We start from the raw sequence: 288,358 nt of genomic DNA, 5'->3' as shown, positions 1-288,358 counted from the left end.
ATATGGAATCACAGACCTTCTTAAAAAATCAGGTGTGTGTTTGGATCTGTAATTCTTTTCTTGAATAAACAGGCTTCCACCCTGCTTCTGTCCCAGCTTTGTCCCACTTGTTTACCAGGAATGACCACCTCCTGCCTGGAACTGCATCCAGCACGCAGAGATGTCTAGTGACAGTTACTGTGCAGCAGCCTGTACGCTGCGCTGTGCAAAGTAACGAGAGTCCAGCTCTGTCTGTCACATCAAGCTGTTTATAAGAGTCAGCAAAAGTTGGAGACAAATCAACAATCCAGTTTGCACCAGTCTAAGTTAAAAGAACTGGGTGAAGGGGTCTGAAAAGCCTGCAACAAGCACGGATTGGCATGACAATGAGCGGAAAGAGTCTAGCAACAGGAGGAAATTTTTATAGCTGAAATCACCTAAATGTGATTCGATTGATTAATGGTACCGGGATGAGGTTGCCGTCCCTTCCTGGCCGTTGCTTACCAGGAGTCAATAAGGGGACTGCTGTCACCCCTCACCATCTCCTGGGATGCTGGGACCCATCATGACACCACTGGGTCTTCATCATCCTGATCCCAACCAGACAGGGCCAGAGATGGTGACCCAGGAGCCATCACCACCTCCACTGGCTTTGGCTAAACCCTGAACTCCACCCGGGATGTGAGCTTGGGGCTCTGCTGTCACCCCCTCCCTGGCACGGCATTTTCCTTCCCCAGCTCATTCCTCCTCTTTCCTCTCTCTCCCCTTTTGCCTCCTGCCAGTTGAGAGTCTGGTTGAGCCAGCCAAGCCTGCTCCATCTTTTGCAACACTGTCGTGAGCCCGGGACCAGAGAGGCAGCCAAAAGCTAAGCCCTAAACAGCCCCAGGAGGCCACACATTTGCCAGGGGATCAGACAAGGTGCTAGGCCTGCGTTGCTCCAGCACTGAGGCTCCGGGTGAGAGTCAGCACGAGAGCCGGAAGCGGTGTTTTCTCCCTGTGCTGTTCGTTTCGCTCCCCCTGTGTCTTGGTTTTGTTTGAAAGAAACCAGGATCCAGCAGCAGCTCCGGTCTAGCACAACTCATTTCTCTTCTTCCACTCCACGAAGGACAGCTAATGCTAGCTTTCGTGTTGCCTGACGGACCGAGGAGAGGTGGGTGAGCTGATATCTTTGATTGGACCGACATCTGTTGGGGAAAGAGACAAGGGTTTCGAAGGAGAGCTTTCGGCGGTCCCTTTTGCCAGCAACAGCTGGCCCAGTAAACAATGTTACCTCACCCACCCTGTCTCATAACCTGGGACCAACATGGCTACAACACCACATATAAAAGACTGTCAAACCAGCTCTCTCCAGCAACAGGGAAAGGTTGTATATTACCACCCATGCCACGTAAATCTCCAGTGTAGACACACACTTGCTGGCATCTCCTGGTTTAGCTGGCCAAGCCCTTCACTCCATGGTGTAAATCCAGCATCCCACAAGAGAAGTGGTTCATGGCAAGTAGGCATGTGCTTACATAGTGGTTTGTTCGCCATCTTGTGGTGTGTCTAATTACAGTACTACTTAGCTCAGGGACTCACCTGTTTAATAAGACCCTGCAGAAACCCTAAGCGGAAATATTGTCAGAGAGCGAAAAATAAAACCGGGGGAGTGTGAGCAGTTTACCAGGTTTCTCTCTGTCCTTGCAAAAAACAATTCTCACGTGTAAAATATATCAGAGAATCCTAGAATCTCACGGTTGGAAGGGAACTCAGGAGGTGTCTAGTCCCACCCCTTGCTCAAAGCAGGACCAATCCCCAACTAAATCATCCCCCCCAGGGCTTTGGCAAGCCGGGCCTTAAAACCCTCTAGTGGAAACCTCAGGAAATGGGAATTTTAAAGCAAGACAGGCAGCGGGGAACAATCTTGCACTGGCTACCAAGGTGGGCGGCATAAATTTTTCCCAGTGCCTGTTTCTATGCACTCTCCTGATTTTCAAGGGTGCTCCGCACCCCCCCGCTCCTCTTGAATTCAACGCGTACAGCAGACAGTCACCCCCCAATTTCTCGACTGCTCTGGCATATTATGTAGTATCCTGGCCTGCTAGACACACACAGCAGAGACTGTGCTCCTTAGTATTGCATACGGAATTGACCCCAAAGCTGGTGTCATAGTTCTAGGACAGATAATAGGGTAGATGGAAAAATGTATAAAGAAGAGGAATTTACACACTGGTCAGTCTGGGCCATTCTCACACAGGACCGGATAACTCAGCGGGCGTCAATGGGCTTAATTCCATTGAAGTCAATGAGCAGAGGGTCTAACCTAGACAACTTAGCCACTCTGCATTAAATAACTGAGCCCCCTTGGAGCACTTGGCTTGAGATGCCCACTTAGAACAGAGATGTTCCCGTAATAAGAAGACATACGTACATTAACTGTCGCGCCTGCCATGCACTGAGTAACAGAAGTCGTTTCCATAGCCTGCATGCAGATACCGAGTTGCGTATCTCATCTCTGGATTGGCGACACGTCGCACTGAATGCTGCAGAACTTGAATGGGGCTAATAGTTCACAATAAGTTATCTGATGTATGATTAATTGATGTAAAGGCCAGAAGGGGCCACAAGATGACCTCGCCTGACTGCCTGAGTAGCACTAGCCGGAGAATTTCATTATGACCAAAGCAAACCTTCCAGAGAGGCATCCAAGCCACCCCTTCCCTTGGGAATTACCCTCACCATTCAACATTTCTGCCTTATTTCTAAATTGAATTAATTTTGCTTTAACTTCTGGCTGTTGGTTCATATTCTATCTTTCACCACTAAGTTAAAGAATCCTTTAGTACCTGGTATTTTCACCTCATCAAGATACTTATACACTGTAACCAAGTCACCTCTTGATCTTCTTTTTGATAAAAAGATTGAACTCTTTAAGTCTCTCCCTGTAAGGAATTCTTCTAGCCTTCGAATAATTTTTGTGGCTCTTCCCTGCACTGTCTCCAATTTTTCCACATCCTTCTAATGTTGTGGACACCAGAACTGGACACAGGAGTCCAGTTTCTGGCTCTAAAGAAAATGTGGCCTTTCCTTCCAATTGTCGACATGCTTCTCAGATATATTCCCCGTCAAAATGATCCAGCTGATTGTGCAATGGGAAATTAGAACCTGACGAATACTTGATCATTGGAGCTTGAAATCGGCAGTTTGTTTGTGATACCCCAGAGGCTGAATGCTCATGAGAAGCAAAGGGCAACTGAATCTGATCCACTTTTCAATCCAGTGACTAGTTGGAAATAATTTGTCTGCCATTTGCTCACTTCTCAGAGCACTCCAGTTCCTCCTCCTCAGCCAGAAAGCAGACTCAACGTGATGCGTTTCATTGCCCCTGAACGCTGGAGAAGTGGCTCACACCGTCTGTGTAAACAGCATGCCCGGTGGATTCCCAGGCCTTTACAGGTGAGAGCAGGTCCCAGATGCCATTCCTAGGGCCCTTTACCGTGGTCTTCTGCTCTAGCATGGCAGCTAAATGAGTCGCCCCTTAATGCCATTTTAACGGAGTGTAGTACCCTGCTCGTGTGTGAACAAGTCAAGGTTTTCCAACATGATTAGTGATTTGGTGGGGGGCTCAACTTAAGACCCCTCAAGGGGCCTGATTTTCACAGGGCGAAGGCTCAGCACCTTCTGGGAATCAGGGCCCAGCATCAGGAGTCACTTGACGATCTTGGCTGCAAGGCGGCCGAAGCCCTGCCCGCGTTCTGCACGACTCCAAGCCGCATCATCAGGCCCATCCCTGCCAGGCCTGCTTCTGAGCTTGCTAGGGGCTCTCCTGGCAAAGAGGGACCAATTGTGTCTGTCCAGCTCAATCCCCCATTGCCCCCAAGGGAGAGGGAAACCAGGAAACCCTGTGGGTCGCCCCTCTAACCAGTTTTCCTCTCAAGGGGCAGGGTTTGGAGTGGACGCAGATCCTGAGCACCACTGGGGAAAGAAGTCCCCAGAAGAACAGGTCCTAACCCCTGGCAGGGCAGGGACAGCTCAAGGCTTGGTAAGGGGAGGAGAGAGAGACAGATTGTAGATCCATTGCTCATCGCCCTGGCATCACCAACCCCCAAAGCTCAAAAATTCTGAGCCAAACCCCTCAAAATCACAAGCTTGGCCCCCAAAATCATGAGCCTTTTTTGCAGCTATTTTGTGTTGGGTCATACAAGAAGCGCCCTGGGATTTTTCATGACCCGAAGTGACTTTCAATCTCATCCGAGAGCCAACACTCCAGTAGCTCCCCAGGGCACGGTCTCCACTGCGTCTCCACCCCAAGGATCTCCCATCCACAGCAGGAGCTGGTCTTATGCTACTTCGCTTGGAAAACGTAGATCAGGCCCACGAACGGCAGCTAGCTTGCATCTGCCACCCATTGCCCGGGACCTTGTGACGCAGGCCTTCCCAGGGGGCTAATTCCAGCCTGCAGAGGCCCTGCCGTTGCCCTAAACTGCAGTGCACCGAGTCAGACACGCGCCGGCAAAAATAAATAAAAGAATAAATAAATACAAGCGGCAAAGAGGCCTGAAATGATACTGTCGTTTGCCGGGAATGAGAGACACAAGTGTAATTTAGGTTTTGATATTATGAAAGTCTCGCTGCTCTAAAACAGCAGGGCACTCGGTGGCTCATTAATAAAGGATAAACTTGGAGTCTATTTACAATGCACTTTTTTGGGTTATTTACACTCCATTATACATATGTAATGTTGCACATATTTACCGCTCTGATCTGCGGTGAAGCAGAGCTGAGTCGGAGGGAGATGCGGCTGGGACGGCTCTGGTTTGCCCCCCGTCCCCCTGCACGCCCCCTCTTTGACTGGGGGCGTTTACAGATGGAAGCTGGCATGCTTTGAGCTGCAGGGAAATCAGGGGCAAGGGCTCCTGACCTGACGTCTGACCTGGGACGCGATGGGAGAGTCGCCACATGGGATGCGGGAGCAGGATGCAACCGTCAGCATGGACCAAGAGATCCCAGCACACCTCTTCTGCTGCCCATCAGCCTGATCCCGATCCCCATGACACCAGCATCAATCCCAAGTCATCACTGACGTTAATGGAGTTATTCTAGATTCACACCAGTGTGAAAGAGGGCTGATGCCGGGCCCTTGGGACCCCAGCATTCACATCCAGCGCAATAAGAACAGCGTGATAAAGCAACGGCCAGTAGGTGTCGCTATGCCACACATTCTGATGCTGGGCAGACGCGGATCCCAGCTGCTCCGATGGTCTGGCGCTCCTGCCAGCTGGCGCGCACGAGGATTCACTCCTAGGGCTGAGCGGACGCAGGGCAAAGGACGTGCAAATATTCTAGCTCATCAAACCCACCGGTGCACTTCTCAGTGCGCTCTGTGGCCTACTCTCGCGCAGTGGGTGATTGTGTTTTAACGCACATGGACATTCCTAGAGAGTGAGCACTTGTGCAAAGAAACATGCACAAGGGTATTTGCATGGGAAGAGCTGTCCCGGCCCTTTGGAAAAGATTTGCAATTGTTTGCACCACAGATTCACTGGACAATTACAAAGCTCCCAGCTCGTGAGCAACGTCCTGTTTCTAAAACTTTAGGCTATGTCTATACTACAGAGCCTCTGACGGCGTGAGTCCTTGTGTGACGCAGTGAATGCTAGAAGAAGGGGGTTTTCTCGTGGTGTAGGAACATCACCTCCCCGAACGAGATCAGCTCGGCTGATGGAAGGGCTCTTCTGTTGGCATAGCTGCTTCTACACTGGTGTCGATGTCACAAGCGGTCCCTGCGTTTTTCATACCTCTGACCCACATAGCTATCCCAGTATATGCTTTAAGCCAGCGGTCCCCAAACTTTTTCACTTGTGCCCCCTGCTTACCTGGTCCGCGCCCCCCAGGGAGCTGCAGTCGGAAGCGGGAGCTGGGTATGGGGCCAGAGCCATGGTCAGGAGCCGGAGCTGGGAACTGTGGCAGGGGCCGGGGCAGAACAGGGTGGGGTAGGGCTCCCTCCCTGCCCCCCGTGAGGGCTGGCCCAGGCCACACTGCACCCCACGAACGTTCCTCCGCACCCCTCTAGGGGGACACACCCCACAGTTTGGGGACCACTGTTTTAAGCATAGAGAAGAGTTAGGCAGCCAATCACATAGTGAGAGCAGTGAATAATTCCTAGTGACTAATGAATGAATAATCTAGAGGCTAAATTGTGAATACCCAACTGATGCCTGAAAATTACAACCCATTCTCAGATCATTAAACAAACACGCTCTAAAAATAGGGCTACATTAGTTGCAAAAAACAATTCAGCTGGTTTCTCTCTCACCAGTACAGGGCCTATGACACACAGGAGAGCAGTGAACCATTTGCTGTGCTGCCCTTCACACTTTTCACAATCAGGGAAAAAAACCCCACCCAACGATCACAGGCAAAACGCTGCAATTTCACTACAAACGTCGTAACCCTCCCTGTTTTGTTAGCACAGAGCGGCTCTGGCTGCGGGTTAAATTGAACAAGCGGAACTTTATTCCACCCTGTGTACCGCTCTGCCCCTGTGTTTGAGTTGCTTCCAGCCCAAGTCCCCACGTTCCCAGATTTCCTGGTGTCCCGTCAACACCAGCCCCTCCAGGGACCATGGGCCCTCTGGCCGCCTCGCAGGATGCTGCACCCTGCTCGACCTTTTTAGTCCACTCCTTCTGGGGACTCTCTAATAGCTGGAGTCTCACAGCGGGGCCTGTCTCCAGAGCCGGGGCATCCTGGGCTGCCCGGTTGTCTCCAGGGCCTGCTTTCTCTGTCTCTCAGCAGGATCTCCATCCTTCTGGCAGCAACAGGTCTCCCCTCACATGTAGCAGGCTTTTGGTCCTTCGTCCCCTCAGGGCCTGTCCTGCATCATTTGGCAGACCTGCCATGGAGGAACCCTGTGTGCCAGGAATGAGCCACAAGGCACAGCCTCGCGTCCCAGTCTCTTAGCCGTTGTCACAGCTGGTTCCGCCTTCCCATTGCTCTGGGGGTTTGCTGGGTGGAGGTGTGGTGGTCAACCCCCTGTTTGCGGATGTAAGCAGTGTCAGGATGAGCTCCACCCTGACATCTGGTGGTGAGGTGTGGCAAGTTGTGGAAAAGAACTTCAGGGGCCGATCTCATTTGCATAGGCACACCCACCACGCCTAGAATGAGACCATAGCTGCCCAAATGGTCACTTTGGCTGCTGTGGGATCCCCAGTGTCTCTGTTATTGGGGCAGGAAGAATAAATTGTTATTACCCTGATTATGGGAACTGTGCTTGGAACTGTACGTGGCCTTTTGTTATGATGGAGGGATTCACCATCAACTAAGTAGCACTCGCTAGGCAAGGGTCATGGGTTCCAAAACTGTGTGAATGGAGAGAGGCTGGGGACAAGTAGTAGTACTTGGTGGCATGGGCCCCTTGGTGAGGGCCTTACATGCTGATTGCACTTCCTCCTCTCTCCACTGTGGAATATCAGAGCTAATTTTGATTTCATTAGAAGTCTAGTTATAGGCTGCTGAGCTGACTTTGGGCTGACAGTGCACCAGCACTGGGGCTCCCCTACTACAAGCTGAATTCACCTAAGAGCTGAAATCACTGAGTGTTGTGTTAAGTAGTGGGGGAGCCTGAAGATATATTGTGGAGCAGTTTGCGGGACGGCTGGTGAAGCAGTTCGACGCGGAGCAGTGTGTGGATGGCAGGAGCTGCTTGTGGGCCGTGGAGCTGAGTTCGTGGGGCGGCTGACGGAGCGGAGCACAGCTGAGCGAAGGAGTTCGTGGGGCGGCTGGCGGAGCGGAGCGCAGCTGAGCGAAGGAGTTTGTGGGGCGGCTGGCGGAGTGGAGCGCCGCTATGGAGCTATGGGGCGGTCAGCTTCAGATCACGTAAGGTGCCTCTTACCCCCGTCCCATTTCCACCCAGGTTGGGAGGTAAAGCTCCGCCGATAAACTTTCGAACTCTGGGGCTGCCCTGACCAGGGACAGAGACTTTTGGGGCATTGGACTTTTGGGACTTTGGGTGATTTGGGGTTGCTGGACTCAAGAACCAAAGGGAAAAGGGCGTGCCCCAATTTGCCTGGGGTGGGGTTGTTTTTGCTCATGGGTTGTGTTATGAATCCTGTTGGTGGTGTTTCCCCAACATAATGCCACATTGTTTCTCTCTGTTATTAAAAGACTTTTGCTACACTCAGACTATGTGCTTGCGAGAGGGGAAGTATTGCCTCTTGGAGGCGCCCAGCGGGGGTGGTATATATTTTTCCCAGGTCACTGGGTGGGGGCTCGAGCCGGTTTGCATTGTGTTATTGGAATGGAACCCCTAGATATTGAACCCGGCCCTTGTTGCTGCCAACTCTGACGGGCAGAAGGGTTACATTTTTGGGGGCTCGTCCGGGATCGCCTGGGTCAGTACCCCTCGCAAGCACCTGTTGAGTGATCCACTACATTGGGAAACAATTTATATTTTTTTTGTTTGTGCTTATATTTTGAGGAAATTACTGTTTGTATAATGGCTAATATGTCAGGTTTGTTGGGCCCTGGCTCAGCAGCTTCTAGCTCGGAGGCTGCAGCCTCGGCTGATGATTGGACAAAAGCTCTGGGGCAAATATTGGAAAAGGTTGTGCTGCCCCATGCTGAGTCAGACTCTTGTCGTAAGTTAAGATTATTTGCTGGGGAGGAGAAGTTTGAACCCTGGTTAGAGCATACCACTGAAATGCTGCAAGAGTGGGCCGTACCAGATGCAGAAAAGCGAAGATGCCTTATAGAGAGCCTTGGCGGCCCAGCATTAGATGTGATTCGCACCCTGAAGCTCATTGACCCTGGGGTCAGTGTGAAGGACTGCCTAGAGGCCCTTGAACACAACTTTGGGAGCGTAGAGGGCCCTGAAGACAGCTACTGTAAGTTCCTTAATTCCCGACAACAAAAGGGCGAGAAGGCTTCAGCCTACATACAGAGACTGGAGAGACTGCTTCAGAGAGCTGTCATGAGGGGAGCAGTGACTGCTGAGCAGATGGATCAGACCAGACTGGCTCAAATTGTAAGAGGAACTCAGTATCAGAACCCGATTCTACTTCATCTCCAGCTAAGAGAACGACGGGAACATCCCCCAAGTTACTCCCAGCTGATAAAAGAGGTCAGAGAGGAGGAAGAAAGGCAGGCTGCCAGTGAGTTTTGGGAAGCCCAAACATCGGAGCCAGCCAGCACAACACCACTGCAAATGGCCAGTGTACTGATGGTGAGCACCAGAGAGGAACTTGCCCAACAAATGCAGGTCCTGACGGAACGGATAGCTGAGCTGCAAAGTACCGTTGACCGAGTTAAGACTTCTAGGAATAAGAAGCCTCAAACTGTGGCGATTGAGAAGCCCGCACTTAGAGCCACCATCCCCCCCAGGCGAAGGGGGAAAGGTCAATTCTTCTGCTACCGATGTGGTCAGGATGGACACAGTGCTGCCAAGTGCCGTAATGAAGAAAACCCCTCCTTAGTGTATGGAAAGCTGAGGATCAGTTGGGAGAGATCCGGTAGCTGCCAGAGGGTCTGGGGACGGGGACCCCCCAGGTCTGCAGGATTTGAAGATTCCCCCAGAAAAGACTGTCCAGCTGGGATCCCTGCAGGACTGATAGGGCCTCGAGCAGAGGTCATGGTGAGGATTGAAGGGGTGGAGTGTAAAGCAGTGCTTGACACTGGATCTCAAGTGACTATTATATTTCAGTCATTCTACCAACAGATGCTTAGGCACCTGCCTATACAGCCACTGACTGGCCTTGGCCTATGTGGCCTCAGCATGGATGAATACCCCTATCAAGGGTATGTCATAGTGCACCTGGAATTCCCAGAGGAGGTTGCTGGGGTAAGAGAAGAGGTAGACACAGCTGCCTTAATATGCCCTGACCCTAAAGGGACTTCTGATGTGTCTGTGCTGATAGGGACCAACTCCAGTCTCTTCAAGGTACTCGCGGATTACTGCAGAAGGCGGGCTGGGGACCAGTACCTGAATACCCTGATGATCCATACGCTTTGTGCTGAAGCCTATAGGAAAATTGAGAGCGCTAAAAGGGACACATCTGAGCTACCGCTTGGGGCACTGAAGTACGCGGGCACAACCCCCTTAGTAGTGCCTGCAAGGATGGAGCAAGAAGTGCTTGTCATGAGTACCTGTCTGAAAGGCAGTAAAGGGACGTTAGCAATGATAGAGCAGCCGATGGGAGGAGAGCTCCCTGAAGGAGTGCTGGTCCCCAGTGGAGTCATAACCCTACCTGCTGAAGCCCAGGAAAGGGTGACTATACTGATTGCTAATGAAACGAGTCGTGATATTTTTGTGAAGCAAGGACAAAAGATAGCAGACCTCTTTGAGCCTGAGTCGATTGTAAAACCCCAGTATGAAACTCCAGTTTCGGCAATAGACCCAGCAAAGTTTGACTTTGGAGATTCACCAGTGTCCGAGGACTGGAAAGATCGCCTGAGGAAGAAACTTTGTGAAAGATCCAAGGTGTTCTCACTGCATGAGTGGGATGTGGGATGTGCAAAAGGAGTAGAGCACAATATCAGACTACATGACTCTCGACCTTTCAGGGAGAGATCTAGGAAGATTGCTCTCTCTGAGATGGAAGATGTGCGACATCATCTTCAGGAGCTGGCTGCGAATGGCATCATTACAGAGTCCCGCAGCCCATACGCCTCACCCATTGTGGTAGTCCGCAAAAAGAATGGGAAAATCCGGATGTGTATTGACTACCGCACCCTAAACAGCCGTACTGTGGTCGACCAGTACACTATGCCTCGAGTGCAAGACGCCTTAGACTGTTTGCTGGGAAGCCAGTGGTTCTCTGTGTTGGATCTTCGAAGTGGATACTACCAGATCCCTCTGGGAGAAGAAGATAAGGAGAAGACAGCCTTCATCTGCCCATTAGGGTTTTATCAGTTCGAACGCATGCCCCAAGGGATTTCTGGAGCACCTGCCACCTTTCAACGTCTCATGGAGAAAGTTGTGGGAGACATGAATTTACTGCAAGTGTTAGTTTATTTGGATGACCTGATTGTGTTTGGAAGAACCTTAGAGGAGCATGAAGAAAGACTTCTTAAAGTGCTTGATAGGTTGGAGGATTATGGTCTGAAGCTTTCAATTGACAAATGCCAGTTCTGCAGAACCTCAGTGAAGTATGTGGGTCACATTGTGTCCCAAGAAGGTGTGAGTACCGATCCTGATAAAATAGAAGCACTCACTACATGGCCACGTCCAAGTAACTACAGAGAACTCAAGACCTTCCTTGGATTTAGTGGCTACTACCGCAGATTTGTGAAAAACTATGCTACGATTGTAAAGCCTCTGAATGATCTTACCAGGGGACATCAGTCCAGCAAGAACAAATCTAAGTCCAAGAATAAGGGGAGGTCCCCAAAGCCTCCTGTGCAGAGACACAATGGCCCCTTTGCACCATTTGGGCCACGGTGGGATGAGAGATGTGAAAGGGCTTTTCGAGAAATCATTACTTGCCTAACTCATGCTCCAGTCCTAGTTTTTGCTGACCCAAGCAAACCATTTATCCTGCATACTGATGCCAGTTTGGAGGGTCTGGGAGCAGTCCTGTACCAGGAAGTGGAAGGCAAATGTAAACCGGTAGCCTTTGCCAGCCGAGGATTGTCTGATAGTGAAACTCGCTATCCCACCCACAAGCTGGAGTTTTTGGCCTTGAAATGGGCCATCACTGAGAAATTTCGAGACTACTTGTATGGTGCTCAGTTCCAGGTGTGGACAGACAACAATCCACTGACTTATGTGTTAACAAGTGCTAAGCTGGATGCTACAGGGCAGAGATGGGTGGCCGCCTTGGCTAGCTATGAGTTCAGCATTCAGTACCGATCAGGGAGAAGCAATGTAGATGCAGATGCATTGTCCAGGCGTCCGCAGGCTCCAGAAGTTGCTGTGATACCCACAGATGGAGTGAGAGCTATTTGCAGTGTGAGTCGCCGAGAGCCAGAGGCCCGTGAAGGCTTTCAGGGATGTGTTGCAGAAGCTTTGGGCCTGCCCCCTGAATGCATGCCTTCTGCTTCGGTGAACTATATTGCATTAGACCAATCTCCTTTGCCCATGCTCAATGCGGCTGACTGGCAAGAAGCCCAGCGGCAAGATATTGACATTCGTGATACACTACTTGCCAAAAGGGAGGGGCGAAGCCCAGCTGCGGTTGTCCCACCTAACCCGGAGGGTAAACTACTATTGAGAGAATGGACCAAACTAAAACTGATTCAGGGAGTGCTACACCGAATGACCACTGACCCTTTACAAAAACAACGAGCACAACTAGTACTGCCAAAAAAGTACAGAGCCCTGGCCATGAGGGCCCTGCATGATGACTTTGGGCATTTAGGGATGGAGAGGACCCTGGAACTTATTCGTAGTAGGTTCTATTGGCCCCGAATGGCTGAAGATGTTCGCAGGAAATGTGAGACTTGCGCTCGATGTGTTCAAAGGAAAACTCTGCCCACGAGGGCTGCATATCTCAAGAACATCACCAGCAACAAACCTTTGGAGTTGGTATGCATTGATTTCTTGTCTGTGGAGGTAGACAAGAGGAATGTTGGAAACATTCTAGTAGTGACTGACCATTTTACACGGTATGCACAAGCATATCCCACACGTGATCAGAGGGCCACCACCGTTGCTCGAGTATTGTGGGACAAATATTTCTCAGTCTATGGATTCCCGGCTCGGATACACTCTGATCAGGGGCGGGATTTTGAGAGTCACCTTTTGAAGGAGGTGCTGAAGATAGCAGGAATTAAAAAGTCTAGGACAACGCCTTATCACCCCCAAGGTGATCCTCAGCCCGAGAGGTTCAATCGAACCCTATTAGATATGTTGGGAACTTTGCGACCAGAGCAGAAGGCAACCTGGAGCCAGCATGTCGCATTTCTGGTGCATGCCTACAATGCCACAAAGAACGATGCTACGGGAGTCACCCCATATCTCTTGATGTTTGGGCGAGAACCAAGATTACCCATAGACTTGTGCTTTGGTGTATCAGAGGATGGAGATAGCTATGAAACTCATCAGCAGTATGTATCCCGACTAAGAGAAAAGCTGCGGGATGCTTATCGCTTAGCTACCGCTGCGGCTCGGAAGAACGCAGACCGCAACAAACATCGATATGATGCTAGAGTGCGTTCGCAGGAGCTCCAGCCGGGGGACAGAGTCCTGCTGCGAAATTTGGGTATTGCTGGCAAACACAAGATAGCTGACAGATGGAAGGCAATACCTTACCTGGTGATGGAAAAGCTGGGAGATCTGCCGGTCTACAAGATCAAACCTGAAGACGGTCCAGGGCAAATAAAGACGGTGCATAGAAACCTTTTGCTCCCTGTGGGGGAATTGGTAAGCACCCCTTGTGAGATGGGCCACGGCAGGGCCGCCGGGCAGAACAGAGGTGCTAGACCAAAGCCGCCATCCAACACAGACAGTGGGCCCCCTGCAGCTAACTTACCCCTATTCTGCACATCTGAGAGTGAGTCTGAGGAGGAAGACACAACCCTGGTGTATCCTGGGATGGAGACAAGATTTCAGCCTCGATCAGCTAAACCAAACGAGAGTTTTCCCTCTTCCGCCCTAAACCCAATGGCGGAACTATTTAGGCCCCTTTCTGATACCCCGGTGCTGCTGATGAGACCCCCCTGTGATGACAAACACAGGTTATTGGACAATGGGGACAGACAGGTAGAGGATGTCCTGGGCACCTTGGACCCTCCAGCGTTAGAACTAGGAGTGCAGGGGCCTACGCCAGTAGCCGAGGGACCCTCCAGGGAAGCCTCTCCATCCGTCACTCAAGAGGATGTTCCCCCTACCTCGGCAACAGAGATTCTCAATAGACGAGACAGGGTGATAAGACCAGTGAAACGGTTAACTTATGATGCACCTGGGGTGACTAGTGAGGAGCCAATACATTTAGCACACAGGCTTGTGGAAGCTAAAGTGGGCTTCCTGAGGCCCTTTGGAGGAAACCAATGAGTTGGTATAAAGGGAGTGTGATTTGTCGGGACGACAAAGTCTCGGCTGGGGGGAGGATGTAAGCAGTGTCAGGATGAGCTCCACCCTGACATCTGGTGGTGAGGTGTGGCAAGTTGTGGAAAAGAACTTCAGGGGCCGATCTCATTTGCATAGGCACACCCACCACGCCTAGAATGAGACCATAGCTGCCCAAATGGTCACTTTGGCTGCTGTGGGATCCCCAGTGTCTCTGTTATTGGGGCAGGAAGAATAAATTGTTATTACCCTGATTATGGGAACTGTGCTTGGAACTGTACGTGGCCTTTTGTTATGATGGAGGGATTCACCATCAACTAAGTAGCACTCGCTAGGCAAGGGTCATGGGTTCCAAAACTGTGTGAATGGAGAGAGGCTGGGGACAAGTAGTAGTACTTGGTGGCATGGGCCCCTTGGTGAGGGCCTTACATGCTGATTGCACTTCCTCCTCTCTCCACTGTGGAATATCAGAGCTAATTTTGATTTCATTAGAAGTCTAGTTATAGGCTGCTGAGCTGACTTTGGGCTGACAGTGCACCAGCACTGGGGCTCCCCTACTACAAGCTGAATTCACCTAAGAGCTGAAATCACTGAGTGTTGTGTTAAGTAGTGGGGGAGCCTGAAGATATATTGTGGAGCAGTTTGCGGGACGGCTGGTGAAGCAGTTCGACGCGGAGCAGTGTGTGGATGGCAGGAGCTGCTTGTGGGCCGTGGAGCTGAGTTCGTGGGGCGGCTGACGGAGCGGAGCACAGCTGAGCGAAGGAGTTCGTGGGGCGGCTGGCGGAGCGGAGCGCAGCTGAGCGAAGGATTTTGTGGGGCGGCTGGCGGAGTGGAGCGCCGCTATGGAGCTATGGGGCGGTCAGCTTCAGATCACGTAAGGTGCCTCTTACCCCCGTCCCATTTCCACCCAGGTTGGGAGGTAAAGCTCCGCCGATAAACTTTCGAACTCTGGGGCTGCCCTGACCAGGGACAGAGACTTTTGGGGCATTGGACTTTTGGGACTTTGGGTGATTTGGGGTTGCTGGACTCAAGAACCAAAGGGAAAAGGGCATGCCCCAATTTGCCTGGGGTGGGGTTGTTTTTGCTCATGGGTTGTGTTATGAATCCTGTTGGTGGTGTTTCCCCAACATAATGCCACATTGTTTCTCTCTGTTATTAAAAGACTTTTGCTACACTCAGACTATGTGCTTGCGAGAGGGGAAGTATTGCCTCTTGGAGGCGCCCAGCGGGGGTGGTATATATTTTTCCCAGGTCACTGGGTGGGGGCTCGAGCCGGTTTGCATTGTGTTATTGGAATGGAACCCCTAGATATTGAACCCGGCCCTTGTTGCTGCCAACTCTGACGGGCAGAAGGGTTACACGCACAAATTCCTTGAAATCTTCCAAGGCAAACTGGGATCCGTCGGGGGCAAATCCACCGTCTGTAATGCTGTATCTCGCAGCGTGGGCCTTGGGTCTGCCAGCCATCGGCCTGCTTGTCTCAGGCAGCACAGCGACCTCCTCAGAGTTTGAGGCATGGTCCGGAGCAATCAAGTCCTGTTTTCCTTGAAGGCTCTCAGGGAGTCCACTCCCACCTTTTCCCACGATCAGGTGGGCAGCTTATGTGGTACCAGAGTCTCCTTCTTCTGGCGGTAATCACATGGCAGGCGGGTATCAAACCAGGGGCACCAGAATAGGGGGAACCAGGGGGCCATGGCGCCATCACTTTTAAAAGTGGGAGGGCTATGTCCCTTTTAGGAGCTGTAAGGGCCAGCAATGGGGGTGGGGGCAGAGAGAAGCGAGCAGGGGATGGGGTTTCGGAAGGAAGAGGCGGGGCGGGGGGCGGGGCCTCAGGGCAAGAGGCCGTGCAAGGGCAGGGCCTTCGGGGAAGGGGTGGGGCCACGGTTCAGATGCCGGTGGCCCCTCCATTTTTCGGGAGCTTTTGCCGCTCCTGTGTCAAGCCTGTCTATCAAGGAGCAGAGCTGCGCATTGGTTCCTGGCCAGGAAACGCTCTTGCACCCGTCTGAGATAGCTGTCAATACCCAGGAGTGAGGCAGGTATTTTGTGCACTTCCATCGCTCTGGAACGCCGTGCGGCTGTCTGGCCTCGAAGCGTCATTCCCTCCTGCACGCGCAGCTCCTCCGTCCTTGGAAAATCCGGTTCTGCTCCCACCGGTGCCAGGCTGTTGTCTTCTGCCCTCCCTGCTACTACCGCTCACAGGGCAGCCTGACACTGCATGGTCTTTTCCGTAGCCACTTTGATTGCCAGCAGCCTCGCTGTTGAAACAGGGGGATTGAATCCATGTCCTGGTCCCCTGCCCGCAGCTCGCCAGGGCTGGGTGTATGTGCCCTGCTCTGGGCGTCACCCAGCACCAGTAATCAGCTTCGCCAGCATCTGCTCTCGAGTGCCGGAGTCACATTGCTGTGCACTGCAATGCCTTTGGAGCACCCAGGAGGGGTTTTGCCGTGACGCTCTCTAGGGCAGCAGAAGGCACGACAGGGGCAAGGCAGGTGCTGGGGTGACCTCTAGCCACTGAGTGCCAGCCTCACTCCCCGTGTCCCCCCGTGACTCAGCCAGCCAGGGCATCGGTGCCTGAGGTTGCCAGAAATACCTTTTGAAAGGAAAAAAGCAGCAGCCCTAAATACAAGTGATCTCGGTGCTAGTAGACAAGGCCCCAGGGGCCGCTCCGTGCCCCAAAACAAGGGCAGCATCAGCGCTAGCCCTATCCTGCCACGGCTTGTCCAAGACCCCACTGGGAGCAGAGAGCAGACTCGACAGCCCATTCGGTCCTTGGCCTCTCTGCTGAGGCCAAGCTAATTCATCCAGCTGGGGCCACAACCTGTGCTGCTGCTGGTGAACCTAACGGGTGTCCCGGCTGCTGTGGGCTGTGGCTGGGCCGGGAGGCCGAGCATGGAGGTGTGGGGGCCGGAAGAGAGGCTGCAGCACCCTGACCCCGCCTCCTCCCTGCCCCAGGGAGACGGGAGATGGCTGAAAGATCCGGAACCACTCACTCATCTGACTCTCCAGTTAGTGCCGGAGGGGTTTCATAGAACCATAGAATATCAGGGTTGGAAGAGATCTCAGGAAGTCACCTAGTCCAATCACCTGCTCAAAGCAGGACCAACCCCAACGAAATCATCCCAGCCAGGGCTTTGTCAAGCTGGGCCTTAAAAACCTCTAAGGAAGGAGATTCCACCACCTCCCTAGGTAACCCATTCCAGTGCTTCACCACCCTCCTTGTGAAAAAGTTTTTCCTAATATCCAACCTAGACCTCCCCCACTGCAACTTGAGACCATTACTCCTCGTTCTGTCATCTGCTACCACTGAGAACAGCCAAGCTCCATCCTCTTTGGAACCCCCTTTCAGGTTTTGTGGCATAGACCCCGGGCTGTTCTGGACAACCAACCCATCTGTGGCCCAATGCAGCCAGGCCCTCCCTGTTCAGGATTTGCACCGATGTCCTCAGTGCAAAAGGCTCTATATGGTGCTGTGATGTTACACTCCATATTCTTTATGGAAATATGCTTATGAGATGAATATGACATAACTGAGATATACTTTATGCAAGATGGCTCATGTGAGATATAATTGGAACAGTTATGATTTACTGAACATGATTATCCCATTTTTATGCATGGGTCATTTCTGTATCTGAAGTTAGGAATATTGACCATGTATCTGTATTTTAAATGTGCTACTTAGGGTGACACCCACAACTAGCCCTTCAGGTATAACAATGAAAAGCCAGAGGGGGCTGATAGCCCATTACAAAGACAGTGGACTGTGAAAGAGCTTAGTCTGCCTGTGGATGCTCCAGACAGCCTGCAAGTAATGGCTGCTACAACCCTGCAGAGACACGGGTCTGAGTCACCTGGTACTGGACCCACCTTGGAATGCCAGTGTTTTTCCCCTGGAAGACAAAGAGTTCCCGCCATACACAAAAGCTATAGGCAGGGGAGTGACATCATCGCGGTTCTCCTCTGCCTCCCCGCCCAAAAAGACACTGGGACACACCTGGAAACAAGAACTGAACTGGGGGAAGAAGAGCTGAGCCCAGGCTAGAAGGGTGTCTAGTCTGTGAATAACAATACCTGAAGTTTCAAGATGAAGGCCAGTGCAGCTGGCTTTCAAGAATCTCTGTAATCTGCATGAAACAACTTTTACAGTGAGAAATTACTATTTGTAGCCAATTTCTTTAGTGAATCAAGCTTAGTTTGTGTGTTTTGTTTTGTTTGCTTAGTAATCTGCTTTGTTCTGTTTGCTATCCCTTATAATCACTTAAAATCTGCCTTTTATAACTAACATTTGTTTTGTTTATTATTAAACCCAGTTTGTGCAATTTCTAATGCGGTGGGAGGAGGGGGGCAAGAAGCTGTGCACATTTCTCTTCACATTGAGGGAGAGGGCGAATTTTTATGAGCTTGCGCTGTGCAGATTTTTCTATACAGTGCAAGACACTATACCTTTGGGTCTGTACTCCAAGGGAGGTAGGCACCTGAGTGCTGGGGCAAGTCCCTTAAGCTGAGTCTTACCAGAGCTGATCTGAGTGTCTGTGTCTTTCTGCAGCTGTGTGTAGCCCTGCCTGTGTGTGTGCTAGAGAAAGCTTAAGAGCCTGGTTCAGCAAGACAGGTTAAAGGGGGTCCAGGCTGCCAGAACAGGCGAGGTCAGTGGTATCTCAGCACATCAGGTAGCACCTTGAAGGGGGGCAACCCATCACAGGTGCCCAGCAGCAAACCCCCTACCTTAGCAAAGATCCCATGCTTCTGATGCAAAGACAGTCTAATGGCGCTAGAGGGCATGGGCCAAGGGCAGGCCGCTGTGTCTGGCTGGGCTGCCCCGAGCCAGGAAGAGAGGGACCAGGTGGTGACTCACGCGAATTACACTCACCGGCTCCAGACTTTGATCGAGGCCGTATCGTGGGAGAAAAGACTCGCCGTTGAATCTCATTTTCCTAGCACCAGCGTAACAGCGCTAGACGCAGCGGGGCGAGGGCGACGCGGAGCCAGGATAGGAGCGGTGAGTCTGTGCGTCAATAAGGACAGCCGCCTGCTGCAGCCTGCAGGGTCTTGGCGCCTTAGCTGACGCGTCACCGTATTAGCTGGGTCACGCCAGCCAGCCAGCTGCACGCTTCCACCTCAGGCTGGCCAGGATATTGCAAGCCAACTCAAGCGCCCGCCAGCTGCGGATCTCCAAGTGCCTTGCGGGCACTAACAAAGCCCCGGGGAGGTGGGTCACTCACCATCCCCATTTCCTAGGCAGGGAATAGCAGCACTCACTGGGGATGCACCACCTCTCCCTTCTCCCAGGAAAGTGAGGGATGGGCCTGGAAATAGAACCCAGGAGTCCTGATGCACTGTCCCCTGATGAACGCTTGTACCAGTGAACATAGGACAGGCAGAGGGGCTGTTTGCAAATCCCTGGCACTGACAAGACCGTGCACCAGGGTTGCCAGGGCGCCCAGCTTCTCTCCGGGCTCCCCACAGCGCCTCCAAGGGGCAGGATGTGGGGGAGAAACAGCAGGAGATCTGGTGCCCTCGGCTCTGTCTGCTGCCATGCACCAACCCTGACCCTGAGCAAGCAGGCTGGGGCCCCCTCCCCCTTATGCTCTGCCCCTCGGGTACCACGTGCCCTGAGCCCCTACCCTCCTGCGGTCCACTTACCCCTAGCGCTGATGGATGGGGACACCTAGTGGTCATCGCCGGTATCTGTGGCCTGCAAAACCAATGACTACAAGGCAGCCGAGGTTGTAAACTCCAGGGCCCAGCTCAAGCTGAGGGTGTAACTAGGTGGGAGAACAGGGCTGGCAGGGTAAGAACGGGCCTGACCCAGCCCCAGAACGCCAATCAGAATTTGGTGTGTGGTTTGAAAAAAACCTTTGACCTTTTGGTTTCTAGGGGGTTGTGACATTATTGACATAAGCTGGGACCGTATAGATCATCGTTGCAACCAAGGTCCTGTAGTGGCACCAGATCTTCTATAAAGGGGGTCAAATGAGGTGTCTAAGACAAGGTTAAGGTTTCCTGGTTATAATTATGCTGCCTATATGTGGGTATCATTTTTGTAGTTGAAGTTATGAATATTGGCTCTGTACTGTCCGTAGTTCAAACCTGTGCTCTGCTTCTGGGGAACACTCCAGACAGGTTGGTGTCAGCTCTGCCTCGCCTGCTGGATGGCCCATTAAGGACCATCAGCTACACAACTGACCCCCTGAGAGAAGGCAGACACGCCTTGGGACTCAGCAAGGTGGGGACCTGCCTATGGACAGAACTCTGAGGTGTTTCCAGGCCGTGTGAGGGACAGCTTGTCCTTGGGACAAAGAAAGCAGAGACCACATGGCAAGAGACTATAAAAACCTGCTGCAGCTCCTCCATCTTGTCTTCAGTCCTGCTTCTGACCTCTGGAGGGACTTTGCTGCACTGAAGCTTTGAACCAAGGACTGAATGACCCACCCCAGCTGGGGATGTTCTCCAGAGACTTGATTTGAACCTGCAGTTTATTCCATCACTGCTGCAAGCCTGAACCAAGAACTTTGCCGTCACTGTGTGTCATTGATTCCATTTAACCAATCCTAGCTCTCATCTATAGCTTTTCCTTTTATGAATAAACCTTTAGATTTTAGATTCTAAAGGATTGGTAACAGCGTGATTTGTGGGTAAGATCTGATTTGTATATTGACCTGGGTCTGGGGCTTGGTCCTTTGGGATGGAGAGAACCTATTTTCTTTTACAGGGGTATTGGTTTTCATAACCATTCATCTCCATAACGAGTGGCACTGGTGGGGATACTGGGAAACTGGGGTGTCTAAGGGAATTGCTTGTGTGACCGGTGGTTAGCCAGTGGGGTAAAACCAAAGTCTTCTCTGCTTGGCTGGTTTGGTTTGCCTCGGTGTGCACAGAAACCCCAGCCTTGGGCTGTAACTGCCATACTTGAAACAATTTGTCCTGAATTGGCACTCTCAGTAGGGTCCCGCCAGAACCAGCCTCGTTACAGGGGGCCAGGCTCAAATCAGCACGCCGGAGTGGGGAGAGAGTTGGGAGTCTCTCCCTTTGCCCCGCCCCAGCCTGCGCGGGACCTGGCTGCAGATCTGGCTTTGGGTTGGGAGTGGAGCCCGGAGAGATGGGGACTGGGAATCCCGCTCCGTCCGCTGAGATCCCCAGCGAGGCCGGGACCTGGAGCTAAATCTGTGGCTGCTTCTCTGCAGTGACGGCCTGGGGCTCTTGGAGATTCCTCCTGCGCTAGATGGAGCTGCTATTCTCCTCCCTCCTCCCAGGCAGGTAAGAGGCGCCGGGACACAGAGCTTGTGCCATCCCAGCAACCAGACAAAGTGCCACATGGCACATCCCCTCTGGGAGAGTGTCTAGCCTGGAGCACAGGGACCCCCGACCGAGGGCCCGGCCAATGCAACATGCGGCCCCCCACTGCCCGGGCAGGCTGTCCCCAGAGAGCGGCCAGGAGGCTGAGCCGGGCTCCTCTCCCATCCCCATCCAACCCCTGCAGGAGTCGGCTCAGCGAGTGGGGATCTGTCATTCGCCCGGGTGGCACCGCCAGGCGGCTCCCGCTGACCAAGCCTCGGCCTCCCCTTGCCCAGGACAGAGGCCGCCACATCAGGTCTGAGCAAGGGGCGAATCCACAAAACTGATTTGCAGCCTCACAACCCCCCTCCCCCACCCCGATTCCTTAGTCCTGCCAAACTCCCCCTGATATCGCAGCCCTGACTTCCTTCCCCGCCCGCCCAGCACTGCTGGTTCCCCTCAATCCCGACCCGCAGCCCATCTCCTGTCGCAGCCCTGGCCTCCTTCTCCGCCCGCCCAGCACTGCCGGTTCCCCTCACTCCCGACCCGCAGCCCATCTGCTGTCGCAGCCCTGGCCTCCTTCCTCGCCCCCCCCGCACTGCCGGTGCCCCTCACTCCTGACCCGCAGCCCATCTCCTGTCGCAGCCCTGGCCTCCTTCCCCGCCCCCCAGCACTGCCGGTGCCCCTCACTCCCGACCCGCAGCCCATCTGCTGTCGCAGCCCTGGCCTCCTTCCCCGCCCCCCCCGCACTGCCGGTGCCCCTCACTCCCGACCCGCAGCCCATCTCCTGTCGCAGCCCTGGCCTCCTTCTCCGCCCCCCCCAGCACTGCCGGTGCCCCTCACTCCCGACCCGCAGCCCATCTCCTGTCGCAGCCCTGGCCTCCTTCCCCGCCCCCCAGCACTGCCGGTGCCCCTCACTCCCGACCCGCAGCCCATCTCCTGTCGCAGCCCTGGCCTCCTTCTCCGCCCCCCCCAGCACTGCCGGTGCCCCTCACTCCCGACCCGCAGCCCATCTCCTGTCGCAGCCCTGGCCTCCTTCCCCGCCCCCCAGCACTGCCGGTGCCCCTCACTCCCGACCCGCAGCCCATCTGCTATCACAGCCCTGGCCTCCTCCCCGCCCCCCCAGCACTGCCGGTGCCCCTCACTCCCGACCCGCAGCCCCGTTCCATAGGTCTGCTGACGTATCTCCGTGTTTAATGAGACAACCGCTCTGGGGACTGTGGAGCCCAAATCAGGTCCAGGGAATGACCCGCCCCCAGCACCGCACACGACTGCAGCCTGAGAACAGGCAATTTCCTTTATTCAATTCCCCGGGACCTCCCTCCCCCTGGGCGTCACACCCAGGACCCGGGCAGGATCCGCCTGCCCCCCGCCCCGGGGCCTTCCAAGAAGATCCCGCTTCTTCAAGGGTGGTCCTTCCAGGAATGACACCCCGGCAGCACCAGCCAATCAACACCTGCCCACCGCGGTGATGTCACCGCTTCCAGAGGTGGGGCCGGCTGCGGCTGCTTCACCCACGGCACTGGCTCACCGTGCCAAGGGGAAAACCCAGAGAGCTCATGGTGGGGAGAGGAAAGACTCCAACGCCCAGGCTGGATGGAGCCCAGGGATGAGCCCCCACTCGGCTCCCAGCCAGGGGCAGCCGAGGCCCTGGGGGGAGCAGGGGTTCTCCCCTGACCACGGGGACAGTGGGCAGCCGCTGAGCCTGCTGGCTCTTTGCCCCAGGCTGGCACCAACTCCGCCATGCAGGGCAGGTGCAGGGTGATCCAGGCCCGATGCCCTGCAGGGCTGGAGAGCAGCGACCTGGAGCAGCTGCCCTGGGACTCCTGGAGGAGAAGGCAACTGGTGGGATGGGGAGGGACAGAGCCTGGGCCCAGCGACCCTCACACCCGACCCGCAGCCCATCTCCTGTCGCAGCCCTGGCCTCCTTCCCCGCCCCCCACAGCACTGCCAGTTCCCCTCAATCCCGACGCCTCCAACCCCACCGACCGCTCATGGCCTTTGGGACCGAGCCAGGCAGGAAGAGGTTAAAGGAAGGGAATTAATCTGCAGCCTCAGCAACCACCCCCCACCCGCATCTGAGCCCAGCCCTCCTCCTGGCCTGACCCGCCAGGGCTGGGGTGCTACAACAGGGGGAAGAAGAGTGGGTCACTCCCGGCTGGATCCCGAGAGCTCCAGGGAGCTGTTCTCCAGGGCCCCGTAACCGCCGAGCGGGACCATCTTGACGGCGCCGGCCGGGGCAGCGAGGAAGGGGTGGCGGGTGGCGAAGATCTGGTTGATCTCCATGAAAGTTTTGTTCTTGGTCTCGGGGATGACGATGTAGACGTAAAGGGCCACCAGCACACAGACCCCGCAGAACACCAGGTAGCAGAAGGCGCCGGCTGACATCTGGAGCAACGAGAGAACGCGGCCTCAGAAGGGATTCCCAGCTGGCCCTGGGCCCACCTAGCACTGCATCCCACCTTGGAGGGGCCCAGCCCACTTGTGCCCCTAGTCCTGTTCTCTGCCTCCCACCCCACGGGGCTGTTCCACCGCCCCACTGAGCCTCGGGCACCTCCCCTTCAGCAGGGGCTGGTGCCTTACAATTCCAGGGGGAGGCTGGGCTTGTGGGTAAGATGCTGGGCCAGGATTCAGGAGACCTGGGTTCAAGGCCCTGCTCCGCCACAGTTTCCATGCGTGACCATGGGCTAGTCACTTAGCCGCTCTGTGCCTCCATCCCTCATGTGCGCAATGGGGTGCTGGCACTGACCTGCTGGACGGGACTGGCTGCCAGGAGAAATCCATTCCCACGGGTGGGGCCCTTGCCCCAAAGTGAGGAGGCCAGGTAGGGCAAACCCGATAGAGAGGAAGGTGGAGCCTCCCCCATGATGTCCCTGGCCAGTGGTTTAATTCTGCCCCTTGGAGAGACCCCTGTAGCATGAGAACACCCCCCCAGAGGATATTTTTCTTCACGCAGAAGGTTAATGGTGACCAGCTGCTTAACACGCTTATTATTAACAACATGGGAAGGATCTTGAGCCAGAACTGGGAAGGAACAGGTTAAAGAGGTAAAAGTTAGAGGTATTCAAGTCAGCAGGGCCTGATGATGTTCACTTCAGGGTACTTAAGGAGCTAGCTGAAGCAATCTCTGCCCCATTAGCTGTTATTTTTGAGAGAACTGAGGGAGGATGGGGGAAGTCCCAGAGGACTGAAGAAGGGCAAACCCAGAACCTATCTTCAAAAAGAGGAATAAAGAGGACCCAGGCAGCCTAACTTCAAGACCTAGAAAGATACTGAACAGATTATTAAACAATCAGTTTTAAGCCCCTGGAGGATAGTAGGATTATGAGGAATTGCCAGCATGGACTTTGTGACAGTCTGAACCCCTATGATAAATCTTGTACAAAGTATGGCTTGCAAGGTATCATCTGAAAACTCATAATTTGCTGATCATTATTGTTCTGGTAAAATGTGTGTGGCAACATTGTATGTATAGTTATAAGATTCTACCATATGGTATTGCTAAGACATGCTCTAAGTCTGGGGAACAGCCACAAACCAGTTCCTCACAGACAAAAGGCTGGCTGATGCCTTGGCCAGGTGTCCACAAGATTAAATGGGCCATCACCTGGTTAAATGGCCATTCTTTGGCAGGAAAGAGGGTGTGGGTGAAAAAAAATCTACATCTTGACAAAGGAACAGCTTGCCGTTCCCACCCACACAGACTTTCAGTCTCCTGAACCTTGGCTGGAGATGACTCCCAAAGAAGGGAAGGAACTATAGCAAAGGAGTAAAAGTGTACTACATCGCCTCTACCTTTCTCTCTACCCCTGGCATCAGCAACAGCTGAAGAACAAGGAAGCATTGGACTGGGGGAGAGATCCTGCCTGAAAAGAGTTCAGCCAGTAGGACTGAAGAGACAAGTGAGAGTGACCTTTGCTTTGGATTCATTTAGTTTTGTTAAGTTTGGCATTAGTTGCATTTTACTTTTAATTTTCTTGTAACTAATTCTGACTTTTATGCCTCATTACTTGTGATCACTTAGAATCTAGCTTTCTGTAGTTAATAAACTTGTTGTTTTGTTTGATCTAAAGCAACATGTTTGAATTGAAGTGTTTGGGAAACTCTATTTGAGGTAGCAAGAAGGGTGTGTATGATTTTCTATTAATAAATGACAGACTTTATATGAGCTTGTATTGTCCAGGAGGATGCCGGGCAGTACCAGCCAGACATTTCTGGGGAGTGTTTGGTACTGGGAATTTGCTGGTGCCGCTCTCCAGTGTAATTCATGAGTGGCTGGCTACAACACTCAGACAGTATACCTGGGACTTGGGAGTGATTTGCATGCTGGAGGCTGTATGTGAGCAGACCAGGAGTGGTAGCTCTGAGAGCAAAGCAGCGTAAAGGACCCCCCAGGTTGGAGGACTGAGGGGACACAGCTATTCTTTGGTCCCGATTGTACTCTGGGGAATGTCGCACTTTACAGTCAAGGAAAAATCATGCCCAACCAACCTAGTTTCCTTCTGTGAAGGGTAACAGGCCTAGTGTATGGGGCAGTAGGGTGCAGCAGAAGTGATCTATCTGGACTTCATCTCCTGCTGCAGTGAGTTCCTCAGGTTAACAACATGTGGCATGAGTCCGTGTTTCACTGGGCTTGTTAAAAACTTGCTGCCCTCTGGTTTCGTCCTATTATTCCCTCATGCTCCTCCATCTGTCTGTATCCACCTCTCGTCTATGGGTGGGCTGTTAGCTATCTGAGGCAGGGACCATCTTCCAGTGTGCGTGGACAGCACCTAGCACCCTGATCCCTGACTGGGGCTGCTGGATGCTACCCCAGGCCACACCCATGGCTGGTCATTACCTGTAGGAAGGGGAAGACGAAGCCCACAGTGAAGTTGGAGAGCCAGTTCAGGGACCCCCCCACAATGTAGGCAGCTGGGCGGTGCGACTGCTTGAAGAGCTCCGCGGTCATCAGGAAGGGCACACCAGCTGGGCAGGTGAGAGGTGGGTTAAATGCCTTGTATGCTGGCATGGGATCGCAATCCAGCAACGAGAGGGTTAGCGGTCTCTGCGGCGGGTGCCCATGAGGAGACCACGTGCCAGGGGGCTCGAGTCCCACAGACGCCTCTGGGCTGCATCCGGTGGGGGAAGAGGGTAAAGAGCGTCAGTAGCCAGGTGCCAGCCTGGAGCCTCCCAGGAAAAGGCCAAGGTGAAACCCGGGGTCTGGGGCGTGAACCAGGAGTGACTCCGGACTGAAAGGTGTGTGAGTGATCTCAGAATCGGGACCCTCTCTCTCCCTCCCCGCCCCCAGGGCCTGCCCCACCGGGGGTCCAGCAGCCTGCCGAACTGGCTGGTCAAGTCTCTAGCTGCTGTGCAAGTGCCTTTCCGGGGCCCATAGGGGAGCGGCCCTTGGTGAGAAAGCACGGGTTTCTCCAGCGACTCTGCAATCCCCAGCACAGCGCCCTGCCCCTCCCAGAACCAGACACAGCTCACGCATCACACAGCCGCTGCCCCCAAGCGCCAGGCTGGTCCCTGGCGAAGGTGCCCTGGAGACTAACGGGCTCCAGCGATTCAGCAGGTACAGCCTGGGCTACTGCAGGGCAAGCTTCCCCATCCCCCACCAATGCACCCAGCTCAGCCCCGGGGCTGGGCCTCTCTGCTGAGGCTGCTAATGTGGCGGGGGATTGGGCTGTGGGGGGCTGGTCCAGAGAGCCGGTCACAACAGGTTTGTTCTTCCGCAGAAAAATTTGACGAAAATGAAAAATCCTTTTAATCAAACTTTTCCACTTAAAATTTTGATTTTTGGCCAAAGTTCGAAAACTGAAATAATTCAATTTGGAAATTCCACCGCGTTGCCTTATGGGAGTTGAAGTACAGGTCTCTCATGCGCCCATTCTCCTCTATAAGCCAGGTTCCCTTGTCGGACTCCATCTCCCATAATGCACCATGGACTCACCTTTTGGAGGGCAGGTGGTGCATCTTGGGAGTCCCTGGCCATAGTGCACCATGGGAGATGTAGTCCAGCTGAGGAGTTGAGCCCACAGAGGAGAAAGTGGCCATGGGGCAACTGAACTGTAACTCCCATGAGACACCGGGGCAGGATTTCACAGCTGAAATAGTTTGGGTTTCAGCTATTCCATTTGCTGATGAAAAATCTAAGTTTTCTGCAGAAAGCAGACGCTTTTCATGAAGTTTTGTTGTAGAAAATGCAATTTTTAGATCTGGTTGAAATTTTTTTTTTGATGGACCAATTTACTGCAGAAAAAGTTTAGAAACTATTCAAAATCCAAAGGAGTGTGTTCTTTCGACTCTGTTTCATTCCAACTTTTGTTTAGACTTACATATATATAAAATTATTAACAACATTATTAAAAAAAAGAAAAGGAGGACTTGTGGCACCTTAGAGACTAACCAATTTATTTGAGCATAAGCTTTCGTGAGCTACAGCTCACTAACATGGCTGCTACTCTGAAACCTAACATTATTCAAGTGAAACATTTTGATAAGGTGTTTTCGGTGTTTTCAAATACAACATTTTGGAATGGTTCATTTGGTGAAACAGTCCAACTTTTTAGCCCAATTCAGAACAAAAACAAATTTTATCAGAGGTTGGAATTTCCTGTGGGATGGAAATACCATTTTCTGATCAGCTCTACGAATTGCTGTTGAAAAATAGCTTTGATGGGAAATTTTTCATTGGCCCAATTTGTCCACCAAGAACTGGGCTGAGACCACTTGTTCATTCCAGGTGAGGGCGGCTGGACACTGCTTACCTGTGGCTGGATTTGAACTGGCTACTTAAAGGTGAAAGACTGCATCCTATTACTGACCCTGTATCCAACCCCATGGGGAAAGCAATTTGAGACCTCCAGATACCACAAGATATTAATTCAAACAGTATTTCAAAAGAATTTAAAAATACCATAGAGAAAAGATGGGGCTTTATGCACCACTGCCATCTAGTGTGTGAACTCATAACTGTTCCACTGTGTCTCATCTGCCCTATACTGATAATAATTGAGGGAGATTCTCCTTTCACTCAAGCGTTGGGGCCTGTGCTTTTGGAGCACGAGAGGCCAGTTCTATCCCCAGGGTTGCCCTGAAGCCCTGAGTAGCTAGGGGACTTTGAGTTTGTTGCAATATGTACAGTTATGATATTAACTATGATGGTTTGACCAGAACCTCCCAGAGTAGGAAAGCAATCATATGCACTGCTTTAATAAAGGTTTCAGAGTAGCAGCCGTGTTAGTTTGTATTTCCAAAAAGAAAAGGAGGACTTGTGGCACCTTAGAGACTAACCAATTTATTTGAGCATCAGCTTTCGTGAGCCCGATGAAGTGAGCTGTAGCTCATGAAAGCTGATGCTCAAATAAATTGGTTAGTCTCTAAGGTGCCACAAGTCCTCCTTTTCTTTTTGCTTTAATGAAGATACTTAATGCAAAAAAAAATTTCACATGGGGAAAAGCAGCCCCTGATGGACCGTTACTCACAGCTCGCCAGGAATAAATATATATATATATGTATTTTTAAGTCCGATTCATCATTGTTTGTGAACAATGAGCCATTAAAACCCTAATTAAAGATGTAATTACAGCAAATAAATTCTGGGCTGAGAATGAATTATAGATCTGTTGGCAGCCCCACTCATACATCAGTTGGGTAAACCATTCCAGGCCTCGTTCATCATTTTTAGGGAGCTCTCACTTCCACGCTTATTTAAAGGTGGAAAACCATTCGCCTACTAAGTAAGTAAGAGAAGTTTATTAGCATGTGCAGAAGGGTCTTGAGGAGTTTGCTAAATGTAGGGGGGGATATGGAGGGGAGCAATCTCATCGCAGCCCTCCCTGGATCTGGGTGTGTGAGGGTCTCATCCCAGGACCTTGCATCCTTGGTCCCACCATTGGTCCAGACAAGTCTGCCAAGTCCTACCCTACCAGATCAAACCACTGGGCTACCAAGTCCAGCATGGTGCATCCGACCACGCTGTATCCAGCGCTGGTGGGTCAGTTCAATGGCCCGGTCCCCATCAGTGCTGTCACCTGATGTTTCAGAGGAAGGAAAATCCTGACCCTTCATGTACTTGGGCCATTGCTGAATCTGGGAAGTTCCTTCCACCCAGTTCTGCCAATTCACTGGATTCCTGCAGCCCCCCAGCTTGTTAGTCCAGTCTAAGGCTCCCTCCTTCCACCCAGGTGCCCCGACACGCAGCCCCCAGCCATTCCGTTGTTTGTTTTAGAGAAGGGAGGCCCTGGCACCCACCTGGTCCCATACAGAAGCCAGCGATGATCCCGATGACGCAGGCTACGCTGAGGTAGCGCATCCAGGGCACCGTAGCCTGGGGAGGGAAGGTGCAGAAGCTGGGGGTGGCTGTATGCTGCTGGACTAACAGCCCAGTTACCGCCTCCTTGCAAAGCAAATCTGGGGAGCTGCTCTGTGGGAAACCGAAGGGCTGAGGGAGAGAAAACCAGCTGCAACATGCCAGGCAAAGTCCTCACACAGCTCGGCCAGTGCCCCTCAGTCCCGACCCACAGCCCCATGCTTTCCCAGTCCTGCCCGCCCAGCTGTGCCGGTGCCCCTCACTCCTGACCCGCAGCCCCCCTTCGCACCCAGCTCTCTCCCGGCCTGCACCAGACACAAAGTGGCTTTGGCTAAGGAAGCTTCTCTCACGGTTCGAGCCCCAGAGCAGGATCCGGCCCCTGGCTGCCCTGCAATGGTGCCAGTGGGTTGCTCCAGCCTCACTCCAATGTAACTCATCGGCGTGTCCCGAAACAGCCGGCTACAGGAGCCCAGCAGCGCTCGCGGGGGCGGGGGCGGTACCCGGGATTAGCGCGCTGGCCCTGCTGGTCTGGGAGGGAGGTGCCAGGGCGAGGCGCCTCCCGGTGGGACGCTCCTACCTGCAGCAACAGGGCCAAGGTGATGCTGGCGCAGCAGACGCCCATGAAGGAGAAGCCGATGACGATGAGCGGCCGCCGGCCCAGCTTCTCGACGGTGAAGCACTGCAGGGAAAGGCCAGCGGCATGGGGCGTGTTAGCAGGAGAGGGCATGAGACCCACCCGCCCCACAGGGCACAGACCGACAACACGCTCAGTCAATAACGCACAGCACCAATATATGACGTCACCAGACCCAGTTCTCATTGGCTGACTCAGGAGCTTGAGGGTGAGGGTGGGACACTTACCCGGTAACCTCTCAGACTCCTGGGTTCTTTCCCCAGCCCTGGAAGGGGGGGCAGGCTAGTGGTTAGAGTGGGGGGGGGCACTGTCGGAGTCAGGACTCCTGGGTTCTTTTCCCAGCCCTGGAGGGAGGGCAGGCTAGTGGTTAGAGCAGGGGCCACCGGCATTCTAGGGCCTTGCATGTTGAAAGGGGACAGAGAAGCAGCCGCCTGTCCCCTTCACTCATGGGCTGGAATCCCAGGGCCCAGGGCAGAAGTGACCCGGAGCAGCGGGGCCAAGCTGGCCCCAGCCAGGCCTGAGCTGCCCCGAGTGCCCAGTGGAGGCAGGCAGCTGCTTTGGGGCGTGGGGCGGGCGTGGGGAGCCAGAGCAGCCGCAGCAGCAGGGGGGATATTGGCAGCAGAACAAATGCTTGTAATTTTAGACCCAATCTTGGCGCGTCCATCGGGGGCCGTTGGTGTCCGTGCCACGGATCAATCAGCCCACCGGCGCTGCCAGCCTGCTGAGCTCCTGCCTGCCGGCTGGGGCCGCTTGCTGCTGGGAGGCCGGGGGCTGAGGGGCTGGGGTCCCTGCCCAGGGTTGCTGCTCACCCAGGCCAGGCCACTTGGGGGCCGCCCGCCCTGCGAATTGAGCTCCAGCGGCTGGCTGGGCGCCCACGGGCCAAGGGCTGTAAATCCGCCCAGCGCGGCACCAACTCTCCGGCTAAGCCGGGCTGGGGTGGAGCCGGGGGCAAGGGGGCTCCTAGCTCAGCCGGCTGGGCACTGAGGGGGAAAGCCGTAAACCAGCCCCCCCGCCCAGCGACGGCCTCAGCTCACAGGGGTTATTATGGGCTGTTCCACTGAAGTTAGTAGAGCCAGAATGAGCCCTTGGGACCCCTTTCCCCAGCACCCCCCAACCTTGCCCACTGTGACCCCTCCCCCCACCTGCACCCCTGCCACCTCCATCTCCCCCAGTGTGACCCCTCCCCCCACCTGCACTGCCTCCTGTCCCCCAACTCACCTACTGTGACCCCTCCCCGGTGCCCTCTCCCCCACCGGCATCCCCTCCCAGCCCCCCACTGTGACCCCTCCCCGACCCCGGTTAATACTGCTCAGTGGGGGTCACGCACCCCCCCCCCCCCGTGTTGCCAGTGCCACGGCGACACTTACGCCGAGCAGGCCGGCCAGCACCTCGATGGCACCCGTGCCCACGGTGGTGTAGGGGATCTCGGGTCCCGGGATGCCGGCATGCTGGAAGATGGTGTTGGTGTAGAACCAGATCTGCCGAGGGGAGGGGAGACAGCAGGGGGTCAGTGGTGGGGCTGGGGGGAGAGAGGCCCCCCCGGGACTCAGGAACCACAAGCAGGGGTGGGGGCACTCCGGGGGCTCTGGCCATGGCACTGCAGGAGCCCCCCGGTCGCCGGTTCAAAGCCTGCCTTGGGATGGGACTGGAGGCTGTTCCGACCCAGGGATGCTCGCTGGCTCTGGGTGAGACGAGCTTGGGGGGCTCAGCCTAGCTCCTCCTGGGCCAGGGTCCCCATTGCAGGGACCTGCTGCATGATCAGCACGACTATTTCCCTGCTAAGCCAAGGAGTCAATGGGCCAGGAGGCTCTTGGGAGACAGAAGCCCCTCCAGGGCACGGGGTGAGCTCCCCACCAGGGCGAAGGTGCAGGGGGACCTGGGGGAGCCCCTCTCTGGGGCAGGGGACGTGGGGGGCCGAGGGCAGCTCCCCTCCAGGGCATGGGGCGTGGGCCTGGCAGCACTTACCGCATCGATCCCAGAGAGCTGCATGCCCATGTTGATCACTGCCACAGAGAGGGTCTGCCAGCGCACGGAGCCGTCCCGCAGGAGCTGCCAGGCGGAGATGGTCTCCACGGAGGAGAGCGAGTGCTGCTCCTCTTGCATCTCCTCCAGCATGTCCCGCACGTCGTCCTTCCCCAGGAACCAGCGCAGCGCTGGGGAGAGCGGTGCAAAGCTAAGGCACTGGGCTGGGACGCAGGCGAGCTGGGCTCAATTCCCAGCTGTGCGCCCCTGTGCCTCAGTTCCCATCTGTACAGGCCCTGCCCTGCCCCATCGGGGTGTGCGGCTGAAGTCAGGAGGGTTGGAGGCACCCAGACACTTTATGGTGCAACGAAGAGGGAAATGCCCCTCCGCACCTGGCCCTCCCCGGCTTCCCCTGTCAGCAGCCCCAGCACAGAGGACGCCCCTCTGCTGGGTCAGGGCTGGGGGAGGATGCAGCCACCTCTGCAGCACAACGGACTGCGGCTTGAACCCGGGACCCTGGAGAGGTGAGCAGGCAGGAGCCTTCCCGCAGCTGGCTGGGCCGGGAGGGGGAGGCAGTGCTCTGGATGGTCAGCAGAGCCGTAGCTAATTTGCACCAGCACAGAATCTGGTCCGGGGGCTCTTGGGCCTGCAGTTCCAGGATCATGTGTCTCTTTGGGATTTGGGACGGGGTAGGACACAGTAAGACCTAATCCCCCCTCACCCGGTTCTGGGAGCAGCCTGACCCTAGGGGATACATCAGCCACCCCCCCTGCCAGGAGGGCTCCACTCACCATCCGTGGCCCCCCAGATGTTGTTCTTCTCAATCAGAAGGTAGCGGGGGCTCTCGGGGAACCAGTGCAGCAGCATGAGCTGCAGGAGGGCGGGAATGACCACCAGGGACAGGAAGAGCGGCCAGTATCCATCCTGCAACGAGCCAGGCAGGGAGATGCGCTCAGGCAGGACCAAATCAACCCAGACCACCCCTGAGGGGTGTTTGTCCAACCTCCTTCCTGGAGGCCTCCAGTGATGGGATTTCACAACCTCCCTCGGGCGCCTATTCCAGATCTTAAGCACCGTAGAGTTAGAAACGTTTCCCTCCTGTCTCCAGACTACATGTGCCCAGGGTTTTAACCTTTCCTTATTAATGATCTGAAGGATGGGGTGGACTGCACCCTCAGCAAGTTCATGGATGACACCAAGCTGGGGGGAGAGGTAGATATGCTGGAGGGTAGCGATAAGGTCCAGAGGGACCTAGACAAATTGGAGGATGGGGCCAAAAGAAATCTGATGAGGCTCAACAAGGACAAGTGCAGAGTCCTGCACCTAGGAAGGAAGAATCCCATATACCGCTACAGACTAGGGACCGACTGGCTAAGCAGCAGTTCTGCGGAAAAGGACCTGGGGTGACAGTGGACAAGAAGCTGGATATGAGTCAGCAGTGTGCCCTTGTTGCCAAGAAGGCTAACGGCATATTGGGCTGCATTAGTAGGATCATTGCCAGCCGATCGAGGGAAGTGATTATTCCCCTCTATTCAGCTCTGGGGAGGCCACATCTGGAGTGTTGTGTCCAGTTTTGGGCCCCCCACTACAGAAGGGATGTGGACAAATTGGAGAGAGTCCAGCAGAGGGCAACAAAAATTATTACAAGGAGAAGCTGAGGGAACCGGGCTTATTTAGTCTGCAGAAGAGAAGAATGAGGGGGGATTTGATAGCTGCTTTCAACTACCTGAAAGGGGGTTCCAAAGAGGATGGATCTCGACTGTTCTCAGTGGTAGCAGATGACAGAACGAGGAGTAATGGTCTCAAGTTGCAGTGGGGGAGGTTTAGGTTGAATATTAGGAAAAACTTTTTCACTAAGAGGGTGGTGAAACACTGGAATGCATTACCTAGGGAGGTGGTAAAATCTCCTTCCTTAGAGGTTGGTCCCTTCCAACCCTGATATTCTATGATTCTATGACTACACATGCCCAGGGTTTTAACCTTTCCTCAGAGATCAGCCTTTCCAAACCTTTGATCCTTTCTGCTGCTCTCTGCTGGACTCCTCCGCTTTCCTAAAGTGCGGCACCCGGAACTGGACACAGGACTCCAGCCGAGCGAGATGATCACCTCCCGGGTAGGACGTGCGGCCACCCAGTTAATACTCCCCAGCCTGATCTCAGCCTCTTTGGCATAGCCCCTGGAACCCTGAGATCCTTGTCAGAGCAGCCCAGCTGCAGATCCAGGCGGGCCCCGTGCACAGCTGTGCATGTGATTTTTCCTCCCCAAGCGTAGCACTTTGCACAGCAGACACGGGACCCTGGAGACCCCCAGGAGACGCCCCCATCCCTGGCCACCCTCCCGCGGGGCCGGAGCTCACGTGGGCTGGGAGGAAGCAGCAGCGGTTCAGGGGCATATCAGCAGCACTGACCTCCCCCAGCAGCTCCGGCAGGCCCAGGACTTGAGCGGAGAAGACCCCCAGGCAGATGAAGATGCTGGGCACCAGGCCCAGGAAGCCACGCAGGGTCTTGGGGGCGATTTCTCCCAGGTACATGGGCACCACGCTGAGACAGATACCTGGGGCGGAGAAGGAGACGGGCAGGGCAAGGAGCAGCCACGTGAGATGTGGAGGCGGCGGGGGAGGGCACCAGGCAGGGCACCCTCTGGATCCCCCCTAGACCCAATACCCCAACTGGGACGGAGGGGCAGCTCCCCGGGCAGGCTCCAGCCAAGCTCCTCTCCTCCCAGAATGCCCTGGGCCTGGCTGTTCAATCCCGGGACACCCCTCTTGGTCATGAGCCACTTTGACCCCCAGGAGGGCACAGCCCCAGCGGGTCCGTCCTGCCCCCCTCCTCCCGCCCATGCAGCAGCCCAACCCCATGCCGGACGGAGCCGCGGCCACGTGCGCGTCTGGGCTGGCACCGGCGGGTCCCGTTCCTGCCGCAGAGGGAGATGCAAACCCGCCCGGCGCTGGGTTAGCAAGGGGCGGAGCAGGGCCAGCGCCGAGGCAGGCCTGGCTGGGTGCCGGAGCCAGGCAGAGCCCCTGGGAGGCGGTGGGGCAGCCCACGCAGGGTGTTACCTGAATGCAGCCCCATGACGAAGCGGCCAGCCATGACCATCTCGGGCGACCCCAGGTAGCGGCTGAAGCCCATCAGAAAGCCGGCCAGGAAGACGAGCAGCGTGCTCCGCACAAGGGTGCCCTTCCTAGCAGGGGGGCAGGCAGGACATCAGCCTTCCACCTGGCATGGGCTCCCCTTCTGCAGGGCATGACGCCCCCCGCAGGATGCTCCGTGCTCTCTCTTCCTCCATCCAACAGCCGTTCCCCGCTCTTCTCCATCCCAGTCCCATGGGGAGCTTGGGGGGGGGCATTCCTGGCAGCTCTCCCTGCACCCATAAGAGTGGGGCATGTGTCAGGCTGGCTTCTCCTCTCCGCTACCCCTGGCAGAGCTTAATGCTGCTGACTCCATTTGCTGGGCATCCCCCTGCTCCATCTGGTCTAGAGGCGGGCACCCCATGGCTGGCACCGGGGCAGACAAGCCACCATCCTCCCCTCTATTTCCTCTAGCCAGGCTACGGGTGCACCCCCTATGGGCCCCCTGTCCTGCCCCCCTCCTGCACCCATCTTACCTCCCGTATCGAGTGACGAGCATCCCGACTGGAAACGAGCCCACCAGCCCCCCCAGGGCGAAGACCGAGACGGTCAGCGAGTACATGACAGTGAGCAGCTCCTGGCTCAGGCTCTGCCCGTAGCGCCGGGACCAGGTGGCATTGTAGAAGGCCTTTATGTGCTGCAAGGCAGAGAGACGGGGGCTAGCAGAGCGGGGTGCCCACGGCGCTTGGATTGCCGGCCCTACGGGGTCTTTGAATGTGTCTGTAACACTCCCAGCTTCTGATCATTTCAGGGCTTCCTCTCTCAGCACCTCAGAGAGCTGGTCCCGCTTCCCCTCGCACCAGAGCGGCTTGAAATGCAGGATTTGGGGGGCGGGAAATCCCAACATTTCAAACTTCACTTCCATTCCAAACCAGGAACGAAAACAGCCAATTTCAAAATGTCCTGCGCCAGGGAATTCCGGGAAATACATCGTTTCGGGTCCGTCGAAACCTCCCGTTTTAGCAACGCCGCGAGCTTCCCTTCCAAGTTATCTGATATTGTCCACAACCACCTCGGATTTCAAACCATTGGTTCCAGATGACCAACGGAAACGGGCCATTCTGGCAAGGTCAAAGCGAACAGTCCGACTGGGGCCGATGCGTGGCTTCACAGTGTTTTCCCGGTGAAACGTCGGCAAAAAGGACATGTTTCCCTGGGAAGTTTAGATTTCGACAAAATGGCAAAACCGTTCTACTGGGAAATCTTCAACCCGCTCTGCTTCTCCCTGTGCCGGGGGGGCTGGGTTACCAAGCCCCTGATCTGACCCCACGATGCTTTGTGATCCAACCTGTTAGCATCAGTGCGAGAACTTCCCAAAGGTAATTAGTAAGGGGAGGCTCTTCCTTCCACGTCAGCACTAAGCCATGGTGCTAAGGGGCGCTGTGGGGGTGGGTAAATGTTGGTCCTGCCCGGTCATGGTCAGTAAAGTTCCCATGGGGCGTTTCGTCAGAGTCGGGGTATGAGCAGGGCATCCTCCCGGCTCAGGTGATCCCATCCTGATCCCCTCATTTCTCCCTGCAGCGTCACCTGGATGCTGCCTCTCTTTTCCTGCTCCTAGGCCTGCTGCTCAACACCCCAGAGGTGGCCGCACCGCGGTCAGTATAATTCATCTGCCTGCTGGAGACCCACTGGGTCAAGGTATCTGCCTGGCTTAGGATTTCCCAGTCCGGGGAGGGAGCGACTTTCCCCCGCAAAGACAGACAGACGGACCCAGTTCTTACCACAGCCGGCGAGTTCACCACTGCCAGGTTGTAGCCGTAAAGCAGGGAGGAGCCGAAGGAAGCCAGCAGGGTGGTGGCGAGCAGTGGAAAGGTGAGGTGCTAGGAGAGAGGAGAGACACGAGCAGGCGTCAGTGCAGCTATGGCCAGGGGTCTGATGCGGCCCCAGCAGGAGGGGGAAGACGGCAGAGCCGCGAGCTGCTCCCCCCCCCCCCCCGCACCCAGCCCCTCTCTGCGAGGTCACAAGTGAGATGAGCTGCTGCGGGGGGGAGTGTGTCTCATCTCTCCATCCTTGTGCGCCCAGCACAGGAGCTCCTGCCTGCAGGATGGGGGGCACCTGGCTCCCGCTGGGCCCAGGGGAAAGGGCAGCGAGGAGGAGCGGCTGCAGCTCCAATCCCACCGCCAGTCGAGCGTCTCTGGCCACAGGTCACCCGGGTGGGACACGCAGCTGGCCCCAGCGGTGAAAACCGGATGCTCCCACGCACCCAACGCGGCCCCAGCTTCTCCCAGCTTTCACTGTGGCCGCCTGACCTGGCTGCAGCCAAAGCAATGCCTGGCAGCCCAGCTGGAGCGCCCCCGAGGCCCAGCAAGCTCCCCTGCCCCATAGGCTCACTCCCGGGTCCCATGCAAGGCTCTGGGCTTGGTCTGTCGTGGGCTGGGCTCTCTCAGGGACTCTAGTAACCGAGTGCTCAGCGGTGCTACACTGGTCGGCCACGGGCTGGCGCCGTGTGCGACGTACGTGGTGGCAGAGCCGTGTCGGGCCCAGGCTATTAGAGAGACAAGCGCGTCTCTCTCACCCACAGGCGTTGGTACGATAAAGATGCTCCTTCCCCGCACCCTGCCTCTCTCATAGCTTCTCTGAGCATGCAACAGCTTGCCCTGCACTGCATGAAGGAACCTGGGGTCTCTCTCTGGGCTGGAAGCCCAGTCATCAGCCCATATCGGACTCATGACATGGCGTCAGAAGTAAAGGCCGCCTCGCAGGCGGAGAACGGAAAGAGAAGGAAAGTAGCAGCAAAGGCTGCAAATGGCAGGCGGGGAGTCCTGAAGGCAGATGGATCCCCCTAAAGAGCCACTCCTTCCAGGCCCCAGAGAGCCGCACGGCCGAGTGGGCAGACTGGACCTGCACCCTGCAAGAAATCACCCTGCAGCTGAACTCCGGCAGGAAACCGAAGCCATCCCTGTTCACTCGTTAGCCTGCGCTGCGGGGAGCAGGCAGAGCCGGTCTTTTAACCTTTCCCCTTTTCCGAAGACAGTGGAAGGGCTCCGGCGGGGTTTGGCGCGCACTTTGTACCTCAGAGAACCGTGGTGCCCGAAAGGGCGTTTTGGCTGGAGAATTCAGCAACCAGGGCAGCTGTTAGCAGAGTTTACGGGCCTTGAAGGAAGGTGCTGAGGACGACACCGATTACGGAGCTCGCTGCAGAAGACGGGCTGAGCCCAGCCCAAGCGGGCAAGACCAGCGTGTGCGGCAAAACCTTTCCCCAGTGAGGGATGTGCATTAGACAGTGACCCTCCGTCCCTCGCGGGGAGGGGGGGCATCACCGGACACCTGGGGACAGAGCTGAGTCTGAGGCCTAGACACCAGGGGCTGAGTTTTGGGGGAGGTGGGGGGGCGCTGGGCCTGCCGATAACTTTGTTGAAAGCCGCAGGGCTCAGCTCCGCTGGCCAAGGAACATCAGGCACTGGAGAAAGGGCAGGAGGGAGCGGACAGGCTGAGCTGGGGGTTCAGGTACCGGGCTGGAACTCAGCAGATCTGAGCGCTAAGCCCAGCTCTGTGTAACCTGTTACAGGTCAGACAAGAACTGGGGTCCCTCCCCGCAAGGTGCAAAGACATCCTGGGGTGACCAGGGGCAAGTCAATGTCTCTGGGCCTCGTTCCGCTTTCTGTAAAATGGGGTTCACCTATCTTTTGTCTGTCTGGTCAACGGTGATTATAATCTCCTGGGGGGTGGGGACTGTTGTATGTACAGCACCTAGCACAATGGCAATAGTCGAGCTGCGAGAGGAGGAGAACCCGGCCAAGCGTTTCGCTGTGTGGGCGGCTGGGCAGGGCCATAGCTTGGGGATATTCTGCAGAAAGAATCAGCGAGGCCTAGCCAAAGCCTGGGTCTGAGGACCTAGGGACTGGTCCAGATTGAAGATGATGCCAGACAACCACGAGGAGATGTCACGTAGCAACAGGCCACGGCCCAGCAGAGGCTTCAGAGCAGCAGCATCAACCATACCTGCCCAGTTGTGCCCGCCTGGTGCAGCTAGGGCAGTGAGGCAGGAAAGGAACCCGCCCCAGCGGGCAGAATGGAGAAAGGGGGTGGCCAGCTGAGTATCTCTCCCGCCCAGGATCAAAAAGCAATAGAGGGCAGGGTGGCATGGTCCCCACCCCCCTGGGAAGTCATCCTGTCACTGCATTGCCCTGCAATGGCCCAGCACCATCACCACCCCAGGCTGCCCCCGCAGCCACGCTCACTGTTCAAAATGGACTTCTTGTTTCCAGCCCCAGCTTCAACTTCCAGCCACTGGATCGTGTTCACTCCACCGGTGCTCCCCTGACCCTCACCCGCTCAGTGCCATCCCACCACTCCCCCCATGCTGGCCCTTCCATGCCCCCCTGCCAGGGGAGCGCAGCTTCAGTCCCCCCCCCCCCCCCACATGTCGGTTCTCTTCTGCGGTGGGAGCCGGGCAGCCCTCGGAATCCAGCTTCCAAACCCTGGCGCTTCAGAGCCTCCGGCGCCTCGAAGTTGGGCTGTTTCTGCAGGCGCCCGTTTGCCTTCTGAGCGGCTTGGCAGACAAATCTCACCAGCGAGCGCACGGCCGGACTCGCCCTGGAAAACTGGCACCGACGGGCTTTGTTTGGGACGCGCGGCTGGATAATCGCAGCGTGCGCCCTACGGCCTCTGCCCATCTCTCAGCTTCTCCACCTTTCACCTAGACCAGCGGCTCTCAACCTATTTACCATTGTGGGCCGCATCCAGGACCGGCTGTATGGCCCTGAGGATGTCATATGGGCCGCAAACGGCCCACGGGCCGCAGGTTGAGAACCACTGACCTAGACAGTTGGGGAGCGGGCGGCGCCCACTGGCCTTTCTGCCTGAAAACGCCTCCTTTCTCCCAGTCTCTCTCTCGCTGGGCATTTTCCAGGCCCCTCGTCCCCTGCCACCCCCCTAGTGTTTCTCCATCGCTTTCTCCTGCCCCGTTTTTGTCTCTCTGCCTCGGTTATAAAACTCCCTAACTCTGCAGCCACCCTGCGGGGAGAACTGGGCCTGGCTCAGCAGCGCCTCCCTCTGGCCCTTTCTGGAGAAGCCCAAAAGTTGGGGAGTGGGGGGGGGTCCCTTGTTTAACTCGGCCTGGCGAAAGGGGTGGGAGATGCCAATGGGGCTGGGGGAGGGGGAGCAAGTTCCTTCAGCCGTCACTTTTAATCCCCTCGCCCCAGTTCTAGCCAGGCCCATCCCCAAGTCCCAGCAGCTAGCGGGTGTGAACGGGGACCGGGCTGACCCTGGGCAGTGCCCCGCTTCAGTCGGCGGCTCTAGGAAGGGGGGGGGGGGTCCCTTTGGAACCAGCTGGTCACTGCGCAGGAATGGGGGGTTTGCTCACTGCTCCCCAGTGAGGCCATGCAGAACGAGGGAGCGGGGGGCAGTACAACAGGGTTTGTTCCCAAGTTGGGTGAGACTGGGGGTCCCTGAAAGACCCCACCGGCTGCACCTCATTTTTCTGGGGACCCTCCCGCCATGGGCCTGCAGTGCCCCAGCCCAGCCCATGCCGGGCCTGACACGGGCCTCGCCTGCCTTGGAGGCTCCCCCACGAAGCTGCCTATTGCTCCCCGGGGCAGCAGCTTCTCCTTAGTGCAACTGCTTCCTGAGAGCGAGCGAACCCTCGCACCCCCCCAGGACACAGCCCAGTATTGGTCCTGGCTCGTAGCCAGGGATGTCACAGGACCGAGGAGTGCTGGGTCTGCCTCAGCATTGTGCAGTGAGTCCACAGCAAAGACGGGACTAGAACCCAGGAGCCCCCCCTTGCTCTAACCACTAGACCCCACTCCCCTCCCAGAGCTGGGATAGAACTCAGGACTCCTGGCTCCCAGTACCCCCACTGTAACCACTACACCCCTCCCAGAGCCGGGATAGAACCCAGGAGTCCTGGCTCCCAGCCCCTCCCCCTAACCACTAGACCCCACTCCCCTCCCAGAGCTGGGATAGAACTCAGGACTCCTGGCTCCCAGTACCCCCACTGTAACCACTACACCCCTCCCAGAGCCGGGATAGAACCCAGGAGTCCTGGCTCCCAGCCCCTCCCCCTAACCACTAGACCCCACTCCTCTCCCAGAGCTGGGAGAGAACCCAGGAGTCCTGGCTCCCAGTGCCCCCACTCTAACCACTACACCCCACCCAGAGCCGGGATAGAACCCAGGAGTCCTGGCTCCCAGCCCCTCCCCCTAACCACTACACCCCACTCCCCTCCCAGAGGTGGGACAGAACCCACAGTCCTGACAAATTGAGATATCCCCCCCAAACCCTCAAAGCAGGGGGGTTATGCCAGCCCAGTGGCCGACATCCCTGCGCTGCCCGGCCCCAGGAACGGTAGCTGGGAGCTGCAGCCAGCTCCAGGTTGCCCAAGTCGCGTGCAGGTCTAATCCTCCTAATCCCACCCGGAACGCCAGCCGGGGCAGCCGGCCGGCGCAGAGAGCCTGGCAGGGAGGCAGTGGGCGGGCTGGGGCCAGGGAGGTAAGCCCAGGAGCTCCCCTTCCCCCAGCCAGGTCACTCACCCCGGTGATCCGTCGGTGGGCGTGCAGGGCAGGTCTCCCCTCCATCGGGTCGATGCAGGCCCTAGAGAGGCAGAGGATGGGGCCGCCTGACTGCAGCCCTCTCGCTCATTTCAGCACTTACTTTGACTTTTTTTTAAAGCAGGGAGGAAAAATCAGAGGGAGAGGGGGGGAATCGCTCGATGCCCGCGAGGCCATTGGAGGATTCCTGGCCAGGGAGAGGTGGGCCCTGGGGCCTCTCCGCTTGATTGATGGGCAGAAGAGGCGAGAGGCCTTGCACGGCGGCAGCCGACCCAACGGGGCGAGGTGTGGCACGGTGCCCTTGGTTCAGCCCTGCAGGGCAGAAGGGAATCACATGGCGGCTAACGTGATTTGCTTTGCCTTTCGGGAGGAGGGAGATGTTGCAGCCCATTAGTCGGAGGGACTGGACCTTTCCACGTTTAACCCTCCGGGCACCGGGGCAGCCCCGGGGAGATCTGCCCTGGAGAACGTGGCCGGCCGCCACCGGGCTTCTTCAGCAGCTCGTTTGGTGCCCCCGGCTGAGGTCCTGTCAAAGGCACCGGGCTGAAGGAGCTGCCTGTGGATTGTGCCCTGGACTGCAAGCAGCGGGAGGAGCAGGGTCACAGGCTACCAGGGGCCCGGTTCAATTACGGAGGAGCCCGCAGAGCCACGTGTCTCCACAGCGGGAGGCGCTTGGGTTCGGGCTCAGCGGTGCCACGTGTCGAGCGAGACCCACCTGCCCCGCTGGCCTGCACCCAGACCAGGAAATCATGGCGGCCTTTCTCAGCCCAAACCCGATGGCCTCCCCTGCCACGCTGGGCGGGGGCTATCCAAACCTGGCACCCCCTCAGCGGGTAGCTCTGTGCACTCAGCAACACCCCATCCTGCCATCGGGTCACGGCCAGCTTTTCCTTCACTGCTTAGCAAGGGGGTGGGCGGATGGTGGCGCGTGGCTGCTGGCGGCGCGTGGCTGCTGGCATCCGTATCACCAGGCCACAAAAGGCGGCATCAAACCGTTGACAAGTATCGTCAGCATCCGGATCAGGAGAGAAGTTACCTGTTGGGTCATCTGCATGTGTACATTGCTTGTCAAGCCAAGCTCACGCGGGACATCCATGGAATGGGAGCTGTCCTTATAGGGCACGTCTACACTAGAGTCACATTGGGAGTCACACCTCCCAGCTCGTGTAGACGTCCCCCCACCGGTTCTGCTCGAACTAGCTGCTCCGTTGACTTCCTGCCTCCCAAACCAACCCACTGCGGCCCCTTGCAAACCGGGGCACTCGCGCAAATGCCCCCCCCCCAGCTTCATCACTGCAGCTGGGGGCATCTGCCGTACGCTCCCGGATGTGGTTTGTTACCAGGTGGCTTTGCCATTTCCACTAAGAGCCCCGCACGATTGCGACATGGTCAATGGCAGGCGCGGAGCCATCTGCTGTGCGGGGCACCTGGGTATTGTGTTGCAATTGCCCCCGTGCTTGTTACTAACGGATGTCTCTCAGGTGCTACTCTGGCCTCATCCCCGCAGGATCCGAGCAGCCCCCACCTCCCGTCTTCTCATCTCCCACCACCAAGCAGGGCTCTTATCCCTGCGGTACAGCTGGGGGACTGAGGCACAGAGATTCAGAGGGCTGGTCTACATGGGGAAATTTACCAGCAGAATTAGACTGGGGTAGTCGTTATGCGGCTGTCACTCCCTGGGCAGATCTAGGTACGAGTGGAGATTTCCAGATTCACTCAGGTCTGTTTGAGCCACACCGGGAAAAGCCAGGCTCGCCCCAGAGGCCGGACCCGGGGCGGTACCGACAGCGCTGTCATTTAAGGCAGTATAATTCTGCTGCTAAGTTTTCCCATGGAGACAAGCCCAAATTGGATTGGGTCACACGGGGAGTTGGTGACAGAGCAAGGAATTGAACATGGGTCTCTCAGACCCCAGGCTCAGGCCTGAGCCATCCTTCCTTTCCCAAGCTGGGCTCCAGTGTTTACCCAGCTGTGGCTCATTTGTAATCCGCTGCAGTTTCCTCTGTCCCTGCCCTTTAACGCTCCCATGGGGGAAGCAAAGTTTGTCATTTGCTCAGCCCGTCTCTTCGCAGGTCCGGGCTGCTCCTCGCCCTAGCCCCGTGTGACGGTGCTGCCCGTGGGAGCCGGCTGAGCTCGCTCAATCAGGGTGCACTGCAAATAGAACGGGGCAGAGAAACCCCACACGCTGGTGGATATTCCAATAGTTAGATTTACCCAGCCAGCCCAAACCAGCTTCTATAGCACCTCACTGGTTACTCAGACGTCCAAATAACGCACTTCCCTTAAAGTGCCCAGCCTCAGGCCTCCGTCCAGACACACCTGTCAACCATACGATAATAAATTCTGAAAATCTTATTTCATCCTATAAAAGAAAAGGTTCTTCCAATCCCAAAGGGTCAGCCACACACGCAGGTCAAATGATAACTTAGATCTTACCCAAAATACACGCTTATAGTCAATTCTTGTTATCTAAGCTAAAATTTATTAAAAAGGAAAAGAGAGTTGGTTGAAAGATCAGTATACAGACAGACTTGAATTCAATTCTTGAGGTTCAGATACAGAGCAAAGATGAGCTTGTATTTGCCAAAAGTCCTTTTAGAAATAGTCTACAGGTTACAGTCCAATGTCCATATTCAGGGTGACTCCAGTCAGTGACTGGGGATCTCAATCCTCATGGCTTAAGGTTTCCCCCTCTTGAAACCCAAAGCAGATCTGAGATGAAGAAGGATCGTGTCCCAAGGTTTTTATACATTTCCAGCAGCCTCTTGGCCTGAGAAGACAATCGGCTTTACTTTCCTTCTCCCAAACACCCTGGCAATTAGCACAGGGTCATTTATCCATTAACCGTTCAGACACAGGTTACCACAACCTTCAAAGAGGCACATAGACAACAATACTATGTCACTCAAGTGTCTTCCTAAATGTTAATCCTCCTTTTTCGATCTTTGAATCAAAGCCATAGCCATAGCCAAGCCTCGTTTGCTGACATCACAAGCCCTGAGCACACAGCTCCCCTTCTCTCTCTCACCATGCCGGCTGCATTTCACAGCTCTCTCCATTTCCATCTCTTCCTAACCAGGCTTTAAAGTTCGGCCGGGGGTCAGGCCAGTCTGGGAGTTCGTTAACTCTTTCTGGTCCTGTCACCTTTCAATGAGATATATTACACTCATAACATCACACCCCGGTTCTCTGTTCTGCCCCAAGCAATGCCCGTTCCACAGTGCCTGAATCCCCCCAACTCGGCTTCACATCTTGGGGCTGCAAGCAACACACTGCTCAATGCTCTCCCCCGACAGCTCGCGCCTTTCGCTGCAGAGCTCGGGTGGGGCGTGTGGCAGGTTTTCCACTGAAACCACACAAGGAGGTGTGGGTTAAAGCACAGCTTCACCCCGTCATGAGGGGCTCACCACTGGGGGTGCCAACCTCAGGGGAGACTGTCAGGATGCAGGGCTGAGACCCCAAACTGGTGATATGGTCTGTAGTTAGATTTCACCAACCCAGTAACAAAGATGAACTCCAGAAGCACTCGGAGACTCACCTTGGAGTCCCAGGGAGTCCCCTTGGGCACTCCAGTCTATCTTGCCACCCAGGCAAGCTGGACTAAGTGATACATGGTCACTTACACCAAAGATCAAAGTGAAACACTGGAATGCATTACTTAGGGAGGTGGTAGAATCTCCTTCCTTAGAAGTTTTTAAGGTCAGGCTTGACAAAGCCTTGGCTGGGATGATTTAATTGGGGATTGGTCCTGCTTCGAGCAGGGGGTTGGACTAGATGACCTCCTAAGGTCCCTTCCAACCCGGATATTCTATGATTCTATGATCACAAAAGATTCAGGTTGCTTCCAGTCCCAAGAGAGCAGTCACTTACCCCAGGTCAGTTTGTGCCTCAGATCTCACACCAAAGACAGTGCTTGTAGCCAGTCCGATAGTAACGAACTAAGGGTTTATTAACTAGGAAAAAGAAATGTGAGTTATTTACAGGTTAAAGCAGGCAACGTATACACACAAATGAGTTATGGTTTATGGTTTCAAAAGGTGACAGTTGTAGCAATCGATCAGCACCGAACGTCTTTCAGGGCTAACCCAGGCTGACCTGGGGATCTCTGCTTCTATTTCATAGCTCCAGCCCCGGGAGAGTCCTAACAGCAGTAGATGGACAATTTTCTTGTCCACTTCCTTCCTTCCCTCCAGAATTCAAGCTGATGGGACGAGGCCTTTCGCACGTAGCCTCTTCATGGGTGTAACGGGGCAATTAACAAAGTCATCATATTGTGATGTCCCACCATGGCCTGTTGAGTTTTGATCGGCCTGCTTGATGGGTGGGAGACGATCCCTCCGGGTGGGGTTCACAGTTTCAGGGCAAACTGTTTTTTACAGTCACAAAGCAAAACCTGGACTCTTCCCGTGTAGCAGGTGATGAAGATAGTAGCAGTGGGATTAATGCAGACAACAATTTACAAGCATTTCAGAAATGCGATGGAAACGTGGGGGAAATGCGGTTCCGGCATCTCCTGCCCCCCAGCACCTCCATCGCCAACCAACGAACAACAGGAAATACAGAGGAGAAGCTGGGTCCCCTGCTTGGGCCTGGCAGGGGAGCATGCAGGGGGCTGCTGGCAGGCAGAGGGGCCGGGACCGGCGGTAGCCAGGCCTGGAGGGGGGGGCAGGATTTTGTGTCCTTGTGTCTCGGGTCTTCCTTGGGGGCGTTTTGTCCTGATCAGCGGGGACGGCAGGCCGAGGAGATGCCCCCAGGACGTGGCCTGGGGCTGGGACCACCAGGAATCGAGCTCAGAAGGGCCCCAGGCAGAGCCAGACCCGGGCCCGCTCCCGCTGGGGTACTGCACAGACGCTCCCCGCCGCCCAGGGAGGGGAGAGGAGGCGCGTGGGGCTCAGAGGAATCCAATTTCCTGGTGGCAGCAGCAGCCGCAGCCAGGAGCCGCCTCCCCTGCTGCTAATGAAGTGTCTTTAATTAGCAGCCTCATCAAAATTGCTTCATTTCCAACCAGCCCCTCCAAAGGACGGGGACCCCACCAAGCCAGCATCAGCCGCAGCTCCGCAGGCTTAAAAGGGACAGGCCCCAGCCGGGCTGGCCCACCGCCTTCGCTCCCTGGGAGTGAGAGGGCGAAAGCCCTGCCGGGCCCAGGCCTGTCCCCTGCCCCAGGCAGCCGGGGTCCAACCCTCTTCTCTGCCTCTGCCTTCTAGCCCAGGCGGGTGCAGTCACCGGCGGGAGGACACGGCCCTAGAGAAGCCAGCCCAGTGCATGCTGGGAGGGGTGTTTGGGGAGTGCTGGGACGGGGGGACATGCAGGGCAGACAGTGTCCCAGTTCCATGCCTGCCTATGGGGGTTTCCAGCCACCTGGGACGGACCCCCCCATACCCTACACACCAGCTCCAGGGCTCTGTCTAGTCTGGAGGGGCATCATCAGAGCTGGGGGGTGGGGAGTAGGGCAGGGCTAGAAGGGGGCTGCGGGTCAGGATTGAGGGGCACCAGCAGAGAGAGGGTGGGAGGCAGGGGGCTAGGCGTTGGGATTGAGGGGCACCAGTGGGGGGCAAGGGGGCTGGGATTGAAGGGTGTAAAAGGGTTCAGGCCCCAGAGCCATCCAAATAAGTTCCAGCCTCTGACCTCCTGTGACAGATACACCCACCCTGCAACTCGGAGCCTTTTCAATTCCAAAGTGGCCGATTCCCCGTGTAAACAAGGTGCTGCACGCGAAGCCAGGGCTGGGACCCTCCTGTCTCCGCCTGCTGCTGGGCAGGGTAGGGCCTTTCCTGAGCCCAGCCACGGGATTATTGCCTAAAGCCAGCGGACGGGGCGGACGGACTCCTGGGTCCCACTCCCAGCCGTGCAGCCCCCAGCCCCTGCTTTTCTTGTCTTCTCACTCCAGCCCTGCAGTACCTCCTGCTGCTCCAAATCCCGTCCGATCCCGAGCCCTGCACTACACTCTGCTCATACACCCTGGCAGCCCCTTCTGAGGACAGGTGGGCACCTCTGATGTGCACGAATACCAGTTAACCATGTTATGCCTCAGTTTCCTCATCTGTTAAATGGGGACAGTACCCCCTCCTCCTGCGACAGGCATGTTGACAGCTATCAGTAATCCTGGTCAAGTGTTTTGAGATCCTCAGCTGAAGGGGACAACCTAGGTGCGAAATCTAATTAACCCTTTCTCTACTGGACAGGCCACATTATACCAGGGGAGGTGCAGGGCCCAGAGAGAGCAGGATTCAGGCTGTGGCCTTAGGGAGGGTTGAGGAATACACAGAGCTGAGATGCAGGCAGGAAGCTGGACCCTAGGTAATGCTTCATTACCGAGCATAGCAGGGCAAAGACCCGACTATCAACCGTCTTCCTGGGCACCATACAGCTTAGAGAGCGCTGGGCAGGAGGACACGGATGGTCAGGTCATGGATCCCTCTGCTTCGGGCTAGCGGCTCTGCACTGGCGTCAGAAACCGCCCCTCTCTGCCCAGCTCCGCTGTGAAGAGGGGAGCGAGGGGCCCAGAATGCAACGCCCAGGTACAGACAAACCGACCGGAGTTCAGAGACGAGCCGTGAGCACGACCCGGGCCCAGAGGGAGGGGATGGGGGCAAAGCCTGAGGGCATGAATCGAATACAATACGCTTCGAGCGAGGGGCAATGCAAATAGCTGACGGGTGTGACTACCAAGTGTGTGTGTGTGTGTGGGGGGGGGTTCTTAGCAAAGAGAAGGGGACCGAGTTGGGGGGAATGGGGTGAAATTAGACAGGCTGACTCCTGGGAGGAGGAGCCCGACGGTGCGATGCGCCCGGCCGTGGAACAGCCTCCCCGAGGGAAGCAGCGGTGCCCCAGCGCTCACCCCCCGGTGCCACGCACCCCCCTAGACAGCGCGACGCAGGAAGTTAAGACACATATTGGTGCCATCTAAAAGTGCTGGAGGAAGTTAGAGAGGCAGAACGATCCGAATGTATCTGCCACCCGGGTGGGGCTGGGAGGACAAAGAGATTGGGGGGAAGGAAACACTGAGATCAGATGAGCAGCTTCGGGGAAGGGGAGGAGACTGGGACTAGGAAGCAGTGGGGGGAGGGCTATGGGGGAGAATTGGGTGTGGCTGGGCGAGGAAACAAACTGGGAGTGGGGCAGGGAGAGAGCCTGAGGCAAGCAGGGGGAGATCTGGACCTGAGACCCTGTGGGGTGGGGGGGAGACTAGGCCTGGCTGCAAGGAGAGAGAAGCCTGAGGAGGGGAGATTGGGACGGAGTAGGAGAATGGGACAAAGAGCCAGGTATGGGGCAGAGCCAGGACTGGCTGGAGGGAATAGGGCAGAAGAGTCGGGCATGGTGGGGAACGGACAGGAGTCCTGGAACGGAGTTCCTGAGTCGCACACTTCCTCGCCTGGCAGCAAATATCCACGAACCCCACTGGCAAAGCGTCCCATCCCCATCGAGCACTGCTCCGCACCGAGGGTGACAACTCCCCACCGCTGACAGGCCCTCCGTTCGCTCAAGTGGCCCAGGTCAATCGGTGTGTGCCGACCCCGGGGCAGGGAATACAGTGTCTCAGGGCGGAATTGCTGTTTTCTCCGTTGGCTTTGTTAAAAACCTAGGGAAATCTCATACAAAAAATCGGTTAAAAGAACATTATTAAGGAGGCAAAGTCAAGCACTCAAGTCAGGAAATGCCAGAATTAAGACTTCTGGTGCATCGTGTGTGTGGATTACGACGCAGTCTGGAATGACAGGACCACACGTGAGTTTCTCCTGCCTCCTTCAGCACATGGGCGGGACCTGCTCTGGGGATGAATTCAGGTGGTGCAGTGAAGGAGGCTGTTCTCTGTAGATCTCCAGCTTTGTTTGCCGCTGGCTTGTAATGAGCGAAGCAGGAAGAGAAAGGACAGCCAAGGCAGGCGAATGCTGTGCTGGGGAACTGAATTCTGTCCTGGCCTCTGCCACAGAGTTCCCATGGGATCCCGGGCAAGTCACTTAAACCCAGCTTCTCCCAGGTGATCGCCCCCAGCGTGCTCCACACTGAGTGCCCGACTGGAGACCCTGGGGTCAGATTTGCTGAAGTGCTGAGCGCTCACAGCTGCAGCTGAAGTCAACGGGAGCTGTGCTTTGAACATACACAGAGCTATAGGATGCCAAGGATTGGCCATGCAGGGGGGGCAAATGCCATGGATGTGGCACGGGCTACCTCCCTTTGGAGGTGTGCCGGCCTGCCACCTTTGGAGCGCCGGAAGTGGCCACTGGTGCCGGGACCCTGACCCCGCCCCCACTCCGCCTCTACCCCAGAGGCCCTGCCCCCTCCCACCACGGAGAGGAGCGAGCGGTAGGCAGGCCTGCCTCGGGGAAAGAGGTGGAGAGGGGTGAGTGTGGGGGGGGGGGGACCTTGGGGGAGGAGGCGGAGAGGGGAAGGTGGGAGGGGCTGTGGGGGGCTCAGGGGATGGGGCAGGCAGGGGCAGGAAGAGGCAGAACGGGGGCAGGGTCTTGGGGGAAAAGGGAGAGTGGGGGCGGGGCCATGGACCAAGCACCGGTGGCCCCTCCATTTCTAGGGAACATCCGGCCTCCCCAAACGGAAGACTCACATGTCGCGTATGTAGGAGCCTCAAATTGGGCCCCCCAAATTAGTGGAAATTTTTGACCTTATGCTCTCTGTGCCTCAGTTGCCCATCGGCCCAATGGAGACTCTCGCCCCACGCGCGGGCGGGGGGAGGGGTATGAAAATTCATTGTTCATAGCCCCTCAGGTACTGTAGGGATGAGCCCCACAGGAAAGCCTGGGGCAGGGAATACTGCCTGCAGAGCCGGGTGCGAATAGCGCACCGTGAATCAGGCCTGGGGCCCCGCGCTGGTAAGAACGAGGAGAAACCGAAACACGGACTGGCTCACTGAGTGAGCACCGGCCATCCTGGGCACGGGGCCTGTGGAGAAATCGCCTGCGCTCAGGGCATCGCAGACCATATGAGAAGGCACGCGCACGAGGGGGCCGGATCTAGGTGGCAAAGGCGACCTTCTCTGGGGCTTCCTCACTCCAGAAGGGCTCGTCTTTGCCACCCGAAGAGCGTCCTCCGACCTTCGCTGTTGGCTCACGCTTGGAGAAGGGCTGGTGTAAAGACAGCGGCATGTGTGCGGCGTGAGGTGTACCCCTGCTTGGCGCCTGCAGGGGGGTGGAGTATTTCCCCTCGGGCCAGGTGGACACGAAGGAGAACCTGACCCAAGAGCGGGGCCTGTGGCTTCCTCACTGAAGACCCGCTCCTCCATGCTCCTCGCTTGTCTCTGAACTCCTGCCAGCCTGCTCGGGGAGTCCCTGATGGGGCAGGGGCTGAGGGCGAGTGCCAGAAAGCAGAACCAGACCAGCCCCGTGAGGCAGCCCCCCCCCAGACAGCACCAGAGAGGAGGGGGCCAGCAGGCCTTGCAAGGCAGCCGCCTGCCAGCACGCAGAAGGGGTGGCGGAGAGGCTGAATCTGGGTTATCAGTGTCTGTGCCCAGCAGGAGCCGTAATGAGCAGATGTTCAGGTGAGGGACACGGAGCACGGAAAGGCCCGGGGTGACAATTCGGGGCCATAAGGGAATGTGGATAATTGGAGACACTCCTGCGACCTGACCCTCCGACACCAGCGCCTGGCAGGAGGCTGACGAGCGCCTGTGGCAAACGCCTGCCATTTCCTGCTGAACGGGGGCTCATCTGGATAATTTACAGGTGTCACGGCTCCTCCGGAGCCTGGCTCTGGGCAAAAGCACATCACACCTGAGCCAGTCCCCGCCGCGGCCCGGGTAGGGGGCGCTGCTGAAGAAAGCAGGGCAAACCCACAGAGACCTCAGAGCGGGGCTGCTCGGTAGGCTCCAGGTTCTCAGCCTTGCCTTGGAGGCGGCAGTGTCCTCAGCCTGCCTGCTCCGCTAGAATCCCGCTCCCCTCCCAGTTTGCCAATTTCACGGCCTGAGCTGTGGCATTTTCCAGGCCACAGGGCCCCATGAATAAGTGGGTCGCTGCATGGACACGGGACCCTGCCGGTTCTAGACCCGGCCACGGTCCCGCTTCCCCGACCTATGTCAACAGCGTAATAGGTTTGTATTATAGGAGCAAGTCGGGGCCCCCGCAGAGCTCAGGGCCCGCAGCGTGAGCACTGCCCAGCCAGCAGGAGAGACAGCCCTGCCCTGAAGAGCTCAGCCTGCATAGGCAAGACCGACACAGGGCACGAGTAAACGGGAGGTGCAGAAGCAGAGCGAGCAGCCCACGGACGATGACCAGATCAGTAGCACAGCTGGGAATAGAACCCAGGTCCTGGCTCCCAGCCCAGGCTGCCCCTCCAAGACTCAGCATGGCCAGACTATGAACCTGAGGCTCGGGCTCCCCTTGGCGAAGAGCTAAAACAGCTGCCAAGAAATGTAAATGGCCAGCGAAGGCGCTCTGGCGACCAGGAGGGCTTCCTGCAAGGGTCAGTGGCATTAGGGGGAAGAGACCCAGTAGAGACAGAGTCCATCGCCCTGCTAGGATGGGGCACAACCACCGATGGAGGACACGCTAGACCGTTACTACCCTGGCCCTTAGCCGAAAGGTGGTGTTTGGTCAGAGCAAACCTGGCGGGTTCAAATACACTGAGCAGTGTCGGCTGTGACTTGGAGACCCCACTCAGTCACTTTCGCCATGTAGTAGGCGGCTGCCCCACTCCAAGGCAAAAGGGATTAAGAGGCTGGGGAGGTAGTGGGCCCCAGGTGTGGCTGGCTGAATCAGGCCACAGCTGGCCTGGATAAAAGGGCTGTAGGGCCAGGAGACGGAGGAGTCTCACTCCAGCCGAGGAGTGAGAAGGGCCTGGCTGCCTGGGAGCAGGGTACCTGAAGTGGAGCAGTGCTGGGGAGCTCCAGCCAGGCTACTCCCCAGGCTGAGGCTGTGGTAAAGGCCTATGCAGGTGCCGGGGCTGCAGAGGGGCAGCCCGGGGATAGGCAGAGGCAGCTGGTCTGACCCCCTTGCCAATGATGAGTGGCCAGTACAGACTGCAGTCTGCCCCAGTGAGAGGGGGCTAGATGACGACTGGCAGTAGCCACTGAGGCGAGGTGGGGATAGAGGGTTGGGGGTTCCCCTGGGAGGGGAGACCCAGAGCGTGGGGGTACTGCAGGGCAGAACCCCGAGGTAAAGGGCACCGGGGCCTAAGGCAGGCAAGACACTGGCAAGAAGGAGGCGCTCCGGACCTGGACAAGAGCTAATTCCCAGTTGATCAGCAGGAGGTGCCGCACCAGTGAGTTGTCACTTTGCTACACTCCCCTAGGAAACCTAGGCCCCTTTGGAAGAGAAAGGGGCTTCTGCTTTCTGCTGTGAAGCAGCGGAGGACGTGCTGAGCGTCAGATGCCTCTGATCTTCAAGCAGAGCTGACGACGGACAAGTTCGAGCAGCGTGAAAAGGTCAGCCTGGAGTTTGCCAAAGCTGCCTTTTTTAATAGAGGCCCAGAAAATGACGAATCGTCAAGCATCATCCACACTGTGCTAAATGCAATTAGGAGCCCTTTGATTTTTCTTTGCAAGGCATGGCAGGATGCCCTGAGAATGGCATGGGGTCTTGGACCACATCAGCTGCATGAACTACCTAGGGCCCATGGCTTGCCTCAGAAATGCTGGGCTCCAGTGAGAACTCAGCTGTGTTCCCTGAGAAATATTGCACGCACGGTGGATGTTGTTCCCCATTCTCACAGCACCGTGCAGCTAGAAGGCTCCCAAGCCCCCTGTGCAAACTATCCAGGAAACTTGTCCTTCAGCTGAATGCAGCCACCTCTAGGGTGGGACGTGGTGGCTGTTAACAGTATCCAGCAATGCCACGCAATGGTTTGGAACAGCAGTAACTGGCTGTCCCACAGTGCCCTCCCTCCAGCTCCACTTCCTGGCCCTGAGGAGGAGTGCCACTTACCTGCACAGGGGAGTCCTTTTCACCCCAGACCTATTTGCTCAGCACCTCTCTGCTCTGAGTCCCTTACCCAGCCCCCCAGAGGCCAGCCAACTTCTTTGACAGCTGGGAGAGCTGACATCATTTCCTGCCTCACCAGCATGGAGCGTATTTGCATGGCCCAGCCACAGGGGAGCTGGGGGACTGAGGTGGACATTGTCTGCTTGAGGTCCCGCAGAACAGATAATGGTGGGTGATATACTGATTGTGCGTCTGTAAGAGCCTGACAAAGCCTAGCATGTGTCTAACTGGTCCACTAGAGAATCACAGCCTACTACTGCCACCAGCTAACGGAGCTACTGCTTTAGCTCAAGAGGTAGCTGGGTCTGTGGCATGGCTCCAAAGGTCTCAGGTTCAAACCCTATTGAGGGGTGTTACATACCCCGTGAGCATGCTGCTTGGGAAGGGGATGTCATTTCCATCTTCTATTCAGAGATGCCGAGGCCAGAAGGGCCCATTGTGATCATCTCGTCTGACCTCCTGTAGAACACAGGCCAGAGACCAGCCCCACATAATCCCAACAGCAGAGCTTTCAGAAAAAACATCCCATCTGGATTTAAAAACAGCCAGTGATGGAGAATCCACCATGACCCTTGGTAAGTTGTTCCAGTGGAGAACCACTCTCAGTATTCCAATTCCATGCCTTATTTCCAGTCTGAATTTGTCTGGCTTCAACTTCCAGCCTTGGACCATGTTAGACCTTTCTCTGCTGGACTGAAGAGCACATTATTAAATGTCTGTTCCCATGTAGGTACTTATAGACTGTGATAGTCGCCCCTCAACCTTCCCTGTGTCAAGCTAAACAGATTGAGCTCGAGTCTCACTGTGAGGCATGAATCGTTTTCGTGGCTCTTCTCTGAACCCTCTCCGATTTATCAACATTCTTCTGGAATTGTGACGATAAGACCTGAACCCAGGATTCCAGCAGCAGTCGCATCAACATCAAATGTGGAGATAAAATAGCCTCTCTGCTCCTACTTGAGATCCGCATTTCTGTATCCAAGTACTCTTTGGCCACAGTGTTGCATGGGGAGCTCATATTCCGCTGATTATCCACCATGACGCCCAAATCTTTTTCAGAGTCACATGGTAGAGTCCCTCATCCTGTATGTATAGCCTACATTCTTTGGCCTTAGATGCATACATTTACATTTGGCCATATTAAAGCACACTTTGCTTGGTTGCGCTTAGTTTACTAAGCGATCCAGATTGATGCATCGGTGACCTGTCCTCTCCACTATTTACCACTCCCCCAATTTTTGTGTCATATGCACATTTTGTCATTGATTTGTTTTCTTCTAGGTCATTAATAAAAATGTTAAAAAGCGTAGGGCCAAGAACCGATCCCTGCGGGACCCTACTAGAAATATACCCATTTACAATTACATTGGCATTTAATCTATTTAACGTGTGCTATGTTTATTTTATATCTTTTTATTTTTTTAATCAATATGTCATGTGGTACCAAGTCAAATGCCTTACAGAAGTGTAAGTGTCTTACATCAACATGACCACCTTTATCAAACAAATTTCTAATCTCATAAAAAAAAATCAAGTTAATTTGACAGGATCTAGTCTCTATAAGCCCATGTTGATTGGCAACATTTTATTACTTTTCCTTTATTAATAGAGTCCTGAATCAACTGCTTCACTATCTTGTCCAGGATCAATGTCAGACTGACAGACCTGTAATTACCCAGATCATCCTGTTTACTCTTTTTAAATAAACTCCTTTTTAAATAGTCACATAACACTAGCTTTCTTCCAGTCTTCTGGAATTTCCCTGGTGTTCCAAGACTTATTGAAAATCAACATTAATGGTCTAGAGATCTCCTCAGCCAGCTCTTCTAAAACCCTTGGATGCAAGTTATGTGGACACACTGATTTAAAAATGTCTATTTTTAATACTGCTGTTTAACATCATCCTGAGATATCCGTAGAATGTAAAGTGTTATCATACAATGACTACATTTTCTGTTTCCTCCCGCCCAAACACTGAACAGAAATATTTATTGAACACTTCTGCCTTTTCTGCATTATTGATAATTCTACCATTTTCATCTAGTAATGGACCAGTACCATGATTATGATACTTTTTGTTCCTAATATACTTTAAAAACTTCTCATTGTCCTTAACTCTGCTGGCCATATACGTCTCCTTGTGTCCTTTTGCTTCCCTTATCAATTTTCTACAGTTCCTAGCTTCTGTTTTATGTTCATTACAATCAACTTCCCCTTTCTTCCATTTGTTATACATAATTTCTTTTTACAGCTGCTTTCACTTCCCTCTAAAACCAGGTAAGTTTTTTAACCAGTATAATCTTCCTCCTTGATTACGGATTTTTGGGCATCTAGCAAAAGTGTTCTTAAGCAATTCCCAATTATCATTCCCATTTCTCTGATTACATTCTCCCTCCCAGCAAGGCTGGTAATTGTTCCCAACCTTATGCAACTGGCCCTTTTAAAGCACCACAGATTTATTGGCTGTTCTCCTATAACCACCTTAAATTCTCTGGATTGCTAAGAAGTCAAAGCGTTTCCGTTCTCCTTAAAGGGAGTCAGGTGTTGTAAGGGCAGAAAAACACTCATCTGCCACCGGTATCTGCTTCAACACAATCCCTGCTTGCATGCTTGGAACGCCACTTGCGTATTAGATTACACTATCCCGGAGCCTGTCCTTCACTCATTTGTCAGGGAGGTTCGCGATTGCAGACATGCGGCTGGTGCTCTCAGTGTAGGATCTCTGCTCCAAAGCCCCGCAGCTGCTCTTGCCAAGCAGAGAGGGGAGAAGAGCAGCCTGCTCGCTGGTTACTTTGATGGGCAGAGAGAAGTTACACAAGCAGAGGGCTATTTTCTTCAAACCATCTCACCCCTCCACCAACTCAGGGACTCTCCTAGGGCATGCGGTGTTGCTGGTGTGACAGGGGGCCAGGAACACTTAGATTTGCGGATCCTGGAAGCAAGAGATGCTGTTTGAGTCTTTCTATTAAAAAGACACTTCCCCAGGAATCGGCTCCTGGCGATGCTTTTGCAGTTATTAACCCATAAAGGCAGCATTCCCATGAAACTCGTCTGCATCTTCCATCCAGAAGGACCCTGAAGCACTTAAGTTCTCTCTACATAGGGATAGTTTCATTCAAAACTGAAGTGTAGCCACCTCTAGGGTGGAATAAGGAACCTGGTTCAACAGTGGACCCAAACACTGCACAACCAGTTCGGGAAGAAACGGGGAACATTCTACCCAACTGAGATGGCAATGGGATTCTGCTGCAGGTACCTAAGCTGGCAATCTTTTGCAAAAAGGGCTATGAAAACCTTACTGACTGAGCAGATGGGGACCTTTGAGCAACCCAGAGACCAGGCTGTCAGACGACGAGTATTTGGGGCTGGCTGAAGGCCCTGACCTTACGGCTGCGGTGAGAAATCCAGGCTCAGGAGGAAAAAACCCAGGGCTTGCCCTTGGATAGGACTAACAGAACTGAGAGTCACACCTCAGAGCCCATGCAGGGACAGCCAGAATCACTCGGCCTTTCTCGCTGAATCCTCCTCAGTGGGGACGAGAGACATGCATTCTCTGCCCCAGTGTAACCACTTGTTTGGCACCACACGGGGACGCCGGAGCAGAATTGTGGATGCTTTGCAGAGATCCACATCCGGCTGGCCCTATGTGGCAGAAAATGAATTAGTCTCAAGATCCCTGGAAGCCACTTGTGTTCACCTGACCTTGTAGTTATCTGCTGGGCCGATTCTTTCCTCCAACCAAAGAGCAAGTTGAAGGCATTACCCCACCACGGTCACACCAACCCCACTGACATCTCCCGTGGACACACCTCCAGGCCTTGTGCTACTTAAGTCCTTTCCCAGGGTTGTAATTTCACACCCCTGACAGCCAAGTCAACACAAGTCTCACCATTTTGCCACTGAAGTGTTTATTGTTGCATGTATTATTTGTGTCACGGTAGCAGTTAGAAGCCCCAACCAAGACTGGGGGCCCATTGCTCTGGGCATTGCACATAACCACAGCATGAACTTTACAGTCTAAATACACAAAACAGCCAAAAGTTGAGAGGGGAAACTGAGGCATGGGGGGGCGGGACTAGCCCATGGTTACAAAGCAGAGCAGAAAACAGAACCTAGGATTCCTAGACATCACACTGCTTTTTCAACAAACAGCTGTTTCCCCAACCCACTTCAAACTGACATGAATTACAGCACCATTCACATCACTGATCAATTTATTTCTAACAAACTTTCTTGTGGGAGTCACACTTATTTATATAGCAGGTCTGAATCTGCCCAATTTCCCCTTCCCCAAGAACTACCCCACATGCTGGTTTTCAGAGACAATTAACATGCAAATTTGAAATAATTTTTAGTGATAAGGACACCAAATTATGTTAATTTGAAGCCAGGGTAAATTTTACTTTATTCTTATTCTTTTGAACTGGAAATAAGACACATTTTTAGCAGTGAGGGTCATTAACCACTGGAACGTACCACAGGTTGTGGTGGACTCTACATCACTAGAAATCTTTAAAATTGAGATTTTCTTTCTAGAAGACCTGATCTAGCACAAGTTTCCAGGCTTGATGCAGGAATTTCTGGTGAAATTTTCTGTCCTGTGTTATGTAGGTGGTCAGACCACATGGTAACAATGGTGCCTGCTGGCCTTAAAAAAAAAAAAAAGAAAAAGAAAAAAGAAAAAATCAAAACCCCCCAGTTTGATCATTTTCCTCCAAAACAGAACAAAACTACTCCGGTCTACCCATTTTCAAGCCAAAAAGATTTATTAAAATTATACAGATGAGAAGAAGGGATGAAAACACAGCTTGTAATATAGGATCTTAACTCTGGAATTGCTAGGAGTTTGCTCCAGAGTGAGAACTTGTTGCAATTTGGCCTGGCTTGATATTTGGTGGTTGGTGCTGGGTCATAGTATGCACACAGATGTGAAAAGAAAAGGAGGACTTGTGGCACCTTAGAGACTAACCAATTTATTTGAGCATAAGCTTTTGTGAGCTACAGCCCACTTCTGAATGCATCTCATGAAGTGAGCTGTAGCTCACGAAAGCTTATGCTCAAATAAATTGGTTAGTCTCTAAGGTGCCACAAGTACTCCTTTTCCTTTTGCGGATACAGACTAACAGGGCTGCTACTCTGAAACCTGACACAGATGTGAAACATGCAGGGCTGGCAATCAGTGGGAAAATGTGCTGGACCCCTATAGAACCTTTGAAAGAAAGAAGGGGTAGTGTAGTAACTAGGAGAGCATTGATTCTTTGCATGCCAGGGTGGCAGGTACACTGCCAACCCGCATTCAGAGTGGCAGAGTGATTGGAAGTCGTTTAAACAGGCGACAGTAGTTTCCTCTTCCAAACCTCATATTGTAAGTGAAAGATCAGAAAAAATATGAAGGGTTAAAATGGTGTAAGTCTACCCTCCCCACCCCCCAAAATAAATAAAATAAAATAAAAGAACCACTGGGAATTCTGTCACAAAGACAGAAGGGGGTTGAAATTGACAGGATTCCTGCTCCCAGCACTTCAGAAAGCAGGAGTCTTAGCAATTTCAAATCCCCTGCTGGCTCCCAAGAATAGAGGCGGGCGGGAGATGGATATCAAGGAGTGCAGTGTGTGTTTCTTTTCTCACCACCCTAGGAGCTAGGGTCTTAAAACCCATGTAGCCTTTGTTTTAAAAGGGGCTGCTACATAAAACAGAGATACAAGGCCACTATCAAAGGGACATGTAAAAAAGAAAGGTATTTTCAGGGGGAGGGTGTGAAAGTCAAATTTTAGGCCAGTTATAATGACAACAGCATCCTAACCACTGTGTCCTACCTTGGTGCTGCGATGTGTCAATTACTCACTCGTTATTGAACAGCTGGATTCTGATTAGCTTATAAAAGAAATTTGTGCTTTTCCAAGCAGGATCTTGCAAGATTATCTAGAAAAGCACAAATTTTTTATAGTTCGCCCCCACTCTGGTTCCCTCTTTTAAATGGATAGGATGGGTGTCAGCTCTCATGCATTCATTCTCTGACTTGCAGGATGGACTGGTGTGCCCAGCCAGGGGCCATCACCCATGAATGGGCAAGTTTGTTAATTAAAAAGTATGCTGTGGTTTTACAAATATGCAGTTTTCTGACTGGCAGAGCAGACTTTTAAGCTTCGTTCATCAATGAATGACAACTGGCTGCTGAGTAACTAGCTAACCACAGGTTTTGTGTGCTACATAAAGGCCACATTTATCCTGACTGCAGGGCAACACGGGAAAGGACAGTTACTTACCTTACAGTAACTGTGGTTTGAGATGTTTTGTTCATCAGCAGAACATAAGAGGGACTCACATGGACAAAGATTCAAAGAAGAATTGAGACTTTTTGTATTTAGGGTTACATCCTCCATACCAGAAATAAAACAACAGATTCACAGCTTAATATTACACTTGTATTTAACTTATTTTCTGAACAGTTAAAATAATAAAAAACCCACACGGTTACCATGATCCTAGTTCAAGTGAACATTAGTACATTACCTACACGTCACGGTAACATAATCACAAAATTCAAAGCACTCATTACTTAAGAATCTAGAGAACAAATATAGCAGAGTAACAAACAGAAAACTCTGAAGAGACCATGTTCTTTCTACCCCTTCCACTTTCACGCCCACCTCCATCTGAGCCGTTTAAAAGTGATGCAGCACAGGCTGGACGATTGGGTGCTCAGGGGTATTAAACAGCTACACTGTAAAAGTAATTACAAGTTACTGGATCAATTACCTTTTGTCGGTTACCAGTGACTTTTGCATCATGACTATGGATGGAATTAGCACCCCAGCGTCTCATGTCGGAACACCAAGGAAAGGAGCTGAAAGTGGGGTTACACTCAGAGGTGACAACAGAGTTCCACATTGGTTGTCTCAATTAGTTTCACAGCAGGACAAATCCTTTTTACCAGCCAGCTCACTAGCACGGACATCAACTTGGGACCTGACAACAGAGGTGGGTCACCCTCTTCCAGGAGTAATGATTCAGCAAGTAGAACTTTACTAATAATTAGCTCTGCACTGCTAACAGGATCAACACATTTTACCAGTGAAGTCAGCAACTAGGATTCAAAGACATGCAGGCAGCAGTCATGTTGAGTAAGGAGGACCAAATTTTACCAAGTCACTCTTCTGGCCATAATCATTTAGGAGTCACTTGGAAACTTCTCAGGGTGGCCCATTGCTAAAATGTAACCAGTAGCCAGGGGCAGTATTGTAAGGGGCCTGCGGTGAGCAATGCATCCCTAAGGTTACATCCACGGAGCCGCTGGGAGTTCTAATTCCCAGCTTGGGTAGATGGATACACTAGCTCTGCTCGAGTTTGTACCTAAAAGTGGCAGCCTGGCTGCAGCAGCATGGGAGGTGGCTCGGGCTAGCTGTGCGGGACCGTACCCAGGGGGGTCTGCTCAGGCATGGCTGGAGTGCGTGTGTCCCCCTCAAGCTGAGAATTAAATCGGTCAGCGGGCGTGCACACACACGGGGCTTGTCTACACTTGGAGCGGTGCAGCTACTAGGCAGCCCCCACCAGCGTAGGGACTCCACCCCCCAAGAGACAGCAGCTAGGGCAATGGGAGAAGCCCTCCCACCGACATAGTGAGGTGGGTATAATGTCGTCGCTTGGGGGTGGGTTTCCCACACTCCTGAGTGACGTTGTTACACCAGTGTAAGCTGGTAGGGCAGACCAAGTGTCACTAATGTTATGGACGTGTGTTGAACAGAACTGTAACAGCATGAGCAAATGGGGACTGAAATCTAGTTGCGTGGAAGGGTGCTCCTGGTCCTAGGCAGACAGAGGAGCTAGCCACCAGGCTGTTTGGCAGGGCACCTAGAGGATGATTTAAAAGGTAGCAAGTGGATAGATTCCTGAGCCAGATTAGGTATTACACGTTATGACAGGGTGCAGGGTGCCCAACCTCGGACCAACTGAGGGCTGAGTTGGGAACTTGCCAGCAGCAGCCGAAAGACCAAACCTTACGTGAAAAAAGCCTCAGAATGCAGCTGGCAGTATCTTCAGCACAGAGGTGCAGCTGTCAGAGCTTACAAGTCCCAGAAGGCCATCTTCCATCTCAACCCAAGTGCTGGAGGCTTGGCTCAAGATGGAGCATTGCATGCTGGGACCTGTAGTCTCCCTGAGCAGCACTCCTCCATAGTGAGGGTAGGGTGACCGTGGACCACATGGACGAAAACCAGCAGGCAGTCACAGGAGAGATTTCACACGCAGGCCCTGCCTCTGAAGGTGCAGCTGGGGTCACCTGAAGTTACCCTCTCTCTGCAAATCTTGTTGCTTGTGGTGAGGTGGGAGTAACAACAAGGCAAAGCTCAGCAAGATAAACGCATCCTGCATGCCGCAAGAGGCCCCTGGTAAAGTTCTCTTTGGCCGCTCGTATTCCCAAGGACTGTATTTCAGATTGTCCTCCCGACCCCGAAAGGGTACAAAAAAAGGGGAGTCAACTAACCCGGCAATTCTAGGAAGCCGTTGTTTCTGACAAGGCTTTTTTACCCTCTCCTACACAGAAGAATCTCCTGCCTTCTAAACCAGCTGCACACTGTAGGGCGGTGCACAATCTAGACCAGGGCCATGACATCTGTTCAGTGTAGTCCCCACCTTCGCAGTGGGGCCTCTCTCCCCTCCCCTTTCCAATCCCCTGGGCTGCTTCCCTTCCCCTCCCCTCCCCTCCTGCAGGGGAGAGCTCATTTGCAAAAGAGCCATATCCCTGCAGCAGCCAAGCTGGCTCCTCTGCTCCATTATCAGCTGCTGAGGAGGAGGGGCAGCTAAGCATCATCCCCCCAAATGCTCCATGGACCAGTTCAGGAATCCCGGGTCACAAAAGCAGACCTAAAAGGGAGCTGAAGGAAATCGATGGACACTTGAGTGACAGGCCCAATCCTGACAGGTGCTGAACACCCACAACTCCCAACCGGACTTCGGGGTGATGAGAGTCTCAGCATCAGGCCCAATGTTCTGTTCAGACAGTGCGGGGAGGAGAAAGAGGAAAAATATGCACCATACTCTCCAGCTTTTGAGTGTACAGGGATTAAAATACAGACTGAAGGATCCTTTCAATGCAGGGACAGGTGGATGGGAAGGGGAAGCACGGCGGGCCACATCGTCTTCCAGTTCAGAAACAAGTTTAAAGTATTTTGATGTTCACAATGATCAGACCTCAACTCTCACCACCTGAAACCCTCAGTTCCAACAGCATGTGTCCATCCCTGGACATTAACAGGGAGCAGAGGAACAGCTGCAAAGGTTCTCGGGGTTTGCATAGGTTGACATGAGCAGCTTTCCTCCTGGGATCAGAAACACGCGGGTTTGCAGCAAGACTCCCTCCTGGCCTCTAGCTGCCCTGGAGTTGCAAACTGGCGTTGGTGACACTGTAATGGATTGTCTTGCTCTTACGTCCCACCTCGTTTCCAGTCCCCAAGTCCAAAAGGCAAGACTCTCGTGGGAGAAGTGACAGTCTCGATGCAGCAGATGTATCTCATTTCAAATGGATGTGCAACACATGAAGTCCATGGACACCTCTAGCCCTTGCTTCTAGCTCCTTTCAGCAGGCTAATTTCATTTTTCTTTTCTTTTTAAATGCTGCATTTACTCCAGCCCTGTTGGGGATTACGCAGCCAATTCACATTGAAATCTTCACACACAGATCCTTAGTGGAGAAGGTAGAAAGCCACCTTGGTCTTGACATGAAGGTCTAATAACCACATTATTCCTCCTATGCTGAACAGCAGATGACCCCAAGGCTGGGAGCTGTGGCAGATTTGAGTTTCTTAGATCAGTTTCCTTCTTAGACATCAGAAGGAACTTGGGATTGGGGTAGGATTCTCCATCGAGCTATTCTGTATTTAAGTACCCAGACACAGTCCCTCCTGAAGAGTCAACCACCACTCTACTATACACCATACAAAAAAAAATAAAAAAAAATAAAAAATAAAAAAATAAAAAATTAAAAAAAACCCAACAGTGCTTAGAAGTTTCAAAATAGCAGCATGGAACAGCAGGGCTAGGACAACCAATGATGATTTGCAACAGTGTTGTCTCCATGTTTGGCCATTAAGCATTCTGCATCTCCCCAAGTCCTCATAACTAGCAAAACAAACTCCACACTAGCAGGCACCGCCCCCAAGGACAGTGATAAAACAGTGAGAACCTCTGTAGTATCCAAGGCGAAGAGTCATGATCGTCTAGCACAGCCTGTAGCCGAAAAGCGACAAGACAAATGGAGGAAAGAAAAGCTGTTGAGTCTGCAGCCAGCTCCATATATATGTCCACTCTCACACAGCCACACTGCTGTTTTGTAACAACTGCACCAAAAGGAGCTGTGTTCAAACAACATTAAGGATGAGACTTGGAACTCCACTTCAGCCGGAGCAATTCAGAGCGAAAAAAATGATCCACCCGTCTCTGCCCATGCTTTGGGGATCCAGCATGTCTGATCACCCAGTGACCTCGGCAATAGTTCAGCCTAGTATTAAGGATAAGCTTTTGGTCTTGACTCAGCATTTCTTTGCCTCTGCCCGTCTGAGTCAGACCATGAATGTTATCTGAACGGAGTTCGTTTATTTTGCTCTTTTTACAATAGTAATTTAAACAAATAGAAAGTCAGAGGCATGTCAATGACCAGCTCTGACTAAGAGGCTCTTTAGAGTCGCTCTGGGTCCTAGGCCCTCCTGAAGACATATGAGAGCTGGGTGTTTCTTTTTGCACTGATTCTCACGCTCCTTTGGAGCTGTTCTGAGTACTCTGAGCTCTACCAGCTCTTCCAACGTCTCCACTGCCTTCCCATCTGCTAGCTCCTCAAGTCACCGAGAGCGAGTCTCGTATATTGGGCTAGTCACTTGCAAAAACGTCGCTGGTGGAAAAAGGACAGCAAAGCTAGTTAGAGTGATGCAATCGTGACCCCCGGCAGAACAAGGCTGGCGAGAATGTACCAGTCAAATCTCCCATCTGCCAAGTTCCAACCTTAGAGCTGAGGAGATAAAGGGTTCTAGTTTCCCAGTGCAGGACAGGACAAACTCCCAGTGAAGGCAATGGGTGTCGTTCAAGACCTGCAGTGGGAGAACTGGGCCTAAGGTTTGTACCAGAAATTTCGACAGACCCTCAACTGAGGTTGGAATGACTGGAGATTATTTCATTTAACCCTTCCTCTTCCAAAAGCAAGGCCTTTCGGATGGCTGTTCCTGCTGCAGTGGGGAAGCCAGCGCCTGCGGGGTCCCCCACTGGCCCTTCTGGTCTAGCTGACTGGCTGAGACGTGGAGAGTTGCTCCTCGTGTTCTGCCTGCCAGCGGGATGCTCTCCATTCTGAGCCACAGTAGTTCTCAAAGGTCTCAGCTAGCGTGTGAAGAGTCAGGGTGATTATCAGACATGGGTTAATTATCGTCCTGTTCCTAAACTGTAGTGCAGAGAAGGCTGGGGCTCAGGAAGGTCACAAGGCTCATCTCCCTCGCCCGCAGTGGGGACTGGCAGCGCCAGCCCCCAGAATTACTGCAGAGCTGGCCTAGAGGTACAGCCAGCTGGCCAAGATAGACAATCCCACTGGTTAAACCAATGAGAAAACACGCATGCCTGTCCCAGCCAATTGGCTGTAACTGCCCCATCAGCCACAGGACCCAACCCAGCCATGCCCTCCTGGGTCACGGTGCACCATGCTGGCCACTGCCAGAGACAGGATGTTGGGCTACTTGGGCCACTCATCTGACTCACTACAGCAGCTCTTATATTCTTATTTCGGGATGTGGTCAGCCACAAAAGCCCCCCAAAGCTGGGCTAACAAGGTCCTCTGCGGCTCCCTCTTCCACCCTCTGGCGGTGGCATCTCCTGGGGGAGGAGGAAAGAGGGAGCCAGAGTCTTCTCCTCACCCCAGCCTCACGTTTCTATCTGATCAGAAGTAGAAATCGTAAACCATTAACAAAATCCGCACGGCCCTTGGGGCCAGTAGCAGGAGAAACAGACCCCTGCCCTGGGTACAGAGAATGTCTTTGACAGTGAAATACTGCCCCCTGCCCTCCTGGAACTGATTCCCACCCCTAGGCAATATGGGACTTGGGCAGAAGCCAGTTTAGCCTTTTGTGGACTGGCACTGCCCAGACTGGCAGCCCAATGACTGTGGAGGGAAATTGCAATACACATCCAGCCTCTAAAGAGTTAGAGGGACAAGCAAGAGATGAAAGCAAGAGGCGGATTTGGCTCCAAACTGTCAGCTTCAGATGCCGAATAGCTCCACACGCCCCACTTTCCGGACAGAACGCCCAAGGCAGCAGGGGCTCTCACCTCCTCTCCAACACGGCGTTTGTTGCTTTTCAGAGTCAGCAGTTACATGGTCTTACAAAAGCCCAGCAATGATGTTGTTTAATATTCTAAGCAGCAGCCCCTTCCCCCCCCTCGGAAGTGACTCTCAGCAGGATGCACAGTGGCAATGAGTCTTCTGTTTAACACCAAAGCAACAAATTCTGGCAACACGTTAAATATATTTATAGGACATCTGTGACTGGGGCAAGAGGGAAAAACAGGGGAGTGAGGACGGGAGTGGCTAGGCAGAGGGGAAAAGGAAGAGGGCTGGTTTAAAAACGTTAATCGTTCATGAAAGACCAAAGACATCTTCTGATATAGCAGCACTTCAGCAGTCGGCTGCGCTGAGCAGACCCTGTCGGAGATCAACCGCAGGCCAACTTTGTTCTAGAAATGAATCTGAGCGCCTCTCTCTTCCGCAAGGATTGGTTACGTGGATAGTTCTTTTGTCCCGGCATTGGCAGATAATTTAAATACTGCAGCTTAAACGAGTTCTGAAAAAAAAGGAACAAGAAGAGCCCTTTTTTGCACCAAACTCATCCTTTTAAGGAACACCTCTCTCATTTCCCGTGTATTCTGAGGAGGTGGCTGGTGCTGGGTTGAGAGCTCTGGAGAGTCCAGGTGTATTTACACACTGAACAGGGGGCGCACAGTGCAGGTGGTGCTGCTCCCACGCCCTGTGACAGAGAACCTGCCTCACCCCCGCCAGTGAAACTAAACTGCCACCCAGGGCCGCAAAGGCAAGGGTGGCAGATACGCTAACCACAGGGTACAACCCAAGCCCATCCTAAGCAGCACCCTCCATAATACCCCACACACCTCCAAGTCAAATCCAGCTCGATGATTAATCTGGTCATCCATTAAGATCCCCCATAACAGCCTTGAAGTGGTAACTCTCCTTGCTGGGATAAAAGCTAGAGGGTTAACACTACACACGCACACAGGCAAAGCTTGATCTTAGCAGCCTACAACTCATGCGGCTAGGGCGTTGGGCCTTATGAATAGATAATGCTATACATCAGCAAATTTCCATTTAATCAGGCTGGACTCGCTCGTCTGCACCTCCTCCACTGGCCAAATCCATTATCCTGCATTCCCCAACTTTGGGAGAACGGAGCCGTCACTACCTAGGAGGAAGTGCAATTGCCATGATTTGGCAGAACCTTCTAGCTTGGTGACAACTGCCCAGTATCAAACCACCTGCACCCCCATGTTAAGCAGCAGCTCCTCCATTCACTCTGAAGAACCTCCCCCCGCCCCCCTCTTCCTGGCTGGGTGGCAACAACTGCTGATTTAATTGTTGAGGGGAAGCTGGGCCAAAAGGGGAACTGGGTATAAGGACTGCAGGTGCCACATGCCAGGAACCCTTCAACAACTCCTGCTCGAAGGTACCAAAAGGTTCTCTGCCTCCTGGAGGGATAACTACCACCAGCCAAGATGGGAGATACTGACCACCCAAACAAATCATTCCAGCTCAACGTTTGCCTCTTCTCCCCAGTGCCCACATGCCCTTGTGCCCCGTTTTTACCTGTGCGCGTGAGGTACAGTGTAGTGTTATTTATCTGGAGATGTAGGTGTATGTTCTGGATGGGGAGCGGGTCGATTCTGCTTGGGCAGCTGGGTCATTCAGGAAGTCCCACATGAGGATTGTGTCATCGTGCGAGCTGCTGATGATCTGGAATTCGTCGAACTGGAGTCGAAAGACTCTCCCAGAATGCTCCTAACCGGGAGGGTCAGAGAGACAGCAGGGATTACTTTACAGACTGCCTGGCTGCTGGGAATGCATGGTGAACATTAATAATTGATTCAGTTTTTGGTCAGTAAACCCTATATGGCTACTGTGTGCCATTATCTCTGTGGTACAAGCTAGTTGCGTAAAAGTACATCTGCCATATTTGGAACCTGGCCCTTCAGCAGGGAACACACACCAGAGCAGACACCTGCATGGAGACATTGCTCCCTGAGCCCCATGCCCTTAAACCGAGCACTCCTCATAGGACAGCTCTTCTCCAGAGTGGCTAGGTGTGGCTGACAGAGCGATAGCCTCATACCTCCTACTATGCAGCTCAGCACTGCCTCCATAGCATTTCCACCAGCAGTGGGTTATAGGGGAACAGGGACAGTTTGGCAATTGACCAACCTGATTGCCTTCTATGATGAGATAGCTAGCTCTGTGGATATGGGGAAAGCGGTAGATGTGATATATCTTGACTTTAGCAAAGCTTTTGATATAGTCTCCCACAGTATTCTTGCCAGCAAGTTGAAGTATGGATTGGATGAATGGACTACAACGTGGATAGAAAGCTGGCTAGATCAGGGTTCAATGGGTAGTGATCAACGGCTCGATGTCTAGTTGGTAGCCAGGATCAAGCAGAGTGCCCCAGGGATCAGTCCTGGGGACGGTTTTGTTCAACTTCTTCATTAATGATCTGGATGATGGGATGGATTGCACCCTCAGCAAGTTCGTGGATGACACTAAGCTGGGGGAGAGGTAGGTACGCTGGAGGGTAGGGATAGGTTCCGGGGTGACCTAGACAAATTGGAGGATTGGGCCAAAAGAAACTTGATGAGGTCCAACAGGGACAAGTGCAGAGTCCTGCACGTAGGACAGAAGAATCCCATGCACTGCTACAGACTAGGGACTGAGTGGCTAGGCAGCAGTTCTGCAGAAAAGGACCTGGGGATTACAGTGGATGAGAAGCTGAATATGAGTCAGCAGTGTGCCCTTGTTGCCAAAAAGGCTAACAGCATATTGGGCTGCATTAGTAGGAGCATTGCCAGCCGATCGAGGGAAGTGATTATTCCCCTCTATTCAGCACTGGTGAGGTCACGTCGGGAGTATTCTGTCCAGTTTTGGGCCCCCCACTACAGAAGGGATGTGGACAAATTGGAAAGAGTCCAGCAGAGGGCAACGAAAATGATTAGGGTGCTGGGGCACATGACTTATGAGGAGAGGCTGAAGGAACTGGGCTTATTTAGTCCGCAGAAGAGAAGAGTGAGGGGGGATTTGATAACAGCCTTCAACTACCTGAAGGGGGGGGGTCCCAAAGAGGATAGATCTAGGCTGTTCTCAGTGGTGGCAGAGGACAGAACAAGAAGCAATGGTCTCAAGTTGCAGAGGGGGAGGTCTAGGTTGGATATTAGGAAAAACTATTTCACTAGGAGGGTAGTGAAGCACTGGAATGGGTTACCTAGGGAGGTGGTGGAATCTCCATCCTTAAAGGTTTTTAAGGCCTGGCTTGACAAAGCCCTGGCTGGGATGGTTTAGTGGGTGCTGGTTCTGCTCTGAGCAGGGGTTGGACTAGATGACCTCCTGAGGTCTCTTCCAACCCTAATCTTCTATGATTCTATCTATGAATTGATCCTGAGTCTCCTGCTTGGCACTGTTGCTACTGCTGAAGGAGGAAACAGCTTAAAATGGAAGAGACAAAGGGGACCATTATAAAGTCAAAATGACATTGTAATGATTCCTCCTAAGCAGTTCTAAACGTAGCCGCAGGAAAGGCCCTTCTTTAGAGGCAGTTTGTATTCTTCTAGGAGGCTGAGTAGAAAGAGTATGGCAATCTACGCCAGATCCTGCACATTGTAAAGCACAACTCACTACACTTTCCTACATGTGCTGGCTAGCTGTTATTGGTGCTCCCTGCTGCAGGCGTGGGCAGCAGCTTCCCTGGTCAAAAGGGATTGCAATCAAAACCAGCGCAATGCCTCCTGACTTTAGTATCAGTACGTGGCTCCTTGTTATGCCTTCCACGCTGCCAGACGTGGTGTAAAGAAAACCAAATGTGATAAGATATTCTAACCATGACAGCTAGTTTTAAGATGGGTAAATCACAAAAAATGAAAGGTCTCTCAAATATACTCATCAACAGAACAGTTGCCCACCGAACAAGAAGCTACTGTTTTGACAGAGCAGGACTCTGAAATGCAGCTCCTTTTTGAATGCAAGGAAAAAGGACCGTTTCATAGTTGTAAGGCAAGTTCTGTTTTGTTTTAAATAAGGTTTGTCTTACAAGTAGCATCCTTAGTTTTAAAATTCTACTTAATTAAACAGACAGATACTCCAGGAGTCTGGCTTGGCATGTATTCAAATAGGAATGGTGTTTCGTGTGCCCAACAGACTAGAGCTCCTGCTGGGGAAAGTCATGACAATAGCAGGTGCCACAAGGAGACTGAAAGAGACAGGTACTTTGAAAGACTGCTTTGAAAATGAACTTTTCAATCAGTGTTTACTAAATGAAATCCCTCTACCTAAAGATCCTATGCACTGATCACTCTACTTGCCCTTTAAAATCACAGGGGCAGCTGGTGTGATGCACGCTTCCCATTGTAAGTTAAAGCCAAAAGAACCTGGCCTCCTTAGCTTGAAATGTAAAGCTGCGCCATACTTATTTCTCAGCTTGGGAAGCTGCTGTCAAGCTTATGAGGCTGTTGCTCCATCCAAAGGAGGGAAAAATGAAAGGAACTGGCACGCAGCGAGCATTTGTTATCTGCAGACTTTTCTCCTACTGCTTGAAAATTGAACACAAACAGCAGGAGGCTTGCAACGTTTATTGAGAGGTTTCATTTTGGAGGACGAGGGAAGAAAAAAGAGCATGAATAATCAGATACTAGGATGCTCTGCAGTTACAGGCATGAAAGACCCTAAAAGTAATGCTCCATGCCCTATCTTCTCTCCTTAGCTCGCTCACTCCTACAAACAGGGATTTCTAGGCATCCATTCACAGATTCCTACAATGTTTTCATCCCACAATTTCTGATTTATAATGCAATTATTCAGGATACCTGTATTTTTCACTGCCGGAAAATGCAAATGGAATTGCACTAGTTAAATTAAGCCTCCCAGGTTAGCAGAAAAACCACAGTGCCCAAGCAGGGTCTAAGATTGGATCAACACTGTTAATGTATGGTTTCAGAGTAGCAGCCATGTTAGTCTGTATTCGCAAAAAGAAAAGGAGTACTTGTGGCACCTTAGAGATTAACAATTTTATTTGACCATAAGCTTTTGTGAGCTACAGCTCACTTCATCGGATGCATACTGTATTTTCCACTGAATGCATCCTATGAAGTGAGCTGCAGCTCACGAAAGCTTATGCTCAAATAAATTTGTTAGTCTCTAAGGTGCCACAAGTCCTCCTTTTCTTTTTACTGTTAATGTATGGAAGTCTCAGACTCTCTGGGTCTGTATATTCACAGGCACAGGGCCGCTCCATGGTTTGCAGCTGATACATGACAAAGGGGTTTTTTGGGTACGAGCCATTGCACTATTTGCAGTTCTGCTGTGCTAACAAGTGGGGCTTCCAATGTATTGCTTGAAGACATGCCATTCAGCAACACACGGGAGATTCCTCTGAACACTAACTTCGAGAACTGGCGAGCTTCAATACGTGGAAGGTTTACAGCCAAGGAAATGGCCATAGAACCCCAGAAATATGACCAGGTTTGACATACACTAACGCCACTGAAGCCTGAGTGTTTCTCTCCCCAAAGCCAGTGCTTTAATGTCCTCTTCTCTGACTTTTCAAAGTGAACTGGATGCTGAATGCCACAGAAAAAGCACAGCAGTAGGCCAAGCTTCTTCTGGCCTCTTGCTAATATATCTCAACTCTGACCTAGAGGGATCACCCCTAAGACCTTGTCTGCACTGGCATTTTTCTTGAAAACCTTCCCCTATTGCTCTACAACTAGTGTGACTCTGCTGAAAGCAATAGCCAATGGCACTTTTACCATCATCATTTAGACCCACACTGAGCACCAGTGGGAGAGAAGAAAAATGCTAGTGTAGACAAGGCTGAAGGCTGACGGGTTCAGCGTCTGCAGCCCACTCTATCCGAGGCACCTCTGCTTAGATTTCCAAGAAGGGAGCCAATTAGTGCCAGTTGTGATGTTTTTGGTCCTGTGTCTAATAATCGATGCCAGCAACTCGGCCTCACAAGCAACCCTACAATAAACACAACCCAGCATGTGGGTGCTAAAGAGAAAATGTCACAAATAGATTTTAGTTATGAACTTAACATCAATTTTAAAAAGGGATGAAAGCACTTCTTTTAACTACCCCCTTTAACAACAATAGTCTGGCAACATTAAAAAACTGCCAGAGAGAAGAAAGAGGTCCAGGAAAAGTCCTGGTCACTCAGCAGCACATAGATTATGCAGGTTTCAGACTAGCAGCCATGTTAGTCTGTATCCACAAAAAGAAAAGGAGGACTTGTGGCACCTTAGAGACTAACAAATTTATTTGAGCATAAGCTTTCGTGAGCTACAGCAAAGCTTATGCTCAAATAAATCTGTTAGTCTCTAATAGATTATGCAGACTCCATAGGTATGCTCAGCGGAGGGTATCATGCCCTTGAGGTCAGACCCTCAGCTGGTGCAAAGTATCACAGCTCCACTGACTTCCAATGTTTGAAGTGGTGACAGGGGTGTTCAGGAGCGGAACATTCTCCCTTGGGACTGGCACTGAGCTGATGCCCTGGTGTATCGTTAGGGACTGCCGAAGAGGCTGTAAAACGGATTCCTTGACTGTGTTAAAGGTCCCATGGCACTTTTTGCAAGGCTCTGGTTTGAAAGTCTTTCTGGGTGAAAGATCCCATAATACCTTACATTCAGACACATCTACAAGCCTGCCCTTTGGGGCCTATCATCATCTACTTCATCTGAACTTTGTCTACAACAGCTCAAGCTTTCATGGCGTAATACAGCTTTGACAAAGGCTGTCCGCCCCCACCTTGAAACCCCCCCCCCAACCAAAAGCTCTTACCACGAGGGTTCGCAGACAGAGGGTCCCAGCTGGAGCACGTGGGTCCAGAGCAGCCACAAGATCCCACACTTTAATTTTCCTGGAGAGGAAAGAGGGACAAGCACGAAAGCTTTGTTACAGAGAAAAGTTTAAATGGTTCATCAGCAATTAAAGTTAACAGCTTAGATAATACATCCGGCTCATGGAAACATACAGAAACCTTTTTGCTCTTGACACTTGGCTCTCACATGCTCTCTTGGGTAAAGCCTGCTGATCTTACAGGTGAAAGTATATGGTTACCATACAAATGAATTACATAAAAAAGCAGGTGACAGTAACTAATGTAGAAACCTGGGTGAAGGTTAATGTAGACACTTCCTCCTTAATGGCAAACAGGCCAAAGGCAATGAAACGGAGTGATCACAGCTGTGAGAATGCATTTGGGTTTATACACAGATAATGTGACACATTATATAAAGCCTCTTGCTGGACAAGAAGAAAAGCGTGTCTAAGTCTCCACAGTGTGGATTCATCCCCTCCTTCAACTGGTACAAGCGCGTCCCTTCCTCCTAGAATGTAGGCAGGCAGGCAGGCTAGGATTGCTCTACCAGGGCAAACTACTGCTATGGGCAGCCACAGGCAGGTTCCACAAGAACCACGAGAGCTCAAGCATTTCAGAAAACAGGACACATTCAGTGGGGAGGAAAAGGTGCATCTCCATTGCTCCACAGCCCAGGCATGCCACTGCACTGGTATCCAGCTTGCTAGAGGTTTGGGGTTTAGCTATAAAGCTGGGGTGATGACACCCATGTCTTAGCATTAGACTGCACCAGATCGTAATGTCAGATTTATTACAGAAAATCAAACAGGGCTGGGCTGGAGATTTCCCTCACCCTTAAGCCATACGGTCACCCCTAGAGTTCAGTCACATGCCCTCCTCCCTTGTACAATGTAGTGACTATCTTGTAGTATGAAGGGTGCTAACAACAGGATGGGGGAGAATGAAGTGTGGGAACCCATGCACCCTCATTTAAATCAGTCTGCCGGTGTAGGGCTGGAAGAGAGTGGGATTCTATACACTAGTAGAGGGACTCCCTGCCCAGGAGCAAGAAGCTGACTTGGTAGCACAGGGGACATGCTATCCAAATTAGTTACACAAGACCCCAGTGTAGCTCAGAGTTATTCAAGCCTGGAAAAGGAAAGTCAGCTCTTCCCCAAGGGAGCCTGGACACCAGCAATGTACCAGGAAGCTAGCCCACCATAGCATATACAACCTCCGGAGTGAAGTAAGCCTCTTCCTCGTGCCACGGAAATCTGGCTAGCTGCAGTGGAGAGTGCTGGAAAAGGACCCTGCTCTTTGGAGTCCCTTTCACAGTGCAAGCAGCAATGCTTGGTTAAGCACATTGCCCTAGATTATCGACAGGAGTTTCCAGACCAAGACACTCACTGTGTGCTTTTCAGTCCGCCTGTTGTACTTTGTTGCCTTCTCTGACTGGCTGTGTGTCTGCTCGTTCACTTCTCTATACTACTCAGTTATGTGGGGGAAGGGAGTAGGTAGATGTGCACGCACACTTATGTGGAACAAAACTAACAGCAGGAATTGTGGGAGCTGTAGGAAAAGCAGCTTCAGGTCTGGCCACTGCTAGACAAGAGACACTGACCTTATGGACTCAGTGCTCTGATCTACTACATTCCTGGGCAGAGAACTAGCTGATCTGGTTGTCAGTGATTTAAGCATGAGGAGTTCTGCATGGATCTGCCATGTGAAACTGCTGGAGAACACACACCACAGAAGACCCGATCCAGAAAAGGGAAAGGCCAGGTGAACGTAACACACTTCTCATATATTGGCCATAAATGTGAGAATAGCACAACTGACAACAGGTCTAATTTTTTTGAGGGGGAGGGGGAGGAAGAGGGATACTAGGTGTCTGAACCTCGTTAACCATCTCACCCATCATACGCCCCACTGACTATCCTCTTGTTATCGAAGCGTATGCATCTCACCAACTCCTCATGGCCTTCCAGTACTCGTAAACACGCTCCACACTCGATATCCCACAACCTGGAAGAGATTAGGAAGAAGAGGAGAGAAAGTCTGAAAATCCATTACTGCAATGAAATATTTGGTTTCAGATTATAATTGGTCAACGGGTTCTCTGGAAATAAAGATCCTGATGGCGCAAATGTGGAAGGTATTGAATTCATCACCCACAACCTCACCACTTTTTTCCTGCAGCTCAGCTGGAGCATATTTTTCAAAGAAAACCCTGTTACGTTACATTCAGGTTCTAGTGGGTACGAGGTCAAGTGACTTGACACATGGCAAACCAGTGACTCTGAATAGTCGGCCCTGGCTCCTAACCTGTGCAATCTCATTGCAGTTCTGGTGGAGGACGTACAGCAGCACTGCTGCAAAGCGCCTCCCTGCCCCGGAAGCAGCTGCCGCCTGAGAAGGGCTCAGCTTGGTGGGATGTTTTACACAGAGGCAGAGGTGTAGCCTTAGTGCATAGGGGCGCTGGGGGAATGATTCACGTTTTAAGGCCAGAGAGGCCAACAGATCATCAAGCCTGAACTCCTGTATAACACAGGCCAGAGAATTTCACCCAGTTACCCTGTATTGAGGATAATAACTTGTTTTTGACTAAAGCAAGTTCCAAAAAGGCATCCAAGTCTGGATTTGAAGCCATCAAGAGATGGAGAATCCACAGCTTCCTTTGGAAGCTTGTCCCAATGGTTAATCATGGTTAAACACTGGTGTCTTATTTTTAATTGGAATTTTTCAGGCTTGAACTTCCAGCAATTGGTTCTGGTTATGCCTTTCAGTACTAAAGAAAGAGTCCTTTAATATCCATTATTTTCTCCCTATGAAGGGACTCCTACACCATGATCAAGTCACCACTTGATCTTTCTTCTCTTTTCTCTACTGATGGTTTATATTTGGAACAATGAAACATCCTGGCCTCAATGGCTCCCTGTATCGAGTTTTTGGGTTTAAATGCCTTGAAACATGATGGGCCCATTCCTCAGCTGGAAAATTTGACTTGCATCAGTTGAAGAACTGACCTGAAATCCCACCCAAATAATTTTCAGATAGACTATATCTCTAAGGAAGACAAACTTTAATTTCCTACTCTTTTGTACACTCTATATTTACAGAATTGGAAAATCTTTTAAAACACTCCCTTCTGAAAAAAAATTCTTAGGGAGTCTAAAGGTTTTCAGCCTCTAGGACATCAAATTTCAGAAGTTACAAACTTCAGATTTCACATCATACTTCACCCAATTGAAGGCCAACATCTTGTATCTCATGTAAATTAAAATCAAACATACATCAAGACATCCACATAGATTACTTAGTAAGCTGCACTCTTATCACCTTCCCACAGATACCCACGCTCAACCAATGCTTGTGGAAGGCTGGCAGAGTAAGTGAGCAGGTAAACCTTTCACCATGACTTGAGGGCCACTGGACTTGGGTTCAGCTAAGATTCACTGCCAACTTTCATGAAATTATAGCACAATTTATCTATCAACTAGGAATTTTATTCAGTGTAAGAATAAGAGTAACTGTATTCCTCTTTAGGTTGATTACTGTACTGAAATTTTTGTTGGTTATTACAAGTGGTATTTTAGCTGATTTTCTAAATGCTGTGATATTTAACTATTTTCTACTCCCATTTCTTTTGGCTCTGAGTTTCAAAGTACAGTACAAAAAAGGATTTATTCAAATTCAAGTGCACAATCTTCTTGCCACACTTAAGGGTGTTTTAGAAAAACAGCACAATGTAATCACCCCACATTTCACTGTGTAAAAGGAAGCAGGAGTCAGTGCTCTCTCAATCTGGCTGGTCCTTTTACTAGGTCATGTCATCAAGCAGACAGCATGCAAAATTTGGCACAGCACAATTGGTTCAATCACCTTGTGGTGTCACAGACAGGAGTGTCAGCTTCCTGTGGAATTCAGAGGAGGAAAAGGTGGCTGCTTGTGGGGAAGGGCGCCCAGCAAACAAGAGCCTCTGTATTCACCACTGACAACAGAGGACTGGTAAAACAAGAAAGGAGACAGTCCATTCCCAAGTTTCAGCTGCAGGGAAAAGTTCTCCTCTAAACCAGCAGGTGACAGGTAAAAGGGAGGCAACCCAACCACTCATTTGTATGATCCAGGCACTTACCACAGTCAGTTTCACGTCGATTCAAGTTTACTGAACAACGCTAGTTAAGGAGATAATGGTACATCCCTCTAGTTGCAGCTGCATGATGTACCAAGAAATCCTGACTCCCGGCATGAAATGGGTTACATCTCAGGCTGCCATTAGGGCAGCCAGGAAAGTGCAAGAGGGAGAAAACTGAACTTCATGCTCTCAACCAGCTATTCCAAACTATACCAGATGCCAAGCACCACAAGAGGAGTTTGGTGTGAGCCCAGGAGATTTCTGCAGAGGATTAAATGCTTCGTATTGCATGTCTGACCCAGCTTGCCAGCTATTTCACTCACCAAAACTGTCTAACCAGCCTGACTTGCTGATTAGTATGGCACTCGTGAGATAGGGAGGCTACAAAGCAATGCAGAAAAATGGCTTTCTATACCCCCCTTCAGTAGTTCACAGCATTCTACAGCAAAGGCTGCCCAGTTCCAGGGAAAATGGGCACAGATCATTTCGGTTATCTAACTTCGGCATGTCCCAAGTGAACCGGAGACAACGGCCTTGCAGGAAACGAGAACTCCCTGATGGGAACTTGCCTCTCACCTGATAGTGTTATCTGAAGAGCCACTCACTACTAGCCGATCTCTGTACTGCAGACATGCGATGCCTCGTTTGTGGCCATTTAAGGTGCGCACAAACTCGCAGGTACTAGTGTTCCAGACCTGAGATGGGGAGAGAAAACACACGGGGCCTAATTATTAAGAGGTAACTAACGGAGGGGAGGGACCTGTGGGAGAAACAGGTGTGCCCGGAATGTTCAAAAAGTCATCACAACCTCGAGGTCACAAGTCAAATTCAAGACATTGTTGCTGACGTAGGGAACACTACCTTACCAGTGACACATGGCTACAGACTTCTATAGTTAACAGACTGACTCTTCATACACAGAGCTTTTATTGTATTATATTAGGACTTGTTCCCAAACTAAACCATAGCACTTTCGAAACCGATTAATAGTTTATGTATGAATTGGCTTTTTTCTGAGTTTTAACATCGCCAACTCTTATGTTCTCAGGAATCTGGTCATTCTTTCTGGTTAACAATGACAAGTGCTGTAAGTAAGCAACCTCTGAAATTTCTTACCTTTATAGTCCTGTCACCTGATGCTGACACAATGTACTTGTCATCAAAGTCCACTACGTTGACAGCAGCTCTGTGTCCTACCAGGACCCTCCGCAGGGTAATGTCTGTCGGGGAAGCCATGTCCCAGACGGCAATGGAACGGTCTTTGGAACAAGTCACCATCATGCCATTGTTAAAGCGCAGGTGAAGCACTGCTTCGCAGTGGTGAATCAGCGTGTTTAGCATCTCGCCGGTATTTACATCCCACACCCTGAAATCCACACAATATTTCAAACCAATGGAAGGGAAAGAGGGTGAAAAAAATTACGTTTGATTTTTCTGCAGGAAAAGAAAAATCAAGTCGTTGGTTTTATTACAAGCAAACATCACATACTAAACCTAGAATCTGCTGAATAGTTCACGACAAGATATATCACATAAACGAGCTGATTACGAAAATATTAAAGGAGTCCAGCAACCAAAAAACCTGCAATGCAATTAGCCCCATAACAACAACACAGCAAAGCGTTTTGTAATGAAGTGACTGTGTAGTGCTGATGAAAGGTACCAAACTGACAGCCCTGGAGATTGAAGTCCCCTGTTAGCTCTGCCGGCTGCTCTCTCCACCCCCAAAGTTATGCCTATCTACCCTGACCTGGGGAGACCCAGTGCTAGAGGCAAGTTCACCCCCAATGGTCCATTCAAACTTCACCCTTGCTGCTGGGACTGCCAACAAAGGGGACAATTTTCTGTAGTAGCAGAAGACCAGAGTGTGCTTTTTCTTTGTTAGCAAATCTAAAAGAATCATTAAAAAAATTACACTATTGGGTTAGATGGGGTTCTAACAGCAGCAAATTATTTATCCTGAACACACACAAAGGAACACTACTACGTTTCAGGAATTTGTTGACAAGGCAGAAATTAATACAGAGTTTTTATGTCAATTGACCATTAATAGGTATAGTCTATTACACACAAAGGATAACTTGTGGTTAAAAGAATCAGGAACGTGCTCAATTTAAAGAGCTTCTAGGACAGGCGTCGGGGATATTAAAGTTTAAAAAGCGACACAGTTCCTTTTGGTGCATTGTTTGTGAAGGTCTTTACCTCAAGGCAAAATTCCGTTCAGCAGCTTCCTGCAGCCCTATCATCCCCTGAACCCCAGCTACACTAAACTCCAGCAGCATAATGGCTGTATTATCAAATAGCAAAAGGCTGTGGAAATTGAATCCCTCCTCCCTTAACGAAGCTTGCAATTAAACACGGCAGGGATGTGAAGGAGAGGAAAAATGTCACTCATGGTTATGAAATACAAATGGTTGATTCCATATGCTACAGTAACAATGCCCACGTTCCATTCTATGAATCCGATGAAGTGAGCTGTAGCTCACGAAAGCTTATGCTCAAATAAATTTGTGAGTCTCTAAGGCGCCACAAGTCCTCCTGTTCTTTTTCTGGATACAGACTAACACGGCTGCTACTCTGAATCCTGTTTTGTGTGCTCTAACCCATCATGAAACTTGGGCTGCAGCAACTCTCAGTCCTAAAAACCAGGGGTTTCTGAAGAGTGCATGCCACCTCCCATTAACCCCTCTCAAAGAGACAGCTTTTCGAGTAGGCTCTGGATGCCTCCCTCCTGTCACAGGGCAAGCTTATTTGAAAATGCAAAGTGATACGTACTGTGATGCTGGGAGAGCAGGTGCCAGCTCACGTGAAGGTCCCCATGTGTGAACTGAACACTGACAAACATATACCTAAAAAAACAGGAGGACTTGTGGCACCTTAGAGACTAACAAATTTATTAGAGCATAAGCTTTCGTGAGCTACAGCTCACTTCATCGGATGCATGCAGTGGAAAATGCAGTAGGAAGATTTTATATACACAGAGAACATGAAACAACGGGTGTTACCATACACACTACAGCAAGAGTGATCAGTTAAGGTGAGCTATTACCAGCAGAGGAGAGAAAAACAAAACAAAAAACCTTTTGTAATGATAATCAAGATAGGCCATTTCCAGCAGTTGACAAGAACGTGTGAGGAACAGTAAGGGGGGAAAACAAACATGGGGAAATTGTTTTACTTTGTGTAATGACACATCCACTCCCAGTCTTTATTCAAGCCTAACGTAATGGCGTCCAGTTTGCAAATTAATTCCAATTCAGCAGTCTCTCATTGGAGTCTGTTTTTGAAGTTTTTTTTGTTGAAGAATTGCAACTTTTAGGTCTGTAATCGAGTGACCAGAGAGATTGAAGTGTTCTCCGAATGGTTTTTGAATGCTAGAATTCCTGACGTCTGATTTGTGTCCATTTATTCTTTTACGTAGAGACTGTCCGGTTTGGTCAATGTACATGGCAGAGGGGCATTGCTGGCACATGATGGCATAGATCACATTGGTGGATGTGCAGGTGAACAAGCCTCTGATAGTGTGGCTGATGTGATTAGGCCCTATGATGGTGTTTGGTAGATGTGCAGGTGAACGAATAAACACCATTACAGACCTAAAAGTCGCAATATTACAACAAAAAAACTTCAAAAACAGACTCCAACGAGAGACTGCTGAATTGGAATTAATTTGCAAACTGGACACCATTACATTAGGCTTGAATAGACTGGGAGTGGATCTGTCATTACTTAAAGTAAATTATTTCCCCATGTTTATTCCCCCCCCCCACTGTTCCTCACACGTTCTTGTCAACTGCTGGAAATGGCCCATCTTGATTATCACTACAAAAGGTTTTTTTTTTTTTCCCCCCTCTCCTCTGCTGGTAATAGCTCACCTTAACTGATCACTCTCGTTGTAGTGTGTATGGTAATACCCATTGTTTCATATTCTCTGTGTATATAAAATCTTCCTACTGTATTTTCCACTGCGTGCATCCAATGAAGTGGGCTTTAGCGCACGAAACTTATGCTCAAATAAATTGGTTAGTCTCTAAGGTGCCACAAGTCCTCCTGTTCTTTTTGCGGATACAGACTAACACAGCTGCTACTCTGAAACATATACCTGGAATCAGTCTGGCTCACCTGTGTGTTAGTATTTTTCAAATAGGCATTAGAATTGTAAGAATGTATTTAGACTTTACTGAATGCTTGTGAGTGAAATTAATCTTACTTATAGCATCTGTATCCCTTATTGTAAGGTAATATTTGAGTGGTTGTATTGTGAGGCTCTGACACTCTGTAAATCCCAGACAGGAGAGAGACATTAACTAGTGTGAAGTGCTGATCTCCAAGGAAGGTGTTAGGAGGTCCATCAACACCTGACAGACTTCTGTGGGATTATAAAGAGTACAAAAGATGTTTGTTGTCCATCCCATCCCCCCCACCCTACATGAAGATGAGCCATGCAAGTGGACTCCTCCCATCAGCTGAGCTTGCAGCTCAGAACACACGGTAGGGGTTTATTATTCCCTCCCCCAACAAGAAGGAACTGGATCTCTGTGCTACTTGGACTCTGGTGGCAAGGTTTTTAGGCATAAGCAAGAGGTCCCCAGTGCCCAGCCTGGGTTAGCCCTAATGGTCATACAGAGCTTGTTGACTATAGAAGCTTCTATTACTTTTTGACACTTAAGCTTGTAACACATTTATGCATCTATATTTACCTGCTTTAACCATGTAAATAACTCGTTTCCTTTTCCTACTTAATAAATGTGTAGGTAGTTTATTGTAGGATTGGCTACTAGCATAGTCAGTGAGATCTAAGGTGCGACTGACCTCGGGTAAGTGACTGGTCCTTTGGGATGGAGTAATCTGAATATTGCTGTGATCCGTTGTGTAAAACAAAGGCAGGCTCAATTGGGTGGGGAGCTGGATCAGAGCACCCAAGAGGACTGTCTGTGACTCCATGTTTAGGCTGTTATAGCACCTGAAGAGTTTCTCTCTGATATTTAGTTGGTGAATTCTAAGTATAGGACGCACAGCCAATTTGGGGCTTGTGCCCTGCTTCCTGACAGGGTACCCGGAGGTTGGTACCCATGCTCTTGAGCCACTTCAGGCAGCGTTACACCTGTCATTTGGGATATGTCCACACAGCTCTGGGAGGGTGCTTCCTAGTGTAGGCAGGCAGACACGCGAGCTCTCCTTGAGGTCGCACACTGAAAATAGGAGGGAGGCCACAATGGCCTCGGCAGCAGCTTGGGCTAGCCACCTGAGTACAAACTCCCCCAACTCCCAGGGTACATATTTGTAGTTTGAAGCGCTGACTGTACCGCTGTGGCCATGCCATGAAGTTTACTAGCTGCTGTGGCAGAATACCTTTGGTGCCTACCAAAGGCAAAATTTGCTCTGCATGAGCCCAGGATAAGAGTTATTGCTGGCTTGGAAAATTTAACAGTAAGAAAGAAAGAGGGGATGAACTCACTCCCACCTTCTTTTGAGTCACTGCATCTCAAAGGAAATGCGATTTGGTGAAAACGCACATCACAGCTGGAGTCTCACATTCATTGTGCCCACTCTTTTCAGTCTGAAAGCACAACTTACAACATTCCCATCTCCGCACAAAGTTACGGAAACCACACGCCTTCCCACTGCATTTATTTAAAGGCATGTCTACAGTGCTCATCGCTGAGTTATCTGAGCACCAGGCATTGGCATTACAAAACCCTCCTGGGAAAATCACACCCTCACATTGCAGAACAACATAAGAATCTCACTCCATCCAGCAGACATCCAAAAAATGCCAGGAAGAGCTAGGCAGTAAGTATATTCTTCAGGGGAGGCCTCTCTCTTGCACTCGTGGGGAGCCAGGCATACTGCACTGTGCATGTGTGTGCATATGTACACCTTTATATCCATCCACAAACAGCCCACACTTTATTGCACGGCAGGAGGCACACAGCTGAATGGTAGGGGGTCGCAGCTACGCACTAGGGCTCAGGTGAATCTGAAGAACTCAGCCTGAAGTTCACCTACTAGCATATCATCTGGTGGTCAAGAATCACTATCCCAAAGCCCTGCACAGACAGAGAGATTGGTAAGTAGTTCTGAGTAACCAATTCAGTGAAAACCATGGAGCCCCAGGCTGTGTAGACAGACACCCGTTTATGGTGGAAAGCACAAAGACGGCTGCCTCCAGTATGTGAAGGAACCAAGGCTGTGGACTACAGAAATGTGCCATTAGAAAATCAGCAGTATACAGAAAGGGCTGTCAAACTGAGCAGGAGCTAGTGATCTAATGACTTACCTGGTCAGGTGGGTCCCTGAGATTTTGTATTGGAGAAATGTTAAAGTCCATCTGTACAGCCAACTGGATGAAGCCCTCCTTCTCAAGGGCTAAAAGTGTTCCATCGTTCAGCCTCTGGGGTCAGTGCACATATTTATAGATACAGCGGGAAATGAAGTATTCTAGGCAGTACCCAGTCTGCAGTTTGACCTTCCCACCATGGACTGGGAAACAAGAGAGTCTTTCACATCGGTCAGCCTTTTCTTTTGTACTCAGAGTTAAACATAATGCTGCCCCATCCGATCTCAGCGCTGGTTAAATGTCCCAGTAAGAGATGTGGCATGAATTCTGGATTTATGCAAATAGTAGGAACCAACAGAACTCCCAGCGCCACAAGCTTGTGTGTGCAATACGCAGGGGTTGAATTTTAGGGTCACCTGCTTATGACTGGTGGCTTCAAAATGAGTTTCGGCAACAACAGAGAGGAGGAGCCGGCAGCCACGGGAACAGGAGCATGAGTGCAAATGCTGCAGAAAAGGCAACTGACATAACTTTTGGCCTGCTTTCAACAGTGCTGCTTGGAGCTGCATAGTTCATACTCAAGCAGAAAGAGGGGACCTCCTACTCACACTGGCACAGGGAGACCTATTCTTCTGGCCAAGCTCTATCCTTCTTCCCCAGCCAAGGGAGAAATGTCCCTCCCCGCTTCCTGCTATACACAATAGTGAGCTGGTGAGTCTCTAGTTCAACAATTGAACATGTATTTCCAGATATTTTCATTTCGTGAAGTGATCTCATTACAATTTTGCCCACTCTAGTCTCCTGAACCAGGCCCCGTGACCTTCCCATCTGGAGAGTAGATTCTAACTTGAACTGTCCAGCCTTGCAGCATGGGTTTGGCGATGAGCGAAGAGAACAAGGTCATAGAGTGGTAAAAAACCATTTAGTTGAAATTTAATAAAGACACACAGGGAATCTAGCCAGGCATCTTGTGTTAAATCTAACGGAAGAGGTGTGGCTAAAACCCCTGCATGGCTTTGAAAACCTAACCAAGGTCTTTAAAAATCTCTACCCCAGGGCAGATTCTTAGTAAAAATTCACAAAAGTCTCCTTAACACAGCTTGGAAATCTCCAGTCTTTGCTTATTTTCCATTTCCCTGTAATAGGCAGCAACACTTGAGTGGCAAATTGATTTTTAAACAAGTAGGGCTTCTTGCTAGAAAGGAGCTCACTGGGACGACTCCGTGGAAAAGGCTGAACAGAGAACAATTAAAAAAAAAATCTTTTCCGTACCGTCTGAGGGCACAAAGCTCAGTTTCAGAAGTACATACCTGACGGTTGAATCAGAAGATCCAGTAGTGATCACCCGCTCGTCATACTGCAGGCATAAGACGGAACCTGTGTGTCCAGTCAGAATTCGCTTGCATTCCAATGTATTCTTATCCCAGATCTAGGGTGGCAAACAGCCTGGTCAGTAAGACGTTCATCACTGTATAAATGGTGTCTGTTGCTGGGCTGGCTGTTTCGGTTTTTATTACATACTGTTTGCGGATCGAGCTTCCTTAGTAGCACAGAATGCACTTTGTTATTCCACGGGAGCTTTGGTGCAATATCAAACATTCTTAATATCTCTGGTTTTAATATAAATACAGGCTCTACGCTTCTCATCAGGGAACAGGGTCGCCCGTCATGACGGGAGGACCAACAACACTGCTAGCAAAGTCCGTTCTATAAGGAAGCGGAGCATTTCTTGCCAGGTGAGACAGATTTACAGACGTTTCAAGGGGAAGGCTACCTTGTGTGCGCCAAAGAAAAACTCGCCTGGGCTAGTCCAGTGTTTCTCAACCTTTGTGACACCAGGGACCAGCTTGCTGCCTTCCTGAACGGTGTCAGGGAGATTGCAGGGACTGGCGCTGGTCCACGGACCTGTTGTTTAGAACTGCTGGGCTAGGGCACCTTCTAAAAAGTCTCTTACCAACTGCTTCCTCCCACACTGAAATTAGGACACAATATTCATAGATTCATAGATATTTAGATCAGAAGAGACCATTATGATCATTCAGTCCGACCTCCTGCACAACGCAGGCCACAGAATCTCACCCACCCACTCCTGCAATAAACCTCTCACCTATGTCTGAGCTATTGAAGTCCTCAAATCGTGGTTTAAAGACTTCAAGGAGCAGAGAATCCTCCAGCAAGTGACCCGTGCCCCATGCTACAGAGGAAGGTGAAAAACCTCCAGGACCTCTTCCAATCTGCCCTGGAGGAAAATTCCTTCCCGATCCCAAATATGGCGATCAGCTAAACCCTGAGCATATGGGCAAGATTCACCAGACAGATACTACAGAAAATTCTTTCCTGGATAACTCAGATCCCACCCCATCTAATATTGCTCATGAAGCCTGCTTTACACACCCTAGCTTGGCCACCTTGGGGAGTTCTCACCTTGATAGTGTTGTCTCGCAGGCCACTTACTATCTTCTGATCGTCATACTGTAAACAATAAACCCCTTTGCTAGTTTCACTCCGGCAGTGGATTCTCTGTAAACTGTGCCTTCCACACCGCCAGTTTGATTCTATTGTCTTGGGGACGGGGAGCAGAGAAGAAAGAGAAGCAAATTAGAGAAAGTCCTGTTACATTTCCCAACAAGGCAGCCCATTAGATGATACAGCGTGCTCCCAAGGGAAGTGGTGGTGGGGGAACTAAGGCTAGAGTGATTTATAATGACAAAGTGCTGGAGAGTATAGCATGGTGAATGTTGTTGCATGGGCCATGTTGGGGATCCACAAGCTGACCTAAAAGGTTTTTTCCATCTCTAACTTCTGTGACTCTGTGGAGCGTTCAACAAGAGGACGCTCAGTGACTAAAGAAAAGCAAAAAGATCGAGATCTAGCCGGTGGTTATATGGCCTCAGTGATCAGAGCAGCTGAGCACCTCTCCTGCAATTAAGAGTTCAAGCATAGACAAGAGTTGGTACCTTGCACAGAACTGGTGCCACATGTTTGATGCCCTTCTCTTTGAATTTCACGGACTGTCCTCTCCGGCAATGCACAGGTCTCCCTGGCTCAGCTCTGGCACCTCACCACAACCTCTCACTAGGCCTCACTATTTTTTCATAGAAAGAGCCATGAGATGCCTGAATGCTGTCCAGCTGCTGCTATGACACCGTGTATGCTGTGCAGATTCACCAGAATCTGCTACTTTAAATACATCTGACAGCTCGTGCAATTACATTCAGGGAAGGGAGTCGCTAAGCCCTATGATCTTTATTTGACAACTCCAAAACACGTGAATTTGGGGCAAAACATATGTATGCCATGAGCAACATTTATCAAAACCAGTGTGAGGGTTTTGCTGACATTTTAACAAATCAGAAAGTTAAAAACCATACAAAATGAAACGTTTGTTTCTTACCTCTATGTCCTGTATAATTTTTGGATAAAGTGCTCTATAGAAGGAGTTGGGTGGGGCAGTCCCATCAGGTGGCTTATTTTTAAATAGATACTGTCCCCTGGAACACAAGAAACATTTCCCATTCAACACAGTCCACTTTTCAGCAGTGTTGGGCAAAGGTTTCTAAGGCACTTTACTAGATGCATTGCTGACCGTAGGGGCAGGGGACTGATTAGCATTCAGGCATGGTGGGCTCAGTAAGCACTGTTTGACCTGCTCTGTGACTGGGTTGTATTTGGATACGTGACAAATTCGGATATGTGACAAATTCAAAACAGGTATTAGCAGACACCTAGGGAATTTCAAATGTGTAATGCATATAGGTCATGAGCCACTATTGCCCAGTATGTGAGTAATAGTGGTTCATACGTCCCCTGGCTTCTGTAGCTACTGTGTGTGTCACTTTTAAAAGAAGGGGATCAAACCTTCATAACTGCCAGTGAAGTGGGGGAGGGTCTGCAGGGAAGGCCAGCAATGGGAGAAAACTAAGGAAGGCAGGCCCCCCAAAAATGTTACGTGCCCAAGGCTTGAAAGCTGCATTAGCAGGAGTGACATCTGCTTTGGCACATGGACATTTTACGGCTGCTGCTAGATTCTGGTAAGCAACATTTCATTAGTGGCTCCTTCCTCATTTCAACACAGATTTGGAATACTCATATCCCAAGCTAGATTTTTGCTTCAAAAAAAATTCAGTAAACGGCAATCACTTCCTGCTGTGTAAAGAACTTTAATTCCTCATCCTGAAGTTAAGAAGTCACCAAACACGGTGTGGAAGCTAGTAAACCCTACCATGGGCGTACTAACTGCTGTTTTGCCTGGCAACATGCCTTGCGAAGTGGAGATAGGCACAAATGCCTCGGAGTGTAATCCTGGCATCAGAGGCATGGCGTTTACACTGGGCCAGCTCTCTGCTCCTCCCCTCCACTACTCCATTACAGCATGATTAATTGTTCCAGATCCCCATGTGCCTTTCTTGTCTGTCCCTTCCTCACAGTACACCTTGAAACTACAGTACACCTTGACAGCTCGGGCCTCAGCTATACATAGCATGAAACCTGCATCAGAGAAGCTACAAAAATGATCTGAAGTTTTTAGTTTATAAGGACAACAAAATAGAGTGCTGAACAAGCATCTGAAAGACACACAAGGGGAACGGCATATATTTAAATTCCCTAAGAAATTAGTTTAAACACATGTTTTGGGGCAGAGCAGTTTTCAGCTCCATACTTAGAAGCCTGCAGATTTTCAGACTACAAGAAGTATCAGCCATTAACAGCACTGGAATAAAGGTTTGTGTTTCCGGTCTCACTCTCCAGGATGTGTGCACATGACCAGATAGGCACATGCATGCAAGCAGGCAATTGTGGTCCAGGTCCTAATCATTGCAGAGAGAAGTTGATACAGTATTTGCACATGTGGAGTGCTTTTAGAAGAGTGAAGGTTAATCACAGGGGCAATGTTTTGAAGACTTCCTGGGGAGTCCTGGAGGCTCTTGGAAACTGCACATGCTTTGGAGGTGGGGACAATGCTTGACCCAGACCCTGGAACATTTAGGTTACATCTGGGTTGGTCTTCAAATAGAACCAATTGCGTTTTAGCTAAAGAAGTGCTTGGAATGATATAGAAGTAACTATTTCATGTCCCCTCCCCAGCTGAGGACAATCGGACACTGCAGGGGTGCCCCAAGGACAGAGCCTGAGGGACATGTACCCATGTACTTTCTCTCTCTATATATATATGACTGTAGGGTAAAAGGAACTCAATCAGCTGCAGGTTTTGATGTCTAGAAAACCGAATGTCTTTTGGTCACTATCGAGACAGACACAAACAGTGCCCAGGTATGTTTGTTTTTTTATAGTAAATTTTCTATAAATACTTGTGCCAATCCATATGACCCCACTCATTCCTGGCAAGTTGTCAGTGTGGTCCTTTGTGCTGCAGAGTTTGGGCTCTCCTGTTGTAAGGTACCAGGAAGCAAGTGATGAAATCAAGTGGTCCATGCACTGAGCTAAGTGAAGAGCTTTAAGCGAATGACACCAGTCATCTATCATTCTGAACTGTCCATCTATTCACTTCCCTGTGCCATCCAAAGCACTGATTCCAAGCTACAAAATGCTATATGGCAGGTCCCCAAGTTAAATTAGATATTGCCTGCCTCTTTTCCCCACCCAACTGTTCCTAGGGTTAACCCCCTCCTCCCTATCAGAGGATATTCTCCCTGGGAATACATGCTTGGGGAATTCCATCCTGCAACCAACTTAAACAGGACACAGTGCAATCCTGAGGGAGCAGCATAATGATGGGGGTGGAGGAGTATACTGCTGACCTTCAAATACCCATACGATCAGCAATGGGCATCAATGTAAAATTCTGAATATAGAATGAAATACAGGACTGGGATTTCTCTAAATATAGAATGAAATACAGATAATCATGGGAAAAAGAAAAGGAGGACTTGTGGCACCTTAGAGACTAACAAATTTATTTGAGCATAAGCTTTCGTGAGCTACAGCTCACTTCATCGGACTAACACGGCTGCTACTCTGAAAGATAATCATGGGGCTTCTCTAACATTTCCCCTTGTGTCCGCAGCTAATACTGTCATGGAAAGGAGTACTGAACACTTCTGATAATCACTATGCTCCTGGAAGCAGATTTGCATAGTATTAAGGACAGTTCATAATCATGATTTACTTGTCTTTGTAATCTGTGACAAACAGTGTAACAAAATGAACTTCAACACACAACAGAATTTTTGTTTGCAACTTTGTATCTTTTTTTTCTTTTTAATAGCAACTAAAATGCCTAAGCTGTCACTTTTATCTTGTTTATGAAATATTCATACCCAGCTTTTTTGCCGCTAACATCCTGGGGACACCCTTGGAAAAGAAAATTATGTATTAAAGGGCTTACCCTAGAGAGGGAAAGTTCTAATGAAGTGTTAACAGAGCAGCTTCAAACTCAGGGGAGACCCTCGGAAGGCTATTCCAGCTGATTATTAACTAATCTATCTGCATTTCTAGAGTCCCCTACTCTCCACGGTACCTACCCTCGGATTCCAGTTTGAGGATTGCACAGATACAGCGTAGAGTGAAAGTTTGCTGAGGAAACACTAATTCACACCACACGCCCCAGCTCCTAATCCTAAAAATGTTTTTCTGCTCTGAACTGCTGGTGAGCTTATTGCCCTTCTTAGGCATATGCAGCTTCTTACTGTGAAACTGAATGAGAGGCTGAACAGATTCTGCGGTTTTATCTCTCACTCATTACTGAGATACTGGAGCACCTGTGAGAGGGGCAGGGAAAAACACGCGAAAAATTGGTGGTAGAACCAAAAACGACCAACCTCCCCAATCCCTGAATTTTGCTGTAAACAAATGTCAAACTAGAAACAACAGGGGCTGACTACGAATGTAGCATTACACACACACCATCCACTGGCCTAGATGGCTAAGAAAGCGGAATTTGCAATTCCCTCACCATCCTCTCCTCTCTGCCAACCCTCTCCACAACGAGTCTGTCCTGACCATTCTCTCAATAAGTTTCTTCCACAGCATGCCATCAGATGTCACCCGGTACCATTCCTTACACACCAGCTCAGCAGCACATAACGATTTGGCATCCAGGTACGACAGTATGTTCTCGGCAATGTGATCCAAACCCCGAGCTGGGAAAAAAAAAAGAGAGCATTAGTCATTGGGGAGATCGTAAGACAGTTTAAACAACTCCCCTTGTCTATTATGGAGATGCAGTCTCTTTCCTATCACTGCTCATCCATTCCCCTGTATGCAGAGCTGGACCAAGTTCACAGAAGAGTATTTGCTGCTAAGTTCAGGAACAAACAGTGTTTTCCCAACTTGTTTTGGATCAAACACAACAAGGCATTAAAAATAATAAAGAATCCAGGAAGTCATTCCAATCTATTTCTATGGGTTTTAGCACTAGGGGGATAGTCTATGGATGGCATTTCCAACGCAGCGATGCAGCCCCCAAAATATCTCTATATTAGGACCATTTCTCATCTTGCTGCTACAGCTGTTCTCATGTTCCAACGTCTCAAAAGCTGTTTTTGCTAAAGTAGTAGCTTTTGAACGTAATGAAGAAAAAAATATATATTCCCAGTGTGTACCCTGAAGGGTAGTGGTACCTTTAGACATGGGAGGGGGGAAGTATATGCAGATGCATGGAGGAGAGACAGCCTAAGGAGAGAGTGAAGCAGGTTTGCTGGTATCATTTATTTCAGTAGGTGGAAGAAAGCGTATGCTGACACTGTCATTTGCAAACATTTTCCAGTGTGAATACCAGAAGGGTTGCTTTGTGTTTCAATAGTGCTGCAGTCAAATGGAAGACAATTGACTCAAAAAAATAAAAGGGCACTCGACCAATAGCCTGGTTAACACCCCAGTGGATATATAATAGGATAAAATGTTGGACTACAGTGGGGGGTTCACCCTGTGTTGTTTAAAGTGAATGGGTTTATCCATTACAATTCTCTACCACCCCCTCAAACCTAATCTGCACAGAGGCCTCAGAGGAATAAGATGCCTATAAAATAACATGGTTGCACTAATAAAGCTTCTCTTGGCTGCTGTTCTAATTCACAAGTGAGACAGCAATAGTGAGGGGGTTATTGCTCTTCACAGATCACATTTCAGAGGCTTCACAGAAGCTGTAGTTAGGAGGAGTCTGCCCTCCCCCAAGCACAAAGTTCTGCCCAACAAAGAGCAAGCATGCCAGATTGGTATTACATGCAACTTCCCTCCTCTCCCTAACGAAACCCACTAAACATCCGGAGTGGGATTAAATACCTCTTTTCTTACTCTTATTACAACAGCCTCAAAGACTGAGCCCCATTTGTCAGCAGCACAGAAGTAGGAAGCAGTAAATGAATTGTGACTGGTTGAGTCACATGTCCATACTTAAGCAGATGGAAAGTGAAGCATGTATCAGCTGATTCTTATCAGAGTTCACAGGACACTATCTATTCTAGCTTTTGTGTCAGACTGATAAATTAAAAGAGATCTCAAAATTGGCTCCTCATGCATGAAAATGATATAACACAGCATGGCTCCTGATTCCTTCCCTTATTCCTAATGCAACAGTTTAAAACGTAGCCACATGCAGAGAAACAATTTTATGATGCTTTGGGCCCAATCCTCCACCGCCCAACGCCTTGTATCATTTACAACTGTGCAAAAAAGAGCATGCAGATGACGACAGAAGGTACCAGGTGGTGGAGAAAGAGACCCAAACGTGTCTACACCGATGCAGAGTTTGGGTGCTATATTGCAGTATTAACCCACCAGGGTTCCCAATTGTACAGTTTCAGTTTATACACATAGATATTACACATATAGCTTTACAAACTCTGTGAAAGAAGCTGGATTGATAGTTCTGAAGGCTGAAGTCCTCTGTTTATCAGTTGAGCAGGTGCAGGATGGGGAGTGTTTCCTCTAGCCACCCCTTATTTATGTGTCACAAACTTCATCTAGTGGGGAAAGGTGATGTCAGTTTGCTTTCCCACGGCCTGAAGCTTTCACTGACACCTTAGACACTGTGCGCCCACCCCTAGAGTTGATACCAGTAGTTTCAGGTGAATATACTGAGCTCCATAGGAATTCTGTATGAGGAAAAGAGGAAGGAAGGAGAAAGGATGGCAAGAAATGGGCCCACACTGTAGAAGTTCTGCTTGCCGATTCCTAATCAATCCTCACCGATCATCCCTCTAGTTGTCCACCTCCCCCTGACTCTCAGTCTCCAAATGGAGCCATCTTTAGTTAGTTTTTATTTTCATTGCTGTGATAGGTGTATTTCAATCACAGTAGTTGACTCAGATCACTGATCTTAGACCATTTTTATAGAGAGATAACGGACCATTGTCAGAGAAAACTACCATCATACAACCCCCCTGCCTTGCCTCTAGTACTAATGGGGGGGGGGGGGGCGCTGGGGACGAGGAGAAGAGGCAGAACCTATTTTAACAAGTGGCATGGTTACAAATCCAATGTTATCATTTGTTCCCAAGAAACGGTACAATTAATTTATAGTATAAATTTTAAGGAATTTCTTATTTAGAGAAGCCACTTTAAAATGGACATTTTCCTTCACCAAAAATTATGGTAAATTAACTTGAAATGTGATTAGCTGTCTATTCTTCCATATCAAATTATCTTTCAGGACAGTACTGGTTTTACAACATAGTCCTAGGCAGAAAAGCTTTGTCTTCCTGAAGTTGAAAGAATCTTTCACTTACTTCACACACAAAAACCTGATGCAAAAAATGCATTTTCCCTCCCCAAAACACCACACACACATATTCTAAACAGTCTGGAAGTTCAAAGTTGAGGCTTCGCTTTTCAAAATCTGAACAAAGTACACAAATAAATACACAGTTAAAGTTACTCAAACAACCTTAACTCTGACCTCCACAGCACCAGGATAAAAATCAAACAATTTTACTCCAAGTTTAATAAATGTGCCTGATTGATGGATAAGAGGCAGTACTATGTGGGCAGAGTAGGTGGTCTGGAGAACCAGAATGAGAATTTGCCAACTTTCAGGGTTTTAGGGTGTATTTTGTGTGTGTGTGGTGGGGGCAAGGGGATGAGAGCAATAAAGTAGAGCTTGAACTTAACTTCCAGGCTTTTTAACATGTGCTTTTGTGAGAAAGCTACAAAGCTCTCCTGTGGGTTCTTTTTAGTTGAGGTGACATATTCATAATTCCAGGTGAGTCACATTTTTTTCTGAAAATTTCCTTAGGCTTTAAAAAATGTTTAACAATTGTCTGATCAGGAGAGTCACCGCAGTCCTTGCAAGCTGCCCACAGATTAACACAATTCCATTCCAGACAACCTTCTGCCTACTCATATGGCTTCTCACCTCCTATTCTCCTTACTGGAATCCTTGCCCTGCATGTGACATTTCTGCATGTGCACTGTACAGCCTGCAACTACATGCCCCTCTGAGATTCCTTGTCATTAAGGCCACATGTGTTGGGATACACACACTTTGGAAACATGCAAATTGATGCACACACATGCCACTTACCACTGTGCGCTTATTTAAATCACGGAATAACTGCTGTCTACATGCGGCAAACTAGAGAAAGGCCCCTCCCATCCGTTCAGTACCACACAAAAAGTGAAGTTTGAAGGTAGCTCTATTTCATGGATACAAGCAGTGAATGACAAGGTAGAAACAGTTATTTACCTGTACTGTAACTGTTGTTCTTTGAGATGTGAGCGCAGACAAGCATTCCACTCAGGTGTGCGTGTGTCCAGCTCACCAACTTATAGGAGTGGTGCTCACGCCCTGTGGCCCTTCCCCTCCTCTGGCTACTCAAAATCAGTGCCATCCCAACCCCCTTAGATCCTTCACACCAAGAGTACAGACTCTGATGCAGAGCGGATGGAGGATGGGTCACGAAATATAAATCTGCACTCACATCTACAGTACAGGTAAGTAACTGCTTTTTCTTCGAGTGGTTGCAGATGTGTATTCCAATCAGGTGACTCACAAGCAGTACTTACATGAGATGGAGCTTGGAGTCTACTAAAACGACTGCGGGACTGCCTTCCCCGAGGTTGCATCTGACCTAGACACAGTGGTAATTGCGCAGTGCTTTGTAAAAGTACGTACAGAAGACCAGGCATTGGCCCTGCAGGTGTCCAATATTGAAACATCTCTGGGGAATGCTATCGTCGTTGTATGACCCTGTAATCTCAGAAGAGGCACCATCTGAGCTACTTCACATGCATTTGTAATGCAGGAAGTTATCCACCTGGAAATCGTCTGCACAGAGACCGCCTGACCCTTCATTGGATCCGCATAGGAGATGAAAAGATGACCCAAAAAGGGCCCAAAAAAGCTAAGTTCTCTCTAGGTAAAATGCCAAGCACGGTCTCACATCCAATGCGTGAGGTCTCTGCTCATCCACGTTGGCGTGTGCATTGTTAGGAGAGAACACCAGTAAGTAAATCATGAGGTTAAGGGCAAACAGTGAAACCACTTTAGACAAAAAATTTTGATGTGGCCATAGGGTCACTTAGTCTCTGACAAACTGAGTGTGTGGGGGCTCTGCCATTAAGGATTGCAGCTTGCTTACTCTCCTTGCAGATGTTATAGCTACAAGGAAGGCTGTCTTTTGGCACAGGAGGGACAGAGAACAGGTTGCTAGGGGTTCGACAATAATGAGGTCCCACAAGGGAACTGGCTCTTTAACAGGTGGGTAGAGACAAATGACTCCTCTTAGAAATCTCACCACCATGGAGTTTGAGAAACTTGACCTCCCTTGGATGAGCAGATGAAACTCTGAGATCGCCATAAGAGAACCCTCAATGAACTGAGCGACAGACCAGAAGACTGAAGGTATAACAGGCACTACAAGATGTCCTGAATGCAGGCCAGCACGAGCTGAATTCCCCATGCTAGCCACCAAACTGAAAAGCGCTGCCACTTGTCAAATAAGAAGCTGTAGCAGAGGGTTTCCCATGAAGTAACACTTGTCAAACAGCTTCTGAACGCCAGTCCTCCTCTTAATTTTGCCATGAAGAATCCATGCTGTGAGGTGCAGGTTGTTCAGCGCCGGATGCCAAATCTGACTGTGGGGCTGGTTCAGTAAGTCACGATGAAGAGGGAGAGAGATGGGCAGTCAAACCGACAGATTGAGGAGACTGGAAAACCAACACTGTCTTGACCACACTAGTGCAATGAAAATCAGTCTGGCAAGATCCAACTTCAGTTTGAGAATGACCTGCGGGATGAGTGGGATCAGGTGGAAGGCCTACGAGAACACCAATCCTCACTCAGGTGGAAGGAGCCTGGACTGAGGCCCATTCAGGAACAAAATTGACTACACTTCTTGTCTTTCGTTGCAAGCACGTCGACAGCTGAAATGCCCCATTTTTCAAGATGGGCCTCAACAACCTATTCTTCAGGGACCATTCATGATGCTGAAAGACACCCCTGCTGAGGTGATTTGCATCGGGAGAACATCATTCACATGGCCATTCACCTACTGGGGATGTGAAATAGCTTAGCCAAATTGCCAAAACTTTTTACTGCCTTGTGACAAAGCTGGTTGGAGTGGGCTGCACCCTGTTTGTTCACATAATACACTGTGCTGGTGCTGGTGAGTATACGAACCACTATGCCTTTGATGTGCACCAGAAATCTCCAGTACACACTGTAAATGGCTCAAAGCTCTATGACCTTCACACGAAGAGAGGCTTCCTGATCTGTTCGCAGTCCCCGAATTTTCAAAGTCCCCAGATGTGCTTCCCCAACCCATTTGTGGAGGCATCCGTCATAACTGTTATGAAAAGCAGAGGACGGGTGAAGGGAATACCTTTACAAAAACTGATTCAATCTATTCACCACAGGGCAGGGGGCAGCACTCGCACTAGGCTCTCCAACAACTGACCATCTGGGCAATATACCAACTTGAGCCAGGTCTGAAGAGACAAAGGTGCAACCTCACATGCTGAACTACGCAAGTACGTGCGGTCATATGACTTAGCGACTTCGGACACACACGAATCCAAATGGAAGTGAGTGACTGGAGGGATAGTCCCAGACAATGAACTGTCTGAAATCACAGTTCAGCAGAAATGCCCTCAAATTCACAGAATCTGGTAGAACCCCAATACTCTCGATTTTTTTGCGGTGGTACTCAAGTTGATTTTGCTTTGTTTTCTATCAGACCCAGCCCATCGAGGAGACCCAGTCTGAACCGGACATGGTTGAGGAATTGATCTGGGGACTTTCCCCTCACTAACCAATCATCCAGGTAAGGAAAGACATGGCTTGGGAAAAATTGCCACATGGAAATAGGAGTTTTGAAGAACAAGGGCAGCAAACCGGTGGTTGTGATTCAAATCTGGGAGGATGGCAGCTAAGGTAACTATGCAGAATCTCATGTGCTTGATGTGCCTGTTGAGACCCTGGAGTTTGAGAACAGGTCTCATGTCCCCCTTGGACTTGGGAATCAGGAAATACTGTGAGTGGAATCCTTCTCCTCCCACCCCAGCCCACCAATGCTGCAGGGGGTCTTCCTCTAATGCCCCCAAAGCTCACTTAGTCTGGACCTGCTGTAGGAGCAGTGACTCGTGAGGGGGGTCCTTGAAAACGGACAGAGTGTGGGGGAGTGGAAATTGGATGGCATAACTTGATCCCACACGCTTAGGACCATTTGTCTGAGGTTATCACTTCCCAAGCACTGTGAAAGTGAGGAAGCCTGTCCCCGAATGGTGGGAAGTTCACAACTGGTGTCGATCAACGAGTCAAAATGGCTGCTTGCCCAAAGCTGGGGGAGGACAGGCTGGCTCATTAAAGTTAGACCCAGGAGGTCTTCCTCTGTGCGACTTGTGCCCCTTCCTGGAGTAGTCCTGCTGCCTCGATAGGTAAGATGTCTGCTGGAAGGACCACTGCGGACAGTACTGTGGCTGCCATGGCTGACCCAGAAATTGGCACCTTTCTATGGCTGGGGTAAAGCCCCCCAATGAATGCAGAGTTGCTCCTGAGTTCTTAAATGAATGTAAAGTCTCATCCATTTTGTCAGAGAAGAAAAAAATCAATCATTGAAAACTAGGTCTTCTGTTCTCTGCTGGACCTAGGGTTGCTAATTTTGGCAGGACATATTCCTGGAAGTTTCATCACATGATATAATCTTTAATGGTTAATCTTTAATTCCTGGAGACTCCAGGACAATCCTGGAGTGTTGGCAACTCCAGCTGGACCTCCAAAGCTATGCCAGAGTGCTGCACGCATGAGGCCCTTCTCAGCGTGATTGCTGAAGCCATAACTCTGGAAGCTGCATCTGTTATGTCTGGTGCCGACTGCAAAGATGTCTTGGCAGCCAGACAACCTTATGCAATAAACATTCTGAACTCTTCCATGGAGGGTTCAGGCAACTTGTCTGTGAGTTTGGCTATAGACTCCCAATTCCCCAAATCATATTTCAATAACAGTGCCTGCCGATTTGCAATGCCCACTTATAAGGATGAGGTCGAATAAATTCAGAGAGCCAATCTCTTAGTACTCTGTGTCCTTGGGCATGGACTTGTACCGCCCTTGACATCATCTCTCATGAGCTGCTGTTACAAGAGAGCTAGGGACCATATGAGGATAGAAGCACTCAAAATCCTGCATAGGAATGCAATATCGTTTGTCAGTACACTTTGCCATAGGAGGCAAGGAAGCTGGGGTACACCACAAAGTCTTATCAGGTTCTAACAACGCTTCAAGTTATAGGGAGAGCCACTCTCCTTGGGTCCAAGGACTGAAGAATTTCCACCAACTTGTGTATATTTTCCTGCACAAACTCAGCCTGAATACCCAAGGCTGAAGCCATTCATTGCAAGAGATCCTGATGTGATTTAAAATCCTCAGCCATTGGAGAGGAAGAGTCTAGTATTGCAGAACCAGCTGGTGATAAAGATGAAGGAAGTGGAGCCTGTGGAACCTTCTGTGGCAGCCTGTATGAGTGTCTCAGGCTGAACCTGGGTTGAGGAAGCCACCTCTGAGTCAGCAATGTAGGTGACTGAAGAGAGAATACCGGGGATGGCCAGGAGACCTTGCCCTGGAGTGGGCTGACAATTGGGACTTCACAGATTGAGAAACAGTCCAGAGATTCCAAGGCAGACACTGAATATAGGGATACGGCATAGGTGGGCAGTAGGCACTGGGCCAAGACCCGCGGTCCCTATTGCAGGAGCAGTGCTGATCTTGGTACTGATTGTGATCCATAGGAGGTCTCAACAATCTTTGAGAATGAGGTCTTGGTAATGAGGGAGATGGTGCCTCCGAACTTGCTCTCGATGACCCCCCACCCCCAAGTCATCTGAAGACAATGGGGGATCCACCCCAGGTGCAGCAAGCAAACATCCAGCATTGTCCGAAGCCCAATATGCTGGCTGCATCGTTACCAAAGCAGAGAGAGAAGCTGATGCCTTGAAGGACAGGCAAGGGCACTGTACTCCCACTTGGCAGCAAAACAAGATGGCGCTGCAGTCAGGGTTGGTATCGATGCCATAGATGTGGTCTGCACTGCAATCATCATCAGTGCCGAAGATAGCAGCTGTGGTAACACGCCTCACGGTACCCATAAGGAGGTTGACCTCGAGTGCCTACTCTGAGTCTTGGCAGTACTGAAGACAGTGCTGTTGACTGAGACAAGTCTGCAGTCAATTCAGGTGGCACAGAGGACCACACAGAAGTACTCCTGGCAGCAGAATGCTCCTGAATAACTGGGGAGCAAGAACAGAGGGGCAAAGCAAGTCTGATGCTGCCTGGTATACCAATGGCATGGAAATAGCTGGTGCCAATGTTGTTGGTAATGTACTCAATGGGCATCGCATGAATGGTAAAGTGCTCAACGGATGCCGCCTCGGTACCGGAGAGCGAGTGGATGGCCCAGCTCCATCCCACATATCAGAAGAATCATGGTGATTGTCTTCGCTCCACCTGGAAGAGAAGGTGGAATCTCCCCAACCTCTGGAGTGGTTCTGCAGTCCGGAGGACCTGAAGAAGGAGAATGATCTCTCTACCTCCTGGGGGAGGCATGAGAGTCTGGTCACAGAACACTGGCTCGCTCTAGTTCCAAAGTTGTCTGAAAAAAGAAAAGGAGGACTTGTGGCACCTTAGAGACTAACTGGTTAGTCTCTAAGGTGCCACAAGTCCTCCTTTTCTTTTTGCGAATACAGACTAACACAGCTGATACTCTGAAAGTTGTCTGAGAGGATGAACGATCCACACAGGTCTCCAGTGCCAAGCGGGCCTCATGGCCAGCTCCACAAGGTGCTGCTTGAGGTGCAAGTCCCTCACCACCTCTGTTCTTGAATGATTTGCAGATGAAGCTCCTTTCCTTAATGTGTCCTTCTCCCAGGAGCAACAAGTACCATATATGGGGGGGTCACTGCTGGGAACAGCCACCCCAAACAATGGACAACAGTTAAACCCTGGTGAGTGAATATTTATTCTAACTCCTATAAACTAAAAACATAAATACTGTTAAACTAACTTACTATATGGACAACAAAATCCAAGAGAGACCGAGATGGAACAGTGTGAAGAAAATACCACACCAAGTGCTCTGAGTCTACTCAGGAGTGGCAAGAAGGAACTGAGGGGGTTCGGAGGAACACTACCTTTAAATAGCCTGGGGAGGGGCTAAGAGACACAGGGCATGGGTGCTGCCCCTCAGGGCACTACTAGGCAAAGTTCTCTGGCTTGGGTGCAGCAGCCACACGCACACCTGAATGGAAAATATGTCTGCAACCACCCAAAGAAAATTTTTTAAATCCCTTCTGAAACGACTTCTGCTACTTGCCAAAACTTTCCAGAAAAAGGCCCCAAGGGTGAAATTAAGGGGTGAAATATGAGGTGGATTCGTTTGTCTTTGATGAAGTTGGGCAGAAAAAGGACTGAAAAAAATTGGGTTTATAACAGAAAGTGAGCGTGCTTCAGTCTTAACTATGGAAAGGCAAATGCCTCTTCAAATTGCTCCCTATGTCTGTGTAACAGAAGAGTTCCACACGTTATAATGCTGCTCTGGTACATGAGATTATTGCCATTAGACCCCTAAAAACTACCACAATAACACACTTAGCACAACAAAGATTTTTTTCAAGGTCTACCAGCGCCATTTGATTATGTGGCAGTTATAATTTATAAAATCCCAGGAATCTGTGTATTTAATTTCCTAGCAACACTCCCATAATGGCGTTATTCTTTATAAGATCCACAATTAAAAAACAAACATGTTTTCTCCTTCTTCAGCCCTAGAATTTAAGTATCATGTGGAACAATCCCATTAGAAGTCAAATGTTTGGAAAGAAGGAGCACGTAGGAATTGAGCAGCTCTTCAAAGGTCTGCACAGGATAAACAATATGTGTGAGAAATTCTTCCAAGCAATTTTCTCTTCAACTAAGTGTTCAGAGTCTTCAGCAAAGATGGCAACACATTTTACTTAATTCCATCAGAGACTCAGGAACCAAGCCATCTGAATTATAATATCGTCTATGGAGGTATGATCAAATGGTTTGAGAATGGGACTGAGAGCCAGAATTCTAAAGCTGGTTCTGATACTGTCTTGCTGCACAACCTTGGGCAAGTCACTTACTATCCCGTGCCTCAGTTTCCCCATCTGTAAAACAGGGAAAATAATGGTACCTCCCTCACAGGGGTACTGACAGAATTGTTTGCTCAGTGCTTTCCTCTACTTAGGTAGTTCTGTGACCCCCATTCATCACAATAGCCAAACATTTACCTGGGGCCAATGTCCTCAGATGAAAAGCACTGTAGAAGTACAAAATATGAATATGTTATCACGTCCACTCTTTATCCTGACATGTTGTTCACTGTAGGTAATTAATATTCAAATCCGTGGCTACAGGAAAATATTTTATTAATAAAAAGGGGTCAAAATTCTGAATGAAAAAATCCCAAGGGAAAACCAGAGACGATAAAAGGTAGTTACAATTTTTTAAAATTCTGTTATTCAGACACTGTTACTGTCTTAATGACAATCAGATGCTCTGTTTTCTGTGTCACATGCCCTAGACATTTGGTAAAATCATCCATTTATTTCAATCAAAAGGGTAGGGATATTGAGTGAAATGTTACTACTACTGTGCACTTCTATAAAGCCTTTCATTCACAATCTGCTGCTACCTACTTCGCAAAACTTCTCCCTGAAGAACACTCTCCCACAGGGAACGCCCACTGTCAGAGGAAGCCAAATACCATAGCTCTTTCAAGGACAACCTGGAAGATCCTTCCCCCAACCGGGTGGAAATACCTGGCAGTGCAGTGATGAAGTCCCTCTGTAACATGGGTTTGAGGTACGAGTTTATATGTCCGTGCTGGTAATGACACATCTGGGAGATGAGATGTTCCACAAACTCCACTTGGTCGGACTCGGACCACTGTTCAAAATACTTGACGCACAGCTCCTTCTCTTTCTCATAGCTTGCAGACAGCTTCCTTTGTTTGGGCACAATCATGCTGGAAGTGCCATTGGCAAGTTTTGTCTTGAAAGGAAAGAAGAAAACATGAAATAAAGCTTGGGATGCTAACATTCTGAGTCTGCATATCCCATATCTTGCTGCTGTCAGTCCGCAAGTGGCCCCAGAAACTGGTAACCTTGGAGGACAGTACAGTTCATGCTGGAGCTGTACACAAAGGACTGTGGTTAGATGGAGAACAAGAGTGGCAGCTTAATACAAACACATTTTAGTTACATTTTACACACAGTAAAATGCTGACAGATTCCTAATTTGCCATTATCAGCTACTTCAGTGCACCACAGAAGACTGCATTTGTATTTTGTTTCTCTTCTAAAGTATTTGCTTCAGGGCTACAATGGACTGCTGCTAAAATTAATAGAAAATACATGAGATGGATAAGAAACTGCACAACGATCATTTTAATAACACACATAGTATACAGTAAAATCTGTTAAATCAACACCCCAACATCTGGTGCTCATCTGTACTTCATGCAAAGAATCAAATACTAAACTTTATAGTCACTGTTAATATTTTGCCAGAAGGTCTCAACATAGTCTGATTTTGAAGAAGGGATCTCAGGGACAGGAGAAAACAGACTCTTCACTCTATCGCCTAAAAGCAAGATGCACGGAAGTTTTGTTTTTAATGATTTAACTGAAAGAAAAGCACACGTATTGTACCATGAGCAAATCCCAAGCCAAATTAGCTGTCAACTGGGAAATTATGTTTTCCCATGCTGGTTACTAAATAGCTTTTATTAAATACTAAACTAAGGGAATGTCTGTTTATTTTTAGGATTCTACTGCCCCAACTTAAAAAAAATAAAAAATAAAAAATAAAACCAAGTACAATGGTCTTACATTTAACCAAGACAAGTTTTAAAGGGACATTGTCAAGATATATCCATGTACCATGGAACCTTGATAAGTCTCATTTTAGTAATCTGCAAACCTGGTAAGTCTTACTAAAAGGTGGTGTCTAGCCCTACGTCACAGCAAAGCTTTAATAACAGACGGCACTGTAATGACAGTTCACATTATTAGATCATTTCTTTTACAAAAACACTCTAGTCTACATTTGCTACTGCATTATGAATTATCAATTAAAACCAAATTGCACCTATCATGATAAATATAAGTTATATTTTGTGATGTAGTATTTCAGTTTCACTGACTTGCTATACCACAATGTGTATTAACAAAATTAATGATATTTTAGTCAATCTAAAAGAAAATAACCAGACTGTACACGCTCTACATGTAATTTGTACCTAAGAGGAATATACATAGAATCTATTTACTGGGAGGAAGGATCAATGGAAAGATGTTAAGTGATTTGCTAAAAGGCTATAGAAAGTGCCTGCCAAAGCAGGGACAAGAACTCAGGAATTTCTAGCTCCCAGGCTTGTACCCCAGATTACACCTCCCTGTCCACCTAAAATCCTTACCTGTGTTACCCACACCTTGGATTACCAAAAGTGACAGAATGCTTTAAAATCTACTTAATTTTTCATCTAACAGAGATGGCTGGATAGATTTTCTTACAAAACTGCCCTGGTAAGTGGCAGCCATTTTAACAAAAAGTATATTCTGGCTTTGTATTATGGTTTGAATTAACTCTGACTTTCTGAGACCATAGTACGGTACAAGGATAACAGATTGTATCATTGTTCAACTTTGCATCACGATCAAACTGGTCTGCAACACTTGTTTTGTTTCCTTTCTCATTCCCCTCAAAATGGAGCTGAGAGTCCTCAAACACTGGGGAATGTTTCTGGGAGCATTCAGTAAGGATCATCAAAGATAGCTAATAGCTGGTGGCAGAGTTGCAAACTAACAGCAAAGTATAAAATCCTTGTACAATGGTTTTATATTCTCTCATCATGTGGATAATAGTGTCCCATAAATGGGATATTTGGAGGGAGGAGAAACACACACTCTTCTTCTGGACACTCTCTTTATATAGAGAGAATGCTGACATCTCTGAGGCAACTGTGGGAATGAACTCCATGGCGTGAAAGGTTGGATTTTTCCTGGCAATGGCATGGCATACAAAGATTAAGGATGGGCTGTATTGAACATCAGCCTTGAGGGACTCTGGCTGTTTTTACTGCAGTTTAGCTGTTTGCAAAATAGAAAAACCCATGAAATGCTGGAGATAGTTGACAAATGGTGTATTTTACAAGCCTGACCTCATTTCATTTCTCATTTCATTTGCTGCACAGCCAATCTTACAGCAGGCTATCTCAATAGAGCATGGTTTTTAAACCTGTACCCTCTGCCTTTTGTGTCCTCCTTTCAGTGAGAACAGTCACTATTTGCTAGAGCATTAAATGCCCTCTTATCTGTTGCAATCAAGAAGCCCCTCCAGAAGAGACAGTGCTATCAGACATATGGATAATAAAATGAAGTTAAATATTCATACAAATGTACCACCCAAAAGGTTTTCAGCCCAGAGCTTTCTACTGTTTGTTGGGATGAAGATGTATTACCTGCCTCACTATCAAAAATAACCACAGACAACAGGAACCGCAAACAATCACTGCATGTTACCCAAAGAAGATGCATCTGTGTATGGCATGGGAAAGCGCCCAAATGTAGCAGATCACAGTCCGCCACCTTTTTCTTCTTCCCTCCCAGGTTTGAATGTGGAGGCATGACCCTGCAGACGATAGGGGCCACCATTCAGTGCTTCATTTTGATCTGAGCAGCGTGACATGCTGGGACCTGTAGCTTCTGTGAGTGGCACCTTTATACTTGCAGAGGTCTATTTCCTCCTGAGGTCCCTTCCAACCCTGATATTCTGTGATTCTATTTCAGTGATACCATTTTTGAGATGGGGTGACCAGCACTGAACACAATACCCAAGATAGTGAAGGCATTCCATCAATTCTAGTCAGACATCCTGGCACTGAACAGACTGGTTTAGTAAGCTGTCCATAATTACAAGCTTTTCTTCAGGCCTGAAGAAGCTGTCAGACAGTCAAGCCCAAAGAAGAGCTTGGTGGAGCTTGAAAGCTTGTCTCTTTTACCAACAGAAGTTGGTCCAATAAAAGATACTACCGCACCCACCTTGTCTCTCTCGTATTCTGCGACAAACACAGCAACAGTAACACTGCAAACAACAATTACAAGGCCATTTTTCTGAGTAGCTACAATTAACAGAGCCTATTTGTATGCACGAGGAGGTAGGAGAGAACTAACATAACGAAGGACCTGAGTCTAAAGAATAGCCTACGTCTACAAGAAGGGGCAACATTTTAGTATGGATAAACAAAGGTTGGATCAGTCTAAATTTGTGTGAACAAAACAAAAATAACCATGGTATAACATGGTTGGCCCACCAACTTAGTAACAGAGGTTGTTTTGTTGTATAGATGGGGCTTATGGGTCCTTCTTCAGTATGGGAAAAGCCAAATGCCGGCACAGCTCTCCGCTACTATTACAAGAATCCATTTTTTCAGCCACACCAGCAATCTTTAATTTATTTATTTTTTGGGAAAAGGGTTGTAACACAGATGTCCCCTACTCACTGTAGAAAACCATGTTAGAGCTCTTTTTGTGTACATATTGACTCTGACCATAAGCTTCTTGTGGTAGGAACTGTCCTGTCTCTTGCAAAGCATGGATGCTCAAAAACCCCAGCTAGTGCCACAAGAAATGCACCTACATGTCTGTGAAGCTCTAAAATGGTTCAGAGAAAATAAAACAATGCTGCAAGTTTCTCACTTGAGTTTCTCTACAGCCAAAGGGGAGGGAAAGGCATTCCATGATATTCCAGCGCTAATGTGTCTTAGTCACTTACGTGGGCACGAAAGAGCATCAGGGGTCATGTGTTCTTTGGTTCTCAAACTCAAATACTTTGTCTTGCTTATTTGCAGTTGCATCTTTTCACTACTAACTATGTGCACCACCAGTGCTGGTAAACTCGCTGATCCACCTTAACAGCATTTTTGGATGGGTCCTACTGAAGGAGAGTGGGAAAAAAAGGACATAATGTTTAATTATAAGAAATGATTGAAATAGGCACAGACATACCCCGGGTGCCTCTGCACTGCAGCAAGCTCTAAACTTGTTATCGTTAATGGTTTAAATTTCACTGTGCTAATCATTTCAGGACACAAGCCTTTCTTGATAATCTAATGAATTATTCCAACATCCTTCAGCAAAAAAAATCCTCCTTGACAGCACTAATTACAAGACGTTTTCCCAGTGCTTATGTAAAATATGACAGAGCAGCAGCTTAGGGAATTGCAGAAAACTGCTTCTAATTTCCACTGAGAAACTGACAAACACCTCTCTTCCATCTCTCCCAGCTCTCAAGTAAGATTTAACTTTCTCATTTAGTTAATTACCGAGTGAGGATCATCATTTTCCTGGATCGGAGCGGCTCAAAGCCTTTATCGTGTTAACTTGTGAACTTGATCGATGGCTGCTGCTAAAACTTAATAACTTCACCCCCTGGCAAATTGTAAGATAAATATAATAGGAGAAACTCTGACAGTAAAAACCTGCCAGAAACGAGCGCTGTGTTTATGTTTCTTTGCAGGCAGCAAAAAAACAACCGACAGCTTATTACTGGGTGCGTGTTACTTATATTTAAAAGACTCCAGGCAGTTAACTTTCTGCGTACTGCTCAAACTTTGCTCATAAGATAAAAGACACTGGGGAAAGTCAAAGCAGTGTTACCACATGGGAGGTTGAGGGGCAGATGGGGGGAAACAGAGAGAGGGTAGCAAACAACATTGAAAGGAAAGTCATGGCCAATGTGCATGTTTAAGCAATTACAAAAAATCTAATGAATCCAGACAAATAACTGAATTAAACAGCAGTACAAGTCATGCTCAAATATTCTGGTGCACTTTAGAAGCTGGGTGGCAAAGGCAGAGGAATTAAATGGTGCAGCTACAGCAGCGAGATGTGTCTCTCTTCACAGTTCTATATCTGGAGAAGTCACTGTCAGCTGAACAATTCCAGCACTGTTGGGTTTTCAAGCCACCTTGTGGCCGCAAAATCATTTGCCCATAACCACATACCACTCAGTGCATGCTGATGTACTGGAGCATCTGAATGTGCCCCGATGCCCCTCATGTGACCCCTAAACTAATAAGAACTAGTACTTTAAAGTCAAGTTGGGAAGGGTTTGCTTGGGTGACCTAACAGCAGCACACAGCAGAGGCGGCAGGACACCGAGGCCCAAGTCCCATGGCTTGTGTCTTCCTCCTTGGGCCTGTAATTACCAAGGGCTGCAGAGGTAGATTGCTTAGCCCTAGTGGGCTGGGACAGAGGATGGACATGTTCTGAAGTCACTTACCAGTAATCTCTTTAACTACATTGTTTTGAGAAGCTGGAAGGAGGATGCCCAAGATCGACCTGGGAGCATGGGTGTAACATATAATCATAGAATACCAGGGTTGGAAGGGACCTCAGGAGGTCATCTAGTCTAACCCCCTGCTCAAAGCAGGACCTCCTACCTAGGGAGGTGGTAGAATCTCCTTCCTTAGAGGTTTTTAAGGTCAGGCTTGACAAAGCCATGGCTGGGATGATTTAACTGGGAATTGGTCCTGCTTCGAGCAGGGGGTTGGACTAGATGACCTTCAGGGGTCCCTTCCAACCCTGATATTCTATGATTCTATGATTCAATCCTCAATTTTTGCCCCAGATTCCAAATGGCCCCCTCAAGGGCTGAACTCACAACTTGGGTTTAGCAGGCCAATGCTCAAACCACTGAGCTATTCTCCCCCCATGGGGACCTGTAAGGCTCAGACAGAAATTAACAATCTACTTCTTCAAACAAAAAATGGGGTTTTCTGAAGGGCGGGGTTGGAAGAGGCAGGGCTCCGTCCAGCTCCCAGTGGATGAACGTCCACACTGTAAGACCATCCCCACATAAGAGGGATTAGCACAAAGAACCAAGGGCCAATGAGCCACAGAATTGAAATTACACCAGAAGGGCAGTCCATTTGTCATGATGCCCTCTTTTGCTGGAACTTGTTTTTCCTATATTTGACTTGATAGAACTCAAAGCTACAACACTAGGTCATTAAACACCTCAGTCCATTTACTTTTATTTTAAAAGCTCAGTTTAGAAGCTACCCATTTCGTCTGCCTCCATCTCGCACAACAGATTCCAGGAAAGTTAACCATTAGTTTAGTACATACATGGGCTTACTTGCCATGTACTGGACTACAGTTTCTCCACTGCAAAGCTCGCTGGAACATTTTCAAAACCCAACACAACCCGGGAGCAGATCGCCACCAACCACATCTGAGTCAAAAGAAAGCCCCACACAAAGGAGCCAGGATTTTAGTTCCAGAAGGAAATTAAAAAAAACACCAACTGAAATGAACAGCCCCCTGGATATCCAAAGAAGTAACAATTTTGCCTGTACTTGGTTGTTAGCTGCTTGCTCACATCCGGCTTCTAATTTCACAGCGGCAAATTCGGTAGGAAAAAAAGATACATTTAGATGGAAAGTCAGTGGAATGAGAAGCTCAGGCTGCTGTGCTTCTTGAGGTCCGGTGTGGGCAACAGTTCCCAGAGGGCAAAAAGAAAAGGAGTACTTGTGGCACCTTAGGGACTAACCAATTTATTTGAGCATAAGCTTTCGTGAGCTACAGCTCACTTCATCGGATGCATCCAATGAAGTGAGCTGTAGCTCACGAAAGCTTATGCTCAAATAAATTGGTTAGTCCCTAAGGTGCCACAAGTACTCCTTTTCTTTTTGCGAATACAGACTAACACGGCTGTTTCTCTGAAAGAAGTTCCCAGAGGTACCATCTAACTACATACGATACTTTGTTGGGCTAAGGGGTGCCTGGCTAAGGACTTCACCTCCAAATCAGAGGAGTGACATTTAGAGAAAAGGTTGTGTTCTTCTGGGACCAGAGAAAGCTGCAGGCACCACCGATGTAATGTGCTGAATCTCTCCAGGGACTGGGGAGGGCAAGACTGAGCCATGCATGCTTGCACACCTGCTACACAAAGAACAGCAATAATAATGCTGGATAGAGAAGAAGCTCCTCTCCCACACTGCTAAAAAGTAAACCACAACAGGGAGAGCAGATGAAAAACTGTTCTTTTAAGCTAATACTTAATGTGTCAGACAGACTGATAAAGTTTAATTGTCTGGAATCTGTATATACTGTATACCTTTCCTTTGATATAGGTCTCACATCTGGATTTTAAATGTTGGTAAAACCACCAAAATAAAATTTCTGTGCTGGGAGAAATGGAAGCGAAGGGGGAGTTTCCCCCCTACCTTAACTGTAAGTTTGATCAGTCTCTGTAGGATTCCTTTGAAAATAACTGGGACTGGTGAGGAATCATCTTGTGATGGCAGCACCTGGACAATGCTGGCATATGCCACACTTTCCCCAGGTTAAAGAAACCAAGTTACTGAGAGCAAAACAAATCACTAGCATTAATAACCCTCCTCTCTTCCCTATAAACACTGAGAATCCATGGTGAGGGGTATGTTAGAAATAACCAAACCCTACACATACTTTATAGGCACTCTTAGACAGGTAAAGAGTGACTCTTAAATTAGTTAAACAGAAACACTTCCCCTTTCGCATATGTTACCTGACCCAGCTTTGGACAGCTGGGACTACTACACATTACTACTGTTAAGGGAAAGCAGCAAAATGTACATTATTACTTGGAGAACAATCTACTGAAGTCAGCCTTTACCAGTAGCAGCAAAGGGCTCATTAATGGGATGGCAAGGAGTAGGCTATGCTCCAGGCAGCAGGTTTCTAGTTTTCTAAAACAGCCACTTGTAAACACATACACTACTGACTGAGTGGCAGTTCCCTTTATGGGTGTTACCGAAGAGTTTCCTTTTTCCCTCGTGTACTCCCTTAACCCAGACAGAAAGCCACCAGGAAACAGTGTACTGGGGGGCAGGCCAACATAAATAATTTTAAATGAGACGAGACAACACATTCAAAGAGGGGGTGACCTAATAGGTCTAATGTCCATGGCTGGGTGCACCGGATAAAAGGATCAAGATACATGGAACATCTTGGTCTTGTCAATGGAAAGCTTTAATACACTTTTAGCATTAAGAGACTGCAGCCTTCTCTGAGATACTTGGGTATTTCTCCCCATAGTTTACTCAGGAGAGCTCAGCTCAGATGTGGCATTACTTTTCACTGACTTTCCTGCTTTTGAACACTTTTTGCAATGATGGGGCCAAAAGAATGTAAGTGACTTGCCCAAGGTCACAATGAGAGTTAGTGCCCCATCTCGGATTAGAGGCCACGACACTCCAAGGCCTTTTAAACACCAGATAATCCCAGGGTTTCCTCCTTTCATAGAACAAACAAAAACAGCAGTGGGGTTAGGAGAAAACTGCACGACTCCTGATCCACACTTCCTCCCACTGCGAACACGCTCCTACAAGTTGCTCAGTGAAATTCATCACCTTCCCTGCTCCTGAAATGGCCAGTTAATTCAGTTAGCTGCAGGAACAGCTCACATTCACTTTGCACCTTAGCCAGCTTAAGTACCTCTTCTCTGTTCATGTTATTCCCACTTTGTTTAGTCATAGGTGGCATCATGTGATGTCTCCACCTTGCCGTGAGCAGCATGTAGCACTTGTTTGAGCTGGACAAACAGGGAGGGAAGAAGCAAAGGAACAACTGAGAAACGGGGATGAAAAGGAGGGATGGTGTGAACAGTGCTGGGGCAACTGCACGGGGAGCATGGAGCTGGGTTGCTCATCTACCAAACCATTGTATTGTTTCAGGTTAAAGCTGGTCAACGGGCTATGGACAAAAATCTGCAGGGGTTCATCTCTCAGCCTTTGCTCATCCACCAGATGAGGCCACCTACCTGCTATCCACCAGCATACACGGTATCTTGCTTGTTCAGTCATTCTGCTGGCTTTACCACTCATTTCTCAGGATTACCTAGGACTAGACACATCCTTTCCTTGATAGAAGATGGCCTGAGTTCTGGCCTCCAAATGGGTGGGCAAAAGGAAATTCTCCCATTTCCCCTATATCTTTAGAGAGGAATACGTTGGTCCAGGATATGCCAGATCACAAAAGAATTAAAGACTAGACAAGAAGAGCATGTAGACTGTAGCTCTACAGTAAGCAAGGAAGAAGCGTAGAGGTTGAGAAAGGCTGGGGATGAATTGCTTCCAGTCATCAGCAAGCATCTCTTTCCAGAGTACTCCTTCCCTAAAACATAACCAAACGTCATGACCAAAGAGGGCTCCCTCCATCACCATCCTTATTCATTATTTGCACTGCTGTAGGCCTAAGGGTCATGGTCCCAGACCAGGAACCCATTGTGCTAAGTGCTGTACAACAGAACAAAAAGATGGCCCCTACCTCAGAGAGTTTACAATTTAAGCGATGAAGCCAGTGGGTCTTTGGGGTCCCCCTCACATAGCTAAAACAATAAGCAACCTCTGCTCGCAACCAGAAAATCTTACAGATCTCTCCTATCTCTGGCCCAGAGAATCACACGTTTCCCTATATTCCTTGACTCCTATCTTTTCACTGCAAATAAATCAAGACACTCCGAAGCAGAGGAGGTAGTCACCCTTCCAGAATTATACCCACCTCAAGAGAGTCAGTCAAACTGAGATAGCTTTAGTGCAACTGCCTGTAACAGAATCAAATTGGACAGGGAGGGACCTCTCAGCTCCCACTCAGTCCCTCCCCTGGTAGTCAGAGCAGGATTATTCACCATACTCTATTGTCTAGGATTACGTTCAGCCTAGATCAGGAGATCTGTTAGACTGTGCAATGGTCTCCAGTCTGGAAGTTTGTCGTCTCTAACTCAGCCTACACTTTTCTTTTCTTGATTTCACCCCATTCCTCCTAGCTATACTCTCTTGTACCAAGAGTAATGAGATTAAATTAAGTCATGCAGCTCATCAAATCCATATGAGAAGTTTCATCCATCCCAGACAGTAAAGTGGTGCCTTATGCCCTAAAACAAGAGGGCTGGTATCGCTCATGCATTTTTATCCTGTCTCGTGCAACTCCACTTGTTGTTATTCATAAGAATTGTTAATCCTTTTTTTTCAAAATCTATCATGGTATTTGGCTAAACATCTTAAGGTAGCGTATTCCAAAGATTCATTATGTATTGAGTAAGGTAGCATTTCCTTTTATCAATATGAAATTTGTTGCCTTTTAATTTCATTGGGTGTGCTCTTGTTCTTGCATTGTGAGAATGAGTAAACAGAACCATTCAATTTACCTTCTCTGCACTATTCATTTAAATACCTCCTCTATCCTATCATCTTTCCCTTGTTTCTTCTCTGTCTTGTGGCAGTTAATGCATTACGCCTGGCACCATCATATTGGAGAACACACAGTTTGACTCTCCTTTGCTAGGAAGAGCATATGCATGGCCCTACCAAATTCACAGTCCATTTTGGTCAATTTCATGGTCACAGGATTTTAAACATCGTAAATCTCATGATTTCCGCTATTTAAATCTGAAACTTCACAGTGTTGTAACCGTAAGGATCTTGACCCAAAAGAAGTTGGGGGTGTGTGTTGCGGTACTGCTACCCTTACTTCTGTTGTGGCGATGACTTCAGAGCTGGGCAGCCGGAGAGCAGTGGCTGCTGGCCAGGAGCCCAGCCCTGAAGGCAGCGCCGCCGCCAGCAGCATCATCACAGAAGTAAGGATGGCCTGGTCTGGCATTGCCACCCTTACTTCTCCACTGCTGCCTGCAGAGCTGAGGCCTCAGACAGCAGCCGCTACTCTCTGGCCAGCCAGCTCTTAAGGCAGCAGTGCAGAAGTAAGGGTGGCAATACCGTGACCCCCCTAAAATAACCTTGCGACCCCTTTTGGGTCAGGACCTCCAATTTGAGAAATGCTGGTCTCCCCCATGAAATCTCTATAGTACAGGGAAAAAGCACACACAATCACACAAATGTAGGGCTGGAAGGGACCTGGAGAGATCATCTAGTCCAGCCTCCTGTGCTCACAAAAGACCAAATTTCACGGGGGGGAGACCAGATTTCATGGTCCGTGAATTTGGTAGGGCTCCAGCATTAAATGATCAGTCTTGGGAAAGATGCACACAACTTTCTGGTACAAAACAAAATTAAACATTAAGAGAATCCAGCTTTTGCTGACAGTGAGCCAGCTAGATAAATAGAAGGCACGGTTCCTATACTGTTCCTCTGAACAAGGTTAGAGCTCCCTCTAGCACTCTCACTATAGAAAAGTCACAGCCACAGCTGTGACAATTTGGTGATGCCTACAGCTAGCTGCAATGTTGCTGTTTTTAATTTTAATTGGCTTTAAGTGTTGCTGGCACATGAATAATTAATAAGCTGCCCCACTAGTTTCTCTGAAGTTCAGGCAAACCCAATGACAGATGAGAATTCTTTCTAAAAGTAAAAGAGCTTAAAAATACTCAGCTTGCTATTAGAGGTACAGGAGCGCATTTTCAAATCCCATGATTCAGGGGCTGCTCAACGATCTGTTTTGATCACGTCAGCCATGTGCGTCATGCAGATCTAGTTACTTTAAAAAATATCAGACAATTAAAAACTTTAATTTTCACGACTGGGAAAGCATACTTGTTGTCATCACCGACTCTCCTCTCACGGGTTATCAATCGTCCTCCACAGATGGATGGCAGGTCACCTACAGTCCAGGAATGGTTTCCAAATTAGGTGCTTCTGTTTCAACACTGAGCTTTAAGTAGCCTCGGGTAAGTGAGACTAGAAAGGTACAACCATATTACGTTTAATTCTGTACACGGAGATAGCTAACGACAAACAAAAGCAGATCTTTCTAGTAAGAGGCTATTATTTATTGATCACGGATAAGCTCCATGCTCATGATATGGTGTAGCAATCCGGAGCAGGGACTTGGGAGTCAGGTCTCCCGAGTTATACTACACTGACTCGCTGCATGGCCTGGGACAATCACTTCACCTCTCCTTGCTTCAGCTGTCCGTTTGTTAAACAGCCATGACATAAAACCATTTATCTCACAGGCAGATAAGTAGTACTCAGGTGAAAGGTGCTCCCACCAGAAGGGCATGCATCACCAAACAGCATTTCACACATACCCCTAAGTGTGCATCTTCCCCTCAAGCACTATAAACCAACTGGTACATTGATATTGTTGTCGCCAAGAACCATCTATGAAGGCTTCCAAACTCTAACCAGTGGCATGGCCTAGACTATCTGAATATTTTATTTAAATTACCACTATACTTTGCAGTCAATCTGCTGAATCATGCCAACCATTTAAGCAGCCTTTAAAGCTTGGACCAAAACCGCAAAGTAAAAAAACCCAACACTGTTGCTGCTGAAGTTTCCTGACTTTTTCTGAAAGACACATTGTATCCTGACAACCGCCTTAAAATCAATACAAATACAAAGCCAGCTAACAAATTCTCCTTGAATCCAAAGAAGTGCCCTCGAGAGGGTTCACTTCAGTAAAGTCACCTTACTTATCATAGTAAGTTCAATATTTAACCACAAGGGGACTTGCTGAATTTTGGAAGTTAGTGATTAATATTACTGCCATTCAGAGAGATAGCAAAGGTGATAAATATAACAGGATGCATTACGATAACCACAATTACATTTTTCTTTTCTTTTTTCTAAGAATTTGATGGAGTGAGAAAGACTGATTGAAAATAATAACTAAAGCCAAGTATACTATGCCAGCAGTTCTCAACCAGGGGTCCAGGGCCCCGTAGCGGGACTCGAGCAGGTTTCAGGGGAGCCTCCAAGCAGGGCCAGCACTAGACACGCTGGAGCCCAGGGCAGAAAGCCAAAGCCCCACCGCATGGGACTGAAGCCCAGGTCCCTGAGCCCTGGGGCTGAAGCTGAAGCCTGAGCAATACTGCTTTGAGAGGGGATCCTGTGGCATGGGGCCCCAGGCAATTGCCCTGCTTGCTACGCCCTAATGCAGGCCCTGGCTTTTATATGCAGAAAACCAGTTATTGCGGCACAGGTGGGCCGTGGAGTTTGTTTTATAGCATCGGGGGGTGGGGGGAGGTGCTTCAAAAAGAAAAAGGTTGAGAACCTCTGTGCTATGGGGTGCTGCACAGAAACCATTAAAACTTTCTCACACTACCCTGTCAATCAGTGCCCCTCAGGCCTGACGGAGAGTTCTCCGATATTCGAGATCCAGGCTCCCCTCATACAGTCCTGCCACTGCACTTATAATACTGATAGGCACAACTGCAGGATGTGGCATAGTCTATCTTGGGAGGGCTGAATTCCTTTCTCATTACTCATGTTCACGTGGGATCTTGTTGGATCCTTGACTGCTTCTATATATCTGGACAGCAACAGTGCATTTCCCCATCCATACCTGGCAAGGAAGTTATAGCCTTTCTTTCTGGATGTGGCTTTTGACACAGTTATCCCCACTTTTTGTTGCCTCTGGACTGAGTTACTGCAATGTGCTTTGCTGGGGGCTACACAGGGAGAGATGAATTGAAAGCTGCAGGTGATATAGAAACCTGTTTGTCTGTGTTTTTTCCCCCTAGCAGTTGAGGTCAGCTGGGAGCTGACAGTTCCTAAGATGTGCTTGGTTTGGGAGGGACAAATCATTCTCAATGAAGGACTCAACTCTGGAATTTACTATTCTCTTGGCCCTAGAGAGCCCAAGTTAGTTGCAGCATGCCCTGAAGGTCAAAGATCATCTGCTTACCCAAGTTTTAGGGAAGGGGGACTCCTTACTGTTATTTAGGTTGAGAGAGACAAGGTAGGGGAGGTAATGTCTTTTATGATCAACTTCCTTTGTTGGAAGGTACAAAGATTTCGAGCTACACAGAGCCTTTCTTCAGACCTGAAAAACTCTGTTAGCTTGTACCTTCTGCCAAGGGAAGTTGGTCCAACGAAAGATATTATCTCTCCTACCTTGTCTCTCTCATATCCTGGGACCAACAGTGCTGCAAAAAGTTATTTAGGTTGTTTGACTGAAACTGGCTTATCAGCTGTATGATGATGTTTTTATTTTATTCATAATAAGTGAATTTGGAGGTTTGTGTTTGAAAGGTGTGTTATATAATACATGAAAAAAAGATACTGGGCTACTCCAATTTGGGCCGAACAAAGCTCCACCAATGCATCTCAACCCTTCCTTGCAGCAGCCCTGCTATTCCTATATTCGACTCCAAACTGTTCTGCTAATAAAAAGAAAAGGAGTACTTGTGGCACCTTAAAGACTAACAAATTTATCAATTGGTTAGTCTCTAAGGTGCCAGAAGTACTCCTTTTCTTTTTGCGAATACAGACAAACACGGCTGCTGCTCTGAAACCTGTTCTGCTAATGAACTTCAGGCCTGTCCAGAAACACCCTCTCCTGACCCATACCTGGACCTCCAGGCAGCTCTATGAATGGGTCTTGACTTATAACATCCCCTCCTATTCAAGTCTTCAGATCTGTTAATTGTGTTGAATTATATGTGAGGATTCAGTATTGTGACTAATGTCTTCTATGAAACATTAAACTCCAAACTCATCTCCATCTGTGATCTAAGCCAGAATAACAGAGACTTGGTGGGATAACTCACATGACTGGAGTACTGTCATGGATGGTTATAAACTGTTCAGGAAGGACAGGCAGGGCAGAAAAGGTGGGGGAGTAGCACTGTATGTAAGGGAGCAGTATGACTGCTCAGAGCTCCGGTATGAAACTGTAGAAAAACCTGAGTGTCTCTGGATTAAGTTTAGAAGTGTGTGCAACAAGAGTGATGTAGTGGTGGGAGTCTGCTATAGACCACCGGACCAGGGGGATGAGGTAGATGAGGCTTTCTTCCGGCAGCTCACGGAAGCTACTAGATCGCATGCCCTGATTCTCATGGGTGACTTTAATTTTCCTGATATCTGCTGGGAGAGCAATACAGCGGTGCATAGACAATCCAGGAAGTTTTTGGAAAGCGTAGGGGACAATTTCCTGGCGCAAGTGCTAGAGGAGCCAACTACGGGGGGCGCTTTTCTTGACCTGTTGCTCACAAACCGGGTAGAATTAGTGGGGGAAGCAAAAGTGGATGGGAATCTGGGAGGCAGTGACCATGAGTTGGTTGAGTTCAGGATCCTGACGCAGGGAAGAAAGGTAAGCAGCAGAATACGGACCCTGGACTTCAGGAAAGCAGACTTCGACTCCCTCAGGGAACAGATGGCCAGGATCCCCTGGGGGACTAACTTGAAGGGGAAAGGAGTCCAGGAGAGCTGGCTGTATTTCAAGGAATCCCTGTTGAGGTTACAGGCACAAACCATCCTGATGAGTCGAAAGAATAGTAAATATGGCAGGCGACCAGCTTGGCTTAATGGTGAAATCCTAGCGGATCTTAAACATAAAAAAGAAGCTTACAAGAAGTGGAAGGTTGGACATATGACCAGGGAAGATTATACAAATATTGCTCGGGCATGTAGGAATGATATCAGGAGGGCCAAATCGCACCTGGAGCTGCAGCTAGCAAGAGATGTCAAGAGTAACAAGAAGGGTTTCTTCAGGTATGTTGGCAACAAGAAGAAAGCCAAGGAAAGTGTGGGCCCCTTACTGAATGAGGGAGGCAACCTAGTGACAGAGGATGTGGAAAAAGCTAATGTACTCAATGCTTTTTTTGCCTCTGTTTTCACTAACAAGGTCAGCTCCCAGACTGCTGCGCTGGGCATCACAAAATGGGGAAGAGATGGCCAGCCCTCTGTGGAGATAGAGGTGGTTAGGGACTATTTAGAAAAGCTGGACGTGCACAAGTCCATGGGGCCGGACGAGTTGCATCCGAGAGTGCTGAAGGAATTGGCGGCTGTGATTGCAGAGCCATTGGCCATTATCTTTGAAAACTCGTGGCGAATGGGGGAAGTCCCGGATGACTGGAAAAAGGCTAATGTAGTGCCAATCTTTAAAAAAGGGAAGAAGGAGGATCCAGGGAACTACAGGCCAGTCAGCCTCACCTCAGTCCCTGGAAAAATCATGGAGCAGGTCCTCAAAGAATCAATCCTGAAGCACTTGCATGAGAGGAAAGTGATCAGGAACAGCCAGCATGGATTCACCAAGGGAAGGTCATGCCTGACTAATCTAATCGCCTTTTATGATGAGATTACTGGTTCTGTGGATGAAGGGAAAGCAGCGGATGTATTGTTTCTTGACTTTAGCAAAGCTTTTGACACGGTCTCCCACAGTATTCTTGTCAGCAAGTTAAGGAAATATGGGCTGGATGAATGCACTATAAGGTGGGTAGAAAGCTGGCTAGATTGTCGGGCTCAACGGGTAGTGATCAATGGCTCCATGTCTAGTTGGCAGCCGGTATCAAGTGGAGTGCCCCAAGGGTCGGTCCTGGGGCCGGTTTTGTTCAATATCTTCATAAATGATCTGGAGGATGGTGTGGATTGCACTCTCAGCAAATTTGCGGATGATACTAAACTGGGAGGAGTGGTAGATACGCTGGAGGGGAGGGATAGGATACAGAAGGACCTAGACAAATTGGAGGATTGGGCCAAAAGAAATCTGATGAGGTTCAATAAGAATAAGTGCAGGGTCCTGCACTTAGGATGGAAGAATCCAATGCACTGCTACAGACTAGGGACCGAATGGCTAGGCAGCAGTTCTGCAGAAAAGGACCTAGGGGTGACAGTGGACGAGAAGCTGGATATGAGTCAGCAGTGTGCCCTTGTTGCCAAGAAGGCTAATGGCATTTTGGGATGTATAAGTAGGGGCATAGCGAGCAGATCGAGGGACGTGATCGTTCCCCTCTATTCGACATTGGTGAGGCCTCATCTGGAGTACTGTGTCCAGTTTTGAGCCCCACACTACAAGAAGGATGTGGATAAATTGGAGAGAGTCCAGCGAAGGGCAACAAAAATGATTAGGGGTCTAGAACACATGACTTATGAGGAGAGGCTGAGGGAGCTGGGATTGTTTAGCCTGCAGAAGAGAAGAATGAGGGGGGATTTGATAGCTGCTTTCAACTACCTGAAAGGGGGTTCCAAAGAGGATGGCTCTAGGATGTTCTCAGTGGTAGCAGATGACAGAACGAGGAGTAATAGTCTCAAGTTGCAGTGGGGGAGGTTTAGATTGGATATTAGGAACAACTTTTTCACTAAGAGGGTGGTGAAACACTGGAATGCGTTACCTAGGGAGGTGGTAGAATCTCCTTCTTTAGAGGTTTTTAAGGTCAGGCTTGACAAAGCCCTGGCTGGGATGATTTAACTGGGAATTGGTCCTGCTTCGAGCAGGGGGTTGGACTAGATGACCTTCAGGGGTCCCTTCCAACCCTGATATTCTATGATAAGCCAATTTTGAAATCCAGATCTCAAACAATGATACATTAACTTACTGTGGAGCCTAATCATGTTTGCAAAAAGAAAAGGAGTACTCGTGGCACCTTAGAGACTAACAAATTTATCTGAGCATAAGCTTTGCTGTAGCTCACGAAAGCTTATGCTCAAATAAATTTGTTAGTCTCTAAGGTGCCACAAGTCCTCCTTTTCTTTTTGCGGATACAGACTAACACGGCTGCTACTCTGAAACTAATCATGTTTGGTTTCTCCTAAGTCAGAATTCAGATGGTAGTAAAGTGCTTCTCTTGCAACCCACTTAATAACTGTTGGGACAGTAAATCATGATCTAGAATGGGAGTGACAGACCTAAATTAACATGATAAAAGAGCAATCTGATTCCATTTTTCGGTTCACACATTCCACCACTCAATTTTGCAAAATGCAGAGGTTTAGAAAAATACACTGGCATTAATTAAACAACAGTTTTATTACCTGCAACCAAAGCCTTACAAGGAAAGCTTATCAGACAGCTCTGCTAAGAAATTACAAGCCCCACTCAATTAACAATTTAACTTTTTGTGGCGTTGCTGCTAATTGAGGTATTTTTCATTTTTATTTTCTCCTAAATGAAAACCCAACAGACAGGTTGACCATCACAACCAGAACAAGTCTGTTATCCATGGAAGGAACTCCCCACTCTACCCCTTTCTATTGCATGGGATTCACAAGGACCAGAGATGGATTTGCATTTCCCTATATCATTTGGCAGAATCCCCCGGGAAGTCTGCTATAAAGGTAGCAACGGTGAAAGAGAGCTGGGCCTAAAGGCAACTTACTGTACTCTCAGCGGGGATGCTGCCAATGCCAGTGTCCAGTGCCCACTATGACAATTTGGGGAATCTTTCTGAACTCATGAATTCTGTATGAGATTATGCATGGCTGAGCTGGCCCCATATGGACGGGGGATAGGGAGAACTGAGCTCAATTCACAGAGTCATCCAAGCTCCCCAGTGAGGCACTCTATGTGGGGGAGCAGGGGACACAGATCCATTCTTTTACCTCTGGCTTTTCTTGGCCTAACTCCCTCTCTGAAGCCTCTAGGCGCACCAGCTGCTACAAACACCTCAGAAGGGGAAGAGGAGCAGAGGAGACATAACCACCTAAAGGCAAAGGCAGCCCTGGGGTATGGCTGGGAATCAGACACTTCTTTTTGGCTCAGTAATTGGAAATCTAGTGCAGAATTTCCCTCAGAAAAGCTTTGCAGCAGCAAGGGCTGGGGGAGCAGCAGCAAGGTCTGGTTCTGCCCCACCTGCAAGCAGGCTGAAGTACCCACTGTAGCTGATCTGCGGACCACAGTATGATGAAGAATGACTGGTTAATAAATAATAATAGTAATACCAACCAGTTCTTAGATAGTGGTTTTCATCACTAGATCTCAATGTGCTTTTCAAAGGGGAGCAGTATCACTATTCCCATTTTACAGGGGGGAAACAGAGGCACAGAGCAGTGAAGAGACTCACCCAAGGTCACCCAGCAGGCAGGTGGCAGGGCTGGGAATAGAACGTAAGCCGCCGGAGCCTCAGTCCAGTATTCTGCCCACTAGATCATAATGCCAGTAACCATGGCTCTTCAAGATGATTTAGTTTGTTTAGATCCCATGCTTCTCTAGCTGTATCCATCTGGGCTGCACATGTGCCCTGGGCCTCCTTGTGATCCCATATGAGGGCTTAAAGGGCAGAGTAGCCACAACCCTCCCTCAGGTCCCTTGCAATTCGAAACCAGGGGTAGCAGAGGACTCCAGAGCTTGAAGATGGGGAGAACCCATGCTCCGGTGGTGATGATGAGGAGATGTCTTGTAAAGGTGCTGCTGATGTGACTGGCACTCTTGGTTCCAGGGTCTGTATCAGCAGATATTTTGGCACTGGTGGATGATCCCATTTTCTCCTAGTCTTCCATAGTCATCACTGATGCTGAAAGGGGCAGTCCCAGAGCCAGCCAGGTGGAGTGTCGAATGCTGTAGGCTGCATGTTCTCCCCATCGCTTGACTCTGTACAGGGCCTGATGGATTTCTTTCAGGAGGCTCTGCACTGCCTGTCTTTATGGGAGGACACCCAGGTTTGCCTGGAGTCTCTGCCTCTGTGCTTACAATGGTCCCTGTCAGTGCTAGACTTTGACACTGTAAGTGTCTGCTAGCTGTGTAAGATTCCCCTAAACAGAAAGAGGCACCTACTGCGTCCCTCTTTGAGAGAACTAATCCGTCCATGGACAGGGCTTGAAGCCTACAGGTTTGAGTCTGCCATATTAATGAGGCCTACATAGGAGGAGTCTAGCCATCAAGACTTGGTCAAGATGGATCAACATGAGCACAATAGTTGAAGACGAAGGTAATCAAAGGTTTCAGAGTAGCAGCCGTGTTAGTCTGTATCCACAAAAAGAAAAGGAGGACTTGTGGCACCTTAGAGACTAACAAATTTATTTGAGCAGAAGCTTTCGTGAGCTACAGCTCACTTCATCGGATGTATGCAGTGGAAAATACAGTGGGGAGATGTATATACACAGAGAACAGGAAACAATGGGTATTACCATACACACTGTAACAAGAGAGTGATCAGGTAAGGGGGGGGAACCTTTTGTAGTGATAATCAAGGTGGGCCACTTCCAGCAGTTGACAAGAACTTCTGAGGAACAGGGGTGGGGGGGGGGGCAATAAACATGGGGAAATAGTTTTACAAGAAAATCAGATGGTGTGGCTACTCTTTTCGCCTTCGCATGGAAACGTGAAGTGGCATAGGGTGCACGTGCAGCCCCGATGCCATTACCACACAGAACAGCTCCGGTTTCACACGTGTGCACCTGCAGCGGGAGCTACACTGGCGTTCGGAGAAGGTGAATTTCTCCTGCTGAAACATGTGAAATATGTAATTTAGGTTGGCTGATTGAAATCACCGGAATTGATTCTGGCCACATCATCAGGGTTAATAACCCTAACTCTTGCGATAGGCATCATGGGATCCTTAAGGACCAATATAAATTGGACAGCTTCTTCCCTTCTTAACATTAATGTATTATGGGTCTCACTCAAATCTACAACAAGCAAGAACTTAAGAAATGAAGCTGCTATACCCATCTTATGGTGTTGAAGCTCTCAAGAGACACAAGTTTCAGAGTACAGAGTAACAGCCGTGTTAGTATGTCTTTGCAAAAAGAAAAGGAGTACTTGTGGCACCTTAGCGACTAACCAATTTATTTGAGCATGAGCTTTCGTGAGCTACAGCTCACTTCATCGGATGCATACCGTGGAAGCTGCAACAGACATTATATACACACAGAGACCATGAAACAATACCCCCTCCCACCCCACTGTCCTGCTGGTTATAGCTTATCTAAAGTGATCATCAAGTTGGGCCATTTCCAGCACAAATCCAGGTTCTCTCACCCTCCGCCCCCACCCCCCACACAAACTCACTCTCCTGCTGGTAATAGCCCATCCAAAGTGACCACTCTCTTCACAATGTGTATGATAATCAACGTGGGTCATTTCCAGCACAAATCCAGGTTCTCTCACTCCCTCACCCCCCTCCAAAAACCACACACACAAACTCACTCTCTTGCTGGTTTCAGAGTAACAGCCGTGTTAGTCTGTATTCGCAAAAAGAAAAGGAGTACTTGTGGCACCTTAGAGACTAACCAATTTATTTGAGCATGAGCTCAAATAACCCCCCACACAAACTCACTCTCCTGCTGGTAATGGATGGGCTATTACCAGCAGGAGAGTGAGTTTGGGGGGGGGGGGGGCGGAGGGTGAGAAAACCTGGATTTGTGCTGGAAATGGCCCACCTTGATTATCATACACATTGTGAAGAGAGTGGTCACTTTGGATGGGCTATTACCAGCAGGAGAGTGAGTTTGTGGGGGTGGGGGCGGAGGGTGAGAAAACCTGGATTTGTGCTGGAAATGGCCCAACTTGATGATCACTTTAGATAAGCTATTACCAGCAGGACAGTGGGGTGGGAGGGGGTATTGTTTCATGGTCTCTGTGTGTATATAATGTCTACTGCAGTTTCCACGGTATGCATCCGATGAAGTGAGCTGTAGCTCACGAAAGCTCATGCTCAAATAAATTGGTTAGTCTCTAAGGTGCCACAAGTACTCCTTTTCTTTTTGCAAAGTTTCAGAGTAACAGCTGTGTTAGTCTGTATTTGCAAAAAGAAAAGGAGGAGTACCTGTGGCACCTTCTAGACTAACCAATTTATTTGAGCATAAGCTTTCGTGAGCTACAGCTCACTTCATGCATCCGATGAAGTGAGCTGCAGCTCACGAAAGCTTACGCTCAAATGAATAAGAGATACAAGATTCCCCCACTACTGTGATTGTCAACCCTTTGAAAAGCTTATCAATTGCAACATCTATGCATGACATTATAACCTTTTGTAGTGGTAAACACCCATTTTTTCATGGTTTGTGTGTATAAAAAGATCTTCCGTGCTTTCCACAGTATGCATCCGATGAAGTGAGCTGTAGCTCACGAAAGCTTATGCTCAAATAAATTGGTTAGTCTCTAAGGTGCCACAAGTACTCCTTTTCTTTTTTCTCTGAAACCTGTCATTATAAGGCTGGTGAGAAAAGCAGCTTTTGTGGTGATCTTCTAGTCTTCTATGTTAGAGTCAAAGGAGCATTTTTTAGAATCATACTCTAAATTTACTTTTGTTTTTATGTTTTAAAATAATGTTGCAATCTTTCAACTGAAGGGGAAATTCAAATAATGTCAAAACAAGCACATGTTCAAATAACATGCAACATATTTGAAGTGCAAAAAGCTATGTTATTCAATATCACAGTTGCACAAGTTAAGCCTCAAAAGTCAGAAAATCTGAAAGTTAAGGTTGAATATACACATTTTGATAGGCTAATTATGTAATCCCTTGCTATTTCTCAAATTAATTTTTTTGGCAATCTTAAATACATATATCATCTAAGACAGTGCTTAAGTATAAAGACTATTATAATGTTTATGTACTGGGACAGAGTTAAGATTTGCATGTTCAGCAGTAACTCTTGAATTTCCTGACTGACAGTTTAACTGTAGGTTTATATTTTTTCCCCTTTCTCATCTTGAAAAAAATTAGACTGTGTTTTGTTCCATCTTCCAAAAGATGCTGGAAAAATTAAATTTAACCAAGTGACTTGTTCAAAAAGGTATTAAAAATTTGTGAAGAAAAGGCTTATGATGAACACTGCTTTGAAACCTTAATTGCATCAACCAGAACCAGCACAACTGCTAAAACAATCTTACCAGGAAAATCTCAAGAACACTGTCAAATCTTGGCAGGCCTTTTGTAGCTTAATAGCCAGTTTGGCCATATCCACACTGTTTATATTATGCAAAATGACTTGTATCAGTTAGATAATAGTTACAGATACCTGAGGTGCATAGTACTAATGAAAGCTGACATGTACCCAGAAGGAAAAGAAGGTGTTAAAGCAAAAGACTGGGGTATCTGTAGACCTACAGGCTGTTGTTATTATTATTATGCTACAGACTTTTATGTGTGACCTTGGTCAAGTCACCATTCCCCTCTTGGAATTCTACATACCTACCTCATGAGGGTTTTGTTGTTAAGCATGTTGTTAAGCAAGCATGATCCTGGGATGAAAGACATTAGTTTATAAAACTCCACATACCTTAAAATAAATTAATGAAGTTAAGAAAAGGGAAAGTAAAGCAGAGAAAAACTTCAGAACTATCCAGGAAAAGAACACAAAACAGTACAGAGAAACATCCTGCCTCAGCCTGACGGAACACTGCAGAAATATACAAGTCTCAAAGCAACATTCAAACCCTGGGGGGAAAACAGCACCAAAAAAAGTTATCTTGGAAGTACAGCCAGTGTTCCAACTAGATTAAACATGCAAAACATATCACAATCTCAGACAAATTATAGAAAACCCGGTTTCAAAAAAACCACCAAAAATATCGAACAGTGACCGATCAGCCAGATGCTAAAGCTAAACAGAAGTCAGACAGGAAAACTTGATCCATAAGAGAAAGAAGAGCAAGAATTGCAAATGTGCAGTTTCACATATATGTAAATATTAACACTCCTTAGGCTGCCTATTAATTCACATGTGATATATTCATGCTATTTACATTATTATACCCCATGCCAGCATATTCCATTCTGGAGTCACGGTAGTGACTCCACATTTATGGTGTCAGGAGCCAGTACATTCTAGGACATATCTCCTCCCCGCCTGTTAGCATCTTCTCTGAATAAAAATTACTTTTGGGCAGAAAATCTCTCATTTAGTTCTAGCCCACAATTGAATCACTTTGTCACTCTCTAAATTGAATTAAAGGGCCAATTTACTAGGCTGTGTGTTTTATAAAAAAAATTCCCCACCATTTTGTGCTTTCAGCTAAAAAAAATGGCAGGCTTTGAAAAATTCTAATTTTTCTTGGACTTAGCCTGCCATGTAAGGTTAAGAAACAAACAAAATTCTTTAGCCTTTTCAGGTGGACTCGTTTCTCAGTTACACATTTTTCATATAACTCTCCATAAGGGGTGTGTGTGGAAAGCCGCTTTAGGTTTGCGCTACCAACGACCATGCTAGAGTATACTATTACTTCTTATTTCTTATGTAAGATTTTTTTTCCCCTAGATCTCCAAAGACTTTATAAAGAAATGTTGAGAATCATTATCCCCATTTTACAAATGAGTGAGGCAGAGAAGTGAAACAACTAGCCAAGGACACAACAGGCATCAAACTGGGCAGGGCTGGGGATGGAACCTTGGTCCCCTAATTCGCAGTTCAGTGCCCATGGACTACACTGCCTCTCATTAGAAATACGCTATTACATCCTTGGGTTTTAATTGAGAGAGACATGTCCACCAGAATAGTTTTGTATTGCTGCCTTCCTAAATTGGTCAACTGTTTTTGGCATCCAAATCTAAGCCAAACCAATCAGTAATTGGCCGACACAGGGTCACACGATTGTTTTAAAGCAGATGCTCTAGACAGTAATCGAGAACAAAGATATTTACACTTCTTCTGCACTCAATGCAACAATTGGGCATACTTTCTCCCTCATGCTGTTTTTTAGGCTTCTCAGACACCATGTAGGATAAAAAGTCCTGATGGGAAAAAGTGAAAACAGGCTACAAAAATAAAACATACAGCCTTTTAAACATTCCTGGAATAGTAAATGGTGTGCACCCAGCAAAGCTAGTGTAAAGGAAATTTCAGTGTGAATATGAAAGGACAGAGGAATGTAAAATTTGAGAAGAATGACCAAATATGGATCCAACATGCTGGCCACTATCACTGCAGTTTTGCAATTGGCCAACATGGTCACATGATTCTGTGAGCAACTGAAGCTGTAATATGTGTAGGGCAACACACCTTTTTATGTTAAGGACGTTGAATTTTTACATGCAAAGGAGGAACAATTACTGTACTTACACGAACGTCTGTAGTGTCCATCATAATAGTAAATGAACGTCTTTTGACTTACTTGTTGATCAGTACAGGTAATCTTTTGAACCTATTATTGTATAACTTCAAGAATTGTAACTGACCACAGGTCAGTTTTCAACCTATGGGCCAATGATTTTTTACTCTAAACTTCAATTTCACAGAATCTATAAATTACATACACACAAAACTATGTTAAAAGATTATTATTAAGGTTGCAAAGTCAAGTACTCCAAAGTTAGGAAATACCAGCATTAAGGTTGCCTGTGCAACCTTAATTCAGTCCCTTTGTGTGTATTATGTTTCAGTCTTTAATTACATGATAACATACAATTTTATCCACAGGACCCCATCTCATTCAGCATATAGGATGGCCTTAGGTTTGTGTAATGATTGAGGATTTTGTTGATAGGACCCTTGCCTCATTTGTTGCAGAAGTTGGAAGGTGTGTAGTGAAAAAGCAGAAAACTGCAAGAAGAGAAAGGACAGTCTCATAGTTAAGGCATTTGAATGCTGCCCTGGAGAAATGAATTCTATCCCTGCCTCTGCAACAGAGTTCCTAAGGGATATTGGGCAAGTCACTTAAATCAAACTTCTCACAGATGATCACCTATGGTGTGCTCCACTTTGAGTACCTGATTGAAAACCCTTGGGTCTGATTTGCAGAAGTGCTGAGCACTCACAGCTGTAACTGAAGTCAATGGGAGATGTATTTTGAGTATATGTAATGCCATATAATGCTAAGTCATTTGAAAACTCAGGTTCTAGGTGTCTCAAATTGGGGACCCAAAATCAGTAGAAACTTTTTACTTTAATTTCTCTGTGCCTCAATTCCCATCTGTAAAATGGGGATAATTCACTCCCTCATCTCAGAGTGGTGCTGTGAAGATAATTTTAATTGATGTTTGTGAAGCATTCAAATACTAAAGTGATAAACCTTGCAGAATACCCATGAGGAAATTAATAATCCTGTCTTCAGAGCAGGGTTTGAAATAATGTGCAGTAAATAAAGCATGGGGCCACATACTAAACAATGATGATGAAACAAAATATTGAATAGCTGCTTATTAAGTGAGCATCTTTCATCCTGTGCACTGAATTTTACCTCTGTCTCAGGCTGGAAAAAAAAAAATCAGCATGAGAAGGAACATTTCAGCCCAAATATGAAAATTTGGCAAAATTATAAGCAACTGAAGACAAAGGGAAGTGTCAGGAAACCTTAACAACAGGTGTCATTCCGAACCCCTCTATAATTAAATTGCAAATACAGCATCATTGCCCCAAATAACCTGACACCACAGGTGCCTTTAATATTTTCTTTTTGCGCTGTGTTGTGAAGTTATAATATAGTATGTAACAGGAAACGACATCATGGACAATACCGTGACAGAATATCCAAACTTCCACTTGCTTTAAAAATAATTTCAGTTACTTTAAAATGTGGCAAAATAACAGAAGGATTGCAAATCAAAAGAGAATTAGCACAGACACTGAAAACAAACCTTTAGCATTGCTTTTTCCATCATTCGGCCTTCTTCAGAGGTGAGGTGTAAGGAGTAAAACAGTGTCTGAAAACATCTTGCAGATATTAGGGAAAGACAGGCACAGTACTCGAGATCTACAGCTTCATGCCACAGTTTTCACACCTTGGTGCCAACGCGAATACAATTTTCCAATATTTTCCTGCTATCTTCCTCCTCAGAAATATACCCCTCTCTGAATTCACTCTCTCACCAAGATTCTACTCTCCCCCTTTTTAGAAAAGTCAATCCTAAAGGTGGGTCCTGCAGTTGGAACAATCATTAATTTTAGTTTTGATTTTTAGTGTGCACTTCAGAACCATTTTGAGTTTCTCTCTCTTCCCTCTACATAAAATATCAAATTGATCTTCTCAGCTTACATATGAAGTGAAGTCAAAACCCTTTAATAATAATTTCACACTGAAAAGTGAAAACAGCTGAACAAAACCATGCAGGTGCAAGAGAGAACAAGAGAGCATTAAGAAATTAATGCAGTATCTGATTCCCACTCTCTTTTTGATTACCGAAAGGGACAGAATCAGAGTAATACTCTTGGCTGGGGAATCGAATTTTAAAGGGAAACTGAAGAGGAAGGGGATAAAATAGGGAGACCCTTGCTAGTGCTTTATCTACTCTACCCCTCCTCATTAGAAACAGAGTGAAATTTGAAATCTCTCATGTAACCTACTGAATTTAATTATTTTTTTTTTTAAAACAGTGATCAACATTTTCCTGACTGACCCCAGTTAGGACCTGGTACTGAACCACTCATTAGTAACAGCCATGCTTTGCAATATTACCCTGGATGCGGCTGTTTGTCTGTTAAGATCTGTAAAGGGGTTTGAATGGAGACACACTGCTGGTGTACAGGGAGCACAGAAGGGATAATTTAAAACCCATGTTTTTCCTCCCCCCTCACAGAAAACATGCCTGCCATTGTGCAGCTGTGCTGCCAGCTTCATCACTCCCTTCGTCGCCAGTCTTGCTAATTAAAAGGTTGATCACAGAACAATGCTCTTCTCATTAATTTCAGTGTTCTGATTGGGCAGGATTCCGGTTTGCTCCGCCTGATCTTTTCCACACTGCTGAAGTTAATGTGACAGGAGCCCGAAGATGGATTACCCGCTGCCATATTGCCCATCACCTCCAATCAGGAGCTATCTGTGTAAACTGATTGTTCTAATTTGCTCTCATTATTTTTACAATATCAGGAGAAAATAACTCACACAGCTCACTGTCAAAGCCATGAAAATCAGCCATTAGTTAAACCTAGACACTGAGTGGCTTTATTAGGAATACTGCAGTTTATTGATGCAGCTTCTGGAAACTAAGATAATATCGTCCTTTTCTAACCATGCTTTTTTAACGTTTATGTAGAAAGGAAATATGTACTGGAATACTACTCTTTGCAATAGGATGCTTGCTGTCCTGTTGCAGTTATCTTGGGACCTTGGTGTGCAATGCAGACAAGAAACAATGGAAGTCTAGGTTACACATTAGGAAGGGCAGAACATACAGTGTATCTGTACACAAGGGTGTCTGAATATCTCAGCTGCTACTCTACAATTGACACAGAAACAAGCCCATCACTAAGACTATGAACACATACGCAAATACAACTTAAATCCTATTTACCAGTTCAAAGGGGTGCACAGAGGCAAGGCTGGTGGGTCCATGATTATATGGGCAGTACACAAGGTCAAAGATTTGGCTTTCAGTAAACAGAGGAGCCTAAACAGTTCCCTGAAGGTCAACAGAGTCAAAACATAGGGTCTGATAGTGGGATTTCCAGATGATATGCTACAGAGACATGGTCTCAAAAGTAGCCAGGAACTACTTTTCCTACAGAAAAGTATCGTGCTGCTACAATTTGGGAATGAGTCAGTCAGTGCAGAAAATGTTATTTCACACTGAGCCTCCAAGGACTCTACAGCTAAATGAATAAATGAAGTATTTTAGTGGTGGTAAGTCAGGCATTATTTTTATACCGAGGGGTCTCAAGTTCAGAACATTTGACGTCTAGATTGTATATATAGAGTGCCTTCACGCTTGCAAAGGATTCGTATTGTTCTGGCTGCTGCTTATTGTATCTTAGTATAGGGAAATGCTAAATGGGGGATTAACAAGTATATGATAGCTTAAACCCTGCTAAATATAACCTCCAAACTGGTGCTTGCTATCCTGCAACTCTCACTATGCCCTCGGAGTGATGGGCAGAGCTCACATGACTGATTTCTACATTTAAATAAATATCTAAATTAGATCCACTGGGGTAAATTCAAAGTGACTAGTTCTAGACCTACATTTTATCCCTCAGGCTTATTGCCAAGATGCTGTGCCAGTATACATGAGGCGAGCTAGAAATCGCAAGAAAGGGGACAAAAAGGTAACTGGCTACCAGGTAAGGTTTAATTGTTTGCCTCTGACAATTATGAATTGCTCTGGTCAGGAACTGAACTCCTGTGTGTCTTGCACAGTGCTAAGACCCCTGTCAATCATTAAGCAGATTTTATATAAAAAAGGATTATTTCCCCCTCCAAAAGTGATGGAAATCTGGCTTCTCCTCACTTCTCTTACTGTAATTTACATGATAATTTTCATTAATGTTTTTTAATATATATTTAAAAACTCTTTAGAATTGCTACAGAGTTTAGCTTGTTGGGTTAATTTTTCCTCCTTTCTATGAGCTAAGTCCCTGCTTTGCTTGGCTTTTTTTTTTTTTTTATTGGCCCCCTTCTAATGGATCTCTCTTTGAGGGGCGTGCCATGCTTTTCTCCTTAAAATTCCTGCACTGAAAGCCTGCACCATACTACTCTCTGCAAAACGTGCTGATGGCACAAATTACAAGCCCCCAGCCGAACACTCCAGCCCCCACCATTCGGGCAGATTTATGTGGGCTCTTGCCGACGTTATTACAAGTCAGAGTTTATTGGGAAATTGTTACATTATGCGGAGTGTCTAACAAATTGCTTATGCTGCTATAATTGGATTACAACAGCCGCTTGCTCCCACCGGTAAGATTAGGCAAGTAGGACTCCTGCCGATCTCTGAGCGTTAGCAGTAATTTTATTTGCCTTGCCTCTCTCTTTCCTAACAACATGCCTCTTTCCCTGCCAGCTGTCTGCTGAAAAGGCACAGGCTTGTTCCTTGGCCCTAACAATGCAATTACAGCCCTGCAGATCGCACTGTTTGTGCATTAAGTACAGAGCCAAAACGAGGCGAATTGATCGTTTGACTTTTGGAGGAGCCATGTGATCTCGGTGTGCGGGTGATCCGGCATGCATCAGTGGGCAATGCTGCAGTACATGCTTGATGATGAATTTGCTTTAGACTATTTCTCCTCCCTGTCCCCTCCCAGCAAAGACGACACTAGAGCCTCCTCCACACTAAACTAGACCAGTCTACAAAGACTGGCTCAAATAGATTAGCTCCTTTGTTTAGATTAAAATCAGAAGTAATTTTAGCTTCTGAAGCACCTCATTCAAATGTATCTAGTGGTGTCCCCGCACTGGGTTACAATCAGAGCAGGTCAGTCACACGTTCATGCTGAAAACATTCATAAGGAGTTCTCATGTTTTCCAAACACGTTTTACTCTGTAGCCTTAAATTGGGTAACATAGTAAGAAAAGTCTGGTCGATGCTGCCATCTTGGCACAGACCCTGACTGCCATCTGTGGTGGCAATCCCTGTCTTGGCACGGCCCCTGTAGTGAACTTCAGAAATGGCACTGCTTCTCGGGTCCCCTGAACTGACATGTATTGTCTGCTTCTACAGCCACCTAGGGTTTAAAATGCTCGGTAATGTACTCATAATATTTTACATTTCTATCCTGAAGGATCCCAAAGCACTTTAAAACTACAGGCCCAAGATTGCAGCTCTTATTCAGGTGAGTAGCCCTATCTAGTTCAATGTGACTACATGTCTAATGCAGTCACTTCTGGGGTGGAGTGGTTCAAACCACCAGTGCACATCATATTGCATAGCCATATGCACACACAGAGATTATGGCCAAGGATACCAGGGTTAAATTCTTATTCTCACAAAATTGCCATTGCATCTTTGGTGCCCAGGCAGAGAAGACAGAAGCTCAATTTCTAAGACCTCAAGAGGAAGACTCAATAGTTTATAGCAGAACACTCAGTTTTTCCTCCATCTGAGCAATGGAAAGATGGGTTGAGCTGATGGTAATGCATTTGAACTTCTAGTTCTAGAGGTTTCAAACTTGATGCTAAAACCAGTAAGCCATCCCCGAAGAGATGACTGAACGCATTATATCAAGATTAACCTCCCCCCAAAAGATACAGTTAGTTCCCCCTCACAGAAGAGTTTAGGAGGATTCATAATTGTAAGGCATTCAGAGATCCTTGGCTGAGAGACGATTTTTGAGTGCGAAGTATTATATTAGTATATTGCTTCAATGTTTCTCAAAGACTATTCAAAAAGGCACTTCTAACTCTTATTTGATATATAACTTTGCTGACCTAAAATGGCGGGGGGAGGGGGGGGAGAGGGGGAAGAGGAAACTGCCTGACAGTGTTTGCATCACTGGAGACTAAAGAAGCCTGTTAACATGTAGTTTAACACTCAAAAGAAACTCTGAACAGCTGAAATGCCTTATAAATAGCTCAGACCCAGAGGAAGTGCAAACGTCTGCATTGTGAATTGTAGATCTTAATTACAGACAATGGCTGGTACAGCAAGTAGCAGGGCAAAAAAAGTGAAACAGTTGCACTGTTCATAGCTGGCAATAATTCTTCAGGAAAATATTTACTATCAATCAGTTATGAGAAAAGGGACTCTGCGCTCATAAAACAGCACGTCGCTTCTCATACTAGGACCATTTTGCTTCAGCATAATCTGAATTTAAACAGCTTGTTTCCTGCGGATATAATTTTGGAAATAAATAAAACAAGTCTATCAAAAACTGGAGAATGGGTATGTGGTGGGAGGGAGAATATCACACATTTCTGTCAGTCGTTTGCAAAGAGATTATTAGACTGGGGGGAAGCTGAAGGAAAAAACTTGCCTTGACCTCACAAAGGGTAGGAAAGTCCAAATTAAGGTAAAAATCCCAGGCAGACACATGGTCATGAAAGGAAGATCACTATCACATCAGAGCTTTTATAAGCACCTCTGAATTTCTTTGCTATTCAAAGATCTAAAATACTGAGATTTTTATGTTGCTCTTTATGTGTTCAAAGCACTGTTTGAACATTAATCAATCTTCAGCAACATACTTGTAAAGTAGGCAGCACATGTCATCCCCATGGTTGCCAGAAGAACGCCTCGTTATTTTTGCTGATACAGACTAACACGGCTACCACTCTGATACACATTACAGATGGGGAGTCTAGCACCGAGAGGCAAAGTGACTTGGTCAGGATCACATAAGTCAATGGCAGAGGTGGAATTAACTCAGTTCCCAACTCCTAACCCTATCCTCATTCTTTCACGTGATGATTTTATCATCTTTCATCCCAAAACACTTTGTATCCAAACTATAAACAGGAAATACTAATCACCATGTAAATACAGCCACAGTCAGGGCTGAGCACCCAACACTACAGAGAGGTTTAGGACAGAAATTTAAGAAGCTGAAGAATATACTTTCTGATTCAAACTGCTAAGAGAATATTAGGGAAAAAATGTAATTATTCAAGTTGAATTCATCCAGGAATAACCTTCTCTACTCTGATTCTTACGTATTTTAAGATTTAACAATACTGCAAAACTGCATTGTTTAAGAAAAACAGAAGACCTCCCAGAACGGCGAAGCAGAATTCTGTGGTGGTTGTTGTGATGTCTCAAGTATAATGAATGCTCGGACAGTCTCAAAGAACAGGAGTTATCCATCTGTGACTTAAAGGGACCAGAAACAATACAAAAGGGCAATTTCACATATACAAGGCCAAGCCCTTCTGCCATTATCTGGGGCATTCAGCATGGAACCCTAAATGTTCCATTTTAAAGAGTACCTGCAGCTCAACTTCGAACGCAAGAAAAACGTCTGTGCCTCAAGCCCTGTCTACGCTACAAAATGATGCTGACCTAACTTATGTCGGCACGCAGCCGCTGCCGTGATTACATCGCGGGCGTGTGCACACTTGGCTCCTTGGGTTGGCACTGCGTGCTCTCACCAGGAGCGCTTATATTGACTGTATTGTTAGTGTGGGGCATTGTGGAATGGCTCCTGAAAGCCAGTAACAGTTGACGTAAGCAACTCGGTGTCCACACGGACACTGTGTTAACCTAACTACATTGACCATGACTCTGTACCACTTGAGGAGGTGTTACTATCGGTGTAGAGAGGCACTTACATCAGCGGGAGCCAAATTTGAGTGAGGACGCTTCCCCGGCTAGATCGACACAAGGCAGCTCACGTTGACCTAACCTTAGGTCAGGCCTAAGGGCCTATCTACACTTAAAAAATTACCGTGGCACAGTGGCACTGCTGTAGTGCTTCAGTGTAGACACTACTTATGCAGATGGGAGGCGTTCTCCCATCGGCGTAGATAATCCATTCCCAAGAGACGGTAGCTATGCTGATGGGAGAATTCTTCCGTTGACCTAGTGCTGTCTACACAGAGGGCTTGGCGACGCTTGTGAGTTACAGCGCAGGAAAGGAGCCCCGGGCGCACTAGCTCACTACCCGTACACAGCGGCAAGGCACGTAGAGCGCTCTGACTCCGTGGCCACAGCGCTACTGGTACTCCACCTCGGTGAGTGGAATAACGTTTGCTGCGGCACCAGCATGAACGAGGCGTTGCTTTACTGCGCTCTGATCAGCCTCCGGAAACCTCCCATAATCCCCTTAAGTCAAGTGGCCACTCTTGTCATTGTTTGGAATCGGCTGTAGGAATGTGGAAACGCCCGTTGAAAGCTCCAAAAAGAACAGGAGTACTTGGGGCACCTTAGAGACACAAAGTCTAATGTGCCACAAGTACTCCTGTTCTTTTTGCGGATACAGACTAACACGGCTGCTGCGTTGAAAGCTCCATTTCTGACAGCCAGCTGCTTAGCTCCTCCGAGACAAAGCAACCATTATTGTGGAATGCTGTGTGAGAGAGAGAGAGGTCGGGGGGAAGGAGGAGGGTCTGCTGCTGTCTAAACTTACAAGTCAGCATGCTGCCATGGTCTCAGCCCCCCAAAAAGCCCACTCTCTCTCCCCCCACATACACACAACACACTCCCTGTAACACTCCACCCCCCCCGGCCATTTGAAAAGCGCGTTGCAGCCACCTGCATGCTGGGATAGCTGCCCATAATGCATCCCTCCCAATGCTGCTGCAAGTGCCGCAAATGTGGCCACGCCAGTGCGCTTGAAGCTGTCAGTGTGGACAGACTGCAGCGCTTTCCCTACTGCGCGCTACGAAGGCTGGTTTAACTCAAAGTGCTCCACATCTGGAAGCGCAGCAATGCCCGGAGACTTCGGCGTGGTTACTCCAACTTCTCGAGGTGTGGATTTTTCACACCCCTGACTGACATAGTTAAATGTCCTAATTTTCTAGAGCAGACCAGGCCTAAGAGTTGACCATTAGGAGATTGCAGTGGAGAACACTTATTTGCTTAAGGTTTCTAAATAGGTGGTGGTACACAGAGCCTGAAAAAGATGGCGGTTTGCGAGTCTATCCCCATTCCTCGCTTCTTTTGTTTATTCACCTCTTGGGTCATTTCAGAACACAGGAGGTGAAACTAACTAGTTAAAACTAAGCCTTCCCAAAAGAAAACTGTCATATAAAAACATCCAGCGGCCTTGTATTATTCCAGAGCCAGAACAGATAACTAGGTCTCCGTATGCAGAAAACGGGCTGGCTGAGCTGGCAAATACTACTCTGTGCATAGGTAGGTGTCTTCATCCAAGGATCTCAAAAGCATCTTATTAATAAACCTCATATCACTCCTATGAGGCAGTTAGCCCCATTTTAGAGGGAGATAAACTGAGACATTGTGGTGAAGTGATTTGCCCCAGGTCTCAGAGAAACAATGGCAGAGCTGGACACAGAATGCAGGAATCCTCACACCTAGTCCCTTGATCAACCACTATACTCACTCAGGTTCTGAAAAAAGTAATGACCGTCAGCCTGTAAGGACAATGCCCAGAACAGATAACATGCTTTGGGATAAAACCACTGACTACAACCTAATAGGCTGTATATGAAATCAAGAACCCATAATCAATGTAGTACAGCAGAACTCTGGACATCAGGAAGGTGGAAAGAAAGCATATTCCTTCTACTGCACTGTCTAAACTGGAGTTTTCCCCATCATAAGCAGGCCAAACCCAGAGTGCAAATACAAGCTTGTTTTGTGCCAGAATGGGGCTGGAAAAGTGACCTTGAAAAGAACGAGTGATACCATGTGGGTAGCAAAGAATGTTCTAGAAAGCTAGGAAGGAAGAAGTACCATGGAATATGAAATAGAGTGAACACTTGGTACAGCACATGTACGAGGCTGAACTAGCTGCCGATCATTTAAAGCCCAGGAATTGCCAACTGAACACAGAAAAATGGGTTAATGGTGGAATTGGGACCTTGTGGTATCAACTTACAAGCAAACCCTTTATTAAAAGAACCCTTCAAATGAGAAGGGAAGCTACCAGAGCGGGGGAGGGAAGGGGTTGAGAGCTGGGTCTAGTGCAATCCAGTTTATGAGAAGGCAGAAAGACAAGACCTTCCTGTTGAGTAAGGGAAATGCGCCATCTACAGTAAAGGTGCAGCCAGGGAGATTGTGGACCCTTCCGAGTTAGCCAGCAGTTGGTAAAAGCCTGAAGAGCCAAACTAAACCAGATCACCTCTGGGGCAGAGGGAGAATAAAATGGACAAAGGTAGTGAATAAGAGGTGAAGGTCAGCAGCAGAAAGCAAGTGAGAAAGGATGCTGAACAGCGATGAGAAACCTTATTTGCACATCCAAATGCATTACAGAAAACACGGTGGCATACCAGATGCCAGGGAATTTTTAACATGCACCACTCTAGTAGAGGGTGAAGCGCACATCAGCATCGCTATCTGGCTCAGAGATGCTGGCTTACAAAATATGGAACGAACAATAGGAACAGATGCTCATTTGGTCAACTTTCAATAAACCTCATTATAAATCAACACCTTGTCTTTGGAGCTGCAGCTCATGCTAGGTCTTTACCTTATTTAACCATATATCAGCAACTCCTGGGGAGGTTGTCCACTTGTAGCTGCACACCAGTAGCAGCAGCGTGAGAGGTTTGGGGGTGAGGAATTGTTTCCCAATCATGTTATGGTCTGTGTGGGGACTAAACTCTAAGCAAGTGTCACATATAATTTTTAACACAAATATCCTTTGCAAAAAACGTATCTAAATCAACACCACCTTTGTGTAATGTACCCAACGGAAGAGGATTAGATGGCAAAGATCAATGGGAGTTACTCCTGAGAACCAAAGTAACAAATAGTGGACTGTAGGTAACAGCTACAAACTGAAAACACCTTACAGTAAACTGTGATTTACTCCACTAGAATCATAGAATATCAGGGTTGTAAGGGACCTCAGGAGGTCATCTAGTCCAACCCCCTGCTCAAAGCAGGACCAATCCCCAATTAAATCATCCTAGCCAGGGCTTTGTCAAGCCTGACCTTAAAAACTTCTAAGGAAGGAGATTCCACCACCTCCCTAGGTAACGCATTCCAGTGTTTCACCACCCTCCTAGTGAAAAAGTTTTTCCTAATATCCCACCTAAACCTCCCCCACTGCAACTTGAAATGTAGTGCTTCAATTTCAAATGCGTCTAAAAAAAAGACCACGTCTGCTCTTTATTTAATTCACTGCATCCAAATATGGCCAAATTCCTACATGGTGGAGTTTCAAAACAAATTCATAGCAAAAGAGCAGGACAGAGGCCAGGAGCAGAATCTCAGCAGCAGTAAAATCACCAGGGCTTGTTTGTTTGAAGAGTAGAATGAACTCCCATATGCAAGATAAGATTCAGAGCATTTCATTGTCAAAAACAATCGTTGCTCCTTATCAGCCTATGGATTATTTGAGTACAGACAGTGAGAAAAGCACTATACCAGCAGTTCTGAAACTGTGGGTGGGGACCACTAAGTGGGTCGCAACCCCGTTTTAATGTGATTGCCTGAGCTGGTGTTAGACTGGCTGGGGCCCAGGGCCAAAGTCGAAGCCAGAGCCCCCACTACCCTGGGTGGTGGGGCTCAGACTTTGGCTTCAGCCCTGGATGGCGGGACTCAGGTTACATGCCGCCCACATGGGGCTAAAGCCCCTAGGCTTCAGCTTTAGCCCCCTGACCTGGGCTTCGATTTTGCCCCACTCCCCATCCACGGCGGCAGGGCTTGGGTGGGCTTGGGCTTCGGTTCCACCTCCTGGGGTCGTGTAGTCATTTTTGTTGTCAGAAGGGGGTCACAGTGCAATGAAGTTTGAGACCTTCTGCACTATACAGAACACTGAGTACCCAACATCTTAAAATAGATCCAGACAGCCCACTGGGTGAGCCTGGAGGTGGTATCCCCATGCCGCAGCGCCTCACATCCAAAAAAAAAAAAAAAAAAAGAAGATCTAAAGCTTTTTAAAAAAATTCCTGTGTTTTTCTCTGAATTAGGAAGAAGAGCACTGACTAGGTCAATTACAGCGGAAAGGCTGCACAGAAGATACCAGTTAGAGACAGATTTTGCTGGAGAATGGCAAACAAAAGCTTCTCTGGGAGGTGGAAGTCACTCTACCTGCAATCTTAGATGAAACTGCACATCAGCCACCGCACAGATCAGATAAACATCAAGTGCAAACCCAGCAAACAAGGTCAAGTTCAGCAGCAGTGGTGCACAGACCACTTTCCTGTTGAATAGCGCAGAAGCAAGATAAAAAATGAATGACAAAGCTTATGAGAGACTGAATTATGATGCTGACGTGGAGCCTAGGACTTGATTCTTACCCAGTGCTGACATTACAGTGCAGTACTAGAAAGGGTAATCAGACAGTTAAAGGTGCAGTCCTCGGAATCAGATGTTAATCCCTTCTGTCTTTCACCACTGGATGGCTAAACGGAAGTTGAAAATCCTGTGGGACTTTAAGCACAGAGTGCTGACATGCAGGAACCCCACTCAACCTTGCCAACATTCCCCTTTCCATAAAACACATTGTAACACCCCAGGCTATGAGACATATCAATCATGGAGGATGAAATCCACTCCCGTGCTGAGAGCTAGCACATGGCCTATGAACTCCTTAAGTCCCACTTAAGTCCTTCACCCTGAGTGCACTTAACAGTCGCACCACTGCCATGCAGTTACTAAGCTATTGGTATAGTGCTAACTGGATTATAGTGGACCAACACGTCTACTAGAGTTAAGGCTTAGATCAGCTTTCTGTTTCAAGCTTGACTCAAAGTGCTCTGAAATCTGCAGTTACTCATATTGTCTTGAAATTTGGTGTACCTGGGTAATTTGACCCAGGGGTTCCTGAGACATGGTCCCCCCGCCACCCCATACCTCAATGGTTTCCCTGGATTTTACCAAAATATTTTTGTTCGCAGACAGGGATCAACACACCAGGGTCTCAATTGCTCGAAAGTTACCCGCAAAGAGAGCATGCCACCCGCTAGCCAGAGTTCAGCTCTCCTTGTAGGCACATAGCTAATGCTCACGAGTGAATGGCTTACACTGAGCATGCAGACAGAGGAGCCTATAGAGCCTATAGGTTGCATCTAGAAGTGTCTCGCCGCAGCTGGATAGCTCAAGGAGCTCAGCCAGTGGCACGTCAAGTCTCACTTAGGACAGAAATCTGGAAAAGGTCTGAAGGCATAATGCTACATTCTGTCGGCCTTATTTTTTTTTCTTTTTTAAATTTGGGGGAACGTAATTAAACTATTTTTGGAAGAAACAGGCATGTGAATGCTAGCTGGAAGGGAAGGGAGTTTGGGGGGTGGAAGAGTGGGGGTTAAATGAGAATGGGGTGGGGAGGGGAGAGGGGTTGGGAGACTGGGAAGGGGGACATGGATGTGAATGGCCTGGGCACTGGGGGAGAATAGGAGCAGGGTGCCTGTCAGCCCCACATTCTCCCCTCCTGTGTGCGCCAGGATCTGGAGGGGGCCTTCCTCTCTTGTGGAGTTCGAGTGTCTCTCTCCACTTTCGGGTGTGTGCTGGCATTTGGTGGGGGCCACCTGTCCCTCTAGGAGGGTCTGATCGTCCCTCCTTGCCTCTACATATGAACTACAAGACAGGAGCATTGCCTCTTTCCTTGATCTCCCATGTGTGTGTGCTGGGATCAGGGAGTAGGCCCTGCCCCTATATGGTAGTATGCCCCCTTCCCCCCCCCTTCTTCATATGAGCTGGGATCTATGGGGCCCTGTCCCCCTGGGGGTGTCTGAGCCCCCTGCCTGCCCCGCATCAGGGGATTTGGGGAGCCCTGTCATGCTAAAGGGGGTCAAAGCCCTTCTCCTTGTGAGCCAGGATCTGGGGGGCTGCTGCTTCCCTCTGAAGGGGCCTGAGCCCTGCATGTGAGTCAGCATCTGGGGAAGCCAAGAACAGGCAAGCTGGAAGCATGCACCACACACTGCTGAGACTGCAGTGAGGAGCTAAGAACGGGCATGCTTGATGCACATCACAGATTTCTCAAGCACTGGGGAGGGAGGATGGGGAACACCCACGGACAAGAACAGAGCAGTACACACCTCAGAGTGATTTGTTTCAGGCTTTATTTTTCTCCATGGGGTTGAGACCATCACACCTCGCAGAGCCTCCTATCCTTTCAGTATTATCCGGTGTGGGTGATCTGGATACAGCAGATGACTAATTTCATACAATATTATTGAGTGCCAGCTCTACTACTAAGTTTGCGAAGACTTTTCTGTTTAAAGGGTGACTCTTCCAAGTGCTCTAAAATCCACATGCCTGGATTGTCTTGAAATTGTGTGTGTCTCATGGGAATGAGGGTAGGGTGAGTGACCCAACTTTGGACCCAGCTGACCAAGAGGTTGCCGAGATACTTCTAGGAAAAAAAAAAACACCACAGCATTTCATAATGTTTGCAGATTCTAGCAACTTTGACCTCTGAAACCCACCCTGAGCAGAAAGCTGAGAATGAACTGTTAATGTTTGGGAAAAACAAGCCTCTGTCAAGGTTTGTTTTTGTGAGAAACGTAACCTGAGTAGAATAACTAATTCAGAAAGTGCTCAACCTATTCTGAAAAGAAAATATGTTATACACGTGAATGTTCACTGGGTGGAGCAGGGTGATTAGGGGTGGAAGAGTAGGTGAGAATAGGGGTAGGGTCTGCATTGAGGGTTGGGGGTATTATGGGGAGGGAGATAAATGCAATAAAGTGGTAGGGGAAGGAAAAGTGGTTGGGGCCTCAGGCAAGGGGGAAGGGGTGGGGATTGGGGGAACAGGAGGGACTGGACAATGGGAAGGGTGGCAGGGGAAGTTGGGGGCTTAGAGGTGGGAGCCTGTCAGTCCTGAATCTTCCCTTCTGTATGTGCTGGGATTTGGGGGACCCTGCTCCTCTTGAAGTGTCTGAGCCCCTCTCCATGGGAGCTGGGGGGGAAAGGTAATATAAATGTAAACAACTGAAAACCAGGAAATGAATCATTAAGGTACATATCACTTCTTTGTGGAGTGTGTCAGTGGGGTGGCTGGCCAGAGTGCGAGTGGACCAGTTTGGAAGGGGGTGAACTGGGTGGAGCTAAGGCATGGCCCACGAAACCTGGCTGAAGCAGGGGCAGGAAGCCCAGTTGGGGTTGCATAGTGTGGGTGAGGGGCCCGGCCTGATGTGCAACATGGACTCGGTGACATAATCAAGGAAATGCACAGCCCTCAAGTAAGCTGCTGCCTGTGATGTGTGTACGCAGCAGCACCAGGCAGGAGACAGCAAGGAACAACTGCTCAGCATGGCTTCTACAGTGCTAACTAATGGCTTAATGGGACAGGAAAGCGAGCAGGAGCTGCAAATGTTGGTGGGGTCGCTACATGTTGCAGAAGATGGTGGGGCAGGGGGCGGAAAAGGAGAGAGACACACTTGTCTTCTCTCTCCTGCCTAAAGTTACTGTAGCAATCCTGTAATAAAACGGTCAAGATTTTGTGACACAGACCGTGTGGGAGATTTCTTTCTCTGGCCCTGTTAGCCACCACACAGTGCAAATATTTCAAAGCACGACCATTATCTCCATTCCAGTCGAACAAAATGTACAGGAGTGTGGAAGAGCACTCAGGAATCCCATAGCAACTATAGGGCCTAATGGAGAAACCACCAGGATTATTATTGGCTCTGCCACTGGCCTCCTGAGTGGCCTTGGGCAAGTCACTTCAGCTTTCTGTGCCTAAGTTTCTCACCTCTAAAATGGGGATCTACTGATGAAAAGTGCTATGTAAATGCTAGCTTTTTCTGTTATTACCTAGCTACAGTATGTGTCCAATGGAACTCTAAATGAGAACTATAATTGCCTAAATGACCACTAACTCTAACATACATTTCTCTTTCTCTTAAAAAAACTAGCAAATTAATTGAGAAAAACCTTTGTTAACCCAGAGCTAAGGCTGCCTGATGGTATTTTGTGCCCTTCCAGAGGGTCAAGTTCAGCAAAACTTAAACCTCTGAAAACAAAGAAATACAGAAGTAAGGTACAGGTCAATGCAGCCTTAACTCTGCCCCCGAGTGATGACACAGTACACCCATAGCGCACACACTCCCATTCTGCCTTTGCAGATAGTGCATCTCATGCAGGAAACAGGGCACATGAGAACTGTAGCACAGTTAAACACCTTCTCTTTGCCAAGCAAAACTTGTTTTTAGGTGAGCTGCATAGAACAAGAGCTACCTACACTTGTGTTGGTTGTCAGTAGCAGGACATAGAGGCCTTCTAACCATAGGTATTGTCAGCAGTGAGGTGGGATATGAGAGCTGTGTGTTTGTTGGAATCCTGTGTGTAAAGGCTAAAGGATTGTAAAAGGAGTGAAGAAGTTGTAAAGTTTAACACATGCCGGTTTGTTTCTGGGGAGGAGACTCAGTGTTTGAGTGTAGAACAACAGCAATGCAATGATGGATACTGGATCCTTCAAGGTACACAAGTGCCTCCTTCCTTTCATCACACATGGGGTCTCAGACCAGATCCCCTCATATCACAATCACAGCTCTGCCAATCTGCTCCAACTAATGCCTCCTCCATTCAGTACAACTACACCTAACACAGAAAATGCAGCTAGAGTGCACGCAGATAGTTCCCAGTGGCCTCTGTCAGCTCCAGGAGGGCAGAGTTAAGATTGCATTGGTGTGTACCTTATCTCTGTATTATTACCCAATTTCCATAGTTTTGAGTTTTACTGAACTTGACATTCTGGAAAGCTGCAAGATACCACCAGACAACCTTAATTCTGCATTAATGAAGTTTTTTGGTTTTTTTGGTCAGGGAATTTATAACAGAGAATTTATAAAGTCCTTTGCTACACCTGGAGCATAAGCGGTCCTGAGAAAGCCAAGTTCACTTTGTTTTGTAACCACAAAACAACAGCATCAGTAATCTGTCAGTGACAGAAACCACTACTAAGGGAAAGCAATTATCCCTACGTAGTAGGGAAACGTGCTCAAAGAAGCCCCTGTTAAGCTGATGCAAAACCAATGCAAAATATATATAAATACTCCATCTCCAGGGTACATATATCCTGGAGATGCAGTATTAAGAACATGTGCTTTTCCATGTCTGGGGCCAGAATTCAGCTCCATCTCTACAACATAAAATGAGTCTTGCAATCTCTGGCACTCTCGCTTCGTGGCTTGTCAGTAGCCCGCTAAACATATTTTTGTAAGGAGTGATTTCATTTTTGTCCCTACCATTTTGAAGGGGCAATTTCAATTCAGAGGGGCTCAAATGAAGTTAATGGTTGTGATTCTACCACACCCCCTCCTCAAAACCAGCTGATCAGGTCAAAAGGAGCTGTCGCATAGTAGGTGGGCCCTGAATGGAAGCCTTAGACTATCTTGGTAGTAGTTGGACACTGGCTCATTTGTAGGATGCTTGTGATCGGCATCATGACCCCAGGATGAAAAATGCTAAATACCAAGGGCATTTTGCTGAGGGCTACAAATCGTGTACTTTGGTATCTTGTCAGGAGCGTTTCACCCATTTTGTAGAACAGGGGTAGGCAACCTATGGCACACGAGCTGATTTTCAGTGGCACTCACACTGCCCAGGTCCTGGCCACCGGTCCAGGGGCTCTGCATTTTAATTTAATTTTAAATGAAGCTTCTTAAACATTTTAAAAACCTTATTGACTTTACATACAACAATAGTTTAGTTATATACTATAGACTTACAGAAAGAGACCTTCTAAAAACGTTAAAATGTATGACTGGCACGCGAAATCTTAAACTGGAGTGAATAAATGAAGACTAGGTACACCACTTCTGAAAGGTTGCTGACCCCTGTTGTATAACAACGGGCATGACTGCAGGTGGCAGAATGCAATACTGTACCTCTTGATCAAAGAGGGTCATTGGGCAGCAAGGGGCAAGCAAGGATCTGTAGCTTGCACAAGGCTGCCCCTCTCTAACAGAGGGTGACTGCAAGCTGCCCTTTGGATCACTGCAAGCTGCCCTTTGGATCACTTGTGTGCAACATGAAGCCAACATTTGTGCAATGGAACAGTTCACAGATGGAGCGACAGGAGCACCTTCAAAGGCCAGCAGAAATGTGAGTCCTGAACAGACAGGGCAGATTTAACAGCCATTCAAAATTAACTCCAAGAAAAGGGAATCTCAGGAAGATCCAAGGAATAAGTCAGAAGAGGGAGCAAGATTTCTACCGGTCGCTTGATAGTGACAGAAGAGCAACAAAATGCCAGCTGGTTTCAGTAACAGGTGGCTGCATGCTCTGATCTGTCTTGCATGCCCACCGAACTTCTTTCCAGCGGAAACATGGAGCTTATGCAAGGCTGAACAGATCCTTTATGCAGCCCTTTTTATACATACAGTGTCATGGCTAGGATGTTTTCTGCTCACTGACAATCCCGCATGTATACATCTTATTTTATGCTAGTTACACTTAGTTTTAGGAAAAGCAAACCGAGAGCTGGGTGGTTACTGACATTTCCCCCACCCAGTTATTATATTGCCCTACAAAAGTATCTTATCTGATATAGTGATGTGAAAATGAACATATTCATTTTTTCTTCCAATTCTCTTTTCCCCTTCCCTCCAAATATCGTGTTATGTTTGTTCTTTTAATTACAAGGTTTTCCTTCAATGTTCTTTCTGTATTTCCTCTTCACCAACCAACAAAAGGCCCCATGTTGCGAAGAGCCTCCATCCACATATGTTCATGTAACTCTGGGTATTGACCAGCAGAGGGTACTGGAGACAACGGCACAATGGGAACAGTTACTGCTTCTACAGGACATCCAGCCCGTTGATCTGGGTGGCTGGGGACCCATACTCCCATTTATCACAGTCTTAGGAATGCGGCACACTGCCAGGTCAGCCTATGGTACAATTGTGAAAGACAGAAGGCCTGAGCAAACTACTTGTTTTCTGTTTAAAGTATGTTAAAAATTAGTTTTTGAAAAAAACAGGTACTGCTCACAAAATTGACACAAAGATAACAGAACTACAACATTACTTACTTTGGCCACACAATTTTCAGTCTTCATAGCAGTGCTCGCTAGACATACTGTTTCTTGGTTTAAGCACAGTCTGGCACAGCTGTTGTAGGTCTGTGGAAAGATTAAAAAAATTCTGAATGGAGGCACACAATTTGCTGTAAGGCATCAGATTTTTGGTGCAAGATACTCTAACAACTCTGTGAAACCATTCTACTACATTTCGGAATCACTTGTCTTTCCTGAACAAAAGAGGAAAACAGGGTGAAATGAAGTTTCGAAACCCACTCAAACTAGTCTATAAAATAAATCTATGCAGTGTGTGTGTGTGTGTGTGTGGGGGGGGGGGTGACACAAAACATCCCTCCCCCCCATCCTGCCTGGATATATTTTTATTTTTAAGTAGAAGCTTAAAGTAAAGGAATACAGAATGGCCTGGTTCACCCCGCTCTCCTCACAAGTCATAACACCAATATCTGTTGAGAGTGGCTGGGGTTAGCGTATAGATAGAATTCAGCAATTTCTGATACTTGATCCAAAAGAAGGAGAAATTGAAAAACAAAACAAAACACACAAATCCTTCCAAATGGCTCTCTGCTATGTGGACTAATGCACTAGGTCTTTCAGCAGTGAGTGGGATGTCTAGATTCAAACTGGGACAAAGTCACAAGCAAACAGGCATTTGATGGCCTCAAACTATTCCTTGCAGACATTTGCCCACATCATAAAACCACCACTTTGGCATGTTTAGCACTTCCTACTCAGGAGAGAGATCAGAATGAATAAAAACATAAATCATGATTCAGATGCACTGACCTAACTGTCATGAGGAAATTTGCACAGCACCTTCTTGCTCTATGTATTGCTCCAGCCACTGTTATCTGAACCTCATTTTACAAGCATCAACATTCACTAAATTCAATCCAAAACTTGAGAGAGGAAGAGAGATGCTTTGTTTCCTCATCATTCATAATTGAGCATTTTTTTTACCCTCCTGATTTTTCACTATTTTCTGTTGCATCTTGCATTTGCAGTGTTTTATACTTACATCTCCTCCATTCTGACTTCCCCCCAAATTTATAAATCCATGATTATGTATAGGAATACATGATAGAATGTATTACTAGGCACTGCATAGATTAAGTGCTAGGTACATATTAAAAGACAGTCCCTGGCCCAATCTAAATAGACAACAAACAAAAAAAGCATTATTCCCCATTTACAGATCGGAAAGAAGAAAGAGAGAGATTAAGTAATTTGCCGAGGATGCAAAGGAAGTCTGTAGCAGAACTAGGATTTGAACCCTGCTCTTGAGTCCTGGTCCAATCATCTCTCTTCCAGGCAAAGTATACAAGCCTGCTGAACGAGCCTACTTTTCAGAAGTCAGCCTTAGAATAATATTCTACCCAATAACCACATTAATAACTATAGGGATGGGAAAGAACTGATTGTTTGAATACAAAACCAGCAACATTCCATTTTGAGTCCATGAAGCAGAATCTAAAAACTAGAACTGGCTCAGTAGGAAGGGTGACCTCTATCATAACCACACAGAACCACTAGTGAGCAAGGCAGTGTATAAATGAAGAACACTTATTCCAAAGCATTGCACAACTCCCGTTATTTTTATTCACACACAAGGGACAGGGACACTCAAAAGTTTCTAGTCCCAATGACTCCCTGTGGCCTTGGACAACAAGTCATCCAATTTCTCTGAATCTCAGCTTCCTCATCTATAAAATAGGGATAGTACTACGTATCTCAAATGGCCGTTTTCATGGCACTTTGACAGCATAAAGCACTATGTAAGTGCTAAATTATAAAACAGCCATATAATTCCTCACCTTTCCACAAAAGATGAGAAAGAAAATGAAACTTCAAGGAGTATATAACTTCTTTGTTAAGGATGTGGAAATGCATTCATCTTGTGCAATGAACAAATATACTGCAACCTGGAGAAGGTATATACATGCCAGCAGCACGTTCAAAAAGGTCTCAGGCTAAACTTTAGGAGTGATCTATGTATTCTTTTAAATCAATACAAAGAGTTTAAGACACTAAATCACTAGCAATGCATGCACTTATGTTGACAGTTTATGACACCGTATGACATTCATTCTTCCTTCACTTATTTACCCATGCCCAAGTTCAGAGCGCTATGTTTCAACTGAAACACATGTAAACCTAAGAATGGGTTACCTAGGGAGGTGGTGGAATCTCCATCATTAGACATTTTTAAGGCCCGGCTTGCCAAAGCCCTGGCTGGGATGACTTAGTTGGGGTTGGTCCTGCTTTGAGCAGAGGGTTGGACTAGATGACCTCCTGAGGTCTCTTCCAACCCTAATCTTCTATGATTCCATGACATCTGAATTTGAGGGACTCTAGTATTACAGCTCCCTTCACTGTTTGAGGTGCTTTGGCGATCAGCTACTGTTCCAGGAGAAACAAAACCCTGAACCCAGGTCTTGAAAGATAAAAACCTTTTCAGTTCACCTTTAAAATTGAACCCTAGTAAGAATCTTTTCTAGTTTGAACCCACCCTGTTCCAGTCTCCCCACACTTTGAGTCATTAGAAGAGGGTTCTTTGCACAGTGAGCACTTGGAAACGGTAGCCTGGTTCTATGCCAGAGGCATATAGCTTTGCGTTGGAGTGCTTTAATATGTTTTTATATTGCATATAAAGCATGCAAACATAAACCAGTTTGCTGAAAGCTACCCTCTTTGCGAAAGCCGGCTGTAATTCTGAACAAGTTTTCAATTTTCACACTGCTGCTAGGGTAAAACATTTTAAAGAGTTTAATTTTTACAGTGGCTTCACTGACATGGGATTATCTAACAAAGTAATGGCTAATCAATAGAGGGTTTAGTTGTCAGGTGAAACATATAACACACTAAAAGGGATTGATTGCCAGACTCCTCCTTATTTACTAGGAGGTATATATTTAAAATGACACAAACTTGTTACCAAGCTGCATTCCCTTAACCTTGCAAAAGCCGTTCAAGAAGAACGTTAAGCAGCCCTATAGCAAAACAGCTCTAATAAAAAAAAAAAAGTCTACAAATATATGGCAGCATCAAATCATGTCAGGAGCAGGAATGTGGTGCAGAAAACGGGAACCACAAAGCTGCATTCATTCTTAGCCAAGGGCTTAAAATGCCACACAGATGCTAGACCATAGTTCACTAAACATATCTAATCTCACTCCATGAGTATCTTAGATTAGATTTTTCTAATGCTTATATGACTGGGTCTGATAGACTTCTGCCTTTTTAAAAAGAGAGCATGACCCCAGTGTAAAGGAGTGCAGATGTCAATGGAGCTTTGGATGAGCAAGGAATGCCAGACTCAAGTACTGAACGCAAAGTGGAATTGTGTTCATAAGGATCTCAACCAGTAGAAAAGTCATTTCTTTGGCCATTTATCCAGAGAATCCCCAGTCTCTGAATGAAACTCCACTTTTTAATAGACACTACAACCCAGAAGTTCAATAAGATTTTTTTCACTAGTTAATAATTACATGATTTATCAGAGAAAGCTAACACTAATAAAAACACAACAAAAAGACAAAACCCATAGCCTTCCTCCAAATCATTTTCAGAGCGCAGATTATTAAACTGCTTCTTTTCAAACAAGGGCTTTGTAGCTAAGCACAAATTGCCAAACAGTTAAAAAAAAGGTTATTAGACTCTGAAGGATTCAGCAGAAGTGAGAAGTTATGTAAACAAATCACTCCAGAAGATTTGGAAAGATCAGTTTCATCTCACTTACAGGGTCTTCGGAGACCTGCATTAATTATCCTTAAGGTCTTTCACATGGACTATCTAAAATAAACGCAAATTTATTTATTTATTTCAAATGAGGTGCTCCTCCTGAAAGTATTAAATAATGTCTACAAATTTAAATGCATTTTTATAAATAGGTAATTAAAGAAACAGAAGACTAAAATTAAGTCAAGCTGCAAAACATTACCCAGAATCCATTGTGGAGGTGTTTGGTTTTTTTTAAAGCACATTTAAGACTACATTTTTGCTACCAAAAGCCCACTGTGCTGGGGGAGGGGGTCTCTGTGGGAAGTGATAAGACAAAACATAGGATAGCCAAACAAAAAACTAGAACATTTGCAAGACTGTCCCTAAAGCATAGTTTGTCATATTGCAATTACACCTTGCCTACTGCAAAGCCAGAGTCCTTAATATTGCCACTAGAGGGAAGAAGTATCTCAACACATGGTAGACAGGGAAAGGGTTTTCTTGAGCAATTACCATAACAAAGCTCCTGTGGTTGCATGTACCTCCTAATTACTCACTACAATTAAAATGACTAACCCATAACAAACAGCACATAAATAAATAAACCCCACCCTGCCTGTTCTCAGAATCTTCATTAAATCTTACACTGGTTTCCTCATCTATCAAAGTAGGAGAAAAGGATACGTCACAATGTCCAAGCACCACAGGGCTATTCAACGGAGTAAAAGCATTTAAACAAAAAACAAAAACAAAACAAAAGAGCAAGGAAAACGGGATGTCTTGTGGAAAAAAAAAAGAAAAAGAAATGTCGTGCTATTTAGCCATCTGGTAGCTGTTTGAAAACAAACTGTCCTCAAAAGAGCACAGATACAGCACATCTTCTCTCAGCTCACTGGGTTATGAATCAGGCTTTTTTTTTTTTTTTTAATATAGACAAACTAATGTTGGACTTCTGCGCTGCTGCTTTCATTCCCTCTTGTCCAACTGTGCAAAGATAACCACATGCCCACCCCCAACCACATCAGGTTATTCTAACTCAGATAGCTCGTTTGCTGCCTCTCGGGGTAAGGTTTTTCCGTGCCATTGTTCAAAATCCCTCTGGATTTATATAGTGATTATTCTGACAACTCCTTGCTGATCTTAAAAGGTTTAAATCCTTCATTTTATCAGGCTCATCATTAAGAGAAGATGGCAGCCAAGTGATTTTTCTTTCCATTGACAATTTGTGACATTTCTCCAGCAGCGCGCAAGGTGTTGAAAACCTGGCAGCTGTTACCTCCTGGGACGAAGCTCCTTTTTTATCCTCCCATGACAGTTTAACTCAATGGGTCAGCACCTTTAAAGACTGCAAAGTATCACTGAAGTGGATGGAGGCTTGAATTACGGTTCCCTCCCTAATCAATGTAAACCCTCGCTGCAGGTGAAACTCTTCATCTATAGAGGTGCATGGGGGAGGAAAATGTAATGCCCTGAGCCAGATGGTTTTCATCTTGTTTTTTAAAGAAGAAAGGAACAAGCTAACAAGGGGACAGCTACTTTGTTAGCTCCTTGGCCTCTCTCATGGCTTTGGATCCCCAGGGTTCCAGCCACACAAGAGAGAGAATACAGAAAAACGTAAACACTTAAAGAAATACAACTAGGGGGCTGGCAACATGCTGCTTTCAAAGAGCTGAGAGAGCCCTGTTCAGTGCTTTATTTATCACTGCCCACGTTCTTCAGATGGTAAGTGGACACAAACACAAAGGGCAGGGGGAGTAGACAACACTTGCAATTTACTCAATTACAGAGGAATGCAGAAATGCAGCAAGGCTGACAGCTCCTATTAGCACTAATGTTGGAAGAACCAAGTGGCTTTGATGCCATAAGGCAACCTTTTCATTTTAACTTGGACTTCAGCACAAACATGGTCTTCACTAACACTTTATAATGCTTAATCCGAATTAAAGGCAAGAAGTCATTTTAGTTTTGCAACAGTTACAGGATAAAAAAAGCAGTTTTTATAGACTATGAAGTATTTCTATTACTCTGACAAAGCTTTTCACCCCACGACCTTTTCCTAGCGAACATTCGCAATAGTGAGAGAGAAGTTCAATATGATACTATAAAATGAACATCACTCCTCCCCCTGCCCCATCCACTCTCTAGAAAAACGAAAATTTGAACTACAGCATAGCTGATCTAGATTAAAAGAGGAAGTTGCATCGTGAGTAGCACCTGTATGCTTCCCTTTATAACAGTCAGTAAGTAGATGAGACATGGGACTAAGAATTGCACATCAGAGATTCATTTGGCGAGAAGTCCCAAAAAGGAAAGCTACAGACTAAAAAGAAAGGTGTCCGATTGTTGCTGTCCCCTGTCTTCCCATTCCCTTGCTCTTCTTTTGTTTGTCTTCCCTTGTTGTGCTTTGTCTACATTTCGACTTCAAGCTCTTCAGGTCAGGGACCATTCCTGTTTTACCTTCTGAATAGTGCCTACAATATGCTTCAGGGGGTGCTTCACCCATTTACAAAAAAAAATCATCTCAAATCCATGAGACCGAACTGCAGTAATATTCTATGCTGCAAAGCCGAAGGGGGCAGTTTTTGAAACTGCGGAGGGACTTGGGGAGTGGGCTGGCAGGCAAGGGTTTTTTTTTCCCTTTGACTTCCATCTGGAAGATGATGGAGTCTGGTTTGCAGCATGACAGCAATCCCGCTGCCATCAGCACTTCCCCACAAGGCACCTTTGACACAGCTTTCCCTGCACGCAGCCCGCCCACAGAAGGAATCAAGGCAGCAAAAGACACTTCATTATTACTCCATTCAAGAGAGGGAGGGGAGGTTTTTTAAACAACCTGCACTGTGCCTGTCTTTTTTAAAGAACAGTGGGGTAATCAAGTTCAGGGCAGCCCTGGACAGCTGCCCTGTGACCTACTCATGTTGACCCCCACTATTCATCACTTTCCTTAGGACTATGAGGGCAAGCTCCTGGGGAGTGACCACCACAATAGACAGATACAAGCCAACAATAATACGGTTCCTGCAAAAAAACCAGATGGCACTGCAATAAATTTACAAATCTGCATTCATGGCTCTGTTTAAAACACCCAGAAGCTAAAAGGCTTGAGGGGCCCCCAGAGAGCTTCACAGTTTCTAAAGGCCAGTTCTCTCCCCAAGACTATTGAGCTCATGTTCTTCATAAATTAAGAATGGAGATGTAGCCCTTAAAATAACAAATGCCTGACCTAATCAATCTAGCATTTGGGTCTAACACTAAATGATAGGCCCCGAAAACTAATTATGTTTTTTGGCAAGGAGGTTGAATTAAAATTGAAACACACAGGTTAAAAAGGCACTGAAGCATTTGTGAGTCTTTTTGAAAAGGCTGCACGCGCGCACACATACAAACGCACACGGCTTGAAACAGGAACCTGATTCAATAACTCATGCATTTATTTTTAAAATGAATCAGATTAGTCCCATGTGTGACCTGCCGGTCCATCTGTATGTGCTGGACTTATTGGGCACTCCTCTCACGCTTGCTTCAGTTTGAAGTATGAGAGAGATAAATTTAGTTTAATTTTCAACAGCTCAAGCTATCCATTTTCCAAATGGACCATCTGGATCAGCCTATTAAAATTAATTTATAACTTTGCAGTGTGCAAATTCGTTTGTTAGCGTAAATAAAGTTGCCAAAAACTTTTGCCACTTGTCATTGTTTTTCTGAGGGCTGTTTTTCTACCATGACTTTCACTTTACATCTCAAAATTTTATTTGATCATATCAAACAGCTGTCAAGAATAGAACCTTCAAATCCTTGCTTCAGAGCTCTGCACAGCTCTCATTTTTTTGGTCATGTTCTTGCCAACAAAAATAGCTTCGATCCCCAACTTTGTTTTCTCCTCTGTTCCAAACCCCACAACTTCTTCCATGGTGCTCACCATGGGTGGAAAGCCCTCCCAGCCCCAATATGTTAGGCGTCCAAGCTACACTCATTCAACTCCCTAACTTCTCACAAAGTTCATTTCAGTCAACCGGAAAATGTCATTTCTTCTAGTAGGAAAGTCCACAGGACTGAATCAAATGGTCTTTAGCCTACGTACAGCTCTGGAAGCAGAACAAGATCTTTAACATTTTTCTGTCTGGTCTGGAAGAAAACATAAAATCATCCTTGATAAAGTTTGTACATGACACAAAATTTCAGGAAGTGCTAAATAATGAAGAGGATAGGTCCCGGATTCCAAGGGATCTGAATCGCTCAGTAAACTGGGCACAAACAATATTTGTTTTAATATGGCTAAATGTAAATATATACGTCTAGGAACAAGGAATATAGGCCATGCTTATAGGGCAGGGGACTATTCTGGGAAGCAAGGACTCTGAAAAAGATTTGGGTGTCATGGTGGATAGTTAGAGAACATGAGCTCCCAGTGCCATGCTGTGGCCAAAAGGGCTAATGAGATGCTGGGCTGCATAAACAAGGGAATCTCGAGTAGGAGCAGAGAGGTTATTTTTGCCTCTACATTTGGCCCTGGTCAGACCAATGCTGGATTAGTGTCCTAAGTTCTGGTGCCCACAATTCAAGAAGGAAGTTGATCAATTGGAGTGGGTTCAGAGAAGAGCCACGAGAATGATTAAAGGATTGGAAAACCTGCCTTATCCTGAGATACTCACAGAGCTTAATCTATTTATTTTAACAAAGGGGTGACTTGATCACAGTCTATAAGTACCTAGATGGGGAACAAATATTTACTAATGGGCTCTCCAATCTAGCAGAGAAAGGTCTAAGACGTTCCAGTGGCTGGAAGATGAAGCCAGATAAATTCAGACTGGAAATAAGGGGTAAATTTTTAACAGTGAGAGTAGTTAGGCATTGGAACAATTTACCAAGGGTCATGGTCGATTCCCTATCAGTGACAAATTTTGACAAATCAAGATTGGATGTTTTTCTGGAAGACCTCCTCTAGGAATTACTTTGGGGAAGTTCTCTGGCCTGTGTCAGATGAGGTGATCACAAGGGTCTCTTTTGGAATTGGAGTCTATGAATCTAACCATCACAGGTCCCCAGCCCCAAAAGAGCCCGCCAGCCTGAGATACCTTTCAAAGCAAAGGCTGTGCTTCGGTACAACAAAAAAAATCAGAGCAGTCAAGTGTAAAGCAATGGAGCAACTCACTTAAACTTATTTACTGCAGGGCATGTAAAGACTACACCGCCACTGAAACTGACCAGTGAATCTGAGCCATGATCTAAAACTAAGTCATCCTGAGCGGGTTAGATTTGCAGACATTCCTATCAGAAGACATGAAATTCTCAAGCTTGGATAATTTTTCCTAGTCTTCTATGTAGGAAGGTCCACAGTTCCCAACAACGGAATTTTATCAGCAGTGTCTCCAAGGAGGGAAAGAAAAAATAAAACTATATACAAACAATAATGACAGAGTTAATTTCTTTTCACTGGGGTACTACTACTGTATGCCACACTTTTTGCTAATTGTTGCTTTAGCTAATTTACAGACCCAATCTGTAGTGTTTTGCGAAGATGAAGGGGGATGAAAGACCAACTGGCCACCTTGCTTCTCTCCTTGTGCAAGGCATAAGATGTTTCCACCCACAAAACCAAACCATCATTGCCCTTATTCAGTGTGCCCTAATACTGGAGGACAGAATAAAACATATGGCTGTGCATGCCTCTGACATGCTGCACCTAGATTTGGAAATCTCTGACAGTTTCTTGCCCTTCTCTAACCGAGGAGAAAGATCAGAGAATTTCAATTCCCCAAACTTGCAGGATGACAGAGTCCTACACACATCTAGGGCGTTACAGCACTTTTCTAACAGGTGCAAAAGCTGCCGCCAGGCCAAGAAGTAAGGAAGAAGTTTGGAAATACTGGCTTCCAAAAGTGAAGTGAAGGGCTCTGCAATTGGATAATCATATTAGTATATGTGGACACACTGCCTTGAGACAGAGACAATAAGAAGCCCCCTTTGGAGACAGACTTCTCGGTAGATATCAATGTCTCAACTTGCAATTTTGGTTTGCTGATGCATTTTTTCAGGAATTTTAGATTCCGAATAGCCTTATCCCTTCTTGATCCTTTTGGGAACTAGAACAATGGAGTCAGAGCCAGTCCTCTCTCTGATGGAGGGACTTATTCTACTGACCTTATCTACAGGAGGTATTTGATGGCTGCTCTTATGCTGGCTCCTGTTGGTGTTGCTGGAGGTTAGGAGAACCGTCAGTGTGTGTTTGAGACACTTGATCAGTTCTAACAACCATTCTTCCTAAACAAAGTCAAGGGCCCATTTGTCTTAAGGAGGAAAGACAGTTCTGTGCTAACTGGAGAAGCTTACAGCTAATCTTGCTTTCATGCTGGATTGGTCTGAGTTGGAATCATGCCGATTTCTTGGCATACGCCCAGGCAGAGAAATCATCATTGCATTCATCCCCCCCCCCAATGCTGTTATTCCATGTTCTGCTGTTGTATCCAGTGACTTGTCGGCTGTATGTAGAAGACAAGGAACCACAAGGAGAGTGACATTCTTTGTAGGAAGCTTTGCAATCATTATTGCTTGGTTGCAGTTTTCTTCCCCTTTTCTGATGAGTCAGCAGGATACAAAATATGTAGAAGACCCCGTTAACATATTTAACGATAGGACATTTGCCAGATGAGTGAATCTTTTCCTCTCTCTTCTTTCTGGGCTTGCTCAGCATGCTTGTGCACCTTGCGGAAGCAGTAGGAAGGCCTAGAAAAGCCCATCCTCAGCTGAAGAAGCAGAATTAAACCAGGAGGCTCTCTGGTGAAGCCCCACAACTCTGTCTACAACAGACAGTTCTGGCTCTGATCCCAAAGCTGCAAGCTGGCTGAAGATCAATTGCTAGGATCTGTGGCTCTCCCTCATAGAAAATATGTAGTCTAACATTATGTAAGGACAGCAGGTTAGGGAACGAGAAAGATAGGAAAGCGGGAGGAGGGGGCATGCACCAGTGTAATCTAACATCCCTTCTGGGGATCCCACTATACCTTGTATTATCTCTATCTTTTAGATCACAGGCTTCTCACAGCAGGACTGTGCATCATGTACACCACAGAATACATCATTAACACTCTGTATGGCTGGATCTTGAGGTATAAGACAAGCATCCCTTTCCCCTGAACTGGGGGGGGGTGGGGGGGGAGGAGGAAAGAAGTACTTTTTCAATAAAATCTTATTTTTCCTTCGACAGTATTATTGAAGGGATTGATGCCTAGTTATCTATGCTGTATCTACTACTGTTGTATTGAAGTACCTAACACATATTATAAAATTGACCACAGGCGCACATAGCCAGTTTACAAATCTCTGTCCTCTTTTCTCAGCCAGGATGGAGGAACTGCTGAAATGGGCCTTTTGATGGTGCTAGGCAAGTTAACTTTTTTGGGTGGGGTGGTGTGGCGGGAGGAAAAATCTGCTCTCTTTAAAGGATATTGACACATTTATTTGTTGAACACCAGGGTGCTCAGTGATGTACAATACATACAGGAAGATCTACTCCCTGCTGCATAGAGCTTAATTTAAATTAAGATGGTAAGGAATTTGTTTTAATATAGAGAAGGGATCAAAGAGACGTTAAAACTTTTGCGGGGTTCAGGGGCAGAGCAGATCTATAAGGACCCATCTTAAACTTTTTGAGGGAAATTAAAGTAGCTCTACTTTTAGGTTATCAGTCTGGACAATGGCTCTAAGAAAGCCTGCCTTCTAAGTATAGTAGTTCTTTGTAAAGCACCTTGAGATTCTAGGTATTGTAGACAGGCATAAATGAGACAGAGGGAGTACTACAGAGCAAGGCTGGAGAGTTCCCAATGATTAGCAAGTAAACAAAACTCAGATACAAAGTCCCAGCTGATGGCGTTATACTTGCTCAGAAATGGATATCCCTGTTCATATTCACAAAAGCCCAACTCATCTGATTTTCCCAGGTACAATGCTACTTGTCTTCTCCCACTAAGGAGAGTAAGAAAGAACTTTCAGGCTCAAGCATGACAAGTGCTCCAGATAAAAGTCAGGAACCTAACTCTCGTTTCCTGAAGTGCTTTAAGATTCAAGCTGTTAGGAAGTTTTATTGTATTTTTAAGAGACTAGTTGCATACCTGTCTAAGTGAATTCTTCTCTGGAATGATCTTCCTAGGGGGCTCGTCATTATTACAGTCTTCTCGCTCTGAGGAATTCTGCGAAAGAAAGTAAGCTTTAATTCAGTTCTTATCCCCAATGTTATTCTATGGGAGGAAAGGAAACTGAATATTTGCAAGCTACACAAGCTAGATTTTATACATACATGAAAAAGCTAGCCTCAGGTGTAAGCCAACTGGCTTGTTAGGACTAAGACAGAATTTTTCTCATTCTTAATAAATAATGCACCATTCAATAGGTATAGTGGAGAAGTTGTGTTTGTTTAGGACTTTCCTCTAAAACAGCCAATACTGACGCTGTTGGAGGTAGGATGCCAAGCAGGTGACTTGATAGCCTGATTTAATATACCACTGCTTATGTCCCTGAACTCCCTACAGTGACTTGTTTTCAAAAGATTCCATTTTATAAAGAGTAAATGTAGCTAATAAAATTCAACTGTCCCCCTATATTCCAGTATCTTTATATTAACAGGATTACTGACTGATTGCACAGGAGTTTAGTGGACTACCAACATTCAGATTTGTCTGGCCCACCTTTAAGTTGTGGTGAACCACGTCATCAGATTCTGTGATATCAGTGACAGCACCATTCCTGCTGTGTCTTCCAATGCCTGTTTGTGTGGCTGGCTGGTTTTGGTGTGTGCTCTCTCTCCCCAGAAAAGCGGACTAGTATCCTGCACTACTAATACCACATCTTATATTGGGAATATAGGGTGTTGAGGAGGAAGGATGAGCCATTAGAGGCTGCTCCAGAAATGCTCCTCAGCTGATGACAGGCTCAGACAACTAGGCAGGAGACTTCTGTCCTCTTCAGTCCTCCTAAGCTACGGATTACTTGTCTGGGAATCGTGCGATTGTTTATCTAAGGACAGAGGCTTTCTTTGGGACACATTCAGCAAACAATTATCTGAAAAAAAAAAAAAAATCCTGTCCACACTGGCCAGGGAAGCAATACTAAAACATGGTGGTTGCTATCACACTTTCAACAACCATGTTGATAGGCTAAGGATAGACTGCGTTGCTTAAAAAGGTTTGGAGGAATTCTGTACACACATGTAAAGTCAGTGTTGAACACCATAGTAGTAATAGCCTTTAAGTCACAAACCCATGCATTCAATACCTGGAAGACGACTAAGTTTATAAAGGCATAAGGGAGAGGCATTAGGGAGTGCTAGGCCAGTAACAGGAAGAGTTTCTGGCTACAGCAGATGGGATCAGGATAGGATTTTAAGGTGGAAGTTGCATCCTCTTTATGATCATCACCTCCCAGAATCCTCCTCACCCATCAGCGCTCCTAACATATCCAGATCCCCCTTAGAGCTAGCTCCCAACCCCAAATTTCAGTCACTGGCTGGAGCATCTGTCAGTCTAGGAAGGGCTGGTACACTGCAAGCAGCGTGGCCGAGTGGGGACTGGAGAGAGGAAGCAGACTGCAATAAGCCGTCAGTGGAGCAGTGTATTTGGGTGCCTGCAGCAGGTGCTGTGTGATCAGCAAGGGTCTAGGTAGGTTACAGCTTCTAGTTTCATTGAAGGAAAAGAAGAGAGTGGGAAGATGGCAAGGACATGAGCAAAGTTTGCTGAGAGATGGAAGAGAAGGAAAAAAACCCTCAAGGTAAACTGGTCCTGAGGATTCTAAGTAAATCAAGATCTGCAGACCAGCTAGTGAGCTTTACAAGACACAGAACTCAGGAGGCACAGTGAGGTCTGAGCAGCTGTAGCGAGGGTTTTATAATGTGAATCAATCCTAAACAGGCCTGATAACTCAGTAAAACAACCCAAATCTTTGAGAAGTTTTCACACAGGGCCTCAACTAGGAGAAAGTTATTTGCTAAGTCTGGTTTAGAGAGAGCTAAACTGTATGAGTGTGAAAAGGAAATTAAGATGCATCTTTGCACAAACTGCTCTGTACTCATCTGCACACTTTAATAATCAACTAGGGATTTCAATTTTGATACTTCTGAAAATAGATTAATTGCTAGAGATACAGAATTTCAAAGTAATTCCAGGAACTGCTTTTATCTATTTTAAAGATGCATTTTGAATATTCAATCCCCCCTCCCATAATAGGATCAAAAATCCTATTTTTCCTCAAGTTGTGTGTTTTAGAAAACAGTTTTTAAAAGTGAAATCTCATCTTTCCCTTGCCTCTCAAACTGCCTTTCAATGTCATTGCAGTTACACCAATGTCAAAAGCCAAGAAATTCAATGCTGAGGTGAAAAAACAGCCTTTATTCTGAAATTCCTTGTTATCGCAACCTGTCACAAGTTTTCCAGTTTCTTTTTCTTTAAACTAAAGATCTAATTTTAAAAGCGAGCAGAAGACCTTTTTGCATTCATTATCTTTATAGGTGGCAAGGCTACGAGGTTGGCTGAACAAAGACCAGACAAAGACTGCCAAGTGCATATGGTGGTTCACAGCTTGGTGTCTCACCATTCTACAGTACCCACACAGCAGCTCCAATAGCAGACTATTAAACAGGAGCGCTGCTCATGCACTTTTGTTGGCAAGTAAGTTACGCTTGGTGAAGACAGAATGACTGGAAAGCATTACACTTAAGAAACAAAGCCCAGATGTTTCCAACTCCCGCTTATTTCTCAGGAATAGGAAAAATCACCATTCCAGGTGTACAAGCCTCCAAATAGTTCAGAAATAGTCAGACCTGCATTAAAGTGAATTCCACTTAATAGAACAATGCCCAGTATTAGTCACCACTCAGCTTTCCAGTGTTAAAGTTAGTCTGTTATAACAGTGACCAGAAAACAACATCTGTACGTGTGTCTCATTGCTGAACCAATGCAAGGGAGGTCTGCTCCCCTATTTGAGGGCAGAATTTTAAGTTTGCTTCAGCATGGCTTCCAGCCACGAGGGAGGATGACAAAAGGCTATCAAAAAGGTGTTTTGCAATCATAGCTCTAGAATGTGGCATTTAATGCTCATATATTAAGATGGTGCATTAGAAATGTCAAAGGTTTGCAGGAACTGCAACTGATGTGTAGCAAAGACAAGATGGAATCTGCTAGGACGAAGGGGTGGGGACAGAATCAGCAACCATAAGGCTGAAATCCCAAACAACTTCTTGAATTGGGGCAAATTCTGAAATCCCATTTCCTCTAAGTGGCAGTGCCTTTCTTGGCCACCATCCTTACCAAAACCAGATAGGGCAAGAGAGTGCTTGTGCTGGAGTGCACGGAGCATCTTCTACAAACTAGGACTAGCCTGCCTTTTGCATCTTTCATTCAAGCCCCACAAAGCATTAAGTGGTTAAGTTTCCCATCCCCCCACCCCTGAGATTATCACCTCTATTTGCCTAGATTGATAAACTAGAGATCACAGGTTTTACACAAGGTCACACAGAACGTCAGTGGCAATGCTGGGAATGGAAACTGGGAATCCTGATTCCCAAATCTCTGCTTTAGCCCTCCTCTCTAGCCTTCCCCTCTGAGGCCCACATGGAGGGCATTTGCCTTTCATAGTTTATCTGCCCTAAAATGGTAACTGTCTTTTACAAGAGACTCTTTCCAAATACAATTTGGATTTAAAACTTCAGCCTGTAACTAACAGGATAGAATTCCATAGCGTGTTATCATCCCAGTAACCACCACAAACTTGTTTCATTATTTGACTCTCCACATGAAGTCCCCACTATCTCAAACACGCCCTGTGTTACACAGCACACAGAGTCTGTAGGCTAAAGCATCTGAAGTGTGATGACATGCAGTATTTTCTGTATATAACACATGAAAGCAATACTGGGATTCAGATGGATGAATGTACTCGGGCTACCAACTGCACAGGGCTACCTTTAGCACGGCCTTACTCCTCATGGTGGAGATCAGAAACCTGCCAACTGGGCAGTTGTTTTGATGATGGGTTGCCCAACACTAATTATAAAACAGTACAGATGCAGTCTTCTTCCACGTGTGAGGAGGTGGGGGAGAACTGTGTACAACTATTTTTTATGCTTTCAAATTCTTAATCCTGTTTGGAGCTGTCAGTGGGGGTTAATGGAAGCCTTGGATAGGAGAATTCCAATCTGGTTGGCAGATGGATAGGTTGGTTATAGCTGCATAACTATGTCTTGCCTGCAGGCACAATTCAGAACACTGTTAAAGCAATATAAAGTCTCTGTCAAGCTGAACCATTTGGATCAGTAGCAAGGAGAAATAATAATAAAAAACGGAGTTCATTTCTGGGCCTTGCACGTTTATGCTAGTATGCAGAAACTGATTAATTGTCATCGTGTGCTGGTCTGCTATACCTCAGATTTCTACTTCTAGAGTAGATTTTGCATGCTAATGTAATCATTCTCCCTCTTGAGACATTAGCAAATAATCAAATGAAAAACAGGATCATAATTTACTGAGATTCGGGCAATTCTCTATGCAAATTTGACTTGTTATTGCTGCTGCCTCGTTAATCTGAATGCCTTTGACAAACTCCTTTGATTTATGAACTCATGACAACTCCAATGTGTATATATTTTGCTAGATTGACATTATCATTAAGAGTGGGTGGACTGAGCTAACATGAATGGCTGATTTTATTCGCTGGTGTCTGCTGCTCAACAGCTGAGCATCTACTTCTCACAAGCCCCTGAGCGCCAGGCTCTTCCCATCTACCCATCCATTCATCATCTCGATGTTAATTGGCCCAGGCTTTAAGCAAATTTTCAACACGATTTAAAGGCACGATGACACTGATTACTGACCCTCTGCCATACGGTGCCTATTGATTAACCTGACAGAGATGATGTGCTTGAGGGAAACTAGGTGTGCGTGGACCTCAGGGGGGAAAAAATGTATTGTTTATGCAGGCAAAACACTTGTCATTATCCCAAAGGCCAGAATTTGTGCAGCACTGGCCCTTAAAACAAACTATTGCTTTAACATCTGCATCCAATACAGAAAGCACTTGCTTGCTTTGCAAAAAAATATTATAAATGCATTGCTATGTGCCAGTCTATATTTTAATAGAGCTCTCAGACAAATAGATCCCTTCCAATCAATTAACACTTGTTCCAGCCAATGTGAGTGTACACATATTTGTTGAAGTGGAAAGCTAAAGCTGCGTGGGTTGTTAGTGACATAAGCATATCCACTGCAAGGGAGTGAGGGCTTGTCTTCACCACTGTGCTAAATTGGTGCCATTGTGATCGGTGCCGCGGCATCAATTTAGTGGGTCTGGTGAAGACGAGATGAGTCGATGGGAGAGCGCTCTCACATCGACATAATTAATCCGCCTCAACGAGAGGTGGGAGCTATACACCGTGTAAGTCAATGTAAGTTACGTCGCTCAGTGGGATGGTTTTTTACACTCCTGAGTAACATAACTTACGTCGACTGAAGCGGTAGTGTAGACAAGGCCTGAGTCTTCCTGGGCACATCAGTTCCATTAGTAAAGAATCGAAGCACTGTGTCCAACTTGAGATGAGATTAGTTGCCAGTTCAAGAACAACCTGGATGTCAAATTTAGCTGTCCAGATATTTTTGTAGCCATTTTTATACATTTTTAACATTAAGCAGTGAGATGTTTTATTTTCTCTCCCTCCAGAACAAGCTCCTCAGAGGAGGCTCCACTTTGAAGTCATAGGTAAGGCTGCATGTCTGTCATGGAAGTAACGGATTCCATGACTTTCCATGACTTTTGAAGTGGCCGGTGCGGCTGGCTCAGGGGCTGCCCGAACACTTGGGACGGAGCTCTCTGGAAGCAGCTGGCATGACCCTGCAGCTCCTGACCTAGGCGGGGCTGGGGGCTCTGTGTGTTGTCCCTGCTTGCAGGCACCGCCCCCCCCGGCTCCTATGGGCTATGGTTCCTGGCCAATGGGAGCTGCGGAGCTGGAGCTCCTGGCAGGGGCAGCGCACGCAGCCCCCCTGGCCTTCCCTCTCCTTAGGAGCTCCAGGGACATGCGGAGCTGGGTAGAGAGCCTGCCTGCCTGCCCCGACCCACCCCCAGCAGCCGCGGGGGTCCCAGGCTCCCACCCCAGCACCTGCGGGGGTCCCGGGCCTCACCCCCCCCCCCGGCCCAAGTTCTAGTCAGGGATATATAGTACAAATCATGGACAGGTCAAGGGCCGTGAATTTTTGTTTACTGTCCGTGACCTGTCCATGACTTTTACTGAAAATACCCATGATTAAAACATATCCTTACTCATAGTTAAATTGAGTGACCAGAGACTGAAAGTGAAAGCTGACCACCTGTTTCTGGTTCCTTGTAAAGGTCATCAAACAGTAGTTGAGCCCAATAATGCACTTTGGGGAATGTGCATACTTAGCTATGAGTACTCTTATCCAATCACCCCACACTGCACTTGGGTTAATCAAGAGGGAACACTTTAACAAGGTGAATACATCAGCATTCTGTCTGCTGATTGGTGTAATTTACAAGGAAAATGAAGATGACGACCCATTTTCCCATCCAGCCCCAGGTTATATTTGCCAGTCAGTGCATATTGTTTTCTGTTCAAATTCAGGCCAGCAGCTCGCCTGGCAGAAAGGAAGTTTCACTTGTTCAATCTGGATTTTTGGTTGTCCCATGATGCCAGAAAATAGGATTTTTCCTAGTTTGCATCAGCCTGTGGGAATAGGTGAAGTGATGGAAGAGATGGAAAAACTGGCCTGAATTATTTTGTGCCTCTGCCAGCCAGAATATGGATTTAAAAAGAGGGAGGAAGAGGAATAAGTGATAGCAAAGGCCCTACATTCCCTTTCCAATAACCTTTGTAAGTGATAGATGAGTTCAAGAGCATGGTTATTGTTAAGGGACTGTCAGCATCCTGATTTTATAAATGCTGTGTGTCAGTTTATAAACATCTCAGCCATTTCAAACAGTGCTAGGATGAAACCTGGCACAGGCATCCTCAGACTTCAAGCAATATTTTCATTTTAAAATTATAGCCTGAACACCCAGTTAACACATTTTGAGCTGTTCCTGAGTGGCACACATGCTCAGATTCACACTTATTTGACTAGTCACTACCCAACATAAAGCAAGTCCTTAAAGTGAACTAAGTTACTGTGAGGAAAACAAGTATGAAAAGGGCAAGTTTGAAAGTCATACCCTCTACATGGTCAGTAAATAAAACAGAAATGACAACTGCAACACACAGGGAGATCTACAACAATGAAAATGCAGAGGTACGGATTATACCTCAGCCGTCTTTGGCACTTGCAGCTCTGAACATTCATTGCTATGAGATCCTCTTTGAAAACACAGTATTGCAGTATGTAGGCACAAGGGGGTGACTTAAGCATGGAATGACTGAACTAAGTTTCCTTGCTCTTGAAAGTTTAAAGTTAAGTGGTATTTTTGAAAGGGGCTTAGGTTTAATTATTAGAAGGAAGGAGATACAGGGAGGAGAAGTAGGATGTGGGGGCAAATTGATGCTTTCATTCCCCTCTTTTGCAGCCATTAATGTCAGAGAGAAAGACACAAGTTAAGCGAAAAGAAAAAAGAAAAGGAGTACTTGTGGCACCTTAGAGACTAACCAATTTATTTGAGCATGAGCTTTCGTGAGCTACAGCTCACTTCATCGGATGCATACCGTGGAAACTGCAGCAGACTTTATATACACACAGAGATCATAAAACAATACCTCCTCCCACCTCACTGTCCTGCAGGTAATAGCTTATCTAAAGTGATCATCAAGTTGGGCCATTTCCAGCACAAATCCAGGTTTTCTCACCCTCCACCCCCCCACACACAAGCGGGCTCAGAGTGAGGTGTTTGATTTCTTAGACTGTAAACTCTTCAGAAGAAGGGACAGTTTGTGTATTTGTACAGCACCTTGCACAACAGGGCCCTGATCCATGACTGGGGAGGGTCCCTTAGATGCTATCATAATACAAACAATTTTTCAATCAAAGGTTTGAGCAATTTTGCAATTAAAGGTAGGAAAGTATAAACAAAGTTCAGCCTGCACTTAGAATACATTCCACATACAAAATTACCCAAAAAATTGTTGAAAAATTTGATACAATTCTACCCTTCAAATACACAGAAGTGGACTCTATATATGGTTTTCCTTGCTTTGTATTCAACCCAATAAATGCCAGATTGGAATGAATGTCTTCCCACAGCAACATGACATATCAAAACTTCGAGAAATGAAGGAGAATTTTCAGACCAAGTTATTATTTTAATTAAATCAGTTATTAATTTATTAGAAAGATGAAGGTAAAGTTGTGGGATGTCTTAACACTACCAGCAGAATAGAGAATTTGATGTAACACATAGATCTTTAAAAGCCGGTGCAAATATTATTCAAAGATATTATGAAACAATGAAATAGTTTCAACAATATTAAGTTTGTTTTAACATAAACAGGGATCCAGGTGGTGGGAACACACCATTCATGGGAATTTAAATAGCTAGCTCTGCTTAACCAGAAATTTCTCAAAACAGAGAGTGAAAATATGGCTAATGAGAACACTCTTTCCATGTTCCCTGGGAAGCAGCTTCACATTTCTGTTGTATGAATTTAAGAGAGTCAACAGTGGTAAATTTGTTTTTAATATTCAAGCCTTCAAGCCAGTTGGCCAAAGGCCCTTTATATTCCAATTTTTGTTGGTGCCTTATTTAAACAAGCATTACATCCGGACAGCCTTTGAATATAATTTTAAGGGATTAAGGAAAGAACATTTGCTTCTGCTAATCAGGACATCTGGTTATTTTTGTAACTCCCAGACATCTGCATTAGGCAGCGCTACTTCCCCATTCTTCATAACAAAGTTAGAGCAAAAGAAACCTTAAGGGTTCATGTTGACACCCCCTGCTCAGCCAGGGTCTGCTTTAGAATCTCTTTCCTGAATGATAAAATCAATTAGCACCTTGGCAGGTGTAAGTGTGGTATTTACAGTTTGCATTTCATATTTCAAGTTTTTTATGGTATATCAAGACAATCTACATCTTTTTAGGATCCAAAAGCCCATGTTTCCAAAGTGCACGTGCATATGTGTGTGTGTATACACACACACGCACGCACACCAATTCAACTCATGCTAGCAATAATATAGGGTGAACTTCTGAAGACCACACAAGTGAACTTATCAAGGACTGGCCTTGAGAGTATTTTTGTACCATGCAGTCACCCTCTGCTTTGGTCAGTCTCACTCCAGTGTCTTATGTGCACTTGCCTCCCCTTCCCACCCCACAACAAATCGGCTTTGTCCCCACTCTCTAAGACAACCGTAACGATTTCCCTGATCTTTCAAATTTCTGTTAATATCTCCCACCATCGATTTCAGCTTTAGTTAATCTGTCTTTAAGATTGGAAAATATTGCCACGCACGATTCATGGAGGCAGATTTATCAAGAAACAGATGCACTTCAAAAGGGGAGGGGGAATCAAATGATTTGGCCCTGTTCCTCACTGGTTTGCTTTACTGCATTCCTTCATTTGATGAACACAAAAATGCATTTTTAACACTGAATTTCAGCATGTGAAACACCAAATTTTAGGATTAGTCACTTTCATTCTGTTGGGTGTTTTTTTTTTATATATGAATCAAAGCTTTTACTGGTGCTTATCTATTCTTGAACCAGCTGCTTTCTTGATTTTCCCCACATGGGGGGAAAAATATCACAGTCAGACGTTAAAGATTGTGCACATAAGCTAACATCCCAAAGAGGTGTCAAAAACATATTTCTAGTACTAACAAGAGTTAGCAGGAGCCAACAGGTCTGGGGAGAGGGGTTTTTTTTGAACTTTTTATTTATTAAAATTCTCTAGACACAGGTTAACTTTCTTCGCTCAATATTTATTATGGCTTCATCTGCATGGGAACTGCAAGTGCTTTGATAAATGGGCTGTAAGGTTGGCTAGTTTCACGGTAGATTCTGTGTCCTTTGCTGAAGCACTGCTTTCTAAGGGTATGTCTACACTTAAAACATGACAGCAACTCTACATTACAACGACTCTACACTTAAAACACGACAGCAGTGCTTCATGTAGACACTTACTACAGCAATTGCGGTACTTACTTACTTACTTACTACTACCATTGCGGTAGTAAATCCACCTCCACGAGGGGCGGGAGTTTCCATTCACCTAGTGCTGTCTAAATGGGGACTTAGGTCGGCTTAAGGACGTTGCTCAGAGGTGTGGATTTTTCACATCCTTGAGCGATGTAGCTAGGCTGATCTATTTTTCAAATGTAGACCAGCCCTAATTTCTTACAGCAAAAGCCCTCAGCAAGGAAAAAATACAGCCTCACTTGTCCCAATACTAAAAGTCCTGTCACACCATGACTGTCTCCGGCCTTTTTTATTTTGATTTTAGTCTCCCCACTCCCAGCTCTCCCCAAAATAGAGACCAAAAATGCTACTAGTCATCTCTTCTCCTCAAACCCTTTGACTGGCTCCTTAAATCCAAAAGCAGGAGCTTCAAGCTCCTCACCCTCACCTTACACCCCTCTATAATCTTACCCCTTTTTTAGTCTCTGCTCTGATTTTCCCCCCCTATGCTCAACTTCACACCTTCATTCATGTTGTCCCTTGAAAGAGAGAAGTGACTTGCTCAAGGCTGAAATGCAACCTAGTGGTGGGAAAGGTACAAAGCCCCGAACACCTGACTCCCTGGCTCTGCTCCCTTAGACCACATCCCTTCCTGGAAATATTTGATTAAGTAAAAGTGGTTCTCTACTCTAAATGTACTTCCTTCCCAGTGATAACCAAGAGTAACCAAGTTATATTTGCTAAGATGGACATAAGAGGTCCATCTAACTTTGGACTACAGGTCAAACTCAGCTAACTTCTAGTACATTATTATGTATTCATTTCTACACACTACCAAGGACAAACTCATTGTAAGAATGCATGTGTCTAAATGTGCCTCAGTCTTCGGAGCAATAGCAAGCAACTAAAGTACCCCTTCTAATGAAACAATGGAAAATGAGGGTGCGGGACTAGAGATCGTTTGTATAAATCTGGCTGGCCCGTATTATTGTGCTGGAACAATGGCTGCAACACAAGGAGCAAAGCCCATGGGCTATTCTGATGCTTTGATGTAACAAAATATGCACAAAATAATGAAACACCCCTATAGAACACTTTTAAATTTAAAACCCTACTACTGGGTTAGGCCATAAAAAAATCCAACATTGAAACAGCTCTCTCTGGAGGGGGCGTTCAAAGATACGCTGACTGGGGACGAAGAGATGCCACTGCTGCAGTAACTATAAAATGAGGTGAGTAATCGAGCAACCAAAGAATGAAGGGTAAGGGTGTGTGTATATAATAGCTCATATTTAGATACCTTGGGGCTAGTTTTTAAAGGAAATTATACAGCTCTAAGCCACTGGCTATTGAGATCCACTCTTCCCAGCCTTTTGCTAGGACATGAATGGCTTATTAAACCTACAACATATCTGTTTTAGTTAACTTCTTGGTGGGGAGGGGGCCAGGAAACAAAATGTACTTAAATGCTGATTTTTTTCCAGGCTGAATGCCTTTCATCCAATAAGACATTCAAAGCAGTGACCCAGCAAATGGATTGAAAAAGCAATCTTCCGTCTCAGTGCCACATTATCATTCCTATTCAGTATTCTTGGTGAGATATCTCAATCAGCTGGATGTGTGTGTAAGTGACAGGGCAGCCCATTGCTGGGTTAATTAAACATTTGACTTTAACACCCTCCCCATCATTAAGCAAATAAAAACAGATAATTCAAACTGCACTTCATCCGCAGGGTACACAACACACATGTCAAAATTAAGAGAGTCCAAGGCCCCTGGGGAGTTCTACTCGGGAGGTAATCAGTTTAAATCTTATCTGGTTTATCAATTATTCTATTGATTAAAGTGGGGTGATTATACAAAACTCCCTTTTGCCACATGGGATAGATGTCAGCAGAGCAGCACAATGCAGGGAGGCTCAAAACTGAGTTAAAAGAGATGGACAGATGTATAAGAGTTGATTAGTACATGCTAGGGATCTGCAGATGGAAGAACTGATTCTTTGTTTTAGGCAAGTGAACTGAAGTGCTCCTCATCACAGAATCCCAATGTTGTTTCCTTAGCTAGATGTAAAAACAGATTTATACACTGAAAGTTCAACACATTTTCTAGGGCTGTAAACAGAAGACCATGTGCCTGGTGTTTGAAACATGTTTCATAGATGCAGGTCCTAAATATATTCTACAGCCATGTTCTGTTAACTTGGACAAACCCTAACACAATCTGGCTGCATCAGCCGTTCCACAACTTCTCTATTGCACATAGGTACTGACACAGCACCCCCGCTATCTTCATCCTTTGTTCCCCCTACACAACTCTGCCGATGCACCACAGTCGCTTCAGAGTAACCTCTTCTAACTCCCATCAGCTTTCTAAGCAGAATAATGCCAAGTTCTTCCTCTACCATCCTCCCCACATGGTTTTGTTGCAGCCTTGATTCTGTCATATCTAAATTGGATGGTAAGCTCTCCGCCCAAAGGCCTTGCCTACAGGGGAGGTGCCTACCAGATCTCTGAGTGGTGAAAAAATAAAACACAAACTCCCCAGCCATCTAGAACAGAACAATTTAAATCTGCAACGTAGAGACAGAAGAGAACACACCTCTTTCATTCCCACTGAGTCTCCCAAAACATATAAAAAACAATTAGCCATAAAATCAGGGTCAGTTATTTTTGAACTAAGACTTTCTTTTCCATGAAGTTTCCCACAGTCGCAGCTCTTCTGGTGTTAGCCATGGTCAGAGTGCTAGTGTGGACCATCTGAGGGCGTTTTAACCACCACATTGCTTAGAGCCATTCGGAACAGGGTTGTGGTGGTGGTTAAAATGCTGGCAGCTGGCCTACACTAGTGCTCCCACTGTTGCCAATGCTGGTGGAGCTACAATAGAAAGACGTTTTAAGAAGAGAGGTCTACAGTAGACAAGGCCCTGCGGTATTTTCTTGACCCTCGCTTTCAGGAACAGGATTATATACCATTCTATATAGGCACTGCATGTAGCTTCTTTCCTTCATATAGCCCTTTTCTTCTTTTGAAGCAGACTAGAAAACCTCCATTAGCATGCTGTATTTTACTCTCACCACTAGAAATACTGAGGGTGCTATTTGTAATTGTATTCTTTTAAGAGGTTTGTTCTCTGCAGCTGTTTTCTGCTTGCAGTGTATTTTGTGTAATCAGCACATCATCATAAATACATTGGCTGTTCCCCTGAGGGGAGCTGTCAGTGTTTAATTTACAGAACAACCTGGCCAATGTGAATTCTAACACTACAGCACTATGGCAAGAAGTTACCACACTCTGAAAAACAGGTTTCTATGAATTTTTATATCAAGAGCTGGTCCCAGGACAATTTAGGTTCTAGAAATAGATTGTTTTAAAAAAGCACTTTACACACTGTATGGAATGGATTCATTCCCACTTACAGCTTCCTAAAGCAGCACTGAGCTCACTCTTACGCCACGTGAAGGTGACTCACACTCTGTAAAAAAGCCTCCAATTCCAGGCTCTCCCAGCAGGAGGCACTGTAAGAAGGGGTTCGCTGAGCATAAGGATTTTTATTATGAACAATCCAAAACAGCAATGCGTTATTTTTCTAAAACTTGACAAGGAAAGGTATTGTGAGAGTATGGCACGGACAAACATGTATCGCCTACTTCATGGGGTCACTGTAGACTTAATTCATCACTTCTAAAGTGCTATCGGAGTGCAAAGCATACACTTGTGAGATACCAGACATGTTCCTACGTTTATTGGTTCCTTTCATTGGCTGGACTAAGAGATATCCTCCTTTTGGTTACTGGATATATAGCTGTGTTTCAGGAGACCTAGATCTCAAGTTCTATTCTACAAAGCTGCATGTATGTGGCTGGCTTGATGACTGCGGTGTTCACAGACAGAGTCAAAGAACGTTTGACAATGGTGCCAAATTACACTGACAATCATTTAAAAATAACCCCCACCCAATGTAACATTTGGACAAGAACATTAGGACTGCAATTAATTATTTGAACTTTTGATTGGCAATGTCTCCTGGAAACAGTTTCCTTGACTATTTCACAAAAGGAACCCAAGAAGGTAGACAATCTGATACCATGTTAAAGAGAAGCAACTATAAACCAAAATAAATTCTGCAGACTGATTTGGTTAACACCTCCTCAAAAAGTGGCATTTAATACAAAATATTAGTCTGCAGAATTCTTTTGTCTTTTTGCAGATCTCAATGAAACCGGGGACATCACAGTAGTTGCACATACAGTGGAACCCTGCTGATTCACATTAGGTGACCAGATATTAAGAGATCGCAAGTAAGTGAACAAATGCAATAGAAAAGGATCTCACATATCGCTGTATATGGTGTTTGTTTATTCTGACAAGTGTCGTTTAGTTTTAGTTACACTAAATAGCATTCTAGCAAGTTACATTAGCATCTTTCGAAAAGTAATGAAGTCTTACTAACGAGACCTCACTACAGTGCTATCTCTGCTATTAGATCTCTCGTGAGAAATTATTTTGTGAGAACAGGCGGAAACAGAATAGTGGAAATTAGTCAGGTATCTATTAGTGAGGTATTGTATCTAGCTGCTGGGTTCTCATAATAGTAAAGAGCATGAAGAATAGAACATTTGATTGTTTTTGTACATAAACCAGGAAGTTTTCATATGCTGCGGGGAACAACTTTTCAATAGAAGAGAAATTGACAAAAATGTGACTTAAGTCTCCCTTCTACCTCTGTATTTTAGGATTCTGCAAGCACATTTCTCTTTAGGGCTTTTTTTCAAACTGGTATGTGCCTAGTTAAATTCCTGCTTTATAAAAGGACAGCCCTTGTTCTGTTCTCCTACATGTGTTTGCATTAAAGTTCCTCTTCCTTGGGATTATGAATGCATGATATTTGTTTTACATGAATCACTGAATTGTGACCAGAGACTTACAAGACTGGATGAGAAAGGTTTATTGCACTTTTCACTGTTTCAAAACTTTCCCAGGTTTGTGGTAAAATTATATTATTTAACTCTTTGCCAGTTCAGCAGAGATTTATAGAACCTGATCTTGTGGAACTGGCTACATTTTAAGCCCTTCCCATAGAGTTCTTCAAAACACAAAATTATAGTAAAGCCCTGTGATTTACAATAGTCTATCCTGGTACTAACTTCACCAGGAATATATAGATGCAGGCAGGCATTAAAGTTTAAGAGAGGGATTTTGATGCAGCATACTTAATCCACTCTTTCCCCCAATACGGGACACTAAAGTTGCCATTAGAGGCACTGCAAAAAGACTGATATTAAATAAGACCTATGTTAAAAATATTTGGAACCTCAATCTTATGTATCTATTAAAATTAAGTTATTTTAAAGCTTTTTAAAAAACAAATTGTTAACTAGAAATTCTAGTGAATGAAACTTCCTTCCTTCTTGCCATTATTTAAAGCTTTAAAAAAATGTCCTGGGACCACCAGAATTAAATTGGATGAGTTTAGCCTTAGGTTATGCAAAGGACTGAAATACTGTCTCTTCCCTTGAGACCATGCAGTACCACAAGTAGCCATTAGATAGCAGCACAGTACATATGATCTGTCATGTCTCCCACTACCTTCCTGCTCCCCAAGGCTTCAGCTCTGCTCATTTCAACACACACACACACACACACACACACACACACTGATTGTAATTCAATTAGTGCAGTCTGCAACTCCAGAAAAGAGTAATTCAATTAGTGCATTGTGGAGCTCTACACTACCTCTAAGCAGATGTTCACAATCCTCAAGAACTGGAGCTAGCTTTAAAAATACCTGTATCCCTTCAGTGTGGCACTACGTTTGCCATTTGCCAAAACAGCTTTCTACACCTTTCTGACTTCTAACAGGGGAGGGAAGAAAATCCAGGCTTGGCTGGCAGAACAGTTCTTGGGTTTTTTTTAAATTGATCAACAAACCAATGCTGCCTCACTAGACCTCACCACTCTGCTTGCCGGGAACAGCACCGGGTTTGACACAGTAACAGAGATCATTAACACAGAGTTGAAGCAGTGGCAGCTTAGTGGTGACAATGCATTTTTATGCTAATGATCACATTGATTGTTGTATGCTGGGGCGAACAGTTGAATGGTGTAGGCTCTGTTGTACCACTCTTTTTGCTACTTAGGGCTTGTCTACACATAAATGGCTGCAGCTTCAGCGCTTCAGTGAAGACACTACCTACGCTGACGGGAGGGTTCGCCCACAGGCATAGGTAATCCACCTCCCCAAGAGGCAGCATGCCACTGGAGCTGCCGCCATAATGACCGAATGGGAGACTGTGCCTGCTGTGACGGAGACCCCTGACATCAAGCTCTTTGGGAAATGGAGCACGGATGACATTCAGATCAAGGACATCTCCCTTCAGGATTACATAGCAGTGAAGGAGAAGTAGGCCAAGTACCTGCCCCACAGCTACGCAGCCAAGCGCTTCTGCAAGGCCCAGTGCCCCATCGTGGAGTGCCTCACCAACTCCATGATGATGCATGGCCGCAACAACGGCAAGAAGCTCATGACCGTGCGCATCATCAAGCATGCCTTTGAGATCATCCACCTGCTCACCGGGGAGAACCCCCTGCAGGTCCCGGTCAACGACATCATCAACAGTGGGCCCAGGATGGACTTGACCCGCATCGGCCGCGCCAGCACTGTTCGGAGACAGGCCGTGGACGTGTCCCCGCTGTGCCGTGTCAACCAGGCCGTCTGGCTGCTGTGCCATGGGGCCTGCGAGGCCGCCTTCTGCAACACCAAGACCGTCGCCGAGTGCCTGGCCGACAAACTCATCAACGCTGCCAAGGGCTCCTCTAACTCCTACGTTATCAAGGACGAGCTGGAGCGTGTGGCCAAATCAAACCGTTAAAGCCACGGGAAGTGCCCCAGTGAACTCTGTGATTCCACTCACTGTCTACACCAGGGGTTAGGTCAGTGTAGCTGCATCACTCATGGGTACGGATTTTTCACAGCTCTGAGCGATGTAGCTCTACTGATCGGATTTCCTTGGGCTGGTCGACACTGGGGGGTGGGGGGGTGGTTCTTTCACATCCCTGAGCGAGAAAGCTGCAGTGCTGTAAATGGCCAGTGTGGACAAGCCCCTAGTGGAGACCAGGCCTTCAGCTGGAGAGCTGAAACAGGTATTTATATTTTCAACAGTTACAAACGTTAGACATTTAGGTGGAAAAGAAACAGCTTTCCAGTTATTAAATTGTAATTCACTCTCGTAATAGCATTTTTAACAGGAAAAGCCACACCACTTACTCATCCACTGCCATGTTTGGAACGCTTCCTTTGCAATCACACAGACCGGAAACAATTTTTTTTAAATGGAAGCTTAGATCCTAGAGCACAATTCTGCAGCAGAGAGCGGATTCTGTAGTAGATTCCCCAGCCATGGAATGACAGAGACCATGGAGCACTGGTTCTGAGGATCTAAAGAACCGGCTAGATGGCAAGGTCACTAAAGCAACAGGGTGATAAGTAGGTTATCTCATATTTTTTGTTGTGTGCACTGCCCTATAGCACTGTATCTGTTTACCAAAGCTCAACAACACACAGACACACACAGCTAGACTAGCTCTGCAGCATCCCTCCATTTAAAAATCACAGACTAGGGTGCACACGCATCTCACTCCACTGGACTTTGGACTCCTGAACCTCTAACTCTGTCACACCACTAAATATCAAGCAGGTAATTTGGTTGCAGTTCTGTCATTTCTCTTATTCCCTTTCATGCATTTAATTGCTATTGCTTTCAATCTTATCAACAGGGCCCTACCAAATTCAGGGTCCATTTTGGTCAATTTCATGGTCATAGGATTTAAAAATCGTAAATTTCATGATTTCAGCTATTTAAATCTGAAATTTCACAGTGTTGTAATTGTAAGGGTCCTGTCCCAAAAAAGTGTCGGGGCAGGGGTCGCAAGGTTATTTTAGGGGGGTTTGTGGTACTGCTACCCTTACTTATGTGCTGCTGCCTTCAGAGCTAGGCAGCTGGAGAGCTACGGCTGCTGGCTGGGAGCCCAGCTCTAAAGGCAGAGCCACCACTCGCAGCAGCACAGAACTAAGGATGACCTGGTCTGGTATTGCGACCCTTACTTCTGCGCTGCGGCCTGTAGAGCTGGGCCCTCGGTCAGCAGCCGCCGCTCTCCAGATGCCCAGTTCTGAAGGCAGTGCAGAAGTAAGAGTGGCAATACCCCAACCCCCCTAAAATAACCTGAATCCCCGCCCCGAAACTCCTTTTCGGGTCAGGACCCCAAATTTGAGAAACACTGGTCTCCCCCTGTGAAATCTGTATAGTATAAAGTAAAAGCACACAAAAGACCAGATTTCACAGGGGAAAACCAGATTTCACGGTTCGTGAAGCATTCTTCATGGCCATGAATTTGGTAGGGCCCTGCTTATCAATGAGCCGGGGTGAAGGAAGCAGGAGGAGTGGACTCTGAACATCTCATATAAGAAACTTTGCTTAAAAATCCAAGCGTCACATTGTGGCAGTTCAATATTTCATAGCCAATACAAGGAACTGCAACACTGCAACTTTAAATCTTTGCCTCCTCTGTCAGTCTCTCTCCCTCTCATTGTAATGCCAAAGGGAACAGCAATCAGAGTGGAGATGTTCAACGTGATAGAGGTCAGGACACCGGTGGATCAACGTACCAGAAACACGACCTTGTTTATTTTTTTCCCCAGTATTATTGTTTACAGGGTGCTTTGCTCATGTACCTTGTGGTTCTTAGCTAAAAGATGAAATTACAGCCCAGGATGAAGCGCTCAGGCACACATCCAATTTGTGTTTCCATCTCAGAAAACAAAAAGCTTCTGAGGCCCTCGGGCTGCCATTCAAACTTGGAGAGGCTGACATTTTTAACAGCATGAACCAGAGACTGGCAGAGGGAATGATCTAATGCATTTCTGACTTGTCAATCAAAAATCTCACCTCTGCTGTCTTGTAAACAGTTGGGGGCCACCTAACTACATTCATAAACAGGGGTGAGCCTGCCACCAGCTGGGGGGTGCCGGAGCCACATGCTCTGGATCTCAGTCACCAAAATTATGATTCACTTGTATAATCTCACTGTAAATAGCCTGCAGGCACATTTCACAGGGCCACTGGAACAGAACCAGAGCAGGAAATGCAAAGCAGGAGTCGGTCAAGTGCAGCTATTTCTCTGTGCCGATGGAATCTCTTGACCACGCAGTGTATTTCACCTCCAGTTAGACACAAAAACTATCATACTAATAATTGCTCTTTTCAGGGCTGAATAATTCATTTAGACAAATTGTAAGAGACATCTGCACCCAACACAATGACTGGAAAGCATGCACAGCTTGCTTTGTAGGGGTTACTTACCTTAAGGCCATCAATAATATCGTCATTATACCCTCTCATATTTATATATACACAGTAATTTTCAGTAATGAAAAACTCAACTTTTTAAACAAAACCTGTGAATAGTCCGAAGGAAACTTGCTTTGAAATTTACAAAGAAAGCTGAACATCGGATATAAATTACTGACAATGCCCCTCTTAAGAAAAATCACTTCATATATACCAATATCAGCCATGGTGAAAAGTGGCAAGCAAGCAAAAAAACAAAACAAAAAACAAAACAAAAACAGCTGCCCCTTTCTCTTTGCTGCCTGTGTGTACTGGGTTGTGGCCCATGCATCTCAATCATCCCGTATCTTTATCCCTCACCCTTCTCCAAAAAATGACCTCTATCAGAAGACAAGGTGCACATATGCCATCAGCAACTTAACCCTGTCCGATCTGCTAACGTTAAAATTACTCTCGCGTATACTTCATTCTAAGGGCTTTGCCCAATCAAAAGACAGCACCCTCTGTCATCAATAAGGTGGCCACACTAATTTGCACAAAACTGCACAGATCACAACCACCTTCATCTTTAATAAGGAGCTACAGCCTGTGGAAGTGACGTTCTGTGTGTACTGCTTCATGCTCAAGTACTCGATTCAACCTGCCACAACTATAGCAGATTGTGGGAATTTATATGAAATACTCTGTAAAGCAGTCTAGAAAGACTACAGTGTCTCAATCTTCCCCTTCACCCAACAGGATGCTTCTGACTCTACCATGGGGAATCTAACCCTTCTCTGTTTTCTATGCTACCCATCACCATACTACTGGATCTCAGAACTGGCAGCCTACAACTGACAGTGCTGTTCCTGGCTTTATTTTGTTTTGTCTTCTTTTTGAGCACCCAAAATTTTGCCAGGCACCTTACAACAAAGACATGGTCCCTGCCCCAAAGAGTTTACAGTCTATATCTGATGTGGCACTTGTGTGGAAATCTTCTGCCACGGACTTATTGTGTGAGCTTGGGTAAGTCATTTAAACTCACTGCTCAGTTTCCTCACCTGTACAGTGGGAATAATCACACTTGCCCACCTTTGTGAAGCACTTGGAGATCTACAGATGACCATCACTAGATGTGTGCTAAATCCTATTACCACCAAACGTCTGTTACCCAAATAATAAGGCAGAAAACCCAGACTACTTTAACTTTTTACACATTCAGACCTTGCGACCTTGGATGTCTTGAGACACATTCCATTTTCACTGCACTCTTGTGTTTTAACACCAAGTTTAACTGTAAGTCATGGTTCACAGTCAGGTAGGGCTCTTAAATATGACATATGCTGATTTCTGAATTTGCATCCTTCCTTTTCCGGCAAGTATTTTATGATAGGGGAAGTAAACAATTTTATTCAAAGTGAAAAATTTCACTAGAATATAAATACACCTTCTGGTGTGTGTCCTGGAAACTTAAAAATATTCAGTTTCAGAGACAACTCTGCATGTGACTATTTTTATTATGAAGAACATCTACATGTAAACAGGATTTCTGTTGCTTAGGAGGGTCACAGTGGGCTAAAATTTGCCATCAGTTTGGAATGGCATGTTCTTCATGAACATTAAAGGCCTGATGGTAGTTTTGCTCTTAAGAGTAGGGGATCAGTCATTTTGTCATCCTATGCTAAAATTTCGTCTTCATCTCCTACCCACACTGCTGTGCAGCATGTCATGTACCAGTTTGCTGTTGCTCTCCATCAAGAGCTGGTTGCTTTTCACTTATATGGTCAATCATGGTTTGTGAGCACATTGGGATCTTCTGAGATAAGAGGCACTAGAGAAATATATCGCTCCTGCTGCTTAATCCCCCATGCAAAGTCAGAACTCCAGTTTTGACGTTGCTGCTCCCTGTTGTGATGTCACAAAGCGTTGTCAAATTGAATCGAGGGCCTGTACGAGCCTGTTCTCAAACAAATGTTTCTGATAGTAAAACAAACACAGGAAGAGAAACTTGGATGTCATCTGACGTAACAAGAGAGTTCTCTACCTCGAATATTTGCCAACGCTTCCCATGAGGTGTCAGCAGGTTGTTAGCTGAACTATTCAGAAAGTGCCTGTTCTGCCATTTCTGTCTGAGCATCTCATGGCAAAGCATGTAAATAACTAGACAAATTCAGCAGTGACTAAGTGGCATTCCAGATGGCATCTTCTTTCTTGCCACAAGCAAAGAAAATTGATATTCTTCTCCAGTTACTTCAAGCTTGCTAAAACAAAAAAAAAAAAAAGAAAAAGAAAAAAAAGAAAAAAAAAGTAGCTTAATATGAGAAAATTTGCTGGGCTACAAAAACAGATCTTAAAATGCTACATTGAAAATTCTTATAGCACCAAAAAAGGCGGAAATATCTCTCGATATCCTAGTCACTGACGTGTTACAACCCCACACCCACTCAGATTACTGCAACAAAATAGACAGCAACCTAAGGAAGAAACCTCATCAGACCTTGCAAGCTAATAAAGGTCAAAGTCTATTCAAAAACTGATTGGGTTAAAGACAAATGCAAATGCTGCAGAAACTGGTGCTGGATGTTCAAAGTTTCTCCCCTCAGTGAGTACAGAATCAATGCCCCAGCATGGATACTGTGCTGCTGGAGAGGTGTTTCGGATGGCACGTGAGGCAGAGTTCCCCATCGCTCGTGGTCATTAAATAGCCTCAGAAATTTCTCACAGGAGTATAGCTAAATCCCAAATTCTCACTGTACTTTCAAATGGATACGGTATTCATCATCACTTCCAGTCCTGAACTGTTGTGTTCCTTTTCAGAGTAGCAGCCGTGTTCCTGTTATACAGTTGATTTGTTCAGCTTCAGATGGGGATACAATTTGTTAGTGGTGAAATGATTCTTGAATATCAGTAGTTTGTAAAGTGCTTTGGGGTATCCTGAGATAAAAGGTACTATATAAATGTATGATTTTTCTAAAAACAGAAGTATATATTGTGCTATCGGAAACAGATCAAGAAGAAAGAGGGGTACCGGTTTCTGTATGCAAACTGCACCGCACACACTATCTGGGCTTGCCCTTAAAGCAGAGCTTACACATGTCAGATATTTATTCCTCAACACAAATCCAAAAAGAGGCCCATCTGATTCAGTCAAATTATGCAAATCAGGATTAGAAGTAGGAATCTAAATACTGCCCGTGTCTCCAGAGTCCTCTTAGAAGGATATAAAAGCTCTCTTCCCCTCCCCCACTGAAAGCTCTGCAACAAGCTGGTTTCAGCCAAGGAGGGCTGACAAGACACCTTCCAGAGTCCATCAATGCTAGTGCTAGGTCAGCTAGAAGGGTTGCTGCAGAATGATGTAAGACACTTAAGCGGCCCCTGGGACTGAGAGCATCTCTCCACAGCACTCCCTCGTCCTGCCAATCCTGGGAGCAGGAAACCAGATCCAAAGGAAAATGCAGGTTTCTTGCACGCCATCTCTTGAAGGCAGGTAACTGACTTTTGTCAAAATGATTCACAACTTGAGGGGCATACTGGATCAGTGATTGCTCTTCGATTCCCAGAGGCTGCTGGGGAAAAGCCCCAGTGGCCAACATCTGCCTAGGATAACAGACTGCAGCTATTCCTCTCTAGTATGCACCCTGAAGCAATCATTCATGCCATTTCTGAGTAACAGCCGTGTGTGTCTGTATTCGCAAAAAGAAAAGGAGGACTTGTGGCACCTTAGAGACTAACCCATTCATGCTCAAATACATTGGTTAGTCTCTAAGGTGCCACAAGTCCTCCTGTTCTTTATTCATGCCATTGAGCCTCCAAGGCTTGATTTGCAAGGCTCTACCCCTGAAGTACCGCAGAAGCCTCACCTAGTGCAGAAACAGTTATCAACTTCCAGTAGTGCCCAGAACAAAGACAACACCCGTGTAGCTCAATCTGCACTGCCTCCATGTTCATGTCTAGCTGTAATTCAAGGTGTTGGCAATGATTTTGAAGCCCTGAATGGTCTGGGACGTGGTTATTCAAGAATTGCCTCTCACTCTATACTCCAAATTGACAATTAAGATTGGGTGGGACAGGCTTGCTATCAGAACTGAAGATTTGAATTCTCCATGTCTAGCAGTAGACCCTTTCCCATCCTTGGAATTATTTCCCTTGAGAGTTCAGAGTCAAAATCTACCAAACTTCAGAGTACAAAGCAAAATCCACTTGCTTTGTGTGGCATCTGATTAACTTTTCTATGTTCTAATTTTCTGTAACTGAAGCTCGTGGGCTGCCATGATTAAATTTAACAAAATAAATATGAACACAGGGCATCAGTTATCAGTGCCACTGCACCAGCCCATTGCAAATTCTTCTAATAGTTTTAAGAAAAATGTTGATAGCAAAATTAAGGCAATTGGCTATACATAGGCCCAGATCAGAGACTGTGTGATGAATACTGTGTGCGAGTTACACTTGTTAAACTTCAGCTGCATGCTTTTGATAGACCTGAGAAACAATGGCAAAAAGTTGATGGTACCAGACCACTTCAGGCAAAATGATATTAAAAACAAAGCAATGAAAATGCCTCAGAGTGATACACTCAGAATCTACACGAGATGAGTTTATGACTGTAGGAGTTTTGAATGGCATAAGGAAGCACACAGTTTGAAGCAGAATAAATGGATGTAAGCAAGCAAGAAACAGACATGCACACAGAGTGAGAGAGAGAGAAAGAGAGAGAGAGAAAGAAAGTACCTGGAAAGCTGTGAGTGCGCCAGTCCCTGGGTTATACAGGCATCGCAGCGAGGGCATGCTGTCCGCCAGGCTGGAGCAGCCCAGCCACAGAGATCTGGGCATAGAGCACTGCAGAGAAAGGACAACTATGAGATGGGACTGTATGAGACAGGATGGCACAGATTACAGGAACTTTGACGGCTTAGCTGAATTGCATCAACACAGTTGCAGCTGGCCTCTAAGACTGAAAGAGCTTCAAGAAACACTACGGATTGATTTGTCTCCTCAGAAACTCTTAGACGACACAGTAGCAAAAAGTGAAAAAAAGAGGTTATGGTCCAACAAATTAATTATTTAATCAACTTTTTGCATCAGTTTTCGTGGTACTGCACTAAACAAAGTTATTTCTTTCCAATTAATCAGTTCTCTCTCCCTCCATGCATAGTCACCTCTCAAATATACCACAGAGAGGAAGATTCTACAAGGTAAGCAGAAAAATGAACGACAAATTCCATCGGATAGTGTCAGGGAAACAGAAAAGATTTTGTGGATTTTGTTCCATGCACTCCCACCCCACCCTTGCACCAGAGTGAGTGGGAAAAGGGTGGGGAAGATCCTATGCCCAAGGACAATAATAACTCAGTTACTGTTTGCAAAGGTTTTCTGTTTCTACTTGCTCTGCTATTCATTAACTAAACTACAGTTACCATAGCAAACTGATAATTCACCTTTCCAAATGGATCAAAAACAAAAATAAAAAAGAGGGGGTTAGCCCATCAAAAAAAGGAAAATAGTAGTCACTGATATTTAAAAAAATAAAAGGAGGACTTGTGGCACCTTAGAGACTAACAAATTTATTTGAGCATAAGCTTTCATGAGCTACAGCTCACATGCATCCGATGAAGTGAGCTGTAGCTCACGAAAGCTTATGCGCAAATAAATTTGTTAGTCTCTAAGGTCCACAAGTCCTCCTTTTCTTTTTGCGAATACAGATCAACACGGCTGCTACTCTGAAACCTGATATTTAAAACTATTTTGTTCTGATATCCATAGTTTTTAAATCTTTAGCACGGCAGGTTAAAAATATTACTGGCATTTTGACAGCAACCTTGTTCTGATCAGTTACAGAACTTTTGAGCCTGAACTTGCTGTTTATTGTATCACTGGCATGGTGGTATAATACCAATGCATTTTAAATGGGCAGCTAGTTACAAACACAGTAGGATATGACAGATTAGTTACATGAAATCTCACACCATTATATTCTTCATCTCCACACCCCCATGCCATATTAAGCCTTTTTTTTTTTTTTTAAGAAGCAGGGGGATGAGAGAAAATATGAGTGGAAGGGACAGCTGTAACGGTGTGAAATGGCAGGTGCCTTTTGAGCTGCTATTTCTCACTGCTCTGGGAGGAGTGGAAAGTCCTGCACTAAATTTAATATGTGGGAGCCATGTGACCAATCCAGAAATGGGCAGAAAGAGGACAGCCTCCTAAATTCATAATTTGTTACCATATAGTAAACCACACTTGAATTAACCCTATCACCAGTTTACATCATGTCACTTGGGATATTTTGCTCCAATTTATGCTTCCGCTCCAAATATACACATATTTTTCAAATTCACTGGAGAATTTAACCTAGGAAAAAGTGCTTTTTAAAAGTTTTGGTTACCCTAATATAATCTCACCTCAATTTTATAAATAAATTCTACACTTGATAAAGAATCTAGAATTCAAGAATCTGTATACTTTAAAAACACAACCCCCCTGTGTGATAGTAAAGTGTCACCTATTTTATTGTCAGGCAAACTTAAGTCGAGAGAGAGCAGGAATTATGGACCAGGTATCACAGCAAACAATAGAAACCCAAGTCACATTTCTCAGTCTGCTGTTTTAACCTACCAGACAATACTTGAGTATTCCAACATACGGAAGAATTCTAAATCCCAATACAAAAACACAAAACAAAACCTACTCTTATTATCTATAAAGCTCTTATGTCCAGAAAAGTTAAGAGATCAGTGTCACAGAACTCCTTGCAGCTAATCAGGATGTACTTATTTACATACGCAAACTAGTTCGTTAATATTGGTCCAGACCTCAGTTATTATTGATCTGTGAGGAAGTACACAACAGAAAATAACCAACTCCTTTTGTGACTTTTGAGCCAGTCAGCTAGGATTTTTCTCATGTATGTAACAAGATTTACATTACCACTGGAGTTCTGTTCCTTTTTTTTTTTTTAAATCAGCATTTGTCTTTAAAAGAGCAAAGGTTCACATATTGGGGGGAAATGTCATTCCTGTACTTGCTTTCTGCCCATTGAAAGAAACGAAGCCTCTAAATTACAATTGGGGACTGAAAAAAGCTTATTCACAAGCTTGAACAAAAGGCCTCAGGTGTTTCAATAGAAACAGCTTGTGTGTAAATCAGATGAGTGACCCAATAGAACAACTTCATTTACAGCCTGATCTCTGAAAAACTCAACATCCTCCATCCCCAGCCACCAACCAAGCTGGATGTCAAATACTCACTTCTGTATTGACAGCTCCACCAACAAGGGGCTGGCCTCAGCATTTACTATTTGAAGCTGACTGACAAAACCCTCTCTTGAATCCATGTCAATCTACATCTATATTTATTTATTTTTAAAAGGCGCAAGCAGCACTGAATTTTGACTGTAGCCAGATGGGAACCTTGGTATTGCCACAAGGTACTGGTCCTAACCCACAGTAGTTTCTCTGCACATCTAACATTTAATTATACTAATATTTTGGATTTCTGCATACCTGTTGGACCCAAGAGTGCTTTACAAAAATTAGTAAGCCTCAACACATGACAGTTATATCAATTTCATAGAAGGGGAAACTGAGGTGGGGGGAAGGAGACTTGCAGAAGGTCACAAAGCACATCCGCAACACAGACAAATAGAAATTAAGTCCTCATTCCCAGTCCTCTGCTTTAAACACAGGAACATGCTCCACTACTCCAGAATGTAGGAAATGCAGTATCAGATCAGACCAGTGGTCCATCTACTGCACAATCCTCTTTCTCACACCAGTCAGTACCAACTGCTTCAGAGGAAGGTGTAAGTCATCCCAAAATGGACAGTTACAAACCAACTTTCCCATAAGGGAATTTTCTTCCTCATTCCCAACACTGAGGGTATATCTACACTGCACACTAAGCCCGGGCTCTGACTAAGGTTTGACCCCAAGCCCCATTTCCGTCTACATACAAAACAGTATGACGCAGATCAGCAAACACTCAGGACCGGGTCCTTAGACCCTTCCTCCTAAGAGGGTGGGTCAAGGTCAGAGCCCAAGTCCTGCTGAAACTTCAGTCTAAGCCCTGTCATTTTGGAGTGAGGACGCAGCTCAGGCCACAGCCTGAGTCAGAAGGTCTGCGAGTGCAGTAAGGATGAATTAGCACAGTTGTGGGACCTGGGTCAAGCAACTGTAAAACCAGGGTTACAATGCAGTGTGGACACCGAAGGGAGAGTTTGGAAACACCGAGTCCACAAGCACAGGTCCCACAAATCTGGGTTTACAATGCAGTAGACATACCTTTAGTGGTTGGCTTAAATGCAGAAGCAGGATGGTTTTTTATATCTGACATATCACATCTACTATAATTCTGAATGTCCTTTAAATATAAATGTCTAATTCTTTTCTTATTTTAATCTTGCTAAACCTTACATTCAATTATATTTTGTGGTAAAGGTAGCCACAGACTAATTAGAAATTGTGTAGAAAACTATTTCCTTTGTTTTAAATTGGCTGCCTTTCAATTTCATTGGACAGCCCCTTGACCTTGTATTCTATGAAAGGTTAAACAAGAGCACCCAGTTTCCCTAGGCCATTCATTATTTTACATACTCCCATCTCATGTGCCTTCCTATTCATCTTCTGTCTAAATGAAACAGTCACAATCTTTTCAATTTCTCCTCAGAGAGGGAATCATTAGGTTTCTTTCTTTCTTTTTTTTTTTGGTCTTCTATCTCTGAATAAATACTAGGTAATGCATTTCATTTTCTAGTGGGTTGTCCATTCACCTACCTTTGGTAGGTCCCTCTGAAGATCCTCAGTCGAAGACTGACCTAGATTTTTGTCATCGGTTCACCCTCCACCTTCCTAAATCATGTAACATATTAAAACAAAACCAGTTCTAATACAAATCTCATTGTTAACTTTTGCCATGTTGAAAATTGATGATTTATTCCTGCTCTTTGTCGTCTCTGAGCCAGGTTCTAAACCATGGCAACAATGCTTTACCTTGACAAAGCTATCCTACCTGTTTTATCAGATTTGTTCTCTTCTGGGTCCTTTCAGCATGTGTGTCATGTCAGAGGTTACTAAATATTATTTTATTAAATTCTGTTCGAGATCAGAAATGCATCCCTGCCTGCAAAACCGAATGGTTATTACCTGGAGAAAAAAGCAGATAATTTTCAGAAACACAATGTGTTTTACAAATATAGTGCACACCCAAAGTGTGTGAAAACTGAAATCTGAATCCACTATAGTAAGAAAAAGTAGGATATAGTAGTTCAAAGATTAGATTTTTGAAAAAGCAAGTTTTGGGGAATTAAAGCTATTAAGAGAGGCAATGGGAAGAAATATTATGGCCTTTGTGTAAAGAAGAAGGTTGATGCAACCTAAAAGAGACAACAATTAATGTGCAACAATCTACACTTCAAGTTCACAGTGCAGCATCTCTTGCTATAGTAGGTGTGACCCTTTAGTATAGCTACAATGCCTTACATTTTACAGGACATGTTCAACATCACTTAGCAAGTCAGTGGCACAGCCAAAAATAGAACCCAGATCGCCTTATTCCAAGTCCTGATTTTTGGTCAGTATAATCTTATATTAGGTTGGGACAGGAGCTGCTTCTCCACATCGAGTTCCGTCTGCAGCCACAGCAGGATTGTTCTCCCGTAGTAGCGTCCAGTGCTTTGTGCAGTTCAGTTTTAAATGATTAAGCAATAGGGCTTCTGCTTCTCTTGGGAAAGTGTAATCTTACCTCCTACCTCCCAAAACACATACTGGAAGTGTGGAGAGAGAATATGATCACAGCCTACTAAGGTCTGGAAAGTGTAAATGCTAACTAAGGAAAGGAATTGTTCCCACTGGACCAGTGCGCAAAGTAAGTAAGGGGAATGAGATAAGACTGAGCAGAGGGAAATTAAGGCAGAATACCAGGAAAAAAAAAAAAATCTAACAATGAGTTCTATCTAAAGTAGATGCTGCACTTGTGTCCCAAAGGAAGCGGTGAAAGCTCCATCATTTAAAACTAAGGAAACAAGACCCTGGAGACTTGGCTGCAGGAGAACAATCATGCATGCAATGGCTGGGATTGGACTAGATATAACCAAACACCTCCAGTTTCTGATTCTATGAGAAGATGTCACTTTGTAAACAGAATACTGTGGCCTTTGGCCAGCAGGGAAGCAAGCTCTTCCAATATAATATTCTTTTTAGAGTATTACTGCTTGTATCCTTTTTAAAAATAAAATGAAGGCAACATGGCTTAGGAGTTTTGACCCGTGTAAGATCAGGATTTGAAGAGCTCTGTGCAAGCTGGAAAAGCTTGTCTCTTTCACCAACAGAAGCTGATCCAATAAAAGATATTATCTTCCCCACTTTGTGTCTCTTAAGGTTATATCAAGCACACACATTGAGGTTAACAGTCACAAGGCCATCAGTTGACAGATTCCAGTGACGACATAATAGACTAAACATGTCATGTGGCCCCGCTTGTGATCTACCAGCAGAGAGAAGCATTTTTTGCCATTGCCAATTATTGTTTTATGGATCATACACAATAAAAGCATGAGAACACACATATCCATATCCCTTCACTCCTGCTCAACTGTGCCTTTTTGCCATCACAACAATGTCAAAACGGTACAAGTTCCATCACTTTGCCACTTGCACCCAATGTGCGCCTTTCATGTAACCATGGAACTTAGCTCATTTTAGGCAACATATCAGTTACATGTCAGCTAGCGTTTACATTATAAACTGCTATTCCCATGGATTTATAACAGCCATAGATATTCACTTTGGCTCAAACTGGATGTACCAATTCCAAGCCCAAGAACAGTTTTCATCCCCTCAACCTTTCTCATACCCATACAACAGCACACACATCCCTGCACCTTTGGATCAAAGAAAAAAATCTGAACATTCGAAGACAGAAAAACAAGGAGTTTCCAGTGCATATTTTGCTCTGTTACAATCCAAAAATAGCCCTGTTAAAAATTAACTGCATTTGGCAAGCAACTGATCATTTATGGAAAAAGAAAACCAACACAGTCCTTTTTAAATATCTGCAAAACAATTAATGAACAGTAAATTCTTCTCCATTAAATTTTGAAATATATAAATATAAATATATATTATACACACACAAACAGTGGATACCAGGCATTCTAAATACATAATTACATGAGTGCACCTCCAACTTCCACAGGAGCCATTCCGGTGAATTGTGTAAATAATATGCCTTTAAAAACCTTAATATATAAATATAGATTTACTAGTTGTGGAACAGTTATATATACCCTAGAGATGAGAATACACTTAAAAAAACAAACAAACCAAAAACCTGCCTAATTATGAGTTTACCAGAGAGACTAAAAGGGCCCAGAGCAAATTAATACTTTTATAACTTGTAGAGAAAGTTGTTTATTTTAATTTTTGTTTGTTTTTGTTTGGAAATAAGAAAAAATGTAAGAAATAACTGGAGGTCTTAATTAAGCCAACAGGAAAACACAGAAAATTCACATTTAGTGCCGATGTTCGCTTGCTATTGCAGGATGCTGTGCCTGGAAGTTATTTAAAACAAACAAACAAACAATCAAATAATTCAGACTTGATTAGCTGATGCCTTTTTTGAGGAGCTTTTTTTTATTATTTTAAGATCAAACTTCTAAAATGAAAAGAGAACAATCGCCTCCTCAGAAGGTAATGATTAGGAGCATATCAATCGGCTTTCACGCTGACAACTCTCAACTGAGGATACTGCCTCAGAACTATGGAGAAAGCAAGGTTTCAACCCTTTCGTACCTGTTTTCTTCGAGATGTATTGCTCATGTCTGTTCCAGGCTAGATGTGCACGCTCTGTGCACAGTTGTCGGAGATTTTTCCCTTAGTGGTATCCGTAGGACTGGCTCTAGCACCCCCTGGAGCCATGCATGTATGTGCCAGTATAAGGGGCGCTGCTGGCTCCACATCATCTCAGCTCCTTCTTGCTGATAACTCTGATGGAGGGGTAGGATGGAGGGTCATGGAATGGACATGAGCAACAACACATCTCAAAAGACAACAGTTACGAAAGTTTAGTAACCATTTTTCTTCTTTGATGGCTTGCTCATGTCCATTCCATGCTAGGTGACTCACAAGCAGTACCCTCGGAGGTGGGATCAAGGTTTTTGGACCTGCTGACTGCAACACCACTCTTCCGAAACTGGCATCATCATGGACCTGCTGGGTGATGGCACAGTGGGACGTGAAGATACAGACTGACAACCATGGTGTGGCTCCACAGATGTTCTGGATTGGTACTTGTGTGAGGAATGCTGCTTATGAAGCCTAAGCTCTCATGGACTGAACGGTCACGATGTCTGGAGGTGGAACCTTCAACTACATGTAACAGGCCTGGATACAAGCAGTTCTCTTATCCTTTCCGCTGCTGCCACAGAGTTGCATAGATTTAGGAAGGGCTTAGTGCTCTCTGTGTAGAAGGCTAGGGCCTGCGTAACATCTAATGTATGGAGCCAACGCTTGTTGGTGGTCTTTGAGGTTTTGGAAAGAAGGCCAGAAGAAAAGTATCCTGGTTGTTTTAGACTTGCGACACCACCTTTGGAAGGAAGGCCGGATGGGGGCACAGCTGGACCTAGTCCTTGAAGACACTGTATAATGGGGTTCTATCGTCAGGGCTTTGATCTCAGAGACCCTTCTGGCTGAGGCGATCGCCACAAGGAAGGCAACCTTCTGAGAGAGAAGTAGCACGAAACAAGATGCTAGCATCTGGCTTGAAGGGAGGCCCAGTGAGCGTCAACAGGACCAGGTTTAAATCCCATGGGGGGATCAGGTCACAAACCTGAGGGTAGAGTGTCTTTCCAGGGCCTTGAGAAACCGGAGCATCATCTCGTGGGATAACACTGATTTGGCCCTGCACTGGAGGGTGGAAGGCTGAGACGGCTGCCAAGTGAACCTTAATAGATGAGAGAGTCAGACCTTAATGTTTAAGATGGAGCAAATAGTCCAAGATAGACAGCAGAGAAGACCGGGATAGATACAGATTCTGCTTAAAGGCCCAACACGTGAAATGTTTCCACTTAGCCAAGTAAGTGGCCCTGGTGGAAGGCTTTCTGCTACCTAGTAAGACTTGAGCAGGCCTGTTCGGAACAGGTTTGACTTCAGGGTTCAGCCACGCAGCAACCATCCCATCAAGTGCAAGGAGACGAGGTACGGGTGAAGCCAAAGGCCAATGCCCATGGTCTTGTGAAATCAAGTCCGGACAGGATTGGAGCATGAGTGGAATGGCCCCTGAGAGGTCCAGAAGCGTACCGAACCAATGCTGGCATGGCCACGCCAGAGTTATCAGAATAACTCTCGCCTTGCCCTGCTTGATCTTTGCAAGATCTTGTGAACCCAGGGGATTGGTGGGAAAGCGTTCAGCAGGCGGTCTGCCGATGAGAGCCGGAAGGCATCAAAGACAGAACCCCTGCTGAGCCCAGGCAGCAAACAGAACTGATGGCATTTCCTGTTCTGTTTGGTGGCGAATAGGTCCACGTGGGGATGCCCCACTTCTGGAAGATGACATTGGCAACCTCCAGGTAGAGAAACCACTCATGATGAGGAAAAGGACCTGCTGAGGTGATCCGCCAATGTGTTCCAGGCTCCTGGGAGATGTGACGCTTCGCGGTGAAAGGCATGTTTCACACAGAAGTCCCATAGCTGGAGGGCCTCTTGGCACAGGGCTGAAGATTGAGTTCCTCCCTGCTTGTTGATGTAAAACACTAAGGCTGAGTTGTCCATCAAGACCTGCACCATTTTGCCTGAGATCTGGGGAAGGAACACCTGACAAGTCAAGTATACTGCCCTCAGTTCCCTGACATTTATATGCTGGGAGAGTTCTTCCTGGGACCAGAGGCCCCGAGTCCGCAGATTGTCAGGGTGGGCTCCTCACCCCAGGTCTGAGGCGTCCTAAACCAAGCTTACCAACTGATACAGCACGGCAAAGGGTATCCCTCTCATTTGGAACCTGGGTCTCTCCACCAAGTCAGTGAAGCTATGTCAGACGATGGAATCGTGAGTACTGAGTCCAGGTGATGTCTGCCTGGGGAGTAGACTGATGCCAGCCACAACTATAGGGCTCGGAGGTGTAGCCACATGTACTGCACCACATAGGTACATGCCCCCATGTGACCCAACAGTTTGAGGCAAACCCAGGAGGTTGTAAGAGAGTGGGCTGCGACCTGGGGGAGATCACGTCTGGCATAGTTCGGAATCTGGTCTCCGGTAAATAGGCCTTGGCCTGGGTGGAATCGAGCACCACCTCAATGAAGTTTATTCTCTGAAGGGAACCAAAGTTGACTTTTGCTCATTTATTAACAGATCCAGAGCCTGAAAGGTGGCCCATACTATGCCAATGCTGTGCTGGACTTGAGCCTGCAAGAAGCCTTTGATCAGCCAGTCATCAGGTATGGGTAGACTCGTATGCCTCAACATCTGAGGAAGGCTGCAACCACCACCATACACTTTGTGAAAACCCACAGGTCTGCAGACAGGCTGAAGGGAAATGCTGTGAATTGGTAAGTGGTGTTGACCCACCACAAACTGATGAATCTCCTGTGTTCGCGGCAGATGGAGATGTGGAAATTGAGAGTGGCGTACCAGTCTCTTAGATCCAGGGAGAGAATGATGGAGGCCAGAGAAACCATGCAGAACCTCAGGTTTTTTAGATATTTGTTGTGATGCAGGTCCAGGATGGGCCATAGACCCCCTACCCCGCCTTTGGCCTTCATGATTAGGAAACACTGGAATTAAAACCTCTTCCCTCTCAAGTCTTGAGGAAGCTCCTCTACAGCCACCACACCTAGGAGGGCCTGCACTTCCTGGACAAGAAGCTGCTTGTGAGAAGGGTCCCTGAAAAGGGACTGGGTAGGGATGGCAGGGTGGATGAAAACTAGAGGGTGTAACCGACTGTTATAGTGCTGAGCACCCAACGGTCCAATGTTATGTAAGACCATGATGGGTGGAAGTGTGACAGGCGGTCCAAAAACAAAAGGATGGATGGATCCAGAGTCGAGACTGGTATGTCATCTTTGGGCACACCTTCAAAAGGCCTGTCTGGCCCCGCCGGGGCATCTGTGTGAGCCCAACTGGGAAGATGAGACAGAAGGTAGGGGTTGAAGACATGTACAGTCCTTTTCCTTTCTTTTGTAAGGAGGCACCGGGAATCTGGGAGGCTGCTGGGGCCTAAGTGCTTCCTGGAGGCTGGGGGCATGTAAAGGCCCAGAGAGCGAAGCGTGGCCCTCAAGTCTTTGAGGCCATGAAGCTTGGAGTCTGTTTGTTTAGAGAACATGGATGCACACTTGAAGGGGAGGTCCTGAACGGACTGCTGCACTTTGTGAGATAAGCCCAATCACTGGAGCCATGACCCATGCTGGTTAGAGATACGTAACTGGAGGCTACCCACTAAATAAACATGGTGTCCGAACAGGTCCAATCTCTTAGCCTCTATTTTTGGGGGTTATGCTCGACTACCCCATCTGTCCCGCTTGTTTGCGGCAGACACCACCAGGAACCGGGGAGAGGCGGGTGGTGGTGGTGCACGAGTACAGGTACTCAAACTCACTGGCTGATAATATAGTACTACTTCTCTGCCCTTTACTCCTGGGGGAATTCTGTACTACTGCACGTCCACAGAATTCATGTGCCCCGCAGATTTCTTTGCTTCCCTGCAGAAAAATGATTCTCTGACAGGGAAGCAAAGGGAAGCTGCAAGAGCAGTCATGCACCATTCCGTAGCTGTGCAGATACATCATTTCAGGCACCCAGAGCAGCAGGCAGAGAGGTAAATCACCGCAGGGCTGGGGACATCCCAGCAGGTGGCTCCTGCCCTGAGCCGGAATCAGCTGCTAGTCCCAGCTGGGCTGGAGACAGGAGAGGACAGAACTTCCTTTTCCCCTGCAAGAAGTGGCTGGGGCCAGAAACCTCACCTGGCTGCAGGAAGCTCAGCATCCTCCCCTGCTTCCTGTCCCCATCACTCCTCAGCTGCAGGGGGAGGGGTCATTGTAGAGGAAGCTGCTACCCCATTTGCCAAACTCCTATGCATCTGGTCCTTGCACACCAAGACATCCCCGCCAACCCTCACCCCATACACCCAGAACCCCTCTAACCCTCCATACCCGAGCTCCATCCCACAAACATCTATGGGAATTAGAAAAGAGTTGGTTCCATGCTTCTACTTCACTGACCAACTATAGTGAAACCCTTTGGGCCACCACAATTAAGGGCATTTAAGCAATAACACAATTCACCAGGCAAAAAACACAAAACAAACAGTCTTCAAGCCAAAAGGATAACAGTATATTTCACTTATGAAAGCACTGAGCCAGATCCTAGGAGACTGGAAGGGTTCAGAATGATTGGCTCCCATTAACCAGAGAGTGAAGCCCTCTAGCAACGTTCAGTAACAGCACATTCATTAGGACCTTCCCACTTCCAAGAACTTGGGAGTGAGTACTGGACTTCTCAACCTCAGCACTGATCATTAAGGCTACGTTTTCGTCATGGGCATTTTTAGTAAAAGTCACAGGCAGTAAACAAAAATTTACAGCCTGTGACCTGTCCATAACTTTTACTAAAAATACCAGTGAATAAAATTGGGGGGAGGGCTGCCCAGGACACCGCAGGTGCTGGGAGAGGGTATGCGGGTGGCAGCATGAGGCACAGAGCTGCCTGGCCTTGCCTCTGCCAAGCAGCTGAGCAAGGGGGATATTGCTGCTTCTGCGGAGCCCCCCAGATAAGCGCCACCCTGAGCCGGTCTCATCCTGTCCTGTTCCCAAACCCCCTGCTCCCTCCCACACCCAAACTCTGCTGCTGGGGGACGGGGGGCACAGTACAGGGGCCCGAGACTGCCCCAGCAGCAGCCGGTGCGCCTGGCACAGGGGCTGCCTTAGCTGTCCCTGAGCCAGACACACCGGGCACTGCAGAAGTCACAGAATCTGTGACCTCTGTGACAAACTGCAGCCTGATATCATTGATGTCAGTGGTGGGTTCCCCCCATTCATCTTTCAGATCAACCTATAGCTAGTAGGTTTAGTCCTCTGACTAGTAGGTGTTTGGTAAATTTTACATTCCCTGCTATACCTATGAACCTCAATCCATCAAAGTGATTTCCCCCGGTCTCCTATTCATTGCTGTAGTTGCTCTTAACTCTCCCTTCTCCTGTATTATACTGAATATTCTCTAAGGCCATGTCTACACTACAAAGTTAAGTCAACTTCAGTTACGTGAACGATCAGAAACCACTGTAATTACACCCTAGGGGTAGCAGTGATGCAAGTATGCAGGGCCATAAATCGCCTCCTGCTAAGAATGACTGTGACTCTGTGCAATGAGTGGGAAATAGCGGATGGCTATGCAGCAACGGGATTCCCTAATTGCGACAGGTAGCATACATTTCCCAATGTTGGTTCCAGACCATCTTGCGACAGAGTACATCAACAGAAAGGGATACTTCTCTGTGGTACTGCAGATGCTGGTGGATCACCAGTGTCATTTCACTGACATCAACGCAGGATTGTCAGGGATGGTGCATGACGCACGCATCTTCAGGAACACTGGCCTGTATAGAAAAGCTACATGCAGGGACTCTTTCCAGGCCAGAAGATTCCAACAGGGAATGCGGAAATGCCCAAACTGATCCTGGGAGACCCAGCCTACCCCTTAGTCCCGTGGCTCATGAAGCCTTCCACCGGAAACCTTAACAGCAGCAAGGAATGCTTCAACAACAGGCTTGGCAGGTGAAGAATGACTGCAGAATGTGCGTTTGGCAGATTAAAGGGTCACTGGCACTGCCTTTTTGACAGGTTAGTCTTCAATGAGAAAGATATTCCCATGGTCATAGCAGTCTGCTGTGCTCTGCATAACATTTGTGAAGCCAAGAGAGAAAAGTTTCCACAGGAATGAAGCACTGAGGTGGATCGCCTGGTGGCTGATTTCAAGCCAGACACCAGGGCTATTTGAGGGGTTCAATGAAGCAGGGGGCGCTATTCAAATAAGGGAGGCTTTGAAGCAGCATTTTGACAATGAGCCCCAGTAACATGTCTTTCTGTAATGCATTGAGCCAGGTGTTGTTTACTTGCCACCTTGAATGACCCCCATAATGATTCCTGCCTGAGCGTTAATTGTAGTCTGCAAATGGGCTGATTGCAATAGAAATTCACACACAGTGGCAAACACCCTGTGTAGGTCACAAATAAAGACTCACTGTCTCTGTAAGACAGAATTTTTATTAAACAGCAATACACAGCTTAACATTTCTCACAAGGGACAGTGACAGTGAGCAACTCTCTCCGAAGAGAGGATCTCTCGGTTGCACGTAAGTTCAAATGTCATTATGGAAAATATCCCTGGGGCGGGGCGCAACAGGTACTGCAATGTACTGGGAATATGAGAGGAATGTGTGTGGGGAGTTTGGGGAGGGCAAGGAAGGAAGTTCTGTATGGGCTACAGGGCGAGTCGAGCACACGTATTCCACCTACAGTGCAATCGGGACCTTAGCGTCTCTGTTTGGTCCTCCATGAGCTTTATTAGCCACTCCTGACCTTGTCTCCTCTCCTGGCTACCCACTTCGAGTTTCTCGTTTATTGTGTCTCTCCATGCTCTGTGCTCGCTATCAGCCAGATCTGATGATTGCAGCATTTTGTGAAGCACGTCCTCCTTGTTTGCCTCCTTATCAGACGGAGGCGCTCCACCAATGCGTAGGAGCTGCCCCTCAAGAGCACATCTGCAGAAGGAAAAGAAACCAAAACAAAAACAGTCAGTATTGTCACAGTCCCAAACCGTAAAAGTTACATACACCTCTTTCTCACTTTCCCTTGGCAAACGCAGCACAGCCAGAGCACGAAACGTGGTGAGATCAGCCCAAGGAGGGGGTGGTGAAAGATGGGACAAAGGATCTGGGTGGTTTCAGAAGGGGATCCGTACAAGTGCCTAAGGCCACTATTCGGAATACTGGCACTGTTTTCCACAGGCGGGGTCAATCGATGCTAAAATCACACTACTGAGGGTAACCAAACATGCAAAGCTGCATCTCCTACATGAGTGTGGCTTCAGACTGGGTCTGTACGTTGCTCATCTTTGTGCTGCTTTGGTTCCTCCAGAACCAGTTGCCAATTGGCACAGCAAAGTTTCCTACAATGGGAGAAGAAAGTGCTATGGTGCAAGTGCTAGAGGAGCCAACTGGGGGGGGGGGGGAGCTTTTCTTGACCTGCTGCTCACAAACCGGGAAGAATTAGTGGGGGAAGCAAAAGTGGATGAGAATCTGGGAGGCAGTGACCATGAGTTGGTTGAGTTCAGGATCCTGACACAGGGAAGAAAGGTAAGCAGCAGGATACGGACCCTGGACTTCAGGAAAGCAGACTTCGACTCCCTCAGGGAACGGATGGGTAGGATCCCCTGGGGGACTAACATGAAGGGGAAAGGAGTCCAGGAGAGCTGGCTGTATTTCAAGGAATCCCTGTTGAGGTTACAGGGACAAACCATCCCGATGTGTCGAAAGAATAGTAAATATGGCAGGCGACCAGCTTGGCTTAACGGTGAAATCCTAGTGGATCTTAAACATAAAAAAGCAGCTTACAAGAAGTGGAAGGTAGGACATATGACCAGGGAAGAGTATAAAAATATTGCTCGGGCATGTAGGAATGAAATCAGGAGGGCCAAATCGCACCTGGAGCTGCAGCTAGCGAGAGATGTCAAGAGTAACAAGAAGGGTTTCTTCAGGTATGCTGGCAACAAGAAAGCCAAGGAAAGTGTGGGCCCCTTAATGAATGAGGGAGGCAACCTAGTGACAGAGGATGTGGAAAAAGCTAATATACTCAATGCTTTTTTTGGCTCTGTCTTCACGAACAAGGTCAGCACCAAGATTGCTGCGCTGGGCATCACAACATGGGGAAGAGATGGCCAGCCCTCTGTGGAGAAAGAGGTGGTTAGGGACTATTTAGAAAAGCTGGACGTGCACAAGTTCATGGGGCCGGACGAGTTGCATCCGAGAGTGCTAAAGGAATTGGCGGCTGTGATTGCAGAGCCATTGGCCATTATCTTGAAAAACTCGTGGCGAACGGGGGAAGTCCCGGATGACTGGAAAAAGGCTAATGTAGTGCCCATCTTTAAAAAAGGGAAGGAGGATGATCCTGGGAACTACAGGCCAGTCAGCCTCACCTCAGTCCCCGGACAAATCATGGAGCAGGTCCTCAAAGAATCAATCCTGAAGCACTTACATGAGAGGAAAGTGATCAGGAACAGTCAGTATGGATTCACCAAGGGAAGGTCATGCCTGACTAATCTAATCGCTTTCTATGATGAGATTACTGGTTCTGTGGATGAAGGGAAAGCAGTGGATGTATTGTTTCTTGACTTTAGCGAAGCTTTTGACACGGTCTCCCACAGTATTCTTGTCAGCAAGTTAAAGAAGTATGGGCTGGATGAATGCCCTATAAGGTGGGTAGAAAGTTGGCTAGATTGTCGGGCTCAACGGGTAATGATCAATGGCTCCATGTCTAGTAGGCAGCCAGTGTCAAGTGGAGTGCCCCAGGGGTCGGTCCTGGGGCCGGTTTTGTTCAATATCTTCATAAATGATCTGGAGGATGGTGTGGATTGCACTCTCAGCAAATTTGCGGATGATAACTAAACTGGGAGGAGTGGTAGATACGCTGGAGGGCAGGGATAGGATACAGAGGGACCTAGACAAATTGGAGGATTGGGCCAAAAGAAATCTGATGAGGTTCAATAAGGATAAGTGCAGGGTCCTGCACTTAGGACGGAAGAACCCAATGCACAGCTACAGACGAGGGACCGAATGGCTAGGCAGCAGTTCTGTGGAAAAGGACCTAGGGGTGACAGTGGACGAGAAGCTGGATATGAGTCAGCAGTGTGCCCTTGTTGCCAAGGCGGCCAATGGCATTTTGGGATGTATAAGAAGGGGCACAGTGAGCAGATCGAGGGACGTGATCGTCCCCCTCTATTCGACATTGGTGAGGCCTCATCTGGAGTACTGTGTCCAGTTTTGGGCCCCACACTACAAGAAGGATGTGGATAAATTGGAGAGAGTCCAGCGAAGGGCAACAAAAATGATTAGGAGTCTGGAACACATGAGTTATGAGGAGAGGCTGAGGGAACTGGGATTGTTTAGTCTGCAGAAGAGAAGAATGAGGGGGGATTTGATAGCTGCTTTCAACTACCTGAGAGGTGGTTCCAGATAGGATGGTTCTAGACTATTCTCAGTGGTAGAAGAGGACAGGACAAGGAGTAATGGTCTCAAGTTGCAGTGGGGGAGGTTTAGGTTGAATATTAGGAAAATCTTTTTCACTAGGAGGGTGGTGAAACACTGGAATGCGTTACCTAGGGAGGTGGTAGAATCTCCTTCCTTAGAAGTTTTTAAGGTCAGGCTTGACAAAGCTCTGGCTGGGATGATTTAATTGGGGATTGGTCCTGTTTTGAGCAGGGGGTTGGACTAGATGACCTTCTGAGGTCACTTCCAACCCTGATATTCTGTGATTCTATGATTCTAAGAAACAAAGGAGCTCTACCAAGGAACCTTCAGCAGAGGGACTGCAAAGTATCTGCAGAAAAGCTCGCTAGAGATCTCAATGGACGGTTCCCAGGAGACCCTGGTGTTCATCAACAAACTTTTCTGCAGGGCCCCCACTGTGTAGCTGCACAGGGGAAAGAGAAGCAGATGGAAACAGAACCTAGTGTTGTTAATCTCCATCCCTTCTCCCATGTGCACCATGTAACAAAATAAGGACATCTCTTCCTCATATAACCCTGCAGTATGAAAGAAAAATTAGTACTTACCGGAACTCCTCTCTCCTGCTTCAGGCACACCAGAACCAGACTGCTGGGACTGGCTAGACCCCTCTGGAGTCAAAAAAGGGGTCCTGACTCACCATGCTGCCAGAGGAGCCTGTCCCACATTATCCTTGAACTCGACCTCCTCGTCCATCACTTCATCCTCAGGGTTGACTCCGCTGACTGCTGCCATGACGTATCCATGGAGCTCTTAACAGTGGAGGTGGAGTCGCTGTGGAGGATGGCATGCAGCTCCTTGTAGAAGCAGCATGTTTTTGGCACCACACTGACAGTTGGCCTCCCTTCTCTTCTGGTACGCCTACCTCAGCTCCTTGATCTGAGCATGGCACTGCTGCATGTCCATTCCACAGGAAGTGGAATTTCAAAAATTCCCAGGGCTTTAAAGGGGAGGGGCACATGCCTGTCTACCTGAGTGCAGGGCAGCAGAGTAGAAACTGCTTACCAGAGCAGTCATGAGAGGCAGTGTGTGACACCTCCTGGAGATGACTTAGGGCGACATACGAAAATGCAGTGTCTACACTGACACTGTGTTGCTTTACCTTTGTCACAAAATGCTCAATGCTGTCATCGAGGTGGTTTTATTATGTCTGCGTAGCAGGAGAGTTAAATCGGCGGGAGGAGCATTGCAGACACTTCCACTGTTTTGTCGACAAAACTGTGTAGTGTAGACGAGGCCTAATGCCCTGATACCTTCCCAGTTTACCATACATTTTCAAGAGTTTCCAGCGCTATAGCAAGTTTATTAGGTAATACTCTTAATAACCAAAGCTGATAGCAATCTGAATGGACTGATTTGTATATGTTTAGATTATACAAGTATTTCTTTACCTGTATGGGATCCAGAAGGAGAATGTCAGTTTTAGATGGGGCGGAGGAGAGTGTCTCCCCACCCAGAGTCATTATGAGACTTTCTCAGGCTTGGTCTACACTACAGTTAGGCTGATGTAAGGCAGTTTAGGTCAACCTAATTATGTTAGTGTACACTCTACGGCCTTCCTCCCGCTGATGTAAGTGCCTTACTACAGCAACATCATAACTCCACCTCCATGAGAGGTGTTGGGTTTATGTCAGCGTAGTTAGGGCGATGCAGTGTCTGTGTAGACACTGCACTACTTACATAGGCTGTTGGCTGTCATTCTTGTCAATTTCACGGCTCCAGCCATGAAACTGACAAGAAAGCTGGGTTGTCACCAAGACAAGTGGGTGGCTTCCCGCTCCCAGCTGGGCTGTTGCCTGCCTAGCTCCCTGCTCCCCGAGGGGAGCCCAGGTGCCGCCCGGATGCTCCCTACTCCCTATTGCCCGGAGCTTAGCTGCATCCCTCCCCACGGCTCTCAGCTCCCCAGCGCAGGGCTCCTGGTGGGCATCTCCGGGTCCCTGGCAGCTGGGAGCCAAGAGCCCAGAGAGCAAACGGGCCCCCGGCAGGAAGCTGCATGTGCAGCTGAGAGCCCAGTCTCTCAGCCTCCTATACTGCCCCTCTTAAGTCAGTGGAAGCGCTCCTGGTGAGGACGTGCACCACCGACAGGAGGAGGATAGTGTGGACATGAGTGACTACAGTAATTACTTGCAGTGGTTTTAAATCGACCTAACATAGGTCCCCTTACATTTCTAGTGTAGACATGCCCTCAGTCTCTGAGATTAAAGGTGAGCAGAGGTTTCTTAACCAAAGGAGCTAGCTTGTCCTAACTGAAACATGCACAAGATTTTCCAGTGATGGTTACAAATTCCTTCAAACACCTAGCAGAGACTACACCTTACTTAAGGAATATTACAATTTAATTGTTGGAAACTGAGTAAATAACTCTCCTGGAATTTACAAGCTTTACTGTCTGTGCCAGTGGATACTGATGTTTCCATGAATTGTTGCTTTTTGTTCCACAGAGCTTATAAATACCATGAAGTGCATCTGTGGCTCTTACGACTGCAGATGCCATACCCTTCATTAGAGGTACTGAAGAAACATTGTGATGCATCTGAAGAAGTGGGTTTTTTACCCACAAAAGCTTATGCTCAAATAAATCTGTTAGTCTTTAAGATGCCACAGGACTCTTTGTTGTTTTTGTGGATACAGACTAACATGGCTACCCCCTGAGACTGGAAGAAGTAGAGACTTTCAGACTGGACCTAGACGTTCAAAATGACTTTTACATGAATAAAAAGCTTCTGTGCTCCAGCTCATGAAAAGCAGGCCTATGGACGATTTCTCACGAAGGTCTGAAGCATGGAGGTATTTGAAGTTCCTAGATCAACATTCTGTATTACGTAGGCTAAAAATATTAAACTTTTCAAAAAGTGAACACATGATTATGACTAAGTCCCAGTTTTTAACTGCTGACCCTTCACAACTTGCTTATTTTTGCACTCTCAAATCTTACTGTCTCCCCTCCTTGTGCCTCCTCCTCACCACCAGCCTCCATTTGTCCACTTCTCCCCAACACCTTTACACTTTCTTCCATGCCTTGATGCCCAGGATACTAACCTTGGAAGTTGATTAATATTTACACAGGTAACTGAATGTGTAAAGTACCAGCCATTCGTTATCAAGTATTGTGCAACTACTCTCCATTTTGTTATTTGTACCGCAGTAGCGCCTATCGGCCCCACTCCGGGACCTGTTGCATTAGGTGCTATACACACACATGTAATTTAAAAACAAAAAACCAGTCCCTGCCTCAAGAAGCTTAAAATCTTAATACATGACAAGAGACAGTAAGTGAATTGAAAGGAAGGATTGCCTAACAGTTAGGGTGTCATCCTGGGACTCAGGAGAACTAAATGCAATTCCCTGCTCTGTGTCAGACTTCCTCTGTGGTCTTGAGCAGTCACTTAAGTCTCTCTGTGCCTCGGTCCCCCCTTCTGCAAAATGGGGATAACAGCACTTCCCTACTTCACGGGGTGTACTGAGGATAAATATATTCAGGATTGTAAGGCGCTCAGATACCATGGTGCTGGGGGCCAGATAAGCACCTAATCTAGACAGATGCAAGTGGCCAAGAAGAAGAAGAAAACAGTGAAATGATCACATTTAGAATAAGCAGCAGAAGCCCTGACACATCAACTGCCTAACCACATTGGATTCTAAACTACTATGAAGACATATCAAGGCTCTAAGGGGAACCCCACACTTGGGACTTTTATCTACCCTAGTTCTATAGCTCCAAAAATATGTACTACAGGGAACAAACCTCTACTGATAGGGAGATGAACTGGATAATTTGTCTTTTCTATTTCCAATTTGTATAATTTTATACAATCAGTTGGGCACACTGAGCATATGCTGAGAGATTGTTATGTTATGCAACTACCACACAGGAGTGTTTTGAGGACTACTTAAATACGTGCACAGCACTGTACATTTTCAAAATTCTTTATGAGTGCCACATATTAATGAGCTACTTATTTTAAACTTTCCTCCCCAAAAAACCGGTATATGCATTTTTAAATTCAAATTATCTGAAGTCTCTAGGTACTCACTGGAAATACAGAATATATCTTTCAGAAGGTAAGGAAGGTATGTCAGTGACGGTATTACAAAACAGGGACAGAAACAATCTCTCTGGACATTTCTTCTAGGAAAGCTCAGCTTAAAAGGACGGATCCAGATTTCACTGAGGTCACGATTTTTATACCCATTTTTCCAGCTGACTTGACTGATGTATAGCCGATTCGTATCTCAAATGCCTTCTCTGATTATAGTGGCCTTTCCTGGCGCCAATCTAGCTAAGGTAAGCACCGGAGTTTCCAGTATAAAATATTTGTACAGGTTTATAACTTGGTTCTAAAAATTATACTCCAGGATACTGTGGGTGGTAGGGAGGGTCAGATGAGCTCATTATATTAAACTCTTTATGTGATACAATACTAAGGCACAATGGTACATGAAGGGCAAGGGTCAGTTTTAACTCTGAATTACCTTGCTCTCACCAGTCACCTAAACAATATTTAGTTTTCTTGTTAATGTAATCAAAGACATTTAAGCTAATTAACAGCTTTAATTTATCTGACTTCACAATTCAATTTAAAACATATAGGATTTCTATATATAAACAGGAATGGGAACAAAATATTTCTATTGATCTTATTTATGTACACATTAAACCTAAAAAACCTTTCCCTGTGGAAGCCAATTTTAGTTAGTTTTCAAAAGGCTCAGCTTTAAGGGGATGGGATGTTCCACACTGTTGGAAAACACAATGCTGCCATTTGAAGAAAGAAGATTAAATCAAGAACAGGGCTGAACAAAAGAACTGCAGGTGTTTGTCTTTTACCAAAGGATGAACTTATAGGAACCCAGACAGAAAATGGAGCTTTACAGATTACTTAAAAGTCTGTTCTTTAAATCAAAATGTATTTCTGGTCATCTGTATTGTACTTCCTCTAGACCACATATGTATATAACACAGCTCTCTGCTACACCACAGCAACATTAAATATAAAAACTTGCTATTAAAGGGCAGAGGGTAATGGCATTAGTGTGGGCGACCCATGCTCAGGTAGTGATCAACTATTAACTCCACTTCAAGTAGGCTGAAAATATGCAAGTGTTGCCAGCACGGTTTTTAGATAAAATTGTCAGTTTTATGGATATTTATAGTATGTGTCCAGTCTTGCAGAACTCCATCTTCCTCCATCTCATTTGTAATATAAACTGCTTTTATCCCACATTAATACATTGTATTACTGGAATACTTCTCATTCTGTATAAGCAAGGCAGCAGATCAATACCCGGCTACACTGAGGAAACGAACCATTACCGCGGAATCCTGTTAAAAGCACACTTAGAGGAATAAACTTGATGCATAACCATAGCGCCATTCTATTTGAATAAATATTTAGGTTTGTGCATATTTTTAAAGTAGCTTTTTGACTCAAATCCTATTTTTAAAAAGGCCATTATAACAAGTCACCTAAAACTAAATCCATTTCACTTCAATCTCTTACCATCTCTGCTACTTACCCGAACTATGTGTTTAAAAAAAGGCTTCTCCCCCGCCCAACACCACCACACACACACACATGCACGAGCCACTTTACTCCTGTAATTCCTACTGTGAAATCATAGCACTGAATTTGTGACAGCTATTTCCATCGAGGGGAGGGGGGACGGGGGCGGGCACAAGAATAGGTCTGTAATTTCACTGAAGGATCAAGCAGAAGGAGAAGCAAAACAGAGGAAGATGTTTATTAATACTCAACAGTGGCACAGTGAAATCAGAAAGATACCAGCCACAGACATTGATTTTTTGAAAGATTCTTTTTTTTTTTTTTTTAATTTGCTCCACTGTGAAAGACTCCATATAAAAGGCTCACTTCTGAACATGGTAAATTTTTATACATTTATTTATATTTTGCATGTATAAAAAGCACCCTTCCATATGTACCTGAGCACTTGGTAAAACTTATGAAAATCTACCTCAGACACAATCTAGACAATCCTTTCCCTACCACACTCTCCCAGGCCACCACCTCGGACCAAAAAGGATGTTGTGCCCTGTAGGACAACAAATTTGGGCTGGGAGACAGACATTAACTGCAAAGCTGAGGTCCCTCTACTGAAATAACCTGCCTCCTCCCCAGTTATGTTTAAATTAAGAAAACATTAGCGTCAGTGTCCTAGCTGACCTTCGCTAGTGTGAAGGACTATGGAGAAAGAGATGGTTTCTCAGACAGTCAGGGTTCAAGCCCCAGAGAACTCTTTCGGAATATTAGAAATTTACAAAGATGCATTTGTTATATTAAAGACCACTGCTTTGGATTAATAATATAGGACCCAATCTCCACTGCCTCTTAAGCATTCAAGCAATCTTAACTCCACTGAAATCAATAGGAGTTAAGAGTACAATGTACTTTGAAGGATCAGGTGCTCGGTTATTACTCATAAGATAGTGAGACACGACTTGAAAGACCCAAGACCATTAATAACCCCACTCAAACCTGTTATAAAATTGATCATGTGAGATTAAGTTTATTCTGGTTTTTATTTTCTCCCATCCACCACAAGTGACTTGTCTCTTTGTCTGTTTCTATTGGGCTCACAGTACCACAGATTCTTTCAACACCACCCTCAATCATTTTCACAACTCTAGTTGCCACGACAACAGGATGCAGCTTATCTGTGCTGTTTTCATTTTTCCAGTTTTCGTTGCCATAACAACGCAATCATTCTGGCTTCCTACAAAAACAGCAACTTTAACTCCGTCTTCTCAAGGACACTGGATTCTCCCATGAAAATACATGGGCAAGGATTAGCTTTATACACACAATTTTAAAATTAGAAGATTCTTTTGAAGGGAATTTTACACTCATCTAAGTGAGAGGCTGACAGCAACCGCTAGAGCCCAGCTGCCGAGACATCAAAAGCTTTGCCTTTAATAATAGCTCAAGTAATATAGCATTAGGCCTTCTGAGCAGGGACTCCCAATAGTGTCAGATTGTGTCAAACTACAGGATTGTTATGTGATGTGAGCAAATGTCCACACTTGTTTCACCCAATCAAATCTGAATTAGGCTCTAGATGTTGTGAGTCTCAGGTGTATTAACCCACTGGCCTTCACATTATTACCACCACCATACACCCTTACATTTGAAGACTCATTTTAATTCTGTAATTTGAGCTGTTGCTGCAGATTTCTTTTCAGACTCCAATCCATTCCCCCTTATGGCAATTCTGTTTTGAACTTTCCTTCATAAGAAGTATAAATGCCTAAGATTTGTGAAGAAAAGGTGATGCATGCATAACATGCACATATACAAAACCCACAAATATATGACTATGCAAGATATTAGCTTACACAGCACTGTCACTTAATAAGGTCTTTACATGTACTTTACTACGGAGACAAGCACAAGTGTCTGGCACAATCCCTCACAAGAGATGAGAAACAGGAATACAATCCAACCTGCTTTAGCCATGCTTGGTATCCAGGAGATGTAAATTGGAATCCATCTTTGGGCATATGTATTCGGGGCTAGGAGAGAACAAACATAAGAGAGACCTCCTTTTACATTTGGACCTGGCTAACCTAACCTAATTTCTGGATGATCTTAAGCAACGTAAATGTTTTTAGCCACACATGCAGTTTCAGTCCCCAGATAAGCTCCTGCTAAAAATCACTATTCCAGCCTCAGCTTCCCTGAGGGCTTGATACTTTCCCTCATTAGCAAAGAAAACCAACATTTTCCACTATTTTACATTACGGCCTTGTGCATACTGGCACTCCTCTTAAAATCCCCCCAAATTACTACAACCGCAGCTCTAACGGCAGGCGCACCAGTATAGACCAGCTGGTGGCACGTTTCCCACTGGGCAGCGGTAAAATGCCAGCAGCTAATCTACACTAGTGCTTCCACCATTGCTACCCCCCTAGTGGAGCTGCTCCAGCCATAGCACAGTGGTGAGACATTTCAAACACACCAGTGTAGAGACAGCCTCAGCCTGGCTGGCGGCGGCGGCGGTAAATATTAGCACCAAACAAGTTACATTTATATGTTAAAGACGACCACAATCCCTCTCCACCACATTTTATACACAACTATTGTTTCCTCCCCTGTCGAGTCTAGGAAAACACAAGTCATTAGGTTGGTCCCAATATACTACAGGTGGACATGGCAATTTTTTGGTATTTTTGCCAGCTATAAACAGTCTGCCATCACATTATTTTGCAACCCAAAGGAACCGTTACAATCTAATGGACTCAACAGTGCCCCCCAATGTGGGAGATGTAAAGAAATTGACAAAACTGTATCTTACACAAATTGTTTCTGCCTTGAGTGTAGAATATTATATACACAGAATGGGTGAAGCAGAAAATGAAGTCACAGTGGACCAATAAACCTTTAACGAAATGGGGAGGAGGTGGTTATCCCTGTTTTTGTTTCAGACCCTAGGGAGTAGGACATACTCAGCTCCAGTTCTACCGCTGAACAGAAGCCTGAACATTAGCCGTTCAAAAGAGATTTATTAATACTAAGTTCCTTTTGCTCACCTCTGGTGGAAATTAAACACCTTTCAAAAGCAGTAGAGAGACTAACCCCAGTGTCCTGGCCAACAATCCCTGTCAAGCACAAGTTTTAATAACCGAAACTGTGCTGGTGAGCTATTGCCAAGCATAGATCGCTGGCAAACGTGGCAGCTGAGTCTCTGCATTAGCAATATTTAATGCACTAATTGGATAGCAGAAACACAACATGATTTAGTGCAGCGTCTCTTATCCTTTCCAGACAATTGTACCCCTTTCAGGAGTGTGATTTGTCTTACGCACGCCAAGTTTCTCCTTACTTAAAAACAACTTGCTTACAAAATCAGACATAAAAATACAAAAGTGTCACAGCACACGATTACTGACAAATTGCTGACTTTCTCGTTTTTACCCAAATCAATTGGAATATAAATATTGTACTTACATTTCAATGTATAGTATATAGAGCAGTATAAACAAATCATTGTCTGTCTGAATTTTAGTTGTATTGACTTCGCTAGTGCTTTTTATGTAGCCGGTTGTAAAAGTAGGCAAATATCCAGATGAGTTGATGTCCCCCCAGGAAGACCTCTGCGTACTCCCAGGGGTACGCATACCCCTGCTTGAGAACTCCCTGCTTTAATGGACTGAGTGCATGGCTTGGAGCAGGGTGCTCCTGAGTCCTAACTCTAGCTCTGCCACCAGCTTGGCAGGTGGTTTGCTCATCTCTGTAAAACAAAGATAATACCGATTTAACCCATCTCACAGGGCTGTTACATTTAGCTGATGTTTCTATACACGTAGCTATTGACCTATTCAATGTAAGTACTAAGTATCAAGACGAAAGCACTGTACAGCAGGGGTTCTCAAGCTTTTTCTTTCTGAGGCCCCCCCTGCATGCTATAAAACCTCCACGGCCCACCTGTGTCACAACAACTGATTTTTTTGCATATAAAAGCCAGGGCCGGTGTTAGGGGGGTAGCAAATAAGGCAACTGCCTGGGGCCCCATGCCACAGGGAGCCCCATGCAGCTAAGCTACTCAGGAGTCAGCTTCAGCCCCAGGTGGTGGGGCTCAGGGCCTCAGGCTTCAGCCCCATGCAGTGGGACCTCAGCTTTCTGCCCTGTGCCCCAGTGAGTCTGATGCTGGCCCTGCTTGACGGACTCCCTGACACCTGCTCGCGGCCCCCCGGGGGACCCAGACCCCTGGTTGAACCACTGCTGTACAGGACCACATTTTGTTTTATATAAGTACTGTAGTCACTTTTTCCTTTAAAGAATCAAAAAAATCTCATAATTAAACCAAAATAATGATCTTATGACTAAAGGCATGGCTACATCGGGGGGACGGGGGGGAGGGAGGCATAGCTCAATGGTTTGAGCATTGACCTGCTAAACCCAGGGTTAAGAGTTCAATCCTTGAGGGGGCCATTTAGGGATCTGGGGCAAAAATTGGGGATTGGTCCTGTTTTGAGCAGGGGGTTGGACTAGATGACCTCCTGAGGTCCCTTCCAACCCTGATATTCTATGATACACTGGAAACTTCAAAGTGCTGTCGTGGGAAAGCTCCCGCGGCAGCGATTTGAAGTGCGAGTGTGGTCGCGCACGAGCGCTGGGAGAGAGGTCTCCCAGCGCTCCGGATAATCCACCTCTGCGAGGGAATTAGCTCAGAGCGCTCGGAACCGGTCTACACTAGCATTTCAAGGCGCTCAGACTTGCTGCGCTCAGCAGGATGATTTTTCAAACCCCTGAGCCAGCAAGTTAGAGCGCTATAGAATGTAAGTGCAGACAAGCCCTAAGGCACAGTGCTGGGAGTCAGGCCTGGATACCAGTCCAGATTTACCACTACCAGTGAGAACGTGGGCAAATGGCTTCACTTCTCTCTATACTTCAGTCACCTCATCTGTAGAAGGGGGATAATACTAATCTACCACTTAGGAGTGGCATGCTGCTTCATGTTTATAAAGCACATCAGGATGGGACAATTGAAATAACCAATATAAATTTATTATTTAAACTACTTGGATTAAAAAAAACCTCGGGCTAAGACTCTCTTTGTAAAAACTAATTTGAAAATTCACACTATTGAAACTTTTGATTAAAATATATAAATGAACTAAATTAAAAATGCTGTTCTCAAAATGCTGCTACTGGTAGAGTGTCTTATTGGAATTTTATAAAACTTATAAGCAAAAAAAAAAATAAAACCCTGAAAATTAAAGGCCTAATCCTGCAAACACGGAGGCCTGGTTGGGTCTACACTACATACCTACAGCGGTATAACGACATTGCTCAGGCGTGTAAAAAATCCACTGACCTAACCACGCGCCTTGTAGACAGCACAATGTCAGCGGGACAGCTTCTCCCAGTCACACAGGTACCGCCTCTCACGGAGGCGAATTAACTACACCGACAGGAGAAGCTCTCCCGGAGACACAGGAGAATCTTCTCCAAAGCGCTGCAGCTGTGCCACTGTACATGAAGACAAGCCCTTACTCAGGCATTTAACTTTATTTACATGAGCAGTCTTACTGAGTTCAGTGGGACTACTCATGCTTAACTACGCATGCACACAAGTGTCTGCAGCACCAAGCTAAAATTTTATTTTTGTTAACATCTCTTAGTAGCATAAAATCTTTATTTTGAGGTGACAAAGTCACGTCAGGTGTTAATAGAAAGTTATTTAGACTTCCAGAGGATTAACAAAGTTACTGTAAACTTTTTTATGGACACAGGCTAAATTTACAAAAATAGGAACCTAAACTTCAGTTCCTAGCCCATATTTGGCAGAAGAGCATCTAAGTGACTTAGGCCTAGCGTACACAGCTTTTGTAAGAGTGTAACTCATTTGGCAGGGTGTGATCTTCTACCAGAGTAGTTATACTGGTAAAACTCCTATTGTGGATAGTTTTATCAAGGTGCCTCATACCAATATGGCTTATTCCTCTACCTTATATGGGAATAAGCTATGCCAGTAAAAGACACCTTTATAGTGGTATAACTGCATCCACACTAGGGGCTCTGTACCACTTCAACTAAACTGGTGCAACTCGTGTTCCTAAGGGCTTGTCTACACTCAAGTCCTGTTAACTTCGAAGTCCAAACTCTGGTGGAAGAGTATAGTTAGGTCAAAGCATTTCAGCTCTGACTTGTGGAAATTTAATATATTTGGGAGGGGGTGTTGGGTGCTAAAATAAAGGATGGGCTATTTGTTTATCTATTTTGTGTTTGAGTTGTCACAATACAGATGAGAATGAGGCCCCAAACTTAGCATTTTCAGCATAAATGAGCAGTTTAAGTAGAGAGGCCTGGAAAACAGCAATTCTGAAAGACCTATGAGCGATAATAGAACTACAGCTCCAAATGACTCAAGTGGGAGCTGTGCGGTTAGCACTTCTGGAAAAAAGCAGCTTATTTAGTTGCTTAAGTATGGGCTGAGGCCTTGTCTACAAGACACAGCTGCACCACTCACTAAAATCACCTTTTAAACCAATCATCACTCAAACCTTTCAGATGTATTATTTTTCAATAACGTTGCAATTCTATCAGAAAAGCAATCAATTCGCTTGGCAAGATCTATTTTTTTTTTTTACAAATATATACTACTTATTTCTCATGGTTTCATTATTCTCCACTAAATGAGTTATCTTAATATTTGCTCCATTATTGTACATGTGACAGAAGATAGTCTTACCGGGGTGGTACCTGCCAAAATAATTTCTCTCTCTTCCTTTGATGACTGGTGCTACTTTTTCTTTTCCTCTAATCTTACAGTACTTTAAAAAACAGCTGCCGGTGGCACAGTAACTGCTAACTCCATTAATGGCAGTGTCACAAACCTGTTATCTGCCCTGTATCAGTACCTTACCTGTAACGCCTTCCTTGCTTTGAAAGCGGCTTATCATTATCACCAAAGACTGATTTTTAAAAGGAGTTCACACTATCTCAGCCTTTTTCTGAGTCAAATTTAATCTCCACTTGTATTTATTAGTAGGCCCTCGTTCTCTCTAGCACTTCTTCCTGCCCCAACCCCCAGCTATATTAAAACTCTTGTTATTCGCCATAACCCAATGGACCAGAATAACTCATTTTGTTTTTTGCTGCCCTTGTCTTTTCCCTACAAGCATTAGCTGACTGTATTCTTCTTTAGTTACCTCGTCCTCTTTTCCAGGTTTAACCTAATAGATTTAACAGTCCCTTGTGAGGTCTGGAATGGCTGACTTCTCAGAATGAGTCAAGACTTTAAAATCCTATGGAAGCCGCTTCTTTACCCTCCAAAAGGCTGGTTTTTAGAGGACATTAAACTATGGGCGCGAGTTCCTATTTTCTAAGCCTACCACAACCCCCGAAGGCTTACAATATTTGAGTCACAGCTGGAGCTGTGGTTACGACACAGTTTAAATATCCACCACTTCACAGTGCAATTTGTTTTAAAAATCAAATCAGACACCGTGTCATAAACAAGTGCTAATTAAGTACCCAGCAGGTACAGTGATCCTTGTGCAAGAAGGGTTCTTAAATATCTGCACCTCCACTTCGATTAAAAAAAAAAAGGATAACTATACCACAGTGGGATCATTATAAAATGAAATGGTACATGAATGGTACATGAAAGACAAAATCTGATTGTTGCCACACCTGTATATCTTATCACATGAGAAGCAGGGGAAGTGCATTGAAAAAAAAGAACGTCCTTGTATCAGCATGGAATCTATATGTGCTAATTATTTAACACCGCAGAATGAGTTACTGGGTTTGATTAAATAATATTTTAAAAGCATGTAATAGAAAGAGGAGACAGCAGCCTCTATAGCATCTTCACTCCATGCAATTCAAATCAAGAAGGCTGGAAATTGAACCCACATCTCCTTCATGACACTACAGAACAAATGCTGGGTTGGTTATACTTTTAATTCCTTTTAAATAGTATCTTAAGTATTTCTGTGCAGTAATTTGTTGTACCATCTCATCTGGTGAACAGGAAAACTGACTTTCTGAAAATTTCCTCAGAATTTCAAGGTCCACATATCCCTTAACCAACAGACTCTCAGTCTGCATGGCAGAATTAGACCGATCCGTCACTGATCGGAAAGGGCATGCCCAAGTGCACTGAAGAGCCCTCCAGCTGAGACCACTTCCATAGCACAGAACGATAAGCCCTGTGGACTGGGATTTAATGAGTTTATATATACTACAGTAATAAGGTGAACTCCTACTGTAAAGCATAACATTACGACCCCATTTGAATGACCCAAACAGGTCATCTTATTGTAGTGGCCAAAGAAATACTCCAAACGAGAGAGTTGGATCTGTGGATCTTGTAACTCAGAGAAAGGATTATTTTACAGAATCATAGAAACATAGGGCTGGAAGAACCTTGAGAGGTCCTCTAGTCCAGCCCTCTGTGCTGAGGCAGGACCACTCTTGGTCCAACTTCCAATGATGGGGATTCCACAACCTCTCTTGCAAGACTAATCTAGAGCTTAACTGCCCTTACAGTTGGAAAGTTTTTCCTGATATCTAATTTAAATCTTCCTTGCTGCAGATTAAGCCCATTACTGCTTGGACTACCTTCAGCGCTTTGTACCACTTGTCTCTGGATGGAGCTCTTATCAACAGGTCATTAAGGAATGGACAGAGGTAAATCTCTTCCAACATAAGAGCAGCTACCAAGACAACTAATACCTTCATAAATACCTCGGGTGCTGTGGTGTGGCCAGGTGGTAATGAACTATATTGGAAGTGTTGGACTCCAACGGTGAAAAATGGATACGTTTGCAGTGAGACAGATGAATGGGGATGTGGAGGTTTGCATCTTTCCAAATCTATTGATTTCATCTAAACAGACTGTCACTGTTATGGACTAACATTTCCATTTTGAATCTGGACTTTTTCAAGAACCTATTGAGGTGTTTCAGGTCAAGCACTGCCCTGCTGATCCCTGATTTCTTCTTGACCAGGCACAGAATGGAGTACAAGGTTGGTCCATTTTCTGGGCTGCAACTCATTCTGTTGCTCTAATCTGCAGGAAATGAAGGTTTGCTGGCTGCATTTCCCCACTCTTGAGGGTTCCTGGGAATGGGAGGAGGGGAGTTAACTATATCCAATGCATAACCTCTTAGGACAAATTCCAGAACCCACTTGCCAGAGATGATCTGAGGCTTAATATCCACAAACTGAAATAGACCATGCACTATGTGCTACTCCATCCCAGTTTGCTTTGACTGAGAATCATGAGTTTTGGTAGGAAGGACCAGATGGTCTTGTGGATGTATCATTCTTGGATTGGCCAACTCCGGTTCTAGATCACTTTCTCCAAAATAGCTGGGATTCTCTCATCTGCTAAGCTTGATGGTTTGGAAGCCTCAAAAGGATTACTTGAATTCTATATAGGATTTATATTCCCTGGGATACAAAGGCAGCCTTCGTGTTTCTCCTGAGTGTGGTGCCCAAACGCCTGTTTTTGGGGTCCTTAGATCCTAATTCTCAATCAGCAGGTGTTGCAGTTTCCTTGAGTAGGTATGTCAGGGTGGCACGAATCTTAGAAACAGAAACAAAATCTGATTTAAACATTGTAAAACTGACAGTTCTTAGCCACCTTGCTTAGTCTCGCAGGTTTCTCGGGCGATCCCTATTCTTCCTCAATCACATCTATCAGGGCCAGAAGGTTTGGTTCTGGATCCTGAGAGAATACTTTTGAGTTTTGTCACTGCTTTTCTGAGCTAGTTCCTCTTCTTCATCTTTCACAGACTTTTCTCAAGGGGTAGAGCTAAACTGGAAACTGCCCTGGATTCGAAGAAGTCTAACTGGAAACGTTTTTCCTGCTTTTCCTCCTCCTGCGGTTCCTGTTCCAAATCTAAAAAAGTTATCCCTCCTCCTAAGAGAACGCTAAGGACTCCTGGGCCTGCAAGAACTGGATTTGTGCTTCATTCTCTTAGACCTGTCCCTCTCTGGAGAATCAGCATCAGAAAGCTGTGAAACAGATGCAGATAATGGATTCCTTTGCCTGCACCTGCCACAAATTTGCAGAGATCCGCATCCAGGATCTCCACAAGTAGAGTGATTCCATGAACACACATACCTGCTTTCCCCTTCTTCTTGCCTTTCTCCCTGCTGCACTCACAGGAGTGAGTGGTGATAGGGGGCATATCTAGTGTCTCAGGGGTAAAGAGAAACTAGACCCTTAAATTTGCAATGAGAGGGAAGACCAGAAACAGTTACAGAAAGCAAATTTATAGCCAATCTTTTTTTAAATGATGGTTCTTTGCTCTGCAGCAGGCAGTCTGGTAGACCATCCTGAAGCTATGGCAGCAGAACAAAAAACTGGCAAGCTCTTCAGTGTAGCTGGCCACATCCCCCTGTATCAGTGACTGAGAGATTGTTAACCAGTGGGCTCTCAGATCTGTGGGTCTTGTGGAAGAAAGAATAAAGGAATTTGTAATACATGTTTTAGAAGTACTGTCATTGTTTCAGTATCCCCATTTAGTGAATGGGACTGATGTGTCTCAGTGTGTGTGGAGGGGGAGGCGGTGATATTTTAATGATGTAACACTACTTCCTAGAAGAATGACAAGTTTCATGAGGCAGATTAGGACTAAGAATATTCAGATCCCATTCGAAACAGACAGTTTCAAACCATTTTAAAAATTAATTTAAGGATAAAATGTGTTACCTTAACAGGTTGTTAGCGAATTGTAAAATTAACCCAAACATGGTTAGAAGCAGACGACTGGATGTTAGGAGATCTGGATTCTCCACTCTTCTCCATTATCAATTTACTTTGTGACTTTAAGAAAATTACTTCACCTTTCTGAGACCCAGTTTCCCCTTCTGCAAATCACAGATAATATATACCCACTCCTGTAAAGTGCTTTGAGAGCCTCAAAGACGCACTATAAAGTACTGTTGTTTAAGATACAGAACATATCTTAACACGAACTCTGAAAAGGTCTGATTTTCAGTGGTTTCTATGGGGTCCAGAATTTTCTCAGTCCTAATCTGCCACAGGAGGCTGTCAAGATAACGACTTCATGTTTGACTGTTATTAATTATATTTTAAACACTTAATATTTAGATGAAGCACTTAGAAACTCTATAGTTTTCCTTTAACTCTTCTGTTTCCCTAGACACACAAATACTACATTCAGCAAGTCTGTATGAGCACCTAAAATTCTGTATAAATAAGTGACCTGGCTGAGCAGTCTCTGAAAAAACTATTGTAGAGAAAAAGGTCGGGTTGGGGAAATACTAGGAGGGTTGCAGCCAGACTGGTTGAATACAGCTATCCACATACACCTTACACGTAAAATTCCACCATCACACACAGGCATAGATTATGGCAGCCATTACAAGTGAATAAGGAAATTGCAATAGCTGGTTCCAGCTTTTTTTTTTTTTTTTCCCCCTCCCCTTTCCCCTTCTCATTTGGGATTAAATTTTTAAGACTACCAAATCAAGCTGCTGAACACTTTGCTGGCCTTCCAAATGGATATTTTACTGCAAATACAGATGTGCTGTACACACACACATTTTTAACGAACCAATTAATATAGTCAACAACGCCACTTGTCAGATGAAAAGAAAGTGGAATTCCTCCACCACTCACATCACTGTAACCAAAGTTTCATCATTTCCAAGTTAACTATAAATGGGCTCCACTGTGATCAGAAATAGTTATTTTTTCAATAAAAAGCATGATGACATAAACCAAACTGCTAACATGGGAACATCTTGGAATAAGAGCTTGCTGTTGGGACCCATCCTACTGCCAACAGATATTTGCAACCTGAAGTGTTTTCTGATCACCTTTTCAAACTCTTTGATAATGTGGACCACATCTTAATAGAAATATCAGCTCACACCTCTCTTGCCATTCACAATTACTGAAATCAAGTAACATCCCTGTGACAACTGTTTACATGGAAAAGGAATAATAAGACAGTTGAGTAGGGTATTTTTATTTTCTTTTAATGTGAAATAGCATCTGGAAACAAGGAGTCAGCACTATGCAACCAGCCAGCTCTTTGAGGCTCACTAATAAGTCCGCCACAGACCACAGTTAAGTTGTTTTATTCAGTGAGAACTACTGAACTAGGCAACCCAAGAGCGGTTTACATTATCTGCATGGTCTCACTGGGATATACACAGAGACACTACACAACACTCACTCCTTTTATTCTTCCTAGAAACCTTCCTTACCCGCTTCTGTATCCCATGCCAGTTTGACCCTATGTTGTGACCTTGTCACTCAATTTATCCCCACTCTTATATATAACACCCTGGCCTAACCAAAGCTTTGTGGTTAGAATGCTTTGATTTACCTTACTAAAGAGAACTATAATTTAGCACCAAATACTCATGAGGAATTATAGCTCTGCTGACTGGCAAATCATTTGCCAAGGCAGATTAGTTTATCTGCATAAAACAAATATCCACCTGCACATTCTAGCACTAATCAGGGCGTGAAATTAAACTTTTTATTCAGTGGGAAATAACTGCTGCAAGGCGGTGATTTAATATGGGAGGCAAATATTAAGGTCAGTCTATTCTCTCTGATGTTTATAGTATATATAATAAGGGGGAAGGCATGGAGCACCAAATTCTGCTTTTAAGTCTGTGAAACAAAATACTTCAGCGATGCAATAACAAATATTCCATTTGCTTTTATAATTGCATACATTTAATGGAGCAAAGTGGCTAAAATGAAAAATTAAAAGAAGTGTAGGGGTGAGTTAGTGAAGTACCTAAAGCCTATACCATAGAAAAAACTGCAGCCAAAAGCAGACAGTGTGAGTAGAAGAAAGGAAATCAAGGTTTATATTCACATATATACTGATTCCAGAAAACCCACAAACTGAAGGGAAAAAGTGATTACGGTGTAGTTAACTTAAACCACTAAGTAGTCATTTAAAATGCAAAAAAACCCTGTATTTAACAACCAGCTTCTATTATACTTATCACAGAATCATACAAATGTAGGGCTGGAAGGGACCTGGAGAGATCATCTAGTCCAGCTTCCTGGGCTGATGCAGGACCAAGTAACTCCAGACCATCTCTGATCGGTGTTTGCTTAGCCTGTTCTTAAAAACATCCAATGATGAGGATTCTCCCCTGCAAGCCTATACCAGAATGTAACTACCCTTTTTGTTAGGCCCAGCAGGATATCAGTGTTTATTTTAGGCATTTTTAAAAGATTTTTATCAATGTAATTTTTGCAGTTGCACAAAATTATGGGTTTTAAGATTATTTGCTATTTTTAAGTAAATGTTCACAGTTGCACTAAATTAGGGGGGGCGGGGGAGGGAGTCAGACAATTATTTAAATGACAGACATTGAGATTCAAAACCTTAAAACCTGCTAACCATTCAAACACAAACTGTCAGCATCGCTTTGAAATACACCACGTACATACCCTTAAATCAAACCCTAAAACTCTCTCAGGCACCGTTTTTCTTACTGCCTACCTGTAAACTTCCATTACTGATGGAAGTATTTCTTTCCACCTTTTGCGTGCGTACGGGGGGGATGGACGTTTATTGACATTTACCAATAATCTAATCCTTCGAAACCTATTGATAATTACAACAATTTTCCTAATATCTAACCTAAATCTCCCTTACTGCAGATTAACCTAAATCTCCCTTACTTCTTGACCTACGTTTAGTGGACTCAGAGAACAACTGATCACAGTCCTCTTTATAACAGCCCTTACCAGATTTGAAGACAGTTATCAAGTCGCCCCCCCCCCGTCTTATTTCTCAAAATTAAACATGCCCAGTTTTTCTTTAACCTTTTGTCATAGGTCAGGTTTTCTTAACCTTTCATCATTTTTTGACTGTCTCCAATTTGTCCACATCTTTCCAAAAGTGGGGCACCCAGAATTGGACACATTACCCCAGGTCAGACCCCACCAGTTCTGAGGAGAGCAAGACAATTACCTTCCATGTCTTACATACGATACTCCTGTTAATACACCCCAGAATGATATTAGACTTTTTTGCAATCGCATCACACTGCTGACTCATATTTAAGGCTATGTTTTAGTTATGGTTATTTTTAGTAACAGTCGTGGACAGGTCACGGGCAGTAAACAAAAATTCACGGCCCGTGACCTGTCCATGACTTGTACTATATGGCCCTGACTAAAACTTGGGCCAGGGAGGCTGCGGGTGCTCTGGGGTGGGGGTGGGTGGGCCATCTGGGGGCTCCACAGGTGCTGGGGGTCATGGCCCGGGATGCCTGATGAGGCACAGCAGGGTGGGGGAAGGCGGGCAGTGGTGTGTGGCCTGGGAATCCTGCTGGTGTTGGAAGGGGGAGGCTTGGCAGGGCTGGCAGGCTTCCTACCCGGCTCCTCGTGTCCCTGCAGCTCCTCGGGAAAAGGCAGGCCATGGGGGGCTCCATGCGCTGCCCCCACCAAGAGCTCCAGCTCTGCAGCTCCCATTGGCTGGGAACCGCAGCCCACACCCCAACCCCCTTCCCTACCTCTGAGCCCCCTCCCACAGCAGCAGCCAATGCGGCTGGCCCAGGGGCTGCCTGATTCTTGTTGAATTCAGATCAATTCTCCAATTTGTCAAGGTCATTTTGAATTCTAATACTGTTCTCCAAAGCGCTTGCAACACCTCCCCGCTTGGTGTCACCCGCAAATGTGCAAGTCATGATCCAAGTCATTAAAAATACTGACTAGTGGGGTCCCAGAGGGGTCAGTCCTGAATCTGGTACTAGATACACCCTCCCAGTTTGACAGCAAACAATTGATAGCTACTCTGAGTACAGTCTTTCAACCACTTTCATAGATTCTAAGGCCAGAAGGGACACTGATTATCTGCTCTGACTGCCTGTCTAACACAGGCCACAGAATTCCCCCAAAATAATTCTTAGAGCAGATCAGTTAGAAAAACCCCCAATCTTGATTTAAAAATTGTTAGTGATGGAGAATTCACCATGGCCCTTCGTAAATTGTTCCAATGGTTAATTACGCTGTTTTAAATGTATGCCTTATTTCTAGTCTATATTTGTCTAGCTTCCAGCCATTGGATCATATTAGACATTTCTCTGCTAGACTGAAGAGCCCATTGTTAAATATTTGTTCCCTGAAGGTATGTCTACAATGCAATAAGCACTCGGGCTCAGACTCAGGCTCAAGCCTAACCCCCCTTACATCTACAGATGAACCATGCTAACCCTCAGCTTGGACCTGCGACCCTGCGGGAGTAGAGGGTCTGAGCCAGAGTCAAGCTGGGACCCAAGGTCAAGCCCTGTTGCTTTGCAATGTTGGTGCAACACCACTAGACTTGTGTCCTGGGAGTCTGCCAGAAGTAGCGAACTTCCTTAGTCCTCTCTATCCCAACAAGAAAAGGAGGACTTGTGGTACCTTAGAGACTAACCAATTTGAGCATAAGCTTTCGTGAGCTACAGCTCACTTCATCGGATGCATACTGTGGAAAATACAGAAGATGTTTTTATACACAGAGACCATGAAAAAATGGGTGTTTACCACTACAAAAGGTTTTCTCTCCCCCCACCCCACTCTCCTGCTGGTAATAGCTTATCTAAAGTGATCACTCTCCTTACAATGTGTATGATAATCAAGGTAGGCCATTTCCAGCACAAATCTGATCTGTGTGTATAAAAACATCTTTTGTATTTTCCACAGTATGCATTCGATGAAGTGAGCTGTAGCTCACGAAAGCTCATGCTCAAATAAATTGGTTAGTCTCTAAGGTGCCACAAGTACTCCTTTTCTTTTTGCGAATACAGACTAACACTGCTGTTACTCTGAAATCTATCCCAACAGTCTCCAATTGATTCAGCTGAAAACAGAAGCTACCCACCTCTGATGTACAGCTGCAGCTCAGTGAGTCAGCATTAACCCTTCTATTTGTCTTCTGATTACTGAGTTGCAAACACCCCTCAGAGATCCTTTTGTGTTTGCAATGGAAACTGAACAGAACAAGCCTTCTGCAAAGCGTGCTGCTTCACGGTCACGGGAGCACAGCCAGATTTTGGTGAATCTCTGGTGCGAGGCCAGTAAAACTGTGGACTTTAGTGAAGTGCCAGGAATGACCATGCATACCAGCAAATAGCTAAAAAGCTGGCAGCTCTGTAAATTCTCCAGACTGGTGACTAGTGCAGGGAGTGGATTAAGTTGCTTAAGACGGGTACGGGCAGACCAGGGACTAGAACAGTACCTGACAGCTTGCCAACCACATGCCCGTTTTATGAGGGGTTTGACCTGGTGCTGGGAACTGTGCCCAGCACAGAGCCAACCATAGTGCATGACAACCTGGTCAGCCAGGCTGGTGCCCTGCTGTTCCCTGAATCCAGGCTGGTAAATGAGAGTCAGCAAGAGGCTCCGAGTGAGGAGCATGAAATGACTGTTTCTGAAACCAGTCCCAGATCAGGCTGTGGGACAGGATCAACAGGAACAGCTGTTTGATGGCTCTTCCCCACCGCAACCACCAAGGACCACCCCGTGGCCGAGCAAACCCAGAGGAGACAGAAGCCACCCCTGAGCCCAGTAAGTTTGACTCCAATTGAAAAGTTTATTACTACAGTAATGGAAAGGATTTCAGCTCTAAGAACTAATGCAAAAGTTATGAAACGCCCTGGCTACCAGTGTGTATCTGCAAATGGCAGATTGTAACATAGCACCTTGGTGTCGCCTCTCCCTGACCCATGTTGAGCTCAAACCAGCAACCAGGAATTCCAAACAGTAAAGCAGTGGTTCTCGCCCCCTTTTTTTTTTTTAATTTGTGGACCCCTTTGGAAACCTGTTGTCTGTGTACAGTGCACCCTCACTGTAACATCCTTCATAATAACAAACCTTTAGATATAATGGACCTGGTCCCTGGATCCCACCTCCAGTCCCGAGACTGGAGGAACTGTCAGCCCCCGCCGCAGGTGCAGCAGGTCTCTTTTGCTATGATGAACCCCTGGCTATAACAAACAAATGGCTTGGATCCCATTGAGGGGAAAGTAAATCTCTCTTACAGATTGTATCTCCTAGGGTGGTTGTGAGACCTAATGGCTGTTGGTTCCATTGCTGGGAGATGCCTGAATGAGACAGAGAGGAAAAGGAAGGTCTCAGATTAGTTCTGAGATTAGATTAACGAACCAAGGGGTTCGTTATAGAGAGGGCGCGTACTGCATATAACTGAATTCTGTTCAGTCAGTTTTCAGGCTAAGGCTATGTCTACACTACCACTTATGTCATAGAATCACAGAAGATCAGGGTTGGATAAATTGGAGAGAGTCCAGCGAAGGGCAACAAAAATGATTAGGGGACTGGAACACATGAGTTATGAGGAGAGGCTGAGGGAGCTGGGATTGTTTAGCCTGCAGAAGAGAAGAATGAGGGGGGATTTGATAGCTGCTTTCAACTACCTGAAAGGGGGTTCCAAAGAGGATGGCTCTAGACTGTTCTCAATGGTAGCAGATGACAGAATGAGGAGTAATGGTCTCAAGTTGCAGTGGCGGAGGTTTAGGTTGGATATTAGGAAAAACTTTTTCACTAAGAGGGTGGTGAAACACTGGAATGCGTTACCTAGGGAGGTGGTAGAATCTCCTTCCTTAGAGGTTTTTAAGGTCAGGCTTGACAAAGCCCTGGCTGGGATGATTTAACTGGGAATTGGTCCTGCTTTGAGCAGGGGGTTGGACTAGATGACCTTCTGGGGTCCCTTCCAACCCTGATATTCTATGATTCTATGGAAGGGACCTCAGGAGGTCATCTAGTCCAACCCCCTGCTCAAAGCAGGACCAGATCAAATACCATTCCTTTTTTTTGGGGGGGGGGGGGGGGTGAGGGGGATGGACAGATCCCTAAATGGCCCCCTCAAGGATTGAACTCACAACCAGGCCAACGCTCAAACCACTGAGCTATCCCTCCCCTGTCAGCAAAACTTATGTCACTCAGGGGTGTGAATATTACACACACACACACACACACACACACACCCCGAGTGACAAATTATGTCAGCATGAGCACTAGTGTGCTCGTTGGGGGTGGATTATGTCAACGGGAGAGCTCTCTCCCCCATCGGCATAGAGCGGCTACACAAGAGATCCTACAGCAGCACAGCTGCACCACTGTAATCTCTCTAGTGTAAACATTGCCAAAGTCTTTTGCAGACCCCTTAAGACAGTCCATGGACTTAGACCACAGGTTGAGAATCACTGCGATAAAGGACAGATTTAAAGAGCATTTTTAATTGAAAAGCTCAAATTTTTGCTAGGGCCATTTCTAGTTCTTACAGTTAATAACCTTACATTGACAGGTCCTAAAGTCTGCCACACTGTAACTGCTCAGTGATCTATGGAGCAACCCAGAAACAGTGAAGTGTGTGTGTGTGTGTGTGTGTTTGTGTAAGTAAAACTGTTATATTTCCAAATCTAGTCCATTTCAATTAGAGGTTGTCCATGCAGCCCGTGGGTAACAAAATATTCCAAGTACGACTGGGGTGTCAATTTTTGTCCAGAAATGTGCCATGAGCGGGAAGGAGGAAGGCTGTGGAGTTCTGTGTATTTGCATGAAGCCATAACAGGGTAAGCCACGGGTAAGCTAAGGCAGCATCCTGTTAATTCCTTCATGGATTCTGACACACGCCTGGTTGCTGATAGCTGCAAAGTCTTCTTGAAGCAGGAACTCCAGCTAGGTAGTTACATTGCTGGGAAAAGCGTATTTTCCAGGGCCACCTCGGTAGCTGACTAGCTCACTACACTCATTGATGTGCTGTTCAGTCACTATACGTTTGACTACTTCAGCTGCGTATAGTGTAGATTTCCCACCAATAGCTTGGAATAACATCTCCTTTTTCGATGAGGGCACCACAAACAACAGTTATGTCCTCCAAAACATGAAAGGCTGGAAATGATAGAAAAAGCCTTTGTTGCCAGTGCACTTGTTGCCATCCCCCAACAATCCAATTACTTATGAAATTTTTATAAAACCAAAAAAGCTTATAAATTTTAACTTACCATTGTCTCTGCACTTCTGGAACTGTGATTAACCAGGCTGTATCCAGAGAGATTCTGTGGACAGAAGCATCCCTTTCACAATATATTTTGGTTCAGTTTTGAAATGTAACATTTTATGTCCTTGAGATTCCACAAGAATTAACTCTATGCTCCTTCACTGAGCTACTTTAGACAATAACCCTCTATTTCTTGTCCTATTTCAGGCCCCTTAATCTCCATTGGTTGCTGTACAACCAGAATTTGACGCTTGGCCCAATAAACCTTTGTGGACCGTTCCAGACGGAAGCATTTCTGAGATGAAGTTACAGTCAAAGTTCTTGAGAGGGCTCTCAAAGTTCTTGAGAGTCCAATACCAGCAGCAGAGAGATGAAAGACTGGAACAATAGCATGCTGAGAGGCAGGTGGAAAAGCTAAGGCTTGCTGCTCGGGGGGAGGACAGGGTTTCAGCTGTGGAGCAGTCACTTGCAACACAGTTCCTAGAACAGGAATGGTGGCTAAGGGAGAAGGACAGAGCCCAGAAAACTGTTTGAGTGACTCATCTCCACCATGGCGGGTGGAGCACCGGCTCCTGCTGCCTTTCCCACACCATGACCTGATCTCCCTGCAACGTACCCTCAGTCTAAAAATACCTTGGACAACTCCATGTTGGGGCAGCCCACGCGTTCAAGCCCAAAAAAGGCTGGGCAGAGCAACAAGAAGGAAGGCTACTGGGGGTTTCGAACCCCTCTCCTGTGGATACCTCCACCCCCAGCCTGGCACCAAGAACGCAGAAAATGGGGAAAGAAGGGAATGGAGAACATGGAGCCAAGAGACAAGTAGCGGTAGAAGGTTTATGTCATGTTTGCACTATTTCCTGCTCTTTTATATTTTTGTTTTGGAAAGGTTCTTCTGGTAGTTGTTTTTGGGTGTTGTAATGTCAGCTGGCCTGAGTAGCAATAGGCGACTGTCGTACAGGTTTAACTCGTCTACAGATAAAGCCTTTTTTAAAAGTGTATTGCTATCAGTGCATCACCTCATACAATCATGATTTGGGATAAAACTAAAAACATGATCTGGGATAAAACTAAAAACATGACCTAGACCAATTGGAAGATTGGGCCAAAAGGAATCTGATGAGGTTCAATAAGGATAAGTGCAGGGTCCTGCACTTAGGACGGAAGAACCCAATGCACAGCTACAGACTAGGGACCGAATGGCTAGGCAGCAGTTCTGCGGAAAAGGACCTAGGGGTGACAGTGGACGAGAAGCTGGATATGAGTCAGCAGTGTGCCCTTGTTGCCAAGAAGGCCAATGGCATTTTGGGATGTATAAGTAGGGGCATAGCGAGCAGATCGAGGGACGTGATCGTTCCCCTCTATTCGACATTGGTGAGGCCTCATCTGGAGTACTGTGTCCAGTTTTGGGCCCCACACTTCAAGAAGGATGTGGATAAATTGGAGAGAGTCCAGCGAAGGGCAACAAAAATGATTAGGGGACTGGAACACATGAGTTATGAGGAGAGGCTGAGGGAGCTGGGATTGTTTAGCCTGCAGAAGAGAAGAATGAGGGGGGATTTGATAGCTGCTTTCAACTACCTGAAAGGGGGTTCCGAAGAGGATGGCTCTAGACTGTTCTCAATGGTAGCAGATGACAGAACGAGGAGTAATGGTCTCAAGTTGCAGTGGGGGAGGTTTAGATTGGATATTAGGAAAAACTTTTTCACTAAGAGGGTGGTGAAACACTGGAATGCGTTACCTAGGGAGGTGGTAGAATCTCCTTCCTTAGAGGTTTTTAAGGTCAGGCTTGACAAATCCCTGGCTGGGATGATTTAACTGGGAATTGGTCCTGCTTTGAGCAGGGGGTTGGACTAGATGACCTTCTGGGGTCCCTTCCAACCCTGATATTCTATGACTCTATGATTCTATGATCGGGGCAATTATACATGACTAAGCAACACTATTCCTCTATGCGGTTAGGTACAGCAATTCACCCTTCAATACCTTCCTTCTATGAACCTACACTGCCACCCCCCAATTCGTTATTCAACATGTCATGCATAAGTATATTGCACAGCAATCAAGCAAACATTCCCCAAAATCCATTAGCCCCTTTCCCCCCAACAAGCACATTCATACAGGTACTATTCCCCTCTTCCACTGGGCTGTACAAGTCCGTACTGTAAGAACTCAAAACATCCCCGACCTCTGCTTCCTGGGTGCCAGCTCGAGACAGATGCACTGTTTGGCTGAGCATAACGATTCAGCGGCCCCTCACGGTCATAGGTCCATTCAGGAGGAAATGACTCACCTCTGGCTTCACAAAGGTTGCGAGGAGCACAGCAAGCCATAGTAATGCAGACAGCGTTGATGACACTGGCATCCAAATGGCTCTGTGGACACCTCTACCAGGATTTTAATCTGCCAAAAGCACATGCAACAACCACTCTTCACCTGCTGAGAGTGTAAACAAACCTCCTTTTGCCAGAGCCTCTGAAATCAGGGTGTAGTTTCATAAAACAAGGCAAAAAGAGGTAGGCACGGTCCCCCAGAATAACAGTGGAGACTGCAACTCCATTTATAGTATCATTTAGTGGGACTAGCATGCCAGCCTGTCCATAAATGTAGACTCCCGAATGGCGAATAACTGACACTGTGAACTTTTCCAGTGCAGCCCACACTGCCATTCATAAATCAGCCTCTGTGATCCATGAGGGCCTGCATGACAATGTAGTGCCCTTTGTGGTCTATGTCCTCACATGCGCCTTAAGGAGGGCAAACTAAGAACATGAGTCCCATCAATGGCCCTAGTGCAGTTTGGAAACCCCATTATCTCAAAGTCAGCAATTGCCTCCAGAATATCTTGAACGCCCGCCACCTTGGGGTACACCACATGCCTGATAGCAGAGGTTTCTGAGGCAACCACTTCAACCACAGTCAACTCTCCAACATCAAACTGGTAGACATCAGACTTGTAGCAGTCTGGGGTAGCCAGCTTCCAGGCGGTCATAGCAGCCCGCTTATGGACAGGCAAGAGTGCCTCATGTGTGTGTCTTTACACTAGAGAGTCAGGGAAAGCTGCTCACAAAGCTCCAGAAATGTAGCTTTCTTCACGCGAAAGTTCTAGACCCACTGCTGGTCATCCTAGGTCTTGTAGTGCTGCACCAGATGCACTGGTTGTTCTGAGCAGCATCTGCCAGTGCAAATCTGCCATGCCAGGGTACTGTTCCTCCTCTGCCTCCTCCTCCATGATGAAATTGATCAGGTACCTTTGGTGGGTCAGAAAGTGCCATGGAAATGTCCACCAGCATCTCATGGAAGTTCTGCCTGTTTCCTGACACAGGAGTGAAGTGCAAGCAAGAGAAGTTCTTCAAAAGGCTGGCTCCAGTATCTGGGAGAACACAGACCAAAATGACTGCTCGGCAGGCTGGTCACACTTCCTGTAACATGCAGGGTGGGCAGTAAAGATTTCCCACAGTGCATCATGGTCAAAGGGCTAGAGTGGGTACATTTCAGGAAGGTGCTAGAGGCTCTGGGATATGTTTGGTTTGACTCCGGTCAACAAGCTGCAGTGTGGACACCAGAGCCCCAGGTTCAAGCCCAGATTTGAAAAATCTTAGCATAGGGTTAAGAATCAGTGTAGATGATCAAGCCCAGGGTTCTCTAACACAGGTCAGCTGACTCAAGTCCCACTAACCCCGGGCTTACACTGCAATGTAGATTTACTGTAAGTAGGTATTTATAGATTGTAAGCAAGCCACCCCTTAGCCTTCTCTCTATTACGCTAACTAAATTGAGCTCCTTGAGTCTATCACTGTAAGGCATGTTTTCCAATTTTTTAATCATTCTCTGAATCCCCTCCAGTTTATCAACATCTCTATTTAATTGTTGACACCAGAACAGGACACAGCATTCCATCGGTGATCTCACCAATGCCAAATCCAGAGGTAAAATAACTTACTCCAGAGTCCCCTGTTTATGCATCTCAGGATCTCATTAGCTCTTTTGGCTACAGTGTCCCACTGGGATGCTCCACCACAACCCCAAATCTTTCAGAGTCCCTGTGTCATAGAACCATAGAATATCAGGGTTGGAAGGGACCTCAGGAGGTCATCTAGTCCAACCCCCTGCTCAAAGCAGGACCAATCCCCAATTAAATCATCCCAGCCAGAGCTTTGTCAAGCCTGACCTTAAAAACTTCGAAGGAAGGAGATTCCACCACCTCCCTAGGTAATGCATTCCAGTGTTTCACTGCCCTCCTAGTGGAAAAGATTTTCCTAATATCCAACCTAAACCTCCCCCACTGCAACTTGAGACCATTACTCCTTGTTCTGTCATCTGCCACCACTGAGAACAGTCTAGAGCCATCCTCTTTGGAACCCCCTTTCAGGTAGTTGAAAACAGCTATCAAATCCCCCCTCATTTTTCTCTTCCGCAGACTAAACATCCGCAGTTCCCTCAGCCTCTCCTCATAACTCATGTGTTCCAGTCCCCTAATCATTTTTGTTGCCCTCCGATGGACTCTCTCCAATTTTTCCACATCCTTTTTGTAGTGTGGGGCCCAAAACTGGACACAGGACTCCAGATGAGGCCTCACCAGTGTCGAATAGAGTGGAACAATCACGTCCCTCGATCTGCTGGCAATGCCCCTACATATACAGCCCAAAATGCCATTGGCCTTCTTGGCAACAAGGGCGCACTGTTGACTCATATTCAGCTTCTCGTCCACTGTAACCCCTAGGTCCTTTTCTGCAGAACTGCTGCCTAGCCATTCGGTCCCTAGTCTGTAGCGATGCATGGGATTCTTCCGTCCTAAGTGCAGGACTCTGCACTTGTCTTTGTTGAACCTCATCAGATTTCTTTTGGCCCAATCCTCTAATTTGTCTAGGTCCCTCTGTATCCTATCCCTACCCTCTAGTGTATCTACCTCTGCTCCCAGTTTAGTGTCATCTGCAAACTTGCTGAGGGTGCAATCCACACCATCCTGGAGCATCCCCCGTCCTGTAAGTATGTCCTATATTCTTTGCTCCCAGATGAACACATTTACATTTAGTCGTACTAAACCACATAGTTTGCTCGTGCCCAGTTTAACAAGCAAACTAGATTGCTCCGAATCAGTGACCCATCTTCTTCATTATTTACCACTCCCCCAATTTTGGGGTCATCTGCAAACTTTATCAGTGATGATTTTATGTTTTCTTCCAGGTCATTGATAAAGATGTTAGATAGCACGGGGCCAAGAACTGAGACTCTTGGAAAGAGATCTGCTCAGTGATCATTCCCCATTTACAGTTATATTAAGACCGATCAGTTTTTAATTCATTTAGTGTGCTCCACATTCATTTTATATTGTTCTAGTTTTTTAATCAAAATGACATGTGGTACCAAGTTGTGCGCCTACATTATAGTAATTTCATCTAGACCACATTTCCCTAGTTTGCTGGTGAGAATGTTCAGTGGGACTGTGACAAAAGCCTTACTAAAATCAAGATCTATCACGTCTACTGCTTCCCCCATCCACCAGGCCAGTAACCCTGTCAAAGAAGGCAATTAGGTCGGTTTGGCAAGATTTCTTCTTGACAAATCCATGTTGGCTATTCCTTAGAACCCTATTACCCTCCCAGTGCTTACAAACAAATTGTTTAATAATTTGTTCCAGTATCTTTGCAGGTATCAAAGTTAGGCTGACTGGTCTATAAATTCCCAGGTGCACTTTTTTCCCCATTTGGAAGATAGGTATTATGTTTGCCCTTCTCCAATTCTTCTGGTACCTCACTTGTCCTCCATGAGTTCTCGAAGGTAACTGCTAATGGCTCCAAGATTGCTTCAGTTAATTCCCTAAGTAACACAGGTGTATTTCATGAGGCCTGGCCTACTTGAATAAATCTAACTTATCTAAATATTCTTTAATGTGTTATTTTCCAGTTTTGGTTTGCGTCCCCCTTGTAGTTAACATTGATTGGTGACCAAATATTCAATGCATAAGCCTTTTTAGTGAAGACTGAAGCAAAACAGGCATTAACCATCTCAGTCTCCTTGATGTCATTTGTTATTAGCTCCCCTTCCGCACTAAGTAGAGGCCTTTCCTTCATCTTTCTCTTGGTCCTAATGTATTTTAAAAATCTCTTCTTATTGTCTTCTATGTCCCTTGCTAGGCTAAAGCACAAAATAAGTTACACCTTTCTGATTTTGTCCCCAAGCAATTGTGCTATTCTTTTTGTATTCCCCCTTATTAATCTCTCCATGTTTCCACTTTCTGTAGGATTCCTTTTTGTTTTTCAGGTCATTAAAGAGCTCATATTGGCCTCTTACTATTCTTCCTATCTTTTCTTTTCATCAGCACAGTTTGCAGTTGTGCCTTTAATACAGTCTCTTTGAGAAACTGCTAGCTCTCCTGAACTCCTTTATTTCTTAGATACATGTCTCCTTATGACAGGTTTCAGAGTAACAGCCGTGTTAGTCTGTATTCGCAAAAAGAAAAGGAGTACTTGTGGCACCTTAGAGACTAACCAATTTATTTGAGCATGAGCTTTCGTGAGCTACAGCTCACTTCATCGGATGCATACCATGGAAAATGCAGCAAACTTCATATATACACAGAGAATATGAAACAATACCCCCTCCCACCCCACTGTCCTGCTGGTAATAGCTTATCTAAAGTGAGCTGTAGCTCAGGAAAGCTCATGTCTCCTTATGTTTCCCTTGTCTTGGATACTTGGTATTCTCTATCAAAATGAAAGCAATGCAAGCATACTATTACCTGTAAAAAGCAATTTATCTAAAATAACTATTAAAACAATTATTAAGTTCTGGGATATTAAAGGTTCGTTCTTACCAACACCCAAGCTAGAAGTAGTCAATACAAACTGGACCACCACAGAGGCTAAGAATTTGAATGTCTGTTTCCACTGCAAATGCCTTTACTAAAGCAGCCAGAGAAAAACAGTTAAAGGAAAAGTGAATCCTGAGTTAATTAAGATCCAAATCATGTTGGATCCTGCTTAGCTTATTGGCTGGCTTACTAGGAGGAGGTCAAAAGTCACTACAAATCTAGTAATCATGAAATTTAAGGAAACACAGGGTTTTTCTGGCAATGCAATGATAGCATGTTCCCATAGTTGCTGTAAACCATACGCGATGGGTAAGGGAATATAACACACTTTGCATTTACATAGCACCTTAACAACAACAAATATACCTAGCTCTTATATAGCATTGTTCATCCATAGATCTCAAAGTCTTTAGAGTCCTGGAGGATCAATGCCAATACAGTCAATGGGGGATGAAACAAATGTGTATATTTATTAAACAGTACTGGAAGATTCACAAAGGCAGAAGCTGTTGAAAAAGCTAATGGCCTGACATTCTTATGGCACTAAAGGGTATTCAGCACCTCCCAGGATCAGGCCTTATATCTCTCCATTCCAGGGAAGGGAAATGTAAATTTGTATGTGGAAGACAGACTATATCAGTGAAGAATGCCAGTATCAACATCTTCCCATCCATGAACCACGGCAGGAATGCCGGTGGGCAGAGATTGCCTCATTCACATATAGTGAAAAACAGAAGGTAAAACTTAAATCTATATTAAAATACTGCCTGCAGAGGCATTTTAAACAGGATCCTAAATTGATCAGGTACAGCTCCATGCACTGCTAATTAAATACAATTGAAGTTGTCACTAGTCCATTCAGGAAAACAGATGTTGCTTCACAGAGCCTTGATATTTTTCTTAAATACCTTTCAGAATGAGGATCAAAAATATGAACTCTTATAAAAAGGCCTTTATTGTATTTTTATAGCATATTACATACCTTGTAACAATCATTTTGTTAAGTGTGACTGTCAGTTTTATTTTCTGTCCCTTTTTTCCTGGCTATTTACAAGCTTTGTAAGAATCATTCCTTAATTAAGTCTCAACATAGTTTCATATAAATGGATTCCTGGAATTAAAAACGTTCAGACTTAAGAAATGATTGTTACGGAGACTGTAACAGGCTGTAAAAAAAAGAATGCCACTTTAAACAAAGATTTCTCATTTTAATTAAAAAGATAATCATCAGAACATTCATACACTTAAAAGAACCATTTGAAGCTACTTTGAAAAAAATATCTACTATTCTATGCAGGCGTACATAGTTTAGTTTATATGACATTTAATCAAAGTCTCAGCTGAGCCTATTACATTTATTCTTTAAGCACTGTATCTACATTTTTAAACAGTTTATTCAAATAGGGAAGTTACTTATTGAACTCCTCATTCTTAGTACTTTTGAAAATGGTTATGACAATAAAATTCCATATTCTTTAACAAAACAAAAAAAACCCAGAGCTTTATTTAAAACAAGACGTTTTTTCAAATACTAAAGGAGCATATGTAATTCTCCTCTAAGCTTATGCATTAATAGGGCACCATATCTCTTATAACTTAAACCTTTTGATGACTGCTGTTTTATCCAGGGTATTTAAGAAACACCACAAAATGGATGATGGGAACATAGGTAGATTGCAGTGCTACAAAATCCCTCCTGCACTTGCTACAGAGCACTGGCCTATACAATTCATGCTGCCTTATACCTTACATTTATACAGTAGTTTTCATCCAAAAGGATCCAAGAGAATCCTTACAAGATAAGGTTGATGCATAAACTACACAGAGGGAATCACTTAACTCGCCACTAAAATATCTCTGAGGATTAGCTGCTTAACAGTACAACAATAATTTAGGATTGTAAGTGAATATTATGTCTACTTGAAACTGTAGGAGTAATTTGGGTAGGTAGAATGTCATTACCTAAAATTAATTAGATAATATGTATTACATATGATCAGACTTATCTAATAAATCGATGAGAGATACAGGTTGGATGCATCATAAATATATCATTGACAGGTAATCAAGCTACTACCAACTAGCAGGGACAAGGGCTTCCTTTCCTCTGCTATCCTCATCTGCTCAAAAAACAACTCCAATATGAGCCCACTTCGTTTTTCAAAATGTCAAATCTATAAACTGATTTCTGACACACAGAAAAAGAATAAGCTCCTGTTTTTACACAAGGCTTCATTTCATCCATTAAGTCACTGGATGAGGTTTCAATATAACATTTTCCATCACTGGCTAGGTGTGAAAACACCAACAACAAAATTAGCATGCATTTCTTCTTGACATCTAGTGGCTTAGCAATTGATCCAATGTCATTACTGATGATTAGTCACAAAACATTTTAAAAATGAAAAACAATCTTACAGACAGGGACAGAGATACCACCACCTACTGAACTGTTTTCAAACAGTCATTACATGTGACTCTGTAGTAAAAACAAAAATACCAGAAGCCAGATAGATAATGGGTCTGGTCGATATGAAGAGTTTCTCAATATCTGATATGGAAAGGCACACTTTGGCTCTTGTGAAAGATGCCATGTAAATCAATAATTAATTGCATATCCCACTTCGGCCCAATCTATGACCCACTTAGTCAGTCAGAGTGATGGTATACCAAGCATATCATCCATGTGGACATATGGGAGAGTAAACTGTGGATGATCCACCACTGGATGAACTACAATACATCTTTCCAGATCTATGTAGGTACTTATATGGCTGCCATCACCACGATACCTAAGCAACTCCCAAGCATTTAGAGAGAAATCAACAAACCAGTTTTCCAACATGACCTGGTTGGCATGTACAATTGCCCCTTGTACCTACTCCAAAAATCTGCTCTATGCAGAGCCCCCATAATCAGGGATGTGAGAAGAGCAGAAGACCCCAAGAAATCCAATTAGGGACCTTGCTTTGCCAATCTAATTAAAGTGGGAAGTGCTCAGAAACTATAGTGAAGGGTGCCAATATAAATCCTCCCCCTCTCTCCCAAAAACAGATATAAATAAGATAAGAACTTAAGAATGGCCATACTGGGTCAGACCAACAGCCCATCTAGCACAGTATCCTATCTTCTGACAGTGGCAAGGGCCAGATGCTTCAGAGGGATTGAACAGAATAGGACAATTATCAAGTGATCCATCCCATCATCCACTCCCAGCTTTTGGTAGTTAGAAGTTTAGGACACCCAGGGCACAGGATCACATCCCTGATGATCTTGGCTAATAGCCATCGATGGACTTATCGTCCATGAACTTATCTCATTCTTTTTTGAACCCACGTATACTTTTGGCCTTCACAACATCCCCTGGCAACAGACTGACTGTGTTGTGTGAAGTAGTACTTCCTTTTGTTTGTTTTAAACCTGCTGCCTATTAATTTAATTGGGTGACCTCCAATTCTTCTTTTATGGGAAGGGGTATAAAACACTTCCTTATTCTTTCTCCACACCATTCATGATTTTATAGACTTCTGTCGTATCCCCTCTTATTTGTCTCTTCCAAGCTGAAAAGTCCCAGTCTTTTAAATATCCCATCATATCAAAGTTGTTCTATACACTTTTTTGTTGCCCTTCTCTGTACCTTTTCAATTCTAATATATCTTTTTTGAGATGGGGTGACCAGAACTGCAGGAAGTATTCAAGGTATGGGCATACGATGGATTTATACAGTGGCATTATGATATTTTCTGCCTTACCATCTATCCCAATCCTAATGGTTCATAACGTTGTTAGCTTTTTTGACTACCGCTGCACACTGAGCAGATGTTTTCAGAGAACTATCCAGGATGACCCCAAGATCACTTTCTTGAGTGGCAACAGCTAGTTTAGACCCCATCATTTTGTATGTATAGCTGGAATTAGGTATTCCAATGCACATTACTTTGCATTTATCAGCATTGAATTTCATCTGCCATTTTGTTACCCTGTCACCCAGTTTTGTGAGGTCCCCTCACAACTCTTCGCAGTCAGCTTTGGACTTAACTATCTTAAGTAATTTTGTATCATCTGCAAATTTTGCCACCTGTTTACCCCTTATTTCCAGATCATTTATGAATATGTTGAACAGCACTGGTCCCAGTACAGATCGCCGAGGGACACCGTTATTTACCTCTCCCCACCCTGAAAATGGACCATTTATTCTTACCCTTTGTTGCCTATCTTTTAACCAATTACTGATCCATGAGAGAACCTTCCATCTTATCCATGACAGGTTATTTTGCCTAAGAGCCTTTGGTGAGGGACCCTGTGAAAGGCTTTCTGAATGTCCAAGTACACTATATCCACTGGATCACCCTTGTCCACATGTTTGTTGACCCCCTCAAAGAATTCTAATAGATTGGCAAGGCATGATTTGCAAAAGCTGTGTTGACTTCCCCAAACAAATCATGTTAATCTATGTGGCTAATAATTCTGTTCTTTACTATAGTTTCAACCAATTTGCCTGCTTCTGAAGTTAGGTTTACTGTCCTACAATTGCCAGGAACACCTCTGGAACCTTTTTTAAAAACTAGCATCACATTAGTGATCCTCCAGTCAACTGGTACAGAAGCTGATTTAAGCGACAGGCTACACAGCACTCACAAATCTCCAGATAAAAGACTCTCTCTCTTCCCTTCCAGTTTATAAAATAAAATGCTTAGTTTATCGTTTTTCTTATTTGATTGCTTTTGTTTCTTTGTGTGTTTTGCATATCTGTGTGTAAAGAACTCTTTTAGGGAAAACTAAAAAGCAAAGCACTCTGTCATTTATTCCTCAATTCAGTGAAGTCCTTGGTCACTCAACACTCAGAGTGAGTTCAACAGTCTATGGCCTGTTCCTGTGAAAGTTCTTTCTCCCACGCTGACTCGCCTCTCCCAATTCATTAACGTTTCATTGTTCCAGCAGAACATAGCCTGGCTGTGGTCATGGAAGGTCAGGTATTCCATCAGATACCTAAGGTCAATACCATGGAGGGCTCCAAATATCAGGTCAGAGACCTTGAACTGGACTCTTTATTCAATTGGGAGCCGATGTGGAATCAGGAGCATCAACATGGTGCTCTGTACTACTAAGTAGACAGCTGGAATTTTTTCAAGGTGCAAGACTTCATGACTCCTAGTTACAATAAGTTGTAATTATCAAGCCTAGAGGTAGGTCACAAATGAGTGGATTATTATGGCCAGATATATATCCAACGGGATATGGCATACTCCTCATGTCAATCACATATGGAGAGGGCATTTTTTGCTGCCAAAGATATTTTGACATCCAATATCTTTTTCACCTCTTCAACCTGAGATTCCATAAACCTGACAAAAATACAAGGAACTGGCAAAAGAATTCAATGATCTGAACAGAAACAAGAGATTTAAAAACCGATATCAATTCTACAAGACAAAAAATAGAAGCTAATTAAGAGTTTAGACTTTCTACTACCTTTTGAAGTGCAAATGAAAGCCAAGATTTGTATCTAGTGTTTCAATATTTCCACGTTAGCTGTATTTTAGACTCTTTATGAGTAAAGATTTAATTCTGTGCCACTGAATCATTAATCCACAACAAATAAACTTTCAGCAAATGTTGCCAGTCACTTGAAATGTATTCTTAGAAGCAGAACAATTTAGAGCATCTAAAATTAGCATTTAATTAAGCTGGCATCACTGTTTGCTTCAGTTTCTTGATGCTATTTTCCAACCAAAATCTAGAAATATCAACAATGGTAAAAAAAGGAATATAACTGCTTCATTTGGTATATTATCTTAAATCTAAACAGTCAAATTTGAAAACTGATTTGGCTACTGATGCCCAAAGCTATTTTCTGTGCCACAGGCCCATTTATAAACCAAGACAGTATAATGGCTATTTACATCCACTCTATTAACAAGGATATGTAGCAGGAAAACATAACCGATTAAAACATCATTATATACAATTCCGCACCCAAGATAAAAAGGGGCATAAGAGAAAAATTAAAAAGAAACCCCACTATGGAGAGCAGATGTGCAGATGAAACTAATACACCCCACAAACTACATGCAGAACAAAATCTTCACCTCTCTCAGGCACCAGTGCTTGATGGGTCATCTCTTACCACCAAGTCAGGCTAGAAATCTTGTTTAGAATCTCTAGGACCACCAGAGAACTGCAACCATACTGCAGGTGCCCTCCTGCCACATCTGCACCCCTGTCCCCCAGTGCAATGTCTCTTGTCCACATGCTCTTGCACCCAAAGCCCAACATTTAACCCCACCTCCTATAGGTAAGCCCCATTCCCATCACTAGCATCCCCCAACCCAGCCAAAAGATACCCCAAGCTCTACTACTTGTCTCACTATGTACTGCCAACACTGGCCAACTTTACAAATGTTCAGGTGCCTTCCCCCCATACCAGCACTCACTCTTCCTCCAAGGTGCCTGCCTCGCATATTCCAGAACTTGCCCCCTTCCTGACTCAGCACCGTGGCATATTTCCCCACCCAGTTCTGCCCCAAGTGCCCCCCGTGCTTCAACACTCTGGTGTTCACCCTTTGAGACTCCCAATACTGCCTTCACCATCACCACCTGCTCCTACCCCCTCAGGTGCCCACCCATCCCTTCCCCTCCCCCAAGCCTACCTTCCCCAGGCCTTTGCCTCCCGCCGCTCAGCACCCCCCCATGCCCTGTTCCCCAGCCCTTTACCCTCCCCCACCCTCTGGGAATCCCACAGCTTAGCGCTCACCTGTCCCCCCAACGCCTGGCTCCCCCAAACACTGACCCCTCCCCCCGCCCCAAGCTCAGCCCGCCCCCCCCAACTCCCCCCGCCCTTTGCCCCCCCGCCCCAAGCTCAGCCCGCCCCCCCCAACTCCCCCCGCCCTTTGCCCCCCCGCCCCAAGCTCAGCCCGCCCCCCCCAACTCCCCCCGCCCTTTGCCCCCCCGCCCCAAGCTCAGCCCGCCCCCCCAACTCCCCCCGCCCTTTGCCCCCCCGCCCCAAGCTCAGCCCGCCCCCCCAACTCCCCCCGCCCATTGCCCCCCCGCCCCAAGCTCAGCCCGCCCCCCCAACTCCCCCCGCCCATTGCCCCCCCGCCCCAAGCTCAGCCCGCCCCCCCCAACTCCCCCCGCCCATTGCCCCCCCGCCCCAAGCTCAGCCCGCCCCCCCCAACTCCCCCCGCCCTTTGCCCCCCCGCCCCAAGCTCAGCCCGCCCCCCCCAACTCCCCCCGCCCTTTGCCCCCCCGCCCCAAGCTCAGCCCGCCCCCCCCAACTCCCCCCGCCCTTTGCCCCCCCGCCCCAAGCTCAGCCCGCCCCCCCCAACTCCCCCCGCCCTTTGCCCCCCCGCCCCAAGCTCAGCCCGCCCCCCCCAACTCCCCCCGCCCTTTGCCCCCCCGCCCCAAGCTCAGCCCGCCCCCCCCAACTCCCCCCGCCCTTTGCGCCCCCGCCCCAAGCTCAGCCCGCCCCCCCCAACTCCCCCCGCCCTTTGCCCCCCCGCCCCAAGCTCAGCCCGCCCCCCCCAACTCCCCCCGCCCTTTGCCCCGCCGCCCCAAGCTCAGCCCGCCCCCCCAACTCCCCCCGCCCTTTGCCCCCCCGCCCCAAGCTCAGCCCGCCCCCCCCAACTCCCCCCGCCCTTTGCCCCCCCGCCCCAAGCTCAGCCCGCCCCCCCCAATTCCCTCCGCCCTTTGCCCCCCCGCCCCAAGCTCAGCCCGCCCCCCCCAATTCCCCCCGCCCTTTGCCCCCCCGCCCCAAGCTCAGCCCGCCCCCCCCAATTCCCCCCGCCCTTTGCCCCCCCGCCCCAAGCTCAGCCCGCCCCCCCCAATTCCCCCCGCCCTTTGCCCCCCCGCCCCAAGCTCAGCCCGCCCCCCCCAATTCCCCCCGCCCTTTGCCCCCCCGCCCCAAGCTCAGCCCGCCCCCCCCAATTCCCCCCGCCCTTTGCCCCCCCGCCCCAAGCTCAGCCCGCCCCCCCCAATTCCCCCCGCCCTTTGCCCCCCCGCCCCAAGCTCAGCCCGCCCCCCCAACTCCCCCCTCCCCCAGCCCTTTGCCCCCCAACCTCAGCACGCCCCCCCACTTGCCCCTCCCCCTAGTCGGCCCCACACCCGTCCTCCGGCCCGCCAGGGGCCCCGGCCCTTTGCCCCTCACCATGAACTTCAGGGCCTTCTCCTGCAGCACGGCCTCCGCCGGGTCCATAGCCCCGCCCCGCTGCTCCGCCGCCGCCGGTCCGGGGCCTGGGCCGCCCCCTCCCTCAGTGCCAGGCAGGCCGCAGCCAGCGCAAGCAGGAACCGCCGCTTCCCCTGGCAGGGCGCACGCGCCGCCCGCAGACCCACGGGAAACGTAGTCCCCAGCGGCGGCACAGGCAAGCGCCTGGGAGGCATAGAGGCACTACAGCTCCCGGCATGCCGCGCGGCGACCGCCCATCCGCGCCCCGCAGCCGCTCTGCGCATGCCAGGCCGGACGGCGGGCAGCGGTGGCTGATGGGAGTTGTAGTCTATTTGGGCTGTAGGTGGGCAAGCCTGTGCAGTATCACTGCGAGGAGTCCCATTAGTCTGCTGATCTTTCTCTTACAGGCTCGTCTCCTGGAGTCATGTGATGAGGGCGGCCCTTGGCTTCTTTTTTTTTTTTAAAGGAAGTTTCTAGCTCTGGTGGTTGCAGAGGGAGGTTGGAAGCGGGCCCAGGTGTAGCTTGGTGGCTCATGTGCCAGCCCAACATTTGTCTTTGGGTTTTACCAGGTCTGACTCGAGAATTTTTGATGCTCCCAAATTTGCAATTCCCCATTATCCTCACTGTCGTCACTGTGCTAAAGCCTAGGACCTTCGGCAGGGCCCAGCCCCCAGTTACGCTAGGCGCTGTACAGACATAGAACAAAGAACTGGTCTCTGCCCCAAACCGCTTGCAATCGACAGCCAACGGGTGGCTACAGACAGACTGAGGGGGAACAGAAGGAAACAATGAGACGATGCTGGTCGGAGCGCTGGGCAGCTGTCTCGCAGGGCAGCAGGTGTTGTGATTTGTAGCGAGTTGTTGCAGCAAAAGAGGATTTTAAAGGAGGGCGGTGAGTAGGTTGGTAGAGGTTTATGACGTGCTCCTCCCGACTGCAAGAGGTGGTATAGGAGACAACGTGAAGGTGTTCATCTGAAAACATTAACGAGTGGGTGGCGAAGGCTCAAGGCATTGGCAGAGCAGAGGCAGAAGTTGATCTCTCAGTCGCGTGTGGGAGTTGACAGGTGGGGTGGGGATCAACCACAAAGGGCCTTGCAAACTAAAACAAGTAGCTGCCGCTGCCTAGGAGGATGTGGCTGCAAGTGACCCAGCATGGCACTGGGGTACGACATCATGCCCAGGGCCTCCCTGCTCCATGGCTGAATGGGTGGAGTGCTTGGGAGCATCGTTTGCTAGAGGGTGGGGAGAGGCAGTTGCTTTTTCATAGCTCCTCACCAGCCCATGCTGCAGTGCCACAGTGTCAGCATCACCCTCATTTCCCCCTGGGCAGACAGGAAGCTGCAGCAGCAGCATGGGCCAGAGCTGACCACAGCATGAGTTAAGCCCTGACCTCTGCCCCTTGCTGGCCATGAGTGAGACACTCCCCAGAATGCCCCCCACCTCCCAGGGATAGGACCAGGCTGCCTCCTCCCTGCCCCCCTCTGAGATGGGACCAGCCCGCTAACCCCCCTTGACCTGATTTTTTCTGAAATGATGCCCCTGTGGGGGGGATGGTTAAGGCCCTACAGATGAGTTCTTTGGCCTAGTGCCAGGCCGCAGAGGATTTCAATGGCAGTATGGTGCACCCCACAGCTGCTGAGAACTTCACTGCAACAGCATGGCTAGAACCAGAGCCTTGTCATCTGAGCTAAAAGGGAATCTCCATTGGTCGCTGAAGAGTATAGGGCCTATGACACACAGGTGAGCAGTTCTGTCAACGTAGCTAATGCAGGCAGACTGCGCTGGTGGAAAACTGTGCTTGTCCTGCTGTGACTTACCCCTGATGAAACCCTCGTTTCAGTATTTCACACCATTGTGTTTGCATCCATGCAAGCAACATCACTTGCGTCCACACAGTGCCACGCTGCATCAGTGTAAGCAGGGTGCAGTGCAGGTAGGTATCCCAGAGTCCCTTGCACTGCCTCCAGGCTCCCTGGATTTTGGGCAATTTTCTTGGCATATTGTGGGATACCTGCTGACTTGCAAGGGAATTTGGGGAGCAGACATCACACACTCATCATCCCTGTTCTTTCCCAGTATCCTAGGACTGAACTGTTGCCCCTGTCATTTCCAGACTGTTCCCCACCAGTATGGATGAGGCCCAGAGGAATAACCATTCCTGTTCATTATGAGGTCAGATTCTGCTATATTGGACTGGCCCCAAGGCACCAGCTAGAACAATCGCAAGCAGAGGAAGTCACCAGAGGAGAAACCCTGCTTTGATGCCAGTCAGGTATTCCTGTTCGATCAATTCTCAGAGCAGCAGCAGCCAACACGCACTGAATGGTGAGACCAGATTGTTATGGAGACGGTGGAGGAGGAGAAGTAGAGCTCCAGAACTTCAGGATGCAGAAGGTCAGTTTCCTGGAGTAGCATATCAAGTTTGCCCTGGCCCCAGTTAAAAAAACAAAGGAAGAAGAAGGGGTTGTTAACTACTTGTGTAAGGACTTGTCTTCGCTGGAAAACTACATCCTGTTAGAACACGACTTTGAGGAGCTGTGGTAGCTACGACTTACTAGTTGTACTGAGGTAGCACCTGGGAACCTCAGTCATGGCCCAGGACCCCACTGTGCTCGACTCGGTACAAATACAGAACAAGTCAGTCTGTGCTCCAAAGAACTTACAGTAGAAGTAACAGGATGTTAAACATGACTTTGCAGTCGGTGTAGACAGGGACAAATGGCGTTTACCATCTTGTCAGCTGATCGTAGGTACGTCTGGTCGGCTGAACAAGACCTAAAAGCAACAGCTCTAAGAACACAAGCAGCCCGAATGTCACAGTGCAACGCTGGCTGGCTCTCAAAACTCTGCACTGCTCTGCTCGGTTGCTCCTCATCGCTCTCTGCTGCCACTTCATCCTATAACTTCTCCAGATCATCTTTTCTAACTACGCCCTTTGCCTCCTTCTCCCCCTCTTAGTTTCATGCTTTCCTTCATGACTCCCCTTATGAGCTGAACAGCCTCAAACAACCTGTGTGCCAGTCACTTCCCTCTTCTTTGAACCCCTTCTCAAAACCGGTGCTTCATTTGTAATGAAAGAGACGCTGGGGCTTAGCCCCGACAGGCCCCAGCACAAATTAAGCACTAGCTTAGCACTTGAGCGGTGGCTGCTGGCCGGGAGCCCAGCTCTGAAGGCAGCGCCGCAGCCAGCAGCAGCGCGGAAGTGAGGGTGGCCTGGTCTGGTGTATTGCTACCCTTCTGTGTTGGTGCTGGTGCTGCCTTCAGAACTGGGTGGCCAGAGAGCCGTGGCTGCTGGCTGGGGGCCCAGAGGTGCCAGAGCTATGAACTACCAAGCGTGGCGGGGCTGGAGCTCAGCCCCAGCAAGCCCCGACACAAATGAAGCACTGCTTAAACCCACTCCTGGGAATCTTTGTCAGTGGCTAAGACTCAGCAGCTGAAGTAGGGGCTGGGTATTTTCCTGGCTCTGTATAGCACTGTGGACACTTACAGCATTATACAAACAATCGTCATTACGAATGAGGGTGTAATACAAGGGGGTCACGACTATATCAGGCCCTAGAGCCCTCGTGCCCCAAGCTCTGGGTCAGTGCTCCAGCCGCGATGCAAACTTGGATGCAGTTGGCCACTGTAACTAGAACCTTTCTGCAACAGCATGAAAGGCTCGATGATTTTGATCATGTGGTTTATGTGACAATGCTGTTTGATGCAAGCCTAATTGTAGGAAAAATGGAAAGTGCAATACTGCAGGAGCATATGCCACTGTCCCAAGGCCCTTAAGGCTGGTTAATCTATCTGGATTGTAGCCACTGTCATTTACACTAGCTCAAGTTCTTTTGATCATCATAAGCACAGACCTGGAGAAAGAGTTAGAGTCTAACATGGGGCTTATGCCAGACACAGTCAGAGTTCAGATACTTCATTTAGCCTGGACAGCAGAAGTGAGTTATTAAAACTATTAATTACTTGTATTACTGTAGCACCTAGAAGCACCAAGCATGGCCCAACATGCCTTTGTGCCTGGCCCTGTACAAACACAGAACAAAAAGACAGTCCCTGCCCTAAAGAGTTTACAATCTAAGTATAAGACAAGAGACAACAGCTGGATGCAGATAGAGGAGGGAATATAAGGAAACAATGAGACAATATCGTAATGCACTGTATAAATCCATGGTAGGCCCACACCTTGAATCCTGCCTGCAGAGCTCAAAAAAGGTATATTAGAATTGGAAAAAGTTCAGAGAAGGGCAACAAAAATGATTAGGGGCATAGACGCCGACTTCTGCTCCCACCGGTGCGTGCTTGACCTTCCTCTGCCCCAACCCCGCCCCGCCCCCACCCCTTCCATGAGGCCCCGCCCCTGCCCCACCCCCATTCCAACCCATTGCCCAAAGTCCCCACCCCAACCCACCCCCTCCCTGTCCCTATTCTGACTCCTTCCCCAAATCCCTGCTCTGGCCCCACCTCTTCCCCGCCTCCTCCCCAAGTGTGCCACGTTCCCGCTCCTCCCCCCGCCCCCAGAACATCCAAACAGCTGTTTGGCGGTGGCCAGGCGGGAATTGCTGTGAGGCAGGTGGAGAAGCGGGATGCGACATGCTCAGGGGAGGAGGCGGAGGAGCGGAGCTTGGCTGCTGGTGGGTGCAGAGCACCCACTAATTTTTCCCTGGGGGTGCTCCAGCCCCATGGGGTCGGCACCTATGATTAGGGGATGGAGCAGCTTCCACTGAGGAGAGACTAAAAAGACTGGGACTGTTCAGCTTAAAAAAAAAGAGATGACTACGGGGCGGGTCTGACAGGGGTCTGTGAAATCACGGCTGGGGTGGAGACAGTGAACAGGGACGTGTTATTTACCCCTTCACATAACCCAAGCACCAGAGGGTCACCCAATGACATTAACAGGCAGCACAAACAAAAGGAAGTATTTCTTCACCCAACGCACAGTCAGCGTGTGGAACTCCTTGCCGGAGGATGTTGTGAAGGCCTGGGTTCAAAAAGGAACTAGATAAGTTCCTGGAGGATAGGTCCATCAATGGCTATTAGCCAAAACCATCAGGGATGCAACCCGATGCTCTGGGTGACCTAAGCCTCTAGCAACCAGAAGCTGGGAGTGGATGACAGGGGATGGATCACTTGATAATTGCCCTGTTCTGTTCATTTCCTGGCACTGGCCACTGTCAGAAGACAGGATACTGGGCTAGATGGACCTTTGGTCTGATCTCATATGGCCATTCTTATTTTCTTAATATTGGGCAACATGATAGACAGTGATCTCAGTACCTGATTTAGGGACCCAGAGTTATGAAGGGGAAGTGAAAACGGATTCATCCCTCCTTTCTCACCCTGTCTCATTACACAAGAAGATAAAGCACAGCAAATCTTAAACAAGTACATTATAACATACTGTTTGGATCACCGTTAGTGAGGTCCTCGCCACTTGTGATCAATGAGCCCATGGCTTTTTCTACAACAGCATGTTTGTCCTGGCCAAAACTCTAACAACTTCAGTTTTCAAGGGGATAAAATATTCTGTCCTGAGCGCTGCAGGGGTGGCTGCATTTTATGGTGGCCACATGGTCATGTGCTGAGTTTGGGATCATTCTAGAGGAAAGATGCTGCTTTACTGTAAAGTTATCATTGGGATTATTTTTGTGCTGTCACATTGCTCTGTGCATTGCAGACTCTGTGGACCACATCCACAGTGTAACTCCATGTTAATTTGCTGCGGCAATCATTAATTGGATAAGGAACAGCTGGTGCTTTGCTTTAAGTGAAGATGATTGGGTCAGTAAATAAACGTTTGGTTAAACGATCTACCGCAGGTATTTCACTACCTCTCTCCGCATTCCAGAGGGTTTTCATTTCTTGTCCCAGTGACCCTCGGAGGAAGCAGCAGGAGCCAGCCATGAGACATTGGGAGCTTTAATCAGAGCAGTTCCTTTGGGCATTAGTGTCTGAATTTTCATATTTTGAATAATAAAGGATGATTTTAAATTAAATTTGTGGGCTTGCCATCTGTGTGTGTTTGGACTTATTTGGCAGTCCCTGGCCTTAATTATTCCCATAGTAAAATAAAAATAAAGGAAATTGAGGGGGAAGGAGAAAATTGGCAAGAGAAGGCCTTGTTATTCCCTTTGGCGTGCAAGATCTTTGGGGCAAGGACTGTCAATGTTCCATATTATACAGCTCTGCCCCCTAGCACTTGGTGGAGGAGAGGCCAAGGTTAGACTTGGACAACCGGGCCTGGGAAGCCTCAATGGATTAGCATAGAAATGTAGGGCTGGAAGGAACCTCGAGATGTCATCAAGTCCAGCCCCCCGCTCCCTTGAAAAGGGCAGTGTGAACAAAACGTCCCCTCTCTTCCAGCTCAACCTCTTCAGCCTGCTTCTGCAGGGACCTATGGGTGCTTTCCACTGCCCCTGCTGCCCAAAGCACCGGTAATCCCAGTTGGATGCTGCCTGTATAGTAGAAACCTCCAGGGTCATTGCCCTGCAATAGTAGCCCCTCTGCCCCCTGCCACCAGCTGCTGGGTGCATTGCCAGGAGAAAAAGAGCATTAGTCGAAGCATCCCTACACCACAGTGATCCCCAGCTGCCAGAACAGGGCTGTTGGCTGCCAGGGGAAGACAGAGCAGGATGAAGGACGAAGGATGCCCTCTCTAGTGCTGGGGCCTGGGTCCCTTCTGGCCTCCCCCTTCCAGCTCTGTGCCTAGCACAGTTCTCAGAGCTTGGAGGATCTGGGCCTGGTGAGACTGAGCTGGAAATCTCCCAGGGCAATTCAAATATGTCGGGGGGCTTCCCGCAAAGCCATTCAGTCGAGCCACATCCCCTACCCTGAGCTTCAAGACTCAGGGCCAGTGTGTGCGTCCATTCAGCAGAAGAGCTCCCACGGACTTGAGTAGGAGCGGGTGTTACATGGACAGACTTCTCCTCCGCCTGACATCTGCTCCAAAGAGCTCTGCCTGCCCACTGGGCTGGGCTCAGAGAGGCACTAAGGGAAAGTCCGGAACAACACACGTGTCTACAGGAGACTCGTAGCAGTTAAAGAAAAGAGGGGGGAAGCTGTGAGATGCTTCAGGCAGGGCTGTGATAACAGGGGAAATGTCCCGATTCACCAGGGGTTTAGCTGGTAGCAGCAGAAAGCTTTCAGCGTATCCTGCCCTCTGCAGAATCATCAGCACGTGGCACACCAGTCTTTGAGCTCTGCGGTCCCCCTGTCCTAGAGGTGCCTTGTGACTGCAGGATTGGCACAATTGTCTGGGCTGGCAGAGGCATCAGCTTTCTCATAAGGTTAGTGGTGCTTCCATTGCAGGTGGGAGGCTCCCAAGAACCCTCTTCACCACCAAATTTTATTGTCAGGGCTGTTGATTGCGCCTGCTAACTCCCAGCAGATGCAGGGTCCGAGCAGGAAGCTGGCATGCACAGCACAGCGCTGTAGCAGCCATGTATTTGTATTGGATGCTGCAGGGAGGAAGGTGACAAAGGGTTGCTTTGGGGTTTTGCCTACTTTGCAGTCAGCCAGCAGACTTGCTGGCTGAGATCTTTAGGGAGAGCCAGGCGGACAGTCTCCCAGTTACTTGTGATCTCTCTCTCTCTTGAACCCCTTGGAGATTTAGCTCCTTGGGGTGTGAAATGATAGGGAAAAAGCCTGGGGAATGTGACTGCAGAGCCACGGAAGGAGCAGAGGATTCAGGCAGGACTCTGGGGATGATGTCTGCGTTCTTGTCCCAGTTCTGCCACTGCCTTGCTGCGTGCCCTTGAGCATGTCTCTTCCTTGTTCCCCATTTACAAAGGGAGGCTGAGAATACCAACCTCACAGGACTGTTTCAGGCTGAATTAATTTGACCATCCCACAGGGGTGTAAAATTCCCTCTCCTTGGCACTGTCTGTAATTTTTAACATTTGAGAATGAATTTAATGCCCCTGAAAGGGCGCGGGTCATAGTGCTGGCGAGAGCTGGGTGCGCTATAAGCTTCCCACACATAGCATGGCCAATGGGCTGCGGTACTGACCCACAGCCCTCTGCTAGTCAGATCCTAGGTGCCACAAACACACACACAGGTTTGCTGATGCACCTCAATCCTGACTCGAGGACCTTCCTGGTCTTCCAGGCTTGAGTCTCCCAAACGCAGCTCTGTAAACGCCCCCTCCATCCCAATCTACGGCACCTTTCGCTTTTCCAGTCCCAGGCCACCTTCACATGTGGTTCTGCTGACATACCTCAGCCCTGAGTCAGTTTCACCACTTCCCTGGTTAGCTCAAGCATTATCCAAGATCCTTCAATGAAAGTCACAAGGGCAGGGCACAGGGTTACCATCCCTAGTTTAGACGAGTGCAAAGGAGAAAGAACCCCCCCAAAACCCAACAGAACAAAACAACCCTAACAACCAGTACCTAGGAGTCAGAAAGGCCTTGTAAAGCCTCATAAATATTTAGCTTGTCCTCATGTAAAATATATGACTTTGTGTAAGGATCAGGCAAAGAAGGGGCATGATTTTTTTCTGATTTATGGACCCAGCGACGGATTATTCATAGCAGAGCAGCTGTGTGGAAAGATTCATCCACTGCAAAATGTGATTGTACATCAGGCAGTGTGAGGGAACGGAGCTATGACTAATGGCTGCTTTACATATAAATGAGAAGGTTTGTGCTAGGAACTGTAAAAAATAAAAAACAAAAAAAAACCCTCGCTTAGCTGACGGTCCCATCCCAAGCGCTGCCCAGGGGCCAGGGGAAGGAAAGAACAAGCCGGCCTGAAGGACTGGCTTCCTTGACATCTGCCAAACATGTAATAAATAAGTGACAGAGGCTACAAAGGACAAATCCATCCTTGGTTTCGGTGCACCGACTGCAGTGGGTCTCACAACGAGGAAGGATCTTACGCTAGTGGATGGGGTTCTCCGGCCATGTCGCCCATTCTGAGCCCTGTGAAATTGCTTCCATTCGTGGCTGGTGCAGGTGCTGAGTTCTTGTACTCGGCACAAAGGGGGCGAGACCCTGATTTGATCAGAAGCTGAAGGTTTCAGTGGGGAGGTTGGGGAGGCGGTTGACGTGGCACTGGTGTAGTCCCTTTGTTACTCCAACCCCTCCCTCCCCAGACTCACTCTTGTATCCGAGACGGGTTGTCTAGACATTGCAGATGTTGGGTCTGTAATTTATAACAATGGCCTCCAGAAGGCAATTCCAATTTGTTTCGCTAAAGCTTTAAGTTACAGGCAGTGAGATCTCCTGTAAATACTCTTGACTTACATCGTAACTACACGAGAGGGTTTGCTTGGCGAATACCCACTCACTATGCAGTGATCACATCTCTGCCGAATCCTTTGGAGGTGTGTTATACTTCTCAGGTCCAAAAGTAATTGCTGCATGACTGGGACAGTAAGAATTAGTTAGTTACTTGACATTATAGGGGATCAAGGTTGTGGACCCAATCCCAAAGTCCTTAATCAGGCAAAACTCCTGTTAATTTCTATGCTTGAATAAGAAGCTTCAGGGCTGGGCCCTGTGGGATTTTATGTTACCCACCCTCTGCTGTCTTCCTTTCTTGTGCATTTCATTAACTGCCTTCTCTCTTCATTCAAAATCCTCCTGCAAACTAGAGCTGGGTTCCCAGTTGAAAAAATCCAATCTCTCTTTGAAAAAAGGACCAGCTATCAACAATTAAAAACCGAGGAAACCTCCCACAGTCTAGAGCTGCATCTGCTTATCCATGTATTAACTCTTCTATCTGCCCTGTTTAGAACCAGAATTCCTTGGAGCACGTTTCACCAAGTCTCCCTCTGTGTGTTGAGCAACACTGAGCACACTGATGAAACCTTCTCTGCCTGGTCCTCAAACCAGCCTTTTAAATATGACCTCCATCATGGGTCTGCCCTTACAAGGTCACCCACAGCTGTTATGGTCACCACTGGAGGATGTATCGACAAGACCTCTGAGCCAGAGATGAAACAAACCTCCACAAGGAAGGACCATTCACAAGGGAAGGGAGCAGTTCAGTCTCCAAGGCCCAGACAATCCGTTACTTCTACGCTGCGACTGCCCGTGAGGAGGTAGTTTTACCACCTGAGCTGGTAGCAATGTGGCCTGGATCGTTGTCTAGAAGGTTCTAGACTGAGACCGTCTCCTCATTTCACACAAAGGCCAGACCACAGACCAGGCGCACAGAGACTACGGTGAGGAGGGCGGTATAAGAATCTAGACTGAACAGAACAGGAACAATTTTCATCCACCACTGATTTGGGATGAATCTCAGCAAATGGCACTGAGAGGAAACGCCTCAAGACAAACACCATTGCTAATCCCACCATCCTCCCATGCCAGCATACAGCCTCTTACTGATCCCATCTGTTAGAACAACACACCTCTCTGGTTACGACCGAGACAGCAGATAGTTTGTGCTGAAATCTCTCTTGCTTTTCTCTCAAAGCTCACTTTTTCATTTTGCAAAGGTGGACAGAATTCCAGTTAGCTAAGTGTGAAAAAACAAAAAAAGTGCAATTTAGGCCCCAATCTTGCAATCCCCAGCTCCATGCAGGTGGGCCCTTGCATTTGCTCAGAGTCCCAGACCCATCCTTGGCTTTCAGACAACTAAAAATTATGCTGCTCATTTTTAAACTGCAAGTATGGCCTGGATGCAAGACTTTTACCACACACTTCAGTGGGAGCAGGATGCACTCTCATTGGGTAGGATTTGGCATGAACGGTTTGAAGGAATCGGGTGTCTAAATAAAGCTGCATTACACATTACGCTATTTTGAAAAAATATGGGGTTTTTTTTACAAGTTGCCAAGGTGCAATGCCTCAGCTGTATCTGTGCCCCGACATGCGTCTATCTAGATAGCTACACGGTGAATTAAAGCAGCTGCAGTGATTGGACGTTTAAGTAGCACACTGTAAACGTCGATTTGCACATGTGCCTCGGAGCCCCAACCTAGCATGGGGCCCCAGTCTGCCACGTGCAGTACGAATACATAGGAGAGACAGTCCCTGCCTCAGAGAACTTACGATTGAAGGCCTTCATTCTGCAGAGACTTATGTACAGGGTTAACTTTATGCTCCATTGACTCCTGGGGGGCTGCTCACACGGCTGAAGTGAAGGTCTTTGCAGGGTTGGGATGTCAATAGACTAGGCAGACAAAGGATGGATCATTAGTCCCATTTTACAGATGGAGAACTGAGGCAGAGAGAGAATACATGATGTGGCCACGGTTACACAGGGCATCTGTGGCAGACCCAAGAATTAAGAACATAAGAGCTGCTGTACTGGGTCAGACCACGGTCCATCTTGCCTAGTAGCCTGTCTTCAACAGTGGCCCATACCAGAGGTTCAGGGGAAGTGCATGGAACATGGCAATTATGGAGTGATCTGCTCCTGTCTTCCCCTCCCTGCTTCTGGTAGTCAGAAGTTTAGGGTAGCCCCTAACCTGAACCCAGATCTCCTGAGTCCCAACCCACTGCCTTAGCCACAAGAGCAAAAATTTTCTTCTTTCTAAACAAAAATCAAGGGGAGCAGAGGGAGCAAAAAACCCTACCTGGTGTCAAGACTGAGTTTGATAAGTTTAGGGAGGGGATGGCATGATAAGGTTGCCTACAATGGCACATGGCCCATCCGTGACTGCTATTAGCAAATATCTCCAATGGCTGGGGCACGAGACACTCAATGGGGAGGGCTCTGAGTTACTATAGAATTCTTTCCCAGCTGTCTGGCTGGTGGGTCTTGCCCACATGCTCAGGGTCTAACTGATCGCCGTATTTTGGGTCAGGAAGGAACTTTCCTGCAGATCAGATTGTCAGAGACCCTGGTGGAGCCTGTGCAGCATGGGGCACGGGGTCACTTGGTGGTTTGAACTATTTAGATACCAGACTCCTTCAAACTATGCATGCCAAATCCTACCCTGTGAGAGTTTATCCTGCTCCCGCTGAAGTGTGTGGTAAAAGTCTTGCATCCAGGCCATATTTGCGGTTTTAAAATGAGCAGCATAAATGGTGGATTCTTTGTACCTTGAAGTCTTTAAATTGTGATTTGAGGACTTCAGTAACTCAGCCAGAGGTTAGGGGTCTATTACAAGAGTGGGCGGGTGAGGTTCTGTGGCCTGTGATGTGTAGGAGGTCAGGCTAGAGGATCAGGATGGTCCCTTCTGGCCTTAAAGTCTGTGTTAATGCAACACGAAGGTTGTGATTTTAAATATCCAAATGTCAGAACATTCAACAGTAGGTTCCCACAGCATTCTTAACTTCCCACATTGCACTAAAGCACTGGAGTGACAGCATAGATTGCAATCCAGGACACGGCATATACATAAGTGAATCATAGAATCATAGAATCATAGAATATCAGGGTAGGAAGGGACCTCAGGAGGTCATCTAGTTCAACCCCCTGCTCAAAAGCAGGACCCATACCCAATTAAATCATCCCAGCCAGGGCTTTGTCAAGCCTGACCTTAAAAACTTCGAAGGAAGGAGATTCCACCACCTCCCTAGGCAACGCATTCCAGTGTTTCACCACCCTCCTAGTGAAAAAGTTTTTCCTAATATCCAACCTAAACCTCCCCCACTGCAACTTGAGACCATTACTCCTTGTCCTGTCCTCTTCTACCACTGAGAATAGTCTAGAACCATCCTCTCTGGAACTACCTCTCAGGTAGTTGAAAGCAGCTATCAAATCCCCCCTCATTCTTCTCTTCTGCAGGCTAAACAATCCCAGCTCCCTCAGCCTCTCCTCATAACTCATGTGTTCCAGTCCCCTAATCATTTTTGTTGCCCTTCGCTGGACTCTCTCCAATTTATCCACATCCTTCTTGTAGTGTGGGGCCCAAAACTGGACACAGTACTCCAGATGAGGCCTCACCAATGTCGAATAGAGGGGGACGATCACGTCCGTCGATCTGCTCGCTATGCCCCTACTTATACATCCCAAAATGCCATTGGCCGCCTTGGCAACAAGGGCACACTGCTGACTCATATCCAGCTTCTCGTCCACTGTCACCCCTAGGTCCTTTTCCGCAGAACTGCTGCCTAGCCATTCGGTCCCTAGTCTGTAGCTGTGCATTGGGTTCTTCCGTCCTAAGTGCAGGACCCTGCACTTATCCTTATTGAACCTCATCAGATTTCTTTTGGCCCAATCCTCCAATTTGTCTAGGTCCCTCTGTATCCTATCCCTGCCCTCCAGCATATCTACCATTCCTCCCAGTTTAGTATCATCCGCAAATTTGCTGAGAGTGCAATCCACACCATCCTCCAGATCATTTATGAAGATATTGAACAAAACTGGCCGCAGGACCGACCCCTGGGGCACTCCACTTGACACTGGCTGCCAACTAGACATGGAGCCATTGATCACTACCCATTGAGCCCGACAAACTAGCCAACTTTCTACCCACCTTATAGTGCATTCATCCAGCCCATACTTCCTTAACTTGCTGACAAGAATACTGTGGGAGACCATGTCAAAAGCTTTGCTAAAGTCAAGATACAATACATCCACTGCTTTCCCTTCATCCACAGAACCAGTAATCTCATCATAGAAGGCGATTAGACTAGTCAGGCATGACCTTCCCTTGGTGAATCCATGCTGACTGTTCCTGATCACTTTCCTCTCATGTAAGTGCTTCAGGATTGATTCTTTGAGGACCTGCTCCATGATTTTTCCAGGGACTGAGGTGAGGCTGACTGGCCTGTAGTTCCCAGGATCCTCCTTCTTCCCTTTTTTAAAGATTGGCACTACATTAGCCTTTTTCCAGTCATCCGGGACTTCCCCCGTTCGCCACGAGTTTTCAAAGATAATGGCCAATGGCTCTGCAATCACAGCCGCCAATTCCTTCAGCACTCTCGGATGCAACTCGTCCGGCCCCATGGACTTGTGCACGTCCAGCTTTTCTAAATAGTCCCTAACCACCTCTATCTCCACAGAGGGCTGGCCATCTATTCGCTATGTTGTGATGCCCAGCGCAGCAGTCTGGGAGCTGACCTTGTTCGTGAGTGGGACGAGTTAGGGTCGCTGTTGGGAAGCAAATATGAATTTCTTGACTTTTGGGTGTTCAGTGGGCACACAGACCCCCAGTTAGTCAGCCATCAGGTCAGTCTAAGCCTGAAACGGAGGTTTTTAGAAAAAGCCGGGTTTCACAAAACCCAAGAGCCCTGGAGCATTTCGGTTAAAGCAGGTTTGTGTGCGCTTTAGATTTAAATATTCCCCAGTAGCGTTTGCAACCCCCCAAACACTGAAGCCTTTTGCCAGTGTCAGGGAGTTTGAAAAGTGAAACCAGCTAGCCTCATCGGTTTCCATTCTCTAAGATGAGTGTGATACAGCAAGCCGGCAAAAAGAGTGAGTTGTTTAAAATTTGTCACTTTCAACCCGAAGTGTCATTAGTGGTAAGGGTATCTCTGGAGGCAGCGAGGGGTTCACTATACGACTGTTCACCTTTCGGGCTCTAGTTAATTTCTCAGCCACAAAGCTGCATTCACATATTGTTTTGCATCTATCTGAACGCTATACCTGCGGAGACAGGCTCTTCCGCTCACCCTGTGGAGCGTTCTTCCAGGCCGAGTGAACAGCTTCACCAGGTACAATTTGCACTCTCGAGGCTAGCTTGTGTTTGGTGCCTCAGCGACACAGCCCAGGAAGGGGTGGGGAATGGGACACAAAGGTGGTTTCAATCTATATTGCCTCCAGTGTGGCCCCCAGCATTTCTAGGGGCTACTTCAATTTACGGCAGCCCTCCCCCTCCGAACAGCTGCACCACAGCCCATAATAAGCACAGCACCTAGCGCTACGTTTACTCCCCCATTGAGCCCGCAACGGGGCGCGCATTGAGGAAACGCCTGTGGACCTCTTCCTGCCATGGCAGCGGTTTAGCGGGGGCAGAATCTGACCTTCTGCATCTCCCATGCATGGGTGCTGCGCACTCGTCGTAAATGGGGGAGTGTGCCGAACGGCCCTGTATTTCCAAAATGCCGGATCAGGAGACGGATCTGCCGCTGTCCTGCGCTACACGCTCTTGCAACTTGAGATCCACTCCAGACTCTGTCTTCCCCGCATGCTGTCAGCCCACCAGCTGCACCTCATTTGGTCCGTTTTGGATAGGAAGCCAGACTAGCTGCGCTGGGTTTTAGGCACCGATAGGCAAAAACCTCAGAGGCAGCCCAGGGGATCTACAAGCAGGCAAGTGGCGCTCTTGGAGGGAAAGGCAGACTGCATGATGGCCCTGGACCCTCGCTTCCACTCAGAGAGGCGGAGGGAGCGTGGGGAAGCCGCAGGTGCTGGGTTCAAAGCTTGAGGCGTGGGAGATCACAACTACCAAGGAGTTCAGAGACAGGCACAGATGGGAAATGGCAGCGTACAAGACACACCTGAAAGGGTTAATTTGTGAGCCACCCCCTCGGAGCACAATGAGATCCTGCTGTGAGGACACCACAGGCCCAAGCCTGGGAGATGCCAGATGCCTCCTGAGCAGCCCCTTGCAGGCCTGGCCAAGCCGAGGACCCTCCCCGCCTACCCGTGCAGTTTCAATTAAGCTCAGTGAAATTCAATCTCTTCCCCTTAATAAAGTTTATTGTTGTCTTGCCATCTCCCCTCCGGACACCAAAATGCTATTACTCCAAACACAACGGGAAGGGCTATTTTTCTGTTGCAAACTTTCTTGCTGAAGAGTCAAGGAAGAGAAACCCCTGGCAGGATCCGAGCCATTACAATCCAGGAAAATTAATTGCAAATCAACATGCCGGAGACTGCAGAGCCAAAAGCGGAGGGCAGAAGGGGACTGCACACGCACACCGGGCCTTGAACACGCAGCATCCTCCAGCCACACATGTATGTGCAATCCAGGGGATTGCACACGCAGACACGCGTGCATACCAGACACATGCATGCCAAGGCGTATGCATGGTAACCCCCAGCCGTACATATGCCCCACAGCCAGACAGATGCACGGAAACACGTATACACCTGTGACCGTACCGATGTTCACTCCCACTCTCATCTCTTACACACACATCCATGCAGTCCCTGACACACGCACGCACTCACACCTGCCCCGTTTCCGCACACCCGACCCCGCAGTCCACACGCGGCTTCCTAATGCCCCATCCACCCGGTCCTCTGCGCTCCTAGTAGCACACATGCAGCTAGACGCACATGGCCCCAGAAGATTAATACACTCATCTTCACACTCCTAGAGCCCCGGTCTCAGCTCTGCAAGGCAGGCGTCTCCTTCTCTGCTCGCCTCTCTCTGACAGATGCCTCAGAGCCCGGGGCCGCAGTTAAGGTGACGAGATGCAGCAATTCTTTATGAACATTTCATTCCCGCTCGCTACACGACGTAAATTAGATGGTGTGTTACATTTGGGCAATAAGCGAGATATGTCACCGCCGCACCGGCCCATTGGATGGAGAGGCTAATCCTGCCGTGAATTTCATTACTGCTTTTATACGGTCGGAATTAGCTTGGTGACAGCGAGCCTGATTGTCTTTCACTAGGGGTTTGCTGGAGAGCTGAAAGGATTCCACCCTGGTGGGAACGCTACGGAGTGACCCTGGCTCACCAGCCGCTCCGCTGATTGCTCTGCACCTTTTCGAGGGGCAGGGGGATGTGGCAACTGGCCAGGTGGAGGTTTGATCTACCCTTCCCCAGCTGCAGCATAAAGTAAGATGAAAGGGGACCCTGGCAGAGAGAGGGTCAGGGCAGCAGTAACTGCTCCCTGTAGGGGAAGGGCAGCACGTCTGTAATTGTTCCCCTCACTTGCAGGGACGCTCGGCCGTGCTACTCTCGCTGGCCGCGAGTTTGCAGCCCTGGCTCTGGTAGCTCTTGCTTTTCCTTGTTTACACCTTGCCCCAAAACCGCCCTCTCGAGTGGTCTGCCCTTCCTCAGCTAGCAATGGGGTGCCGCCATGCCCACCCACTCTCTTGCGCCAGCCACATCTGCCACGTGCCCTGCGCCCACCAGCCACGTCCGCTGCGCGCCCACTGATCGCTCTGCACCAAGTGTGTCTGCTGCACCCCCACTGCCCTCTAACCCTGCCGGACCCTTCCAATACCGGCCCCTCGCCGCCTTCTGATCACCCAGATCCTGCAGCCCCGGGACATCAGTGTCTGGATTGTTATTGCAGAGGGGGAGGAGATGACAACCTGCTCACGGTCTCCTCCGCTTAGGGTGACCAGACAGCAAATGGGAAAAATCGGGAAGGGGGTAGGGGGTAATAGGAACTTATATAAGAAAAAGACCCCAAAATTGGGACTGTCCCTGTAAAATCGGGACATCTGGTCACCCTGCCTCCGCTCCGTGCGTATGCACCATGGATGTCGTCAAATTGGCGACCGAATGTCCTGAAAAGGCCCATGGTCAGCAAAGCAATGGCAAAACTGGCAGTCACGTTGCTGCTTGCACTGTTTCGCTATTGCCAGGCAACGGCAGCGTTAAACAGAAACCAAATCCTGCCACATTTGAGCCACCCAGGCACCCCTCTGGGTTTCTGAACAGGCTACTCACTCGCTTCTTCCTGTGACTCAGGTCATTCCTTCCCCCCTCTTCCTGGAGTCTGCTGTAGCCTCATCCCGTTCTCAGACCCGCCATTTACATTGCAAGCTCTTCGGAGCAGAGACCCAACTGCAGGGCATTCCCTGCCATGCCCCTTGCATGGTTGTCGCTCCAAAAGAATAATAAAATGTCTTCTGCGGCCCCCTCAGCGTGTGCCCACCACCCTCACTCCACACGCACACTAGCGCTGGGCCATCCCCAACGGCGTGGAGCTGGCGGGTCAGTTCAGATGAGCTCCCAGAAGTTCGCTTATCCAAACAGCCTGTGTCTGCAAATCTGGGCTGACGTTCTCCAAAGGCAGGTCCCCCCTGCGACCCGCCTGCTTGTGGTGGGGCAGGAAGAGAGAATGTGCATGGCCTCCCTGGAGGCACAGGGCATGTCTGTTTTCCAGCAGGGGATGGAATGGCGGAGGCAGCAGTGAAAAGCCTCCTAGGGAAAGCCTAACAATGGGGAGAGAGAGAGAGAGAGATTTTGGCCTCTTCTGTTCTTTTCCCAAAGCAATTGATCCAAACTGTCTGGCACCTCAGAGCCTTGTACCACAACAGAGCTGAGTACGAGCCTGGACCTGAACTCCCCAAGAGCTCAGGGGCAGGGAGCAAGGCCTTCCATCTGGACTTTTACAGAGCCATGGCCAGCCCGTGAGTGGGGATCCAAGCCTCACTCGAGGATGGCTGGAGCTGGGGTTTGGTTCAGGCCAGCTTCCAGAAACCATGTGGTTCATCACTCCTGTTCTCTGTGTCAGATTTCTAGTGCATCTAGAGATGGAGGAGCCCACCAAAGCCATGTTTGTGAGTGTGTGGGAGACTAGGGGCCTGCTCTGCCACAGACTTTCTGTGGGACCTTAGTCTTACTGTGTCTCAGTTCCCCCTCATCAAACTGCCTCTGTTCCTCACAGGGTGGCTGTGAGGCAACCTACAATAAAGAGCGTGAGGTGCTCAGATGCTGTGGGGATAGGGGCCAGATCAGTATCTTAGCCAGGAAACCCACTGGTTACACACATGCCCCAGTAGGTTACACCTGTACTCAAGTTCTGAGCACCTGCTTGGTTCAAACGGGTTTGTGCCCTTTTGAAATGGGCTAACATTCATACCCAGAAAGGTTTGTTCCCATGACTCTTAGCTGAATGACTGTCCTTTGCCTGAACTGTCCAGTCTGCGTGTAAGACAAAGGGCATGCACTGATCATTATTTGTTATTCATTAGTGGCTAGTCGCTGTGCTCCTGTCTGACATTCCAATCTTCCAATCCAGAGCAGGAACAATATCATGGGAACAGCCCCAGAACAACCCAGCAGCCAAAATTTGCTGGTTTAAAGACAGTCGAGTGGTTACGAATATCAAGCTGCTGTGTAAAAAGAAGGCCCATTGGTGAATGATTCAGGGGCAGAAAGAAGGGCTAAATTACGTGCTCACATCTGCACGTCGGCATGCACTTATGGGCCCACATACACATCCCTGTGTCTGTCAATGCAGATGCTCAGGTCAGAGTGAATTCACATCTTCCCAAAGCGCGCCGAGCACTGCTGTCATGGGCAGGGTTTAAAATGTCAGCGAACTGCCCACAGGGAAGCAGAGGAGCTGAAGCTGAAGGTTACAGATGATGTTTGTGATAGTGATGCTGCATTTTAGCAATCATTTAAAAAAAAATCTCCACCTCTTTTGCTGGCATATTCTGAAAGCTAACGAGACGGGGCTGTGTCGCGCCAGCTGAATTAGAGAGGGGGGAATGCAGTTTGGGGCACCAGCTCCTGTTGCCACCCCACACTTTTAGTTGCAGCCTCCATATGATATACCCAAGAGACTTTCAAAGGAAAAGCGGAAGGGGCTGGGAAAACCTACCCCCAGGAAGGAGTCTGCAGGGACAGAACAGCCTCTGAAGCTTCATGGAAAGCATCTAATTTAGGTTGTCCCCACACTAGGCCTCCCCCATTGCTACCACTGGTGAAGCACACCCATGATGGGAGCTCTAGCCTAGATCTGGCACTGGCATTTCAACCACTCTGATATCTAACCATGCCCAAAGCAAGTCTGGATAAAGGCTCTTAAGCGAAGTAAGCTGTCACGGGATAAGAGGGAAGATCTGCTCATAGCTCAGTGACTGGTTAAATGATAGGAAACAAAGGATAGGAATAAATGGTCAGTTTTCAAACTGGAGAGAGGTAAATAGTGGTGTCCCCCAGGGTTTGTATTGGGCCCAGTCCTATTCAACATATTCATAAATGATCTGGGGAAAAGGGATAAACAGTGAGGTGGCAAAATTTGCAGATGACACAAAACTACTCAAGATAACTAAGTCCAAAGAGACTGCGAAGATCTACAAAGGGATCTCACAAAACTGGGTGACTGGGCAACAAAATGGCAGATGAAATTCAATGTTGATAAATGCAAAGCAATGCCCGCTGGAAAACATCATCCCAACTATACATATAGAATGATGGGGTCTAAATTAGCTGTTACCACTCAAGAAAGATCTTGGAGTCATTGTGGGTAGTTCTCTGAAAACATCCACTCAGTGTGCAGCGGCTGTCAAAAAAGCAAATGGAATGTTGGGAATCATTAGGAAAGGGTAGATAATCAGACAGAAAATATCATATTGCCTCTATATAAATCCATGGTACGCCCACAGCTTGAATACTGTGTGCAGATGTGGTAGACCCATTTCAAAAAAATAACATTGGAATTGGAAAAGGTTCAGAAAAGGGCAACAAAAATGATTAGGGGTCTGGAACGGCTGCCATATGAGGAGAGATTAATAAGACTGGGACTTTTCAGCTTGGAAAAGAGACAACTAAGGGGGGGGGGTATAATAGAGGTCTATAAAATCATGACGGGTGTAGAGAAAGTAAATAAGGAAGTGTTATTTATGTCTTCTCATACCACAAGAACTAGGGGTCACCAAATGAAATTAACAGGCAGCAGGTTTAAAACAAACAAAAGGAAGTATTTCTTCACACAACACAAAGTCAACCTGTGGAACTCTTTGCCAGAGGATGTTGTGAAGGCCAAGATTATAACAGGGTTCAGAGAAGAACTAGATAAGTTAATGGAGGATAGGTCCATCAATGGCTATTAGCCAGGATGTGCAGGGATGGTGTTCCTATCCTCTGTTTGCCAGAAGCTGGGAATGGGTGACGGGATGGATCACTAGATGATTCCCTGTTCTGTTCATTCCCTCTGGGGCACCTGGCATTGGCCACTGTCAGGAGACAGGATACTGGGCTAGATAGACCTTTGGTCTGACCCAATATGGCTGTTCTTATGTTCTTATGACAACCCAGTGGTTAAAACACCATGATGTCTCTACATTACTATTTATTATCTGTACTGCAGTAATGGCTAGCAGCATAATCAGGGATCTGAGCCCCACTGTGCTAGGAGCTGTACAAACACCTAACAAAAGATGATCCCTGCCCAAAAGAGCTCGCAATAAGGACTGACAGCTGGTAAAGTGATCATTTACCAAGTACTGGAGGCAAAGTTTTGCCCCTAGTCTTAGTCAGAAGCTGAGGGTTCTAACTGGGGCCAAAATTTGGTTTAATGCCACCGTTGATCTGGGATATTAGGAAGTGTTACTGCTCCCCTCTGCCCCACGTTCATCACCAGTGCAACTGAAACTGTGGCCACAACGGCAGGAAATCTGAGGAGAAGCGAAGTCCAGCACAGATCAGATCGTGTAGCCCATTCGGCGTCCCCGAGTATTTAAAAAGAAAAAGTCACTTAGAGAGAGTAGCATGAAAACAAGATACGCAGCCGCTTATAAATCCTCTTACTTCCCACCTGATGTGCTAATCGTGTTTGGGACATCACAGCCAGTTGCTGTGGAAGTGATGGCAAAAGTCACTGCTAGAAGATTATGACAGCAGGACACTTACCAGTGTAACTTTCGCGTCCTCGTGGCCAAGATGGAGTCTGCTCTGCAGGCAGCTCTGGCCAAGAGACAGCACGTGCAGGAACGCAGCAGGAAAAATCCCTTCCACCCCAGGGCCATCTGTTCCAAACCTCCCAGAGTGAACCCCCCCTCCCCCCTAGGACAAGTACAATGGATATAACAAAGGGAGATATTTATTTACAGAGGGACGAGAGGAGAAAAACAACCAGGGGAAGTACAGGGGGAGCAGTAGAACAGGGTTGCATCCAAACCAAGGCCCCAAGGCCCAGTGGTAGCAGTGTAGTAGTGATCTGAAAGGGCAGACGCCGAGCAATGTGTCTGCAGACAGAGTTCAGGAGTCCTGAGCAAAGTTCCAATTTGGCAGTGAGTCTTGGGTGCTCCTGGTCATCTTCGGAGCCAGTGAACTTTCCCCAACAAACCCCTCTGGTGCCCTCTTCTGCCGCTCTCTGCAAAGCCACACAGAGCGACCACCTCCCCACTTACCTACCTAGCAGCCTCCCTCCTTCTTCCCTATGCAGAGTCACAAGCCCCAGGACTCACAGCCCCATGCACCTCTGGGCAGTAGTGATACTGGGTCCAGTATCGGGCAATTCCTCCCTGGCACACTGCTCCTCCTGGCTCCTGGCCTGGGGTGTCCCCGATCGGCCGCCCTGTCCTTCCCAGTCTTCAGGCAGGTTCTCACTGCCTCACTTCGTCAGGGCCTCCAGGCTGCAGCCCTTCTCTCCCCCGGAGCTCCAGAGCCACCCCCAAGTTTCCCTCCTTTCTCTCACTGCTCCCCCTCTCCCCTAGGAAAAAGATTTAAAGGGGCCATGCTCTCTAAACCCCAAAGGGGTTACACCAGCATGTGAAAACCAGAGGGGTGTAAGAAACACTTTTGCCCCCTTTGCTCCAATCTTGTGGCCAGGCCTGCCACTGACTTCAATGGAGCTGCCCCAGCTGACTCCCCGACTGAGGATCTGGTCCCTGGTGTCTTGGAATTCCGTCTGCCCTGCTGGAGAGGAAGGGTGTAATTCTGCAGGAACTCAGCGATATCCAAAGGAAGTAACCCTGCAAAGCAGGAAACCCCCAGTCCCACGTCCCGCCACACCTCGGTTCTCCTTTGATGACTCTTAGTCTTCACTGCGGAATTAGCTCAGGCTCTCGCTACGCTGACATCCCAGACCCCCTCCCGTCCACATGCAAAAGCCTCTCACCTGAGTTTGGTGCTTTCACCCCAGGCTAGCTGGCCCAACTGGGGATGTGGGAAAGAGCCCAGGTACCACTTTCACTGGGTCTGGTAACCCACCCACTTTGCCGTGAGGACACAGGCTAAACCACTTGAGTGCTGACCGTCCTCCAATGCCTTCCCATAACTCCCCCCACGTGCCCACAAGTTCTCCCACAGTTCAGTGGGAAAGTAGCCGAGCTGCTCAGTGAAGTGAAGTGACCCATGGTTTGTGCCCACAGACGTCCTAGTGACACACGTAGGAAAGCACAGCACCCATGAGGATGCAGTAACTTGGGCAGGGCTTTGCAGTGGGACTGCTCGCACCCCATCTAGGCTCATCCAGGTGCCAAACTCCCAGGCTAAGAGGACATCCCCTTGTCGGGAAGAACGCTGTGTAAGAGTGACACGTTAAAATTATCCTGAACCACCACTGCTTGCAGGATGGCAGCCTGAGGGGGCTGGCTGGGGGTACATACCTCTACTGGTCACAGAACAGCTTACCCAGGTTCCCCCTGAAGATATTCAGCTTCAGGTAGGACAACACAGAGCAGCACCCGCAAGGCTCATCTCCCGGCCACGTTCTCATCAGCAAAGAGGGGCCCTTGAGAAGAGCCAGTTTCCTCCAGCAGGTCACTTGTTCAGGATGGTGTCCGGCTTTGCTAAGTACCGAGACTAGAATCCATGCTCCCAAAGAGCCAGAGAGGCAAAGCTCTCGCTCACTGTTGGATTCATCCCAGGGAAGTGTAGGTGCAGATACTTTGTTAGTATCCTCCACAGCACTCAGCGTCTCAGTCATGTACCCGCTGCCTTTCCCCTCGCCTTTTGTCCTTTATCACTAGTGACAAAGAAGGACTGACAGATGAAAAGCGAATATAAAATAAATATATGCAAGAGCGAATATAAAATGCTGATTGTTACACCCTTCTCCAGTAGGGGCAGTCTGCACCAGAGGATAAAAGCCTACTGCCATAACAAGCTAATGGAGCTACTCCCTTAGCACAAGTGGTAAAGGTCCAAGATTGGGTGCCAGGATTCCCAGGTACAAAGCCCACTAATGACTCATGTCATAAATACAAAGGGAATGGTAAATCCCTCCTGGCCAGAGGAAAAATCCTCTCACCTGTAAAGGGTTAAGAAGCTAAAGGTAACCTCGCTGGCACCTGACCAAAATGACCAATGAGGAGACAAGATACTTTCAAAAGCTGGGAGGAGGGAGAGAAACGAAGGGTCTGGGTCTGTCTGTACGCTGCTTTTGCCGGGGATAGACCAGGAATGGAGTCTTAGAACTTTTAGTAAGTAATCTAGCTAGGTATGCGTTAGATTATGATTTCTTTAAATGGCTGAGAAAAGAATTGTGCTGAATAGAATGACTATTTCTGTCTGTGTGTCTTTTTTGTAACTTAAGGTTTTGCCTAGAGGGATTCTCTATGTTTTGAATCTAATTACCCTGTAAGGTACCTACCATCCTGATTTTACAGGGGTGATTCCTTTACTTATATTTACTTCTATTTCTATTAAAAGTCTTCTTGTAAGAAAACTGAATGCTTTTTCATTGTTCTCAGATCCAAGGGTTTGGGTCTGTGGTCACCTATGCAAATTGGTGAGGATTTTTACCAAACCTTTCCCAGGAAGTGGGGTGCAAGGGTTGGGAGAATTTTGGGGGGAAAGACATGTCCAAACTACGTTTCCCAGTAAACCCAGTTAGAGTTTGGTGGTGGCAGTGGTTATTCCAAGGACAAAGGATAAAATTAATTTGTACCTTGGGGAAGTTTTAACCTAAGCTGGTAAAAGTAAGCTTAGGAGGTTTTCATGGAGGTCCCCACATCTGTACCCTAGAGTTCAAAGTGGGGGAGGAACCTTGACAACTCACAAAGGGGGCTGTTATGCTAAGTATTAGGAGCTCATCCGCTTTGGCTGCTTATTCTCCATCCCAAGTAGTCTTGCCTGCTACGATGCCATAAGTCGGTCACCACCAGAGGACTCTGACTCCCAGCGAGGAGATAAGCAGGAGGAGCTGATGGGCTTGTAAGGAACAAAGACCCATCCTGCTAAAGCACCAGGGCAGAGGAACAATTGCTTGGAAGTAGGAGCTCATCCCACAGAGACCCTTGTAGCAGGTGATTCCATGTCTCCCTCTGACCATTGGCAGGAGCGGTTTATTGTGATCAGTCCTAGGATGGATATACTCAGGACACTACAAGACCATTTGTCCCAATGTTTTTCTAGCTTGCTCAGGGTACCAGCAGAAGCCAAGACCACCCCTTATGCAGAGAGCAGAGCCGGGGCGGGAGGAAAGATCTGGATAAACTATGAGCCATCAGCCGCCTCATGACCTGAGCTCTTCCGGAAGAGTTCTGGTCACTCCCCACCCGCTATGCCATTTTCAAGCCTCCCTGCGATGCAAGAACAGGCAAGAGCCAACCTAAATCAGCCTCCTAGCCTCGCCCACCAAGCTACACCTCTCCCAAGTCCCAGCGGGAGCCGAAAGTCAGCCTACCCCGCAGTGCTTAGCTTCAGCCACCACCCGGGCATGGGCCCAAGCCACAGAGTTCTGATCCACCCCAAAGGTTCAGGGATACTGAGGTCTGGAGTTCTGGTTTGGGCTCAAGCGACAGCGTTAGCAATTGAAGGATCAAAAGGACATATTGTCTTGAAGCGTATCTATTTGTCACCAAGCGTTTTCCCCTTAGGTAAGCACTTTGGGAAGCGTATGAAGTCACTCGTAGTGATACTCCATTAGCTCCTCACTCTACATCTAATTAGGGACAGGAGGAGGGGGAGGAAATTAACAAACCCATTTCTGATGATAGACTTGGATCCACATTTAGGTGACTCTTTTAATAAGCGACGATGCGGGAAAAAGAGGTCTGATCCACTTTGCAGAACAGGTGCCCTACAGGCCTGGCGATACAAAGGGTCATGGTCCAGTGGAGTGGGAAACAGGACTCCTGGGTTCTATTCCCAACTCTGCCATCGACTGATTCATTCCCTCTGTGTCTCAGTTTTGCCCATCTGTAAAGTGGGGATAATGATGCCAGTAAGTGCTTTGGGATCCCAGGATGAGCAATGCTACAGAATCACTGACAGTTGGGCAGTGTCAATACATTGTGGGGTTTTTTTTAATTGGGAAGGGATCATGACAAGCTAAAAATAATGGAGGGAAATGCTATTTTATCATAGGCTTCTTCCCAGGGATTCCCCCCCTCCAAATTCAGATGTAAACATCAAACAGAGTGCTGCAAAAATGGGAGGGGAAAGAGTTTTGCAAACATTTTTGAAGTTCTTTTCATTTTGCTGGGTTTAAAATGGAAGTTTCTCATTTTTTCAAACAATTTTTTAAAACAGTTTCATGTCCAAATTCACAGCCATGCTGTGTAGTTAGCTTGTTTCATTTTCCCTCGGGCTACTCTATGACTTTTCAAAGCTGTCTTGCCTTCCGAAAAGTTACAGAGCAGCGAAAGGAAAATGGAAACAAGGAAAAAAACGCTCCATTGCATTCAGTGGCAGAAAGGAAGAAGATGCTCAAGAAAAAGGGATGGGGGGGGGGGGAGAAAGCTCCTAAACAAACCTTTGAAAAAGTTTTTTGGTTTTAAGAAAAGCCCTTTTCATGTATATTTCTGAACAGATTTAGACCAGCTCTAATGCAGAACCAGACCCTCAGCTGGTATAAATTGGCAGGCCCCTAATAAAGCTCCAGTGATTTACCCCAGCTGAGGATCTAGCCCATCGATTAGATGAATAGTTGCAAGGCTGGACTCTTCAGAATGGAGAGCATGGCAGGGAATCTCTCTGCCTTTTTCCATGCCAGCTACATCCTTCGCTTCCAGCCGAAGGGAAGCAAAGGGGTATTCCATGGGTGGGGCATGGGCAGGAGTGGTGGAACAGAGCTTCACTACACCCAATCGCATGACTGGGTGGAATTCACAGCAGACCCCCTATTCCTCTAACTTTTGCCAGGGCTGGATGGCCAAGGATCTGGGAACTGCAACAGGATCCTGGCACCTGCCCCTCTGCTCTCACACATAATGGAGAACTAAAGCCACAAAGCACTAAAAATCGATAGTGGCAAAAAAAAAAAAAAGTTTCTTGCCTATTTTTCTCCCAATCTGACACTCTCATTGTTTCCTGAAAGGTGAGTGTGGTCGGGGTTTTGTTGTGTTTTTAAAAGAAGAGCTACTAGAAGGTAGAGCATTTACCATCTCCATCCCCTGGCCTTCACTTGTAGCTACAGGAATTTAAACACAGAAATGAGTCTGAAGCGCTGTCATCTAAGAGCATTTTTGGCATAACTGCTGCCTAGTCACTGAAACCCTTCTCTTAATGGGTTCGAGAGGAAGAAAGCGGTTCTTCACCCACCGTAGTAATGGTAGTTCTTTGAGAGGTGTGTCCTATCGATGCCCCGCTTCAGCTGTGCACGTGCCCCATATGCCTTTGATTGGAGATTTTCATTCGCCGCGTCTGTTCGGCCTGCGCATGCACCGTTGATACCCTCATAGCCTCAGCATGGGGCATATCAGGCTGCGCGGGAAAACCACCCTCCGTTCCTGCTCCACTGCTGAGTCTCAGAAGGAAACTCCGAAGCAGAGGGGAAGGAGGGTGGGCCGTGGAGCACATCTCAAAGAGCTACAGTTACTGCACAGGGTGACTAACCTCTCTCTCTTCTCCAAGTAGAGTCCCTCTGGGTGCTTCTCTTCAGTGAGTCCCGAGAAACATCCCTGTAAGGCAGTGGTCCCCAAACTTTTCAGGGTATCACCCTCCCTTGCCCCTGTCTGCACCGCCCCCCACCCCAGAGCCAGGGCCAGGCCTGGGGCCGTAGCTCCAGAGAAGGGCAGGGTGGACACGGAGAGAGGTAAAGGGGCTTAGGCTGGGGTCACAACTGGGGACGAGGCTGGGAATGGAGCCAGGGCCGGAGGCATAGCTGTAGCCGAGGGCCAAGGCGCGGTCCGGGGGTGGAGGGCGCTCCCTCCCCGCCCACTGTGGGGGTTGACCCAGGCCCCACTGCACCTCCCGAATGTTCCTCCATGCCCCCCCAAGGGGGGGTGCACCCCACAGTTGGGGACCACTGGGTAAGGAGAAGGGAGCTTTGGAACGGAGTCCAGCGCAGAAGAAAGACCAGCATTACCAACGGGTGCCTCAGGACTAGCGGCACTGACTAAGGCGTACTGCCTGGAGAACAGGTGTGCCGAAGACCATGTAGCAGCTCTGCAGATCTCAGATACGGGGACATTTTAGAGTAAAGCTGTAGATTGCAACCTCGTCGAGTGACCTGACACGCCAGCAGGGGGTGGAATGCCGGCAGCACCGTAACAAGCTATAATACACCCCCAAATCCACTGCGAGAGTCTTTGGGTAGAAATAGCACAACCTTTAGATCTGCCTGCAAACAAAACGAACAGTCTAGGAGATTTACGAAATGATTTAGTTCGATCTAGATAGAAGGACTGCACCCTCCTGACATCTAGAGTATGGAAGGTGGTCACGAGGTTGTAATTGTGTGGGGTGGGAAAGAAAATGGGTAGGTAAATGATTGGATTTAGATGAAACTCAGAAGACACCTTAGGAAGAAACCCGGGGCGTGGTCATAATGAAACACTGTCCTTGTAGACTGTGTAAGGATGGGCTACCATCAAGGCCTGTCTCTCTGACTCTGCAGGCCAACGGAATAGCCACCAAGGAGGGTGTTTTCATTGACAAGTTCAGTAAGGAGCAGGTTGCCATCGGTTCAGAAGGAGATTTCAAGAGACTTTTAAGAACCAAAATTACAATCCAAAGTGGGGTGGGGACTTTCAGCAGTGAGAACAGACTACCCAGACCCTTCATGAACTGGACGGTTGCAGGGTGAGCAAATAGCGAGAAACAGCTGTGTGTCAAGCTGACAAGGCAGCCAAATGAACCTGGAGAGAACCAGTTTTCTTTAGTTGCAGCCACTTTTCTTTAGTTCTTTCTTTAGTTCTTTAGTTGCAGCCACTACTCCTGAACTAATGGAAGTGAGGCAGATTTGGGGACAGCATTCTGGAGTTCACACCAATGACTGAGTCGTCTCCACTTTGGAAGGTAAGTACTTCTGATAGAATCTTTTCCTACTGTTTAATAATATCTGTTGCACCTCTGCAGAACAGACAGACTCGAATCCGCCACAGCACCGAGGAGCCGTGCCTTGAGGCGGAGAATGCTCAGACTCGAATGCAGCCGTCAGTCGGCACCCTGGGAAAGGAGCTGAGGAGTGATGGGTAGATTTTTTGCTGGACAAAGAGCGAGGTGAAAACACGTAAGGAAACCACACTTGCCTTGACCACATCGGGGCTATTAGGATAACTCTGGTCTTGTCCTGTCCAGTGGTGCTGGAACAATTTTTTTAGTGAGGGTACTGAAGGTGCAAACTCATGTATTTGGGTTATTACTTCAAGTCAGGGGGTGCAGCAACACCCCCAGCACCCCTAGTTCCAGCACCCATGGTCCTGTCTGATTTTGTTCACCACTTTGAGAATCAGAGGCATTGGGAGGAGCACATAAATCAGCTTCTTCTTGGCATTCCCCAAGGAAAGGCGACCTAACTCTCCCCCTGAACAGAATAGATGGCATTTTTTGGTTCACAGCTGTGGCAAACAGGTCCACTTCTGGAAATCCCCAAGTTTGAAATATGCCAACAAGAACCTGGGAATCCAACTCCCGTTTGTAATCTTGAGAAAAACACCTGCTGAAAGCATCAGCCGTGACACTTTGCCTGCTTGGGAGATACATTGCTGAAATTCTTATGCAGTGTTTTATGTACCAGTTCCAAAACCTTATTGCTTCAACGCAAAGGGAAGGGGGATCTCACTCTTCCCTGCCCATTGAAATACAGTAGAACCTCAGCGTTACGAACACCAGAGTTACGAACTGACCAGCCAACCACACACCTCATTTGGAACCGGAAGTACGTAATCAGACAGCAGCAGAGACAAAAAGAAAAAGAAAAAAGAAGCAAATACAGTACTGTACGGTGTTAGACAAACTACTAACAAAATAAAGGGAGAGCAGCATTTTTCTTCTGCATAGTGTTCAGTCACTGTTCAGTTGTACACTTCTGAAAGAACCACCAGAACGTTTTGTTCAGAGTTATGAACACCCGAGGTGTTCTTAACGCGGAGGTTCTACTGTAAGCATGGGCACCAACTCCGGGGGTGCTCTGGCAAAAAACAAAAACAAAAAAGGGGGATGCTCAGCACCTACCAGCCATCCACCGACCGGTGGCCCCCGCCAACCAGCTGGTCGGCTCCAGGTGGGAGGTGCGGGGGAGGGGGAGGGGCAGGAAGAGGCGGATCCAGGTCAGGGATTTGATGGAAAGGGCAGCCTGGCGGGGGGCACCCGCCCAGAAAAAGGAAAGTCGGCGACTGTAGATCCTGCAGGCCCTGTTGTCAGTCATGACTCTGATAGACCTGTGTGTGACAAGAGGCAGAAAATGAAGGCAGGCATTTCCAACCACTCTGAGATCCAACAGGTTGATTTGGGGGGTGGATTCATGGGGTGACCATCTGCCCTGTACCGTTAGAGCATCAAGGTGCCCCCCCACATCCGAACAGAGATGCAGCCAGTGACTGATGAACCTTCCACCAGTCTAGGGAGTGTTTGACCTTGTGAGGAACCGACAGCTGTTTGGCTCGCTGTGTTTGTTTGGTGAGTAACCTGATCTCAGCCACCCCTAGAAACAGTGAAGCGGTGACCTCACAGGATCTGTCAAGAAAGTGCAAGCTGCCATGTGATTGAGAAGTTGAAGACAGTTGCTGACTGAAGTCTGGGGGCTCCCTGGAACAGTTCTGACAAGGTTGAATAGTGCTGTGAATCTGCCCATGGGAAGGAAGGCTCTGGAGGCCAAGCAATCCAGGGATGCCCCTATAAATGGTATGTTCTGAACGGGACTCAGTGTGGCTTTTTCCATGTTCTATTAAGACACAAGTCCAAGAACAGAGAAAGTGCTTTCCGTGTGGGAGACAACTTCTTGGTACGATTCACCCTTGAGCAACCAATCAAGGTATGGGAGTACTACCATCGCCTGATGATGCAAGTAGGCAGCCATCACTGCTGGAACCTTTGAAAAAAACAAACAAAAACAAAAACAAACAAAAACTCTTGGAGCCAAGGAGAGACCAAAACGGGAGTACCTAGTACTGAAAAGGATTCTGGCCTATGACAAAATGCTTGAAACGCCTGTGGGATGGGTGTATCGCTATACAGAATGAGTCTTGAAGGTTGAGGGCTGAAAACAAATCCCCTGAATCTAGAGAAGGAATTCTAGATGCCAGAGTCACCATTCTGAACTTTTGAGACCTCACAAATCCGTTTAGGAGTCTTAGATCTAAGATTGGTCTCCACTCTCATCTTTCCCTTGCCATGAGGAAATCATAGAATCATAGAATATGAGGGACCTCAGGAGGTCATCTAGTCCAACCCCCCCTCAAAGCAGGACCAATCCCCAACTAAATCATCCCAGCCAGGGCTTTGTCAAGCCTGACCTTAGAAACCTCAAAAGGAAGGAGATTCCACCATCTCACTAGGTAACGCATTCCAGTGCTTCACCACCCTCCTAGTGAAAAAGTTTTTCCTAATATCCAACCTAAACCTCCCCCACTGCAACTTGAGACCATTACTCCTTGTTCTGTCATCTGCTACCATTGAGAACAGTCTAGATCGATCCTCTTTCGAACCCTCTTTCAGGTAGTTGAAAGCAGCTATCAAATCCCCCCTCATTCTTCTCTTCCGCAGACTAAACAATCTCAGTTCCCTCAGCTTCTCCTCATAAGTCATGTGTTCCAGTCCACTAATCATTTTTTTTGCCCTCCGCTGGACGTTTTCCAATTTTTCCACATCCTTCTTGTAGTGTGGGGCCCAAAACTGGACACAGGACTCCAGATGAGGCCTCACCAATGTTGAACACAGGGGAACGATCACGTCCCTCGATCTGCTGGCAATGCCCCTACTTATACAGCCCAAAATACCATTGTTCTTGGCAACAAGGGCACACTGTTGACTCATATCCAGCTTCTTGTCCACTGTAACCCCTAGGTCCTTTCCTGCAGAACTGCTGCCGAGCCATTCGGTCCCTAGTCTGTAGCAGTGCATGGGATTCTTCTGTCCTAAGTGCAGGATGCTGCACTTGTCTTTGTTGAACCTCCATCAGATTTTGTTTGGCCCAATCCTCTAATTTGAAATACCGTGAGTAGAAGCCCCTTCCAATGTGCTGAGCAGGGACTGGCTCTGTTGCTCCTAAACAAAGAAGGGAGTTTATCTCCTGTCTTAGTAGGAGCTCCTGACAAGGGTCCATGAAGGAGGACAGGGAAGTAGGTAAAATGGATGGTGTCGTCCGATATTATTTCCAGCACTCATTTGTCTGAGATGATATGGACCCATGCTTGTCAGAAATGGGAAAGTCAGTCCCCAAATGGAGGAGTTGGGCAAATCATTGTAGCTAACAGGCTACAGACAGAGGAGGGTCTAAATTCTTGACCATCCTGTCAAAACTGACGCTTCAAAGATGAAGCCTGCTATCAATTTGTGTTGGGTGGGTAAGAGGATCTTTTTCTCCGGAACATTCTTTCCATCGGTCTCTGAAAACCAGAGAATTGCTTCAGGTGAGATCTTTGAGCTGTTTGTGATCTACCGATTTCTTTTTTCTTTGCAGGAGCGTAGATGCCTAACAAACGTAATGTGGCCCTGGAGTCTTTAAGAGTATGCAATGACGTGTCTGTATTCTCTGTGAATGACTTCAGGTCATCAGACTGGAGATCCTCTACCATATTCTGGAATTCTCTGGGGAAACCACAGAATTGTAGCCAGGAAGCCCTATTCATCACTAGTGCTGTGGAGATGGAATGGCTTGCCATATCTGCAGCATCAAGAGCCACCTGAAGAGAAGTCCTGGCCAGTAACTGTCCCTTGGCAAATGGTAGCCCAAAATTGTTCCCTTTGGTCTGGAGAAAGGTGTTGAATAAAGAGGCGAAATTTTGCAAAATTTGTAAAGTTGTATTTGGCCATCAGTGATTAGTAATTCACAATGCGGAATTGTAGAGTTGTTGATGGGTACCATTTTCTCCCTAGATGATCCAGGAGCTTTTGGTCTCCGTCATACAGGGTGGACTTATACTGGTGTTGTTTGCCCCATTCATTCACCATGTCAACCACCAGAGAGTTGGGGAGAGGATGAGAAAATAAGAACTCAGTCCTTGGTGGGAACAGAATGCTTCTTATTGGTTCTTCCACATGGGTGTTACGGTAGCCAGAGTTTGCCAAATGGGTATTGCAGTTTCTAGCAGAGCCTCGCTGATAGGAAGCGCAACTCTGGGTGGTGCTTCAGAGTGACGACTATCCAACAGTTTGTGTTGGGATTCTTAGACCTCCTCGGGAGGTATCTGTAGGGAGTCTGCCACCTGTTTAATGAAGTCTTGAAACTGCCAAAAATCATTGGCCACAGATGGAGGAGGCACCATTACCGCCTCATCCGGTGAAGATGCTGAGATGGTAGGCAGATGGGTAGCTTCTTTAACCACCCTAGACTCTTGATCCTTGAACGTTTCCTCCTGTTGCTGGGGAGGAGAAGCCTGAGTCTCCCTATCATCTCGATAGGAGAGGGTTGGGGCCCTGGAGAACTGCCGGTGATAAGCTGTCCAGGCATCCTAATATGGCCATTGAGGACCATAAAGGGAAGGGGGTGGCATCCAGGGTTGCTCCCACCTGGAGTGATGAGGTCTCCGAACATCTTCCCTGGCTCTTCGAGAAAGGGAGTTCGTGTACGGGTAAGTAGGAGAACCCTGACCAGAGCCTGATAATACTGGAGGGAGGTCTCCATCATTGTCCTCTTCTTCCCCTAACAGGGGAGCCCTGACTGAAAAGGGAGGGGACGGTACTGGGGATGCATAAGGGTCTGGAGACCAAGAGATTCTCCGTACCGAGACACGCTCTGACCAGCAATAGAGACTCTGGTTCCGCAGTCACTGCTAACAGTCCTTTGCATACCTACGTCCTTGTGGCACTGAGTGGAGTTGTGGCACCAGCAGACCGATAGGCTAATCCTTAAAGTGCCTCCTAAATATGTCCATTTTCCTCTTCTTACCATATTTGAGGATTTAGATTGGTTTGCTCTACTTAGACTTTTTGATGTTGCAAGAAACTCTTTCCAATGGACTCTGAAGATCTTCCACAGGCATTTAGTTTGGAACGAACTGATCTTCTTATCAATTTCTGTTGTAGATTTCCATGACTCTCCTCCATAAAGGAGGGTCACATGTGATGCTGGTGTTAAAAATCTGTATTTTTGTGTCAGTGCCAATCATCCAAATCTTTTCAAGTTTATGAAAATTGTGGGCTGCTTTTTATATTTGTTGACATCTAGCCTGGTGTCACCAACATTGCACCTCTCATCCTTAGATAAGGGAAATTACTTCATCTAGCATTTCTTCGTCCGCTTTAATGCCATGAGCGGTGGAAACTCCCTAAGGCGGGGGCCCCACCGGCACCTGAAGCTTTCCCCCCCGCGCTGCCCCTCCCTCCCTAGTCCCCACCTGAGCACCGTCCCTTCCCTCTAAGCCCTGCTCCGCCTCTTCCCCCCAAGACCCCGCTCCCTGCTCACTCCTCTCCCCCCTCCCTCCTGTCACTTGCCCTTATGGCTGGTAAAAAGTGGGAGCGCATAGCCCTCCTACTTTTAAAAGTGATGGGGCCATGGTCCCCTATCCCCTCCCTGGTCCGGTGCCCCTGATGGTTACTCTTGGGACATTGGTTTGTTCATCAACCAGGGGAAGACAAAATATATGGTTATCAATTTTTTTTTGTGTGTGGCTGTATCTGACCCAAAAAGTCTGGGTCTTTTCTTCCATTAAGTGTTGTGTTGAATGAAGCAGGCCAATGTCGCCAGCAAAAACAAGGTCATCCAATTGTGCTTCATCAAGTGTCCATAAAATTCCTCAGTTGCGTGCTGTGGTGACTTTCCCCATGACATAGTCAATGACCAGTGCAAACCATAATGGGGAGATAATACACCCTTGCCTCACTCCAGCTGTCACTGCAAGCCATTGGAGGATGTTGTCATCATCTCCGGATGCACATTCGGTATCACAGCAGTCCTTAATGATCCTAATTATTTTTGTGGGTATTTCAAAACATGCCATATTTTTCCAAAGTCTTTTTCTGGGTACGCTGTCAAAAGCCTTCCGGAAATCTATAAAATGTATCACAAGAGGTACTTGCTCTATAATACGTAATAAAATTGTTAGGTTGGCGACCCCTTCCTGGAAGTCAAAAATTCTCTCTCTCTCTCACACACATACACCAATATTTACTATAAAAGAGAGTAAAAAATAAATTCTATCAATGCTAATACAATAACTGGTGCGTGGGGGGAGGAGAAAAGGTGGACAGCGTACTTGACCTTAAAGGGTGAGGGTGGCTGGGAGAACAAGGTTTTCTTTGCTTTAGGTTGTAACGCAATTCCCGATGACTTGTGAGCCACCCCACCCTCCCCAGCGCCCTTTTTTGACCCTGGTGACCCACTGGTTGGTAAACACTGGATTAGGGCCACCCAAATCGGTTGGGTTGATAATACCGCCTTCCCTTTCTTCCCCCCCGGCACTGGGGCCATTATGAGGCCACAAGTGGGGTGTGCAGAAATTTAACTTTGATCCCTTTTGGTGGGGCACGTTCTGTGCCACTCCGGGCCTGGGAGGAGCTCGCTCTTCCCTTCCTCCTGTTCCCCTGGCTCCAGCAGGAGCTCACTACCCGCCCCCCCCCGCCATCGTAGCCCCAGGGCTGGAGAAGTTCTGTGCCCCCTGACAACTGGGGTGGGGGGGCAGAGTGCCCCTTCTTGCCCCCCCCCTTGCATGCCCCTGGAGGCCACTACTGCACTGCCGGGACAGCAGCATCCATCTGTATGCTTCCTCACCCGTGCCTTTTCTCTGGCCCATCTCACTAAGCTCCCAGTCTGCCCCCCATCCCGGGAATCCCCTTAAAGCTCCAGGCTTTGTGGTGCAGGGGGAAGTAATGCCTGAGTGTAAAGCCCCCCCGCCCCACACCCTGATTCTTGCCTCCCACTTTGCTCAGTACAGCCCCAGTTTCATTGTAATTAGGACTGTCCGGGGTAGCAGAGGCCAGCTGTGCCCCTGGACACAAGAAGGAAGCTGTTGCCTTGGACAGATCATTCTTTGCACAGCTCGGTGCATTCGAGACAGGGTTTGTAGCTGTGCAGAGCGGGGAGGAAAAATAAAAAGAGTCATGGGGACTCCCCATATTTTATATATCAGTCAGCAATGGCTCCATAGGGAACAAAAGTATTCAAGCATTGGAAAGAGAGAGTGCTTAGCAGTGAAATAAGTCCTGGAAACCCTCAGGCACTGTTTACTGCCGAATGAATCCACCTTGGTGACTGAGCGCAGCCTCTGAACCTGGATAAATCAGATGATAGATAAGCACGTCACCTGGGTAACCCCCCAGTAGGTATCTCCCATTACAGTCCTATCCATTTCAGAGCAGTGCGACCCGCCAGCGGGCAAGGGTCAGTTGCCCTGTTCAGTTCTCCTCTGGAAGGAAGCATGTGTTTGTTAGCAAGCAAAGTGGGAAGGGGAAGCAAGAGGGGCTACTTAAGTCTCTCTTCCTCCCCCCCCCTCCCCGGTCATTTTTTGGGTTTCATATAGTCTCTCGTTACTGAATCTTAGAAGTACTGTTCAAGATTATTCTGTCGCTCTGATGTCAGGTCCATTGGCCACGCTGAGAGAAGCGTAAGCCACCTGCCACCGCAAGAGAAGAAGAATAAATGGGGAATAGTCAACCGGGGTATTAGATCCCAATTCTCACCTCCACCAAGGCCCCTTCACGCTGCTCGGGCAGGACAGAGGGTCTTTAGAGCAAGCACAAGTGTAATTTGCATCCAGAGCAGGCATTTGTGGGAGAATCAGGCCTTTACAGTTCTTTTCAGCTGAAGCATCTGAGGAGTTATTAGCGAGACCGTAGAGGAAGCTTGGCTTTGGACCACATAGCCTGAGAGCATCCCTGTAACGATGGTATTTAGGGTTAGGGTCCCTGCCCTTACAAGTAGGGTGCTCTCCGGTGACAAATGCTTAAGGCTGGATTCTGCTCTCACTTGCACTAGTATCAGGGGATAGCTGTGTTAGTCTGTATCCACAAAAACAACAAGGAGTCCGGTGGCACCTTAAAGACTAACAGATTTATTTGAGCATAAGCTTTCGTGGGTAAAAACCCACTTCTTCAGATGCAACCAGTGTAACTCTGCAGAATCAGACCCTCAGCGGATGTAAGTTAGCATTGCTCCATTTGGATGCAGTAACGCTATGCTGCTCTGGCTCAGAGCCCTGATGCTAGCTGCCAGCCCACAAGCAGAAAGGTCTCACCCTGGCTTCCACCAGCCTGGTTACTCCTTGGCAGGGTGACCCCAACACCCTGACGCTCCTCAGTCTCCCCAAATCTGTCCACCCTGAGTTCTTAACTACCAGACATTTGGACTATTCCTCTCTGGTGCCTTACCCCCAAAGGTGTAAAACCAGCCCCATTATCAGTTCACTTTAGCAAACACACTCCACCCAGTTTGCACACTAGGGACCTGCTTGGTGGAAAAACAAACAAGTTCATGGAAAAACCACCAATTCAGAGACGAAATAGCAAGGAAAAGCAAGCACATACCCGTTACATCAAAACTAAGGCACAATGTCAGCCTTTACACATCTACATTAGACAAATCCCCTTTTCTAATATGTAACTTATTGCCTCTGAACAGATTCCCAGAACGTCCCCCCGTCCCCACCCCCGTCACAGGGGGAATCCAGTGTTTCCGGGACAGCGTCCCACTTAGAGGCTGCCCTTCAGTTTCTGGATTAAAAACCCCTCAGACACAAGTGTGCTTTTAAAAGCCATTTTCCCTTTCCTCTTTCCCTCCCTGGCCTGGTGGCTCCTGGTTATTCAGAGTGGGGAAATTCCCAGTTGTCTCAGTGTCTTGCCATTCACTCGAATGGTCCACTATTGTCTTTTCCTGGGCCGGACAATGGAGGGGTCATTGAAGTTGGTAGCTTGCAGGGTGGGGCGACAACCCTCCTGGGATCACCCTTCGCCCACATCATACTCAAGGGCTGGAAACGCAGCCAGCAAAGCTACAGCCCTCAGACACGCTCACTGCGTAGCTTCCGACCCACAGGGCTGGATCTCAGCTGCCAGAAGTGTAGGTGGCCTGCATACGTTTACTGTCACAAACTTTTCACCAGAGACACTAGGTCCGTTTCACTCAGCCTACCTCCCCAGCACGAGAGGTGCCAGGTGCTCCGTGGCCCATTAGCCCTCAGCCTCCGCACAGCACCAATACCCCTGCAATGATCCTGGGTGAAGGCATGACATTTCAGGCCTTTATTCAACGGCTCCCCTGGATCTGGGGGAAAGAAGGGACTATTCTTCTCCTCTATAGTTAGTTTCACTCCCCTCATCACCTGCAAGTGGAAACTCCAGCTAGAGGCACCCTATTTGGGCCAGAGGAACCAATTAGCCCAGTTCCCCCAGCCCCACTGCATAGCAGGCACCTTCCCTCAGTCCCACCTTTTATAGATCCCAGAGAGAAAACCCTGGGAAAGGACAGGTGTTTCTGCATTTTACAACCCAATCTTTGCCTCTGCAACTTCGCTTCCCAGCACAACCCAAGTCTATTACAAGCTGCTGACATTCAGTGTAATTAATTACCCACCCTGAGATAATAAGCTCTTCCAAACTGATGGGTGAATAGAAATTAAAGAGACATCATCACAGCACTTTCGGCCCCACATGTAGGTTATATGGGAGTTAGGTGCCTAGAAACCTTTGAGGCTTTGGGCCACAGGACAGGGAAAAAAAAAAAAGTCAGATCTGAACCACAGGTTTGCAAATGCAAAGCCTAACCGACATGTTTGCAAAAGACCAAACCTGCCCCCGGTTTTCCTGCCTCTCCGATTGCACGGCCTCGTGCGAGTGGCTCAGAAAGGGAAACGGACCCGGCTAGCTTCAGGGTGTTTTCACGGCAGACTTAACGTGAGTTACTCCTCTCAGGCGTGCCGGGCTCACGGGAGCAGGCAGCCACACGGTGCAGCACCACTTGTGTCCTCACTGGGGCAGAGACATCCGGGGGCATATCCCATGGTTCTTAGCACCGCAGTCAACCGGAGCTGCCCTATAGATCCTTTCCCTGTGCATTGTGGGAAAACTTCTCTCCTTTCTGGGCACACAGGGGGAATTGTGGGAAGGCATTGGACGACAAGTGGCACTCCAGGGGGCAGTGGCTCAGTTAGCAACTGACAAGTTATGCCACTGATGAGTCAAGCATTAGCCTGTACTCCCTCTTGGGCCAGCCAGCTTGCACTGGTGTAAAGTGGGAGCATTTTCCTAAAAGTGGCATGATTCTCGTTTCCACTAAGCCCCCTTTACACTGTTGGAACATTGTAAACAGGCCTCAGTGTAAATGAGAAACAGGCCCACAGTCTTTTACCTGTGACAGCCCTGTAACAAGTGATACATCAAGGAAGAGCCGATAGGTGAGAATACGATTAGTTTATTGGATAGAACAGGGAGGACTCCTGGGTTCTATTACTCGCAGCTCAGGGGGGAAAGGGGGAGTGTGATTGATTGGTTAGAGCGAGGGGAGTCAGGACTCCTGGGTTCTAAGGTGGGCCGCTGACTCACAAGAAGGGCCAGAGCCTGTGGGAGGCTGAGGGAGACCTGTTCTGGAAGTCACTGATCACAACAGGCTGGGGACTGTAGCACGGTTGGTCAAAGAAATTTGGAGAAAACAAGACCCACCCCAAACACCTGCAAGTCTCCTGCCACAAACTGGGCCTTTTTTGAGGTGTGAAGCAAACTGATTGCTCTCCTTTCCACACCCCATTTTTAGGGCTGGAGCCGGAGTCCAAGGTATAGTGGAGAAGACATCCTGCTCATGTTGTGATACCATCTCAAGACCCATCTCTGCAGTGACACAGGTCCGAAGTCAGACAGATACCGATGGCGGGTCAGCTCTGCTTGATCTAGCTAATTACAAAAATAAACACTTGCATATACCTGACTGTTCCCCTCTGCCCTCCTTGACTCCCTAGGCCCTGATCCTGCTATGAGGTCTTCCCGGGAGGGGCTCTAGATTGCAAAATCCTTAGGGCTCTTTGAGCAGCAACTGGTGAAACTGAGTGCTGCTCCTGACTGGAGACTCTGGAGGCTACCACAAGACATAACTGTTACCTTTCCAGCGGATACCAGGAAGTGCTAGGAATCTGACGACTGCCTTTTCTTGGGTGGTGCCGACCCTCATTAAACTACAACCTCCAACTACTGGGGTTAAGAGGAAACCTGCCCTTGGAGAAATTTATTCCCTGAGTGGCCACTGCAGGGTTCCTTTCTCTGGAGCAGCTGGTACGGCCACTGTGATAGACAGGACCCTGGTCTCGATGGACCCTAGCTCTGATCCACTATGGCAGCTCCTATGCTGGCTCCCAGCATGGTCTGCATTGATCCAGACCATTATCCAAACTGAAGGCCTAGAAACTGTCCAGGGTCCTGCCCATTGCTAGCTGGTGAACTCCACACTGTAGGAGTTAGTGGCTGAAGAGACCTGCTGGGCAGCTCCTCCATCCCTGCCCAGGAGAGGGCTATTCCCAGGCTGTATGTCTCCTAGTGTTTCATGCCGAGACGCTGGGGAGCATAGCATTCTAGATGGAAACGCCCCTGACTGCAGGAGATTTCGCTCTCGCAGCCTGAGCCACCGGCCGCTGGGCAGCCCCCAACAGTGCAGCTCCATGCCGAGGACCCAACCTCCGCCCTTCCACTGGGCCAAATGTCACCTAGACCGGCGTCAAAAGAGGGGCGGAGGTCAGTCAGGCCAGCCCCGCAGCGGAGAGCGAGGACACCCCAAATCCATCCTCTTCGGGAAACTCCGGGAAAGCTCTCCGAGCGCTTGATCCTGGAAGCGGCGTGCAGCCGTCATTAGTATGCAAAGAATGTGATCCAAGGGGGGCGGGGGAAGGGGGAGCGAGCGAGCCAGTTGTTTTATTCATGGCTGGTGATATTATAGACGGAGCGAAAATCACATTATCGTAATGGGAAAGTTAGAGTTGCCGAGATGATGCCCCGAAGCCTGCACGCTGATTGGGGTGTGATTGCTATCTGTATTTATATGTAGAAAGCAAAGTTCACTGGCAGTTCAAGATGGTGGCAACTGCTTCTTCATGCTACATAATTCTTCAGTAGGGAGAAGCGGGGAGCAGCAAGGGCAGCTAACCAGGCACGGGGGATTCCCGGAGCCCGGGACCGGAGGGGGAAAGCAGCTGAGCATTGCAGGGCTCTGGTTGCTTGAGCTGGGGTGCAGCCAGCTGTCCGTTCGCTGAGAGATATCACCAAGGAGGAGTGGGTGCCTGTTTGTGTCGGGGGAGACAGACAGCTCTGAATTTAAGCCACCACTGTGGGGACTGGGAGATGCAGTCCTGGTCTTGTTCTGCTACAGGGCCCAATAGGAAGCGATGCTGAAATCGAAGCAGCCAGAGGATTGGACAATGTCAATAATACTCGGCCCTTCTGCAGCCTCCTTCATCTGTGGATCTCAAGGTGCTCTCCAGACATTGATTATAGATCATTTGTGTAGCCAAGCTGTGGCCCCCTGAGTGCTTTGCGGTCATCACTGTGTGGCAACCCATGGCCACTAGGAACTTCACGGATGAGGGAGAGAACTGAGCTCCTCTCAAAGCGCTGGCCCTTGCCTCTAAAGCTAAAGGAGAATCTCTGATAGCAATACAGGGCCCATGACACACAGATGAGCTGTTCAGATTTCTGTCCAGTAGAGGGCAGCAGGGACCCACCCTAGCCAAGTCATTATATGATTGACCCCACTGACAGGGGAGACGGGGGGTGGAGGGTGACACGACTTGCCCAAGGTCCCCCCAGCAGGTCAGTGCCAGCACCAGGAACAGAACACAGGACTCCTAAGCCCCAGGCCTGCTCGCTAACCTCTTCGGCACATGTGGCTCAGCAAAGCACACTGGTAATGCCCTGGGCCCGAGCCTCCTCTCTCTAGGGGACCACAGATGCGACCCCACAGCGATGCAGAAGGACTATGGGCAAAAGCAGGCCACAAACCCCACCTAAGCTTTGCAGAACCTAGAGAAAAATCACCCAGGAAACCAGCCTTACCACTGCAAAACTGCATTAAAAAAACCCAGTAGATAGTTCACCTATGAAAAATAGGCATGAAAGCAAGAGACCTCCAAAGGTTTGTGGTTCACTTCAGATAAAACATGCCAACCCCTGGACGCTTATCACATCTACAGCAGGGCTGGCCGGGCCCTGCAGCCTTCATCCCCACAGGAACACACTCTCCCAGTGGGCCCTCGGTCAACAATTCCTCATCCCCCTGCTCTTGCCTTCCTGGGAAGGGGGCTGCCAGCCTGCTATGCCCCGCCAGTGTCTTTGGACTGCAAAGCAGCTCCCCACTCAGAGTGCTTTGGGGCCAGAGATCTTCCCCCAGAGCCAACGCTTGGGACAAGAACTCAGGGGCATCTGCAGACCCCTCCTGAGCACATGGCTCAGCCAATTGAGGAACCCAATATCATGTGACTGCAGTCACATGATTAAACCCAAACCAACTTTGATTCAGTTGCTAGCGGGCAGCAGGAAAAGCTGCCGTGGTTTTTCTTTCCTGATGCCCAGAGAGTGGAGTGGGGTGGGGTGGGGGGGGGGGATATTTAGGGCCCAGCTTTGGCATGTAGCCCTGTCCTGGGGCTCCCTGATCCTGGTGCACGATAGAGTCCCCTTATTCATCCCTCCTCAGGGGCGTGGTGACCTTGGGCCCTGGGTTCATTGGGCCCAGGGCCCCCACCCAGTGCCAGGGGCATAAACTAACAGCCCACAACATTTTATTACCCCAAAGAACTGGGGTACATTAAAAGCAGGAGAAGGGACTAGGCAAAGGAATCAAGGGTGTCTGTGGTGAGATCTGCACACAATATTCAAGATGTGGGTGTACCAGGGATTTATATAGAGGAAATATGATATTTTCTGTCTTATTATCTATCCCTTTCCTAAAGATTGCCAACATTCTGTTTGGTTTTTTGACTGTCGCTGCACATTGAGTGGATGTTTTCAATCTATTTAGCGTCTACAGTCAGTGTCACTTTCTGGTTTTCAAATAATGGCACAAGCTTGTTATTATTTCTTATTATAGGGAGGGCTGGTAGCAGCATCCCATCATAAACCCCTGTTTTCAGTTGCTTATTATGTTACCAGATTTTAATGGTTCAGGCTGATATAAGTTATAAGGCAAGCCGTCAGCAACTCGCAGTTTGCACACGCTCATATGAGAGTTGATAGACTTTGGCAACTAAATTCTCTAAGCTGTCAGCTGCACTGAGCATGCTCCATCCCGGGGCTCTAGGGACTCAGCAGAACTTCCCCTGCAACTGCTGCTGCAGCACTGGAAACTGAGAGCAGGAGACTACCTCTCCTGAGCTATCAGCTTCCTCCTGCTGGCCCTAGGCTGTGTGGAGGAGAAGGAGGAAGCAAGCTGATTTGACTGCAAAGTAGCAAGGTATGGAGAAGGTGTGTGTTTACCAGCTGTTTCTGGGCCCAGCTTTGGAGAATAAGAGAACAGACAGTTCCGTGGAAATATCAACCTAAGCTACAGCTGGATAGAAGCAAATGCCAGACTATCAGACAGAGGCCTTGAGACAGGTCTTCTCATCAGAGGAAAAGGGGAGGGTGGGGAATACAGGCCTTCCTTTCCTTTCTTCTCTGGGCCTCGGGGAGGGTAAAGCACGAAAATAAATTGTGTTTCTCCCTGTTGACATTTACCACAAAGGTTTTAACAAACGCTGTTCAGGACCCAGTTTGCCTAAGGTACCTTCTCGTACAGTCCCGTCACCATGGGATCAAAGCACATTTCACTCTTTAATGCATTTGTCCTCACACACCCATGTGAGGCAGGGCAGGACTATTATCCGTATTGTACAGATGGGAAACTGAGGCACAGAGCAACTAAGGGTAGATCTCCACTTAAACCGCTACAGCAGCACAGCCCCGTCTCTCAGGGTTTTTTCTCAGGGATTTTTTCACCCCCCTGTGCCGATGTAAATTCCCAGTGTAGACCAGCCCTAAGTGGCTTCCCTAAGATCACATAGGGAGTCTGCAGCAGAACCGGGAATTGAACCAGGGTCTTCCAGGCTGCGTCCTAACCACGGGACCCTCCTTCCTGTGAAGGATCCTACAAGGAGCTCTGTGTGGATAGACTCCTGCGTCTCCCTGGGGCTCCTGGCGGGTGCAGGTTTAGCTGCCCACAGAGCCTCGCACAGGCAGAGTCCTGGTTAGAAGTTGGAGAGTAGCCCATGGGCCAGATTCTCCATCGCCCTGTGCCAGGTGCAGCCCTTCGCAGCTGTGCGGTGCGCGTGAAACACAACCATTCTGAGCTGCTAGCACCACTCCCCTCTCCCCCAGGCAGGGGCTGAGCGATGGAGAATCCAGCCCAAGCCCCAGGCAGTAGCCACAGAAATATTACACTTGGGTGCCAGACATGGGTCTGGGCGGAGCCAGCCAGAGGCCACCCAATGAGCCTCTGGTCACAGACTTGGAGGTGCCAGGTCCCTCCCAAGAAGCGGGGGCATTCACCAGGCCAGGATCACACAAGAGTCCCGAGGTGAGAGTTAAGGACAAAGGCCTTGGTTCCAAGGGCATGGAGCACCAGCCATTCCAAGTGAAATTGATGGCGGACGGCAGGCCTCTGGCACCTCTGTGAAAACCCTCCCCGTCCTGCCCAGCTGCCAGTGCTGGCATTCACTCGAACGAAACACCCACTGGTGCCCTGTTCATCAGCTCGCACTGAGGGGATCAAATGGGGAGCAAGAGCCATGAGGTCTCACCCTGCCCCTTTGGCCTGGGTTCCGGCCCTCCCCAGTTCATCCTAGTCATGTTGATGTCATGGGAATGCCGGCCTCTGGGATCCCTTGCCTTTCTTCTTCCTTCTCAGATTTCCTGTCTGTATACGGATATTCAGATCTACTCACATGCACCCGTCTCTCCCACACATAAACACACGTGCCCCCATATCCCAGAAAGAAAGTTCAGATCCCGATCCTGGCTTCCCCAAAGCTTGGGGCAATTCAGATGCAGAGTTTTGCTTTGTGTCCATTGCTGACACACAAACACTGACAATCACACACACACAAAACTCTGTCGCGTACACGTATGCATGGACACACAGAGCTCCGTCATACACAGACACATTCACACTAACACGCACACACAATGGTCGCGGAAGAGAATTAAACACCTAGGCAGATCTATACACACGCACACAAACAACCATCCCTTTCACTACTCCTAACACAAAGCAAAACACTGCCCCAAACATAATCCCCAACAGCCTCCTCCTTTGTGTCCCCCCTTCCCACCTCCCAATGCTCTTCCTTGTCTTTTTTCCACTGTTTAACCAGAATCAGCAGCTTCTGTCACCTGCTGCTACCTGGCTTTCCCCCCTCCCCTGTGTTCAGTAAATCTGTTCGAACCCACAGATGTGTGATTAAACACGGAGAGGTTTAGCGGAGAAGCACTGCTTTGTGGTCCCCTTATGGCTGATGAGCCGCCGGTGCAGCTGGAACAAGGCTCCCTGGAGTAGCCTGCTGTTCTGCACAACACACGGCAGGTTTTGGGGAAGGGGGGGAAGAGGGGAGACAGGGAGGGGAGGGTGTCTTAAGCACAAGCCTTTTCTCGCAGGCTGCCTCACTAGCAGGACCCTTGAGTCTCAATCTCTCCACCTTCCGGAATTATCTGATTCATCCCTTGATTACAGGCCTGGAAAAACTCTGCTATGCAGAGACTGAAGAGGGATCATTTCCCTTGGAGAGGAGGCGGGATAACAGCACAGAAGAGAGTGACTGTGGTAGAGAAGTTAAAGTGGGAGGGTCCGTTCCCTCTGCCTCACAGCACAAGAGCAAGGGGACAGTCAGTGGAACTAAAAGGTGGGAAAATGAAAACTGATCACAGGAAATACTTTGTCGCTCAAGGCATGAGTCAGCTGTGGAACTCACTGCCACTGGATATTGTTGAGGCCAAGAACAAAACAAGATTCAAAGAAGTACTGGACATTTCGATGGCTAACACAGATATCCCAAGCTGCAAGAGTTTATGGAAGGGATATAAATGGGAAAATCATAGAATCACAGAACTGGAAGTGACCTCGAGATGTCTTCTAGTCCAGTCTCCTGCATTTATAGCAGGACTATGTAATAACTGGACCATCCCTGACAGGTGTTTGACTAACCTGCTTTTAAAAACCTCCAATGATGGAGATTCCACAACCTCCCTGGGCAATTTATTCCAGTGCTTCACCCCCCTGACAGTTAGGAATTTTTTCCGAATGTCCAACCTAAACCACTCTTGCTGCAATTTAAGCCCACTGCTTCTTGTCCTAGTCTCAGAGGTTAATGAGTACAATTTTTCTCCCTCCTCCTTGTAACAACCTTTTATGTACTTGAAAACTGTTCTCATGTCCCCTCTCAGTCTTCTCTTCTCCAGACTAAACAAAGCCAATTTTTTCAATCTTCCCTCATAGGTCACGTTTTCTAGACCTTTCATCATTTTTGTTGCTCTTCTCTGGACTTTTTCCAATTTGTCCACATCTTTCCTGAAATGTGGCACCCAGAACTGGACACAATACTCCAGTTGAGGCCTAATCAGCATGGGGTAGAGTGGAAGAATTACTTCTCGCATCTTGCTTACAACACTCCTGCTAATTCATCCCAGAATGATGTTCGCTTTTTTTTGCAACAGCGTTACACTGCTGACTCATATTTAGTTTGTGATCCACTATGACCCCCAGATCCCTTTCCACAGCACTCCTTCCTAGGCAGTCATTTCCCATTTTGTATGTCTTCAACTGATTGTTCCTCGTGGTGTGTGGTTTAAGTCAATCTCTAACTGTAAGGGGTTAGGATGAGACCTCCACAGGGGGCAGATTACCCCACGTCTGCCACCGCAGGGTTTCTTGCCCCTGTAGCATCTCTTGTCAGACACCCTCAGAGACAGGACACTCGACTAGATGGACCACGGGTCCCATCCACTCTCTGGCACTTCCTATACCCTGGGCTGGGGGATGGCTTACATGACCTCAGCATGGGCAGCAAACCCCTTTGCCTTTGGGAGCCTGATGTCCCCAAACTATTTTAATGTGTGTGTATGTGAGGCTAGGGATAGGTGGGTACCTCTCTGCGTGGGGGCTATGGTTCCCCCTAGCACCCCAACTCTGGCCCTGCCACTGCATCTAATCTGCAGGCTATGAGGGCCGAGAGCGGGAGAGAATTTCATGCAGCTGAGAAGTGCTGGCCCCAGAACTCTGGAGAGAGAAGTTCTGAGCTATCCCCAGAGCGGGTACCTACCCAGCTGGCCTCATGCACTGTCCGGCCGATGGCTCTCAGGGCTTCAGGGTTTCAACCGGCCATCGGCAGGCTCAGGAAGGGATTCCCCCCTCAGTGCATTCTGGGAGGGGTTTTTTTAATCTCCCTCCTCTGAATCATCAGGGCTGGAGATGGGACACTGGGTGGGGTGGGCCAGGGCTCTGAGGTGGCACCGGGCAGTCTCTGTGGTTCGCTGGTTCTTGCTCACATGCTCAGGGTCTAACCAATCGCCATGTGTGAGATCAGGGAGGAAATTTCCCCCAGGTTGGATTGTCAGTGACCTCAGGGGGTTCTCACTTTCCTCTGCAGCCTGTGGGTGCAGGTCACTTGCCAGGAGTATCTGGGTATGTCTCACTCCACCATTTCTCTGCCATTACAGGGAGCCATGGGCACTGGTGCCCCTCACTCCCTCCTATTCTCTGCCTGTGACACATCACGGGCCAGTCTCCTTTGGGCTGTGATACTTTGGCCTAATTTTGGAAGCTGGGTTTAGTGTGTGGGTGCTGGGTGGGATTGGCAGCCTGTGACATACAGGAGGCCAGACCGGATGATCCGGTGGCCCCTTCTAGCCTTAAGCTCTGTGACGGCTGCTCTCTCTTGTTGCACTGTGTCTGACACATGGAGGCCCTGACCCTGCTGGAGGCTCTGGCTGAGTGGACTTCTAGGGCTGCACAGAGCCCTGTTGTCTCGGCTAGGACTCCATGCGGGTGCAGTCGTGAAGGCTGCAACTCAGCCGATGCCTGGCGATCTCCAGGACGAAGGGTAGGAGCTGCTCTAGCATGAGGCAGGTTCTTGTGCCGTATGCCTCAGCCACAAAGCGGGATGAGGAACTCGCTGACCAGTGGATCTGGCCACTCGGGATCCAACCACAGGGCAATGACCTTTGTCAGCTGTTTGGGGCAGGGACTGTGTGTTGTTTGTTTGGAGTGTCATGAAACAAATACATTCCATAATACCAATTAACAGTAATAATGATTATGAGCACATAATTGTAAAGGCACCAGAAGATGAGTCCCCGCCATGGGTCTGGTTGGGGGATGGGAGGAGAGAAGGCTGTGTTTGAATCTCAACGTGAGTGTCACCCTAACCACATGCCTCGGACGCAGGCTTTTCGCTGCCAGAGAAGCTGCATTTATGCTCTGGCTGTCACGGGGCCTGATCCAAAGCACGTTTTCTACAGTGGCCGCTGGCTTTGGAGGGCCAACGCAAAGCACCTTAAATCTCTCTCTGCTTCAATCTCCCCACCTCTAAAATGGGGGTAGCGATCAGAGCGTGTTCATTATTCTTTGGGAGCAAATCCTCTTTGGGAGCAAATCGTCCCTTCACACAGGAGTCATCTCGGTCTCCAGCCCCACGGCCCCTCTAGGCTCAGCTGCGGCAGGGATGACTCTTGGTGGAGGGATGGGGGTTCATCAGCCCTGCCACTAGAATAAACAACCTTCCTCTCCCTCCTCCCGGCTGGACAGCAACACCGGCAAATATGCTGCCTTTTGCGTTGGAATGGGGCAGAGCTAAACCAGACAGTTTTGAAGCTGGCTTGGAGAGGCCCTTGGGCATGGGAGCTGTTTAGCACACAGACTTGCTGTTGTTAACTGGGCCCTATTCAGCAGCCTGGCGGAAACACCGGGTGGGGAACCAGGAGTGCTGAAGCAAGTTAAACAACGTTCCCTCCTCTCTGAGAAAGCTTCTGATCCCAGACCCATCGCGGGCATGGAACGATCCTCAGCACGAGTGGGATGGATGGGTGGATAGGTAGATCTTGCAGAAGGTCATCAAGACAAACACTCAGACTGAGAATTCTCGCTACTTTTATTACCTTCTGGACTAGCATCCTTCACCCTTCTCCCCAGAATAAATAAATAATAGCAGAGAGAGGGAGTGTAGCAGGACAGTTACCCTGCTCCTGGGGGAAAAGGGAGGCTGATTGGGGAGACAGCCACAGGCCACACCCAGTCAGGCCACAGCTGGCCCTGGTTTAAGGGCTCAGGGAGGAGCTGGGTCAGTCTCACTCCAGCCTTGGACGGAGAAGGTCCTGGCTACCTGGGAGCACACGTTACCTCAGGCAGAGCAGTGCTGGGGAAGGGCAAGAGGAGCTGGGGTGCTCTAGCCTGGCAACTCCCCAGGCTGAGGCCTTGTTAAAGACCTAAGGAGGTGCTGGGCTGCAGAGGTGCAGCTTGGGGATAGGCAGAGGCAGCTGGTCCAACCCCCTTGCTAGTGATGAGTGGCCAGTACAGACTGCAGTCTGCCCCCACAGAAAGGGGGCTAGATGATGACTGGCAGTAGCCACTGAGCCAATGTGGGCATAGGGGGAAGGGGTTCCCCTGGGAAGGGAGACCCAGAGTGTGGGGGTGCTGCTGTGGGCAGAACCCCGAGGGAAAGGGGCACTGGGGTCCGGGAGGGACACGGGGGCCTGAGGCAGGAGAGACACCAGCCAGCAGGAGGCATGCCAAGGCTGGAATTGAACTAATTCCCCAATGACCAGCAAGAGGCGCCATGGCAGGGAGTGCTCGATCTGCTACAGGGAGCAGTTAAGTGCCAAGAGCACAGGAGAGAAGAGTAAAGGCATGTGCCAGCTCTCTAATCCCTCCTGCTTCGGAGCAAAATCCAACCCCCAGCGGGCAGATTCCCAGAACAGCTCCGCTTCCATTTGGGAACCGAAAGCAGGGGCAGATTTTCAGCAGTGCCCAGCAGCTCCCACTGTGACGCTTACAGCCTGGTTTTCCAAAGAGCCTAGACCCCAAAGTGCGTCCAACGGGGTGAGCTCTTTGGAGAACGCGGGCTGGGGCTAGGAGGTTATTCCATGAGTGCCCACTAGAGGGTGTCCTGCACCGTTCTCCCCTGCAGCTGCTCCCTGCCCATGTGGCAGACAGGTCCCTGGGGTAGGGGGACGCTGGAGTTGATCTAGCCTGGGGACTCCTGTTTCTACAGAGGGGATGGAAGCAGAAATGGTGATTCGACACAGCAGAGGGACACGGGGAGGCAGCTACACCGGGCGGGTGCTGCCAGGGGGTGGGTCTTGCACCCGCAGGGCAAAGTAGGGAGAGCAATAGAGAGAGACAGGCTGAGACCCATCGGCCGGACAGTGCATGAGAGCAGCTGGCTAGGTACCCGCTCTGGGGATCGCTCAGAACTTCTCTCTCCAGAGTTCTGGGGCCAGCACTTCTCAGCTGCATGAAATTAGGAACATTTAAGACATAAACCGGAAGAGGGCCCTCGGACTGCTGAGCCTTGCCCCACACCAGCACAACCAGCCCCGTCAGACAGTCGCACTCATACATTTGTCCAGCTTTCTCTTAAAACTAATTAAGTTCTTTGCCCCACAACTTCTATTGGGAGGCTGTTCTAGAACCTCCCTCCTCTGATGGTTAGAAACCTTCTTCTAATTTCCAGTCTGAACTTGTGCATGGCCAGTTTACAGCTATTTGTTCTTGTGCCACCATTTTCCTTTAGCGTCAATAGCTCTTCACCCTCCCCGGGATTTACTCCCTAATGCATTTATAGAGAGAAATCACATCCTCTCTCATCCTTCTTTTTGCTAAACTAATCAAGGCAAGCTCTTCTCGTCTCCTCTCATAAGACAGGCCCTCCATTCCCCTGCTCATCCTATTAACTCTTCTCTGCACATCTTCCAGTTTGATTTCATCTTTCTTGAACATGGGTGACCAGAACGGAACCCAGTATTCCCAATGAGGCCTTACTAGTGCCTAGTACAATGGCATTAATACTTCTCTCTCCACTGGACATGCCTCTACTGATGCATCCTAGGATTGCATTTGCCTTTTGCACAGTTGCATCACACTGATGACCCACGGTCATCCTGTGATTCACCCACACACCCAGGTCTCTCTCCTCCTCTGTTTCTTCCAACTGATGAGCCCCCAGCAGAATTCATAGCGTTAGACCCTAAGCACCTGGCCTTGCACTTCATACTATTGAATTTCATCCCATTTCTGTCACTCCTGTCATCAAGATAATCCAGATCTGCCTCTATAATATTCCGATTCTCCTCTGTAGGGA

At 47.5% G+C, this 288,358-nt stretch overlaps 2 protein-coding genes and 1 pseudogene across 15 annotated transcripts; 1 reads left to right on the top strand and 2 right to left on the bottom strand.

The window, feature by feature from the left end:
- Positions 1 to 22,565: 22,565 nt before the first annotated feature.
- LOC311524417 (solute carrier family 2, facilitated glucose transporter member 9-like) lies at positions 22,566 to 41,843 on the bottom strand. The gene is made up of 12 exons (XM_084635478.1): positions 41,725 to 41,843; positions 36,973 to 37,071; positions 35,728 to 35,888; positions 35,180 to 35,304; positions 34,532 to 34,677; positions 32,916 to 33,048; positions 32,128 to 32,315; positions 31,530 to 31,640; positions 30,106 to 30,207; positions 29,471 to 29,546; positions 26,073 to 26,200; positions 22,566 to 23,620 (listed from the first exon to the last, which is right to left on the bottom strand). Exons 1-12 carry the CDS (start codon positions 41,767 to 41,769, stop codon positions 23,381 to 23,383), a joined length of 1,554 nt encoding a protein of 517 aa, XP_084491604.1. The 5' UTR covers positions 41,770 to 41,843; the 3' UTR covers positions 22,566 to 23,380.
- A 24,311-nt stretch (positions 41,844 to 66,154) lies between these two features.
- BTRC (beta-transducin repeat containing E3 ubiquitin protein ligase) lies at positions 66,155 to 237,462 on the bottom strand. Of its 13 annotated transcripts, XM_084633284.1 has the most exons (17): positions 237,299 to 237,462; positions 222,349 to 222,402; positions 205,320 to 205,388; positions 181,328 to 181,435; positions 157,280 to 157,357; positions 145,446 to 145,535; positions 101,413 to 101,644; positions 90,095 to 90,281; positions 86,576 to 86,672; positions 85,606 to 85,743; positions 84,492 to 84,610; positions 78,018 to 78,267; positions 77,478 to 77,596; positions 74,681 to 74,791; positions 72,748 to 72,826; positions 67,516 to 67,707; positions 66,155 to 66,481 (listed from the first exon to the last, which is right to left on the bottom strand). In XM_084633284.1, the coding sequence occupies exons 1-16, from the start codon at positions 237,344 to 237,346 to the stop codon at positions 67,546 to 67,548; spliced, it is 1,941 nt and encodes a 646-aa protein (XP_084489410.1). In that variant the 5' UTR covers positions 237,347 to 237,462; the 3' UTR covers positions 66,155 to 66,481; positions 67,516 to 67,545. The 13 variants fall into 13 exon arrangements, with proteins under 13 accessions (XP_084489410.1, XP_084489417.1, XP_084489416.1 ...); XM_084633291.1 differs by lacking the exon at positions 181,328 to 181,435; XM_084633290.1 differs by lacking the exon at positions 205,320 to 205,388.
- On the top strand, positions 172,703 to 174,210 carry LOC311523389 (small ribosomal subunit protein uS7 pseudogene; annotated as a pseudogene). Its single transcript has one exon. The product of its transcript is annotated as a small ribosomal subunit protein uS7 pseudogene (transcript).
- Positions 237,463 to 288,358: the final 50,896 nt, after the last annotated feature.

Source organism: Lepidochelys olivacea, assembly GCF_965140295.1.
Source record: "Lepidochelys olivacea isolate rLepOli2 genome assembly, chromosome: 7".
NCBI lineage: Eukaryota > Metazoa > Chordata > Testudines > Cheloniidae > Lepidochelys > Lepidochelys olivacea.
Note: the sequence above shows the minus strand (reverse complement) of the source record. Positions and strands in the feature narration are given on the sequence as shown.

Bases quoted from the DNA above. Each gene is read 5' to 3' on its own strand.
- BTRC (XM_084633284.1), bottom strand. From the start codon at position 237,346: ATGGACCCGGCGGAGGCCGTGCTGCAGGAGAAGGCCCTGAAGTTCATG. The intron at 85,744-86,575 runs GTAAGAAACAAA...CCCGTCCCCAAG, and splicing joins AAATTATACAGGACATAGAG to ACAATAGAATCAAACTGGCG. The intron at 72,827-74,680 runs GTGAGATGGTTA...TTTCCTCTCCAG, and splicing joins GTCAGTGGGGCGTATGATGG to GAAAATTAAAGTGTGGGATC.
- LOC311524417 (XM_084635478.1), bottom strand. From the start codon at position 41,769: ATGGAGGGGAGACCTGCCCTGCACGCCCACCGACGGATCACCGGG. The intron at 34,678-35,179 runs GTAACACCCTGC...TCTCCGCCCCAG, and splicing joins CGTCATGGGGCTGCATTCAG to GTATCTGTCTCAGCGTGGTG. The intron at 32,316-32,915 runs GTGAGTGGAGCC...CGCTCTCCCCAG, and splicing joins CATCTGGGGGGCCACGGATG to CGCTGCGCTGGTTCCTGGGG.